General features: G+C 35.3%; 1 long non-coding RNA gene across 1 annotated transcript; it reads left to right on the top strand.

Annotated features, from left to right (window-relative positions):
• The first annotated feature begins 40,439 nt into the window (after positions 1-40,439).
• LOC309639253 lies at positions 40,440-198,773 on the top strand. Its single transcript, XR_014251558.1, has 2 exons — positions 40,440-40,801; positions 197,526-198,773. It is a non-coding gene; the product is annotated as an uncharacterized lncRNA (long non-coding RNA).
• The last annotated feature ends 89,585 nt before the right edge of the window (positions 198,774-288,358 follow it).

The following is a 288,358-nucleotide window of genomic DNA, read 5'->3' on the forward strand; positions in this document are numbered from 1 at the left end:
AAAATATAGGAAATATAGCAAAAGCAATTTCTACAAGGGAGAGGAGATAAATAACATAGTAAATAAAGGCTTGCCAATCTTCCAAACTAAATTGCATTGGTAGATGCAGATCTACCAGAGTACAGAATCTCTTTCTGCAGCTCTACTGGAGGAGATAACAGTTTTCTCAACCATAGTTTTTAAGTCAATAAATTCAGACCCACTATTTGTAAACTTCTAAGGGTAGGGTTTATATCACCTTTTTCTTCTGACATAGTTAGGAGTGCAATACAAAGGATAACAAACATAATATAAAAGGCTAGAAATACAAGATAAACAAGATTATTATTACATAATAACTTATTACACATGATTTTTAAAATGTATCTTCAACAGGCAAGTTAGGGGAGAAGGAAGATACTTTCAATGTAACTCCTATACACCCCTCCACCCTCAACAGCCTCCTTTTTATCTTTCTCTCCTTTTGTTCAGCTCATCAATGCTGGGTAAGTCAGTGGCTATGCTATTGATTCTATATTTGTTTGTCATAAACCACTGGTGCCACACTATAGCACTGTGATGGAAATGTATATAAACATATAGTAGGAAAAATAATCATCTCTAAAAACTAAAATGTATAAATAGTTATTTAACATATTCTGATATATTTAATGGCACTTTCTTTAGTTTTCTTCTTCCCCTTTTTGGATTAACAACAAATATTTTAGGAAACCGAAACACTCAAATGTCAAAATTTTCCAAATGGCTGTTCACTCATATCTGGGTACAGGAAGATACTATAGTGTAAAAAAATACAACTCCCTTGTACTTATTAGAAAATGAAAAAGGGAATTATGTGATATCCAGGATATGAGAGATTCCCAGAGAGATGTCCCTGCCCTTAATGAGAAATCACAGAGAAAGCTGCCATCGCTTGCCTGGGTGCCTGGGCTTATCAGCAGGTCTCAGAATTTAGTCCTCTGCGATATTGAGTGAAGATTATAAGCCAGATGGGCCACAAATTCTGTCAAGCCTTCTTGGCAGCTGCTCTCATTACAAAAGCCAGCCAGCCTTTTCCAAAAATAAGAATGTGAAGCAAATTGGGCTTATAGACCCTTATAATGCAATTGCACGCAGAGATAGGGGCCTGAGCAGGCAGGCAGAAATATTATTGATGGCTGGTGAAAACAGGGAATAAGATGTTATTAAGGCAACTCAGAGATAGATATCGATAGCTAATATAAAGCCTTTATTGGTTTACAGGCTCTAGGAAAAAGGTTCACAGCTTCGACCCTTTACTTTGCTTTTAATTTCACTGAAGGTACAAAGTTTATGAATAAAACATATCTTCACTCATGATTCTGATATTAGTCACTACTTTCTCTGTCCCTTGTCCACCAGAAGCAAGCAACAGACACCAACAACACGAACCTTAAAGGCTTTTACTGAGGAAGAGAATTTTGTGTGTGTGTTGGAATGAGAGAGGACCATTTTCTAGAAACACTAAAATTGAAGGAAAATAATAAATTGCATTTAAAATACAATTTCCAGAACAAAATACCAAGGTATAATATAACATTCAAAATAGCCCATGTGATAAAAGAGAAAGTAACTTGCATGACACAGTAAATCAAATTGGAAAGGACAGTTAGGATCACCAAAGGTCCCAATGAGTCAGACTTGTAATGCTTAAGGAAACATGGTTTTGAAATGATATTTACTTGAGAGTAAGGGATCAGATGGAAGAATTAATTATTACTTTATTCAGACTTTGCATATTACAACTGAGACTGATTCTCAGTTCCCATCTGCCAGGCATCACCACAAGGGTGACAGTTTTACTCAGTTTCTTCCATTCTAGTAGAAATAATAGCTAAACTGCATGTAAAACTGACTGAACTAATCAACCACTCATTTGATGGATTATTATGCAATCACTGCACTTTGTTCCAAAGTATTTATAAAATCAAGGGTGATGCAGCCCAGTTTGTATTACAATTAGTTTAGAAATAGAACTCAATTTGCACTACTCCTCTCTCCCCTTCCCTCTTCCACCCCTCAAAAAATGTAGAAAGCACAAGGAAGGCATGCATTGTTTACATCTCTAAACAACTCACTGGATGGGAATCTATGTAATCGGAAAGGGCATTTTTATCTGGTGTATGCATCTCATTCGGTCATGAATAGATTTTTAAATAAACAGACAATTGCTCCTTCCACAGACCACACAACAAATGATGGGGTACACTACAGTGGTGTCCCTGTGGACATTCTTTAAGTTTAAATCTTTACCTTGCTAATGAGCACACACATCACATATCAACTGTAGGAATATCTATACCGTGTTAAATTATCTGAAGAAAATACGAGAACTTTAAGAAATTAAGTAAAAATAGGCATTGGATTGACTGGACCAACAGAATTGAAATCTATTACTGTAACAGGTCATTTTTTTAACGTTTCATCTAAGTCATTAGACTGAACTAAGCAGAATTTGTGATATTGAATAACTTGTTGCATTTCAAAGAATATCCCTATAATCTTGGGTTATTGTGGTTATAGGGTCCACATTCCTGGACCATTTAGAAACCTTGGGTTTTCTGATTATATAACAATGGTCATTTAAAGCTGTCAGAAAATAGTCAAATGCAATATGTATGTTAATGTCAAGCTCACATCAATAGTAATTTCATTTATAACTGTGTAATTGAGAATCAAATAATTCTATTTAATTACCCAATATTGTCTGTGATTATTTTTGTGAATTTTAATTTCCAGTATTTTGATGGGTTGCAAGCACATTGAAGAGTTATGATGTTACATTTTTAAAATTAAAAAAAAATTAAATATCTGTCTTTTTATCATGAAACATTTGGTGCTATTCCATATACTTAACAAGTACAGTATACTTGTTAGAGGGTTTGCTCATTATCATATGCATTTCCTTAATGGAAACCCCTACTTGATTATTTTTGGATATAGGCCTTAAACCCATTTGGTGTCATCCAGCGTAAGAGGGGACTTGTATTTCTTCTTCTCCCACCTATCTACTGGTCCTGCTCACCCAGACTCAGCCTGGCTGAAACAAATCCATGACAATACTTGTAACTTAGAAAGTATCTTCTATAAGGGGGCAGGGTTGTAGTAGAAGGAAGGGAGAGTGTTAGATAAAAAAGTAGATCACGTATACTACAAGAACATAGTTAAACATTTTTTTCCTTTGCAATTTTGAAATAGCATACAATTATAATCAAAATTGTCATGCCATCATATGTAAGCTGAAAGAGAAGAAACTTTGGTTCTGACAGTTGCTTTATTTCAACTCCTACAGGCTCCAAAGACACTAAAATACTGTCTCGTTCTATGGCCTCATTTCTACATCTTATAGTGTCTATGTCCACAGGGCCACTCAGTGGCATAAGATTATTCTGGTGCCTTTCTGCTCTGTGCTGTCAGGTCTCCTTAGCATCAGCCTCACGGTGTCTCTGAATTGGCAATTGGCATACAGAAGTGGGAGCTCAGAGGTTTGTAGCAGACAGATTACTGAAGTACTAAGTATAAGAGAAGAAACAGGAAATGTACTTTTGTGCTCCCTATTCTTGCTGGTGTTGCAGAATTCTTTAATCACATTGAAGTCTAATCAGGTATCCTAGGACAGTATCACCTAATTTTCACATTTTTCATTTTTTCCCCCAAGGGCACAGTTGGGCCAAGCTTCACTGAATAGAGAAGGGGACTAACTTGTCTTGGTCAAATACTATAAATTAGACACTACTCTAAGTACTTTTAATATATAATAGCTTAATAAGTATAAACTGAATTTCTTAAACTACACGTCTAGTATAACCATTTATTTTCAAACTGAGTATCGGAGTTTTCTCACAAATACTTGAAGTCTCCATTTTTTCCGTTCAGAGGAGATCACTGAATTTGAATACAATATAACAGTTCTGAGGTTCTCTTAACTTACTACTAAAAATGGAAACTGAAAAAAAGAAGACTTTTTACATTCGACTAAAATGGAAATTACCTTTTCCAATGTACAAAGTCAAGTTGTTTTTTTTTTTGGTTTCTTTAAAAATATCTTAATGATGAAAATAAGAATCTGTAAAAAAAAAATGAAAGAATATGAGAGACATAGACATTCTAAGTAGTTTTAGATACACAATAATTTAAAAAGGCAAAAAAAAAAAACCTCTAAAATACTCAAATATTTTCTCATTAGCTATTGCAAAATGAATGGGAAGCTCAAATGAATGGCTTTATACTCTCAGATAAAAATGAATGAAGGAGAACATAGGTTTACTTATGAATGTTGATCCAGAGAAGAGTTTTCTGGCTGTTTCCAAAAATATTGTACTTAGAGTTCTGACTTGATCTGGGCAGAGTAAGAATGCATCTGCTCCCTCCCTTTCTGCCTCCCCAAACCAAATGAAAACCACAGAAAAAAACCAAACATTTTTGTAATGCGTCTAGGAGTGATTTGTAAATCCAAATCAGTGTAAGAAAATGACCATCATTAGCTTATTGATGGCTGGATTGGGGTGGGGAAAGATGCTATGAGAAGATATCTCTGACTGTATCACAGAGAGAGCTGAAGAGCCGGGCATTCAATGCAAAAACTGCACAATGCAGTGACTGGAACAAAAGTTCTACATTTGAAATAAGAGGTTTTGGAATACATAAGCTGACTGCTAAAGCTTCTTGGGGACTTGCTTGGCACTATGGAATATCTGAGGAAAAAAGACACAGTGCACCTGTGTGATATTGTTGAAAACTGTGGCTGTCCTTTCAGCAGGGTTTAAGAGAGGCTGGGTTTTCTGAGCGCCCTCCCAGCTGCCACACTTTGTTATTGAGGAAAAGTGGAAAACCAGCTCTCTCTTTCTGCCTCTCTCTGTCTCTATCAGTCTCCACAGGTTTCCATCTCATTCCAAGTTTCTCAAATATGCAGTCAGACATTGTGCATGGAGAGACCTGGGTCTGGGGCTCACTGTTCCCTCTGTGGACACCTGGCCCAGGAAGAATGACCTTCACACCAAGATTTGTAATATTCACATGATTTCTATGAATATAAAGAAGGACAGGAATTCCACCCATTGAAAGAAAATGAGAACAAGGATTAAAGACATTTTCCACAGGATAGATACATTTAAGAAATATTTTGGACAAATCAAAAGTTTTAATAAAACAAACGCCCTCTATGAAACAAGCTCGCAAAGGAGATTAAATATTTTAAGGACAAAATACAAAGATAACAGAAATAGACTTAATAACGTGGAAAAGATATGGAAAAAATAAATAAAATGAAGAACTTATGAGAAACTATTGAATACAAGAGAGGAGAATGAACACTATTGAAAGAACATAAGAATAAGCCTGAAAGGAGGATTAAAATTAAATATAAAAAAGTTGAAAAGGATTGATGATATAAAGCTAGATATGAAAATAGGCAAACTAAAGGGATATAAGCATAATCAGTATCCCGGTAGAAGGGCAACCAATAAATGAGAAAAAAAGATCTAATTCAAGAAAATTTCCAGAAGAGAAGTAAAGACTAAAATATACTAGTTGAATTCCCTGGTGGTCAGTGGTTAGGGCTCTGTGCTTCCACTACAGTGGGCACAGGTTCTATCCCTGGTCAGGGAACTAAGATCCCACAGGTGAAAAAAATAAATACACACACACACACACACACACACACACACACACACACTCACAAGTTGATAGGGAAAATTATATCCTAGAGAAAACTGATATACGTCACTCTGGAGATACATCCTGGTAATATTACTGGACTTCAGAAGTAAAGAAAGAATTTTAGGGACTTCCCTAGTAGTGCAGTGGTTAAGAATTCATCTGCCAATGCAGGGGACATGGGTTAGATCCCTGGTCTAGGAAGATCCCACATGCTGCGGAGCAACTAAGCCTGTGTGCTACGTCTACTGAGCCTGCACTCTAAAGCCCAAGAGCCACAACTACTGAGCTTGCACACCACGACTACTGAGCCCATGTGCTGCAACTACTGAAGCCCGTGGGGTCAAGTGTCTGTGTGCTGCAACCACTGACCCCACATGCTGCGACTACTGAAGCCCACATGCCTAGAGCCCACGCTCTGCAGCAAGAGAAGCCACCACAATGAGAAGCCCATGTACCAGAACGAAGAGTAGCCCCCACTCACCACAACTACAGAAAACCCATGTGCAGCAAAGAAGACCCAACACAGCCAAAAGATAAATAAATAAAAATTATGTAAATAAATAAATTAAAAAATACTGCTTCTTAAAACAAAAAAAAAAGAAAGAAAGAATTTTAAGGGTATATAAGCCAAATTCTTTTTTAAAAAAATCAAGTCACCTGTAAAGGCAGAAATAGTAGACTGACTTCAAACCTCTCCAAAGACACATTCAAAGTTAGAGACAGTGTTGTTTATAGCCTCTTCTCAGAAAATATATTGCTTATATTTTCTTTGCAGCCCGAACTGTCATATGGGTTCAAAGTCAGTTGATAGATATTTTCAAACTATAAAGAGTTTAGTCAGTGAACTCTTATTAAAGAACAGCTAAAAATATAATGTTTATCCAACCAAGAAGTAAATGGAGAAACATCTAAAAGGCTAGATGTTGAGCACAGAGTCCATTTAAAAGTAACAGGGACTTCTCTGGTGGTCCAGTGGTTAAGATTTCACACTTCCACTGCAGGGGGCGCGGGTTCGATTCCTGGTCGGGGAACTTCCGCATGCCGTGCAGTGCAGCAAAACATATATAATAATAATAATAAGAAGAAGAAGAATAATTAAACTGACTTTCTCATTTCAAAATAAAATGAAAGTAACAGGAACACTGAACCAACTCTCTGAAGCCTATGAGTCTCAGACTCAGGCTCCCTCACATAAACACGCACTTTCCAAGGCTGGAGGTGTGTATTTTGGGATCAGGGCTTCTCAGTATTATGTTCACTTGTGGTCATAGATCTTAAAATTTGCAAACAAAAGATACTTTAACACTATGGGTTAGGGCTTCCATCCCTAGTTTCCCTTTCTGTTATCTATCCCCTTCTGCTGGAAAATACACAGGCATTTTTGGGAATTAGCTAAGAGAAACTGTCTTAGGGATATTTTTAGATGGAGTTTAATGTGATAAATTCATGTGATTCACTGTCATTTCCTTGGACAATGGTAGGACTGTCTAATTCCCACCACCCAATGTAACCCCTGTCAAGTTACAATGTAAATGCAAAGGTTTTCTGTCATCCTAAGTGCATAAGCACCAGAAATGTGTGAGTAGCAAAAGAGAACAAGATTTGAAAAGGATGGAGCTACACTTGGTTCCTGGAAAATCTTTTTGATTATCAATATTTTGTCACCATCACCTACTCAAAAGTACATGTTTCCTCATATTAATATAGTGTATGAATTTATAAATTCACAGGTTTCCTTTTTAACATTTTTGTTGAGAATGATATGAAATAGAAATGCTGTGCTTGCAGAGCATTAATCTATATCAATGCTAGAATCAGTAAATCTATTTGTGTGGGATGTCATACCTTGAATTGTGCCTTAGTGTACACTGTGGCCTATCTTGCCCTGATTGTCTGAGGGGTGCAGATGAAACTGAATGAAAAATGGTCACTGGAACAGCAAGTAAAACACAGAAAACTAACAAATTAATAAGTGATTTTATTATTTAAAAGAGTGTTTAATCATGGTGCAAGAAAATTGAACTGTTCTGAAATCATATAGCTTGCTATGAAAAATATCGTGTTAAAGATTATCCTAAATTTGATAAGTAAGATATAAAGTTGTATACTATTACCAACAAAACATTATGGAACTGCAAGAAACTTTTCCAGCTATAAAAAGGTCAATTGACCATTCTAGAAAAGAGACTGAATTATATTTTTTATTCATATTATAGACATTTTGTAAAATCATTGATCATATGAGAGTGTATAGCCAAATAGAGAAACAAACATATTATATATAGGTGTCTGACTGCTAATAAAAATATGTAATTTCATGAGATTTGGGGAAACACATTTATTTACTTTTTGACATTTCAAATTTGTTGTGATTTCTCAGTCAAAAGAAATAATAGGCTTTTTAAACTTCTATTTCAATTATAGTTTTGTGTTATTTTAATTAAAGAGGGCCAAATCTTTCATGCTCTGGGACCTGTCAAACCCAGATCCACCCTTGAGTTAGAAAAAAAACAAAATCTTACATAATATAAATCATGACAAAGTAGAAATAAAAATATAATTAATGAAAAAGGAGAAAGATGCAAGAAGGTCAGACTGTGTGTACGTAGGTTGATTCCTTTGTTATTTTGGATGAGTTAGGGTAATATATATATTTTTAAACTAGAATAACACTAAAGTAACAGGGGTATATTATATAAATATAACAACTAAAGTATCTAAGAAAAATATATAAGCACAATATTAGATGAAAGATGAAAATAAAGAGCTCTAAAGGTTAAAAAGACAGTTCATTTTCTTCTCTTTCATGATATGAGGTTGCAATAGTTATTGATAAAGCTGAAAAAGCAAGACAGAGGCATAAGAATATTTTCTAAAGGTATATTTTTAAATTTTTAAAATTATTTTCATATAAATTCATTAAATTTCATGTAATTTATGACAATACTAATTTTGTAGGGTAAAAGGGAGAATGTGGTAATTCATTGTCATTCACATGGCAGTGCTAATAAATACTCCTTGGGGAAAAGAGATATTAAAATTATAAATGGAAAGGAATACAACTGATTGAAAATATACAAATATCAAAGAAATAAGAGAGAACATATATGCTATAGTGACATTTATGTATTAAGAAACACTGAATACTGAAACTATAATACAATTTTAAATTTTAAATAAAAATTCCATGGAATTTCTCTAGAAAGTAAGTTAAGAATCCAATTTATTGGCACCTTTCTTAATCTAATTGTAAAAATCTAAGTTTTCACAAGTAATAGATGAGCTCTTTCTAAATTTATATGATGGATCTGGCAAAATAATCCCTGAGAAGGGTCACATTTTACGAAGCCCTTTATAAATTTAAATTTTAGAAAATCCCCTAAAATGAGTACACTGTGTGCATATTTTGTGTATATCACAAAAATAAATCCTTTTCTGAAGAAAGATGCTTTTCTTTGCTAGCCTTCTAAGGGTAAAATAAATAGATAATTACAGCTATGTGGACATCTGTCTATTGAGTAAAGCAGAATAAGCCCTCACCATAGTTGGGGTTTCAGTTCTAGGCCTGATTGCATAGCCATTTTGGAACCTCTGCCAACAACTGGGCAGAAGTATGATTAGATTTGGGCATGGAGGGAAGTAGAAGGATGAATAGATGACCCCTCTCCCATCTGAGCCTCAAAAAACACTCATTTTTGCACCCATGATACCCACATGGTGACTGTCCTATCACACCTGCTTTGAACAATCCACATCAAAGTCAAAGCAAACAGACAGAAACATTCACCTTCAAAACTCTTGAACTAAATCACAATCTGCAGGGTGATGTGTGGGGGCAGTCATCTATTTATTTCCAATTACCTGAGAATAGCAAGAAAAATTTGCTTCCAATATTCTTGCACCCCAGTTGGTCATCAGCTTTCTGGGACATGACATCGAGGGTCATTAATGCCAAAGCACTTGTTTTCCAGGAGAACTGGCGAAATGTTTCACTGTGCTGGCTGTTGTTAGCTCAACTGCTACTTGCTCTGGTTGTACTTCAATTTCTCTTTTCATTTTGATTTTGGTCTCCCTTTTTTCTATTTTACTGAGTAATATATGACTCTGAATGATGTGTATTATGGGAAACTGATGTTAGGTGTGTACTTTATTGACACAGCTGCCAAGAAAACGGCTTAGCCTACATCTCTAAGTAGCACAATTTATTGTTCTCTATCCCCCACTCACCCATATATAATGGTAAAGGAGAGAAGAGATTGAAGAATTGTAATTTCAACTTTCTCTCCATATTATTAAAAGGAACCCAATTCCCAACCATTAAACTTGAAGCAGGCTGTTCCTTCTCATGGGACTTTGTGTCCTGAGATACATGTTCCATGGCAACACAACTGTCCACTGGCTTTAGGGGCCCCTACTCACCTAACAGGAGGATAACTGGAGGATCAGTTATCAACATTACATTACCCAAAGCTAAAGGCTCTGAGAACAGCTCCACCCCCTTTACTAAGCAAGTGGAGTGATCCATTGCTCCTTCTACTCAACACAGAAACTTCTACGCATTCCAAATTGGCCTATGGTGATGGTGAGACTCTGGCGGAAGAAATTCTTCAGTCTAATGTTATAGGAAATTGTAATTTTGTGCTTTCAGCTTGCCGTTATTTGATGGTTGATATATATTAACTGGCTAATACCCATCAGTATCCCTGTGGCACAGGGCATCTTAACTTCTATTTTCCAATTAATTCTATTTTATATAAATAATGCTTTGTTATGTGCTTAAATATTTGTGTAAGAATAGTCAATTAACTTATTTAATAAAAATAAGTATATTGCAACAATTAAAAATATTTGATAAACAAAAATGTAAGTACAGGCAATTTTTAAACATTTTGCCGGAGATCAAAAAAGTTGTATTTGTGTGTGTATCAGAGAAATGGAAGAAGAGGTCCTAAGAGTTTTAATGAGGGCAAGAACCATCAATAAGAGAAAACAATATTCATGCAGACTAAACTACCAACCTACCACTATTGTTGGCTACTGATAGATTATATATACTTTATCTAAGACTGTGTATGTGTTTATGAGTGTGCGTGTATGTACATGTGTATTGTTTTACATGCAAACATATCTATACAAGAATGTGTATTTTGAAGTGTTGGAATGAGAACACATTATTCTTTGCAAAAAGTTTAATCAGAAAATATTCTTCTTGGAAATGAGATAATAGGATTGAAAAAACTATGCAAACTGTAACACATTCCACATATGCTAATAATTGTTATTTGAATTGTATTTGTTATTTTAATTATTAATGCAAAGTAAAACGATCACTTTCTAGTGGAGCAGTGAGGCACTTTAAGAAGTTTGCTCAAGATATAAATTGTTCTACATTGGATTGTCACATTTTAGAATATGAGTAGATAGCTCCAATGCAGTACCTCAAATCTTTAACTACAGAAATTAAATTTTTCTGGTACAATGTGTTCTTCACCAAACTATATTGGCTATTTCCTAGTAGCTTTTGTTTTAGGTAAATATGGATAAATTTTTTTATCTGTATTTTTTTTTTTTTTGGCCTTCCCAGTTATACCACATACTTGGAGGCACCAATGCATAATCAATATAGAACTTGATCCCCTTGTATAAGTCACAATTATCTGAATGGAGAATCCATTTTTTCCAGTATATAACCAAACTGCCGATTCCTCTATGTTAATCCATTTATTCAATGAATATTTATCTTGTGTTAATACTCTGTGCCAGGCACTCTGTCTTCTAATATTGCTAACATAGCCATGAACAAATACCCATAGTCTGTCTGCCTGGTACATTGGGTCCAGTTGAACTTCCTTATGCATTGGGTCCAGGGGAGAAAATTAAGTAACCCCAAAATATTTAAACTCATCATTACAAGTTCTCCTAGGGAAGATTAAAAAGTTGGGTGAGACAAGACAACCTGGATGTCTGGTAAAATTAGAGCAAGAGAGAGAGACTTGGTCATAAAAGACTTATCTAAGAAAGAGAAATTTCAGAATCAAATTTTCAGTTTATAAAGGATGCTCTTTGGGTCACAGGGAGGGTTGGAGGTGGGGAGCCAGACTCAAAGTCAAGAGCAGTAGTCTAGGCAAGAGATGTGAATGCTTGGACTATACTGGTGGTGGTGATTGGCTCAGAACCAGGATTGAAACTCACCTCTGTCTGGCATCAAAGCCAAGGAGCTCACCCCACACTCCGATAGGCAGCAAGGTCAGAGTGTGTGCTCTCCTTGTAGCCTGGTATAGCAACTCAGAGCCTGCATTTCTGAGCTGGCCTGTCTGTGTTCAAGTCCAGCCTCCATGCTTTCCTCATTGTGTACACCCTAGAAACTATCTACCACTCATTGCCTCAGTTTCCTATGTTGTAAAATGAAGATGATAATAATAACACCTAACTCATGTGGATGATACAAAGATTGAATGAGTTAACATTTATAAATCTTTACCTCCAAGTAAACATAACACATAGGCAGAAAGATACAGATATCCATTAAATAAAATACAATTTTCAATGTGTACTGGGTATTGAAACCACCTGTGCAAATGTTATTTTGATGTACCTCAGTAATATATCCTATTTTCAAATGAACATGAGAAAATAATTGTTCATTTGACTGTGTGCTTTCATTGTTTTTTGGTGTAAACTTTAACTTCAGTTGCTTAATTACTTAATTGCCTCCCAATATGCAAAATACTCAGCACTAGTCTACAAAATAGCTATTATCTTGAAAGTTAGACAAACACATTTGTTTTTACTTTAACTGCATGCAGGTGAGGGGAAACAGTTTTTACATCCTGGATAATTCTGACATGTAACTAATATACATGTAACTAACATTTTATTTTATTCCCTCTGTTGGTAGATACTATGTCACTTTTCTCAAAAATGGTCTTGTATAAACAAGATCCAGAGAAAAAATAAGTGTAAGAGAAACAAACCTGCTTCATTGCTTGGTTTTACTTTTAACAAACAGCAAAAGAAGTCATCCCTTCTTTGGCTGAAGTAGTTTTAGTTGAGCCCTGAAAATTGCATTTTAACCCTGGCTATTGCCACTATTGAAAAGTTCATCTTAGTTTTTCTCATATTCCAGGAACAATGTATTTGCTAAACGAATCATGAATCCGATACAAGCAACTGGTAGAGGTACACAAGACTACCACAAGACTACCTGAGGCAGCCCACAAGCAGAGGTTGGATCAAAGCCAGGCAATGTGAACAGGACAGAATTTCAACGCACTCAGCTTCACTGTGATGACTCATGATCTTCTCAGTTACTTGGATCTGTTACTGGGTAGGATGTTGGACAGTTATCATCTCCAAAGCTACAAGTGCCCAATAAAATAGAAAGTTTCTCTAAAGACCCAGCAGGATTCTTACTCCCAATCAGGCTGCCTATTTGCAGAGCCATGCCTCCCTGTGGCTGGGGGATGGTGGGAGTTATGGCTGAGAATCCTTTTACAGATATCTTCATGCTGTCATGGTCTTGAATCATTCTCTATCCCTTGTCTGCCTCTATTGGTATCTTTTTTGTCTTGGATTATTGTTACCATGGTGACAGCCATGCAAATAAAAACACTGAAAAGAAATTTAAACTTTGCTAACTTCACAAGGAAAGAAGATGGAGAAATAAAACAGATGTGATAACTTGGACATTTCCTGGTGTTTTACCATTGAGAACTAGAGCTCAAAGCTCAGAAAAAAAGTATTTTCAAGCAGACCAGACAGGGGCATTCTAGCTTGAAAAGACTTTAGAGTGCAAGATGGAAACGTTTTAAACATGCTTACATAGCAAGATTTTGTTTTCCCCTGCATGCCATGACTAGATGAGATTGACATTGAAAGGAAAGGGGATATAGTAGAGAGAGGGCAGGTTGGAAGGTGAGAAAGTCATGAAGATATATGGTCTCAAGAAAAGTGGCATGTTCAAAATGGAAGATTTGCATGGTTTAGTTCTTTTCTCTGCCAGAATCCAAGGAGACTCCAAGGCACTCCTCCTACAAAACGGTGATCATGCTGTTTACTTTATGAAAGTATCCCTTGGTGACAGACTTGAGAGCTGCCTCTGTGCCTAACTGAACAGGGGGAAGAATTGGAAAGAAATGGTAGGACCAGGTGGGGAGCGGGCTTCAAGAATGAGAAATTTTCACCGAGGCAAGTGTATACTTAAAAAGGTATTCAGAATTCAACCATATCCTATATAAGGAGACTGCCCCCTTGTTGAAGGGACCTCAACAGCAGAATAGGCTGAGGACTGTCAGAGCTACACCATACATTTGTCTCCTCTATTCTTTGCAGTCACTTCCCCAACTCAAAATTGTACTAGAGAGAGGGAAGGAAATGGGATGTAAATTGAGTTTAAAGTTTTTAAATAGCTTTAGTTTTTATAGCTAGATCAACCGGAAAGTTATGGTTTCTGCCCATTATGTCATTAAAGTACAGGAAAGGGAGATTTAGCAGAGCAGCACTGAACCCAGTGGTTGGGGAAAAGATTCATATTTATACCCTACTGCATAATTTAGGATCATCAATAAAATGGTGATATATAACATGTATAATATATATGTAGCAAAAATGAATGATAAATCATCTTGTTTATTTGAGTGTTTACTTGTTTATTTTCTCTTTTCTTACACTAGATTATAAGCTCCATTAAAATCCCAACAAAAAATAAGTGTATTTTATAGTTATGCTGCATTAAATCAGCCTAAAAATTGTAAAATATAAAAAGCAAATTTTCTCAATCCATCAATGTTTATTATAAGACATTTAAATTTCCAAGGATCTCTGAGTCCTTTGCTGTCCTGAGACTCAATATTTCAATTGCTTATTTCCCCATTTATTCACTCAATAAATACATATTCAACTGCATGCATGTTGCAGTATGGTAGGGAGTGTAAGGACTGCAAACATACTTAAGAAACAGCTTTTTCCAAAGAACATAAAATCTGAGCTGGACAGACAGGGTGAAATTCAATTTATTTGTTGAGAAGCAGGTATAAATTAGAGAATGAAGATGTATTTACAGATGCCAGTAGCTTTTCAGAACACTGCCATGGGTTGGTGAGGTGTGTGATTCTCAGGGAAGGAGTCACAGAGGCATAGAATGTGTGGAGGCTATTGACAGTTGTTGAATGTATTGGTTGGAATAAGTGAGGATGTGGAAGAAGTAAATTGGGACCATTAATGAGATGTGGGGCCCTCTGCAAGGATATCATTAGGCATTTGTAGGGTCTAATGGGGGAGAACCTAGAATACAGTGCTGAAGACTTTGACTTAACCTGATAGGAAACCATATACCATACCACCTTTCTAAAGAAAGCCATAAAAGACAGGATTGGCATAGGGAGAATAGGCAGAAACAACCAGCAGCCAGACTAGGTATGTTTAAGATCAGGGTTGGGTCTAGAGATTGGGGTGAGTCTCAGGATTCCGGTGGGGTCAAACTGTAGAGAGTGGAAGTATATAGAGGCAGAGTAACAGGAATTGTGTTCTTCTTCCTACCAATCACTCTTATAAATCTAAATTTATAATCCTAGATGTAATATTTGCAATGTGGTTAACATGATTTTAGAAATGTCCTGGGACTAATAAATGGAGAACAGTGATTCTAACCCAAACTTCCTTAGCTAACTGGATTGAACTGAGAAATTTAGAGAACTATGGAGAGCAGTTTTTCTCCCTATGGTGTAATCCAGGAAATGTATTAATATAAGATTATTACATCTGATGCAAACAGTAGGGGCCGGTATTCCTGAAGCTAGATACTTGTATGGTCTTCTGACTCAGCCACTGGAACATCCACAATGTGAACAAACTGAATTTATGTTCTCTTCATGTTGCTTTCATCCTTAAGAAAAGCCCTATAACTGCTGATCAATATGCTGTGCAGAGCCTCTTCCTGAAACTGCTGGATAATTTTTACTGTAGTTATAATTATAACATTTACTCATTTTTTGGCATAATTACTGATACTCACAGTAGCTTCACTTGAATATTTCAAAATCATTTGAATATTAATTTAAAATATATTTCTTCTGTTTATTCTTCTTTTATTTTTAGCTGCTACAGTTGCTGACTTTCTAAGAGAAGCCAAAAGGGATGTCACTTCCCTGAAGCCTGCCCTGAACTTTGCCACCAAGTAATGAAGTCAGAGCACATGTATCCTGCACTGTTCATTTGTCATTAATTGTGACATGTGAAAATCATTTATATGTTTTAACTCTTTCATTAGTTTTAACTCTATATATGCTTGGAAATTAAGCTAACTTATAAGTTCTTTGAGAGAAAGTGTGGTAGATCGAAAGGTTGTTATTTCTTCTTAATAACTATTATATCTGAATGTAACAAAATACGATCACATTTGCTTGAAACATTTCCACTTGTCTTTTAGAGACAGAAATGGCTGAGTAATATTCCATTGTATTTATGTGCCACATCTTTCCATTCATCTGTCAATGGGCATTTAGGTTATTTCCATGACCTGGCTATTGTAAATAGCACTGCAATGAACATTCGTGTGCATGTGTCTTTCTGAATAATGGTTTTCTCTGGGTATATGACTAGTAGTGGGATTGCTGGGTCATATGGCAATTCTATTTTTAGTTTTTTAAGTAACCTCCATACTGTTCTTCATTGTGGCTCTATCAATTTACATTCCCACCAACAGTGCAAGAGCATTCCCTTTTCTCCACACCCTCTCCAGCATTTGTTGCTTGTAGATTTTCTGATGATGCCCATTCTAACCAGTGTGAGGTGATACCTCATTGTAGTTTTGATTTGCATTTCTCTAATAATTAGTGATGTTGAGCAGTTTTTTTATGTGTCTCTTGGCCATCTGTATATCTTCTTTGGAGAAATGTCTATTTAGGTCTTCTGCCCAATTTTTGATTAGGTTGTTCGTTTTTTTAATATTGAACTGCATGAGCTGTTTATATATTTTGGAGATTAATCCTTTGTCCGTTGATTCATTTGTAAATATTTTCTCCCATTCTGAGGGTTGTCTTTTTGTCTTGTTTATAGTTTCCTTTGCTGTACAAAAGCTTTTAAGTTTCATTAGGACCCATTTGTTTATTTTTATTTTTATTTCCATTACTCTAGGAGGTGGATCAAAAAAAATCTGGCTGTGATTTATGTCAAAGAGTGTTCTTCCTATGTTTTCCTCTAAGAGATTTATAGTATCTGGTCTTACATTTAGGTCTTTAATCCATTTTGAGTTTATTTTTGTGTATGGTGTTAGGGAGTGTTCTAATTTCATTCTTTTACATGTAGCTGTCCAGTTTTCCCAGCACCACTTATTGAAGTGACTGTCTTTTCTCCATTGTATATCTTTGCCTCCTTTGTCATAGATTAGTTGACCATAGGTGCATGGGTTTATCTCTGGGCTTTCTATCCTATTCCATTGATCTATATTTCTGTTTTTGTGTCAGTACCATACTGTGTTGATTACTGTAGCTTTGTAGTATAGTCTGAAGCCAGGGAGCTCGATTTCTCCAGCTCCATTTTTCTTTCAAACGTTACTTTGGCTAGTCAGATTCTTCTGTGTTTCCATACAACTTTAAGATTTTTTTTCTATATCTTTAAAAAATGCCATTGGTAATTTGATAGGGATTGCATTGTAGAGACGTGAATGGACCTAGAGACTGTCATGCAGAGTGAAGTGAGAAATAGAAAAACAAATATCATATATTAACGCATATATGTGGAATCTAGAAAAATGGTACAGATGAACCAGTTTGCAAGGCAGAGATAGAGACACAGATGTAAAGAACAAACATATGGACCCCACAGGGGAAAAGTGAGAGTTGGGGGGTGGTGATGGAATGAATTGGGAGGTTGGGATTGACATATATACACTAATATGTATAAATAGATAACTAAGAAAAAATAAGAAATGGGCTGGCAATTTTCTTTTTGTACCTCAAATGCCTCATACAATCTGAATTGTCGATTACCTTGATCTCTATTTCCCACAAAATTTCCGTCATCTATCAGTATCTTCGTGAATCCTTTCTCAGACCCTTTTATTCTCTTTCACCTTACACTCTGTCTGAAAACAGAGAAACTGGTTTGTGCAAATATATTAAGTAAGTGGTCATCTTTTCTAGGTAATATAGTGACTTAGCAACTCAAAGAAGTAATGGTAGGAATTTTTAAAAGCTGCTCTTTTATTGAGACACCTTTTGTTATGACAGAAATCCAGCTGGATAGAGAACTGTCTATCCTGCAAACTGGGCAGCTGAAACTTTCAGTGATCCTAGAAAACTTTTGTTTTTAGAGTGTTCATACAAAACTCTTTGGACTGATTTTTTACTTCTTTTTGAGATAATTGTACTTTCTTTGCACAGATTCTTCTTCTGATGAACAGAGAAGAATGTACCATTGCAAAGAGATGCCCCAAAAGGAATTGTTGAACTCCAAAAATTCATTATGGTAGTCACATTAAGAAGACTTCTAGAAAGTTCTTCAAACTTTTCTGTGACATCCAAGGGTCTTTCTCAACCATAGACTAAATCCAAGTATACCTCAAATAACTTGGTATTTTGATAGTCAATCAATATTTTGTGATGTAGCCAAACAGTTCTACGAATTTCTCCATGGTTTTAAGAGCTTCCAAATTTTGGCAATTATGAATAAAGCTGCTATAAACATCTGTGTGCAGGTATCTGTGTGTATATAAGTTTTTCCTCCTTTGGGAAAATACCAAGGATTGTGACTACTGGAGTGTGTGGTAAGAGTACATTTAGCTTTGTAAGAAACTGAAAAACTGTCTTCTAAAGTGACTGTACTACTTTACATTCCTACCAGTAATGAATGAGAGTAATGTTGCTTTACATCCTTGTTAGCATTGGTGTTGTCAGTGTTCCAGATTTTGGCCATTCTAATAGGTGTGCTGTGTTATCACATTGTTGTTTAAATTTGCATTTTCCTAATGACATATAATATGGAGAATCTTTTCATATGCTTAATTGCAAATACTAAATCTTTTTGATGAGGTGTCCATTTAAATATTAAGCCAATTTTTAACTGGATTGTTTGTTCTTGTTACATTTTAAGAGTTCTTTATATATTTTGGATAATAGTTCTTTATCAGATAAGTCTTTGTAAATATTTTCTCTCAGTCTTCTCACTCTTTTGACATTATCTTTATCAGAGCAGATGTTTTTAAATTTAACTGTCTAGACCCAAGTAGACATTTCTCCAAAGAAGATATACAGATTGCCAACAAACACATGAAAGGATGCTCAACATCATTAATCATTAGAGAAATGCAAATCAAAAGTATAATGAGATATTGTCTCACACCAGTCAGAATAGCCATCATACAAAAATCTACAAACAATAAATGCTGGAGAGGGTGTGGAGAAAAGGGAACTCTCTTGCCCTGTTGGTGGGAATGTAAATTGATACAGCCACTATGGAGAACAGTATGGAGGTTCCTCAAAAAACTAAAAATAGACCTACCATACGACCCAGCAATCCCACTTCTGGGCATATACCCAGAGAAAATCATAATTCTAAAAGAGTCATGTACCACAATGTTCATTGCAGCTCTATTTGCAATAGCCAGGACATGGAAGTAACCTAAGTGTCCATCAACAGATGAATGGATAAAGAAGACGTGGCACATGTATACAATGGAATATTACTCAGCCATAAAAGAAACGAAATTGAGTTATTTGTAGTGATGTGGATGGACCTAGAGTCCGTCATACAGAGTGAAGTAAGTCAGAAAGAGAAAAACAAATACCGTATGCTAATACATAGATATGGAATCTAAAAAAAAAAAAAAGGGGGGGGTCATGAAGAACCTATGGGCAGGACGGGAATAAAGACACAGACCTACTAGAAAATGGACTTGAGGACAAGGGGAGGGGGAAGGGTAAGCTGTGACAAAGTGAAAGAGTGGCATAGACATATATACACTACCAAATGTAAAACCAATAGCTAGTGGGAAGCAGCCGCATATTACAGGGAGATCAGCTTGGTGCTTTGTGACCACCTAGAGGGGTGGGAAGGAGGGAAGAGATATGGCGATATATGTATATGTATAGCTGATTCACTTTGTTATAAAGCAGAAACTAACCATTTTAAAGCAATTTAAAGTAATTATACTCCAATAAAGATGTTAAAATAAATAAATAAATAAATAAGCAAAATATATGAGGAAGAGCTGTGGACCATAAAAGAAAATAATTAACTGCCTAGATTATCAATTTTTTTCTTTCATGGATTGTGGCATCGGTGTTATCTTTAAAAAATCAGCACCATGGTCAAGGTCATCTGGATTTTATCCTAGGCTATCTCCTAGGAGTCTTATAGTATTTCATTTTAAATTTAGTTCTGTGATCATTTTTAGTTAATTTTGGGGGAAGCTGTTAAGTCTGTGTCTAGATCTATTTTGTTGTATATGCATATTCAGCTGTTTCAGGACCATTTGCTTCAGACTTTCTTTGCTTATTGCATTGCCTTTGTAGTTTGTTTGTTTATTTTATCAAAGATCAGTGGACTATATCTATGTTGGTCTATTTCTGGGATCTTTATTATTTCCATTGACTTATTTGCCTTTTCTTTCATCAATATCACATTGTTTTTATTACTGTAGCTTTTTAGTAAGTCTTAAAGTCAGGTAGTGTCTGTCTTCCAACTTTGTTCTCCTTCAATATCATCTTACCTATTCTGGATCTTTTGCCTTTTCTTATAAAATTTAGAAACAATTTGTTGATATTCACAAAAAAACAAAACTTGTTGGGATTTTGTTTGGGATTGCACTGAATGTATGGATCCACTTTAAAAGAACTGACATCTTGACAATATTTACTCTTCTTATACATGAACATGGGCTATCTCTAGATGGATCTGTCTAGTTTTTTTATATTTCATTAATCAGAGTTTTGTAGTTTTCCTCATATGGACCTTATTTGTATTTTTTGATTTATATCTAAATATTTTATTTCTTTGAATGCTAATGTAAATCGTATTTTGTTTTTAATTTCACATTCCACTTGTTCTGGTATATAGGAAACGAGTTGACTTTTGTATATTAACTTTGTATCTTGCAATTTTGCTCTAATCATATATTAGTTCTAAGAGACGTTTAGTCAATTCTTTTGTATTTTCTACATTGATGATTATGTCATATACAAACAAAGACATATTTGTATCTTCCTTCCAAATATGTATGTATGTGTGTGTATATAAATACATATATATATATATAGATATATAAATATATATAATTATTTCTTTTTTCTTATTGCATTAGCACTCCAAGCATGATATTCAAAAGGAGTGGTGAGAGGGAACATCCTTTCCTTGAACCTAATCTTAGCAGGAAAGCTTTGATTTGCTCACCATTAAGTAGAGTGTTCGCTGTAGGTTTTGTGTAGATATTCTTTATCAAGTTGAGGAAGTTCACCTCTATTCCTAGTTTACAGAGAGGTTTTATCACACATGGGTGTTATATTTTGTCAAATGCTCTTTCTATTGACATGATCATGTGATTTTTGTTCTCTTTTAGCTTATGGATGTGATGAATTACATTAATTGATTTTTGAATGTTGAACTTGCCTTACTTGAAATAAATCCCACTTGGTTGTGGTGTATAATTATTGTTATACATTGTTGAGTTCAATTGTATAATATTTGGGGGTCAGGGATTTTTTTATCTGTGTTCCTGAGAGCTACTGGTGTGTAGTTTTATTTTCTTATAACATTTTTTTCTGTTTTTGGCATTAGGGTGATGCTCGTCTCATAAAATGAGTTAAGAACTATTTCCTATGCTTCTATGCTCTGCAAGAGATTGAAGAAAATTGGAATAATTTATTCCTTAAATGTATAGTAGAATTCACCAGTGAACCCATTTGGGACTGATGCTTTCTCTTTCAAAAGTTATTTATTATTGATTCAATCTCTTTAGTAAGATAGGCCTATTCAGAATGTCTATTTCTCTTAGTGTAAATGTTGGCAAATGTTATCTTTCAAGGAATTGGTCCATTTCATTTAGGTTATCAAATTTGTGGGCATAGTTGTTCCTAGCACTCCATTATTATCCTTTAATGTCCATAGGATCTGTATGTTTTAGCTTTCATTTCTGATACTAGTAATTTGTATCCTTTTTTCTTTTTTCTTAGTTAGCCCAGCTTATCGATTTTACTGATCTTTTCAAAGAATCATATTTTAGTTTCATTGATTTTTCTCTACTGATTTCCTTTTTACATTTTCATTGATTTATGATTATTCATTTTATTCTGCTTGCTTTAGATTTAATTCACTCTTCTTTTTTTTTTTTTTCTAGTTTCCTGAGGAGGAAACTGAGATTATTAACTTTAGATCTTTCTTCTTTTATAACATATGCATTCAATGCTATAAACATATCTCTAAGCATTATTTTCACTGCATCCCATAAATTTTGATAAGTTATATTTCATTTCCATTTGGTTCAGTTATTAATTCTCTTGAACTTTTTTTCTTTTATTGATACATTATTTAGTAGTATTTTTTTTTATTTTGGGATTTTCCTTATCTTTCTGTTATTGATTTCTAATTTAATTCTATTGTGGTCTGAGAACAGACATTGTATGATTTCTATTCTTTAAAATTTGTTAAGGTGTGTTTTATTTTTTTGATCCATTCTTACAACCTCTTTCTTTTTCTTGGTATATTTAGACCACTGACACTCAAAGTGATTATTGACATATTTAGATTAATATGTGCCATATTTGTTACTGTTTTCTACTTGTTTCCCTGACTCTTTGTTTTTATTTTTTCTTCTACACTCTTTCTGCCTTTTATGGTTTTAATTATTTTATTTGAATGCATTTTCCCTCCTTCCTTAACATATAATTTATACATCTTTCTTAACTTTTATTTTTAGTGGTTGCCTTAGAGTTTGCAATCTACTTTTACAGTTAATCCAAGGCCACTTTCAAATAACATATTACTTCATGGGCAGTGTGGATACTTCATTAAGACAAAATTATCCAATACTACATATATATATATATATATATATATATATATATATATATATATATATATATATGAGGGAAGGCATTCTATAGCCTTACAATTAGGTCTCAGTCTTTTAGTGAGCCAATGCCTCTGGACTATAAGCTTCACAATTGTTTCTCAGCTTTTCTTCTTTCCATCTGAGATAGAACAGGATGGGTAGAGTGAGCTTAAGTTCGCTATTTCCCTTCTCCCATGTAGGAGGCTAGAGCTGACTGGAGTTGGGTATTTCACTTCCCTTATGTCAGTTAGGCTCTGATAATGTCCCATCATATTAGGCTCTGGATAACTAGTTTCCTCTGAGGGCAGGCTTTTTAAGAACAGTGCTCTAGAGTATTTCAAAATGGTTCCTTTTCCCCTGCCCCTGCCAGAAGCACTGGAGAGTTTTTCTCTGTTATTTACTATGGAAACCAGGTTGAGATCCTGGAGGTAAATCTCACAATACTGTAAGGATTCCCCTATGACTGAGTTCCTCTGGATTTGTTAACTCTTAACTGTGCCTGCAGGGAACCTCCAGCAGTTCATCAATTATAGCTCAGGTTTTCCTACTCTGGCACTGATTTCTATGGCAGTTTCCAGGGTGAATTTTCTGTTCTGGTAAGTCATGATGACCTGTATTTGCCTGTCTGTCTCATCAATCTTTGGGGTAGCAGGTTGCCCGTTTCCTATCCTCTCTTCTTATGTATCCTGGAAGAGTTGTTAATTGTCCATCTGTTTAGCTTTTTACTTGCTCTTAGGACAGAGTGGCAATTTTCAAACTCCTCACATGCAGAACTGGAAACTTGGAAACCTCTCAAAATGTTATTTTTATTTCTAGCAACCATAGAAATATAAAGGATGAAAAAAAATGTTAGGCAGGTATATCAGAGAGTTCAGTATACCTTATTATTATATAGAAGTTAATCACTAAAGACTGTATCAGCATTAAATGGTTCATGTAATTCACTTGTGTAAAATGGCCAAGTCGTATTATTTCAGACATTAAAATAAGCAAAGCAGATTGAGCATTTAAGCACTCAGTGACTAATTCAATCTGTAAATGTTCAATGTGTTGCAGTTGTCTTTAATGGTACAACTAGTGAAGAACGTGAGTGGGAAGAAAGGTGGAAATGAAAGTTATTGATGATCCTTGATGTGTATGCAATGATCTCGGCAACATATGAATTTGCTATTATTAGCCCGACGGTACATATGAGGAATCTGACACTTAGAGAATTTTGTAATTAGCTGAATATTACTCAAATAAGGATGGATTGTTAAATCTCCTATATGCTGATGAGTCTGATACTTGTTGACAAATCTTAAATGCCTCAAACTTTGCTGGCCATTTATACACACATTGCCTCATCTACTTCCCCAAGCAGATTTTAAGTTTGCTGTCATATTTCCATGTTATATCTGAGGTAACAGAGTCTTAGAAAAATTCTGAAAATTGATCAGAAATTTTATCAAAATAATAAGTGATGGGTTAGTTTTGAAACGAAATCTATCAGAATTCACTGTGACACTCTGTCATGCTATATGCCACCCACAATCCAACAAGAAGGAAATATTATTTCTTGAATTTTTTAGAGTTATGGTAGGACAGATGTTTTAGATTTATAATCATAAGTGCAACTTCCTTACCAAGTGAAGAAAAGACGTGATCTTTGGATTTCCAAAAGAGACTGTGTGTGAGCATAAAAATACTTGTAGTATTTTAGAGTTCACTAATCTTTTTCAGATGAGTTATCTTGTATTGTTGGTCCTATGTTATCATATATGATGAATAAATATTTACTAACTTTTATTTTATTCCTTATAGAATTTAAGTCCCCCGGGGAGCATTAAGAATATGTGATTAATTAGGAATGTGTTCTGATCAGCTTTATGGTTTTTCTGGTTCAGGGCATTTTCTACCAAGAAGGCACCAAAGCAATTAATGACTTGATAAGAAAAGTGACTCCGTTCCATTCATATTTGTGTCAAAGGGAGAAGCTTTTGTCACTAGCAACTCAAATATGTATACACACAAATTTGCATACACCCTATGCTTTAACCTTTCTTTATAATTTTTATTTTCTCTCTGCTGCCTCTTGAATGTGCTCCGTAAGCTGGAAACTAACTTGGTAAAATGGAACCCCATTTATTTATACCGAGAGTCCCTCAATCAAACTTCAAGTCCTCGTAGGATAGAAATAACCATTCTTTCTCTTCACTTATATGTACTTCCTGCAATTCTGTTACCTATTTTGAAATATAGTATTATTTTTGTGTACTAAGTTCTATTACCCTCTATTTTTCCCTGCCTCCTTCACAAATAGGGTGCCAGAGTGCTTTCTCTGAAACTTCCTCACATTTGTCATTCCATTGATGTAAACGTACTATTAGTCAATTCAACATTCAAGGTGAGTTCATAACACTGACTTAGAGAAGAGCATTACAGTATTTTCCATATCATTCTCAATCTAATTCTCATTTTTTTCCTCAACATTGTACACTGAAATACTCACAATGATACATAGAGCCTTTTCCTGTGAGGTTACAATGCAGAGTGAAATAAGAATACTTTCTGGTAATATATTACTTGTCACACAGTGATTTCAAAGCACTTTGTTAGCAAAGAAAGATTATTACCATCAATTTAATGGGAACTGAAACACATAAGTTAAATTACTTTTTCAAAGTTGAACAGAAAGTAAGTTACTACGTTATGAACATAATTCATGTTCCTGTCATTATAGTGTTTAATTCCATCTAGTGGAACACACTTCCTTTCAGGCTGTCTTCTACATAACAATTTGCTTCCCACTTGGCAGAACAGAGGCTCAAATTCATGGATATGAGTATCTGCTGTATCAAGGCAGAATCTGGGTTTACCGAATCACATGATGACATGACTTTGGCTGGATGGAGCCAAAGAGAACTGCTTCACTACATCTAAAACTGCTCACATCTTCAAATGTCCATAGACTTACGAAAGCAGATTGAACACAGAATCATTATAGAAATTTAGAGAAAAGAGAATAGTTAAAAAATAGAGAATTAAGAAAATAGTCAAGAAAAATAGAAAAAGCATCATTTGCAACTGAACTCTGAAGTAATTTAGGTATTGCTTTCTTCCATTATGGGTATAGACATATGTGTGTGTATTTTAAACATTGGGATTATAACCTAGATACCCTTTGTATCTTTCATTAGCTATTTTATTAATTTTCATTACCATTTGTTAAAAAAAATTAAATCCTTATATATTAGTCAAATGATCAATCTCTTCTTTTTGGATTGTTCTGTTTTTTACATTGTTTAAAATATACACTATCCTGAGATAACTGAGACATTTTCCTAAATCTTTTTTCTAAAAGAAATAAAAATTATATTTTTAAAACATAAGAATTTATTCTATCTGGAGTTTATTTTATTTTATGTTGATGTAGCATTACATCAATCAAAGCCTCTGTAACATTGGAAACCAGGCATTAATATTTTTTAAAACCCTCCCAGTTGATTCTAATATGCAGGCATCATTGAGTACAAGTACTTCATGTAAAACATAAAATAAAAAGTTCCTTATATACAAAAAGTAGTTGTTTAATTTATTTCTTTTTTAAAAATTTATTGATATTAGTATGTAAAATTTCCTGTTGTGTTTTTATCCTCTTTTCACACCTCCTACTCTCTCCTCCACTTAATTTATAGAATAAAATAATTTTTCTTACTCTTTACCTTTGCATTTTTAAAAATTCTTAAAAATCTACTACTTAATTTATCAACTTCAGATGGGATCTTTGACCCTCAACTATTATAAATAAGGCAACAGAAAGTTTATTCCACTTTTCATCTTTCCAAATCCTACCCATTTTTGTCAGCTGTGTCGTTTCTACACTTGTAGATCACTGACATTTATATTCTATTCTGTCACCACATTTCCTGTGTAAGTTTTTGTTTTGATCTGCTAGTTATTTTGCTTTCACCTTCCAGGAGTTTCCAAAATCTCATCTGAGCCATATTCCTTCAGATTTTTCATGTTCAAAACTATAGTAAGTCTTTATCCTTGAGAAAGACTTTATCGGGCTGCAAAATTTGGCCTTCACTTTGCCCCTCTAGAATAACTTATAGACACTGTTTACTGCTTTCTGCACTGACTGTCACTGGAGAGAAGTTAGGCACATTTCTGATTATTTTCCTGGGGAGGCTCTTTATCTTTTTTTTTTTTTTTTTTGTCTCTATGGCTGCCCAAAAAATGTGTTCTTTATCTTTAAAGTCCAGTAATTTCAAATATATATATATATATATATATATATATATATATATATATATATATATATATATATATATATACATATATATAGACATGTTGGTAAGGACCTTTCTGAGCCAACTTTCCCTGAAATATTATATAAACTTTCTATTTATAGATGTAAGGCTTCTTTCATTTCTGGAATGATTTCTTGAATAAAATATTTAAGTGTTGTATTATGTTTTATTGTTTTGGTTTCATTTAGTTTTTCCTCTGATGCACATATTGTTTTATGGGTGTATTATGGATACTGTTTACTGTCTTAAACATCTCTCATTTTTCCTTACTTTCTTTACTGTCTCTTTTTTTCTGTTTTAGTGTGTTTTTCTTTCTCACATCTATCCTTCGTAGTTTATAATATGATAGCAGACACATAATAGCTATATTTTCTACTAATTTTCCTCCATTTTTCTTGTCTTACTGTATATCTTCTCATTGCTGCTACATTTACTCATTTTTTGTAATACTTATATTTAAATGAGATGGAATTTTCCCCAGAAATAAATGTAGATGGTCCCTATGTAAAGAATGAGAGGTCAGAGAAGTAGTCAAGATTTGTCCATTCAAGGCTGTAGTCTCTGTAAATACAGAGATGGCTGGTTTCTTAGAAACATGGCCTCTATACCTAATATTGACTCCTTTGCCCCAGGATCTAATCTGACTGAGAATACATTCTGCCACCAACATTCAGGTCCTTCCTTTCTTTCACTGGCTACTTGTGCCAAAGTGTAAAGCCCTTTCTTCCTTCTCTTTGCTCCTGGACTTCCTGCACTTCTGTTAATTCCAATTACTCCCTGAATTCATGTTCTCTTCAATCCCTTCTCATAAAGTAGCCAGTCAAGGTAAGACCCTTACATTTTGGGAGTAGTTATTGCCTCTCAATTTCTGAGATCAACCACCCTAACCCACCACTTTTCTTTCCTTTCTTCCCTCCTTGTCCCCATATAGATGTAGACTTCTGCCTAGATTTGGCTGTCTTCAGTTTTTTTTTTTTTTCTTTTTTAACTCACAAACACAAAATTAGTAAAGCATGTTTGGGTTTTTTGCTTGTTTACTTTTGTTTTTTGTCATCTGTATTAATCTCTATGTTAAAAGGTGAAATTTTGTTGGCACGTTGTCTTGTATTAGCACAAATTATTTTTCAACTAGACTCAGACACACTGGCAGCACACAGAGTGAAATCAATATTCTGAAAATTCTCACATAAAGACACTTGAAGTATCTTTGTTGTTGTTTTCTTAAGTGGGATGACAAGTATTTGTCAAAGTCCCCAATATATGGAATGTTAGTGGAATTTTACACAATGCTCCTATATCTTGAAACAAAATAGATTCATAATTTAGCTTCTTTCAAAGCTTTTGGAGGACCTTAGATTTAGCATTAAAATTAAGCAAATAAAATTAAAATGACAATGATATGTACTTACAACATCTATACAACTCATCATTACATCAGACAGGAAAAGGAGACTCACACTATTGGAGGAACTTTATGCTATTAACATTTAAGTGTTTGCTACACAGGCAGGCTTCTTTGATAATATTATTGGTAGAATGTTCTCACAGTGTATTTCAGCACAGACTCAAGTGTGTAATTGCAACTTTATTAGTGAGCCAGTAGGAAGGCAGGGATTGTGGGAGATCTCTATATCCTTATTGGAGAGAGTAAAACTAATGTTTACATCTTTCTTTACTTTTGTTTGATAGGCACATGCTGGACAATCAAGGAAAACTCACAGTTGAGAAAAAAATCTGACAGAAATCAAGATGGCAGAATAAGAGGACACTGAGCTCCCCTCCCCTCAAAAACACATCAAAACTACAATGACATACAGAGCTACTCTTGCTGAAATGGGCCTGGAGACTAGCAAGATGGCTCTTCTTCAACAAAGGCTATTAAAGAAAGATCCAGTAGGAAGGAAGGAGAAAGGATATGGTCAGGACCTGTACCCTCATTAGGTACACAAAAGAGGAGGGGTATATCACAGGCTTGGGAAACCTCCTGGGAACCTAGGGATGTTTTTATTGTTATTGTTTATTTTTATTATTATTCTTTTTAAAGATGAGTACCCTTAATCCCCTTAAAAGCAACATTATCTGGTGTGTGTTAGAGATGGTGGCTGGAGAAGGTTGCTAAATACATAGCTGTGAGGTTTACTCCCTATAACTGAAGGGATATAGTTTCAGCCAATGTAGTTGATATTCTAAGGGAAAAAAAATATAAGGCATGTAAAAGGTGTAATTGTTAAATAACAAAAACAACAAACTGAGTATACTATGGTATATGAAAGATAATTAATGGGATGAATAAACAAAAGTTTGAATAGTCATTATCCATAGGAAGACAGAGAAGGATATTAGAAATATGAATTAAGCCAAGAAGCTAGGTGTAAAGAAGAATCAACTGGAGATACTGGGTACCTATAAAATAAAATTTTAAAAAAGAACTAAACTAAACTAATAGAAGCTTTGAATACTGAATAGATACTCTGAAGAAATGAATTTAATTTATTTAGTGGAATGAAGTTGAAGAGAGAAAGAAGTATAGTGACTATATATAATAAGATAAGAAGGCAGAAATAAGTACTAATATGAGAGTATTACTAATAAATAAAAATAGGTTCTATTCATCACACAAAAGCTAGAGATTTAAATTTGCCTAAAAAGGAAACATGTGAAAGATGGTGAATTAATGAGGAACACTTCAAGTAAAAACGATACAGAAATCCAGAAAATGATATATTATAAAACACATAAGAAAATAATGGAAAATGTAGGAATTTCATATTAAACAATATTAAATTTTGGATAAAAATTACTAACATGAAAGTATATTATGAACTAGTACAATTAAGAATATAATCAAGAATATATTATCATCATGAAAATGTAAATATCTGACAAAATAACTTAAAATCATAAACCAAAAAACTGACAGAATTATAGAGGAAATAGACAAATCAGCAATTCTAATTTGATATTTTGTCACATATCTTTCAGAACCTGATAGATTAAGTAGAAAAAAACTAGCACATATATTGATTGTTGGAATTACCTGATTAAGAAGCACAAACATTCTACATATATATTGGGCATAAAGTAATATAATTTTATCTACACTGTATTTATATAGATGTATATATGTATATAATTTTTACCCAATTAAAATATTGGTCAACATTTCCAATAATAATACATAGACCATTCACAAACTGATCATGTCCTCAATCCTAAATAACACATCAAAAATTGCAAAAGAAAAAAATCAAGGTATGTTCTTTGACTGGCATACAATGTCATTATAAATTAGTAAGAATAATCTAGAATTAAACTTGTATATTAATTTAAATTAAATCTTACTACTAAATAATCTTTGAGTTAGAGAATTTAATCTAAAAGGCGATTGTGGAGATCTTAGAGGTAAATGACATGAAATTACTAATAGTTAAAATCTATGAAGACACAGCTAAACCATTAGTATTTAGAGGGGAATTTAAATTTGGTTATAAATAAGCCAAAAGAATAAATGTTAAAACAACAAACAAACAAACAAAAAAAACCCAAACCCTTGTCAGAGAATAGAACGGTGGTTGCCAGGGCCTAGGAAGTGGGAAAATGAAGAGATGGTGGTCAGAAAGTATAAACTTCCAGTTATAAGATGAATAAGTTTTGGGAAATCTAATGTACATTATGGTGACTATATTTAACAAAACTATTATATTTTTAAAAGGTGCTAAGAATGTAGATCTCAAATGTTCTCATCACACAAAAAATAAATAGTTAAATAAAAAATAACAAACTCTTGAAACTAAAAACTAAACAAACAAACAAAAAATTCTAGAGAGGCATTAAAAAAAAAAATAAAAAGATAATAAAGGAAATCATAAAGATAAAGGAAGAAGTCAATAAAGAAGATAAAATATTAAAGATTTCAAAAGTCTAACTGGTTTTCAAAAACATTTAGAAAATATAGAGATACCTCTGCCAAGTATAATGAAGGGAAAAAGAGAGATGATGCAAATGAAAAAAAATTCAAAATAAAATTGTGGAAAAATTTCATCTGCCCATCATAGTAACAAATAATTTAAATAATACTATCAACAATCACACCTCAATATGTTTTTAGCCTGGAAAAAATAGATACATTTATAATGAGGTTATAAAATGTTAAGTATGAAGAAGAGGAACAAAAATCTTAGATATATCAAAAATTATAAAGAGATTGAAATTTTCAATCTACTTTTTTCTCCAGCAAAGGCCAGAGTTGTTCTCACTTGTAGAAGTTGTTCCAGAAGAGGCAGAAACCTATCCAGGTGTTTTTATGAGCCTAGTATAATTTTATTGATAAAATTAGATAAGGATAATTCAGAGACAGTGAATTATAGGCCTGTTTTATTCCTGATATAGATGCAAAATTCCTAAATAATATATACCCTAAAATAATCCAATTTTGTGCTAAAAGTAATATACCAAGATGAAATACATTATGTATATCCTAAACATATGTTACGAAATAAAACAATGAAAAGTCAATATATCTAATTCTATCTCTATCAATAGATGTATATAGATATGTATTTAATCTATCTATATGTATGTACATATATAAATATTTAAATCTATTTATCTTTCTATTTGTAAAAATACATATATATGTGTATCTCTCTCCACTCTCTTTAAAATAGATATAGACATATATAGTTATCTACCTATATCTTTATATGTAGGTATATATACATATATAATGGATAAATTTAAAATCCTTTTAAAATAGTGAATATATATGTGTGTATATATATATATATATATATATATATATACATATATGTTGCATATATTAAGAAACCTAGCAGAACTGAAAAATTGCATTAAGGTAGTTGGCTACAAGATCAATTTGCAAGTCTCTAGGACATTGAATAGCCAACTAGATAATATAATCGAAAATAAAGTTGCTGAAAGTACTTAACAAATAATGCATTGACTTTTATGGAGGACATATTAGAATACATTGAAGGATGTAAAAGCTATGAATAAATGCAGATATGTAAGATGTTCATAGAGAGGATGACTTAAGATCATAAAGATATTAATGCATAAATTTAATGCTTCTCAAAAGAAATTACAGTTGACTTTTTGAAGAATTTGAGAAACTTATTCTAAATTTTATGTGAAAGAATAAAGGCCCATGAATAGCTAGGGTCGATTTTGAAATAGAAGAGAAAAACTGTGGACCTCATTGTACCCTACAAATATTAAGATATTATACAAAGCCATAGTAAGAAACACAGTGCAGAAATAGTTCCTAGGCAATGGAATCGAAGGGCTAGTGTGATGTGTGTGGGGGGGGTGGGGGTGGGAGGACTGTTTAATTGATATTGTTGGAATTAGTTGTCTTAGTGTACATAGAAAGATAAATATGGATATCTCTTTTTCCACTTGTCAAGGCCAAATCCAGTTTAATTAAGTCCTAAAGGTAAAAGTTAAAATTCAAATTATAACAGAAAAAATGGCAGAGTGTCTTCATAATATGGGGGTAGATAAAAACATAAATCAAATTATGAACAATGAGGGAAGTATTCAATATATTTAACTAGATTATATATAATGGATTTAGTGGATAAGATACTGACTCAACAGAAAACTGATAGGCTGAAAGAAGATATTTCCAATGCCTAAAATCAGCAAAAAAAGTCATATATTTTTTTTAAAAATACAATGAATAGCTGCAAATGGAGCAGAAAAAGAGAGAAAAACAAGCAAAAGGTACAAACTATTTGAATAGGTAATTACCAGCAGGGAGGTCAAAAGTACTGAAGAATATAAGCAGTCCCACTACTAATCGGAGAAATAAAATTTAAAAGAGTAAGATCTAGTTTGACACCCTTCTGATTGTTCTAAATTGGGCTCCGAAATGATACTAATTTGGCTAACTTATGGAGAGAAAGGAAATCTCATGTGCTGCTGGTAGGAGGGTAACATGATGTTTTCCTTTAAGTGAGCAAGCCAGCGGTACTTAGTGAAATATAGATTGTGCATGCCCTATCATTCTGCTTTCTACTTCATGGAAATATGCACTAAAGAATCCCCTGCACAGGGGCTATATATAATTTGTTTGTTATAGCACTATTTGTAGTTTCTGAGAGTTGGTTACAATTGAAGTGACCATTATTAAAATAGGAGATATGAGTGACATTAGATATGTATATGTGTGCATGTGTGTGTAGAATCTATAATCTATCTATCTATCTATCTATCTATCTATCTATCTATCTATCTATCCATCTATCTATCTATCATCTATCTTCTATCTATCTATATAATGAACTACCATATGTATTACTTTTGGTAGGGCTGCCATAACAAAATGCCACAAACTGGATGGCTTAAACAATAGAAATTTATTTTCTCACAGTTCTAGAGGCTGGGGTCCAAGGTGCCAGCAGAATTGGTTTCTCCTAAGGCCCCTCTCCTTGGATTGCAGATGGCCACCCTCTTGCTGCTCTTTACATGACTTTTTCTCTATGTCTACGTACCCCTCGTATCTCTTCCTCTTCTTATAAGGTCACCAGTCATATTGTATTAGGACATTATCCTAAGGGCCTCATTTTAACATAATCATTACTTTAAAGACTTTCTTTCCAAATATGAGTTACCCATATCTCAGAATGAGAATTCAAAATTCCCATTGAGGGGTTAGGATTACAAAATGTGAATTTTGGGCTAACACAATTCAGCCCATATTGCCATAGATTAAAAACATTAAAAGTTAAAACCTCAGAAGTATATTTGGCAATCTAGACAGAATTTGAAAAGTGTTAAGTGAAAAAAGGTAAGAGGTATAATTCTACTTATATAGCTCAATAAAATATTTGTTAATTAAATGCACACTTACAGCTATTAATACATTTATTAAATTAATACCTACATAATTACTATATATTTTAGAAGAAGACATATATATAAAACATATTTGACATGAAAGTCAGAGTCAATGAAAGGGGACAGAATAGAAATTCAGACTGGGTAAAAAGAGAACAAAAGGTAAAACAAAAAAGTAGTTTTGTAAAGACTAATGATGAGTTTGATAAAATCAATTCTAAAATTGGAGATTAAAACTTAAAAAGCTGATGATCAAACATGTACAGATAGTTACGCTGTGAAGACATACATTAGATGTAAAGTTGCAGGCACTTTTTAATACTGAGTTGACATTGTCATAAATATTGTTAATTTTATTACTGCAGCATCATTAAACTGAACACTAACTTACTGGGATTAGGTGATGGAAATGAAAACAGAGGAAAGGATCGAAGTTTTTTAAAAAGAGTATAGGATAGAAGGAATGAATTATAGCCACAGTAGACATTAGAGCACTAGATTAAAACACAGCTACAGCAAAGCTAAATTGACATCAAATTCTATCAATTTGGGCATGAACACTCTTGCAAAAAGGGGCATGGGAATAAAACTTGGAACTGTACATGTGTTTATTTGTTAGGGCTGTGGACTGGAGAACAAGACAGGGCATTATTTACAGTAAATATTGAGGAGAACAATAATATTCTCACCTAAATTTTTCTACAGTATTCTGGCCAAACCAAATGGGCTAAATGGACCTAATGGTTGATCCTGAGAAATTTTAGAGAAGGTTTCATATGTGTCCTCTCCTGAAAAAAGAAAGAGTCTGGGGGCTTCCCTGGTGGCGCAGTGGTTGAGAGTCTGCCTGCCAATGCAGGGGACACGGGTTCGAGGCCTGGTCTGGGAGGATCCCACATGCCGCGGAGCGACTAAGCCCGTGAGCCACAATTGCTGAGCCGGCGCGTCTGGAGCCTGTGCTCCGCAACGGGAGAGGCCACGATAGTGAGAGGCCCGCGCACCGCGATGAAGAGTGGTCCCCACTTGCTGCAACTGGAGAAAGCCCTCACACAGAAACGAAGACCCAACACAGCCATAAATAAATAAATAAATAAATAAATAAATAAAAAAAATTAAAAAAAAAAAAAAAGAAAGAAAGAGTCTGGACAATCATAGGTTTCAAATATAAATAACTCCAAGGAGCTTCTACCTCAAAGTAACAATTTTCTAGCAAGGTTTCCCTTCTCTTCCTTTTCTTCCTACAAATTAGGAAGAATTTCTAATTATTTTTCTTTCTAATTCTTTCTAACTTTAATTCTTCTATTCGCTGAGATTCTCACCTGAATATTTGATTCTTTATAATCGTGCAGCATAGCAAAATTTATACATAATAATATTTATTATTTACTCATTTATGAAATAAACAGTTCTTGATTCCCTATTCTGACCAGGCAACGTCCTAAGAACAACGTATAAGACACATAAAATGAGAGCCCTGCCAATGGTTTAGCTCATATCCTTGTAAAAATCAAAACAAACATAATTATGCAAGAAAAGTGTGACAATTAAGCAAATAATAAGACATACAATGATTACCTTAATGCTATGGTATCATAAAAGAAGATAGCGTAACTCACCTTGCCCAGAAGAGGTGGTCAGGGAAGTCCAGATGACATGGCTGCAGGGTCATATCTTGAAAGTGAAGTAAACATTTGTCAGAAAAACAAAGAAAGAGAATGTTGTGCACTTGGAGAAGGGCAGAACATGGGGGTCACATTATTATTATTATTTTTTTGTTTGTTTGGTTGCGTTGGATCTTCATTACTACACGGGCTTTCTCTTGTTGTGGCGAGCAGGGGCTACTCTTCCTTGCCGTGCGTGGGCTTCTCATTGCGGTGGCTTCTCTTGTTGAGGAGCACGGGGTCCAGGCACGCAGGCTCAGTAGTTGTGGTTCACAGGCTTAGTTGCTCCATGGCATGTGGGATCTTCCCGGACCAGGGATCGAACCTGTGTCCCCTGCATTGGCAGGCGGATTCTTAACCACTGTGCCACAGGGAAGTCCCAGGAGTCACATTATAAGCATGCTTAACATATATGAATTAAAATAAATGTGCAGCACAAGCCAACAATATGAAAATTTGTTTCAATTATTGAGAAAAATTTGGCTGCATTGAATTTGTGGAGAAAGAATACAGTATACATAAAATATGAATATCATACTTTATGGCAGTTTTCAAAGGAGATTATGGCAATGCCTCAATTGTTGTTATATGCACTGAATTTTTAGTCTAATATTTGTGTAAGCATATTGGTAATGTACCAACATTGTATTTCAAAATGCCTACAGCATGATGGGAAAGTACATGATGGAGTTCAAGGGATGATGTTCAAGGGAGACATATTCAAAGGCTTCATGGGCCCTGCTGATGGCTTAGATTTCTTTCCTAATATTTAGTGACAATTTTAGTCAAGGTAGTGACAGAATCAAGTAGACGTTTAAGAGAAATAAACACGGTGATGTTATTGGACAATAGATTGAAAAGAGGCAAGCCTGGAGGCATGAGGAGCAGTTAGTAGATAATTTCAGTTATCTTGTAGGAGATTATGAGTTGAGTCAAGGAAAGAGCAATGGGGCTGGACAAAGAGGGCAGATTCAACTGGCTTGAAAGCAAGAGGAGCAACAAGACATAGTGACCAAGCGTAAGGAGAGGGAGAGGCAGGGAAAGGAAGGGTGATATTTTTTGGTATCTGGCTTGGGGAACTCTAAACATGGCATCATTATATAGCACTGAAGAGGATGCATTTTACTTGGGATACTATTGGAAATCCAACTGGAGAAGTACCAGTATCTTAAAGTCTAGACAAAAGATATAAAATTGTAAATAATTTGTTAAAATGACTCAGTGGTTAAAGCCACAAAAGTAGATGAAGTTGCCTAGAAAGAGTTTATGGAATACTAGATTTACATTTTTTATTTAATTTGATAATAACTTGGTTATTTAAAATCAATTTTGTGATAAAACTTACTCATGAGACAATCATCTGTTCATGACTTAACATCTATGAGGTGTATTTTTGTTTCTATGTTCTTATTATTCTAATAAAGGGCAGCATTGTGTCCTTGAAACAGCCCAGTCTATCTTTACATACAGACTAGGTTTGAAATCTAGTCTACACCTGATTTCTGAGTGGATAAAATGAGGTAAAAAATCTAATACACATGCACAAGTTCTGACTTAGAGTGAGCATTTTACTACAATTAGCAGACTTTGTTCTTGTATTTTTGCCAATTCTGTGAGCATAGGCCAATGATTGGCACAGAATCAATAGCTATGGATTATAGAAGGATGTTGAGTGCCTTAATAGGGTGTAAGGACTTTAATTGATTCCATTCAAAGACAAGATCAAGAGGCAGAGGAGGCAGATAGGGAAGAGAGTTTCATATTTTCAACTACATGAACCATTACTGTTTCTTCCTTTCTTCTGAACTTTCAGTTACAATTCTTTGAAAATCAGTAAAAAAAAAAAAAAAAAACTCCAATTTAGGCCTTTATAGTACCTCTACATTCCACTAGGAGAAAATTATGCCTGGTCTGGTAGAAAGAAAATAGATTTAGGAATCAAATCATCTTTCAGATTCTAAATCCATATTAAAACACTATGAACTGAGGGCCATAAATTAACTTGGGGGGGGGCTCAGTTTCACTCTCTGTGAAAAGGGGTACTACATACTTGCCCTGCATGTATAAAACGTTCCTGATGAGAAGAAAAAATAAAATAGAAATATATTAAAGTAATATAAAATGTTAAAACATGATATTAATAATCTAATTATATTTATATTTAAATAACCTATTACCATGTGATCCTTAATCTTTTAAAGTAAAATGAGAATGTCAATCTTTCCTTTTATTTTATGCAATGAAATACGCGGAATCATACATGCAAACCAATGAAAATGGCTACACTTGAACATATATGTGTGTGCTCATCTCAATATTTTTTTTTAGCTTCTTAACCTAGGGTTTCAAATTAGGAATACTTTTTATATACAGTTTTTATAAGGACTTCTTTTATGAGAAAATGTGCTCTGAAATAGTGAAATTTATAATAATTATATGATGCTGTGTCTTCATTTATTCCAAGATACTATCAATTATAAAATGTACTGTTATTTCATGTTGCACTAAGAAGGGAGGCGGTGAGAGCATAGCTACTTAAACTCCAACACATATCAATCTTGACTTCAGAGTTATTAAAATGTTAAGGAATATGTACATAGGCTCTCTGATAAATGAAAATGGTGTCTTGAACTTGTGCAATCATCACTTTTTTGCATATATTATCTTAATTCATCATCACAAGATATTAATATTTCTCTTAATACAGAGTAGTGGAACTATAATTCACAAAAATAAATTATTTGTGTAATATCACAGAATATAAGACATATGGGCAACAGCAACCCAAGTATTCTCCTAAGGAACTTTGTTTTCTTCTTGTACCATGCCTTATAAAATAAAAGAGAAAAAAAAAAAAAAGCAAAACCAATTTTGGGAGTCATAGAAACTTGAAGATAGCAGGAATAGAGGCTCTAATCCATGCTCTCCATTAATGCAGAGGTCAATTCCACTTAGTAGTTTATTTTCTGGTTTCAGCTGAACATTTCTTCTGAAGTTAATTTGACTTGAGCAATTGATATGACCCAGTGAAGAGAGAGATTTTGGATCCTAAATATGAAAAATAAGGAAACAAGAGGAACGAACTCACTATAGATTACAAAAATAACATCAAGTTGAGTCATGTTAAGTTTGAGGTTTTTATGGTACATCAAAATACTGTTCTATAAAATGTTGGTGGCAGATACTATACATAGAGAATCTTAAAGATGCTACCAGAAAACTACTAGAGTTAATCAATGAATTTGGTAAAGTAGCAGGATACAAAATTAATGCACAGAAACCTCTTGCATTCCAATACACTAATGATGAAAAATCTGAAAGTGAAATTAAGAAAACACTCCCATTTACCATTGCAACAAAAAGAATAAAATATTTAGGAATAAACCTACCTAAGGAGACAAAAGACCTGTATGCAGAAAATTATAAGCCACTGATGAAAGAAATTAAAGATGATACAAATAGATGGAGAGATATACCGTGTTCTTGGATTGAAAGAATCAATATTGTGAAAATGACTCTACTACCCAAAGAAATCTACAGATTCAGTGCAATCCCTATCAAACTACCACTGGCATTTTTCACAGAACTAGAACAAAAAATTTCACAACTTGTATGGAAACACAAAAAACCCCGAATAGCCAAAGCAATCTTGAGAACGAAAAATGGAGCTGGAGGAATCAGGCTCCCTGACTTCGGACTATACTACAAAGCTACAGTAATCAAGACAGTATGGTACTGGCACAAAAACAGACATATAGATCAATGGAACAGGATAGAAAGCCCAGAGATAAACCCACACACCTATGGTCAACTTATCTTTGATAAAGGAGGCAAGTATATACAGTGGAGAAAAGACAGCATCTTCAATAAGTGGTGCTGTGAAAACTGGACAGGTACATGTAAAAGTATGAAATTAGAACACTCCCTAACACCATACCCAAAAATAAACTCAAAATGGATTAAAGACCTAAATGTAAGGCCAGACACTATCAAACTCTTAGAGGAAAACATAGGCAGAACACTCTATGACATAAATCACAGCAAGATCCTTTTTGACCCACCTCCTAGAGAAATGGAAATAAAAACAAAAATAAACAAATGGGACCTAATGAAACTTAAAAGCTTTTGCACAGCAAAGGAAACCATAAACAAGACCAATAGACAACTCTCAGAATGGGAGAAAATATTTGGAAATGAAAGAACTGACAAACGATTAATCTCCAAAATTTACAAGCAGCTTATGCAGCTCAATAACAAAAAAAAAACAACCCAATCCAAAAATGGGCAGAAGATCTAAATAGACATTTCTCCAAAAAAGATATAAAGGTTGCCAACAAACACGTGAAAGAATGCTCAACATCATTAATCATTAGAGAAATGCAAATCAAAACTACAATGAGATATCATCTCACACCGGTCAGAATGCCCATTATCAAAAAATCTAGAAACAATAAATGCTGGAGATGGTGTGGAGAATAGGGAACACTCTTGCACTGTTGGTGGGAATGTAAATTTATACAGCCACTATGGAGAACAGTATGGAAGTTCCTTAAAAAACTAAAAATAGAATGACCATACGACCCAGCAATCCCACTACTGGGCATATACCCTGAGAAAACCATGATTCAAAAAGAGTCATGTACCAAAATGTTCATTGCAGCTCTATTTGCAATAGCCAGGACATGGAAACAACCTAAGTGTCCATCATCGGATCAATGGATAAAGAAGATGTGGCACATATATACAATGGAATATTACTCAGCCATAAAAAGAAACGAAATTGAGTTATTTGCAGTGAGGTGGATGAACCTAGAGACTGTCATACAGAGTGAAGTAAGTCAGAAAGAGAAAAATAAATACCGTATGCTAACACATGCATATGGAATCTAAGGAAAAAAAAAGGTCATGAAGAACCTAGTGGCAAGAAGAGAGTAAAGACACAGACCTACTAGAGAATGGACTTGAGGATATGGGGAGGTGGAAGGGTAAGCTGTGACAAAGTGAGAGAGTGGCATGGACATATATACACTACCAAATGTAAAATAGATAGCTAGTGGGAAGCAACCGCATAGCACAGGGTGATCAGCTCTGTGCTTTGTGACCACCTAGAGGGGTGGGATAGGGAGGGTGGGAGGGAGGGAGATGCAAGGGGGAAGAGATATGGGAACATATGTGTATGTATAACTGATTCACTTTGTTATAAAGCAGAAACTAACACACCATTGTAAAGCAATTATACTCCAATAAAGATGTTAAAGAAAAAAAATGTTCGTGACGTAGACTTTCAATTTTAGTTTAGAAATGCAGAGAACTGAAAAAAGCAGTACTCCTATGATTAAAAAAAGAAATTACTGCACCAATCTTCCCCAGAAAGAGAGAAACAGAAAAAATTTATTCCAAGGTATGATGACCAGAACTTCCCTAATTTGATGAAAAACATTAATTTACATATCAAAGAAGCTCTATGAATTTTGAGTAAACACAGTGATATTCATACCTAGACACATTGTAAAGAAACTGTTGATAGACAAAGATGAAGAGAAAATATTGCAACTAGCCATAGTAAAATGGCACATTATGTACAAGGAAAAACAATAATACACCTACTTCTCATCAAAATCAATGGTCAGTGCAAAGGCATAGAAAAAGTATTGAAAGAAAAGAAAAATAAAGTGTCAATCAATAATTCTATACCCATAAAAACTATACTTCAAGAATGAAGGCAAAATAATGACATTTCCAAAAAAAAAAAAAAAAAAAAGGACTTAGAGAATTTGTTATTAGAAGCCAAATACTAAACAAAATTCTGCAGGCTAAAAGGAAGTCATTCAGTAATACTAGATAATTTGAATCCGTGAAGAAATATAGAACACTAGTAATAGTAACTATTCAGGCAATTATAAAGGCAGCATAGACATGTTTTTTTTTTTAATTTTTTTCTCTTAAATGATTTAAAACATTTTCTATAAGACAATATTTTAAATATATTATTGTAGGATTTATTTAATGATTTAATAAACACACACACACTAACTTGTATTAATTTCAAAGCCAATATTATAAGGTGACAAACCCTATGACCCACTTATGTAATATTCTCCAAAAGACAAGCAATACTATTGGAGAAGAGATCAGACATTGCCAGAGGTTAGGGAAAGCGAGAGGGTGACTATAAAGTGATAATTTGAGGGAGAATTGTGATGGGATTGAACTGTTTAGCATCCTAATTATTATTACACGAATCTATACATGTATAAACATTGACAGAAATAAACATCCTGCAAAGTAAATTTTACATAATGATAATTTAGAATATAAAATTTAAATTGATAAAAATGCCATATGATGGAGGTTGGGTCAAGATGGCAGAGTAGAAGGACGTGTGCTCACTCCTTCTTGCAAGAGCACCAGAATCACAATTAACTGCTGAACAATCATCAAGAGGAAAACACTGGAACTCACCAGAAAAGGTACCCTACATCCAAAGACAAAGGAGAAGCCACAGTGAGACAGTAGGAGGTGCACAATCATGATAAAATTAAATGCCATCACCATTGGGTGGACAACTCACAAACTAGAGAACAATTATACCACAGAAGTCCATCCACTGGAGTGAAGGTTCTGAGCCCCATATCAGGCTTCCCAACCTGGGGGTCCAGCAATGGGAGGAGGAATGCCCGAGAATCGGACTTTGAAGACCAGGGGGATTTGATTGCAGGACTTCAACAGAACTGGGGAAAATAGAGACTCCACTCTTGGAGGGCATGCACAAAGTCTTATGTGCACCAGAACCCAAGGGACAGGAGCAGTGACCCCATAGGAGACTGAACCAGACTCACCTGCTAGTGCTGGAGGATCTCCTGTAGAGGCAGGGGGCAGCTGTGGCTCACTGCAGGGACAAAGACACTGGCAGCAGAAAGCAGAAGTTCTGAGAAGTACTCATTAGCCCTACCAAAGAGTCTGTAGGCTCCAGTGATGGGCCATTTCAGGCCAAACAACCAACAGGGAAGGAACACATCCCCACCAATCAGCAGACAAAAGGATTAAAGTTTTACTGAGCTCTGCCCACCAAGCAACACCCAGCTCTCCCCACCACCAATTCCTCTCATTAGGAAGCTTGCACAAGCCACTTACACCAGTAGGAAGACAGCAGCAGTAAGAAAACTACAATCCTGCAGCCTGTGGAATGAAAACCACAGTCACAGAAAGATAGACAAATGAAAAGGCAGAGGATTAGAGCCTAGATGAAGGAACAAGATAAAACCCCAGAAAAACAACTAAATGAAGTGGACATAGGTAAATATCCAGATAAAAAATTCAGAAAAATAATAGTGAAGATGATTCAGGACCTTGGAAGAAGAATGGAGGCAAGGATCAAGAAGATGCAAGAAATGTTTAACAAAAACCTAGAAGAATTAAAGAATAAACAAACAGAGATGAACAATACAATAACTGAAATGAAAAATACACCAGAAGGAATCAATAGCAGAATAACTGAGGCAGAAGAATGGATAAGTGACCTGGAAGACAGAATGGTGGAAATCACTGCTGCAGAAGAGAATAAAGAAAAAAGAATGTAAAGAAATGAAAACAGCCTACGAGACCTCTGTGACAACATTAAACACACCAACATTCACACTATAGGGGTCCTAGAAGGAAAAAAGAGAGAGAAAGGACCTGAGAAAATATTTGAAGAGATTACAGTCAAAAACCTCCCTAACATGAGAAAGGAAATATCTACCCACGTCCAGGAAGTGCAGAGAGTCCCAGGCAGGGACAAAGAAAAATTATTAAAAGAAACAAGGGAAAAAAGACAAATAACATACAAGGAATCTCCCATAAGTTTAACAGCTGATCTCTCAGCAGAAACTCTGCAAGCCAGAAGGGAGTGGCATGATATATTTAAAGTGATGAAAGGGAAGAACCTACAATCAAGAATACTCTACCCAGCAAGCTCTCATTCAGATTTGACAGAGAAATCAAAAGCTTTACAGACAAGCAAAACCTAAGAGAATTCAGCATCACCAGACCAGCTTTGCAACAAATGCTAAAGGAACTCCTCTATGTGGGAAAGAGGCTAGCAACTTAAAACAACCTTATACATATATTGCTGCTATATCAAAACCTCATGCGATCAGCAAACCCAAAACCTACAATAGATACAGACAAAAAAAGAAAAAGTAACCCAAACACAACACTAAAAATGGTCATCAAACCACAAGAGAAGAGAATAAAAGAGGAAGGAAAGAAAAAAACCCCTACAAAAACAAACCCAAAACAATTAAGAAAATGGCAATAGGGAACACGCATATCAATAATTACCTTAAATGTAAATGTATTAAATGTGTCAAGCAAAAGACATAGACTGGCTGAATGGATATGAAAACAAGATCTGTATATATGCTGTCTACAAGGGACCCACCTCAGACCTAGGGACACATACAGAATGAAAGTGAGGGGATGGAAGAAGGTATTCCATGCAAATGGAAATCAAAAGAAATCTGCAGTAGAGATACTCATATCATACAAAATATACTTAAAAATAAAGACTGTTATAAGAGACAAAGAAGGACACTACATAACAATCACGGTTTCAATCCAAGAGGAAGATATAACAATTTTAAACATATATGCACCCAACAAAGTAGCACCTCAGTATATAAGGCAAATACTAACAACCACAAAGGGAGTAATCAACAGTAACTCAATAAGAGTTGGGGGGCTTTAACACCTCACTTACACCAATGGACAGATCATCCAGACAGAAAATACATAAGAAACACAGAACTTAAATGACACATTAGACCAGCTGGACTTAATTTATATTTATTGAGCACCCTCTCCAAAAGCACAAGAATACACATTCTTCTCAAGTGCCCACAGAACCTTCTCCAAGATTGAGCACATCCTGGGTCACAACATGAGCCTCAGTCAATTTAAGAAAATTGAAATAAAATCGAGTAAGTTTGCCAACCACAAGACTATGAGATTAGAAATAAACTACAAGAAAAAAACTATAAAAAACACAAACACGTGGAGGCTAAACTATATACTACTAAAAACAAATGGATCACTGAAAAAATCAAAGAGGAAATCAAAAAATACCTAGAGACAAATGAAAATGAAAACACAACAATCCAAAACCTATAGGATACAGCAAAAGCAGTTCTAAGAGGGAACTTTATAGCAATACAATCCTACCTCAAGAAACAAGAAAAATCTCAAACATACAACCAAACCTTACACCTAAATCAACTAGAGAAAGAAAAACAAAACTGAAAGTTAGTAGAAGGAAAGAAATCAGAAAGATCAGAGCAGAAATAAATGAAATAGAGACAAAGAAGACATTAGCAAAGATCAATGAAACTAAAAGCTGGTTCTTTGAAAAGATAAACAAAATTGATAACCCTTTAGGCAGACTCATCAAGAAAAAAAGGGAGAGGACTCAAATCAATAAAATTAGAAATGAGAAAGGAGAAGTCACAACTGACACCACAGAAATACAAAGGATAAAAAGGGACAACTATATGCAATTGTATGCTAATAAAATGGACAACCTGGAAGAAATGGACAAATTCCTAGAAAGGTATAACCTTCCAAGACTGAACCAGGAAGAATTAGAAAATATGAACAGACCAATTACAAGCACTGAAATTGAAACTGTGATTAAAAACCTCCCAACAAACAGAAATCCAGGACTTGATGGCATCACAGGTGAATTCTATCAAACATTTAGAGAAGAATTAAGACCTATCCTTCTCAACCTCTTCCAAAAAATTGCAGAGGAAAGAAAACTCCCAAACTCATTCTATGAGGCCACAATCACCCTGATACCAAAACCAGACAAAGATACCGCTAAAAAAGAAAATTACAGGCCAAAATCACTGAGGAGCATAGACCCAAAAATCCTCAACAAAATACTAGCAATTTGAATCCAACAATACATTAAAGGATCATACGTCATGATCAAGTGGGATTTATCCCAGGGATGCAAGGATTTTTCAATATCTGCAAATCAATCAGCATGATACACCACACCAATAAATTGAAGTATAAAAACCATATGATCATCTCAATAGATGCACAAAAAGGTTTTGACAAAATGCAACACCCATTTATGATAAAAACTCTCCAGAAAGTGGACATAGAGGGAACCTACTTCAACATAATAAAGGCCATATGTGACAGACCTACAGCCTGCATCATACTCAATGATGAAAAGCTGAAATCACTTCCTCTTAGATCAGAAACAAGACAAGGATGTACACTCTCACCACTTTTATTCAACATAGTTTTGGAAGTCCAACTAGGTCAATCAGAGAAGAAAAAGAAATAAAAGTAATCCAAATTGGAAAATAAATTATACTGTCACTGTTTGCAGATGACATGATACTATACATAGAAGATCCTAAAGACACTACCAGAAAATTATTAGAGCTAATCAATGAATTTGGTATATTTGCAGGCTACAAAATTAATACACAGAAATCTGTTGCATTTCTATACATTAACAATGAAAGATCAGAAACAGAAATTCAAGAAATAATCCCACTTACCACTGCATCAAAAAGAATAAAACACTGAGGAATAAACCTACCTAAGGAGACAAAAGACCTGTACTCTAAAAACTCTAAGACAGTAATGAAAGAAATCGAAGAAGGCACAAACAGATGGAAAGATATGCCATGTTCTTGTATTGGAGGAATAAATATTGTCAAAATGACTATACTACCCAAGGCAATCTACAGATTCAATGCAATTCCTTTCAAATTACCAATGTCATTTTTCACAGAAATAGATAAAAAAAAAACCTTAAAATTTGTATGGAGACACAAAAGACCCCAAATAGCCAAAACAATGTTGAGAAAGAAAAATGGAGCTGGAGGAATCAGGCTCCCTGACTTCAGACTATAATACAAAGCTGTAGTCATCAAAACAGTATGGTACTTGCACAAAAATAGAACTATAGATCAATGCAACAGGATAGAAAGCCCAGAAGTACACCCACACACCTATGGTCAATTAATTTACAACAGAGGAGGCAAGATATACAATGGTGGAAAGACAGTCTCTTAACAAATGGTGCTGGGAAAACTGGACAACTACATGTAAAAAAGTGAAATTAGATCATTCTTTAACACCATACACAAAAGTAAGTTCAAAATGGATTAAAGACCTAAATTTGAGACTGGACACTATAAAACTCCTAGAGGAAAACATAGTCAGAACTTGCTGACATAAATTGCAACAATATCTTTTCTGATACATCTCCCATAATAATGGAAATAAAAACAAAAATAAGCAAATGGGACCTAATTAAACTTGAAAGCTTTTGCACAGCAAAGGAAACGATAAAGAAAATGAAAAGATAACCCACAGATTGGGAGAGAATATTTGCAAATGATGTGACCGACAAGGGATTAGTCTCCAAAATCTACAAACAGCTCATGCAGCTTAATATCACCAGAACAAATAACCTAATCAAAAAAATGGGCAGAAGACCTAAATAGACATTTTTCCAAGGAAGACATACGGATGACCAAGAGGCACATGAAAAGATGTTCAACATTGCTAATGATTAGAGAAATGCACATAAAAACTACAATGAGATATCACTTCACACCAGTCAAAATGGTTATCATTAAAAAGTCCACAAACAATAAATGCTGCAGAGGGTATGGAGAGAAGTGACCCTCCTACAGTGTTAGTGGGAATTTAAATTTGTACAGCCACTATGGAGGACAGTGTGAAGCTTCCTTAAAAAACTAAAAATAGAGCTACCATATGACCCTGCAATCCCACTCCAGGGCATATATCTGGAGAAGAACATGGTCTGAAAGGATCCATGCACCCCAATGTTCATTGCAGCACTGTTCGTAGCCAAGACATGGAAGCAACCTAAATGTCCATTGACAGAGGAATGGATAAAGAAGTTGTGGTACATATATACAGTGGAATATTACTCAGCCATAAAAAAAGAATAAATAGTGCCATTTGCAATAACATGGATGGACTGAGAGATGGACTCATATTGAGTGAAGTCAGAGAAGAGAAATATCGTATGATATCACTTATATGCGGAACCTGAAAGAAATGATACAAATGAACGTATTTACAAAACAGAAATGGACTCACAGACTTAGAGAATGAACGTATGGTTACCAGAGGGGAAGGGTGGAGGGAAGGGATAGTTAGGGAGTTTGGGCTGACAGGTACACACTGCTATATTTAAAAAAGATAACCAACAAGGTTCCTACTGTATAGCACAGGGAACTCTGCTCAATGTTATGTGGCAGCCTGGATAGGAGGGTAGTCTGGGGGAGAATGGATACATGTATATGTATGGCTGAGTCACTTTGTTGTGCACCTTAAACTATCACAACATTTTTAGTCAGCTATATTCCAATATAAAATAAAAAGTAAAAAATTAATTAATTAATTTAAAAATATCATGTGATAAGCATTATGACAGAGGTGAACATAAGGTGGATGGGTGCACATCTGAGGGCCATCATCTCACACAACTGGAGGAAAAGGTAGCAGAGTTTAGTTCTAAGGGGTAGACCAAAATTAGCCAATTGGCTGACCAGGGGTGTGAAGGGAAAGGAAGGTTGCTCTCAAAGAAATTCATACATGTATGAAGGCATAAAGGAAAAATCTTAGGACATTCATGAAATTGTAAGTAGTCCTATATAGAAAGACATTAGAATGAATAGGAGAGCAACAAGTGACAGTAAACAGAGGTCAGCTCATGGAGAACATAAAAAAGTCATTTTATCCTGAAAGCAATGGAGAAGGACTGATAGTTTTGAAAGCCAAGGAGGAACACAGAGAGATGAATATTTCAAAATGACCAAGTTGGTAAGAAATAAGATCAATGAGGCATGGAGTGGATGAGGAAGATGGTCTAGACTGTAACGTAGCATGAGAACGTCTTTGTGGTGTTGGGAGTGTTCTGTATCTTGAGTAGAGCATACATATATCAAAATGCAAACCATATGTTTAAAAATAGGTGCATTTTATTGTTTATAAATTGTCCTTCAATAAAGTTGATTACTATAGGACGATTCAAAAGAACAAACCACTCCTACACATCACAACATGAATAGGTCACATAAACATAATATTGAGTTAAAAAAATGAATCTATTTATAGTGTGTTCAAAAACAGATAAGCTAACCCATTGTTACAAACCTTAAAAAAAAAGATTACTTTTTGAGAAGTAATGCCTGGGAGGGTCCTAAGGGGATCTGTGTGTGTGTCAGTGATATTTTATACCTTGAACTGCATGGAAATAATGTCCATATGTACATTGTAAAAAGTCATTGGGATGTACTTATAATTTATACATTTTATATAAATCTGCTGAACATAAATTTAGAAAAATAAATGGAAAGGAAAAAACAACAAGGAGAGAAGGAGAATTCAAAATGAAACAATCAGACTGTGAAGAAGGAATCTAACCACATTACAGATATAGGATATATGCCCACTAAAGAGGATGGGGAAGGAAGGAACTAACCTAAATAACTTTGTAAAACAGTATTTTTACCAAACACTGTTAGCCTAAAAATAACAACAACAATATAACAATAACCAACAAAAACTGTACACAAACAATTTACAATGATTGGTAAATTTATTTTTTTCACAGGAGTCCAGGTAAGTGATTCTGACTACTTTACATGTATACAAGGTTTGGAAAAGCAAATTTATTGGAGATAATGAGATTCAGGCTTCTTTTTGTAAAAGAAAGAAGTTAAAAACAGGTAAAACAGGAAAAGATGGAATGAACCCTGAGGTGGTGTGTCAGCGTGAAAGATAACAGAATGAATGTATATTTACTTTGATTTATAGATTAGATAGATAGATAGATACAGGATAGAGAGATAAAATATATATAGATATAAATGTGTACATGGTTAGGAAAAACACACACATTTCCTAGCAAGTTTGCTTAGAGGGCTTAAAATCAGTGAAAATTCACTAGCAATGAGCATACCTCTTGGTCTTTAAATATTATTTTCCAAAAAGGATCTGATCTAGGGTTCCTTAAAGAAATATTTGAATCCTGAACTAGGGTATGGAAATACCAGAAGGCCCTGAAGAATCTTGTGGGACTAGAAATTAGAGAAGTGCTATAAAGAAAAACAAAAGAGAGGTGCATGTTAAAAGGACAAAGGAACCAACATGAAAGAGCACCTAATGGCCAAAGGTGAAACAATTTAAGCAACTATATAAAGATAGTATGAAATTTTGACTAAAAATATTTACCCATGAGTCCATCCCAATGTAAATAAGCAATTGAAGAAATAAACAAACAAACAAATAAATAATGAAGTAATGATAACTTTTCCTTACAGAAAAATTCCAGCTAATATATGAGAAATTGATGTGGGAAATGTGAAAAAATTAATGATTAGAACACCCAGTAATACTTGTTGCAGGTAAAGTCCACAATGAATGCTAAAATTAGTGGGTAAAACTTTAAAGAGAACAGATTATCCTTATATCTTCAAAATATCTCCCCCAAAATATTTTCAATTTTTGTGGTGATTTTAACATATATTGTTGGCCCTTGAACAATACAGTTTGAACTGCATGGGTCCACTTATACACAGAATTTTTTTTCAATAAATGTAGTAAATACCTATATTTTCTTACAGATCTTTAAATTAACTAAGTGTAGAGAAAAGTTTGTGTATGATTATGTGGAATCAAAAGAACTAGGGCTTGAGTCTTGATTCTATCCAGAATTTTTCAGCTTCCTGTCCTTGAGTAAGTCTGTTATCAATTATTTTGTTTTCAGGCGGAGTTAGCAGTACACAGATTTTCGACTATGCAGAGGGGATGGAACCCTTAACCCCCTATTGTTCAAGACTTGACTATGTTTAAAATTTCTTTCAGAGTTCTCCCTTCAGGAATTGAAGCTTAATTATCCTCCTCTTGAGTGTGAACTGGACTTAGGGACACCTAGAAACAAAGCATGGAAAGAGGAAAAATAATAACTTCACAGTGGAGAAACATGAAAAACACCCCCTTCAGCAAGTGACCAAGTTTAATCTCATAATTTATGACACAAAATAAGATGAGTTGAGAAAAGTACTTCATTTCTGTGCTATCCTTTCCAAATATCCTTAAACTCAGTCTAACCATGAGAAAACACCAGACAAAAAATGCTCTACCAGATAACTGATCAAAAGTGTGAAGGTCATGATAAACAGATAAAGATTGAGAAACCATCATCCATGAGAAGAGAATGAGACATGATGAGTAAAAGTAATGTCAGATCCTAGATTATATTCTTATAGAAAGAAAGGACATTAGGAGAAAACTGGTGAATAGTGTTGTATTAATGCTAATTTCTTGGTTGTGGTCATTGAACTGTTATTTTAGAAGTTGCCAACGTTAGAGGGAACTGAGTGAAGGATACGTGGTGTCTCTCTGTGCTATCTTTGAAACTCTTCTGTAAGTTTAAAATTATTTCAAAATTTTAAAAAAACAAAAAGAAAAACAAAACAAAAATATTAAGTTGGCAACATAATTCTGGAAGACAGAAATAAAATAGAGTTATAAATTTGGGAGTTGCATTTGAAGAGATAGAAGTTGAAGCTTGGAGAAGAAGAAAAATTAGATCACCTGGGGACAGTATGCATATTTTAGAGAACCATGAAACATTGGTCTTCTGGAACAATCAAGTCTGTTCCAGATTTTAGCAAATAGAAATTTCAAAAAACTCTACCTGTGTGTTTGAGAACATTAATGGTCATGGTGCAGCTTCAAATATTGCAGACACATTATCCAAACTTGATCTCAATTTCTGATCCAAAAAGTAACAGACTCTCATACTTCATTCAATTATATTTAATATAAAGTATTTATTTTTATATTTTAAGAGACTCTTGCCAAGGATGTGATGAATAAAGTACTTAACAGAGAGCCTAGTGCCAAATAGTCACTGAATAAAAAGGTGAAATAAGGTAAAATATTAAAAATGAATTTTAATACTCATTTTTAAAGACAGAAGTCGAGAAAAAGTGAAAGATGTTATAGTTTGATTCCCTTGAAAACTGCTCTTAATTAATTTTGATGATAAAAATTGGGGTGGGGGGAGGTTAATTTGAAGAATTCCAAGGGAACAAGGATCAGCAATCAAGGGTCCTCAAAATACTGGCCTATTGAAGTACCTCCTGTCTCTTAAACCATTTCTATTTGATTCTTGTAGCTTTTGTCCTTAGAGATAAAAATCTTACCAGTGTGGTTAGGTGGACAAAGGTATGAGGCCCTGAATATGAGACAATATCTCTTGGGGGATTTTGCTATTTTTTACCCATTGCCTCATCACCCCACTTATCTCATCTCTGAAATTATTACTTTGAGCAAGTTCAAGTTAAATGTTGGAGTGTCTCCAAATCACCAATGCTTCAAGCCTCAAATAACATATTTGCCCTTCTTTAATTATAGATTTTTAAATTAAAGGTTTATAATAGCAATAGGCCCTTTGTGAAGCTGTCTTAAAAGTGGCAGATACAGTATATGTAATGACAAGATTTACTGCCTAAGTAAACAGTCAAGAAAAACTATAATGAACTGCTGCAATCCAGCTAAGATGTAACAGGGACATGAATCAGTGCCTTGTTCTCCCTTGAAGGCAGCATTGGTTTTGTGCTCCAGGAAGGAAGGGGTTGAGAATTACCATTATCGTTTTAAATGGAATAACAATGGCAACTGGAATTAGAATTTGACATTGAAAATTATTCTGAATTTTTAATGAAAACTGCTGTTAAGTGTTTATTTCAAGTTTCTCTATTAGCTGGAAATACATTCATCTGTATACTAAAGTCACTCAGAAGATGGGTACAAGAAAAAAAAAAAAAAAACTTTCCTACTTTCAACGTCATTTTCTAATAATTCAACTGTGAGACATTCAGACACTCAAAACCGAGTGTCAATTGACTGGAAAGAGCTTCCTCTTGGTCAGGGAAAATAATTCATACATCAATGTTATCTTAAGTGATTCCTTTGAGTGATGATATGTAACCACCTGGGAACAAAGAAGTGAACCCTATCGGACTATGCTGCACATTTATAACTGTTGGGAGAGCTGAGCCATGATTGCATATTGTGTGCCCTGCATAAAATAAGTCCCCGAACTTTTCTGAAAGTGGCCTAATGCAGCAATGTAAAGTTCCAGGTATTTTTAAAATCCTAAGGAATCAGAACTATAGGAAATATTACCTCAATTATAACCCATTTTCTCTTAGATTTCTAATTTTCTACCAGATACAATTGTGAAAGCCAAGCAGCATACAACTCCCCTGTATTCCCTTTTCTGGGTTCTCTACCACAATATCTCCTGTGACAACAGGACTGAGCAGAGACTTACTGACACCCAGCGTGGTTGGGTTGAAGCTATGGCAGTAAACACTCTGATACTATTAAGTTCCAAACTTTCATATTCCATTCAGAGGCAAGTATGTTATAGTGGAGTTCCTTAGTGTAATCAGAAGAAAAATTCTCTCTCCTTTTGCCACCATGCAAATCGTCAACTTGACTTTAGCATCCACTAGCTTAATCACTGTTCTAAGGTCAACTTTGCACTCTTCATTGAACCTCTCTTCCTCTGGTTTCTACAGATTCCCATGAAGGAGGCACAATCAAGGGTGGAGCTGACCTAATGAAAATTAAAATTAAAAGAATTTCAATTACACATACAATATTTTTGCCCCTTGTTTATGTGTGGTGAAGAATTTTTCCATAAAATAAATGAACCCTTATTGCATGATAAAAAGTACAGTGTCTGTTGGCAGAATGGTAATTGAATGCTGGCTCCTCCCCTTACTAGTCGTGTAACCTTGAGCAATAGCCTCTCAACTCTCTCATCTTTAATCTGGGAATAAAGAAGATATCTATCTCAGAGAGCTGTGTGAGAGGATTAAGTGTATAAAGGTAGAAAGTTCTCATGGAATGCCTGAAAACACACAGAAGCATTCAAAAATTAGATTTTCAAAAATATAATTTAAAAAATATATTTACTTTATGTATTTGCATTATTTTGTTTGAAAATGACAGTAAGTGTAATCAAAACTGACTCAGGAAAAGGAAGGATATTTACTAGGTCATATAACTGAATAGCACAGGGCAAAAATGGATTGAGTCACAGCTTAACATAGGGTTTTAAACTATCTCATAAAAATCTGCTTTTGTCTTTCATGTCTTAGTTTTGAAACCTCTGTGAAGACTGTATTCTCAGATAAGTGTTTAATATAGACATAAGATGCTGCTAGTAGTTTTCAGGACTACACCCTTCCCAATTGCTATTCCAGCATTTCCAGTTAAAGTGTTATTATATGCCAATTCTTGAACAAATTTTTGAAGCCAAATAAATGCAACACTGATTGGTTTATACCTAATTTATATCATCTTCCTGATGTAGAGTCAAGATCTTTTTGGAGCCATATGAACTGATTTGGACACATGGGAAGAAACACATGATCCTAGACAGAAATTGCAGAACTATTATCCAGAAGATGATGAATGACTGCAAGCCTTCAGAAACAGTGTCCATTACAACCTAGAAATAAGATCATGATCTCATTATATGCATGGAATTCATTGGAACAAGACAATGGAAATTTAGAACACTACAGAAATGATGATGAAAACAATAGGATAATAGATGATGATGATTACTCTACTTTGCTTTTATATTCAAAAGTGTTTTTCAATTTTGAAAGAATTCCACATATGCATTCTCATTTTTTTTTTCTGTGTAGCATCCTGTGAGATACACGTGGCTTCCTCTTTACCTTTATACTCAGAAGGAAACTGAGGCTTAGTTTCATTAAGCAATTTTTCCCAAGGCTATAAAAATAGCTTGAAGCAGCATTAAGATTGGAACAAATACCTACTACTATCTTTTAATCTTGTATCACTTTCATTATATCACTTTATTGTATTAGAGAGATCTAACTGGTGGTTTATATCCTGGGAAATGTCAGAAGGAACGGGTATCCACGTTAGGTATTGAGACTTTTACAAGATATATGAAGTGGGTAGCAATTGGTAAACACTGCGTGTTTGATGCTTTAGAAGTCTACTATACAATACTGTTATAAAAATCATGCCACTCTCTCTAGAGTGGGCAAAAATCTTAGTTAATGGAAAAAATGATTAGCGGTAGAGGGCTGCTCAGCAGCTCTAATGTTCTCAATTTTGTTCACAAAATAACTTGTAAACCATTCATAATATTCTACCAGTACCTCCTTCTCTTGATTTATAATCTCTTTTTTATGGGTTCAGAATGGAATCAATGGTCTGGAAGAGCACAGGAGGTAATGTTTCCCAGAAGAGATGATATTAGAAAAAAATGTGCTGCCCTTGCAGCTTTTGATGCACTTTCTCATTGGTCTACAGGTTGTTTTTTTTCTCAACTGTGATCTGGAAATATACAACCAGAGGATCTCAATAAATGCTCCTGTGTGTGACTGGCTAATTTTACTAACATCAGTTCTCTCTGAAATGATGTTGCATTTACTTGGTAACAGAAAGGTGTGGCATGAATGAGGAAGTTGTGGGCACAACTCTGTGACTGAGAGAAAGGAGCTGCCACTCCTGAAGACAGGGAATCCAGGCTTCACATTTCTCTGTGAATAACAGTCTCAATAGGACTAAATGTTAATGCATCTATCTTTCCTTAAAGGTACTGCTTTCATGAAGAAAATAGCCTCAATGTTTGTGTTTTGTTTTGTTTTGTTTTTTGTCTGGGGCTGTTATTGTCACTGTTTTGCTAATGAAAAAATAATTTTCTCTGTCATTCATAGCTTCTTTTCCAGTCTTCCTTTGAACTAGTAAAATGCATTTTCAGAAAACTTTGTTGGAATTAAAAGTGCCCCTGTAACCCTTGACAAAGTAAAATTAACCTTAACCTCATGAACATTTAATAAACTATCATCCAGTTATCCCAAAAAGCCATACATTCATTTATTCAGCCACAATTATCAAGCTTTGAGAAATATAATTTCCTGGAATTTGAAAGATTACGTTCCTATTGCTCTTACCATAAACTAGAAGCTCAGATTTTACTTGGAATTACTGCTGCCCTTACTCGAGACAGTTATTTGTCATTAAAAAAAAAAAAAAAAAAAAAAAAAAAAAAGTAGTGCATCACCATTTTAATCAAGAGAATCTAATTGTTTGCCAAAATCCATCATATATTTGTCATTCCTGCTATGGTATCAAGTAATGTAAAATAGTCATAAATGTTGTTGTAAAGAAGTGATTTATATAAGCTTTTGCCTTAGGGTAATTTAAATAATTTATGGTAAAAGAGCTAATTTTCTCTTTCTTATGTCTGGTGATTATAAAAAAAGGCTAAAAAGATGAATTAGTTGTCAGGTCAGGGAGTAAGCTCCTATATTGTGCCATGATTGTGTTCTAAAGATTAAGAATTTTTATCATTTAGTGAATTCTAAATGCAAAGATAAAACTCAACGCTTATGATGAGATTTGAGATACTGATATATAAGATGATCAGCCTTTGGGTTGTGGTGTTGAAGCATGCTTAATTAAGCAAAGGTGAAAAAAGACTTCCTAAGAACTTGCCTTTAGATGACAATGCCCCAAATGTCACAGAAGCCTATGATGACCAAGAGAAGAGCTTACTCTATATTGATCGAAACTAATCCCTGCCATGCTCCAGGAATACAGTCAGAGACATATATTGTATTATTGCAGGGAGAAGAACAAATTCACACTTGACTAAGCAAAGGTGCAACAAGATCTATAAATAAATGTGAATTGGGTCTCTGTTCTTCCAGCATACAAGAATGGCTTTCTGGCAGCTCTTATTGTTTATGGAAGCCAGCTTTTTGTGCTACCTATTAGTATAGGAAAGCAGATTTTCATTAACTGCATGAAGATGCGAACAAATATCTCTTTCTGTGCCTGTGCACCTTTGCTCCTCTCTGTAGCATCTGAAGTTGTGGACATTAAATCTGGCTGCCTTCTGGTCCAGAAGTTCTAATATACCTGAGACCACATACAAAATAATTGTGAATGTGTGATGGTACATTTTTTTCTGTTCAAAGGATCCATAAATTTCACTCCATCCTTCCAAAAGTTTAAAAAAAGACTGATCTAATCCAGTGTTCTTGTATCACAAAGGAAGAGGGGAAACACAGGACTCAAGTGATACAGTAAGTATCTACTGTTGATAATAGGCAGAGGTGAAACTACAGCCCGTCTTCAGTCACTCATACAGCCACTACTTCTACAAGAGGACTGGCCTATTTTTTGGTACTGTGCCACAGGTAACCCAGAAAAACATTTAAAAGAAGGGAAGGAAGGGAAAGAGGAAGAAAGTGAAAGAAGGACAGAGAAAGAGCTAGAGAGAAATACTGGAAGCATGATTCTTCTGAATGTTCAAAAGCCTGTATCCTCTATTATTAGCAGAATTATATATCATTTGCAGATTCTGTTTAGGATTATTATTTAAAATAAAACTCTCCTCTTTTTTTTTCACAGAGGCAATTATTAAGATTTTTTTTTTTTCCTCCAAGGGAAGAACCATCTCTTTATTTTGAAATAATAGGTGGCCTCCTAGTGGCAGGAACCTGCTTACAGGTGCCGGCGGGAAGGGGGAGGGTATGGGGAAGGGACAGTGTCCAACCCCACTGTACCTGTAAAGCTCAGATGCTTAGGATGTGCAAGACTTGGCTTTTTTTAAGGTAGTTCTAGTCCATCTCCAAAATTAAATTATATACTACAATTCAAACTCTATTAAATATAAAAGCTATTGGTAAAATATATCAGTGAATACATACTGGTCAACTAGAGAGAAATATAAGATGATTTTTTTAATACATCAGTGGTTGATTGGACAAGGGATCCTACACATCCAAAACAAAAGGTCCTGGAGCAACACCACCCCGTGTACGGTAGACAGAAGGCAGAATATTGGAGCAATCTGCACTACTAGGGGGAGAGGGAGGGTACCATTTATAGGGGGAATTGATATCAGGTTGGCTCATCAATTATCAGGGAAACTAGCAGCTGAGGCAGTGGGTAGGCAGTTACTAATTAAGCTCTATAATTTAGAGAATTGGATAGTCATGTGAGTGAAGGAGGAACTGGTCAAGCAGGGGATATATAGAGTTATCTTGAATGGCCTGACCATACACTCCACCCTTATATAACCTGCATGACCCTTACAATAATACAATGATCTCTTTTAACTTCACTTTTTAATCTTATCCTATTAAATTTCAGAACCCATCAATGTAAATGCAAGATAATTTGCACAGAATTAATAGATATCACATTGAATAAGAACTTATGTACAAATACAAGTTCCTGAAATTTGGCCTGCCTTCTCATCTCTTTTATTACAAAGACATAAGGTTTTATACTATTTGGGGGAAAAGGCAATAATTGTTATTTTGTCTATTTTATTTAGCATTCATAAGTATAAGTTTCACTGTGTTTACTTCATAAATTAAAATATGGCTACTTGGGAAGGTTTATAAGATCATCTCATTGGGTCTAAACACATGAAACATAACTTATCATCTGTTATAAACAATGTTAAAGGGCGGACATTCTGCAAAAGTTGTAAAATTATAACCAGAGGCATGGATATAGCAGAAAGTGATATAAGTGAGGTGATTACATTTATCAGCCACATAAGGAACTAGCAGTTGACTACTTCACGAATAGAGGCATGCAGCAAGCCCTATAATTTAGAGTCATGAATCATTTTTGATTGTTTTGTGTGTGCATGCATGTGCATCTTGTAAAAGTAACTGCTGCTAAATCCCAAGGTCAGTTTTCAGTCTTCTTTTTATTTGACTTTTCAATGTCATTTTACATAATTAGCTACTCCTTTATGTCTGAAATATTTTTTTAAGTCTCTTTGAAACCACACTCTTCTGGTTCTCCTAATTCATTGGCCATTTTGGCTTAGTCAACTTTGTTTGCACTACTTCCTTATTCTGACCTCTACATGTCCTTTACCTCCATGCATTTCCTAGATGAACTTATCCAGTCCCCTCTCATTTAACTATCAAAACATGCTTCTGACACACAAAATTCTATCACTGACCGTTAGCTCTCCCCTGAAACTCAAACTTTTATATCCAATTGCCTACTTACCATTTCTACTTGCCTATCTATTCAAGCATCTCAAACTTCATTTGTAAGTAAATAATAAGCAAACTAATAAAATATCTTCTCTCGATACCTTATATTCTCCAGGTTTTTCCATTTAAAGTCATCACTCAGGTCAAAACCCAAGTGCTATCCTTGATTCTTCTCTTTCCTCACACCACTTCCTTCATTGTTTTATCCATTAGCTAATTTGGTTGATATCAGCTTCAGAATATTCATTATTTTCATAATTCCTTCCATTTTCACCACTGTTACCTCTGAATAAATCACTGCCTTTCCTCAGAGATTACCATAGTAGACTTCTCTTTTTTTATTGTGTTTCCTCTTACCTATGTGATCCATTCTCTGTGCAATGGCCAGATTGTTCTATTTTTTTTTAAGATTATACCATTTTCATGGGTAAAATTCTTCTATGACTTCCAATAATGCTTAGAATAAATCCAAACTTCTTGCCTTGGCTTTATTGGCTGTATCACTCATGCCTATTCCTCCAATGTAATTTCCTAAGATTTTATCTCTTATTGACAATGTTCTAGTTCAAAGACCTTCCTTCCTACCTTTATACATGTGAGTCTCATTACCATTTGCATTCCTTGGGGCCTCTATCTGTAATTACCCTCTCTGGATCTCACCCCCTCATTAGATATTAACACAAATGGCACTCTCACTGATTGTAGAGGCAAACAATCCACTACCATCACATACCACTTGCTATTATATTCCACATTATTATTTTCTGACTACATTGCTCTCTAAATCCATAGAATTTACTATTGGTCAACTCCACAAACCCCAACCATAATTGTGCTCACCACAGGAGTAGTGACTTTTATTTTATTCAACATTGAATCATCATCACCTAAGTTAGTGCCTGATATATGACAGGTACTCAAAGTGTTATTATATATACTCACCTGTCATTTTCATCATTCAGTCACTCACTACATAAAGAATTTTCTTAGTAAATCAAGTATAACAAAACTTGACTTAAACTCTGAATTCAGCAAAAATGTAGCTATAATAATATCCTGACTTAAACTAGGCATCTGAATTTTAGGGGAAAAAATGGAAAATATCACCATACACTTATATAGTAATTTAATAACATATTAAGAAAATAAACTAAATCCATGTGTTTGGTTCCGCTCAAATTGAGTCAATACATCTATGTTTTCTCCTTCTCTGTCTGCCTGTGAAAATCTAAAAATTTATGTTCACAATGAAAACTCTGAGTACTTGTGAAATTTGTAGTGGGGGAATATTTTGTTTTTCTCTTTTGACTGGTCTGTCTGAGGTAAACAATTGTATTTGGGAATTTAGAAATGGTTTTGGATGGTCAGAAGTAAAACAAATGCAACCTTACCAGTATTTTTGTTTCCGTTTTTGTTTTACATAGTAAGCTTCCAAATTATTCACTATTCTCTAAATTATCTTAACAGTTGTATAAAGACCTATAAATATCGTATGAGGTCATGTTTTTATCTTCTAAACTGAAAAATGTCCAGGGAACCCAAAAGCAATAAGTGTGGTCCTGAAGATGTCTCTGTGGCAAGTTGGCAGCTCACACTGATATGGCATCCATATCAGGTTTAGACCAAGTCATGCTGAGCATCCCCATCTGACAGGTGGGTGGTCAGAGACTTGGAGAAATCATGGTTCAGCTAGCTATAGGATGGCTATGATGGATTAGAACCAGTTCTAGATCCAACTCTTGCAGCTATTTAAAATACCTTTATATTATATTTATGGGGAGAGAAGTGATTCAAATAAATAAAAATGATTCATTCCACTTACTTTGCCTACCTTACTCAAACGTGATTTTCAAAATAGTGTAAGAAATGTGTTTTTGTCTTCTAAACAAACACTTCCCAAAAAATTGATGTAAGAAGTTAAATTTACAGGGTCACTCAAGGTCTCATTCTGAGAGGACAGAAAAAAAGGGGGAGGGGGACTTTGTAAATCATGTAGGTTACAGAACTGAAAAGGAAATCTTTTGAAGAACAGGTCATTGGTTTTGATATTAGGGGATAAGGTATGAGATGCACTTTGAGGAACTATAACCTAACCAAGCAGCTCACAAAAAGTGGTTTTCATTAAAAAGTTGCCATTTATCTTATCATGGTGAGTTTATCTTACCATGAGCTGTCATTGAAAGGATAGGGAAGTACTGTGACTTACTGCAGCACAGCAGATATCAAAAAAAGATGGATGGCAACTTTCTAATGACAGACAGTGTTCTCCAAGGCTTATTCCTCTCGCCAGATTCAGGAGCAGCCGCCATCAATACCAACCTCTGGGGCTGAGCAGAAAGGAGACATTAACAGAGTAAATTCTATATTAGTATTAAAATCTTGAAATCTTAGGGAAATTTTGATTTCTTTGGAATCTGTCCTGTTCACACTGGGAAAAAAATCTCATGATAAGAGACAAATTTGTATTTTACTATTTTATTTTTTTATTTTTAAAATATCTTTATTGGAGTATAATATCTTTACAACGTTGTGTTAATTTCTGCTGCACAACAAAGTGAATCAGCTATATGTATACATATATCCCCATATCTCCTCCCTCTTGAGCCTCCCTCCCACCCTCCCTATCCCACCTCTCTAGGTCATCACAAAGCATTGAGCTGATATCCCTGTGCTATGCAGCAGCTTCCCACTAGATATCCATTTTTATTTTAATATTTTAATCTTGGCTTTTTAAGCAATGTATATTTCTTATAATTTTAAAATTTTTCTAAATAAAATTTAACAGTAAAGAACCTATGGTTTTGAGCCACACACTCTTGAAATCAATCTGCTTTCTGTGTCTCAATTCTCTCATCTATAATGTAGGAAAAAGAAGTGTTCCTAATTCATGGGGTTGTGTTAAGGATCTAAGAAGATAAGAAATAGAATAACTGTTGCTATTGCTATTGCTATTGCTATCAGTATTAATTGATGATGTCCTCTGTGTTTGATGTTGGATTCAGTGAATCAAATCTCAACTCTCTAAATAAGAAAAGTAGCTCTACAAACTGTCCCCCAAACAAGTTGAGATAATGTTTCAATATCCTATATTTAAGTAAATCTAATACCACACATCCATATATCCCAATTCTGTAACCAATGGCCAGAGTCCTGTATGCTTTTGTACCATCAAGTGCCAATTGACCATTCAGAGACAACTTTCCCTGCTTCCTACTGAGTTTTCTCAGTTGGGCTGGCTTATGGTAACCTTGCCTTTCTGGACCCTGAGAACACGTATTACCCATGTCACACATATTGGTCCTTCTTTATATATTTGCATTCTATCATTTTGTACTTGAATCTTTCTCTCCCAACTAGATATACACTCCTTGAGAGAAAGTATATGCTATATTTTTTTCCCATAGGCTTCTGAAGCAATCTTGTCCAGTGTGAGGCAAGAAATTAGAACTCACTGATGATATTACCTTAAAATAATATAAATTAATTTACATAGACTAAAGTTAGAATACCATCATTCTATTTGTCTTCCCTAAATCCTTAAAGTGAACAGTGTGATAGAGAGACAAAATACTAATCTCAAAAATTTTTTCAAATCTGCATTTTAGAACTGACTTCTAGGAAAAAATAAAAATGCCTTTTGGAGCTCAGTTTCACCATCTGTTGAATAACAAATTTGAACAGGTAACCTTAAGATCCACTCCAGATAGAACATTATTGATTGTTATTTTATTAAATGTTTGGAATGCACTCACTAATTGTAATGCACATTTCCCAAAACTGGCCCAGCATATGTTCTAATCACATACAATGGAATTGGTTCACAATTTTAAACAAAGGGAAAAAATGGCATATAATCACTATGTGTTTTACTTTCAAGCACAGAATGATATTGAAAATGTATAAAACCTGAGAGTCATTTCCTTTTAGACTGCTCTAATTCCCTTCAGTGCTTCACTTGGAGCATTTTTCTTTATTTCTCCATTTATCAGATGTTTAAAAACTCTGAAGAATGAAGTTAACTAATTGTCCATTAGATGCCATGGATCGTTCATCTATTTAATAATTTCTCCTTGATACAGTTCTTCTCATTAGATAGAGCTGTGAGCTTTGCTGTGCACTCACAGGTGGTATCCTGGCTTCTGCAGCAATGGGCACTTAAGCTCCAGGAAGGTCTGTTTAGACAGGGATGTTTTAATAGAGCAGTCCACATCCAACTTCTCACTCTTTTCTAAGTACCTGCTGGTGATGATCACTTTGCTTCCTGCTGCTCTAAGTGGTGTCATTAAAAGAAATGCAACTTTTAGCACAATTGAGAAAGGGTGGAAACTTCCTTCTTCATCTGAAGGTCAGCTCCACCAAACATTTAACCTTTCTACTTCCATCAGTTTAATTAATCATTATGAATAAATCAGATAATCCTTATCTTTAACGAGTCCTAAGAAATAATTGCATCTCTCTTGTTTTTCCTCTCAGCAATTGGTAGGGGGAAGGAGGGAAGAATAAACTAAAATTTAGAACATTAATTGTTATTCCTATATATATATATATTTTTTAGATATAGGTTAGAAGACCCAGAACATATTTAGGCATTTGATATAGTTAAATATCAAGGATAAGTTTCTTCAGCACCCCCTCAACGTTCTGCTCTATTGACATAGAATGGATCAGGTGATAAATTGTTAGTTTAGAATTATCATTACTAGAACAAGAAGAAGTAACAATTTTGCAAAATGTGGCAAAGATGTTGAAGTGAGGATGGATGATTGCCCATTTTCTATGTTTATTGAACAGATTACTGAAGAATAAGGAAAATAAATTCAATGGTGAATGAGTAGTTTAAGCTTTCTAAAAAAAATAGGTTTATAGACTAGTTTCCAGTTAATCCCACAGGTACTTATCAAGAAGTTACAGGAGTATATCACTTCCTGGGGTATGTCTCAAAGAAGCATCTGATATGACATCTGTCCTCTAGATTCTGAAATCTATTTGGGTAAAAGGAGACAAGTATACATAAAAAATAAAAATGTAGAATTAGACATGAAACAAATAGAGAAAACTATAAGCCAGCATAAAGTTAAGCTCTACATTTAATATAGTCAAGTACAAAAATAAAGCATAAAGCTTATGTTAGCAATATAGAGTCAAGATACTTAAGAAATGACTATGATTCAGATTAATGTCCCATATGAAATTTGGACTTGAAATGATTTTTGAAGAAGCAGGAGAGAGAAATAAATTTTAAATAAGGAAACATAGTGCACAGAAGTTGAACCAACTTTAACTCAGGCAGTTTTGTGCAAACACTCAACAGGGAAGAACTCTACCTCTTCATCTAGCTCCTGAAGGACGTCATCGCTTTATTACCCACATGGTCTCCATGTCCACCTGTTTTATTTTTTCTTATTTCCATTGTGTATTTATAAAATTGCACCCTTCACTTTCAATAGCCTTAGGGCACAAGTACCAATAAAATTCCCATTGATTAAAGTATTAAAATACATGAAAGGAAACAATAGCCAGCAGCAATAATGATTAAACACATAAGTATCAAACAAAACAAAATCGTATTTAAAACAACAGCCTCCTCAAATCTACCCTTAAAATGTAGCAGGCCAGCTTAGAACGTAGAAAAAATTGGGTGAGTTGTAACTATACACAACAACGTGGGCTATAAAATATAACAAAACTTTCATATTACTGTTTGACTCTTACTTTCTGGGTAGTCTTAGTATAATTCTTTTTCCTCTCTGTGTGCCTCTGTTTCTTTAGCTGTCAAATGGGAAGGATACAATTCATCATAGAAGATTACTGTCTCCCAAGGACGTTGTGAGGAGGAGTGAAATAAAAATTTTCAAATAACTTAAAAAGTGGACCAGTACAAATATTAGCTGTTCCTAACATTACTTATCTTTCTAACGTTTTTAGAATATTTAATCCCTGACTGTGTCCTTACTCTACTAATAAAATCTGCATTTTTATTGATAAACTCTGGTTGTAGGTGTTATATACCATAAATATGGAAATACTATATAAATGCTTATAGTTTTATTATTTTGAATACTTATAATTGATGACACTGTCACAGAAATAAAATGACCCTACCTACTGTGATACATTCCAAACCTTACCAGGCACATTTCTAAAGTCCTTTATTGAAAAAACAAAGATTGAATCATACCAATTTTATGTTAAGACTTCAAAAGCCATGAGCACGGGTCTATACTGCCACTTTTCTGCCTAGACTAGTCAATACCACTCTACAAGATGATTTATCTCCCAAGGAGAACAACAGTCTCATTTCCTTTTAAGCATTAATTTCCAAGTGAAATTCTAGAGGACTATTTGTTATTGTAGTATTCACAAAGTCTGTTTCAAACACTTAGCAGACATACGCACATACACAGTCATAGCATCTGCCATTCTGACTGCTCTGTATGCCAAATTCTTATTCTTATTTCTTTGGAAAGAGGGGACACTGTTGGTCCTTATCCTCATTGCAAATAGATATTGGGGGAATAATTCCATAAAAATAAGACCAACTATGCACACTAACCAACAAGAACAAGAACAAGGCAAGGATAATTGATAGAGATGTGTTGTTCCCCAATTTTCACTTGTTTTTTGGCTATTATGTAACTATCTACTTTCAGATATAAACTACTTGAATACCTTGCTGTGCCATTCAACTCAGCCATAGAGATAGTAATCACAGTATTTCTTTCTTTTCTAAATTTGAACCAATAGTTGACTTTCCTATTTTTCCCCTATTGCAAATTATCAAAGAAGTAATAAAATTATTTAATTAACTAAATAATTAATAAGTATACAGTGGTGTTTTTACACAAAGGTTTCTAGTTCTACAGACATTATAATGCTAAATCAGACAAAGAAAGTGTAGTGATAGAGCATCAAGATTAATTAATTAATGGCATTTCATCCTAAGAGCAGTGGGCTGAATGTTCTTTCTTGTTGAGCACTGGTGAGAGGTTGTCATGCTACTGACGACAACAGAATACGAGAATTTGATGCCATAAGAATGGCTTACATGTTTAAATCATTAAAAACTCAGAAACATTTCTAGTGATGCTTATGCCATATCTTCTGGTTAAGATGAATAAATACATAATTCAAAGATCTGGACAGAAACTGTTAACAGCAAGACTATATATGGTAACCATTTCCTTAGACATTTGGCAGATCGTTTTCAAACTATGAGTTTTCACAGCAGGGACATAGGGATGCATCCCTGTTAAAGGAAAGAGGTAAAATATCTGTGAATCTAAGGCCAACCTTACATGTTGCTGGATCAAGCACTTTGAAGTAAAGAATGTTTGTATGCTCCACTGGGCATAAACCTAGATTTTCTCCGACAGTAATAAAGATTGAAATTTTATTTTTTTTTTTTATACTAGAGTTACCCTTTTGGATTATGATAATTTTGACAGGTATTTATTCATTAAATGCCTGTTAATGGAAGTCTTTATCATAGACTAGGCATTATAGCAGTAAACAAAAGGAGCTCAAGTTGGGAAGATAAAATAAATGTAGAAACACAAATATATACTACACCATGTGATTATAAGTGTTAAGAAGGAAAGTAAAGCATGGCAAGGAAATGGAGTGTAATGAAGATAAGAAAAATGAAGTAATTTTAGATAAGTTGATCAGGAACGACTTTCTATAGAAAGCTGGAAAAAGTAAGCATATATCTGTGAGAGGAGTGTTTGTAGGGGGAAAAAAAAAAAAAAACTCTTCAGGACACTAAAAGTGTTCTTGTGACTTTTGTGAAATAGAAAGATGGCCAATGAAGTGAGCTCTGTGAGAAAAATTAATTATTTCAATACAAATTCTTGTAGCCCATTATACATTATGAAGAATTTTTACCTCATCATCGATTTTGTTTATAATAATCCAGTGCAGTAGATAGCACAGATATTGTCTTCTATTTTCAGATTAAAACAAACAAACAAACAAACTGGATTCAAGTATTTAATTCTATTGTCTAAGCTGTTGGTGGGGAGATGGTAAACCTCAGAGCTAAGTTGATTGACTTGAGGTTTAGTACCTTTTCCAATACTCCACACATTCTCTGTTCAGAAAGTCATACTAATACTTGGGAGATTTCTTCCAACTCTATAAAGAAGTCAATATCTCTAAGAATTTTCTTCCAAACAGAGTACATAAAAATATATATATGTTCATATGAACGGTCATACATTAATACAGAGATATAGAAAAAATTCTGAGATATTTAATTCTCAAAATCAAGAGTCTTATAGAATCGAATGTGATGGATTTGCAAGAATTCAAAGAGAACATAGACCCTAATGGAAAAAACATAATACTCTGAAGAAAAAGTTGCCTTCAGATAATTTATTTCCCACTTCAAATGCTGTAAAACAAAATGAGGCAGTAGACAGCCGAGTACCACTGGACATCTTAGCGGGAGGGCACTGTAAAATGTCTCAGGCCCTCTAGTTTACCCCAGAAAGAACACTTGTAGTGCTATAACAACTCTTACACAATGAGAGGCCCTGCATCCAGAAGATGTCCTGAAGCAGATGAAAGTGCATTGAAATAAAATGTACAACTAGTTACTCCATTCTACTTGTGTTATTAGAGGATCCACCATTAGCAGCCCAATCAATTACTCTACAAGTCCATCCAGAGTGACAAAAATATCTGTACTTCCTCATGATGGTCTGTCTTGCCCATTCCTTGGCAAACTGAACTAACTCACAGTAAAATGTAAAGCTGACCATAGTTGTCTGCATCAACTTCACCTTTAGATAGGGATTTTCTGAACACACATGCATGTGCACATATACACACATGCACACACATTTATCTCTATTTGTCTGTATTGCACTTTAGATGTGAAATATTCTTTTCTCTGTTCACTTGTTTTATTCTCTCAATCTAATCTCAGAATACACATTACAATGGGTAATGGGTTTAAAACATATACTTATATATATATATATAAATGTACTGAAAACACTTCCACAAATGTGAAGCCACTGTGTCCCCAAGTAAATTAAATTGATGTGTATATATGTGTGTCTGAGTGTTTTTAAAAAACCCTTTAATAAATATATTTTTACAAAGCAGTGATTCGAGAAGATGTCGTTTTGTTCCTTTAGGCAATGCCTTAAAAGGAGGAGTGAGGGGGACTTTTCTTCTGGATGAAATATGCTTCACTGAACAAATCCAAGAAACGTTGGAGAAGATTATATACTCCTGACAGCCCATATGTGATAAGTATATCAAGATTTAGTGTCCCTTTATTAGTTTCTTTTACACGAGAACACCACAGCTGCCAAATCTGAATCATTGTCCTCATTTTTCCTGATATAATCAGTATGAAAATGGTGACTACCTGGATATTGCCTCTATGTGAGATTTTCCAACTAAATAAGGTGAGATCAACCTTATTGTATCACTCACTGATTAGAGTTCTGATTAATGCCTCTTCTTTTATTTCCACTCCCCAGGTTGAGATAATGCATATGCGCCTGAATTACTGGACCTGGCACCTATTTCTGAATCAGACTCTTTCTAATATGTTTGCTGAGAGTTTGGGGAACAAATAGGCTCTGGGGAAGTTTAATTATGGCCAGAATCTGCCCTTCCATCTCTCTTTTACTTTCCATAACTTCAGACTGAAAAGAAAAATGCCCCAAAGCCTGTAGTGTGTTTATTTCATTATATGGAACAATGTGCTGGTCAAAAACAGTATTGGGCCAGCAGCTCAAAATGCAGATACTTTACATTTTCTGCTGAAACACTTTCAAAGAAGGAAGACAGAAAAACATTGAAAACTCACCTCCCCCAAATTCAACTGACAGAAGATCTTTTGCTATTATCTGAAAAGATTTGGCATTAAGTACAAAGACAATTGAGCTGGGCTGAGAAAAGTGGTTCTCCTGTTGTTCACTTCCTTCAGTGGAACAGACTGGTCCCCTGGAAATAAAATGGGGAGAAAGCATCTCCCTTAGAGACCCAGGAAACATAGCAGAGAACAAAGCAGCTTTTTGTCCACTGCAAGGACAGTGATTTTTTAAACGGACAGATTACTGGTCCCCTCCCGGAGCCACAATTCCACTTTTATCTTACTCCCATTATAATACTGCATTTACTTGTAAAAGAGTAGGAAGTAGGGCAGGAAAGGCAGTGTGAGTGATTATAGGAGATATGCATGGAAGATACACTTTCCACAAATATGACACATAGTTTTTCTCTAAGTCAAGTATCTTATGATAGCAAATGACAGATATCTAACTCTAACATAAGAAAAAAAAAAAAAAAAAACAACCCAGAATTTATTCTGTTATATCAGGGGTCAGAAAACTATGGCCAGAAGCCACTCTTTTTATAAATAAAGTTTTATTGGAACAAAGGCACAATCATTCCTTTATGTATTGCCTATGACTGTTCTCACACTACTGCAGCTGAGTTGAATAATTGAGGCAGAGACCACCTGGTCCTCAAAACCTAAAATAGTTACTATTTGGCCTCTTATAGAAAAGTTTGGTCAATCCCCTCTCCCCATGTATATAATTAAATCTTCTAGAGATGGTTCTAGATTCAGGGATGTTTATCACGTAGGGACTCACTCTCTCTCTTTTCCACTCCATGTCTTAGCACTATCATCCAATATGTTAGGTTCATTCTCATGTAAGCTTGCCTTGAATGGTTACAAAGAATTTCACTGGTAGTTCAGATTTATGCTATCATATTAGCAACACTTTGAGAAAGCAAAACATTTTCCAAATAGGTGGAGCACAAGCCCATGGGGGCTTCTGGCCTGACATGGCTAGTATTCTCATCCTTGAAACTGTTCACTGGGGCCAATGAGATGCAGGCCTGTGTCACACGTTCTATAGTAGGGACATGGGGAGGATGAGGCCAACTCAAACACCATGTAATGAACATGAGTATTACTGATTTATGGAGAGTGGCAGATCAAGGAGAAGTGAGGCCCATTTAAAGAACCTCCATGTTAATGACAGTGGCTAGAAAAGGAAAAGTGCTGGTAGCCCAGCTTGCTTAGGTGTGTAGTTTTTACTTGCTATTCAAGGGCATAAAATACTAGACCATGTGTTTAAGTCCCTAAAACCATCAGATACTCTACTTGAGTGGACATTTGATACTAGTAATTGGACATGCTATTACTCTAAGAGCAAGTTTAAACCAGAATCAAAATGAACAATGTGAGATTTAAAAACAAACAAACAAACAAAAAGTTGGTTCACACATTCTATCTACTGACAGGCACAAAAAAACTGTATTTTTTTGCAGATTTCATAAATTCATGCAAAAATATTTATTGAATCTTATTCATTATTGTGGTATGCTCTACTTTTTAGGTGCTGGGTACAAGAATGTGAGGAGATACTAAGAAATAAGTTATTAGACTATAGATTAGAGAACTTAAATGACTTATATGTCTTTAAAGTACCCTGTCAACTCTCTGTTATGAAGAAAAAGATGCATTCTGAAGTCTCAAAGTAAGAGACTTCTATTTACTAAAATTGCCAAATAAAATTTTAGATATCCATATATCATCATAATAGTACACAATATGTTATGTGAATATATTAAAGAGAGAAAAAAACTCATGGACAGAATAAATTAAGGCACAATTACTGGATATGGAAAGAAAATGGGATGAATGCAAAGATATTATAATAAATAGAAATGAAAAAGGAGATCACTGACATAAGAAAGTTTGATATACTGTTTAAGAGGATGGGCTTTGTGTTTTAATAAACCTCACTTTAGTTGCAGGCTTTGTGTTATTTAGCTTCACAAAGCTTCAACAAATTAATATATAAATTGTATCTACTTTAACATTTTTAATGATAGATAAAATTAATTTATATCTATATATAGAGTGACCAAATACAACAAAAAGAATAATAAATTATAAATACACAGAATATTTAAAGTAGAGTAACATAAAATAAAATATATACTGATTAGCAAAATAAATGTAAATTAATTAAAATCCACTTATAAAAATACCAAATCCCAAAATCAGGGGGAAATTAAGGCTAAGAGAAAACATTCTCTAAGGTGACAGCATGGATAGTACCAAAAATATAAGAATACAGTGAGAATATTATTTTTTAGACAAAGTAAAGTCTAAAGCAGTTCTCATTAAATTGCAATGAAAAGAGTCTTTTCACAATATATATAGCTTTCATACATAATGGTCACACAATTTTTTGCACCAAGTCATTTATAAGCAATTTATATATGTTTTAAGATACTGAGAAACAGTTTTTATGAAGCCTCAAACATATATCTATCAACATTAGACACAGACAGCAAATGCAACAAATACTCAGTGTGGAAATAATTTAATATAGTAAGTATAAAAGAGTGAAACTATTTCTAGGTATGATGAAGTAAAAAGTACTGGACTTGACTGACTAACATAAACAACTGGAGAACTAAACAAAATTCATGGAAATATTTTTAGCTCTTGGACAACAGGCAACATAGCACTGAGATCATGGGAGAAGGAAAACAAATGAGGTGAGTTCTACAGTCACCCCAGCTTCCTCTGTGGGAAGTTTCTGTGGAAGCAACTTCAAAACCATGGGGGAACCCATAACACTTTCAAAAAGAAGAAGGACTCACCCTGAACCTAGTGATTTTGCTCAGTTGAGGGGATGGAAGTTGGAGTTCAGGAAGGCTGAGGCAGCTGGAAGCTGTAGAGTAGAGATACAGGATGGATAGACCACTCAGAGAAAGACCTCCAAAAATCACTATGAATTCCACTTGAGGCTTTGCTAAGTACGAGGACATGGAAAAATAAGAAAAACCCCATGAGGCTGGTCAAAGAATGTCCAGGGATAGTACACTTGGTGAAAGAATGTATACTTTCCGTTTAAGACTGAATGAGGCAATATTGTATGTCCCAGCTTTTATTCAACGTTGCATTGGACTACTATTCCAAGCAATAAGGCAAGGATAAAAATACAAAGAGTATTAATGGAAATAAAGGAGATTACTTTATAGCAGAGAAAATAGTTAGAGAACTAAAGGTATAAGGAGACATTCATATTATGATTTTGGTTTTTTATACCCCTCAGTAATTGTTAGAACCAATTTTCAATAAGGTTATAGAAGATTTGAACAGCCTTATGAAAAAAACAAAAATTACCAAACTGACATTTATACAACCTTAAATTCAACAATTCAAAATACACATTTTCTTTCAGTGCACAAGGAAGAATCATCAAGATAGACAATGTACTGTGTCAAAAAAAAAAACAAAAAAAAAAAAACTCAACAAATTTCAAAATAATGAAATTACATACTCTTTATAACAACAAATATTTGAAAATATAGCAACACTGTTTTAAATAACTAATGTGTCAGAAGATAAATTACAATGCAAATAAGAAAATAGTTCAATATGAATGATAATAAACCAGAGCATAATATAATTTGAGGGATGTAACTAAAACAGTTATTAGAAATACATATTTTAAAATGTTCATGTTAGAACAGAAGAAGGTTTTACAAATAATGATCTAAGTTTCCAACTTGAAAATCTAGAAAAATTTGCACAAATAAACCCAAAGTAAGTAGAAAATAAATAATAAAAATAAGAGAAAAAAATCAGTGTAATAGAAAATGGAAAAAAAATAGGGAAAATCAACAAATGCCAAAATGTTTCATAATATATATGTTAAGGAAATTGATAAAACCAGGAAGAATGATAAAGAAGAGGGAAAATTACAAGTTACAGTATTCGAAATGAGAGTGGGAATATTATTTACAAATTGACAAGGATACTATAAGAAAATTATATTTAAGACCACTAAACCTCATGAATATAATTAATCTCAACAAAATATTTGGAAACTATTCCACATCTTTATTTGGCCAAAATTTGTTAACTTTTAATAAAGGTATCAAGATACATGACTGGGAAAAACAAACAAAGAAACAAAAAGAAAAAAAAATTTTCAACACAGGATCTTGGAAAAACAGGTTTTCTGTATGAAAGAAAGAAAAAAAAAACGAACCTCAACCCTCTCTCTGACATCATACACAACCATTTATTTGAAACTTGTCATAGATAAACCTAAACATAAAAGCTAAGGTATAAAGCTTTCAAACAAAGCAGAGGAAAATATTATGTAACCTTTGGATAGAGTTTTTTAAATAAGAGCTAAGAACACACAAAAAAATAATAATAAACTGGACTATATTAAAATTAAATATATCTTCTTTTCCAAGTAAATAATTAAAAAATGAAATTATAAGCCACAGATTGAGAGAAAATATTGTCCATAAATATAGCTGATAGACTTGTATCAGAATATATTGGTAACTCCTACAGATCATTTTTTAAAAAGACAAAAATCCAAAAATGCAAAACACTTGTGAACTTCACAAAATAAGAAAAAAGAATAGGTAAGAAGCTCATTTAAAAGAGTTTGATGTCACAAATATAAGAAAATAGAAAATTCAGACTATGAGTTACCAATTCACACCCACTAGGACTGATAAATTCTGAAATTTCATTACCAAATATTCTTGAGGAAATAGAAAAACTGGAATCTCATAAATTTTGGGGGGAGTTACAAATGTAGCAATGACTTTGGAAGTCAGTTTTTTAAATAAAGTTAAAAATATACAATGGAATATTACTAGGCCATGAAAAATAATGAAATAATTCCATTTGCAACAACATGAATGGACTTAGAAATTGTCATACTGAGTGAGGTAAGTCAGACAGAGAAAGACAAATATTATATAACATCACTTATATGTGGAATCTAAAAAAATGGTTCAAAAGAACTTATTTACAAAACAGAAATAGAGTCACAGATGTAGAAAAAAATAACATGTTTACCGGGGGGAAAGGCAGGTATAAATTGGGAGATTAGGATTGACATATACACACTACTACATATAAAATAGATAACTAATAAAAATCTACTGTATAGCCCAGGGAAATCTACTCAATACTCTGTAATGATCTATATGGGAAAATAATCTTAAAAAGAGCAGATATATGTATATGTGTAACTGATTCACTTTGCTGTACAGGAGAAACTAACACAACATTGTAAATTAACTATACTCCAATAAAACTTTAAAAAAAATAAAATAAAAATAGATCTGCCTTGCAATGCAACAGTTCTCTTAGGGAGTTACCAAGAGAAATAAAGATGTCTTCTGAGACAGACTTTATTTCTAAGAGTTTTAAACTATAAGTAATTTAAATGCCCATCAACAAGAGAATGGAAAAAACAAAATTATGATATATCCAAAGATGAAATATTCCTCAGAAGTTAAAAAAAATGAATTTCAGATCAATAAAACCAAATGTAGGAATATCAACTTTTATGTTTATCTAAGAAAGCCAGACACAAAAATTACCCAGTTACTTAAAGTCTTAGGACAGATAAAATTCTATCCTGATGTGAATCAGAGCAGTGGTTGGGGAATGGAAGTAGACTGAAAAGTATTCAAGGGATCATCTGGGTTAGTGGAAATTTCCATATTTCCATCATGGTTGGTTGAGATGGTTGTATACTTGTTCAAGTATTTGTCAAAACTCATCAAACAGAATGCTTAAAATTCATTCATTTTAAATTCTGTATAATGTACAATAGATAAGCAAGCAAATAAACAAATGCATAAACAAATAAAATTTTTTAAAAAAACAGCAATTACTTCTGGATGACTGTCCCCTTCCAAAACAACATTCTAGGCAACTACATGTAAACTGCTTAGCTTAATATTCTGAGCACATAACATTGGTCATAGTACAATAGTGCCCCCTTATCCACAGTTTCTCTTTCTGTGCTTTCGTTTAGACCAACCTTGGTCTAAATATATTAAGTGGAAAATTCCAGAAATAAACGATTCATAAGTTTTTAATTACACACTGTTCTGAGCAGCATGATGAAATCTCATGGATCCCCACTCCATCCATCGGTATCATCTTGGCTCAGTGATCCAGGATCACCTGAAGTAAATGATCCTTCTTCTGACATATTGTCAGGAGATCAATAATGCCCTAATGCTGCTCACCTCACTTCATTTCAGCACGTAGGCATTATGTCATCTCACATCATCACAAGAATGGTGAATACAGTACAATAAGGTATTTTGAGAGAGAGACCACATTCACATAACTTTTATGATTAATGATTATGATTATGATTAATCATAGAATGTTTTTACGATTGTTGTATTTTATTATTATTGTTTTTAATCTCTTACTGCACATAATTTACAAATTAAACTTTATCATAGGTATGTATGCATAAGAAAAAACATATACATATGTTTTAGGGTTCAGTACTATTCAGTTTCAGGCATCTACTGGGAGTCTCCATATATAAAGGGGGATTATTGTACTCAACTGTTCTTCACCTACATTTTCTTATCATCTCTAAAATATGACGACTGACTGATTAAAATACATCAAGCACATACTACAAAATTTAGAACATAGTCTAAACAAAATGCATAATAACTATTATTGATTTTTTAAATTATTTTTTAAAGAAAACTGAAATAAACAGAGATCAAGATGCATACAGTTTTTCCAAAGTAAATTCATAGCTTCACATACTTTCATTATTAAAGAAACAGAAAAAGTACTGAAATATATCTTTTGTCAGACATTTTGGAAAAGAATAGCTAAATAAGAACAACCCAATACACAGGAAACATAAAATAAAATAATTAATGAATGTGTTAAGTTAAAACAGGGAGTATGTAAGTTAAATTAAAAAACCTCTTATTTAAAGCAAACTAAAAACACACAAAATTATGAAACTTTAAAGAGACACAAAAGAAAATAATCTAAGACATGGAGTTTAAAAAGGTTCTACAAAACTGTATATATATGCTTTATGATATATTTGCTAAAAATTTGATAAGCTTTTTGATATACATGAATTTCTGGGAAAGTATAAATATAATTACCATAGAAATATAGGTTAATAATGAAAAAATCATAAAAGATGTTGACAAGCTTGTGATAGATTTAACTTCCCACAAGGAAAGACAGTTTTACCATTGAGTTACTTCAAATTCTCAGATAAGAAATAGTTTCTACAAGCTATAATTTGTTTGAGAAAATGAAAAAATCTCAAAGCTCTCCAAATAATTTTTGAAACGTACATTACACTGCACAGATAATGATCATTTCTATCTTCAGGTTTTGTATATATGTGTGTGTTAAAAATCTTAAATAAAATATTTATTGAGTAATTTTAACCATGTATCAGATGAATAATTCTAAAGAAAGAACCCTTATCCCAGAATTGTGATTTAATATTAAAAAATGTATACTTTAAGCATTAAAAAATCTATAAACATAGTGCAAAAAAAAGGTAAATATGGAGATGTATATTACTTATATTAATTTCAAAAATATATTATTGTTTGAAATAGTATTAAAATACTTATAAATAACCAGAAATAGAAGTGTGCTTCATAATCCAATAAAATAAATATAAATTATTACAGATAAAAGCAACCCTGAAATATTAGAATTCTCAATAAACGTATAACCACTATTATTGCTAAAAAATTTTTCAAGAAGTTCTAGCCGAGTTAATAAGACATAAAATACTATTAAAGGCAGCAATTGATGGAAAGGAGGAGACAAATTATCATTGTAATTAATATTTCTAAATTATATATGTAGAAAATCAAATATAGTATACAGAAATAAACTTAGAATTAATAATTAATTTATTGTCTCAAACAGTGAGCATGTCTGTGTATCATAAATAGTTAAAACATTTAACAATGCCATGAAGCAAAATGTTTACAAAATGCTTAATGTAATTTATATTGTAAGTGTCAGCCTTCCCAATAAATAATAACAATAATTATAGGATTAACATGACTCTTTTAGTTATGTAGGAAATGGAGCAAGAATGGCCTGGTAATACAAGGTTGACCTTGATGGATTGATTTTAAAATTTTCTAAAAATAAATGTCAAAATAATTATTTTTTAAAGACAAATAATGTGAGTAAATCTTGCCTCTGAATATTTGAGATAGTAAATGGGTTATAATTGTTAAAATAAAAGAAAATGGAGATGAAGCTTGAAGATCCCTAGAGTATATAAAATCAGTTAAGCCATGTAAGAAAAACTTAAGTTATTTCTTGTAAATGTCTCTGATATTCATAAATTAAATGTAAGTCATCTTTCTGAAATGGTATATAAAAAATCACTTTTAATGTATCCCCTGCTGTCTGGACACCCCCGTTGAAATAAAAAAAATCATTGTAAAGGTTAAACAGCTTCCTCATTTTCACTTTATGAGCCATCTTGTGACATCATGCCTCCGAGCCTCTTACCAGTTTCAATAATTCAAGTTTGAAGTATTCCTGTTTGCAAACAGTTTCTCTCTCACTCAATAAAATATTCATATCAAGTAAACCCCTCTGAAATTTCTTTCAATGCAATAAGTGAAATGACAATAATTTTTAAAAATTAATGTACAATAAAATTTTTTTTTTCAAAACAGATATGAGTACATTTATGTGTGTAGCATAATATATAAAAAAGATAACCTTCCCTATCACTGAGAAATAGAATTTAAGATTTAAGAAATTGTTTGAATAAAAATGTCAAGTTAGAGTCTTAACTCATATTTAAAAAAAAATTTGTAGTAGATTACTTAAATACATCACAAAATTATATGAAAAATAAACATTTGAAGAATTTATAGGTAAAAACTGATCTTAAGATTGACAAATATTAAGAATAAAAATACACAGGAAAATATTAGTATGTTTTACCACCCCAAATTTTATTTCTCTGTACTATAAAATTTGACAAAGTAATATAAACGTAAATGAAAAATTTGGAAATATTTTAAAATGTTTCAGAAAAGTTTAATTAGCCTTCATAAATTAAGAGATTTTTAAAAATTAATTAATTAATCTATTTTTGGCTGTGTTGGGTCTTCATTGCTGCAGGCGGGCTTTCTCTAGTTGCGGCGAGTGAGGACTACTCTTCGTTTCAGTGAGTGGGCTTCTCATTGTGGTGGCTTCTTTTGTTGTGGAGCACGGGCTCTAGACGTGCGGGCTTCAGTAGTTGTGGCACATGGGCTTAGTAGCTGTGGCTCACAGGCTCTAGAGCGCAGGCTCAGTAGTTGTGTTGCACAGGCTCAGTTGCTCCGCGGCATGTAGGATCTTCCCGCACCACAGCTCGAACCCGTGTCCCCTGTATTGGCAGGCAGATTCTCAACCACTGCACCACCTGGGAAGCCCAAATTAAGAGATTTTTAATAGTTAGTGAGAAAATTCTAAGTTTACAAAAAAGAAAATAGTAAATGGTGTAGATATTTCAGAAAAAAATGAAAATGCCTAATAAAATATAAAAAATGTTTGCCATCATTAGTAATCAAAGATATGTGAATTATATAATTGGGTTTTTATTGCATTAGAAAAGGTACTCAGAATGTGCATTGAAACAACTTTTTCATCCTCTTCCAATGCAATGGTAAATTAATACACTATTTCAACATATCTATTTGCCAAGATGAATCAAGAAACTTATAAATGATATTATACTTTAAACTAGTGATTCTTGATCAGGATTATATAAAAATAGCAATAATCCATAGAGACTAGTATTAATGTACAAAATAGCAAATTTTATTTATTAACAATAGAAAAGGGAAACAAATGATGAACCATATGTAAGCAGCTGTGTAAATCAATATTTAAATCAGGAATTGCTGAACAGCTAATTAAAATCATATATTTGAGAACCATTTATAGCAGAAAACATGCTCATCATATATTATGAGAAATTAATATATACAAATTTAAATAGATTAGATTAAGCCATTTGAAATTGTCAGTGTCTGGCTGGTTTTGATCTAAAAAATGGTAATATAAGATTCAATTTCATAATAGTATGATTTATAGATCCATGCAGAAATTCCAAAATATTTAGAGCTATTTAAAATGTAATTCTTAGGATATTTATAGAATTTCAAATTGTTCAAAAATACATGTATTATTTCTATATTTGAAAAATAATTTAAAATATATACTTTGTTTCAAAATGGATTCATTAACATTTTGACACCTGCCCTCTCTCTCTTTTTTTCTTCCCCTCACACACACATACACAAAACACACACACACCTGCATATACAAACAACACATACAGAATACACAGAGTTTATTGAATACCTCTTATGTGCTCTAAGATAGACTAGGAAATTTGAAGATGAACCTATAATAGAAGTTACACATTCTAATAATTTACTAGAGAAGATGGAGTATATATATGTAAAACATCAGATTAATAATTTGAATTTTACATAATTTCACATCAAAATGAGACACATAGAGATCATCATAGAGAGGTTTTACTGAACTTCAGACTTGAGTTTGTCCCTGTTAAATAGGATTTGGGTATGTAGAGATTAGAAAGGCTTCCTATCTTACGCATTTGGTTATTTCCCTAAGAAACTAGGCAAGATAATGTGTACACTTAGATAAAACCCATTGTCTAGTTCACATGCTTTGTCAGTGGAGGGTCAACAGAATGATCTTTTGCTGTGAAAGATGGCATAGTAATTGTGGGCCCTTCAATAAGTTACATAAAATGTAATCATGAAGCAGCCTCCAGAACCACTCAGCCAGGAAATGTTGAGATGCATTTTGCACCAGAAAATAGCAGCTGTCTTAAAAAACAGTTTCTTATTGATTAGAGAGTAAGGCAGGCCATTTTTAAGACAAATTCCCTGGAAACCTTACCATGTTGTTTGTCACCATGAAGACGGGAGATCCGCTCGATGCTTTGTGACGACCTAGAAGCATGGGTTACGGAGGGTGGGAGGGAAGCTCAAGAGGGAGGGGATATGGGGATATATGTATACATATAGCTGATTCACTTTGTTGTTCAACAGAAACTAACACAACACTATAAAGCAATTATACTCCAATAAAGATATAAAAAAAAAGAAAATGTGTTCAGTTTGTTCCAGAAAAATGCATTTAACAATGAAAGAAATGTTAAGATTAAGAATCCAGACACTCTCTTTCTAGTCCCATATCAACAGTAAACTTATTGTATAACACCCTTCAGGTATCCCTAGGTAAATTCCTATCTATGGCGGAAAAATACCATCTATATGCTGAAGACTCCAAAATCTGTATATCCATCCTCAGTGACTTCCTTAATTACCAGTAATAGCATCTATTCAATTTATCGTTAATGATCTCTAATATACCTATCATATATATTCAAAAAACAGCTCTGGATTTATACTATAAAGATGTTCCCTATATGTCTTCCCCATCTCAGGTACCAATAGGCACCATGTCATTGCTCAAGACAAAAATCTAAACATTATCCTTCCCTCCACAACCAATCCATCAGGAGATCAATTTGAACTACAAAACATGTTATAAATGATTCCATATTTCTAAATCTTTACTGTTAATTTTCATATCGAACCAATTCCTATAAGATTTCAATGGCCTCCTACCAGTCCCCCTCTTTATTGTGCCCAATATCCATATTCCTTTTACCATCCAGACTGATCTTCTAAGGATGCGACTTAGATTATAAGACCATTTTAAAGCATACAGTATATTCCCATTGCACTTAAGAAATTCCAAATAACTAACTCTTGGCTTACAAAATCCTTAAAAGGTTCGGACTGCTATCTCTAACCTCACCTCATAGGACTTTCTCCTCATCTCTACATTTTAGCACTCTCCATTTTATTGTGTTCTGTACATTTTTTCAAGCTGTTTCTTATCTGGGAGAGATATTATAATGTTTCACAAATATCTAGTTCTTCTCTGACTAGGCAGATAAAGTTTCACTCCTAAGCTCCCTCGACAATTGAGTGGGATGTTTGGTAAGATCTGGCCAATGAAATGTAAGCAGGCGTGACACGTCACTTCTAAGCTAGGTCAGTAAAAAGCCTATATGTGATTCTGTAGAATCTTTTTCCTGACCTTACTATCCATAAAAGCCGTGTGTTGTACATGGTACAGCCAAAATATCATGGAATCTCAGTCAGGTGAAGCCTAAGCTTGAGATCATGACACGCTCAGTGAAACAGAAAACATGTCAACCCCAGTTAAATAAGCACCTAGAGAAGTATTTTTTTACATGTTAAATAATGGTAAAGTGATCATTTCTTGACTAATAGGTCATCTTAGAGTCTTTGAGTGAATTAATATATTTGTCTAGAGAATTATTCCCACTTATCATTTTATACTTCACTTCTGATCATCTAGATTTTAGTTTAAATAACACTCATCAGAAATGCCTACTGTGATAACACAATCAAAATTAGACCTGTCTATCTGGCATTCAATATAATTTCACCTTTTAAAAAATTCTCTGTGTATCACTGTCTCATATTTTTTGTGGTTCATTTATTTATTTATCTGCTTACTGCCTGTCTCCCATTACTGCCAATAAAATGACCTCAAGTTATGTTTGATGCTTTATCCCTAGGACTTTTATTATATTTTATTATAGCCTGAGACATAGAAAGTGATCAAAATTATTTCCTAGAATACTTGTCAAATTAGCAATTACTATTTTTCTTATTTTGTACTGAAGATTCTAACTTTAGGATTCTATTTCTATGGTACCAAAGCAAAAAATAGATTAAGTCAAAAGGTCAATAATTACCTACAGAATCAGTTCAACTAGCTTCTGAAAATTCTATAGAATTATATCAAGGTTTTTGAAAGAGTTACTACAGTATTTTTCATATGGATGACTTAAACTTTATTTTTCATAGAAGAAAAGTGTATTCTCCCAGAGGTGCTAACATAAGTAACACAGTATAATCATTTTGATATTTGAATAATGATATAAAAACAGCTTCTCACAAGCCCCAGCAAGTGTCCCCATAAATAAAGCCGTATTATGCATGTAGCGTATGCGCATGATGCCTGAAGGTACCTTAAAGGGGTACTACAAAAAGCATAAAATTGTTGAAAGCTTTCTATTCCTGCAAGCATCCAAGGCAAACATCAGAGATAAAGATCACTTGAGCTATGTTTGTCTGCCTTATGGTGTTAATTAAATGCCAATATATTTTTTTCTCTTGAGAAGCTCAGAATTAGATTCATATTCTCCTCTGAGAAAGACAAGATCATAAAGTATGCCTGTCATATGGTATAAGTCCTCCTTTCCTTATGTGAAATCCCCAGGAGGTATTTTTCATTTACATATTTCTCAACTATTATTTAAGGTTGTAATTTTTAAAGTACTTTATACATTTTATCAGCATGGTAAATCTTGTAATTTCACAGAATTTAAAATTGAAGCAAGGTCAGATATCATTTAATGTCATTTGGTCTATATTAAATCTCAGTCTATGTTTTTCATTGGTAATAAAACTATCTGTTTATTTACAGAGTATATACTATGTACTTATAAAATTAGCTCGGTGCTATAGATGGTAGAAAAGAAGTACAACACAATCACAAAATTAAAGAAACTTTAAGATCATGAAATTCAATTTAATTGTATAAAGTTATAGGATTCCAATACAAACCAGTATATACCCAAGGATCCAGGGACAGTTTCAGGTATGCCCTTAACAATTATAGGACTTAAAGGGATGAGAATGGAGATATATGTAAGAAACTCTAAGTGAAAAGACATGCATTCTAAGGATATGAAAACAAAAGCCAGTTTTGCAAAAGGTGACTTTAGAAGTGCCCTCAGATAAGTTAACTATTATTTTGATGTTCTAGCAGAGATAATGTCAGTTAGAAACTATTAAAATATTCCAGTTATCTGTACTTCTTCTTCTGGCCAAGATGGAGAAACAGCAAGTAGATTACTCTCCCACTTGAATCCCTCCTCACCCCTCCTAAGAAAAAAGAAAACAGACAAAATTTAGAAAAAATAAAGATAGTATTTAAGACACTAGATATCAAGAAATAGATAACAGTGATTCCAGAGAGAAGAAAAGAAAAACAAAGTGAGCCCTGTGATTATCCCAGATTACTGCCTTGAGAGAATTTCTAGGCTGCAGCACAAGGAGGTGGAGTCCAGGCAAACCTGGACAGACATTCTGAGTGAGAGTCCAGGAAGACCAAAACAGCTAGAGTTTGCAGGACAGAGTACCTTAGAGTTGAGACCGCATAGTGAGAGAATTTCAACATCTGCAGATGTGAGTATTCAGCATGACACAGATCAGTGTATGCATGTGAGGTAATTATCTGAGTCCAGGGAAAGAACTACCAAAGAGAACTAGGGGACCAGTAAGTGACACTAACAACAGAGCTGGATATAGTGCCTGTTTTTACCAGCCTGACTGAAAAACTTCATAATTCATGTGACACTGGAGTAATTCTTGTGATGCTGGGGTAATAAGAATGGTTTTGCCTCAGTAGTGGGAAGTAATTAGCCATGAATTAAACACAGCTCTGGTCCCACCTAACATTTTAAAAGTATGGCCTGAAATAACCGAACTATCTATAAGTAACTTAACTATGTGCTAAAAGAAAGTTCAAAAGTATAAGAATTCAAAAATATCCACCAATCAAAAATATAAAATTAACAGTAGCTGGCATCCAATCAAAGATTACCAAGCATACAAAGAAAGCAGAAAATTATGACCTGTGGTGAAAACAAAAATCAATCAATCAAAATTAACCAGAACTAAAATTAGCAAAAATATCAATAGCTAATATATTTGTATTACATAAGTTTAAAAGTTAAGTACAGATAGGTAAGATATTTTTAAAGATGCAAATCAAATGGCTAGAGATAAAAACTATGATGACTGAGATGAAAAATATATTAGAAGAGATTAATGGCAGATTAGATACTGTAGATAAAAGAATGAGTGAACTTGAAGACATTGCCATAGGCACTATCAAAAATAAAAGTAGAGAAAAAAAGAATAAACAAAATAAACAGTAAAAGTGAGCTATGAAAGAACTTCAGGTGTAATTGGAGTACACAGAGAAGAGGAAAGTGGGAGGGAAGAGAAACATACTTGAATAAATATGGCCAAAATTTATCCAGCTGTAATAAAAATTACAAACCTGCATTTTAAGAAACTTAATGGATCCAAGCACAAAATTACATTAAAAAAATACACCAAGGTAGGACTTGCCTCGTGGCACAGTGGTTAAGAATCTGCCTGCCAATGCAGGGGACACGGATTTAATCCCTCGTACAGGAAGATCCCACATGCCACAGAGCAACTAAGCCCGTGCACCACAACTACTGAGCCTTCATTCTAGAACCCGCAAGCTACAACTATTGAGCCCATGTGCCACAACTACTGAAGCCCGTGTGCCTAGAGACCATGCTCCACAACAAGAGAAGACACAGCAATGAGGAGCTTGTGCACTGCAACAGAGAGTAGCCCCCACTCCCCGCAACTAGAGAAAGCCCATGTGCATCAATGAAGACACAACATAGCCAAAAATAAATAAATAAATGTATAAAAAAAAATACACCAAGGTACATGATAATCACACTTCTCAAAATAAGTAACAAAAATAAAATTTTAAAAGAATCTAGAAGGAAAAATCTCCAATATATACAGAAAAACAAAGTATAGTATATTAGAGGATATCTCAAATACAATGAAAACCAAAAGACAATAGAACAACATATTTAAGGTGCTGAAAGGACTAAAACAAAATAACTACCATTCTACAATTTTGTATCTAGTAAATTTTTAAAATAAATGCAAATGAAGACTTTCAAATAAATGGAAACTGAAATAATTTATCAATAGCAGACACTCACTACCGTAAATGTTAAAGGAAGATGAACAACCATTAATTATAAAAACTCTCCATAAATTAGGAATATAGGGAATTTTCTCAACCTGATAAAGAACATCTACCAAAAATCTATAGGTAACATCATGCTTAATGGTGAGAAACACAAAGCATTCCCACTAAGATCAAGAACAAGGCAAGGGTGTCCACTCTTATCAGTCCTTTTCAACATTGTACTGGAAGTCCTAGTTAATGCAATAAGAAAAGGAAATAAAAGGTATACAGATTGGGAAGGAAGAAATAAAACTGTCTTGTTCACAGACACCTTGATCATCTATATATAACATCCAAAAGAATCAACAAAAAAAAGTCCTTGAACAATAAACAGTTACAACAAGGTACAAGATTAATGTACAAAAGTTAATTGCAGGGCTTCCTTGGTAGCACAGTGGTTAAGAATCTGCCTACCAATGCAGGTGACACAGGTTCTATCCCTGTTCCAGGAAGATCCCACATGCACATGACATGGAGCAACTAAGCCCGTGTGCCACAACTACTGAGCCCATGTGCCACAACTACTGAAGCCCATTGGCCTAGAGCCTGTGCTCTGCAACAAGAGAAGCCACTGCAATGAGAAGCCCACGCACCACAATGAAGAATAGCCCCCACTCACCGCAACTAGAGAAAGCCCACGTGCAACAACAAAGACCCAAAACACACAAAAATAAAATAAATAAATACATTTATTTTTTTAAAAAAGTTAATTTCAATGAACATGAAAGACATGGAGGAACCTTATACGTATATTACTAAGGAAAAGAAGCTAATCTGCAAAGGCCCTATACTATAAGATTCCAACAATAAGACATTCTGTAAAAGCCCAAACCATGGACACAATAAAAAAGATAAATGGTTGCCAGGGGTTAGGAGGTAGATAGGAATGAATAGTCAGAGCACAGAGATTTTTAGAGTGGTGAAAATACTGTGTATGGTACTATAATGATGGATATGTGTCATTACACATTTGTCAAATTCCATAGAGTGTACATCAAGAGTGAACCCTTGGCTTATATGGGAAAAGAATCTGAAAAAGAGTGGGTATATGTATTTGTATAACAGATTAATTTTGCTGTACACCTGAAACTAATACAACATTGTAAATCAATTATACCCCAATAAAATTTTTAAAAAACAGAATGAACCCTAAGGTACAGTATGAACTTTGGGTGATAATGATGCATTAAAGTAGATTCATCAATTGTAACAAATGTACCATTCTGTTGCAGGATGTTGATAGCAGGGGAGGCTGTTTATGTGTGCATGGGAGTAGGACATAAGTAAGAACTCTCTGTACTATTTGCCCAATTTCTCTATGAACCTAAAACTGCTCTAAAAAATAAAGTCAATTTTTAATGTCAAAAAAAAAAAAGAAAAGTTAAAGGAAACCCTTCAAGAAGAAGGAAATTCTACCAGATGGAGAAATTAGTCTATATGAAGGAATGTGAGACACCAAAAACAGGTAACTGTATGGATTATCATACAGCAATTATTTCTTATCATTTAATCTCTTGAAAAGATAATACAATGCTAAAAATTAGTAATGTATCATAGGTTTTATAGGTATGTAAAATAAAATGTATAACAACATAAAAATTGGAGTGTAAGAAGTGAAAGTATATATTGTGAGGTCCTTATACTTTATAAGTGGTGTAAGATCACTACAAGGTAGACTGTGATAAGTTAAAAATGTCCACTATAAATCTTAAAGGAACAGTCAAATAAAAATGATATATGTAATAAGCTGACAAATATAATATAATGGAAAACTAAAAAAAAATCTAATTCACAAAAGGAAGGAAAATAAGAAAAAGGGAGCAAATTGTTTTGGGGGTAAATAACCAATAACAAAATTAAAAATTAAAAACTGATATTAATAATCATATTAATTATAAATAATTTAAAGGCATTACCAAGTGAAAATCCAACTATATGTTGCCTACTAGAATGTACTTTTTAAATATGACATTGTCACATTAAAATAAAATAAAAGTAAAGGGTGAGGAAAACATGACAAGCTAACATTATTCAAAATAAAACCAGAGTGCTGCTTTATATATATCAGACATAAAATATTACGAGGGATAAAGCAGGTCATTTTGTAATAGCAGAGAGGTCTTAACTCAGGAGGACACAACAATCATAAAGGCTTATGCATCTAATAAGAGCATTTCAAAATTTAAACAAAATTAAAGACAAAGTTAAAAGAAAATAGATACAATTACACTTATATACTTTCATATCCCTCTCTCAATAATTGATAGAACAAATAGAAAAATCTGTAAAGATATAGAAATAAGAACAATATTAACCAAGTAGTCTTAATTGACATTTAATATGCCAAACAACAACATCAGAATACACATATCCTTTTTAACTACATGCAGACCATTTTCCAAGATAGGCCATATACTGAGCCAATAAAAATAAATATATTTTTAAAATATTTCTAGAAAGTTTATAAATATTTGGAAAGTAAATAATATACTTCTAGATAACTCATGGGTAAAAGGAAAAAAAAATAAAGAAGAAAAATTGGGAGTATTTAGATCTGATTTAAAATGAAAACACAAGATAAAATATTTGTGACATGCCATCAAAGCACTGTTTAGAAGACAATTCATAATGGTTAAAGAGTTGGTCGATTAGGAATATATCACAGTCTTAAATCTCCATGTCCTCAAAAACAAGAGTATATAAAACAAAAGTAAATTAAAATGTACAAAACAGAAATTAAACAAAAAATTCATTGTTATAATGGGCTTTTTAAAGATATTTCTTTCAATAGCCATTAGAAAAGAGAAACAAAATCAGTAAAGTTATATAGAAAATTTGAACAATACAAATAACAAGCTTGACCTAAATGATATACATAGACATTGTACCAAACAATCACAGAATGTGTCTTTACTTCAAGAGAACACGGAGTATTCAGAGAAATGTAACGTATATTGCTTTGTAAAGCAAAACAATATATTTTCAGAAAATTGAGCATATTCATTATTTTATATCTTAACACAATTCTAGAAATCCACAACAAAAAGATAACTAGGCATTGATTTACTGCTTAGAAAGTAAGCAACACACTTCTAAAATACCTATGACTCAAAACAAGAAAACATATTATTTATATATAAATGTATAGTAAAATATGTATGTATATATATATATATATATATACACTTTGTATCTTTATAAATTATAAATAGTGCAAGAACATATTTTCATTTTTTTACTTTTTATTTTGGTTTAATTTTTGAAAAGATTTTGAAAAAACCTTTCCCAAAGTTTATTAAATCAGCTCCATTCTTGAATACTTCTTTCAGTACAGTTATGTTACTAATTTGTAATATTATTAGAGTTATTTGTCACAATCTGCATTTCATCTTGTGTTCTTCCCACATCTTTGTTGAACATCTTTTTTCTTTTGATTTTCATACTATAAAATTTATCATTTGTGGAGTACAGTTCTATGGGTTTGGACAAATGCACATGCTCATGTATACATCATCACAGTGCTATAGAGATCAACTCCTTTACCCACAAAATATACTCTGCTGTCCTTTGTAAACAATCAATTCTCCTACTCTAAATGCTGGCAACTACTGATACACTTCTTATAGTTTAATTTTTTACAAATTTCAACATAATTTTTAAAATAAAAGCATATAATATGTGGCTTTTTCCATCCAACTTCTTTCTATTAGCAAAATGCACTTAAGATTCATGCATCTTGTCTGACTCACCAGTACGTTTTCTTTTTTATAACTGAGTAGTATTCCGTTGCATGAATGTATAGAAAACATTTATGCATTTACCTGTTGAAGGTCATTTGAGTTGTTTTCAGTTTTGGGTGATTATAAATAAAGTTTCTGAAAACTTAAAAGTACCTAATTTTTCAATTAACTTGGATGAATACCTAAGAGTGGGATTTCTGAGTTGCATAATAAATGCATGTTTAACTTTATAAGAAGCTGATAAACTGATTTCTAATGTGGCTACAAAATGTATTCCAGTCAGTAGGATGTGAGAGTTAGACTTGCTCTACAACCTCACCACAGCTTGATATTGACAATCATTTTTTAAGAATTTTTTTTTAAACATCATTATTGGAGTATAATTGCTTTACAATGGTGTGTTAGTTTCTGCTTTTTAACAAAGTGAATCAGTTATACATATACATATATCCCCATATCTCTTCCCTCTTGCATCTCCCTCCCTCCCACCCTCCCTATCCCACCTTGGGCAAATGTATAATGACATGTATCCATGATAATATTATCACACAGAGCAATTTCACTGCTCTAAAAATCCTGTGAACTCCACCAATTTATCCCTCCCTCACACCCCAACCCCTGGCAACCACTGATCTTTTTGCTGTCTCCATAGCTTTGCATATTCCAGAATGTCATATAATTGGTACAGTATAGTATGCAAACTTTTAACTTTGGTTTCTTTCACTTAGTAATACTAAGTGGTTTCTTACTCAGTAAGAAACTTACTTACTAAGTGGTTTCTTTCACTTAGTAATATTAATGTAGGGTTCCTCCTCTTTCCTCCAAAAGAGCTTGAGAGCTCTTTTCTTTTTAGCACTGAATAATATTCTATTGTCTGCATGCACCAGAATATTTATTCATTCACTTACTGAAGGACATCTTAGATGCTTCCAGTTTTTGACAATTATGAATAAAGCTGCTATAATTATCCAGGTGCAGATTTTTGTGTGGACATGTCTTCAACTACTTTAAGTAAATACCAAGCAGCACAGTTGTTGGATTGTATGGTAAGAATATATTTTGTTCTCTAAGAAACTGTCAACTGTCTTCTGAAGTGGCTATATCATTTTGCATTCCCACTAGCAATGTATGAGAGTCCCTATTGCTCCACATCTTCCTCAGCGTCTGTGATGTCAGTGTTCTGGATTTTGGCCATTGTAATAGGTGTATAGTGGAATCTCATTGGTGTTTTAATTTGCATGTCCCTGAAGATATATGATGAGGAGCATCTTTTCATATACTTTATAGACATTTGTATATATTCTTTGGTGATGTGTCTGTTAAGATCTTTGGCCTGTTTCTAAAATCTTGACAATAATTTTTAATTTGCTTTATGTTTTAATTTGCTTTCTCAAATAATAAATGATGTCAAATATTTTTTAACATGCAAAAGTATTCTTAGTTGCCTTATATATATATATTTTTTCTGTTCAGATATTTCACCCATTTTTAATTGAGTTGTTTGTTTAGCTATTATTGAGTTTTAATAGTCATTTTAAATATTCTACATACAAGTTTTGTACCAGATGTGTGGTTTGCAAATATTTTCTCCCAGCCTGGGATTTTAAAAAATTATCTTAATAGTATTAATAGATTAATAGATTAAGCATTTGGTTCTATAAAGGAGAGAAGAATAAAGGTCCAGGAGTAACTAACCTCTTGTTCTTCCTGCCCTGCTATCGTTCTCCTCCACTTGGTCTGCATCACAATGGACACTTTCATTTTTTTTTCCTTTTAACATCTTTATTGGAGTATGATTGCTTTACAATGGTGTGTTAGTTTCTGCTTTATAACAAACTGAATCAGCTATACATATACATCTCCCCAATTCTCCTCCCTCCTGTGTCTCCCACGTACACTCCTTATCCCACCTCTCTAGGTGGACACAAAGCACAGAGCTGATCTCCCTGTGCCATGTGTCTGTGTCCCACTAGCTATCTATTTTGCATTTGGTAGTATATATATGTCCATGCCACTCTCTCACTTCGTCCCAGCTAATACTTCCCACTCCCTGTGTCCTCAAGTCCATTCTCTACGTCTGCATCTTTATTCCTGTCCTGTCCCTTGGTTCTTCAGAACTTTTTTTTTTTTTTTTTTTTTTTTTAGATTCCATATCTATGTGTTAGCACACGGTATATGTTTTTTCTCTTTCTGACTTACTTCACTTTGTATGACTATTTCTAGGTCCATCCACCTCACTACAAATAACTCAATTTCATTTCTTTTAATGGCTGAGTAATATTCCATTGTATATATGTGCCATAATTTCTTTATCAATTCATCTGCTGATGGACATTTAGATTGATTCCAGGTCCTGGTTATTGTAAATAGAGCTGCAATGAACATTTTGGTACATGACTCTTTTTGAATTATGGTTTCCTCAGGGTATATGCCCAGTAGTGGGATTGCTGGGTCGTATGGTAGTTCTATTTTTAAATTTTGAGGACGCTCCATACTGTTCACCATAGTGGCTGTATCAATTTACATTCCCACCAACAGTGCAAGAGGGTTCCCTTTTCTCCACACCTTCTCCAGCATTTATTGTTTGTAGATTTTTTGACGATGGCCATCCTGACTTGTGTGAGGTGATACCTCACTGTAGTTTTGATTTGCATTTCTCTGATGATTAATGATGTTGAGCATCCTTTCATGTGTTTGTTGGCAATCTGTATATCTTCTTTGGAGAAATGTCTATTTAGGCCTTCTGCCCATTTGTGGATGGGGTTGTTTATTTTTTGTTGATTCTTCCAATCTAAGAACATGGTTTATCTCTCCATCTGTTTGTATCATCTTTAATTTCTTTCATCAGTGTCTTATAGTTTTCTGCATACAGGTCTTTTGTCTCCTTAGGTAGGTTTATTCCTAGGTATTTTATTCTTTTTGTTGCAATGGTAAATGGGAGTGTTTCCTTAATTTCTCATTCAGATTTTTCATCATTAGTGTATAGGAATGCAAGAGATTTCTGTGCATTAATTTTGTATCCTGCTACTTTACCAAATTCATTGATTAGCTCTAGCAGTTTTCTGGTGGTATCTTTAGGATTCTCTGTGTTTAGTATCATGTCATCTGAAAACAGTGACAGCTTTATTTCTTCTTTTCTGATTTGGATTCCTTTTATTTCTTTTTCTTCTTTGATTGCTATGGCTAAGCTTCCAAAACTCTGTTGAATAATAGTGGTGAGAGTGGGCAACCTTGTCTTGTTCCTGATCTTAGTGGAAATGGTTTCAGGTTTTCACCATTGAGAACAATGTTGGCTGTGGGTTTCTCATATATGGCCTTTATTATGTTGAGGTAAGTTCACTCCATGCCTACTTTCTGGAGAGTTTTTATCATAAATGGGTGTTGAATTTTGTCGAAAGCTTTTTCTGCATCTATTGAGATGATCATATGTTTTTTCTCCATCAATTTGTTAATATGGTTTATAACATTGATTGATTTGTGTATATGAAAGAATCCTTGCATTCCAGGGATAAACCCCACTTGAAAATGGTGTATGATCCTTTTAATGTGCTGTTGGATTCTGTTTGCTAGTATTTTGTTGAGAATTTTTGCATTTTTGTTCATCAGTGATATTGACCTGTAGTTTTCTTTCCTGGTGACATCTTTGTCTGGTTTTGGTATCAGGGTGATGGTGGCCTTATAGAATGAGTTTGGGACTGTTTCTCCTTCTGCTGTATTTTTGAAGAGTTTGAGAAGGTTAGGTTTTAGCCCTTCTCTAAATGTTTGAGAGAATTCACCTATGAAGCCATCTGGTCCTGGGCTTTTGTTTGTTGGAATATTTTTCATCACAGTCTCAATTTCAGTGCTTGTGTTTGGTCTGTTTATATTTTCTATATCTTCCTGATTCAGTCTTGGAAAGTTGCGCTTTCCTAAGAATTTTTCCATTTCTTCCAGGTTTTCCATTTTATTGTCATATAGTTCCTTGTAGTAATCTCTCATGATCCTTTCTATTTCTGCAGTGTCAGTTGTTACTTCTTTTTCATATCTAATTCTGTTGGTTTGAGTCTTCTGCCTTTTTTCCTTGATGAGTCTGGCTAATGGTTTATCAATTTTGTTTATCTTCTCAAATAACCAGCTTTTGGTTTTATTGATCTTTGCTATTGTTTCCTTCATTTCTTTTTAATTTATTACTGATCTGGTCTTTATGATTTGTTTCCTTCTGCTAACTTTGTGGTTTTTCTGTTATTCTTTCTCTAATTGCTTTAGGTGTAAGGTTAGATTTTTTATTTGAGACGTTTCTTGTTTCTTGAGGTAGGATTGTATTGCTATAAACTTCCCTCTTAGAACTGCTTTTGCAGCATCACATAGGTATTGGGTCGTCGTATTTCCATTGTCATATTTTTCTAGGTATTTTTTTGATTTCCTCTTTGACTTCTTTAGTGATCTCTTGGTTATTAAGCAGTGTGTTGGTTAGCCTCCATGTGTTTGTATTTCTTACAGATCATTTCCTGTAATGGATATCTAGTCTCATAGTGTTGTGGTCAGAAGAGATACTTGACATGATTTCAATTTTCTTAAATTTGCCAAGGCTTGATTTGTGATACAAGATATGATCTATCCTGGGGAATGTTCCATGAGCACTTGAAAAGAATGTGTATTCTCTTGTTTTTTGATGGATTGTCCTATAAATATCAATTAAGTCCATCTTGTTTAACGTATCATTTAAAGCTTGTGTTACTTATTTATTTTCATTTTGGATGATCTGTCCATTGGTGAAAGTGGTGTGTTAAAATCCCCTATTATAATCATGTTACTGTTGATTTCCCCTTTTTTGGCTGTTAGCATTTGCCTTATGTATTGAGGTGCTCCTATGTTAGATGCATAAATATTTACAATTTTTATATATTCTTCTTGGATTGATGTGTTGATCGTTACATAGTGTCCTTCATTGTCTCTTGTAATAGTCTTTATTTTAAAGTCTATTTTGTCTGATATGAGAATTGCTACAACAGCTTTCTTTTGATTTCCATTTGCATGGAATACCTTTTTCCAACCCCTCACTTTCAGTCTGTATGTTGGGTCTCTTGTAGACCGCATATGTATGGGTCTTGTTTTTGTATCCATTCAGCCAGTCTATGTCTTTTGGTGGGAGCATTCAATCCATTTACATTTAAGGTAGTTATCCATATGTATGTTCCTATTACCATTTTCTTAATTGTTTTGGATTTGTTATTGTAGGTCTTTTCCTTCTCTTGTGTTTCCTGCCTAGAGAAGTTCCTTTAGCATTTGCTGTAAAGTTGGTTTTGTGGTGCTGAATTCTCTTAGCTTTTGCTTGTCGTTAAAGGTTTTAAAGGTTTTAATTTCTCCATTGAATCTGAATGAGATCCTTGCTGGCTATAATCTCTTCAAATATTTTCTCAGTCTCTTTCTTTTTCTCTTCTTCTTCTGGGACACCCTATAATTCAAAACTTGGTTGGTTTAATGTTGTCCCAGAGGTCTCTGAGACTGTCCTCAATTCTTTTCATTCTTTTTTCTTTATTCTGCTCTGCAGTAGTTATTTCCACTATTTTATCTTTCAGGTCAGTTATTCATTCTTCTGCCTCAGTTATTCTGGTATTGATTCCTTCTAGATAATTTTTAATTTCATTTATTGTGTTGTTCATCATTGTTTGTTTGTTCTTTAGTTCTCCTAGGTCCTTGTTAAACGTTTCTTGTATTTTCTGCATTCTATTTCCAGTATTTTGGATTATCTTTACTTTCATTATTCTGAATTCTTTTTCAGGTAGACTGCCTATTTCCTATACTTTTATTTGGTCTGGTGGGTTTTTGCCTTGCTCCTTCATCTGCTGTGTGTTTCTCTGTCTTCTCATTTTGATTAACTTACTGTGTTTGGGGTCTCCTTTTTGCAGACTGCAGGTTCATAGTTCCCATTGTTTTTGGTGTCTGCCCCCAGTGGCTAAGGTTGGTTCAGTGGGTTGTGTAGGCTTCCTGGTGGAGGGGACTCGTGCCTGTGTTCTGGTGGATGAGGCTGGATCTTGTCTTTCTGGTGGGCAGGACAGTATCCAGTGGTGTGTTTTTGGGTGTCTGTGACTTATTATGATTTTATGCAGGCTGTCTGCTAATGGGTGGGGCTGTGTTCTTGTCTTGCTAGTTGTTTGGCATAGGATGCCCAGCACTGTAACTTGCTGGTCATTGAGTGGAGCTGGGTCTTAGCATTGAGATGGAGATCTCTGGCAGAGCTTTCTCCATTTTATATTACATGGAGCCAGGAGTTCTATGGTAGACCAATGTCCTGAACTTGGCTCTCCCAACTCAGAGGCACAGGCCTGACACCCGGCCAGAGCAACAAGACCCTGTCAGCCACACAGCTTGTCCTCTTAATCCCTACAGTGATCAGAAGAAAGGCCAGAGATTCCACAAGTTAAGCTGCTTCTTGCTAGTCAATGTTTACGGCAATTCCACTTGGCAATCTCATCATCGTCTCCAGACTGATTCTAGGATCCGCAGACTACCCATCTCAAATCCTGAGTCAGCTCAAGGAATGAATGAGTGAAAGGATGAAAGAATGACCCGGAGCCTGGTCTAAGCCCCTCAGCTCTCCTCATCCTCAGTGACCCTCAGAATATACATATTTAAACTAAATAATTTTATGCTGTTTTGTACTGCTCAGCAACTTGCTTTTTTTCCAACTCAATTGCTTGATATCCTTTTATGTCACTATGCATACGTCTTCCTTGTTCTTTTAGCTGCTGCAAGCATTCTTTTAATCTAGCAATCTCACTTGTAGAAATCTTTCCCTTAAGGTACACAACCACAGATACTGAGAGTGGTGAGGATTCGAGGCTAGAGGAAGGATCAGAGAGTAAGAAGAAGGTCAAACAACCAAAAACACCGTGCACACACAATGAACACAGCGCCCGGCTGTCCCCCTCACACCTGGGGCCCACTGGACACTTTCTTAAGGCTCTTATTTAACTGTTCTGTGAGCATCTTTGTGGTGTGTGATTTTTTTAATAACTATGCAAGTATATTGTATCTGACTTTTACATTTTTAAAGCAATTCCATTATATTATTTCATTTGATCTTCACAAATTGGCTGTTCATGAAGTACTATTTTTCCAATCTGCAGATATATAAACTAAGGCTTAGGAAATTTTTGCTTCGTAGTAAGTTCAAGTTCATGTGAATAGTGACAAACAGATGCATAATCAAGTTACAAGATGCCTGATCCTTTTATTGAGTCATTCGGTCATCCATTCTTTAGATTATTTTAAGAACATAATATGTGTCAGGTGCTTAGAATTTAAAGAATAGAATAAGTTTTCTCTTTCAAAAGCTTATTTCTCACTCAATTTTGGTCCTTCTGTTGTCAAGTCATTCTATGAATTTTAAAAACAGAGCCTTAATTCAGGTCAAAAGTAGTTGAATATGCATTATGTTTGGCCTTTCTCCATTTTGAGATCTCACTAAAATGATACATTCTTTTAAGAGGCAGAAACTAAAAACAGTAATTTCCTTAATGATGGTAAGCCTGTGAAATAAAGTTTACTAATAGAAGAAAGTACGATGAAGTTGGTGATATAACGGGGTCAGAAGTAAGAGCTAATCTGATAAGAAGTTTCTTTAAAGTCTCCATATTCAGATTCTGAAATTGGGCCAAAGTAAGATTTGTGGATCAAAAATACAGAAATTAATTAGAAAATATATAAACTAGAATGATGATCTTTTTTTTTTAAATTCATTTATTTTTGACTGCATTGGGTCTTTGTTGTTGCTCGCAGGCTTTCTCTAGTTTTGGCAAGCTGGGGTTACTCTTCGTTGTGGTGCACGGGCTTCTCATTTTGGTAGCTTCTCTTGTTGCGGAGCACTGGCTCTAGGTGCATGGGCTGCAGTAGTTGTGGCTTGTGGGCTCTAGAGCACAGGCTTAGTAGTTGTGGTGCATGGGCTTTGTTGCTCCGCAGCATGTGGGATCTTCCCAGACCAGGGCTCAAACCTGTGTTCCCTGCATTGGCAGGCAGATTCTTAACCACTTCATCCCCAGGGAAGTCCCAGAATGATGATCTTTGTGCCCTGCTGCCACATGATGCTGACTGGCTCTAAGATTGGATTGCGATTTAATTCAACAATCTTGCCAATCTCTTCTTTGGCAGAGAGGAAAGATGTATGAAACATACCTCAGAGACAGAAGATCCTGGCTCAATTTGCAAAATAACCTGCGTTGGGGGAGTGACTAGAACATGGGCTAAAAATATTCTTCTGTGCGTAGTGTGATTTTAACACAGTAACTCCCTCATCAGAAACCACAGCCAATGAACATCCTAGAATCATGAAGATGTGAATAAATGACCTGAAAGAAAGAATGTGAAGCTTAGTATGAGCAATATGTTTTTTTTAGCTGAAGGGTCTTCTGATTATGTTGATCATACACCTATCTATTCTTTCAACATTTATGGTCATTTTGCAGTTTTATAGAGATATAAAAATCATGCAGGCTTTAAGTGACATGAAGATGGCTAACAATAAAGCATCTGTTTTATTGTCAAATAACTAAAGTTCTATTTTTTAACATGTAAGAAAACTGGGTGATGACAAAGATGATGTTGGTATTAACCAAATCTAGACTACTTTCTATGTGACAGAAACTGTGCTAAGAGTTTTACATAAAGTATATCTTTTAAAAAATACTGGAATCCTAAGAGATATATTTGTATTCAAATTTTACAGCTGGGTAAACTGAAAATAGCTTATGTTGTTGTGACTTATATGTAAAAAATCCAATATTAAAAACCAAATAAATCCCTATCTATTAATAGTACTTACTATTAATAGACAGCCATCTTATACATTCACAGTATAATAAGTCCTCAATTAGATCTTACTCCACCTAATCAACATTTTGCCACTTAAGATATACCCAATGACATATATATATATATACTATACACACACATATATATACATAGCAAACTTAGAAAGCTTTTTAAAATTCACATGTTGCTATTACTATCCTTACAGTCTTACAATAGTATGATTAGTTGCAAAAAAAGAACACTGTGGGACAAACACAACAAGCATATGAAAATTTTAACAAGTTCATCTTGATGGGGAAAAGCATACCAGAAATTGTGGGAAGAGATAAAGGAAGATACACACATTTTTATTAAAGTTGTGTGTGCAGATCATGTCATTAATTATTTATGCAATATCATGTTAAAGATAGCACTGAAGACTTCTAGACTTGTAAATGTCTTTCACTCCAGTGTAATACCTGAAATTTCACTTTCAGAGTGCCATATATTTCCACTTAAAACCTGATCATTAGGAACAATACAACTTTCCTGAAAGAAGTGATGTTTCAACTCTTCAAGTGAATAAACTTAAGATACTCTCTATATGACAATTTTTGAAAATGAAGTAACACAGTCATTCAAGAAAACCGAGTTAGATGTGCAGGGGTGGAGTAATGAACACAGCAAACTTCTAGAATTCATTTTTGCCTGTGGCCAAAAATAATTGTAGTGTTCTTCTGAATTTTTCTGTATGCAAAAAATAAATCTATCTCATCCCTGAAGTGTGGGATTTGAATTAAATGTTGATGTAGTTTATATATTACTGAGAAAATATGAAAATATATAGAAAGTGTGGGCCCGTTCTGTATAAGTACGAGATACAGGGAGAGAACATGTTCAATGTCCTCCCGCAGACTTTTAATTATCCATCATATTCATTAAAAACAGGAGGAACCTTATCAAATAGCTTGGGAAACAAGTTTTAATTATACCCAAAATATGATAGAATGTAAACTCCATGAGGGAAGGGATTTTGATCAACTTGCTCGCCTCTGTTTATTCCAGTCCTTCCTGTGCTTAGAACAGTGTCAAGTACATATACGCATGGGATGAACTACGTACCAACATGGCTCTAGATACTGTGATTATGCTCCAACTTGCTGCCATGTGCTAGCTATGTGGTCTTTGTTGAGTATAATGACAGCACCAATCTCACCGGAATGTGAAAAAGATTGAGAGATGTATATTAAAGATTTAGTACAGGATCTGACACATAATAAACATATTTTTTTAATTTAAGATTTTTTTAAAAACAAAATTTCTATTATTGGTTGCATGTATTTTAATCCCAGTTACTCTGATTATTTTTTGCATTATTCCTTTAGTTTGTTGAGAAGCTTTCTCAATACTCTTGGTCTGCTTTTTCACAGAAGACTAGATAAATATTTATGAAATCTCTATGTGCAAGGATAGATCTTTAGCCAATAAGTTCTTGGTAAACTCTTTCTCAGTCAAAGTCAAGTATACAAATTCTAAATCAAACTAGGTTAAACATTTTTAATACGGGGGAATTGAGGACCATTCCCAGCCCATGAGAATTTTGTCACTGTTATTTTAATTCAGTAAAATCACATGTACAGAAGAGCTTGTGAAAATATGCTATGATATACAATGGCTATTAAGAACTATTAATATTGATATTAATTGGAGTCACACAGTCACAAGAAGTCAGAGAAAATGAAATAATTCAGTCCAAATTTCAGTGGTTATAGATCTCAAAATGTGTGATGCAGTGCTGTGAGTTAGAAAATTTTCATATTCCTTGCTGCATTTGACATCATGTAGCCCCAGCCTTTCAGTCTTCTCCTTATAGTCCTATAAGAAAATAAGGCTTTATACTATGCCCTGGTGAAGTTCCATTTCAAATCTAGGCAGCAGACAGGATGGAGTTGCTACACAACTCTCTTCTCCTTAAAAACATATTATCCCCTAATGGGTATATTCTCACCTTCCCACCCTTTCCTGGGAGAGAACACTCCATGACATTTTAAAAATATGTGCTGAAAATTGGCAAGCACAAGCACCCTAAAAGACTATAAAATAAACATGAATCCCTTTTGAAAAAAACTTTATATTTTCATCACATCCTCTGTAAGCTAACACACTGCACTGTTTACAGTCTTCCACTACAATATATTTTGAAACGATTACCTTCTTCTGAGTCATTTGTGTGATAATGCTCTCCATAGGTACCCATAAAATGAAAATGTAAGCTGTTTTTATTGGCCACACTACATCTTAATTGAAAATATTAAAGGGGATTGCTCTCCTACTGATTTTTTTCCTCCATTTAATTGGATAATCATACGATATTTTTAATGGAATAATTTTGAAAGAAAATATGAATCTAATTTAAATTCAAACTGGATTTAGGATATTTAAGAGATTATCCCAGAGTAGCAGAGGGTGCATGAGGCAATAAACATCTGTTCATTCCTGACCACTAGCCTTGGTGTTTATGAGCTTAGAGGATATTTATTTTCAGGAGACATGATTCTCTAGATTTGAGCTTCAGCTGTTTTACTGCTGTGTTTTTAGTGAAAATTTTTAAATTTATCAGCAGATTTTTGTCCATTTTTTCACCTCTCTCTTCGTACTTTTATCAAAACACAATTCTGACTAATAAATAATTTTCCCAAGGAAATTTCCCAAGGAAAATTACACCTTACTGAGAAGAATTCAGCCATTTATTCATTATTGGTTACAATATGGTATAAATAGATGAACCAAACCATGTAACAGCAACTGGGCATGTCCTTCGGTAAGATCATCATAGCCTCAGTGGTAGAAAATTAAATATTTCATTCATTTGAGAGCTTTTGAGTGTCTATCATTGCCATAACACAGTGGAAACTACTCTAAGCTAAATAAAGATAAGTCCCAACAATCTCAGCATTTGCAGTCTAGTGAGGAAGATCACCCTACCCTTGTGAAACCTGAAAGAATATCTCTGCACTTTTAGGTATTCAGGATAATATAAGTAATGACAGAAATGGGTTTGTAATGATGCTCACTAAATGAATGGTACAGGTGATAATTGAGATGCAAATTCAGAGAAGAGTCAGATCATAGTGGGCTCAGGTAGACAAATAAGAGTTCACTTTAGAATATTGGCTTTGACTTTCAGGGATATAAAATATGGGATTTTGATAAAAAGAACTCAAACAGATGCTACAGGGTGTATTAATACTCATGGCTGGCTAGGAGACAAAGCTTGTAAGTATGTCAACTGAAGTTTCTCTGTTCCTACAAACCTGTGAGTACAAAAGAGCTCCTATTAATAGCAGTAATGCCTATATAATGGGTTTCTGTCCTCTGCCTAATTCAAGTTGAAGTCCTCTGCAGATTTTCCTAGAGAACATCTAAGAACCAATAGGTAGCATCACACCTATGTCTGTAATCACCTCTCTGTCAGGCATTACAGAGCTTCTCTAAAACAGAGTTGTTGCTTCTCTAAGTCTTGCTGCTCTCTCTCCAGTTTGCATAATCCCATTTTTAGCACTCCCCCTGCAACACTGAGCAATGTAGTTTTAGGCACACCTCTCCTAGAAACCACCATCTCCTGGACTCTTTCAATGTACACTGCTGGTGAGAATCCAAATTCAAAGAAGCCTAAGGTGTCCAAACTTCACCTGTTTGCAAGGTAAAGTGTAGCCCAACTCTCACCATTTTGCATACACTCACTTAGAGGAATCTCAAGAATGTAATATTTATATTCCAAGGCCCCCAAAAGCTTTCAGTGAAACTACTCTTCTGTATTACTTATGGTTCTTGACTCCTCCTGAGGCCTCAGACTTTAAGCCTTTGGTTTCTGGGTCATCAGTTTTTTGAAGTCAGAGCTTTGTTTTTGGGTCAGCTAATCAGGGTGGACTTCTTCACTTCAGATGAGTTCCAACTAAGGTGGATTTTTCCCATTTCTTTATAGAAATAATGTTGCTGTGGAATCTTCCAACAGGTCATCAACCCTATGTAATCAAGCCTTAGGCCTTGCAGCAGTGATTAACACCTGGGCTTGAGATAATATGCAGAAGTTTGTATCTCACAGGAAACACAAGACATTAACACATGTCAGCCGTTATCATTCTTCTGGATTTATATTTTGCTAACTGAAATGTTCTCACATTGTGTATTTAATATATGAATTCACTTACAGCATAAGGAATCCACATGGGACCCTTTGGGCACTTCCAAGTGACTTATGAGATTACAAAACAGCTTTAGATCCTGGCCTACAGATTAGTGTTTGGTTTGAGAATAGTTACAAAGAAATGCATGAGATTTTAAATGGATTTAGAGAGCTGCAAGGAATAATAGGAATGAATTTTTGAAATTGTACATTACTCTATTAAATAACATATACTCCATCTTTGAGTTAGCTCTTTTACTGCAGAAAAGAAATACATTGGTCAGGGATTTAAGCAACTAGTTATTGATTGTCATTGGTATAAGTGGTGATCTTAATTCACTGTAGTCCAGAGCAAAATTTCTTCAAGGTGAATGCCTCATCAAATGACCATTTGCTTTCATTTGGGGACAAGATTTCAGTGGTATCTTTGCTCAGAAAACAGAAAGAATCTTTAGAAAAATATAATATATTCGGTGAGGAATGAAAGTTAAGTGAATCATGAGGCAGAAATAAGTATGCAAATGTGGTCTATGACCTGATAATATTGTTCCTGTTCTTGTATATCTAAGATCTTTAATTTAATGTCTTCTGTACAACCAAGGCCTTGAAAAGGGTAAATAGTATAAATCTCCTTTTATACATATATGCACATTTAATATTAGCTCTTTGGATTTTATCGTTGCTAGTTTCAGGTGTGACTTTAATATTTTATGTTTTTCAACGTATGTGTTTTCATTGTCTGGCCCATGTGTTCTTCATGTATCAAATGAAGATTATTGAACCTGGCAATCTCAGAGGTCTTCTATTCTAGCATTCCACGGTGCTCTGATTCTCTTTCTCTAGTCCAATCTATTGTCTAAGAATCAGTTCTCTCTTTTAGGGCTGATTTCTGCCCCATGAGGAATATATAAAAGTTTAAGGAAGGAACTTTCCAGAACAATAAAATATCCTTGATGCTATTTTCCTTTATGTTGTATATTTATATTCTACTTGGCTTGCTATTGTTTATGTAAGTGACTTTGTAATTGAACCACCTTTTATAAGTGTCATTCTGATTTATTTTAGTTTTGTTTTTTATTTTCTGAAGCTGCCACAAGACCCAGGCCTTTCTTCACTACCTGATATACATATTGGTCTTTTAGATTTTTATGCACTCCATTCTTAATATTTGATACATATTGGAGATAACAATATTTGGTACCCAAGTCTCAAGGATGATGAATATTTTTATGCTTTGTATCTGGCTTGTTGAAAGATTGTTTTGAATCCATGTTTTCAAAAACTGATGGTATCAAAACATAACCACAGGGGAATAGAAATATTTGTTTCTTCTTGTGTATTTTAAGATTTTATTTTCCAAATATTAGGAAGATAATATGAAATGTTATTTATAAAGCTCCTGGTCACTCTTTTCTTGTTTTTTTTAATTGAAGTATAGTTAATTTATAATATTGTATTAGTTTCAGGTATACAACATAGTGATTCATTATTTTTATAGATTATACTTCATTTAAAGTTATTGTAAAATAATGGCTATATTTTCCTGTGCTGTACAATATATCCTTGTAGCTTATTTATTTTGTACATAGTAGTTTGTACCACTTAAACTTCTACCCCCATTTTGCCCCTCCCCCTTTTTCTTTCCCCACTGGCAGCCACTAGTTTGTTCTCTATGCCTGGGAATCTGTTTCTGTTTTGTTATATTCATTTATTTGTTTTATTTATTTATTTTTAGGTTCTACATATAGTGATAACAAACAATATTTGTCTTTGTCTGACATTTCACTAAGCATTATACCCTCTAGGTCTATGTATGTTGTTGCAAATGCAGAATTTTATTATTTTTTATGGCTGAGTAATATTCCAAATCACATCTTCTTTACCCATTCATATATTGATGGACACTTAGGTTGCTTACATATCTTGGATGTTTTAAACAATGCTGCTATGAACATTGGGATGCATGTACTTTTTTGAATTAATGTTTTCATTTTCTTCATATGTTTTCCTAGGAGTGGAATTGCTAGATCATATGATAGCTCTGTTTTAAGTTTTTTGAAGAACTTTCATACTGTTTTCCAAAGAGGCTGCACCAGTTTACATTTGCAAGCTCCTGGTGACTCTTAAACCTATTAAACCTCAAAAACTTGAGATGCTGTGACTGTCATCTCTTGATAGCCCACTGCTGTCCACTGCTTTCACTATGATATAAATTTATGTACTGGGGGAAAGAGTATCATTCCTTCTTTGAAACACATTAAATTTGGAAACAGAGGATGTACACAGCCTTTTAGATCCCAGAGTGTACAAGAAGTCAGACAAATATCTTCATGTTCCTCTAACTCATAAATGTAATGTGACTGAGCATGCAACAGGGTAGCATGAAAGGAAGGGATTATTTTAGTTTATTTGTAATAGTTTTATTTTGAAAAATCTGGGTTATTACCTTGATAAACACTAGTGCCGAGGTCATTTTTCTCAATATAGCATGGGGCTTGAATGAAATATTGCATGTCCTGTCTGTTTTAGCTACACATTTTACTTTATGATTCTCTGATATATTTTTGGGGTCTTGCTTTCTTGTAGGTAATAGTTCAAGTTGTATAAATACATGAGATAACCAAAGAAACATTAAAGAAGGGGCAGAGAAGAAGGTCAAGATCATAACCCAGGAGGCTTCTTGTATTGAATGGTTATATCAATGATGGATAGTCAAAGGATAAGAGTAGTGTTAGGGTTATATATGAAGGAGAAGAAGACTTTGACATTATAGACCAGGGAGAGGAAAAATTTAAGAAGGAGAAGAGACAGTCAACAGTGTCAAACCTTATAGATGATACATAAGACAAAGACAGGAATATGACAGTAAATCTAAGAACTTGGAGGAAAATATTTCTGTGCAAAATTGTGGGAAGTTATGGCATATTTATTTAACTTACTCCACCCCCACCCCGACTCCACCACACACAGAATGTTGTAGGGCAATATCTTTTTTATAGGGAGAGTTTATAACCACCTGTTGAAAGAAAAAAATGATAGTCATTGGTATATTAACACATTGTTTCTTTCTTTGGGGTACTATGGAAACATGGTACAAATGAATGATAAATTAATTCTCAGAATTTAGCTCCAAGATGCTTATCCATAAATATTAGAACATCATATGCCTTTCTCAGCCAATATCTTTGCATAACTTCTTTTTGATGGTGGACAATGCCTCTAAGCCTGTCACTTAAACTCTCACATGCAAATGACTCATCTTCTTATGAAACTCATTACTCTAATGAAACTTTTTAGGACATGAAGTGACATAGAAAATGTAAAGTCCCCCACTGTCATTTTGATCACATTAATTAAGTAATAAGACCCAGCAGTACAGGAACGACATTGTATTAATTCATGTCTTGGGATGAGTGTTCAAAATGGTGCTTGGGAATGAAGCCACAGGACTCCCATTAATGTCATGAGTCTATGTGGATTCATGCTGGACACCTGCTTTTCAATTCTGACATTGATGGTAACTATGGGTCCTGAACTTATCTTAATCCTTGTGGAAATGTGATTGTGCTTCACTTCCTTTCTGAATACTTCTGTTCAGGACCATTTTATTTGCCAATAATTTTCCTCATATTAAAGATACAATTTTAAAAATTTAGGTAAATTCAGATGCATAATTAGAAAATCAGAGATATTTGAGAGGACACCTAATTTCATGGAAAGGCAATTTAATAATGTCATGTTAATGTGTGGACAGAAACAAAATTGTGCTGGAGTAGAAGCCCATCTAAGGATATATTTGTAAGATACTATATTTTCAAACAAGAATACAGACCACTAAGACTGAGAGCTGTAGCTGGTGCCCTAGTTATGGACAGGCAAGATTCAGAATCCAGGAATTCATGAATACAGTAGCATTTCAAACATCTCAAATTCCATGAAAAAAAATCATCTTTGGACAAGGGCTTTTGCTTGTTTGTTTGTTTGTTTACTGTCAGTGTTTTCTATTCCATGTTTAGTGTTGATGACACTTTGGATCAATTTTCATTAGTAATACTTAGGAACTTAGAAGTTTTTCCTGAATTCAGGGGTTCTTTAATTGTGATCCCTGTCTAAGATCAACAGTATCACCTAGAAATTTGTTAGAAATGCAAATTATCAGACCTCGCCACAAACATACTGAGTCAGAAACCCTGAAGTTGGCGTCCAGAAACAGTGTTTTAACCAAGCTCTCTGGGTAATTTTGAGAATGATAAAATTTGAAAGACAAAGTTATAATTGAAGCAGAAATACTGTCATTATTTCTTCACATTCTCTGTCTTTTGCTATCAGTGAGAGCATCTTGGTTACAGGTCTGCTAGAAAACTATTTTAGGTGTTTACATTAACAATTAATGTTGCTTTAGTTTCATTAGTAAGTCAGTTTGGCTCTCCCTATAAAATGTGCCTATCAGGATCTGCCTAGTACTTTTCCCTCAAAAGTCTATAGATAGATAGATCTACAGGTATTTATCTATCTATAATGAACATAATGAACATACAATGAACATACAATGAACATACAAATAAAATTATATATTAAAGAGTTGGAAGCAATACTTTTGATTAGGGGAATCAGGAAAAAGATCTTGGAGGTGTTAGCATTTAACTATTTTTGCATTTGGGAGAGATTATTTTTTAGCAAAGCTAATGACAAGGGGTGACATAGGTGTGGGGATTACAATGGTTTCCAGATTCTGCATTAAACTGGAAGAGTTAAGATACTATGTAATTTAATCCTCATAGGAAACAAAATGTGATAACTTTTATTATCTTCATCTTAAAGATGAGGAAACAAAGTTTGAAAGTCAATGGGAATGGTTAGAAGCTGGAGCAGAATAGCTAAAAAACAGGAGTCTTGGAGTCCAAACCCTGGTCTAAATCACAATTTCCCTTCCAGCAGCCTGGAAAGAACAAGCAGGTCACCCCATTTCTCTTTGAATGTCTTCACTAATAGGGCACTTATGAGGTGATTTATTCTATTACTGGCGAGTTCTGGGTTTTTTTGAATATTATTTTTAGAAATAATATTTCTCCAATTACTTTAGTTTTTTCTCTGATCTTTTCAATATTATGTTTAGGAAAAATTCCTGACAGTTCATAGGTGAATCATTGTGACAGGGTTAGTAGAGCCTATCACATGACTCATACAGAGCAGGGTAACTTGACTATATTTTAAGTGAGATATATTGATTTGGATAATGTAAATAAATAGCTTTTATTTTTGAGTCAACATAGATATTGGGGGGTGTGGTTTTACAAGATAGAATGAATGTAGCTCAGTACATTTATTTTCAAAGACAATAATCATAGCCTAGAAAAGCAAGTGAGAGAAAAGCAGAATGGTAGCTTTTGAATTTACATGAAGAAATTCGCTGAGATGCTTCATATATTAGACTATCAGATGGATTGTATGTGTTAAGAAAGGTATACAGACCAAGAGGATAAAAGAGCTAGAATGTGGTTAGACTGTGTTTTAATTCAAGACATCAGTCATTTCAAACTGAATTTTAAAATAGCGTTAATATACACTATGCCCACTCTCAATATCCAGTTTAAATGCTTGTTTTATCTATGCCAAACGATATCTTTTTTGCCTCTTCAAGGTATCTCTCAAGGTTCATTTCATGTCCCAATCTTTCCTTTGTTAAATATTCTAGGCTCTATCTGACTCTGCTCTTTGTGATACTCATTGGCTCTCCCACAAAATCTAGCAATTGATTAAATAAGTTTACTTTTTCTCCAATATTTGTATGTGTTTGATATTCTTCCCTAGATGACTGTAAAATAATCTCAAGCAAAAACTATGTCTTATGCTTTTTCACTGTTTCAGTAAATATTTAATTCAATAATGAAATTGATGGAATAAGTTTGTGTGTGTTTGTGGTGTGTGTGTGTGTGTGTGTGTGTGTGTAACTTCTCAGTATGTAAAGTAAAATATACAGGGCAAAGTAGAAATCCACTAGAACCTATTACTATAGAAGGATAGTGTAGAATTAGTACACACCATATAAAAATGCTAGGTTTCTTTTTAAAAATAATTTTATTTTGAGATAATTAAAAAATCCCTCTATAGTGTCATTATTAACATTTCTTTGCTTTTTAGACTTCTTTCTCATAGGAATGACATTCGTATAGGTATAAATATATAGTTCTGCATATCAATATAGACCTAGACCTACATATAGACTAGATATAGTTATAGATATCTCTATTGATTCTATTTCTTGGAGAAGCCAGACTAATATCTAGTACATACTGATTCCTACTAAATCTGAATAACTCCAACCTCTCACTTCACTGCCCTTGGAGCCTGTACTTACCAGCAGATGTATCTGTGGATCAAGAGATGGTGCCTCAATGAGCTCTTCTGTCTCCTTAGTAAAACTTCTGTCAGAAGAAGTTATTTCCTAACCCAAAATCCTGAATGTTTTTTTTAAATTTTCTTCTTTGTACCTTACCTCTTCACTGGTTTTTAAGTTCCATTGTTTCCTTAGCTGATAATATGATATTTTTCTCAATAAAATTTATTATATTACATTTTAAAATTAAGATAGACTACTGTCATGGTATATTGCTTCAAGTAGTTTAAAATCTAGAATGTTGGAGAACCCTAAAGACTCCACATGAAAACTATTGGAACTAATAAATGAATTTAGCAAGGTAGCTGGATACAAGATTAATAAACAGAATCTGCTGCATTTCTTTACACTAATAATGAAATATCAGGAAGAGAAAGTAAAAAGGCAATCCTGTTTAAAATTGCATTAAAAAATACCTAGGAATAAACTTAACCAAGGAGATATAAGACCTATATGCTGAAAACTATAAAACATTGATAAAGGAAATTGACAATGATTCAAAGAAGTGAAAAGCTATCCAATATTCTTGAATCAGAAAAAAATAATATCATTAAAAATGTCCATAATATCCAAAGCAATCTACAGATTTAATGTCACCCTTAACAAAATACTTATGACATTTTTCACAGAACTAGGACAAAAAATCCAAAATTTTTTATGAAACCACAAAAGACCCAGAATTGCCAAAGCAATCTGAGGAAAATGAACAAAGCTGGAAGAATAACCCTTCAAGATGTTCGACAATACTACAAAGCTACAGTAATCAAAACTATAGTATATAGTATTGGCATAAAATGACATATGGATCAGTGAAGCAGAATAGAGAGCCCAGAAATAAACCCACATACCTACTGTCAATTAATCTATGACAAAATAGGTAAAAATATACAACAGAGAAAAAACAGTGTCTTCAGCAAGTGGCACTGGGAAAGCTGAACAGCTACATGAAAATCAATGAAATTAGAACACTCTCTTACACCATATATATAAATAAACTCAACATGATTTAAAGACCTAAATATAAGACACAACACCATAAAACTCCTAGAAGAGAAGATAGGCAACACATTCTCAGACATAAATTGTATCAATATTTTCTTAGATCAGTCTCCCAAGGCAAAAGAAATAAAAGCAAAAATAAGCAAATGGGACCTAATCAAACTTAAAAATTTTTGCACAGCAAAAGGAACAATCAACAAAATAAAAAGACAACCTACAGAATGGGAGAAAATATTTGCAAACAATGTGACCTACAAGGGGTTAGTATTCAAAATATACAAACAGCTAATACAACTCAATACTAAAAAAAAAACAATTAGAAGTATACAAAGTTTGCGTGTGGATGTGTGTGTGTTTGTTAAACATCATACATGGAATCTGGTCCAATTGTTAACAAGTATCCACAAACATAATATACATACATGTATTAATATATAAATGCCTACACACACATTTATATTTAAAATATTGTCAAATTTCATATTATATTTCAAAAAATAAAATTTTGTATCATAGAATGCAGTTCTAAAGGAAATCTTATAAATGCTTTCAAATGCACCTCTTCATTTATGTGTGAAATCATAGACCCAGAAAAACAAATATCTTTTTCAAGACTGTATTGTAAGATCTGGGATTGAACTAAGAGTTTTTGAACTCTAATCCATTTTCTTTCTAAGATATCATGTTGTCTCAAGCAAGAAATAGCTGAACACCCAATATACATTAAAAGTTATTGTATGCAAAGAGAAAAGCTTGACAATTGCTTTAAAGAGTCTTACAATCTAGTTGAGTGGGTAATAATAACTGACATTTTCTCATTCTTATTACATGCCCACTGACACACATGCGTTTTGCAATTTAATCCTTCAATTAACCTACACAATATATCCCATACACAAGTGAAGACAGTGAAATTCAGCCACGTAAACCATAGATTCAAGGCAAAGGATTGAAAATTGAACCCAGATCCTTTTCCTCTCACTACCTCAAGTCCTCTCAACTCTAAGAAAAACTGTCATCAATTTTTTGTACTTGAGCTGGGCTTTTTGAAATCAGTGAACAAAGAAAAAAATGCTAAACTTTCTGAATACAAAGGGAGATAGCCCTGTTGTCTGGTTCTCCAACTCAAAGCCACACTAATTCTCAAAGCTAGAATGTGTCCCAAGCACCTTGTAAGAAGTACGTTTTTGTTTAGCATCTTCTATCTCCCAAAGGCCAGCCCGTGCTTATGTAACTCATAGACACTTGATGGAGAATGTTCCCTTTGCTACTGATCTATTAGTGTAAACCATACTGTCTCAGCATTGTGCAATGACAATTGACCTATTACAAAGTAGAACACTTGATTGCAAACATGCAGCTCCTCATATACAAATGCATACAACACTTTTCATTTAGGTAAATGCAATGAAACCAAACCTGCTACAAATTTTCTCAAGCCAAACCCACTGTCTTGAGGTTGGAGAGAATCAATTTATAATTTGAATAGCAATTATTTAGGCCTCTAGACTTCCAAAAGAATGAAGCAGAACAAACATCAGGGCAATAAAAATCAAACATTTCACCTCTCCTCACATCTAAGCTTGAACCTTAGCTCTGGGGCATAACTTAAGATTTATATTAAAGTGTTTCATTTGCAGCCAGTTAGGCCTAGGATTAGATTCTGCAGCCTCCTTGCATATGAGGACAAGAGTGTGATTTCCAGCAACCTTATTTCCACTCCCTTACCCCTTCACACATCCCTTCAGAACCATCACTGCCTTCACTGAAACAATTTCATTTGTACTTAGGAACGCATTACAGCCAGTAAGTGGAAGGTACAGAACAAGCTTAACAACTGCAGCTTTTTTTACCATCCGATATCACGAATCTTGTATTTCACTGTGGTGTAAGGTCTCTGATTACATCAACCTCTCCAAATTATGTTGAAATGAAGGCCATTCAATTTGTTACAATCAGTAACTTTCGAAAGAGCCCACATAATTGATTTCACAGTAATATAGGCATAGGTGACTGAGAGCCTCAGCTTCATTTAGACAATGTTTTCTTTCATTCCAAAGTGCAGTATTCAATAGAAATCAAATTTTTTCCCAACAGTTGTCAGCTAAGCTTTGGCACATATGAAGTTGTTGGGTTTTTTTTTTTTCCTTTTTTTTTATGGTGCAGAAACACAAAAATTGAAATTAATGCCCAGGGTGATCTAATGGACATTGACAGGCTTTAGGTGAAATAACTTCTTTTTGGAACTCACCCTGATGAGGATTTCAGCCAGCAGGCAAGGAGCCATTCTGAATGCCATGCATACCTCCAATGACATTTGTTTGGGAGGTAGTTTCTCAGCACCCAGTGTACTGAGAGCTAGGTTGTGAATGTGGATATTGTTTCAAACGTTGCTCTTCATTCTTTACCTATTTATAGTGTGATCTGATTTTAACCCCATTTTGAGTAACAACTGCTGATGATCTTCACTATTTCCAGATGACTTTGACCTTCAGAAGGATAACAATGTACACTGAGCATGTACTTCTACTGACCAGACTGGGAACCCTCTCAAAGTTATGGAGGAGACAGGTTCTGACTCAAAGGAGTGTATAGTCAAATACTCCCTAGGTTTTCATTTAGGAGTTAGTCAAATAATAATTGTTAAATTCATGACTTTATTTGTTAAATTCATGACTTTATTAGGGAGATATTTGGTTCGGGTGGGGATAAAGCATACCTTAACTCAAGAACCTAGTGGACGTGGATTCAATTCTCAGCTGTAAGTTTGGCACCTATATGGCCTGGGAAATTCATTTATCTTCTATGAATCCAGTTCACTGATTAATATGATATTTATTTTATACAATTATTATGAAAATTATGTCCTCAAAAATGGGTATTTATCATGACCATAGAGTTCATACTGGGTACTAGCTGGGTGTTCTTGGGTAACTTACATAATCCTCTGAACCTCAGTTTCCTCAGCTGTAAAGTTGGAATAATAATGTCTCTTACAGTTTTTAAAAGGATGAAATTAAGTGTCTGTTCAGTGTTTACCACAGTATCTGGCATTAATCATGAAAGATTCCATAGTTGTTATTATTATTATAAAACTGTATTTTATTGCTCTAAATTCCCTTGCTTAATGCCTCTCAGTGAATATGAGTAGCACTGAGTGAAATTACATGCTTAAGTTCTACTGTTGCAAATCATATGCATGCACTACATTTTCAATGTAAACGTAATGGAAAAGAAAGCATGTTCATTTAACTTATTACAGAGAATTAATGTATAAATTTTAAAGGTTATTTTCATTGGAAAATGAAATATTGAATGAACAGTTCTGATATTTTGTGCATTTGCAGAAGTCATGGTTGGCTCTGATCCATCATGGCTGATGGCACCAGAATAAGCAAGATGGTAAAACTGTATCAAGATCTCGAGGACAAGCAGTACTGTGATCTATCTGTGGTGTCTTCCATGGGAAAGTGACATATGTGACAGTATAGATGCCATACCATTTCCATTACTGGTTTGAGCTTGTTTTGTCTCTGTATTATCAGACTTTACCACACACACTATGTAAAAATAAATCGTGGTTTCTTACTTTATTTGTTCTTTCTTTAAGTCTAGTTTCTCTTCTCTAGTGGCTTTTAATATCTACAACATTGAGAACATTAATCTGTCTAAGTGACAAAGACAGTTTTCATTATAAAAAACCTTTATGTGGTTATGTGGTATTAATAAAATCAGAGCCATATGCTAAAAGAGAGAGATTTATAGAATATATTAGATAAATAGTCTGGGAAACAAATGCAGAGAGAGTCATTTTTAAAAGGACAAAATTTAATATGACCTATTACACAAAAAAACATTTTTTCTATTATACATTTAATACCAGTTTGTTAGAGTGAAAAGAAAAGAGTATCAATTTTCCTTGCAGTAAATAACATTAGCACATATATTTACAAGTGATAACATAGTAATTCTAAATAAAAATCAACCTTGCCACATCATTAGAAAATATTTTTTTTTCTTTTTTTACCCAATATTCTTACTGTAAAACTTAGCATGAGCCTCAAGGCACATTATTTTGGGGAAAACAAGACTGATCTCCTTGGATAATGAAAGTGGAGACTACTGTGGTTAAGAAAGCAAGCTCATGAACAAAAGGCCAGAAAAATCCAATTAAGGATGTCACCAATGAAAGGGAGAATTTTCCTAGGGAGTTCCACTGTTCATTCTCTCATTCATATATTCATATAACAAAATTGTTGTTAAAAATGTCTCATTGGTGAGGCAACTCAGGTCTCAAAAATTAATCCAAATATATTTTACTAAGCTGAATGATTCATAGTGTTTAAAAATGCATTTAACTTCAAAGTAAAATGAAAGAGATAGTCCATAGTAGATATTTAGGCCAGATTTTCCACATTATAATTTTTTTAATTTAGTGATGAAATTTTTCATTTGGAAATATACAATTTTCTAGAATGAAAAATTTGTTAATCTTTCAGAAAGTTGTCTCCTTGTCTCTGTTATTCACTCATTTGTGTTAGCTATTTCTTATTGATCTCTCCAGATCTACTCTTCACCCTTTTCCATCATGCTTGTGCCCAAAGAGAATAATCTTTATAAACTAAAGTAAAAATGCCTGGCCTCTGGCTTCACATTGAGCTTGGCCAATGGAAGGTAGCTGCAGAAGACTAAAGGGCAGGAATGTCAATTTGGGATATTCATTCTTCCTGCTCCCATCTGGCCAAGTTGCCACAGGTTTGGTGTCCCTTTACCAAAAAGACCACAACTCCTGTTTGGTATTCCTACCCTCTCCAAATTCTGGTAACCACATTCTCCTCTTGTCCCTTCAAATGTGGTGATGACTTTTTACTGTCATTAGTCCTGGAATACTGCATCATCCCTTATTGGTTTCTTTAAACCTGCCTTCGTTTTTCTGCATTAGCTCCTTTATTAATATCTCCTCAATTAATCCATTTGAGTACACCATCTGTTTCCTGATATGACCCTCAGTGGTACCTTGAAATGGGAGATCCTGGTTCTTCCCTGAGATGTAGCCTCCTATCCACTCCCCACCATACTGGTTGTCCTACTAAGTGGCCTAAATTAACATTCTCAGATGCAAAGTGAGGGACAGACTCGAAGATACTTCTAAATAGCAAAGTGAACCAATCTAGACTCCAGAAGTCCTGGAGTAGGAAGGATGGTCGGGAGGAAAAGCAGTGGCAGATTGTCATCCCATATGCACACACCAGGCATCATTAGAATAACAATTTTATAACTTGCTTTATCACTTAACATATGATTTAATCACTTTGTCATATTCTTAAATCTTCATTTTGGCTGCATATTATTCTCAATGAAATGTTGCATTTCTAGGATTTATAAATTCTGGAAGTATAGAAAACATCTTTCAATTTTATTTTCTGTTCTCTTTCTCCCATTCCTAGCACACAGTGCACAGGTGTACAGTTATGGATCTCCCAGATGAACTCCATGGCTGGATTAATGCATAAGCTAAGGTTTTCTCCAAAGACACCTGCATTCATCCCAGGGTCCTCTACCTAGGATACAAGTAAGTATTCTCTTTGTTTGGTTTCATACAGTTCATGCCGTTGAAATGTTGGTAATCATTGGTCTTTGGGTGCCTAAATCAAAAATGTGGAGAATTCACATTGCCATTCTGACCCATTACCATTTTTCCTATGGGAAATCTTTCTGGGTGTGCAAAGCTAGTTAGACAAATCAACCTTTTCTCACATCAGCCCCACTTTTAGAGACATTTGAGGGTTGTTTAAATTAACAGGTCATCCTCTCTTCTGGAAGCTTTGATTTTAGAACAGTCAATACTATATATATATATATATATATATATATATATATATATATATATATATATATATTCTCAGTGGAAATTACTTCCGCATCCCACTTGGGTACCAAAAATCTGGACTTTTCTGTGCATAAGTCTAAGGGCTTGTTGTTTTTGCTGCTGCTGTTGTGTTTATATGTGTGTGTTCTGAACATGGAGTGCAATTATAAACTAGCCAGGAGACATATTTCTACATAGCACATTTGAGCTACATTAAAGTTTATGCTGCTTAAATCACTTCAGTTTGTGGGATATTCATATTTCTGAATTTTATGATAATGTCAAGAGAGCTGCTGGTGAGTCCCATTAATTTTTTTGGTATTGTTTAATTTACATCAGTAAATATAATTACTCTTTTTGTCATGAAGAGCAAGTTCTAATACCAATTTATAATTCATGGAGCTAATTATGTTAACGAGGAGGCAATCTTTCCTCAGCCTTCTCCCCTGTAATTTTAAAGGATTTTGATTTTTTCCCCTTTCCTCTACAATTTCTCTTCCAGCTATGAAAAGGAAGTGTACACAATTCATCTGTGATATAATTATTTACCATGGCAACAATTTGTGAATGGACTTGGGAAGTTGCACATAAGGAGAAAGCAGCTTAAGGGAAAGAGCCAAAAAAAATCCTTTCAATACAAGAGGGCTTTCAGGTGGGGATGGTTTTTGTTTTCCTGACATTTTAAGGAGGGCCCAGGTTTGCCTAACATTGTAAAAATTGCTGCTGATCCTAAAATAAAAGAGTCTATCCTCTACAGTTGCATCTCAGAAAATCACTCTGATTAAGAGAGTGGCACAAAAGGCAAACCCATGTTTTCCCTCTGCATTTGAATTAACAGCCCCCAGGAAGGCAGAGGGAAAGTGTTGGCTGCTAAATGATCAGATGGCATAGCCAGGGGATGTGTGGGAAAGAGAAGATTCCATTTCCTTGTATTCCCAAGATGAGTACTAAACTCTAACCCCACTCAGCAACAAAAATCTTCCTTCTTGGGTGACATACAAGTGAAGGAAAGTAAAGAAAATCTATTCAGATCCAATGCTGTAATCTTTGGGCTTCATATGAGGCTGCCACAAATTCTCCCCCCATCTCCCCTGTTCAATGGGATACTGACGATTTTATCCCCAATTGTGCGACGCCAATGAATGTAATCAATATTCTTCAAAAGAACACTAGCATGCATGTTAAAATAATCATACTATGGAAAGACAAGCCACACTCTCCTAGGTGTTGGAAGGCTTATGTTATTTTCACCTGTGAGCAATGCTACCTCTCATAGGCTTCCTTTCCTTCTGTGTGCAGCAATAACACATCTAACCTTAGCTAAGCTATTCTTGATTGCATGATAAAATTAATTCTGTTCAATATTCCAGGATGCTAATTGCATCAAGAGTTGTGGGAAAAGCTCACAACTGGGAGCTGTATGAGTAGAAGGCTCCAGACAGCTTGATCTCCTCAGAAATATATATAAACAAGATGGGGCTAGAAAGAGTCTGGCAACAGAATATTCTAAAATGAAATGTTAAACACACACACATACTTTGATTCTACAAAGCACAGAGTTCCTATGTTCTAATTGCAGAACCAGCAGAGTCACTTCAGAGACGATTTTGCTGCTTTGAGCTCTGGCTGGTGTTGCTGCATTTGGAGGGCTGTCATTTGGATACACCTGTGGTATCTCTGGAGTCTAATACCAAGCATTGCTCTTACAGTGTTCTGGATTGAACGAACACAGAGTTGCCCAAATTAAACAAAGAAAAATACATTTCCCTTCCAGGAGAAGGTCAAGGGAAGCACAACACAGTTTCATTGAATATTAGAACTGGAAGTGAACTTTGAGGACCATATTCTCATTTCCTTATCTTAATAGTTAAGAACATTGAGTTTCCAGAAGGTCAAAAGACTAACATTAGTTCTCAGAAACTTCTTCCTTCAAGCTATAGTTGCTCATTCAAGCAAGATGTATAAATAGGAAATACAGAAAGAACTTTACAATCAAACACACTTGATACATTTATATAAGAAGTTTAAATTCTATAGAAATTTAGAGAAGGAAAGATCAACTGTGAGTGTTAGGCAGGAGAGACTTTATGGAAGAGGGGGCCTTGAAATGAACCATACATGATATGTGAGATTCCTTCTGGGGGAAAAGAGGAGGAGGTCCTTTTCCAACCCTGGGAACATGTGGACTGCTCTTCGGTTTGCCATAAGCAATACTGTTGATGAAATCCCTTATTAGTTGCAGCTTTGTTTTTTTGCTTTGTGGCTTAGACAATGAATAATTGAGGTTATTCTTCCTAAGCAAAGGTAATTGAGGCCCATAGAAAAGAGAAACTGCCCTTAATACACTCTCTACATTTAGGAGCAGTTGAAATATGATATGAATGAAAAGTTGGTTTATTCCTTTAACCACACCCCACTAACCAAGCCAGGTACCTCAGTTTCACTACTGATGGGGATCATCATTTCAGCAACCATGGTGTCTAAGTCATTCCTTACTCTATTTCCATTAGGAGACTGTAGGCATAATTTCAGCCTTCTTTATATATCTGTGTTTTTGTTTCATTTTTTTTTTCTTTTTTTCTTTTTCCTTTTTTTTGTCTCTCTTCTTTGTTCTATATTATCCTCCTTAAGTTGTTCATGTCCTTTCACCAGGTAGTCTTATCACTCTACTGCCAAGTTTTGCAAGACTCAGTTGCTTCCCTAGATTTTTCCCTGTTCAGAAATTCCTGCTTTGGACAAGGAACCCTCTCCTTAAGGTGCTCCCTTCTATTGGTGTATTTTCTAGTGGAATGAAAATAAGTAATGAATTTATTCACTCTAAGTTGTTTATGTCTGCCAGTGACTAGAAAAGCAGAAAAATATGACTAAATTCTGAAAGTGAGCTCTGATATCAACATACTCTCTCTGGTATGAAGCGGAGGGTGAGCAGAGGGGGTGGTGTTTACTATTGAAGACTGAGCAAAGGAGAAGAGAGAAAGCAATGATTGGCAGAGCCCATCTCAACACTTTTCAGAAGAAAGGGAGCTTTTCACTAAGTATGCTGACTATCTCAGCTCCTTAATGTGGTCCTGGATTCGGTGAAGACAGCCTTGGCTACATCTACTCTCTCAGTAAGACAGTGACGAGTCGGATTCATTTTTACTTCCCTGGTGATTCATTGATCACCTGGAGACCTTCTGTTTAGGATTTGGACGGTTTATCTGCAATGTCTGCACTAGTCATGTGACCTTCGCATGTTGTAAATCCTGTTGCGTTGTTATTTCTCACCGTGAGTTAGATTAATCAGCATTCTAGTCCCATATATCAATCCTAAAACTTAGTGGATGAGCAAGTGATCAGTCTTCTCTGTAAGTGATGAGATCACAATCAACTGTCAGAAATTAGGTTGCAGCTGGAGCAAGGCTGAGAGTCAGCCCTGGGTTCAGAGTGAATCCCCCAGAACAATGAATGGCAATTCTTGAGTCCTCTTGGACCAGAGCCTATCGGCCTTTCCCAGCAAAATGTCCACCACATTTTATCTATCTTTGCCAGTGTTTGAGAATATATATATATATATTTTTTTTTTCCTCCAAGAAGTAGTGACTTACTTTGCAACCTTTGGAAACACAATGCTTTAATTTAAATTGATGCTTTTCTAATAATGGACTTTTAGACACTGGCAAAGATATCTTAGATCAGGCCAGTCTGCTTACTTCCCAAAGCACAGCTGAACCCTAGTTCACAGGAAATATATATTCTGTCTGTACATAAAGTTACCTCTGGCGATCACTTTACCCTTCTATGAACATGTGGCTTGTGACTCCTCAAAAATGTTAGACTGAGCCTGTCAAGCTGACACCTGGGAACCCCCCGGGCATAATGGGGTGAATATACAGTCCATGCTCCTGCAAAGAATGGAAGCTTTCATGCCTCAGAATAGGAATGAGAGGAGAGAATATTCTTGTTGGAATCACAGCATGCCTGTATGCAAATCAACAGTTCAAGGCCACTCTGTAATTATACTAAAATGACCTGCTGTAAAACATTTCTCTTGTCCTTTTCCTGACCCCCAGGTAAAGAAGAAGTGGTTGTTAAGTGGCATTGACCATCTATGTCCTCACCCATGTGGCCACTCAGGTTATAGCTATTGCAAAATGGTGTTTCCCAGCCCCATCCGTGTCCAGATGGCTGGATTAAAGTATCATGAACTGAAAGGAAAAAAGAGAAAAACATTAGCACAGACAGAATTGTAACTTGTTCATGGAAAATTAGAAGACGCAACCTCTGATTCTTTTGTGGCTCCCCACCCCCATCCCCAAGTGGTTTAGAATTAAAATGGGGACAAAAAACACCTCTAGATTTATTTGGCTCTGCCATATTAACCATAAAAAAGGTCTAGCCTGTTCCAATCTTAACCCAGCAGTAAACTATAAATCCAACTTCCGTCTCTGCTGGGGAAATAAAATCCAAATACAGTAGCATCCAAATAATTATCAAGAGTTGAGCTGTGCTGGCAAGGTGCAATGTACAAGATTCAATTTTAACTAGTGATTACAGACCAGCAACCTTCTAGCCCTGAATGTCAAATGGCCATGTCACTTTCTCCTGTCACAGAGTATGTCAAGACTCACCGCAGCCTGGTGACTTTTCATCAGAGGTAATGAATCTTGTACTCTTGAGATGGGAAATGTCACTGTGCCTCCCTGTCCCTCCCTCTCCCCCCACCTCACCCCTCATTCCCTTCCTGCCACCTGTCTGAGTCCCAATAATTAGGAAAAGGATGTTGTGTGTGACATTGCTTCTCACATCCCCACCAGAGCCCTGCTGCTGTCAATTTAAATTGTGTGGTCAGTACTCAACTAGCAACCATACGTGATGAAATGGCCACCTCAGTAGACGGTTTATGGGGCTGGAGTCTCATGCATCAAGCTCTCTTGTCCTTGAGTAATAAAATGGAAAAACAGTTAAGCTCTGACCTTATAGCCTGTATGGTTTGGGGCTCTAGTCCAACTCCTGATAACTTGCCATTAAATCTCCCAAACTTGGAGCTTTTTGTTTCTGACCTTTCTGCTGCTGAGATGCCATTTGGGACATCAGTGAGGGTGGAGCCTAGTAGGTCTGCATGGGTGGTGACAAAGAAGGAGAGTTAATGCTTTGCAGTGACACCTTTTAACTCCTTACTTTAGTGTCTGATGTAAAGCAAACAAACAAACAAACAAAAAACAAGCAAGACTTAACAAGCACTTTATTTTTTTTTCCTGGACCCAATGAAAACACAAATGATACACATACAAATATAGCCACTGATTTTTTAAAACATTTCTTGAATATCTTAAATTCTTAATATAAATCCCAGAGTTTTGGCGGTTTGGAAGGAGTACATATGAATTGAATGAGAAAGAAATATTCTATGTGTGATAAGAAAATTCCTTTTACTTTTTATACATTTCATCATTTTTTTAAATATCAAGGACCTATTGTGTTCAACATAATAAGTTAACCCACTAAAAGAAATGATAAAGCTATAATATAGGTCATTGTCCCTGCCTTCAATTAATTTGAGCAATAATACACACACGTGCCAGGTATAAAATTAAAATATATATATATTAAGCGGAAAGAGACAGACTGTCCTGTATGAATAACAAAGCCAACAGGGTACAAGTGAGTTAAACTCATCTCAGATGATAGAAAAGACAAAAATCAAATATAGTCCAAAGGCAACAAAGGGAATGGCAAACAAGGTAACACAATACACACAACACAGGACCACATCATTGTTAGTGATGGGAACATCTCCATATCTGGCTGTAGTGATTAACTATGCCATGGAGCACAGCAGTAAAGTATAGATGAGGTCAGTTAATCCACTGTCATCTAATATAAGTCAGACAGATGGGAAAACAAAATCAAGGCTAATCATAGTGTCAAGGATGGTTCCAAAGGAGGTATGCACCAGCTAGTTTCCCTTGCTAAGTAGGTGTTTTGTTTTTCCTGAAAAGCTCAGGGATCTCTGAGTCAAGATTCTAGGAGAAACAGTTAAACCTTAATGTTCCATGGTTTACTAGAGAAAGTTTATTTTTTCTAGATGTGAGACTTGCCTTCCTTCATTCTTTTTTTTTTTGCTTGCCTGCTTGCCTTGCTTCTTTCCCACCCCCACCCTCCCCCATTACATCCCAGACACTGAGCTAGGCATAAGCAATGAAACAGTAAGCAAAGCAAACATGCTTCTTGTCTTAATGTAGCCTAAAGACTGGTGGAGAAAATGAGCAAGTATCCAGGCAATTACAATCCAGAGTGAAAGGAAAATGAGAGAGGTTGCAACATGTTATTAGCGCCCTAATAGGGGTGCCTGGTCCAGACATAAGAGGGTAACAGGGAGGTTTCCAGAGGATGCCCAAAGGTAAACATGAAGTTTTTACCATTAATCCTCTAGGAAGCCATGAATCTCTGCATAGATCTGAGGTTCTTTGAGGGGTGCCTGAAATTTCCTCCACTGGTGAATAGAATGGCTCTCCTAACTGGGGGAACGGAAAATTACCGTTGCTGTCATCAGTGTTTTTATCCTCAGTGATTGAATGTGGCATTTAGAGGTGATCTTCAAGGACAAAAGGGGGCTGAATTTGAGGTACATATAATATTCTGATCAAGGAATTTTGTCATGATATCACAAGCCATGAGCACACTCTCTTGTTCCTTTCATCTTCTATGTGCTATTACACATTCATTAGGGATAAGGACTGGGTGGTAAAGATAGACATTTCCTTTAAGCATTACAGAAAGTTTATTTTCTAGTTTATTATTCTCCCCATATCTACTTTTTTAAATGTGTTTTTATTTTTGTGTTTTAAATCCATTCAGAAATTGAGGCTCTATCATGTAGCAGATGAAGTTTAAATTCTTGAGGGATTCAAGAGTAAATAAAAACAATAGTTTCTTTCTATTATGTAACTTGCACTCTAGAAGGGGAGACAGACATAGATAAATAATCACAAAGCAATTAGATGCCTATATTGAGATGGGAAGATTGCTCCTGTATACTAAGTGGTGGGTTGTGGTTCAGCAAAGGTTTGTGAATCTCAGAAAAATGCACATAAGCCAGTATATCTGTTTTGGTTAAATAAGCTACAAGCTGCTTTTCCAAAATATAGAGGTGAATTTCCACTCATGATTAGTAGAATCATTTGTAGCTTCACAGACAGAGTAGATGCTACAGTGGACCCTGTGATGTCCCTGGACATTGCAGAAGTGAGGGAGGTGACAGGTGTGGCAAACAAAAGAAGGTGCCAGAATGCTCTCTAATTGGACAAGATACATGACAGGTACACATATTTGGGAAGGCCTTTTATAAGTCAAATGGAATTAACTTGCAAATATCTCCCTTTCACTACCAACCCTTAGACCCTGGTCTTATCTTGAAGTCAGGCTGGATGAAATGCATTTCTCCAGGGACAGAGAGACTCCCTGCTCAGTGGAGCTGAGAAGACTGATGTTGCAGTGTTTGTCAAGCAGTCACCAAAGGGACACAACCTCCTTGAAGTGCAGGTATGTCTGGAACAAAGATGAGTGGTCACAAAGAAGTCAAACTCTTATTAACTGACAAGCAAAGACATACAACAAGAGAAACTATTCTGTGTGATACTGTAATGGTGGATACATGTCATTATACATTTGTCAAAACATATAGAATGTACAGTATAAAGAGTGAACCTTAATGGAGACTATGGACTTTAGTTAGTAATAATGTATCACTATTGACTCATCAATTCTAACAATTGTACCACACGGATATTCATTATAGGGGAAACTGGGAGAGGGGGAGGTGTTGAGGGAGTATATGGGAACCCTCCGTACTTTTCCCTCAATTTTTGTAAAACAAGTACTACTCAGAAAAGAGAGTATTTTTTTTAATAGCACTTATTCTGTATGGTGGTTATTCATATAATCTTGGACCTCTTGTTAGTCTATGAGCTGTCAGATAAGCATCGATAATTTTATTTTTATTTTTATTTGATAACTTCATAAACATTAGTTGGATGATAAAAGGAAACCTAGAATTTAGGAAATGCTTCTCTGCTCCTTTTTTAAAATATATAAAACTGAGATGCCTAGGAATCATCAGGCAAAAGGAGAATAAAAGGCTGCTAGCAGTTTGAATAGCAGTTCCAAGCAGAGATGACATCTGTACAAAGGTTTGGGTGGAAAATTGAGTTGATGTGATGACCTAAAAGTACCTCTCCCTGGTCAAAAGTCTTTAGGGAAACGGAACCATGACCTTGGTCCATTACTGCGGGAATATGCAAATGCAACTCCTCCTGACTCCAAGCTCACTGTTCTGAGATAACCTTTCTTGGAATGTCTATTTAGCTACAGTCATCCTACTGTCTTTAATTCCAGGAAAAAAAAAAAAGAATCTGAGAATTGAAAAAAAAAGAAGCTGTTGTACTTGAAGCCAAAAAACACCATCATGAATATCCTATTTAAATGCAAACTTCAGAAATTAAATTTCAAATAGTCCTAAGAGGACTAATTAATAATTGTAAAGTGCTTTGAAGATGGAAAGTACTAAATTAACATCAATATTTATTTATTAATAATTAGATGAGGTGATGCTGCCATCTTGAAGTTGCCTCTTTTACGATTAAGTGCCGACTACTACCATGATTTCACCCTCTTAATTGCCTTCTGCAGCCACCACTGCCATGTGGGAATTACAGACTTCATGCTTATGTTTAGTATTTTATTATTTAAAACTATTGCCAGTTGTACATACATTACTGGAAAGAATTTCTGCACTTTGTGTGCAGCAAAGCTGTGCATTACAATGAAAATTCAGACCTCATATATAAACAAACTACTTTTAATAGTTACCACTAAGCAAAGTACCCATCACAGAGTTAAGTAACAAGGTTTGGAATGAATAAATAAATTAAATACAAATTAACCCAGCTTGTTTATTACAAAGTGTAAATGTTGCCTTTAGCTTCATATCATACCTATCTGTATCATTTGGAAACCTAGTTCATATATTAAATTCTTATTTTGGAACTCAAAAAAATGCTATTCTTTTTTCATATCTTGAATGGTAGGTTACAATCTTCACTGCCATCTATATTTTTTAGCAATCCATATGTAGGTTGTGTCACTTCCAATTACATTTGAAAGTATGCCAGTGAAAGAAGTTTAAAAAAGAAACCAAAAAACTCAGCAAATAATTAAAATATTAAAAATGCCCAAATAACAGGCACTACTGAGATCAAAGCTCAAGGGGGCTTCTTGGGTTTTTGTTGTTGTTGTTTTTTGTTTGTTTATTTGTTTTGTTTTGTTTTTACTTTAGAGTTAGCTATTTTGCATTGTCCACAGTGGACACTTTGCAAGAACGGCTGGTCCAGCCTGGATTCACGGCTCAATTTAAATCTTATAGTCTCTTACTAGCTACAAACCACAGGGAGTCAGGACTCTGGTGTGAGGGATACCCATCTGGACCAGAGTTTGTTATCAGTCAGAAATCTCAACACCTTCTTAGGAACAAAATATATCTTTAGTCAACTAGACATAGGAAAAAGGAGAAGGGAGCTGGTAAAAGAAGAGTGGACAGTCGGTAACTATTCACTTACAATTTCAAGTTTTGGTCTTTAAAATCACGTTTCATATGAATAAAAAGTTGGAAGAGTGGGAAGGGGACCACAGTGGACCAGCAGATAAATACCAGTTTAAATACAGTGTATCAGGTCCTCTCTCACATGGAAAGCTGAGTACTCTGGCCCCTTTATTGACTAAATACATATATATTTAAATACCAGACACTCAAAACCCTAAATTAAACTTTGTGGCACATACACTTATGTAGCACTTAGATTTGAAATACTGATTGTTCTTAAGGAAACTCCACAAATAGTATTTGGGCGGAAACACTCAGCAAATGAATGACAACTCCACCATTTGCTGAGTCTTGCTGCCTCCATGGGGCTTTTCTCAGCTCTTCACCACATGCTCAATTACTTCTAGGAAAAACAAACAAACAAACAACAAAATGTATATATATATATATATATATATATATATATATATATATATATATATTCCTTTATATATATAAAACTTTCACAGGTAAGAGAAAAAAATGTAGTGAAAATGTTAAAGATAGTTGTGTATACATAGACGCATGCCTCTCGATAGAGAACTGAATCTGGAAGAAGCAGGAAACTTGTACAGTCACATCCACATAAGCAAATTAGAGAATTTTCCAAGAGCTAAGCACACCCGCTTTGTGACAAGCCATATTTTGTGCTCTAAGACACCATTCATGTGTTACCATGTGACACACAAATGCAAATTCTACATGTTGAGAATACAACTGTGATGAGATAATCATTTTATTTTTTCATATTTGTAAGTTTTACCTTATTTACCAGACAACTAGTTCCTTAAAGACAAGGTCCAATTCTTGCTTACTACTTGCACACATTGGCAGATACATACTCAGAATGAACTAAGGTTGACTGATCAATATAAAGCAGACAGAAAACAATACGAGCCAGTCTACAGCTAAATCCTAACATCAGTGTTACAGATTCATGGGAAGCCAGAGCTAGAATTTCCAATTTTACTCTTTTGAAGGGTCCTAATGCCCCAATATTTAGTATGGAATTATGGAATAAAGTTAATCTATATCAACCAACCAATCTATATCAGTCCTAAAGCCAATTCAAATTGTGCATGATAAAGACAATACTATTGAACTTATTTTCTTGTCTTTACCTATTCTGTTGTAAAGTGCAGCTTCCTCATACCAACTGGGTAGTTTTGATGGTTACCTTCCCACTCACAGCAGAGGCATCCTCAAATTATTCATCGCAAATATCCTTTAGGAAACGCTTGGCATTTCTTCACTGCCTACCACTTCTACTTCGAATCTCCTTGCTTTTCTCTGGTTTCCCACATATTCAACCTGTTGATTAAAAAGTGAATTGCTCACAACAGACACTTAGCTATTCATTTCTTTTTGGTTTGGTGTCTCCCTATGATATAACTTTTCAGAAGCCTTCTCCCTCCACAGATTCACATGCTATTTGCAGTGGTCCCCTATATACTCAACAGGTCCTAACACCATATTCCAGGCACCTCCAGTACCCCTCTGTGGGGTAAGGTGGGGTAGGTGAAGAAGAAGATGGGTGAAGCTGCCCCAAAATATTATCAAAGAAATTACCTGTGAAAAATAAAATTTTGTCTCAACTGCTGCCAATAAATTATCTTGAAATAAACTTGTTAGGGATTTTCCGGAGTTTTAGTTTTGAGGAAAACATTATTCAAGTTTCAGGTAAAGTTTTTTACTACATTAATATCCACCACATTTTGCTCTATATTTTCTCTCCCCTTCCTCAGCTCTTTATCACCACACTTGCATTTGCTACTAAATAAGATCTCTTGCCCATTGTCTGCCATCCATTTTGCAGTTTTGTGGTGAGGACACATCCTTCCAGAGGGAACTCAACTATATTAAAATTCTGGATATTTCATTTCTTACACCTTTTATGTAGTCTCCTCAGTCCTCTTTTTTAAAAAATTCCTAAAGCATTCTTAGTCATTCGCACATTGTCATTTTAAAGGCCACTCTTGGAATTTTTATTTGAGGACAAGAAGTATGTCCTATGCTTTCATATTTTCTGCCACATCTGGCACAAAACTGGGTCGATTAGAGATCATCAGACTTGATTTGACATCTGATTGACAGATTTGTTGATCGGTTATATCTCTATGGTAGAGAGTACACTAGAGACAAGTATTCTTTCAATTTGCTGTAGTTCTGTTCTTGGTAGATAGATGGTCTGACCATGATTACAGTAGAATTCTGAATAGAGGGAAACAATTCTAAGAAACAGTATTGGAAGTTAGGTAATGCGATTTATAATGAAGATAGTACCTATCATATTTTACAACTTCATATAGGTTAATATAAATTTGTTTTTGTTGTTGTTTTTATAAAACAACAAGCATAGCTTTCATTGAAAAGGCATAAGAAAATTGTAGTCTTTCTCTCTCTTATACACATACGCACACACACACACACACATACACACCCACCTCTATATATCAAAGAGATACCACATGATACACTAAGCATCTTTATTGGGGTTTGACAAGAAAATTAACTTAATTTAATTTAAGTTAAATCAAATACCTTGCATTGTATATTTAAGTTGCCATTCAAATAGTACAGATTTTTTTGCCTGTCATTTAGAATGAACTCAGTATCACAAGTTTTCCACTGAATGAACAGAGCTAACTGAGGGCATCCAAGAAGAAACCTTCATAGATAATTGGCTAGCTCAGGAAGCTAGTGTAGTGGAACATGATTCCAGATTGAATCAAATTATCTAGCTCTCCTGAAGAGAGGACTAAAGAATGGGGGGAAAACAAGGTTATATGACAATTAAAGAATGATTTGTACTTTTATTTTATCAATGTTTATTTTTGCCCAATATACAAATGTCTTTATTAACATATTGAAGAAAACTTGGTCTATATTTTTTACATATGATGAAGTAGAACAAGGGCAGATTTCTTTAACTCGAAGAACAATAAGCACATAAATTAATCAGGACTCTATTTTCTCATTTTTTTTAATTTTGAAAAAAAGATAGCTTAATGAAGACTTTGATAAAATCGTCACCATGACATTCATCAGGCATAAAGAAGTTCTACACTGAAATTTACCTCTTGTGAAATTTAAACACATCATTGGCAACATCAAAGATTAAAATGAGCTTTTGGTCCAAACAAACATCATTGTATTTAATGTTCAAAGTTGAAAAAAAAATACATTTAGTCAATCAATCAATTCTGTTTCATAGTTGTAGATATAACTCTAAGATTAAAATGGATCCTTTATTAATCTTCCCCGTGTATCTTTTTGTCTGTCTGTCTGTCTGTCTGTCTATCTATCTATCTATCTATCTATCTATCTATCTATCTATCTATCTATCTATCTATCTATCTATTTATCTATCCAGCTATCATTTTTTTATTTTTCATTATAAGCTGTCCACATTTCTAACCATGCACTGTGCTCACTGTTCACATTTATATATATTTAAAATGTATTCTGGTGTCTATTATCTATCTAAAGCCACACAATATCATATCTAAAGACATAAAGACTTCTCTATCCAAAGACATCTGAATGCTCTGTGAATACAAGGATATTTATCATCAGTTGTGCTTCTGGTCTATATCATAAAACCTGTGTTTCTGTTTTGTAATCCGAAGGTTAGATACCTTTTTGATGAACTCATACCACCCCTCTTCTCTTTTATTACTCCATCAAACGTGTACCTATCTCATTCTTCTGCCAGATCCTTGGTTCCTTTGAGGTTACTGTCTTACTCATTATTAAATTTTCCATAACATTAACAAAATGAATTGTACATAATATGTGCTTATTGTATCTTCGATAATTTAATGAATCATTTATGTTTTATTTCCATGGATGAAGCAGACTGAAATTTCAATTTTAAACATTATTTTCTTTTTTTCTTATAGACATGTTTATGTTAATAATATGGTATAGCCTGAATATTTGATGCAACTTCCTGTTCTAGGTAGCGATGGTATGCTAATTTTCCCTAAGCAAACTCAGTGTTTTGTTGTATTTGACTAAAGAATAGAGATAGTGTAAGGCTTCTACAGGATTGCAGAGTCCCATTCCCTGTAGTGTGCAGTATGAATGCCACCCCTAAAAGTTGTGCAGTGTTCAGGCTGACAACGCTGGCTATAGTGCCTTCCCCTTCTTCACATTTCATTCAGTCTCACAATTCAAAAACCAAGCAGGTCACAATTGACCTAATTTGCATTATGAGCACTGCAACCTATGTTGCATGCTTTTGTTAGAAGACTTTCTCTCTCTTACCCTGTGCACCCAGAATCTAGAAATGCAGAAATTCACTGAAGGAAATGACAATGGAAAAAGAAACAGCTCTGTTGAGCAGAATAACTAAACCATATATAAGGATGGTTTGGGGTATTCTCTCTAATAAAATGAGTGACGTTAACCACAGATTGACCTTTCCTTTGGCAAATGGCTAAATGGAAGATTTTACTGTAAAAGAAATATACTGCAGGTGTATAAATAAACACATTAGTGAACAGAATGCTTCAAAATGTATAGTTGTTTAAAGAAGTATCCAGAGCTGGCCCGAAAGATCAGTGGCAATTCAGGTTTCATGTTAGTTTTCAGAGAAGGTTAGAGGAGTACAAAAGTAACTTCAAATCCTCCCATAAGAAAAACCAATGAAAAGATTTGGACACGTTTTTAGGCAAGATGACTTGTCAGCTGGCCTAATTTGAAATACTCTTATTAAGGAAGTATTCTCTTTTTACAGGCATACAGAATGATTAGCAGGAACTTCTTTTCTGGCCACCCTAAGTACACTTCAATAAATGGAAACTCTACATTATTCCATGCCATGAGACATGATAGAGCTGGCTGGCAAGCTGCCCATGTAATTTCTCATCTCCCCTGTGCTATCCAGGGAGGGTAAGGTTTGACTTGATTTTGTGGGTCCAAGGTTAGGGTGGAGAATTCTTTTTTTAAAAAAACTACAGTCATAAATATATTATTTACTTTCAGTTCTTAAAAAATCCTACTGCCACTTAGAAAATGTAGTCATCCCTTTCTTTTCCTTTATCACTCCATGACGTTTGTACTTCTCTCTCTGTTCTACCAGATACCGGGTTTCTTTGAGGGTAGTTCCTTAGTCATTATTAAATTTTACATAATTTGTACTAAAATGCATTGCATAGTATATGTGTATTGCCTCTTTGATAAACATGTGAATCATTCATGTTTTCTTTCAATGGATAATAAGTAGTATGAGACTCATATTAGAATTTCAAAATTTCTCTCTGTTTTGTAAAGTATCATCATGCTCAATAGCACAACTGAGAACTCTAGCCCTTGTCTGTGATAATGACCCAGGCCACTTTCAATTAACTTTTTCCAGCCGATTTCTCCCTGCTCCAGGACACTCTAGCACTTCACACATCTTCATCACACCTACTTTAGCTGTGGTACACGGGTTTTCTCCTTGAGTGCAATCTAGTATTTGACTCTGGCTTGATGCATAGAGTCTGTATTGGAGAAACCTCTTTTGCTCCTTCTCCCCTTCCACATGGAACTGTACCCATCAGTCTAATCTTAAAAAATAAAAATAAGAAGGAAAAAAACAAGAAAATTAACACAAAGAAATGTGTCAAAAGAGGCTTGGACATATAATTGTGAATAAGACAGACAAGGCTGTTATAAAGAGAAGATAAAAATGAAATATCAGAGGGAGAGGCCTGCTGAGGTATATCAGGAGGCAGACTGCATCATGAAGAGCCTAGAAGTTTAGGGAGGGCAAAACCAGTGTGAGTTAATAAAAGCAGAGGGACAGAAGGGAGGTCTGGACGGATTATGAAAACCACCCTGCTATTGACTCTGGACATTTGGAGTAGTCACGATTTTATACACCCAAAATAGGATGGCTGTAAGCACCAATAAATCACCCACAAGCACTTGTGAGAATATTTTTCAGAAGCACAGATGTATTCTTATAAGAGCTGAGGAAAACGACTCGGGAAATAATTATAGATGCAGGAAACTACAAGAATAAAACCTGAATTCAAGATTCTTTGAGATATAACATATTCTAAAATGCAAACAGAAAACCTAATAAAATGTTTCAGTTTTTCTCATACTTATAGTTTTATTATTTTTTAGTTTCTTTTCAATCAAATCATTGCAATTGGAAACATTCAAAAACAGAACTGCTAGTTTGTTTAATAATGGAATTTTGTATTGGTCATATCCAACTTTTTCCAAGGCCCAGTTTTAAAAAAAAGATATGGCAAGAAAAAGGGCTATTGATTCACATTGTGATTTTCATCTGCCTTCCATTTTCCTACATGTTCATTTCAAACAGCTTAAAAGCCATGAAAAGGTGTTGATGTTCTCTGTGTCCAGAAAACATTAAAAATATCCACCTGTGTTCTAGCAATCTAAATTCACTATGTATGACCCTGAATGAGAACATAGTTGATCCACTGCAGATACACAAAATTCAATGCAGTCCTCTGTTTTCATCAAGTGCACAGGATGATCTCTGGTTTAATATGGTGATCAATATTATGGTACCATATTGATCTCTGGTTCAATATGGTATGCCTCCATTTGCCTCCATTTCTCATTCAAATAAAAGAGAATAAAAACAGAATTAAGCCCATAAATGGAAAGGAAAGAGAATGGGAGAAGGGCCATCATTCAACATTAGATTTCAAAACATTTCTGGGAGATGGAAATGGATGAGAACCATGTAATTGAACAAAGAAGACTGAGGAATCTATAGCTCAAAATTAACATAAGAAGGGATGACAGGAAAAGCTAATCTTTCAGGCAGAACCTCAAAGGCTTTTGGAATAAAATTCATAAGTATGGAGGATGAGATCATGAAAGTGAGCCAAAATTGGGGAGTGGGGTGGAATAGAGAGTCCCACTGAAATTCTGTCTCTAGAATAAGTAGCCAATCATGTCCCTACTCCTCTCCTCTCTTTCCCACATTCCTGCATGTAACAAGAGAAGAAGAAACTTCACACTGACACAAGGCAAAAGAAAACAGAGCAAAACAATAATCACCATTACAAAAACAATGACGTCTACATTAAAGAAATATAATGTATTGCTTGGGGAGAATTAGGACCACTAGCTGGGTGTTGGCACCACAGAATAAATTTTTTCCCATTTTGGTAATCCCTTATCAAAAGCCTGGATCCTCTGTGATTAAAGTGCCTACCTGGCCAGATCAGCCCCCATTATTGAAGGAAAAAATCTTACAGAGAAAACAAGCCTACATAATACAGCAGCAGAGAAAATCCAATCCACTACCTGGAAAGTCAGTTCAATACCTCCTGTTTTAAATATGCACAAATAACTTATAATCACTCAGGCATATAAAGAAAATTAGCAGCATTAAACTGGCAAAATAAAGCAATCCTAGTGGAAACTGAAATAACTCACTGAAAAGAAGAAACTTGAAAAAAATCTAATTAGTATTCTCAGAGAGACTTGAAGGATGATACTTAAAAAAAGAAAAAAAAATGAGATTAAAGTCAGGAAATTCTACATTAAAAATAGAACAAAAAGGACAAAGAGCAGAAAATATGTGATAAAATGTAGAAGATATAGGAGAACAATCAAGGAGATAAAAAATCTGACAAATATGAACTCTGGAAGGAGAAAACAGAATATAAAAGGGAAGAAATAAACAAAATAAAACACAGGAAAATTGTGCATATCTGAAAAAAGATATTAATATTTCTATTTAATGGGTACTCTGATTACACAAAATGATGGATGAAAAAATACCTACTCCTAAACATAATCTCAGGAAACATAAAAACATAAAAAGAAAAATACAGCCATCTCAAATTTTACCAGTTGTGATGGCAAAGAAACAAGGTTTCTGTGGCTAAATGCCCAGGTCTGAGAATGGCTCACTTCCTTGCTGCTCAGTTCATTGGTAAATGAAGCTGGTCACTTGGCTTATTAGCCACAAGGGGTCTGAATCTAATAATCCCAGGTGCATAGAAGGCAAAAAGAGGAAAATAAATTTGTAAACACCACCAATATCTGTAATAATTGCGCCTACATATCTTTATGAGAAAGTTTGTACATGGAGTTACTCTTGTATAATGAGGATAAAAACTGAGAAGATGTGCAGAAACGTTAGTTTTATGTGGAAGACGTCAAACGATAAGAAAAGTTAAATAATGAAGATATATATTTCTATTTTAGTATAATATATACTTAACAAAATTCACCAATTTAATACTTTTAAGTGTACAGTTCAGTCGCATTGCTGTGTAACCATCACCACCATTCATCTCCAGAACTTTTTCATTTTCCCAAACTAAAACTCTATATCCATTAAACAACAACTCCTTACTGCCCCCTCTCCCCAGCCCCTGGTAACCACCATTCTAGGTGGTTGACTGCTCTAGGTAGCTCATATAAGGAGAATCATACAATATTTTTCCTTGTGTTTGGCTTATTTCACTCAGCACTAGGTTTTCAAAGATATTTCATGTTGTAGCATGTGTTAGAATTTCATTATTTTTTAAGGCTGAATAATATTCCATAAAAATATGAATGTTTCACAAATTCACATCATCCTTGCCCCATGCCAATCTCTGTAACACCAATTTTAGTGTATGTGCTGCTGAAACAATATTAAAGATTTAGTCAATTGAAAAACTGAAATATTAGCTACAAGTTAAGTGGAGGAGAAGGAGTTGGGGTCATATAAATGAGCTAAATCTTCATCTTCAATAGATAAGAACAATAATGCCTAAATTTCCTAAGTCAAAAAAGAAAAAAACAAAGTCATTTCAACACCTCACTTAGAGCTATAGATGTCACCTGTACAAGATGCAAAATTTTGGAAAGTAACAAGAACAGGGACTAGGTAATTGGAGAGGGGAAAGGAGGAGCAAGGGAGAGCTGTTAGTTTAATACATTCTGCACTATTGTTTTTTTTTAAATTTACATACACATATTAATCTAATCATAAAAAAGTGCCTCCAACCACAGTGCTACTTAATAACCAAAATCATAGCCCAGAACCTCCAACATTAGTGTCTACTTTTCATTGCAATAGGTGCCTCACCCCAGACACCTTCTTGAAAACCCTTAGTGCCATGGACATGATTATGTCACATGGAAAAGGATGTGGAAAATCATAGTAATACCCTAACTCCAAAGGCCCCCTTTCTCCTTATCTCCATGTTTAACTGATATTATTCCAGTATACATTAAATCATTTCATTGCTGTAACTACCATGTTTACTGCTATTTTCCTCTTTTAAAGAGGTCTATCTGCTTCCTTTGGCACTGGTCTTACTACTTTCTTGGAATATGTATGAGTTCCTTGAAAGCATACTAGCATAGTTCCCCTACCTACTCCTGGAGCTTTCTCAAAGACCTTGTTCAGTCTTTGAAGAATTTCCACATCAACATCAGAGTTTTCTTGAGAGTTCCAGGCAGAGGCTTCAGCAGCCAGTGACTTCTGTGGTGGTCCAGAACCCCGCTATGGCTGTAGGAATAATGCTTCTGCATCTCATGCTTTTTGACTTTTCTTGGTCACCCAAAGAAAGTCACACCTAGTTTTTATTTCTCTTTCTGACTAATCTGAAAGGCTGAGTTATTCTTAGCACATCACCTCTGCCAGAAGTTTACAATGGGGCTCTTGAATCCATAAGAATGGAGCCCCTGCTGTGTGGTTGAACCTGAAGCAGCTGAGTTGAGTACACATTCACCCCAAATTTCAGTAGATGGAGGGAGCTGTAGCTCCATGTCCTCAAACAGAATAGGAAATCATATAAAGTAAGTGTAGGCTCAGTTTTACAGAGAAAATGGTGATGCTTCAAGTAAATAAAAAGAATTTCTGATCTGCAAATAAAATCTTCTCAATTGTATTTTTTTCATCTCCTACAGCTTTGTACTTTGATGTTTTTTTAATTCAATTATCATCTTTGCTATTAATAACTTTTGCAGATGCAGAAACTTGATTTGGAAAAATGATGAAGGGTGGCGATGGAATTTCTAAGTGCTGCACTTAAACCACACTTTCAATATTATTTCCAATTCAAGGTTCCATACATTAGGAAAGAAAGCTGGAAACTTCTAAAATAAAATAAACTATGATCATGTGGTGACTGAAAGTCATATCAATTAAGGAATGTTTAGAGAAGCTGTGATATGCAACCCAGAAAAAAAAAAAAAAAAGAATTGAACAGACAGTGTATTTTGAATGTGTAAAATGAGGAGCTAGAAGATTTTTGTGTGTGTGTCCAGAGCACAAAAGAACTTGAGTTCTGCAATCAAACAGAATCGGGCACAAATTCTAATCTCCATTTATTAGTTATGTGACCCTCAACAAGGTCAGTCTAGCATTATAAGTCTCAATTCACCCTTGTGTAGAATAGGGGCAAATAATAATGCCTATAACATAAGATTTTGTCTGATTATAAATAAAAACATAAACACATACAAAATTGTATTACATGCCTAATACATAGAAAACAATTCTGCTACTGATCATCATTATTACTGTTTCATCATACATTATTATTATTATTATTATTATTCCAAAGGAGAAAGCAAATACTAATGAATGAATGTCTTAGATCAATAAAAGGGTGACTTTCTTAACAAATGAAACAACTAACCACGGATGGAAAATTCAATGAAATAATGAGCTTCCAATGGCCATCTCACAGGAATTCTGTAATTAAAAGGAGTTCTTGAATTAAGAAGCAGATTATACCTGATGATCATTAAAGTTCCTCTTACTCTTCAGATATAATGCAATGATTAAGTTCATGCAGCTCATTAGTGCTAGTAAGTTTGGGGGTGTTGATATGGTCCCAAATTGTCCTTCCTTCTAGTTAATAAGGAGAGAGGCTGGCTGAGGAGTTTCCAGTTACTATTTCTGCATAGCACTGCCAAGGGAAGTTGTTTCTCGTACACCATGAGCTGGCAGGCCTCACTCTTCTCTTCTTTTTTCATCATGAAAGCCTCAGGAAGCAGAGACCGCCTGCTTTTCCCTTCTACTCCCCCAAGTAAATGACAAAATGACATTCTTTCCCAGTCTCTGAGAAATGATTTCTGTTAACAGCTCTGGAAAAATGCTGCAAAGATGTGAGCGAAATGATGGCAGGATTTGTTGACAAGAAGGCAAAATGAGGGAATTCAGAAAAAATCACCCACATTAGAGACTGGAGGGCCTTTGGGCTCCATCTGCTCCTCTCCCTTGGCCTGGGGTCTTCTCAGAATCATCCTGGGGGATCTCAGTCTTCTTTTAAATGACTCAATCAATGGGGCTGCTAATAGTGTTTAATGGATCTCACTATTAGCAGGTTTTTGTTTTTTGTTTTTTTTTGATGCTCAGTCTAAAAGTTTCCTTTGATTAATTTAACCTATTTCTCTTCATTAGATAATGGCAGTAATTTTGAAACAAAGGAAAGCATGCAAATTTGAAAAAAGTCATTGTGGAAAATTCTGCTTAAAAATATCTTATTCTTGCAGCAGCACAGGGCAAAATTAATGCTCAAAATCCTTTGGAGGAGTAAGGTTTCCCAAACAACAAGGAGTACCTGGGAGCCCACTTTGCCCTGATGTGCTTATTTCTACCCTTGAAGCTATGATTAGAGAGATCTAAAGAAAGGTTACATGCCCACCTGAATCAGGCCAGTGTGCTTGATAGCTTGATATCTCTGGAGACTCTGGAGACCTTTCTAGACACTTTTTTTTTTTTTTTTTTTTTACTAGAATATCTTTAAAAGCTGTTACGTGAACTAGTGAGGGGATGAATTAAAAAAAAAAAGTCTGAGGAAACACAGTCAGTGTAATGTGAGATAAATACATTACACTGTGTTTGTGTTTGGGGACAATGACTTATGAGTCCTGGTTGTGCCACAAACATTGTCTTAGACAATTTGCTCATCTCTCAAAGCCTCCATTTTTTGTCCTGTAAAATGGTCGCAATAATTCATACTTTACAGATTAGTTCCACGGCAATTTTTGAGAAGTCTCTAACATGGTGTAAGGCAGAAGTCTAGCACTCAATAAAGATTATAAATAATCATTCCCTCCTTGGTGTGAATAAGGTTGTTACACATACAGGTTTGAGATTTGGAAAAGATTTATTGAAAATGTTTCAAGATGACTAAAAGTAGGCAATAACACAGAGAATGGAATTAACTGTGAATTTGCATGAAACTGAGAAAAGGAAGCTTATTTAGGAGCAAAGTGATGCGGGGGAGGGGGGATGGGTCACCAGAAAGTCTCAGTCTTGGTATTCAGTGATGAGAAGGTAAAGGGAATGGAATTCTGGGAAAAGAAACACATGGAGCTTTAGCTGAGCGTGGAGTATTCAAGGAGACATTAGCAAATGATTTGATTTAAGCAGAGATGGGTATTGGAGAATGAGTAGACAGAAAGATGGGCTAAATGGAGGAAGGCCAAGATAGGAAGAATGTGAGAAGCCAGGAAGGTATCATCACAAGTTGAGTTATCCCTTTTGAAAATGCTCATAGTCTCTGCAAAGAAGGCATTGGTATATATCCCAAATATTACAATTGTATTGGCCTGTGTCACTGGCATGAAAGGCAGTATGCATAATATAAAAGGTCCATAATTGGAACCAGGAAATCTGAGTTAAGATCTTTTCACAGCCAGGAAAACCTGACAAATGACTTAACTTTGGGCAAATCACCTAATCTCTCTCTCGTTAACTTTTCATCTATAAAATGTGCTCAGTGTTAGTGCACACTCCACAGGATATTGTGATGATTAAATGAGGTCATATCATGCATGCAAAGTGTTTTGTACAGTTCTGGGCACAAAGAAAGCACTCAGCAAGTGTTGGTTTAAAAATAATTCAAACAAACAAAAAACCTTAACTCAGGGGATTGGCCAGTTGCTTTAAATGTGATCCTCTCTCACAGAGCTTCATAAGTGGCTCAGAAAAATAAGGCTTGTGAAATCATCTAACACAGTGAATAGTAATTGACTTTGTTGATTATAGCAGCTGTGTGGAGACAGAGTGCAATGGTGGGACCAACTTTGCAGGACTGCCCTGCAAAATGTGGGATATGAGATCTCATACACAAAGCAGGTGCTTAGCATATTTTATTAGAATCTGGAATTGAATAAAGTAACAGAGAACAAAGTAATACCAGAAACACAACATTCCTTAGGTGTTACACAGTACTACAATGGTCACTGAGAGTTTTCATTAAATTCTATTTGAACAAAGAGGGTTGTAATTGCCTTTCCCTGCCACTTTGCTGCTGCTTTTACTTCCTGATAATAATCTAGCCACTTTGTCTCCGACCTACACAGAGCTCACCTTTCCCATTGTGTTTTCCTTCCTCCTATTCAGTAAACATTTCTTAATCCATGAAGATGATGGGCCGGGCTTGTTAATTCAACCCACAAGTGTTTTGCTGAAGATAGGATTCTAAGACCTGTTGTAAAACAAAGAGTATCCTTATGTTTTATGTAATAAAATCAGTGATCACCAATAGAGAGCAAACCATGTTTATTTGGGGCCCCAAGCTTGCAAAGGATTTATTCATAGCAATAATACTCACCTATAGGAAACGAGCAGCTTCTCTGCTTTGCCAACTCTGGCCAGTAATGCCCTGTGCAAATGAATTTAGAGATTTTCTCAGCTTGTCTTCATGTGCTACAAAAGGGAAATAGCCCAAATTGCACCTACTTGGACCTGAATTATCGACTTCAGCTTTGAAGTGCAAATGAGATGAATGAAAACATACTTAGACTGCAACACAGAAACTACTCCTACTAGTTGATTGATGGTGCATTAACTGTCTTGTAAGGAAAGCCTCCTATTGCTATGGATTTGTCATCCCCTGGTCCAATTATCACACAGATGAAGGTAAACACCACACACCATATGAACTAGTCAGTAGTGGTCATTTCTTACAATTCTTTACTTTTTCTTTTTTCTAACAATTCGAGTTACTGGGTCGCCCATAAAATAGTTCTTTTGTGGTTTATCAGCCCTGTTGCTTCTAAAGCTAGACTTATGGACTCGAGCTAGGAAAACAAACTGCTATAAACAACTTCTCAGTAGGCTAAAATCATCAGTATTGATTGTGAATGCAAACTCCTTTGGAAACTTCTAATTACCATAATCCATCTATATAAAAATAATCCCTGACTAAATGAATATGCCTGGAAGGAAAAATGAACAGAGCATTTATACAACCACACAAAATGCCATGTGCAAATTATTAAAGGGTCTTCTATATTTTGCAGCTTCAAAAAAATGAAGCTTTAAGATCCTGACCATATATGATTGACTTTGGAAAATAACGTTAGGAATTTAGTAATTTCTTCCTGAAATCATAGATATTTAAATGAATAAATGTATTCTTTTTCTTCATTTCCCATCTGTGACATTTTAAATCATGTATCAGGCATAATTGGGAGGCCTTGTATCAAAATCTCTCGAGGGAATCTCTCAGTGATGTTAGCATAGTAAGATTTGCTTCAGAGGAGGGTCTCCTTCCTTGTTGAAAAGAGTAACAGATAGGTAATGTTTGAAATCTGGTTACGTTAAGCATCTCTTCTGTAAGATTATGATTTTTAACAACTCATTCATTCACCTTTACTCTTCTATCCAAGAGGACTTTCTTTTTACATCCTAGAAATAATGCTTAGAGCTCTTAAGAAGGAAAGGAATCAGAATGAACGGGGGACAAATAAGGTTATATTAGTTTTCCCTTTTGCAGGCCCCTGTGTTGGGGACAGAATTTTAAGATTCACCAGAAAATTTTACTACTAATGTATCCACCCTTTTTATGTAGAGATTTTCTCTAGAAAACACAATAGCCCCAGGGAGTGCTTGGATATAGATTCTAACATTGTGTTCCCCATTACTAAGACAAAGGAGAAGGTCTAGAAGTAATGACATGTAGAGATAATCTTCCAAATTCATTGTCCTTCCAATAACTTACTGCTTCCCTCACAGAATATTCAAGCACACATGTGAGCAAAGAGCAAGATTTATTGAGTTGAAATTCCTTTTGCTCACAAAAAAAGGACAGAACAAAGGGGTCTTACTAGCCAACAAATGAACTAATCAGACTCCAAATAATTAGCAGGTATCAGTTCAGCAATGCTGAAGTTTGAATCCTTAATACAGGGGTAAAATTATCATGTGATGGGAACCAAATGAGAAAGAAGAAAAGAAGATGAGCCCATTTGACTATAAAATTGTACCTGAGCCATTTCCCCAGGTTAGATAGACCTAAAATCCCACTTTTTGCAGCTTCAAAATGGTTTCAGAAAAGTTTTTATTATTATCATTGTTCAATTTCATGCATCTCTGCACTTGAACTTCCAGCCAGGAGCAGGAGTCGAACTGCCAGAAACACTGTGAACAAACAGTATTTTTCCTGGCATTTCCAGCCAATATTTTCAGGCCCAGGAGATTTGAAGACACATCCAAACTTTTGAGTGCTAATAAAATTTGAACATCTGAATCTTCTGAGATTTTTTTTCTCTGTAAATCAGAACCAAATTATGAGCTAAGGAAGCAGAAGGATGGAATACAACATCAGAAGTTATTTTCTGTACTGGATACAATATCTGCTGGCCTCCAGATTTCTGGTATGTCCTGTCTCTACCCTGAACATTAAATGTAATAGCTATAAAACTAATTATGATGCATATTATCAAGAATGCCCAATGTTTCTTGTGAATAACCTCTCTGTGAAATTTCAATCTCTATTTGAATGAGTACTCAGTTTAACAAGAAAATGTATATACTTCATGATCAACATAGAACAGCTGTGCACTACACAGAACATATTAAATTATCATTTAATTTATCCGGAATTTTAAGGAGACAGGTATTTTCCAGATAACCAGAATCTAGTTTCACAAGTCAAAAACAAACATTTCAATAGAGTATGATGGAGATATTCCTAACCTGTCTGATCCCAGAGAATGCTAAATATCACTTAACCACTGCTTGATAAATCCATTGCAGTTACCACTATGATTTTTTTCCTGCTAACTGTAAATATACACTTTATCTTTGGTCTGATTTTTTGTGTAACTTTGTTGTTACTAACTATAATTTCTTGCAAATGTCAGTCTGCTGATTCAAACAAAACCTCTCTTTTCTCTGATTTGAAACTTAAAATATGCTCTGTTATGAATAAGCAGATAATCAAGTGTGGTATGTTAAATCAAAGTTTCTAGGTGTTGAAAGGAGAGCCCAAGTACCTGAATTTTACAGTGGTTTTTTTTTTTTTTTTTTTTTACCAACTTTATGGGCGTATAATTGCTTTACAATGGTGTGTTAGTTTCTGCTTTATAAAAAAGTGAATCAGCTATACATATACATGTATCCCCATATCTCATCCCTCTTGCACTTCCCTCCCACCCTCCCTATCCAACCCCTCTAGGTGGTCACAAAGCACCAAGCTGATATACCTGTACTATGTGGCTGCTTCAGACTAGCTATTTTACATTTGGTATTATATATAAGGCCATGCCACTCTCTCACTTCATCCCAGCTTACCCTTCACCCTCCCAGTGTGCTCAAGTCCATTCTCTACATCTGTGTATTTTTTTTTTCTGTCTAATATGATTTTTTAAAATTTTTAAATTTAATTTAATTTATTTATTTATATGGCAGGTTCTTATTAGTCATCAATTTTATACACATCAGTGTATACATGTCGATCCCAATCACCCAATTCATCACACCACCACCCCCACTCCCCCACGGCTTTCCCCCCTTGGTGTCCATACGTTTGTTCTCTACATCTGTGTGTCAATTTCTGCCTGCAAACCAGTTCATCTTTACCATTTTTCTAGGTTCCACATATATGCATTAATATACGATATTTGTGTTTCTCTTCCCGACTTACTTCACTCTGAATGACAGTCTCTAGATCCATCCACGTCTCAACAAATGACCCAGTTTTGTTCCTTTCTATGGCTGAGTAATATTCCATTGTATATAAGTACCACAACTTCTTTATCCATTCGTCTGTCAATGGGCAGTTAGGTTGCTTCCATGACCTGGCTATTGAAAATAGTGCTGCAATAAACATTGGGGTGCATGTGTCTTTTTGAATTATGATTTTCTCGGGGTATATGCCCATTAGTGAGATTGCTGGATCATACGGTAATTCTATTTTTAGTTTTTTAAGGCACCTCCATACTGTTCTCCATAGTGACTGTATCAATTTACTTTCCCACCAACAGTGCAAGAGGGTTCCCTTTTCTCCACACCCTCTCCAGCATTTGTGGTTGTAGATTTTCTGATGATGCCCATTCTAACTGGTGTGAGGTGATACCTCATTGTAGTTTTGATTTGCAATTCCCTAATAATTAGTGATATTGAGCAGCTTTTCATGTGCTTCTTGGCCATCTGTATGTCTTCTTTGGAGAAATGTCTATTTAGGTCTTCTGCCCATTTTTGGACTGGGTTGTTGTTTTTTTAGTATTGAGCTGCACGAGCTGTTTATATATTTTGGAGATTAATCCTTTGTCCATTGATTTGTTTGCAAATATTTTCTCCCATTCTGAGGGTTGTCTTTTCATCTTGTTTATGCTTTCCTTTGCTGTGCAAAAGCTTTGAAGTTTCATTAGGTTCCATTTGTTTATTTTTGTTTTTATTTCCATTACTCTGGGAGGTTGATCAAAAAAGATCTTGCTGTGATTTATGTCAAAGTGTTTCCTATGTTTTCCTCTAAGAATTTTATAGTGTCCGATCTTACATTTAGGTCTCTAATCCATTTTGAGTTTAATTTTGTCTATGGTGTTAGGGAGTGTTCTAATTTCATTCTTTTGCATGTAGCTATCCAGTTTTCCCAGCACCACTTACTGAAGAGACTGTCTTTTCTCCAATGTATATCCTTGCCTCCTTTGTCATAGATTAGTTGATGATAGGTGCATGGGTTTATCGCTGGGCTTTCTATCTTGTTCCATTGATCGATGTTTCTGTTTTTGTGCCAGTACCATATTGTCTTACACTTTTTTTGAAATTTTATTTATTTATTTTATTTATTCCTTTTGGCTGTGTTGGATCTTCATTGCTGTGTGAGGGCTTTCTCTAGTTGTGGCGAGCATGTTGTCTTGATTACTGTAGCTTTGTAGTATAGTCTGAAATCAGGGAGGCTGATTCCTCCAGCTCTGTTTTTTCCCCTCAAAACTGCTTTGGCTATTTGGGGTCTTTTGTGTCTCCATACAAATTTTAAGATTTTTTGTACTAGTTCTGTAAAAAAATGCCATTGGTAGTTTGATAGGGATTACATTGAATCTGTAGATTGCTTTGGGCAGTATAGTCACTTTCACAATATTGATTCTTCTAATCCAAGAACATGGCATGTCTCTCCACCTGTTGGTATCATCTTTAATTTCTTTCATCAGTGTCTTATAGTTTTCTGCCTACAGATCTTTTGTCTCCCTAGGTAGGTTTATTCCTAGGTATTTTACTCTTTTTGTTGCCATGGTAAATGGGAGTGTTTCCTTAATTTCTCTTTCAGATTTTTCATCATTAGTGTAGAGGAATGCAAGAGATTTCTGTGCATTAATTTTGTATCCTGCAACTTTACCAAATTCATTGATTAGCTCTAGTAGTTTTCTGGTGGCATCTTTAGGATTCTCTAGGTATCGTATCATGTCATCTGCAAACAGTGACAGCCTTACTTCTTCTTTTCCAATTTGCATTCCTTTTATTTCTTTCCCTTCTCTGATTGCCGTAGCTAGGACTTCCAAAATTATGTTGAATAATACTGGTGAGAGTGGACATCCTTGTCTTGTTCCTGTTCTTAGAGGAAATGCTTTCAGTTTTTCACCATTGGGAATGAAGTTTGATGAGTGTTTGTCATATATGGCCTTAATTATGTTGAGGTAGGTTCCCTCTATGCCCACTTTCTGGAGAGTATTTATTATAGATGGGTGTTGAATTATGTCAAAAGCTTTTTCTGCCTCTATTGAGATGATCATATGGTTTTTAATCTTCAATTTGTTAATATGGTGTATCACATTGATTGATTTGCATATATTGAAGAATCCTTGCATCCCTGGGATAAATCCCACTCGATCATGGTGTATGATCTTTTTACTTTGTTGTTGGACTCTGTTTTCTAGTATTTTGTTGAGGATTTTTGCATCTATATTCATCAGTGATATTGGTCTGTAATTTTCCCTTTTTGTAGTATCTTCTTCTGGTTTTGGTATCAGGGTGATGGTGGCCTCATAGAATGAGTTTGGAAGTGTTCCTTCCACCACAATTTTTTGGAAGAGTTTGAGAAGGATGGGTGTTAGCTCTTCTCTAAATGTTTGATAGAATTCACCTGTGAAGTCATCTGCTCCTGGACTTCTTTTGTTTGTTGGAAGATTTTTAATCACAGTTTCAATTTCATTATTTGTGATTAGTCTGTTCATATTTTCTATTTCTTCCTGGTTCAGTCTTGGAAGGTTATAACTTTCTAAGAATTTGTCCATTTCTTCCAGGTTGTCCATTTTATTGGCATAAAGTTGCTTGTAGTAGTCTTTTAGGATGCTTTGTATTTCTGCGATGTCTGCTGTAACTTCTCCTTTTTCATTTCTAATTTTATTGATTTGAGTACTCTCCCTCTTTTTCTTGATGAGTCTGGCTAATGGTTTATCACTTTTGTTTATCTTCTCAAAGAACCAGCTTTTAGTTATATTGATCTTTGCTATTTTTTTCTTTGTTTCTATTTCATTTATTTCTGCTCTGATCTTTATGATTTCTTTCCTTCTGCTAACTTTGGGCTTAGTTTGTTCTTCTTTCTCTAGTTCCTTTAGTTGTAAGGTTAGATTGTTTATTTGAAATTTTTCTTGTTGCTTGAAGTAGGCATGTATAGCTATAAATTTCCCTCTTAGAACTGCTTTTGCTTCATCCCTTAGGTTTTGGATCATCATGTTTTCATTGTCATTTCTCTCTAGGTATTTTTTGATTTCCTCTTTGATTTCTTAAGTGATCTCTTGATTATTTAGTAATGTATTGTTAAGCTTCCATGTGTTTGTGCTCTTCAAGTTTCCCTATGATTGATTTCTAATCTCAGAGTGTTGTGGTCAGAAAAGATGCTGGATATGATTTCAAATTTCTTAAATTTACTGACGCTTGATTTGTGATCCAAGATGTGATCTAACCTGGAGAATGTTCCGTGCACACTTGAGAAGAAAGTATAATCTGCTGTTTTTGGATGGAATGTCCTTTAAATATCAATTAAATCTATCTGGTCTATTGTGTCATTTAAAGCTCGTGTTTCCTTATTAATTTTCTGTTTGGATGATATGTCCATTATTGTATGTGAGGTGTTAAAATCCCACACTATTTTTGTGTTACTGTTGATTTCCTCTTTTATAGCTGTTCGCAGTTGCCTTATGTATTGAGGTACTCCTTGTTGGGTGCATATATATTTATAATTGTTATATCTTCTTCTTGGATTGATCCCTTGATCATTATGTAGTGCCCTTCCTTATTTTTGTAACATTCCTTATTTTAAGGTCTATTCTATGTGATATGAGAATTGCTACTCCAGCTTTCTTTTGATTTCCATTTGCATGGAATATCTTTATCCATCCCCTCACTTTCAGTCTCTATGTGTCCCTAGGTCTGAAGTGGGTCTCTTGTGGACAGCATATATATGGGTCTTGTTTTTGTATCCATTCAGCAAGCCTGTGTCTCTTGGTTGGAGCATTTAATCCATTCACGTTTAAGGTAATTATTGATATGTATGTTCCTATGACCATTTCCTTAATTGCTTTGGGTTTGTTTTTGTAGGTCTTTTTCTTCTCTTGTGTTCCCCACTTAGAGAAGTTTCTTTAGCATTTGTTGTAGATCTGGTTTGGTGGCGCTGAATTCTCTTAGTTTTTTTCTTGTCTGTAAAGCTTTTGATTTCTCCATTGAATCTGAATGAGATCCTTGCCGGGTAGGGTAAACTTGGTTGTAGTTTCTTCCCTTTCATCACTTTAATTATGTCATGCCACTCCCTTCTGGCTTGTAGATTTTCTTCTGAGAAATCATCTGTTAACCATATGGGAGTTCTCTTGTACTTTATTTGTCATTTTTCCCTTGCTGCTTTCAATAATTTTTCTTTCTCTTTAATCTTTGCCTATTTGATTACTATGTGTCTTGGTGTGTTTCTCCTTGGATTTATCCTGTATGGGACTCTCTGTGCTTCCTGGATTTGGGTGGGTATTTCCTTTCCCATATTAGGGAAGTTTTTGACTATAATCTCTTCAGATATTTTCTCGGGTTCTTTCTCTCTCTCTTCTCCTTCTGGGACCCCTATAATGCAAATGTTGTTGTGTTTTTGTTGTCCCAGAGGCCTCTTAGGCTGTCTTCATTGCTTTTCATTATTTTTTCTTTATTCTGTTCCACAGCAGTGAATTCCACCATTCTGTCTTCCAGGTCACTTCTCCGTTCTTCTGACTCATTTAATCTGCTATTGATTCCTTCTAGTGTAGTTTTCATTTCAGTTATTGTGTTGTTCATCTCTGTTTGTTTGTTCTTTAATTCCTCTAGGTCTTTGTTAAACATTTCTTGCATCTTCTCGATCTTTGCCTCCATTATTTTTCTGAGGTCCTGGATCATCCTCACTATCATTATGCTGAATTATTTTTCTGGAAGTTTGCCTATCTCCACTTCTTTTAGTTGTTTTCCTTGGGTTTTATCTTGTTCCTTCATCTGGTACATAGCCCTCTGCCTTTCCATCTTGTCTATTGTTCTGTGAATGTGGTTTTTGTTCCACAGGCTGAGGGATTGTAGTTCTTCTTGCTTCTTCTGTCTACCCTCTGGTGGATGAGGCTATCTAAGTGGCTTGTGCAAGTTTCCTCCATCCGTGTCTTTATTCCAGTCCTGCCCCTAGGTTTTTCATGACCTTTTTTTTGTTTGTTTTTGGATTCCATATATATATGTGTTAGCATATGGTATTTGTTTTTCTCTTTCTGACTTAACTTCACTCCTTATGACAGAATCTAGGTCCATTCACCTCATGAAAAATAACTCAATTTCATTTCCTTTTATAGCTGAGTAATATTCCATTGTATATATGTGCCACATTTTCTTTATCCATTCATCTGTCGATGGACACTTAGGTTGCTTCCATGTCCTGGCTATTGTAAATAAAGCTGCAAAGAACATTGTGGTGAATGGCTCTTTTTGAATTATGGTTTTCTCAGGGTATATGCCCAGGGGCGGGATTGCTGGGTTATAAGGTAGTTCTATTTTTAGTTTTTAAGGAACCTCCATACTGTTTTCCATAGTGGCTGTATCAATTTACATTCCCACCAAAAGTGTAAGAGGGTTCCCTTTTCCCCACACCCTCCCCAGCATTTATTGTTTGTAGATTTTTTTGATGATGGTCATTCTGACCTGTGTGAGGTGATATCTCATTGTAGTTTGATTTGCACTTCTCTATTGATTAATGATGTTGAGAATTCTTTCATGTGGTTGTTGGCAAACTGTATATCTTCTTTAGAGAAATGTTTATTTATGTCTTCTGCCCATTTTTGTATTGGGTTGTTTGTTTTCTGAATATTGAGATGCACGAGCTGCTTGTAAATCTTGGAAGTTAATTTTTTTTCAGTTGCTTCATTTGCAAATATTTCCTCCTATTCTGAGGGTTGTCTTTTCATCTTGTTTATGGTATCCTTTGCTGTACAAAAACTTTTAAGTTTCATTAAGTCCCATTTGTTTATTTTTGTTTTTATTTCCATTTCTCTATGAGGTGGGTAAGAAGGATCTTGCTTTGATTTATGCCATAGAGTGTTCTGCCTATGTTTTCCTATAAGACTTTTTAGTGTGTAGCCTTATATTTAGGTATTTAATCCATTTTGAGTTTATTTTTTTGTATGGGAGTGTTCTAATTTCATTCTTCTGCATGTAGCTGTCCAATTTTCCCAGCACCAATTATTTAAGTAGGTGTCTTTTCTCAATTGTATATTCTTGTGACCTTTAGCAAAGATAAGGTGACCATATGTGCATGAGTTTATCTCTGGACTTTCTATTCTCTTCCATTAATCTATATTTCTGTTTTTGTACCAGTACCACACTGTCTTGATTTCTGTAGCTATGCAGTATATTCTGAAATCCAGGAGCTTGATTCCTCCAGCTCCATTTTTCTTTCCCAAGATTGCTTTCACTATTTAGTGTCTTTTGTGTTTCCATACAAATTGTGAAATGCTTTGTTCTAATTTTGTGAAAAATACCATTGGTAGTTTGATGGGGATTGCATTAAATCAGTAGATTGCTCTGTGTAGTGTAGTCTTTTTCACAATGTTGATTCTTCCAGTCCAAAACATGCTAATATCTCTCCATCTGTTTGTATTATCTTTAATTTCTTTCATCAGTGTCTTATAGTTTTCTGCATACAGGTCTTTTGTTTCCTTAGAGAGACGTATTCCTAGGTATTTTTTCTTTTTGTTGCAATGGTAAATGGAAGTGTTTCCTTAAATTCTCTTTCAGATTTTTCATCATTAGTGTATAGGAATGTAAGAGATTTCTGTGCATTAATATTTTATCCTGCTACTTTATCAAATGAATTGATTAGCTCTAGTAATTTTCTGCTTGCATCTTTAGGATTCTCTATGTATAGCATCATGGCATATGCAAACAGTGACAGCTTTACGTCTTCTTTTCTGATTTGGATTCCTTTTATTTCTTTTTCTTCTCTGATTGTTGTGGCTAAAACTTCAAAATCTATGTTGAATAATAGTGGAAAGAGTGGACCACCTTGTCTTCTTCTTTATCTTAGTGGAAATAGTTTCAGTTTTTAACCATTGAAAACGATGTTGGCTGTGGTTTTTCATATATGGCCTTTATTATGTTGAGGTAAGTTCCCTCTATGCCTACTTTCTGGAGGGTTTTTATCATAAATGGTTGTTGAATGTTGTCAAAAGCTGTTTCTGCATCTGTTGAGATGATCATATGTTTTTTCTCCTACATTTTGTTAATATGGTTTAGCACATTGATTGATTTGTGTATATTGAAGAATCCTTGCATTCTTGGGATAAAACCCTACTTGATCATGGTGTATGATCCTTTTTATGTGCTGTTGGATTCTGCTTGCTAGTATTTTGTTGTGGATTTTTGCATTTATGTTCATCAGTGATATTGGCCTGTAATTTTCTTTCTTTGTGACATCTTTGTCTGGTTTTAGTATCAGGGTGATGGTGGCCTCCTAGAATGTGTTTGGGAGTGTTCCTCCCTCTGCTATATTTTGGAAGAGTTTGCAAAGGATAGGTGCTATCTCTTCTCTAAATGTTTGATAGAATTCACCTGTGAAGCTATCTGGATCCTGGGTTTTTGTTTGTTGGTGGATTTTTAATCACAGTCTCAATTTCAGTGCTTGTGATTCGTCTGTTTTTATTTTCTATTTCTTCCTGGTTGAGTCTTGGAAGGTTGTGCTTTTCTAAGAATTTATCCATTTCTTCCAGGTTGTCCATTTTATTGGCATATCGTTGTTTATAGTAATCTCTCATGATCCTTTGTATTTCTGCAGTTCCAGTTGTTACTTCTCCTTTTTCATTTCTAATTCTGTTGATTTGAGTCTCCTCACTTTTTTCTTGATGACTCTGGCTAATGGTTTATCAATTTTGTTTATCTTCTCAAACAACCAGGTTTTAGTTTTATTGATCTTTGCTATTGCTTCCCTCATTTCTTTTTCATTTATTACTGATCTGGTCTTCATGATGTCTTTCCTTCTCTAACTTGGCAGTTTTTTGTTCTTCTTTCTTTAATTGCTTTAGTTGTAAGTTTAGTTTGTTTATTTGAGATGTTTCTTGTTTCTTGAAGTAGGATTGTATTGCCTTAAACTTTCCTCTCAAAACTGCTTTTTCAGCATCTCATAGGTTTTGGGTCTTCATGTTTTCATTGTCATTTGTTTCTATGTATTTTTTGATTTCCTCTTTGATTTCTTCAGTGATCTCTTTGTTATTAAGTAGTGTATTGTTTAGCTCCATGTGTTTGTATTTTTTACAGATTTTTTCCTGTAATTGATATCTAGTCTCAGAGCCTTGTGGTTAGAAAAGATACTTGATACAATTTCAATTTTCTTAAATTTACCAAGTCCTGATTTGTGACCCAAGATATGATCTATCCTGGAGAATGTTCCATGAGCACTTGAGAGAAATTGTATTCTGTTGGTTTTGGATGGAATGTCCTATAAATATCTGTTAAGTCCATCTTGTTTAATGTATCATTTAAACTTGTGCTTCCTTATTTATTTTCATTTTGGATGATCCGTCCATTGGTGAAAGTGGGGTGTTAAAGTCCCCTAGTATGATTTTTGTACTATTTCCCCTTTTATGGCTGTTAATATTTGCCTTATGTATTAAGGTGCTCCTATGTTGGGTGCATAAATATTTACAATTGTTATATCTTCTTCTTGGATTGATCCCTTGATCATTATGTAGCATCTTCCTTTGTCTCTTGTACTAGTCTTTATTTTAAAGTCTATTTTGTCTGATATGAGAATTGCTACTCCAGCTTTCTTTTGATTTCCATTTGCATGGAATACCTTTTTCCATGCTGTATGTGTCCATAGGTCTGAACAGGGTCTCTTCTGGACAGCATATGCACGGGTCTTGTTTTTGTATCTATTCAGCCAGTCTATGTCTTTTTGTTGGAGCATTTAATCCATTTACCTTTAAGGTAATAATCAATATGTATGCTCCTATAACCATTTTCTTAATTGTTTTTGGGTTTGTTATTGTAGGTCTTTTCCTTCTCTTGTGTTTCCTGCCTAGAGAAGTTCCTTTAGCATTTGTTGTAAAGCTGGTTTGGTGATGCTGAATTCTCTTAGTTTTTCCTTGTCTGTAAACTTTTAATTTCTCCACCAAATTTGAATGTTATCCTGCTGGTTAGAGTAAGCTTTGTTGCAGGTTTTTCCCTTCATCACTTTAAATATGTCCTGACACTCCCTTCTGGCCTGCAGAGTTTCTACTGAAAGATCAGCTGTTAACCTTATGGGAATTTCCTTGTATGTTATTTGTTGTTTCTCCCTTACTGCTTTTGATATATTTTCTCTGTGTTTAATTTTTGATAATTTGATTAATATGTGTCTTGGCATATTTCTCCTTGGATTTATGCTGTATAGGACTTTCTGTTCTTCCTGGACTTGATTGACTATTTCCTTTCCCATATTAGGTAAGTTTTCAACTATAATCTCTTCAAATATTTTCTCAGTCCCTTTCTTTTTCTCTTCTTCTTCTGGGACTCCTATAATTCGAATGTTGTTGCATTTAATATTGTCCCAGAGGTCTCTGAGATTGTCCTCAATTCTTTTCATTCTTTTTTCTTTTTTCTGCTCTGCAGTAGTTATTTCCACTATTTTATCTTCCAGGTCACTTATCTCTTCTTCTGTCTCAGTTATTCTGCCATTGATTCCTTCTAGATAATTTTAATTCCATTTATTGTGTTGCTCATCATTTTTTGTTTGTACTTTAGTTCTTCTAAGTCTTTGTTAAACGTTTCTTGCATTGTCTCCATTCTATTTCCAAGATTTTGTATGATCTTTACTATCATTACTCTGCATTCTTTTTCAGGTTGACTGCCTATTTCCTTTCATTTTTTTAGTCTGGTCAGTTTTTACCTTGCTCCTTTATCTGCTGTGCATTTCTCTGTCTTCTTATTTTGCTTAACTTACTGTGTTTGTGGTCTCCTTTTCACAGGCTGCAGGTTTGTTGTTCCCTTGTTTTTGTTGTCTGCCCCCAGTGACTAAGGTTGGTTCAGTGGGTTGTGTAGCCTTCCTCGTGGAGGGTACTCTTTCCTGTGTTCTGGTGGATGAGGCTGGATCTTTTCCTTCTGGTAGGCCAGACTGTGTCTGGTGGTGTTGTTTTTGGTGTCTGTGACCTTATTATGATTTTAGGCAGCCTTCTAATGGGTTGGTTTTTGTTCCTGTCTTGCTAGTTGTTTGGCATAGGATGTCCAGCATTGTAGCTTTCTGGTCGTTGAGTGGAGCTGGGTCTTAGCATTGAGATAGAGATCTCTGGGAGATCTTTCACTGTTTGATATTACACGAGGAGGTCTCTGGTTGACCAATGTCCTGAACTCGGCTCTCTCACCTCAGAGGCACAGGCCTGACACCTGGCTGGACCACTGAAACCCTGTCAGTCACATGGCTTTTGGGAAGTCGGAGTTTCTGCCAGCATTCAGTAGGTGTTCTGTATGAGTTGTTCAACATCTAGTTGTATTTCTGATGTATTTGTTGGGAGGAAGGTGATCTCCACGTTTTACTTCTCTGACATCTTGAAGGTCTCTATAGTGGAGATTTTAAGATGATTAATTTGTGTTGTCAGAGGATTTTTTCTTCTTTATTTCCAGAAATGGTTTTATATTCTCATGAGATAGGATTATTGCAACAGTAATCTCTGCACATCTGTATTTAAAATTCATCATTTATGGGTATCACAGTTAGGAAGCTGGTGGTACAAATGTCATATAGCTACACTTTAGAAAAAACATAGGGTACACGTTAACAAAGATGGTTCTCTGCAGAATGTGACTGGAGGGACACTGGAATGATTGTACCTGCCCCTGAATACCTTGTATATCTTTTGGTCATGAGACTAGTTTCAAAATAACCTCACTTTATTAGGTATAACTTTAGGCCATCTCCTCATAGAGTGAAGCATTGCCTTTAAATGGTTAAAATCATCATGAAAAAATGGCAGTTTCTGGAATCAGTCTGAGTCCAAATGCTGTCTCAAACACTTCCTAGCTTTTGATCACATGCAAGAAATTTAATACCCATTATTAGTACGGTTTGAGGATACAAAATCTTATTTTGTACATTAATATCAGTACACTTTATCCTCTATGTCAGGCATTGTTCTAAGTACTTTTTTTAAATATTGAGAAATTGAATTCTATAATGACTCTATATAGTTGGTACTACTGGCACCTGCATTTCACATCTAGAAGAATCAAGACACAGAAGTTAAATAACTTGTTTGCTGCCATGTGCTTACTAACTGGAGAAGTCAAGATATGAACACAAGGAGTCTGATTCTGGAACTTATACTCTTAACCACCCAACAATAATATAATTAGGAGTAGGGTGAGTAAATTATTTTTAATGTTTAATGTTATGTTACCTGGTGAGGAAAGGAAGTTCTGCTCTATCATATGACTTTCACCATCTCTTGTGACCTGCTGAATGTTTTTTTCATGCTGGTCAACCATCTCTTTGAAGATCTAAGACTCTAGTCAAAGGGGATTGAACACCAACCATCTAAAACGATTCCAGGGCTGCTATTGGATAACTTGTTTTGAGGAGCAGAAGAAAGACAAGTTGAAAGAAGAAGGCATGAAGAAAGAAAGAAAAATAAATAGCAGGTTTACAGTCTGAAGACAGTTTATGAAGGGGAGACAGGGACACTATGGAGCATCCCTTGGACAGGGAGGTGAATTGAGCAGATTGTCTGTGCACAGGGAGAGGGAGAGATTTGCAGGGAATTAAAAGTTCCCCATTAGTCATTTTTGTCTTATTATGATCTTGATTCATCCTAAGGTGACTTTTTTTTTTAATTTATTTATTTTTATGGCTGTGTTGGGTCTTCATTTCTGTGTGAGGGCTTTCTCTAGTTGTGGCAAGCGGGGGCCACTCTTCATTGCAGTGAGTGGGCCTCTCACTATTGCGGCCTCTCTTGTTGCGGAGTACAGGCTCCAGACGCACAGGCTCAGTAATTGTGGCTCACGGGCCCAGTTGCTCCGCGGCATGTGGGATCTTCCCAGACCCGGGTTCGAACCCGTGTCCCCTGCAATGGCAGGCAGATTCTCAACCACTGCACCACCAGGGAAGCCCCTAAGTTGACTTTTTAAATTTTTTCTCTTCCCCACCTGTCACGGCACAATGAATAATCAACAAACTTGCTGCTTCACGGACATCTAATTCTACCTGCCAGTAATAACTCTTAATATAAACAATGTTTTTTTTTGTGTTTTTTAAAAATTTAACTATATATTTACATTAAACTTAAATTTGGTTTTTGAGGAACGAGGCTAGGTATAATGAAGAATTTAAACATCTTCTCTTATGTGTATGTATAAAATATATACACACATATACACACTAACCCTACTTATATTTATTATAACTCAGAATAAAATAATTTATAAGAATATGTTTTTAGAAATATAAATAATGTGGCAATGTTGGTAATAGCATACTGAGATTATTTTCTTATATGGTCTGGACAATACACTTCTTTAGTGTAGAGGGATTCCACGTGTACTTTTAAGAAAGTATATCACTATGTGAAACTAACTTCTAGAAGTTCACCTGACTCCCTGGACATAAAGCATGCTGTCATCACTCTGGGGAATAAAAATTGCATTTTGTAAATGCAGTGAAACTGCTCCTTCCCTTTTCATCCCCATCTTGATCAAATAACTGTGAAGAACATGACAGTATAATCATTGTCACATGACTGAGCGAACAGGAAACAAGACTTACTTACATGTATTTTTCAATTCTTTACCTTACTTTTGTCTTCAAATCTTATTTATTTCACGATAGGCTTTCCATTTACAGTGGGACTTCAAGTAGTCAAGAATGAGTGAACACAAAAATAAGGCACCCACCTTAGTACAATGTGTATGTCTAATTTCTGGGATAGCTGTATCTTAAAGAAATGGAACACTTGGTTACTTTCATTTGAAACATAATTTTAAGTATTTTTTAAAATATCAAGCTCACAGGAAAAGGGTCAGGGGAACAGTTGTTAAAAAGATCCTATTGAGGGCTTCCCTGGTGGCGCAGTGGTTGAGAGTCTGCCTGCCAATGCAGGGGACACGGGTTCGAGTCCTGGTCTGGGAAGATCCCACGTGCCGCAGAGCAGCTGGGCCCGTGAACCACAATTACTGAGCCTGCGCGTCTGTAGCCTGTGCTCCGCAACAAGAGGGGCCGTGATAGTGAGAGGCCCGCGCACTGCGATGAAGAGTGGCCCCCACTTGCCGCAACTAGAGAAAGCCCTCGCACAGAAACGAAGACCCAACACAGCCATAAATAAATAAATAAACAAATACTTAAAAAAAAAAAAAAGTAAAAGTCTATAAAAAAAAAATTAAAAAAAAAAAAGATCCTATTGAGGCTTACATTTTGTTTATGGAAAATTTCTCTTCAATTTTTGACATATGCTATAGGTCTTCCTTTGTCATTGATATAGATATATAGATATAGATATAGATATAGATATAGATATAGATATAGATATAGATATGTTTATTTGCTGCACCACACAGCTTGCAGGATCTTAGTTCCCTGACCAGGGATTGAACCTGGGCCCTTGACAGTGAAAGCACCAAGTCCTAACCACTGGACAGCCAGGGAATTCCCTATTGCTGATATATTTTAAATGGCTCATGTATGTAGGGCATCCATTCAATTTGAGGTTCTTAAAACAAATGTCAAATGTGGAAATATGGCAGCTTAATTGGAAAGTACACTGGGCAGAATGTAGAGGATCCTGGGTTCTACACTGGGCAGAATGTAGAGGATCCTGGGTTCTAGGCTTGGATTTGCTACAAACGTACTTGGCACCTGACTACAGTTGACTTCTTATGTATCAAATGTTGATGATAAGCATAATCTCTGATGATGATAGCCATTGTGAACATGACAATGACATCCATGGATTCATTTTGTGATACATGAGCCATGATAAAAATAACAATTTCTAATTGTTATTGTCCTTAGTTCCTAGAAACCAGCAGAGCTACTGGCATATAGAAATTGTCAATAAATATGTATTTAACTGAGTGGAATGAAACTGTGTAAAGAACAAAAATGTAAACAAGATGGCAACTCATTTACTTAAACTACTTGGGTAAAATGACAGTTTAAATTGTTAAGTATGATTATCAGAATGCTTTTAAAGAAATGCAGTATTTCTGACACATTTAGTAATGGATTTAACATTTATCACCATGTATAGATTTCAAGGAAACCATCTTAAGAATAAATAATATCTCACAATTAATAAATCAAACCAACATGATGAAATGAAATCATTGGTGTGTCTCAAACATTTGGAAATGATTCTCTGAAATTTTTCAGACATTATTCTGAGAAATTAGATACTGAATATACTGATCAAGTACATTTTTAATGATGTGGTTTAGCTTTCCCACCCTTCGTTCAGAATATTACTACATTAATTCCAAAATACGGGAGGAATTGGTGAGGGAGATATTTATCAGATTTCATAGAATTCTGCTCATTTGGTATTTTCATTAGAATTGTTGTGCCTTATAGTAATGAGAAAATGCTAAAGAAAATCAGTGGATCAAGTCCCTTTTGTGGATAATGTGGGAGAGAGTAAAAGTCAACACTCTCTCTGATCTCTTCTTCTTTTCCTATGCTCTCTGGAGACTCACATCTATAAACCAGATCAGTTGACAGCTGTAAAATGGCTGTTTACCTCATTGGCCCCATGAAGAATGGCTTTAGCTGAGATAAACAGTGAGGCTGATAGATTCTTCCCTGTTGGTTGAGTCCATGCCCACAATGGCTATAGAAGCATAATTTTGTCAGTGTAAACTGAGGTTTAACATAAATTTAGCTCCTTATGAAATGCATTATTGCACTTACTAGAAGACTTTTATGTCTTGATTCTTTACCATATTTTACAGTATTTAAGCATTGTTTGTTTTTTACTTGGTGTGACCTGGCAGCCCAGCAACCTCGCAGCTGGTGTAGATTGGTTCCAAATGAACATGAGCGCTAGACTAGACATGAGAACCCAGTCTGTGAGGCAAGTGGAAGTGAGCTCCAAAGCTGCCTTTTTGGAGTCAAAGTGTATAAAACAGCCTCAAGGGTGAAATACTGGGGGGAATATAGGTAACAAGGTTGCCTTTTCTTATTCCAGGGCTTCTCAAGCCAAGAGAAGTATGTTATAATAAGCCTGATGTCTTCTGTCAAAACGAAATTACTCATTCCAGAAAGGACTGGTTTTTGAAGAATGTGTGACCATGAACAGCCTACTAGGAATACTATTTACTCAGTCAAAAATACACAAAATAATTGAATGTCTTTTGACCTTGAAATTTGATAACCCTTATATCTCTCAGAAATTAAGAAGCTTGGTGGAAAATAATTGTAAACCAGTGCTTGGGAAACAGAAAGGCTAACAATATTGAAACTATTCTCTTCCTAAATAAGCTTGCCTAATGTTATATTTATGGCTGAATTCATAACTGAACCTTATACAATGCAATTGCCTAACTTCAAAGTTCAGACGTTACTTTGTAATGGCAGAATTAATTTCCTTGATTGCTAATCCATCACGCCTAAGTGTGATGCATGCAGTATCAAACATGGGTATTTCTGCTATCATTAATTGTGGCATATTGTCACAACCGATAAGGAAATGCAGTAAGAGAAAAATAAGAGAGGCCCTGATATTGGCAGTTTAGCCTTGTTTTCCCATAAGCCATGGCAGGTACAGCCAGAGACCTCAAAATAAAGGGAGGGGGCCCTTGTGAGTCTCACAAAGAGAAAAGACAGGCATACAGAAGCATCAATCACTGCGCGAAGCCTGCTCACCATTTGCCAAGCTGTTGTTCATTGTGAGATAATGATTGATAGGGTCTAAACAAATGCTGGGAGAAATCACCAAAGATGCAGGCACTTAGGTGTGACATTTGGCCACAGGAAATCTTCAGGGAAGAGGCCAGCTGGCAGTGAGGACATTCTGAGGGAATTAACATGGATGCATTTAAAAGAGCAAATAATGAACTGTGGGTTAAATGACAGCAAGGGAAAATGGCCGTTATGGACACCAAGTAGAATATGTGCCAGAGAGGAAAGTAAATGGGAAGAAGTAGGGCAATAAAGATTATTTGGGTGGGTTTCGTTAAGAAAAAGACATCTTTTAAAGGAGGCACTCAATAAAAATAGAACTTTCAGTTTGGAGGAGGGAAGATTTGAGTGAGAAAGTTCAGATAAAAGGAGTAGTTTTGGAAAATTTTGTTATGAATATAGGCACAATTGGAAACAGAAAAAAATGTGAATTATTGATATACATATTTTTTTCCATTAAAATTCAATGAGAGGAGGATGAAGAAATGCAGAAAGTCTTGTTCGTCAGCATCAGAACCATGGTCTCTTCTTAATGCAACCCCAGCATCCAGGTACTGAGAAATGTCTGTGTGCTGAAGCTTAGACAAGCATCCATACAACTGACTTTATTCCTTCTTTACCAGGAGATATGAGCACTGTGAAGACCAAGCCTCAGGTCAAGACTTTAACAGAAGGTCTTACCTGAACGCTGATTAAAGAAGATCTTTCTCCATTGCAAACTCTGTTTGTTTCAGACACCTCTTCAGTTTAGTCAGCCATGGTTTTTACCAAGAGCTACAATTAGCTCAGCTCTTCCTCACTAATCACATTTCATTTATCCCTTAAACACATAAGTCTCTTAAGGATCTATTCCCCTTGCTGTCTTTTGCACAGGGCTTTTCTTTTCTCTGTCACTTATTCCTGATCTCCCTCTTCACTGGGCCTTGTTCCATGCCTCTCTCAGAAAGGTGATGCCAGGTTTCTTTAACTTTTTCCATCCTTGTTTTTAAATTTCTTAAATAAGAATATATAAAACCCACACAGAGAGTTATGAATGTTGAATGAGTTAAGCTCAGTGCATAGTTCCTGGCTCAACAAATGTACTTTTCTTCTGTTATCTTATATACTTCTTTAAATGCTGTAGTTAATGGTGTGATGAGATTATTAGACAGTCTATTATGCAGACATACAATTAATGTGTTTATATAAGAGAGATAGAAGTAGATTATATTTTCAAATCATTTTTCTAGCATATTTGTTACCAGGCTTTATTAGTTGTTGGCTCTGATTTATTTACAATAACACATGGGACTTCTATCTGTACTTGCTTATATGTTCCCTTAGCAGAGAAGGTCTCAGTTTCTGCTGTGTTGATGGGTGTTTGATGGGCCATCTTGAGAGCTTTCTTTTTTTTTTTTAATTTTACTTTTTCCAACTTTATTGAGGATGAGAGCTTTCTTAAGCAAGAGTTGTAAGAGAGAAGCCAGTTTTTCCTCTGAATCTGACATGGAAACTCACCTACCAGGTGGTGGTGAGAGCAATCGAATAGGATTTAGGAGGTATGGTGCCTAGTCAAAATATTTCCTGAAAATAAAAGGGGCATTTATGCTCAAAAAATTGCATTTTTGACATCAGTCTCTCTTGATTTTTCTCTGGCTTTCATTTAGAAAAAAAAAAAAATGTGTAGTGAGCCATGCTCTGTTGGAAAAGAGCAGGACAGAGGTGAAAATCAGGTAGGCAAGCATCAAAGTTTTTTTTGCATGAACTTCAACTTCCTTTCTGTGTGAAATGGGGAAAAATTACTCAACCTTTTTGAATCACAGTACAGTACATGGTTAATAAGCACAATAATGTAATCAACATCTTCCTACTAACAGAACATGTTATTGAGAGGATAAAATAAAACCTTTTCCTGGAAGTTATTTGAAAGTTAAAAGGAAAAGAAGAAATGAAGGATAGGAGGAAGGAAGGAAGGAAAGAGGGTGGGAGGAAGGAAGGAAGGATGGAAGGAAGGAAGGAAATACAATATGAAACTTCCAGTTGAACATAGTTAATTAAGCATCTCAGTGTATCTCTTCTCTCTTCCAAACCCAGCTAAGCAACTAAAACAAGGAACAAAGAGAAATGGAAAAAGGATATGACAAAATTTTCATCAAATCCTTTTTACTCTATTTCCTATAGACCTCTCTTAGCTTCTACTTTCCAGCCTTTCAGTTAGATATGTCTGTGTTCTTGAATTCTGGCTTATGGAATAAGGGCGAAAGAGATGTGCATCAATTCCAGGCTAAATGCTGATATATCTTTCCTATTATGGATAAAGTTACCAGTGAACTGATAACTACCTCTAGAAATTACAAAATATCAAAAAGAAAGAAAATGTGCTCACAACGTATTCATGGCTCAGTCATGATCAATCCTTATAGAATAATGTAAATAGTGAGGATACATTTGATCTTTGATTGTGTCATGATCATATTGGTAGGTAGAGGAAAGGGTGAGTACAAACAGGAGGCATGTAAGAGTGCTCAATCCCCACCTCCTCCAGCCATAGAGAACCAGTCATCACAGCAAAAATTGCCATCAAAATATAGCAATAAGAGCAGATTATTTGAAAGTATGTAAGTTAAGAAAAATGAGACTAAAAGGGTAGGAATCTGTTGACCAGGGAGTAGAAATTAGAAACAAAATCATCTTACCATTTCTCACTATGAATACTATAAATACTATGATACTATGATTTGACATTTAAAAATTATATAAATGCATTAAATGTTGAAAAATATTATTGTAAAAAAGGCAACGTAAGATGCAGAAAAATATTACAGCATAAAAAAACTAAATGAATGAAGTTACCAGTGAACTCAGGGTAGGTGCACCAAACATTACTTATGGGATGTAAGACACATTCCAGCCTTGCCAAAAGTAGGAAGCTAGAGCATTTAAATATTCATACAATGGTCTTAATGCCAAATCACATCTCCATATCCTGAGTTTTATTACCCCTGGCTCTGCCATAGACTTAAATCTGACCCAAGTCTCATTTCTTTCTTGGCTCCTCATAAAAAATAAAAATAATAACATTTGAGGGAGTGATACTGCACTATGAATTTTGAAAACTAAAAATGGCTTTGCCCATCCAAACTCAATAAAAATTGTTCTGTTGATTGTCCATATCCAATGTCAAAATACTCCCAGGATTTACTCTCAATAAGGTTTGTTAGGGAGCTTTATTTTACAGTGACTAAGGAGCCTCATGAATTCTGTAAAACTCTTAACCACATCCAATCTTCTCAAGCCCCCTTTCATTTAGTTCATGGATGTTGGCATCAATTGAACAATATTCTGACCTTTTTTAAAGGGCAAATATAATACTACATCAGCTTGGTTTGCTGAACTTTAGACTCCTCTGAATTGGAGAGCATTTGGGAGCTCCTGGGTAGATTTTACACATAATGTCATCGCAGAATTAATGATTCATTTCTTATAGGAATTACAAAGCTTTCCTTTAAAACAAGTTAAAATATATACCATTTAAACTTGAGTATTCAGACCTATTGTTGAATCAGCAGCCCTCAGGCTAAGTGGAACTAGATTGAAAAGAAAACAATGATTGGATCAAGAAAAATATGCAAGATAAAAGGCATATTGTTCACAATTTTAGAGAAAGAACAGGAGTGGCTCTAGGCAGAAATAGAAAGTGTTTAACACTTACCAGCAATTTCAAATATATTTTTGGGACCCTTCACTTGTCCTATTCTTCCCTGTCTGGCCAAAATCTGTGCCTTATTCCCGGCACCCCAGATTTTTTCCTATGGTAGATTTTCCCTCATTGAAACTTACTCTTTAAGTATTTTATCCCATAGGTCTTTCAACATTCCAAAGTGAAGTCCAACCATTATGATAAATTGCCTCATCGTCATCACAGTCCATATCTCAAGTTTTATTGTTCACAGGATATTCTCTCATTCAACCCTCACAATCAACATGTGAAGGCTGGTGCTAATAATCTGTTCATTTTGAAGTTGATGTTAGTAATGCATATACAATTCTAATTATAGTATCTGACATATTATAAGTGCTTAATAAGTACTAGATATTAATTTAATTTAATTTATTTGTTTCATCTTTCATGACACAGTAGGCAGAAATGAAAAGTGTATTTAGGAGAGAAACAATTCTTCCCTCTTTTTGTACAAAGAAAATATCATGTAGCCCAAGATATATTAAAGGAGGCACCACCTGTTCCAATTAGATGCAAAACAGTTTCACTGATTGTTAGCTAATGGGTGTGTATTGACACTATTGTACAAGATACCATATGAGGTAAGATGAAGAAAACAAAAATAAATAACATCTTTTCTATCACCAGTAAGCTCTTAGTCTAGGCAGGGAGTCAGGGCATATTATGGATTACATAAAAAAGTAAAAGCAGAAGATAAATGAACAACATCTTTTTGATTGATAGGTGAGTTGAATATAAAATAATGGTGAGTTCAGGTGGAGAACTACTGCAGTCTTACGTGACATGGGAGGCATGCATGAAGACAAGGGAAACTTAGTAGGGACCTGAAGCAGCTCTATGTGCTGGTGGTTCACAAGGCTGTGTGAACTGGAATGGGGCTTATCTATGTGGTTTGAGCTATTCTGCTGGAGAGGCCCTTCTTTGCATTGTGGCAGCAAAGCCTACTTTCTTTAGATTGGATTTCCAGCGTTTGAACGACACAGCCAGCAGCAGGGTTCTTCCCAAAGCTGGGACATCCCGAGCCATGTTTATAACCTCAGAAGGTCGAGTCAAAACAGTTGTGGAGGCCTCTCTAGCCAATATATGGCAACTGCTGACTTGTATTTGTGAAAATACAAGCTTGTCCTGGTCTGATAGTGGTGGAGAGAAAGGAATCCTTGAATGATCTTACGTAACACCACGGAGCCAGTTTCATACTAAGGTTCTTCTCCAAAAGAAGAAGATATGGCCACTGATCACAGGAAGTTTCCATGTTAGGCTAATAAGACTAAGACCCAAGGAAAAATAAAAATATTGCTACAAAGTAAAATCAGATCTTGCTTTGTCAAACTTGTGTTTGATGTTCAATAAGTTCCTCCTGGTCTGTATACTCATTTATAAAGTGAAGGGTTGAATGAGGGATTCCTTGGCATCCTTGATTACCTTACAGTCTCCTAATAAAGAAAAGTGTGAAGTAGAGCAGTACTAGGAGTATTTGGCTACAAGAGGTAAGGAAGACAGAAATGGCAGAATGACTAAAAATATTTAGATTCTTGGGGCTTTCTGTCATAAAACGTGTTCAGTCCCATTTCCCATGAAGGTAGCTAGGGGATGGATGTACAGGGAGCTGGAAAAACACCATTATTATAACTACCTGTGGAGAGCTTAAAGATAGTGGAAGAGTAAGACACGGAGATCACATTCCTCCCCACAAATACATCAGAAATACATCTACATGTGGAACCGCTCCTATAGAACACCTACTGAATGCTGACAGAAGACCTCAGACCTCCCAAAAGGCAAGAAACTCCCCATGTACCTGGGTAGGGCAAAAGAAAAAAGAAAAAACAGAGACAAAAGAATAGGGACGGGACCTGCACCAGTGGGAAGGAGCTGTGAGGCAGGAAAGGTTTCCACACACTAGGAAGCCCCTTCGCAGGTGGAGACTGTGGATGGCGGAGGAAGGGAGCTTCGGAGCCACGGAGGAGAGTGCAGCCACAGTGGTGCGGAGGGCAAAGTGGAGAGATTCCCGCACAGAGGAACGGTGCCGACGAGCACTCACCAGCCGGAGAGGCTTGTCTGCTCACCCGCCGGGATGGGCGGGGACTGGAAGCTGAGGCTCCGGCTTCGGAGGTCTGATCCCAGGGAGAGGACTGGGGTAGGCTGCGTGATCACAGCCTGAAGGGGGCTAGTGCAACACGGCTAGCCTGGATGGAGTCCAGGAAAAGGTCTGGAGCTTCTGAAGAGGCAAGAGACTTTTTCTTCCCTCTTTGTTTCCTGGTGTGCAAGGAGAGGGGATTAAGAGCACCGCTTAAAGGAGCTCCAGAGATGGGCACAAGCCACGGCTATCAGCGTGGACCCCAGAGATGGGCATGAGACGCTAAGGCTGCTGCTGCCTCCACCAAGAACCCTGTGAGCAAGCACAGGTCAGTGTCCACACTGCCCCTCCCAGGAGCCTGTGCAGCCCACCACTGGCAGGGTCCCGAGATCCAGGGACAACTTCCCTGGGAGAACACACGGCGCCCCTCAGGCTGTTGCAACATCATGCCGGCCTTTGCCACCGCAGGCTCACCCCACATCCGTACCCCTCCCTCCCCCCAACCTGAGTGAGCCAGAGCCCACAAATCAGCTGCTCCTTTAACCCTGTCCTGTCTGAGTGAAGAACAGACCCCCTCAGGAGACCTACACGCAGAAGCGGGTCCAAATCCAAAGCTGAACCCAGGGAGCTGTGAGAACAAAGAAGAGAAAGGGAAATTTCTCCCAGCAGCCTCAGGAGCAGCAGATTAAAGCTCTACAATCAACTTGATGTACCCTGCATCTGTGGAATACCTGAATAGACAATGAATCATCCCATATTAAGGAGGTGGACTTTGAGAGCAAAGATATATATATATATATATTTCCCCTTTTTCTCTTTTTATTAAGTGTGTATGTGTATGCACCTGTGTGTGATTTTGCCTGTATAGCTCTGCTTTTGCCATTTGTCCTAGGGTTCTGTCTGTCCGTTTTTTGTTGTTGTTGGTTTCCTTTTTACTTAAAAAAATTTTTTTCTTAATAATTATTTTTTTTTAATAATTTTATCTTATTATATTTTACTTTATTTTATTTTATCCACTTTCTTTCTTTCTTTCTGTTGTTTCTCCCTTTTATTCTGAGCGGTGTGGATGAAAGGCTCTTGGTGATCCAACCAGGAGTCAGCGTTTTTCCTCTAAGGTGGGAGAGCCAACTTTAGGACACTGGTCAAAAAGAGACCTCCCAGCTCCACGTAATATCAAATGGCAAAAATTTCCCAGAGATCTCCATCTCAACGCCAAGACTCAGTTTCACTCAACAACCAGCAAGCTACAGTGCGAGACACCCCATGACAAACAACTAGCAAGACAGGAACACAACACCACCCATTAGCAGAGAGGCTGCCTAAAATCATAATAAAGCCACAGACACCCCAAAACACACCACCAGACGTGGACCTGCCCACCAGAAAGACAAGATCCAGCCTCATCCACCAGAACACAGGCACTAGTCCCCTACACCAGGAAGCCTACACAACCCACTGAACGAACCTTAGCCACTGGGGAAAGACAACAAAAACAATGGGAAGTACGAAACTGCAGCCTGTGAAAAGGAGAAGACAAACACAGAAAGTTAAGCAAGATGAGAAGACAGAAAAACACACACCAGATGAAGGAGCAAGGTAAAAACCCACCAGACCTAAGAAACGAAGAGGAAATAAGCAGTCTACCTGAAAAAGAATTCAGAATAATGATAGTAAAGAAGATCCAAAATCTTGGAAATAGAATAGAGAAAATAGAAGAAACGTTTAACAAGAACCTAGAAAAACTAAAGATCAAACAAACAATGATGCACAACACAATAAATGAAATTAAAAATTCTCTAGAAGGGATCAATAGGAGAATAACTGAGGCAGAAGAATGGATAAGTGACCTGGAAGATAAAATAGTGGAAATAACTACTGCAGAGCAGAATAAAGAAAAAAGAATGAAAAGAACTGAAGACAGTCTCAGAGACCTCTGGGACAACATTAAACACACCAGCTTTCGAATTATAGGGGTCCCAGAAGAAGAAGAGAAAAAGAAAGGGACTGAGAAAATATTTGAAGAGATTATAGTTGAAAACTTCCTTAATATGGGAAAGGAAATAGTCAGGTCCAGGAAGAACAGAGAGTCCCATACAGGATAAATGCAAGAAGAAACAGGCCAAGACACATATTACTCAAACTATCAAAAATTAAATACAAAGGAAACATATTAAAAGCAACAAGGGAAAAACAACAAATAACACACAAGGGAATCCCCATAAGGTTAACAGCTGATGTTTCAGCAGAAACTCTGCAAGCCAGAACGGAGTGGCAGGACACATTTAAAGTGATGAAGGAGAAAAACCTACAACCAAGATTACTCTACCCAGCAAGGATCTCATTCAGACTTGATGGAGAAATTAAAAGCTTTAGAGACAAGCAAAAGCTAAGAGAATTCAGCAACACAAAACCAGCTTTAAAACAAATGTTACAGGAACTTCTCTAGGCAGGAAACACAAGAGAAGGAAAACACCTATAATAACAAACCCAAAACAATTATGAAAATGGGAATAGGAACATACATATTGATAATTACCTTAAATGTAAATGGATTAAATGCTCCCACCAAAAAACATAGACTGGCTGAATGGATACAAAAACAAGACCCATATATATGCTGTCTACAAGAGACCCACTTCAGACCTAGGGACACATACAGACTGAAAGTGAGGGGATGGAAAAAGATATTCCATGCAAATGGAAATCAAAAGAAAGCTGGAGTAGCAATTCTCATATCAGACAAAATAGACTTTAAAATAAAGACTATTACAAGAGACAGAGAAGGACACTACATAATGATCAACGGATCGATCCAAGAAGAAGATAAAACAATTTTCAATATTTATCCACACAACATAGGAGCACCTCAATACATAAGGCAAATACTAACAGCCATAAAAGGGGAAATCGAGAGTAACACAATCATAGTAAAGGACTTTATCACCCCACTTTCACCAATGGACAGATTATCCAAAATGAAAATAAATAAGGAAACACAAGTTTTAAATGATACATTAAACAAGATGGACTTAATTGATATTTATAGGACATTCCATCCAAAAACAACAGAATACACATTCTTCTCAAGTGCTTATGGAACATTCTCCAGGATAGATCATACCTTGGGTCACAAACCAAGCCTTGGTAAATTTAAAAAAATTGAAATTGTATCAAGTATCTTTTCCGACCACAATGCTATGAGGTTAGATATCAATTAGAGGTAAAAATCTGGAAAAAATACAAACACATGGAGGCTAAACAACACACTGCTTAATAACAGAGAGATCACTGAAGAAATCAAGGAGGAAATCAAAAAATACCTAGAAACAAATGACAATGAAAACACGATGATCCAAAACCTACGGGATGCAGTAAAAACTGTTCTAAGAGGGAAGTTTATAGCAATACATTCCTACCTTAAGAAATAAGAAACATCTCAAATGAACAATCTAATCTTATACCTAAAACAATTAGAGAAAGAAGAGCAAAAAAACCCCAAAGCTAGCAGAAGGAAAGAAATCATAAAGATCAGATCAGAAATAAATGAAAACGAAATGAAGAAAATGATAGCAAAGATCAATAAAACTAAAAGCTGGTTCTTTGAGAAGATAAACAAAATTGATAAACCATTAGCCAGACTCCTCAAGAAAAAAAGGGAGAAGACTCAAATCAATAAAATCAGAAATGAAAAAGGAGAAGTAACAACTGGCATTGCAGAAATACAAAGGATCATGAGAGATTACTACAAGCAACTCTATGCCAATAAAATGGACAACCTGGAAGAAATGGACAAATTCTTAGAAATGCACAACCTGCCAAGACTGAACCAGGAAGAAATAGAAAATATGAACAGACCAATCACAATTACTGAAATTGAAACTGTGATTAAAATCTTCCAACAAACAAAAGCCCAGGACAAGATGGCTTCACAGGTGAATTCTATGAAACTATAGAGACATGATAACACCCATCCTTCTCAAACTCTTCCAAAATATAGCAGAGGGAGGAACACTCCCAAACTCATTCTATGAGGCCACCATCACCCTGATACCAAAACCAGACAAAGATGTCACAAAGAAAGAAAACTACAGATCAATATCACTGATGAACATAGATGCAAAAATCCTCAACAAAATACTAGCAAACAGAATCCAACAGCGCATAAAAAGGGTCATACACCATGATCAAGTGGGGTTTATCCCAGGAATGCAAGGATTCTTCAATATATGCAAATCAATCAATGTGATACACCATATTAACAAATTGAAGGAGAAAAACCATATGATCATCTCAATCGATGCAGAGAAAGCTTTTGACAAAATTCAACACCCATTTATGATAAAAACCCTGCAGAAAGTAGGCATAGAGGGAACTTTCCTCAACATAATAAAGGCCATATATGACAAACCCACAGCCAACGTCATCCTCAATGGGGAAAAACTGAAACCATTTCCACTAAGATCAGGAACAAGAAAAGGTTGCCACTCTCACCACTATTTTTCATCATATATTATATATTATATATATATTATACATATTATATATATATATATATTATTCATCATCATATATACTAAGTTTTAGCCACAGCAATCAGAGAAGGAAAAGAAATAAAAGGAATCCCAATCGGAAAAGAAGAAGTAAAGCTGTCAATATTTGCAGATGACATGAATTTATACATAGAGAATCCTAAGAATGCTACCAGAAAACTATTAGAGCTAATCAATGAATTTGGTAAAGGAGCAGGTTACAAAATTAATGTTCAGAAAGCTCTGGCATTCCTATATACTAATGATGAAAAATCTGAAAGTGAAATTAAGAAAACACTCCTATTTACCATTGTAACAAAAAGAATAAAACATCTAGGAATAAACCTACCTAAGGAGACAAAAGATCTGTATGCAGAAAATTATGACACTGACGAAATAAATTAAAGATGATACAAATAGATGGAGAGATATACCGTGTTCTTGGATTGGAAGAATCAACATTGTAAAAATGACTCTACTACCCAAAAGCAAGCTACAGATTCAATGCAATCCCTATCAAACTACCGCTGGCATTTTTCACAGAAGTAGAACAAAAAATTTCACAATTTGTATGGAAACAAAAAAGACCCTGAAGAACCAAAGCAATCTTGAAAATGAAAAACGGAGCTGGAGGAATCAAGCTCCCTGACTTCAGACTATACCACAAAGCTACAGTAGTCAAGACAGTATGGTACTGGCACAAAAACAGAAATATATGGAACACGATAGAAAGCCCAGAGATAAACCCAGGCACATATGGTCACCTTGTTTTTGATAAAGGAGGCAAGAATATACAGTGGAGAAAAGACAGGCTCTTCAATAAGTGGTGCTGGGAAAACTGGACAGGTACATGCAAAAGTATGAAATTAGAACACTCACTAACACCATACACAAAAATAAACTCAAAATGGATTAAATACCTAAACATTAGGCCAGACACTATCAAACTCTTAGAGGAAAACATAGGCAGAACACTCTATGACATAAATCACAGCAAGATCCTTTTTGACCCACCTCCTAGAGAAATGGAAATAAAACCAAAAATGTACAAATGAGACCTAATGAAACTTAAAAACTTTTGCACAGCAAAGGAAACCATAAACAAGACCAATAGACAACCCTCAGAATGGGAGAAAATATTTGCAAATGAAGCAACTGACAAAGGATTAATCTCCAAAATTTACAAGCAGCTCATGGAGCTCAATATCAAAAAAACAAAGGACCCAATCCAAAAATGGGCAGAAGACCTAAAAAGACATTTCTCCAAAGAAGATATACAGATTGCCAACAAACACATGAAAGAATGCTCAACATCATTAATCATTAGAGAAATGTAAATCAAAACTACAATGAGATACCGTATCACACTTGTCAGAATGGCCATCATCAAAAAATCTAGAAACAATAAATGCTGGAGAGGATGTGGAGAAAAGGGAAACCTCTTGCACTGTTGGTGGGAATATAAATTGATACAGCCACTATGGAGAACAGTATGGAGGTTCCTTAAAAAACTAAAAATAGAGCTACCATATAACCCAGCAATCCCACTACTGGGCATATACACTGAGAAAATCATAATTCAAAAAGAGTCATGTACCAAAATGTTCACTGCAGCTCTATTTACAATAGCTAGGACATGGAAGCAACCTAAGTGTCGATCGACAGATGAATGGATAAAGAAGATGTGGCACATATATACGATGGAATAGTACTCAGCCATAAAAGGAAACGAAATTGAGTTCTTTGTAGTGAGGTGGATGGACCTAGAGTCTGTCATACAGAGTGAAATAAATCAGAAAGAGAAAAACAAATGCTGTATGCTAACACATATATATGAAATCTAAGAAAAAAAAATGTCATGAATAACCTAGGGGCAAGACGGGAATAAAGGCACAGACCTACTAGAGAATGGACTTGAGGATATTATGGAGGGAGAAGGGTAAGCTGTGACAAAGTGAGAGAGTTGCATGGACATATATACACTACTCAACTTAAAATAGATAGCTAGTGGGAAGCAGCCGCATAGCACAGGGAGATCAGCTCAGTGTTTTGTGTCCACCTAGAGGGGTGGGATAGGGAGGGTGGGAAGGAGGGAGACGCAAGAGGGAAGAGATATGGGAACATATGTATATGTATAACTGATTCACTTTGTTATAAAGCAGAAACTAACACACCATTGTAAAGCAATTATACTCCAATAAAGATGTTAAAAAAAAAAAACCCAAAAAACAAAAAAACTACCTGCCTCAGGAATTAATTTCTGTAATTCCGGCCATTGTCTAAATTGCTCCTAATTGCGTAGTATATGTTGCAACCACAGCAGTACTGCAGGAGACCTTTTCATCTTTCACTATGGTCACATGTGTGTGCAAGGAAATAGGAGCGCTGTCTTAGAGGGACACACAAGGGAGCCTGTGTCCTTGGGACTCAGGGAGCAGTGACACGTTGGAAGACACTGAGACACATTTCCTAGTCTTTCCTGTTGGTCCAGGGTTTACTCAGCTTGCCAGACTCAAACCTTAAACTACATTAATGTCTAATATTCCTGACTGAGGAAGAAATTAAATGACAACCCAGGGAAGTTATATAAAAAGGAGGGGCCGGGGAGCTGTCATTTGCAGGACATAGCAATCAACCACCACTTTCTCCTAGTTATAAAGATGAGAGAAAGACAAAGTGATGAGAGAAAGACAAAATAATGAGATTTTAACCTATAGGTTACAATTAAAACAAGAATGAAGCTACATTTTATAGATTGATTATGACTTACACTAATCCACTGGCTACCCCAGGATTTCATTTTGCCCCTCCATCTCTGATGCCTCTGAAGTACATAGTCGTTGTTCCTTGAATGCTTCTCATTCTCATTCTCATTCTCATCCCAGACTCTGCTTGAAGCCCCCAGCTGTCTTGGTGGCTGGCTCAAATATTACATAAGGTAGTAGGATCAAGCCAGCATGCCAGGTAGTACTGAGTTATTTATCTTGACATACTCCTTCCTGATGATGATTGTGCTTTAAGACTGATGGTATGGGGAATGCAGGAGAGAAAGGACTAAGTACTTCAGAGCATCTACTGAGTGTCAAGTACTATACAGGCTCTTTAGAAATTTTATTTGATTGTATTTTCAAAATCATCCTAATTTTAAAAAATTACTGTTGCAGTTTCCTCCTCCTGAAAGAGAAGCCCAGAAAAGTTCAATAATAGTGATAGAGCTCAAATATTTCCATCTAGTTATATTATGTTATTTCCATGTTATCACTTTATGCCTTTATGGTCACCAGATGCTTGTGCAAAGGAGATATATTGAACTGCTACCCCAGCTTATTCAAACCCAGGCATTATTTTAGGGATTTCCCTTTCTTCTTCTACCCAGCTTTCTGCAGGTGTTCGGGGTTATGTTTCCTTTGTCCTGTGCTAATAGGAGTCTGCCAGAAAATTTGCAAGTCTGGACTTGTCCTTATGGAAAAAGAAAATGGATTGGCACCAACTAGGGTCTTGGGGCACAGACGGCACTTTCAAAGAGAGACCAAAGAACACAGTCCTGGATGCCCTTGAAGAGGATGCCATAACAAACCATGAGAATGTGATCCCTGGTAATCACTGAAGTAAAGCAGATGATCTGTAGATAAAGTTACACGCACCCCCCCCCCACCTCCCTTAGCCCCAGAGCACTTGAGTAATGTTCCTCATCCATATGGCTTGGTGCTTAGTCCTGTCTCTCTGGATTTTACAAACTTTCCCTCCATCTCTCTACATTTCTTACCACAGAAGAAGTTTTAATGGCTATTCAACCCATAAAAAATATATGTACTCTATGCCAAAACCTATTCTAGGTCAACCAAGAAAAGCCAAAGAAATAATTTCATTTTCAAGATATTACAGAGTCATTGGATTAATAAAGGCATAAACCCATGAAGTAAGAAGAGTCTAAAAAAGATAATGTGGACTCAAGGGCAGGTCATGAATGATAGATAGGCTCAAGATTCTAAGTAACCTAACTCATCGATTCTACCACTGCTGTACTAATTCATGCCTTGTGGAAAGCAGGAACCCTGAATTCAAGGTGCATTAGTTATATTTGTATATATACTTGCGTATTTTTCTGAAAGCTGACCAACATCTAGTGGATATAAACTTCTACCTATAGCATTTCTGGCTATTAGCAGAGCTGTGATAGAAATCTGAATTATTAATGCTTTTATTTTCCCATGGAATTGCACAAACAGATGTTCGTTTATGCATTTATAAAAAGAATATCTAAAACAGACAGCCAGGAAGATCAGAGAAAGAAAAGGCTTGGGATCAGGCTATCCTGCCAAGTTATAAAAGATTCTTTCCCATGTGTTTCTGGCCTTGATTTGCTTGACAGTAGTTTTCAACAAAGACCTTTTTCAAATGTTGATATGAGTATATGTAGTACAGAGTACAGCAATTGGCATCTAGTGCACAACAAATAAAAGTTTATGGAGTGGATGAATAACGATCATGAAACCTGAAGAAATTATATTTTTTTATAATCCATTACATCAATGGTTAAGTATATTATCTTTTGTTTTTATTATTATTATTTTTTATTGAAGCATAGTTCATTTACAGTATATCATGTTAGTTTTAGGTGTACAGCACAGTGATTCAGTTATACACATATATATGTTCTTTTTCAGATTATTATCCTTTATAAGGTACTACAAAATATTGAGTGTAGTTCCCTGTGCTGTGCAGTAAGTCCTTGTTGGTTATCTATTTTATACACAGTAGTGTGTATATGTTAATACCAGCCTCTTAATTTACCCCTGCCCCCACTTTCCCCTTTGGTAATTATAAGTTACCAAACATCAAATTATTCCATTACATCAACCATAAATATATTCTTAAATCTTTTTACATCAAGTGCCACCAGATACTTCTGGATATTGATTCGGTCCCCTTCACCTCTCTCAAATGGGCACATCCTTGGTGACATTTTGTTTATATGTTCATGTATTGATTGTTTGATTCCTTTAGCTTTTTTTTTCTTTTTTTTTTTTTTGGAGCAGAGTTGATTAACAATGTTGCATTAGTTTAAGGTGTACAGCAAAGTGATTCAGTTACATATATACATGTATCTATTCTTTTTCAAATTCTTTTCCCACTTAGGTTATTACGGAATATTAAGCAGAGTTTCCTGTGTTATACAGTACATCCTTATTGGTTATCTATTTTAAATATAGCAGTGTGTACATGTCAATCCTAAACTCACAGTCTATCCCTCCCCCCAACTCTTCTCACCCTGATAATCATATCTTTGTTCTCTAAGTCTGTGAGTCTGTTCTGTTTTGTAAATAAGTTTATTTGTATTTTTTTCTTAGATTCCGCATATGAGCAATATAATACATTTGTCTTTCTCTGTCTGACTTCATTTAGTATGATAATCTCCAGGTCCATCCATGTTGCTGCAAATGGCATTATTTCATCCTTTTTTAATGGCTGAGTAATATTCCATTGTATATATGTACCACATCTTCTTTATTCATTCCTCTGATGATAGACATTTAGGTTATTTCCATGTCTTGGCTACTGTAAACAGTGCTGCAATGAACACTGGGGTGCATGAATCCCTTTGAATCATGTTTTTCTCTGGATACATGCCCAGGAGTGGGATTGCTGGTAGCTCTATTTTTAATTTTTTTAAGAAACCTCCATACTCTTCTCCATAGTGGCTGTATGCATTTACATTCCCACCAACACTGCAGAAGGGTTCCCTTTCCTCCACACCCTCTCCAGCATTTATTGTTTGTAGATTTTTGATGGTGGCCATTCTGACAGGTGTGAGGTGATATCTCATTGTAGTTTTGATTTGCATTTCTCTAATAATTAGCAAAGTTGAGCATCTTTTCATGTACCTCCTGGCTATCTGTATGTCTTCTTTGGAGAAATGTCTATTTAGGTCTTCTGCCCATTTCTTGATTGAGTTGTTTATTTTTATGATATTGAGCCACATGAACTGTTTATAAATTTTGGAGACTAATCTTTTGTCAGTCACACAGTTTGCAAATGTTTTCTCCCATTTTGTGGCTTGTCTTTTCATTTTGTTTATGGTTTTCTTTGTTGTGCAAAGGCTTTTGAGTTGATTAGGTTTCATTTGTTTATTTTTGTTTTTATTTCTTGTACTCTAGGAGATGGATTGAAAAATATATTGTTGCAATTTATGCCAGAGATTGTTCTGCCTATGTTTTCCTCTAAGAGTTTTATAGTACCTAGTCTCACATTTAGGTCTTGGAGACACAAAAGACCCTGACTAGCCAAAGCAATCTTGAGAAAGAAAACAGAACTGGATAAATTAGGCTCCCAGACTTCAGACTATACTACAAAGCTACAGTCATCAAAACAGTATGATACTGGCACAAAAACAGAAATATAGATCAATGAAATAGGATAGAAAGCCCAGAAATAAACCCACACCTATGGTCAATTAATCTGCAACAAAGGAGGCAAGAGTATACAATGGAGGAAAGACAGTCTCTTCAATAAATGGTGATGGAAAACTGGATAACTACATGTAAAAAAAAATAAAATTAGAATACACTTTAACATCATACACAAAAATAAACTCAAACTGGATTAAAAACCTAAATGCAAGATCCCTTTAGTGTTATATTTCTATTTTGCATATATTAACCTGTGATGTGCAAGGTCTGTATTTCCAATACATATTTAAGCTGAGAGTTGGGTCAGACCTTCTGGATCAAAGTCAATCACACACTTATTCTCTTGGTTCTTCAGTTTAATTCCTCCTCAGATGTCATTCCTTCTGTATTTCAACATATTCCTTTCCTTCATTAACCTCCATCATGCTAAGATAAATAGAAGTGTGCTTCATGCTTGTTCAGCTCGGTTTAAAAGATATTTTTGAGCATCTAATATGTGCTGAGCACTGTGGTAGATGGGGATATAAAAATAATTATAACACTGAACATAGGAACTTGCAGGTTGTTAGAGGAAGGTAGACAAGTAAACAGCTTATTTTGATATAGTTTGGTACATGAAATTATCCAGAAATATGATTAAGATGAGCATAAGAGTTTAAGAGAGCTGTACAAATTAGGTAGAGGCTCCTAGGGGAAGTGCACTCAAACTGTGTCATGAAGAAGGAGGAAGAGTTAATGAGGTAAAGAGGCAAAAAGAGAAGAAACAGCTGTTCTAGGAAAAAAGAACAATAAAGAAAAGAACATGCCACATGTGGAGAGAAAATCATGTCGGGAGAGAAGTCAAAAGAAATTTGGTTCTATCTAGTCACCTACATGACAAAAGGCTTCACTGTGTTTTCTCCTACAGCTCCAAGCAACTGGATAGTAATAATGACAGCTAACACTTTATAGCACTAATTATAGACCAGGTACTGTTTTACATGCTTTATATAGATGTTCATGTCTACATTAATTCAATTACACTTCACAATAACCCTACTAAATTAGGTGCTATTATAACTTCAGTTTTACAGATGAGAAAACTCAGGAAGAGCACGTTATACAACTTGCTGAAACTGTGATTTGAACCAGGCAATCTAGTCTGGAATCCAGGCTTTAAAATTCTACACTGTCTACATGCATAAACTGATCAACTAAGATGACTAATTTTACCTCTTCCCTTTTCTAGTGAATAATATAGACATCCTCCTAGGGGTTCCAAAAGAGCTTAGAGTTTCCTGAATATCCAGGTTTGAGAGTTGGAGAGAGACAAGGTGTATGGGTTGGAAGAGTGTAATTCTACATTCATGGTGATATACCTATAAAATTCTCCCTCAAAACAATCATGTGCTATGTGAATTCAGCAGAAGTATGTGGAAACTTGTCTACTCAATTCCTTCAATAACTTTGTGACTGAGGTAGAAATCACTCTTGTATCAGTTTCCTCACTTGTAAAATAAAGGATTTCACATAGGGGTTGCCGAAGTCCTTCCAAACAGTCCATTCCAAATTGTAATACTACAATGCACCTTTCATACTCAGGTTTCTAGATACAATTTCCATACTTTGATAGTTGACGATATCCTCAGTTAAGAAAGCTAATAGGGCTTCCCTGGTGGCACAGTGGTTGAGAATCTGCCTGCCAATGCAGGGGACACGGGTTCGAGCCCTGGTCTGGGAAGATCCCACATGCCGTGGAGCAACTAGGCCCGTGAGCCACAACTACTGAGCCTGCTCGTCTGGAGCTTGTGCTCCGCAACAAGAGAGGCTGGGACAGTGAGAGGCCTGAGCACCACGATGAAGAGTGACTCCCGCTCGCCACAACTAGAGAAAGCCCTCGCACAGAGACGAAGACTCAACACAGCCAAAAATAAATAATAAATAAATAAATAAATAAATAAATAAAAATTTTAAAAAAGAAAGAAAGCTAATAAAAAAAAAGAAAGTAGAATTGGTAAAGAAGAGTGATGAGGTTAGATCATAAAGTTAAACATATTTCATTCTTTGGATAAAATTCAGTTGAGGTATATCAAAAACACTTATTCAAAGAGGTATATGTAAATTATTTTATGTAAAAATATTTCTTTTTTCAAAACTTAGGCATCATACATAAAAGGTAATTGGTAGCAATAAATAATCTTAAGTTGAGGACTCTTTAAGCTCTCTCAGTATCTTAGTGACCCTGCCTCATCTGCCCACAGCTGTTCCAGAAGAATAACCGCAATATTGGAGATGGGACACCTTGCATCCAAAGAGGTATAAACTAAAGATTGAGACCTAGACCAATAACTCAGCCAACCCAAAGAGTCCAAGAGTGTCATGCTACTTACAAGTCCTTTTCTCCTTTGCATGCAAAGCAGGCTACACAGGCACAAAGTATATACTTGAAGAGCCCTTTCCCACATGGCACAGCTAAAGGTGAGCTCTCCTATGGTTGCTCCCCAAACCAGTCCCAAATAAATACTCTCATGAAGCAGAAACCTTCTCTCTATGAACTTACCTAAAATCTATCCTAGAAATATGAAAAGATGTATCATGAAGGATGGCTCCTGTCCACAAAGACAGCAATGTTTTCGTGGAGACACTAGATACAATGCAATTTTCATTTAAATATTTTGAGTAAAATATACTGCAGAAATAATACAGTATGGTACTCACTGTTTTTTTTTTTTTTTTTTTTTTCCCAAAACATGCCCTTCAAGGGGCCATGTTTGAAATACCCCAAATCTATCTTCCTAACCATGTCCAGAATATGTCTTGTCTGCCAGCCTGGCATCTAATGGTGATTCATTGAAATGTGTTGGAAATATGATTTGTGTGGGGGTCAAATAGAAATCAGATTGGCCCCATCCCTTATATCTATATCTCTCTATATACATTTGGCTTTGACATTCATCAAGTTACTCTGTCCTAACAAAGCTTTCTTGCACAAAGTAATCTCAAGCGACAGTGCGTAGCGATATGTATAATATGAAAGGAGTTGAATGGCTAAGTATCAGCTTGACAGTATCGCTGAAATCTTTTATTGCCTATATTATAGAGTTAAACATTGCAATCTGCTTTTCCTATGAGACCCAATAAGTAAGAAAAAGGCAGGTTTACTCAGGATTAGGCTGGTTTTCCTTTGTTTTCTTGCCAAAAAAGAAGTCTTGATTAGCTTACAGAAGGCAAAATTTGCATCTCTATGCTTAGAAGGGTGAAAATTGTCTGCTAGAAATCCATTTTCAGAAGGATCCTCTTGAGCTCGATATTTCATCCCGTTATTCTGTCTGCTAAATTATAAACAACTTTATTTTCATTTCTGACTTTGTAAATGGGAATTATATCCACTTCATGAGAATGACTCATATATGAATCATACACTTTGGGGAACTGCTGAATCAAAAAGTCTTTTTGTTTGCTGTTTGTTTATCTCACTTCAGAAGCAGCTCTTGTGCTCAACCCCGTTCTGCTGGACATGCCAGTCTCCACACTCTGATAATCAGATGAATATAAATTATAACAATGTCAATAACAATGACAATGGAGAATGAAGAGGAGGAAAGAGCTGCCAGTTCTCAAATGACCACTGACAGTCTGTGACCGATCATCAGTGCATCAAAAAAAAAAAAAAAAAAAAGGATATATACACATATGCATACACACAGACAAACACACATACAAACATAATCTTCCCTGAAGTATGCCACTTCTTCATCTTGGGATGGAATTTGTTCTTTGGGGAATCCATGACAAATTTTATACCTTTACTATAATTTTCTAGAAACACGACTACTTTCCTAAAAGTATCATAACTTACTCTTTTTTTGTTTTATTTGGGGTATAGTTGCTTTACAATGTTGTGTTAGTTTCTGCTGTATAGTGAAGTGAATCAGCTATACATATATCCCCGCTTTTTTGGATTTCCTTCCCACGTAGGTCACTACAGAGCATTGAGTAGAGTTCCCTGTGTTATAGATCACGTTCTCATTAGTTATCTATTTTATACATAAATGCAAATAAAAACTACAATGAGGTATCACCTCACAGCAGTCAGAATGTCCATCATCAAAAAATCTACAAACAATAAATGATGGAGAGGGTGTGGAGAAACGGGAATCCTCTTGCACAATTGGTGAGAATGTAAATTGATAGCGCCACTATGAAGAACAGTATGGAGATTCCTTAAAAAACTAAAAATAGAACTACCATATGACCCAGCAATACCACTACTGGGCATGTACCCTGAGAAAACCATAATTCAAAAAGACACACACACCCCAATGTTCATTGTAACACTATTTACAATAGCCAGGACATGGAAACAACCTAAATGTCTACTGACAGATGAATGGATAAAAAATATGTAGTACATATATACAATGGAATATTACTCAGCCATAAAAAGGAAAATGAAATTGGGTCATTTGTAGAGATGTGGGTGGACCTAGAGACTGTCATACAGAGTGAAGTAAGTCCGAAAGAAAAAAACAAATATTGTACATTAAGACATATATGTGTAATCTAGAAAAAAGGTACAGATGAACCCATTTGCAAAGCAGAAATAGAGACAAAGACATAGATAACAAACAAAACTTACTCTTAATAAAATCCTTATTCAAGACACTCTGGTTTCTCTGGTTTTTTCTTTTCTGAGAGTAAAAATAACATGACATCCTTACATTAGTATATGAACCGCTGTAACTACACCAAATCCAGAATGAATTAATGCATTTTAGTTAAGAAGCCCTGTATAATACTTATGAGATACCAGGCACTCTGTGTTCTAAGTCTTTACCTACTATGACTCATTTGATCCTTATAAAGCCACTATGGGGAAAGTATAATTTTTATCCTCATGTGAGGAAACTGAGGTACAGAGGGCTTAGGTAACTTGCTCAAGTTCACGAAGGTAGGAAATCTCAGAGTCTCACTTGAAAACAGACATTCTGGCTCTGGAGTCCATTACCTTAACAAGTCTGCTATGCTTGGAAACTAGGAAAACATACTGAGAAATTTAAATGTAAAAAGTAAGCATAGGATTAACCAGAAACATGATCTCAGAGACTGGCAAATGATCCTCCAGAAGAGTATGTCCTCCACCATCTTTCCCATTATTTGAAATTATATTTTTAAGCATTCATGGTGGAATTATAACATTTTAGAGGTAAAAGGTGAGAATTTACCTACTCTCTTGGCAGGTAAATTGAGAAATACAGCACTTGAACAACTTATTCAAGATAAAACAGCAAATACATTGCAAAACTAGAACCTATTCTTGTGCTTTCTACTTTAGGATAAATGTCCAAAAGGAATCAGGTGGGACTAAATTAAATCTTAATAATTATATATTTTAGTGGAACAGTTCTAGGTATTTTAAACATGTCAAGGTTGTCTTTCTACCTTAACCATTCATCAACAGTTCGTACTAGCAAAGCAAGCTAATCATAGGTTTTTAGTTAATAATAAAACACCATGGAGACATATTTTATATGTTCTAGAATGAATGGTTCATAAGCAGAATAAAGAAATACTTCAAAGACAATTTTCCTTCTAGATAGAAGCTCTGAGAAGTTGTAGAAGACTTTCTCATTTTAATTCATGTATTTTGTGTTTCAGATTTTTATAGACATTTAACTTTTGTAATTAAATCAAAGCACTATAAATGACAAGGTAGAGGGAAAATGTTCTGAGTGAGGAGGTAAAACAAAAACTGGCAAGTTGATAAATCAAAAAATGTGACCCATATATGAAAATAATAGGTTTTTTTCACTTTTCATTTTAAACTAATTTTAGACTTACAGAAAAGTTGTAAAAATACTTAAAACAGTGCTTATTATGCCTCACACAGCTACTTCTTATATTAACACCCTACATAAATATGAAAGTATCCAAGCCAGGAAATAATATTGGTACAACACTATTAACATACTATTATCTCCTGTTCAAATTTCACCATTTTTTCACTAATGTTCTTTTTCTGTTTGAGGATATCACATCACATTTAGAAGTTATTTCTTATTTGTCACGTCTAACATATAACATTCCCTCAGTAATTCCTTTTCTTTCATGTTGCTGACACTTGAAGAATATTGGTCATTTATTGTTGTAGAATGTCCCTCAATTAGTGTTTGTGTGACATATTCTTAAAATTAGATTGAAGTTATGCATATTTGGCAAAATTACCACAGAAATGATATTGTGGTCTCAGTGCATCTACCAAGGGATTCATGAAATCATTGTCTTACTTTCGGTGATATTAACTTTTATCATTTGATTTCTTCTGCCTGTCTGAGTTTCTGCACTATAAAATATACATTTTCCCTTTCTAGTTAAAAATGCTGGGGAGCAGATAACTTGAGAATATATAAGACTTGTTTCTCCTCAAACTTTTACCCACTAATTTTAGCATCCATTAAGGGACCTTATCTATAACTATAACTCTGCTATTTACTTAATGTTTTCTTTTTTTTTTTTCTGAATTTTTGAATTTTATTTTATTTATTTTTTTATACAGCAGGTTCTTATTAGTTATACATTTTATACATACTAGTGTATATATGTCAATCCCAATCTCCCAATTCATCAAACCACCACCACCACCCCCCACCACTTTCCCCCCTTGGTGTCCATACGTTTGTGCTCTACATCTGTGACTCAAATTCTGCCCTGCAAATCAGTTCATCTGTACATTTTTCTACGTTACACATATATGCGTTAATATATGATGTTTGTTTTTCTCTCTCTGAGTTACTTCACTCTGAATGACAGTCTCTAGATCCATCCATGTCTCTACCAATGACCCAATTTTTTTCCTTTTTATGGCTGAGTAATATTCCATTGTATATATGTGCCACATCTTCTTTACACATTCATCTGTTGATGGGCATTTAGGTTGCTTCCATGACGTGGCTATTGTAAATAGTGCTGCAACGAACATTGGGGTGCATGTGTATTTTTGCATTATGGCTTTCTCTGGGTATATGCCCAGTAGTGGGATTGCTGGTTCACATGGTAATTCTATTTTTAGTTTTTTAAGAAACCTCTATACTGTTCTCCATAGTAGATGGATCAATTTACATTCCCACCAACAGTGCAGGAGGGTTCCCTTTTCTCCACACCCACTCCAGCATTTATTGTTTGTAGATTTTCTGACGATGCCCATTCTAACTGGTGTGAGGTGATACCTCATTGTAGTTTTTATTTGCATTTCTCTAATGAGTTGTGATGTTGAGCAGCTTTCCATGTATTTCTTGGCCATCTATATGTCTTCTTTGGATAAATGTCTATTTAGGTCTTCTGCCCATTTTTGGATTGGTTTGTTTGTTTTTTTAATATTGAGCTGCATGAGCTGTTTATATATTCTAGAGATTAATCCTTTGTCCATTGACTCATTTGCAAATATTTTCTCCCATTCTGAGGGTTGTCTTTTTGTCTTGTTTGTAGTTTCCTTTGCTTTGCAAAAGCTTTTAAGTTTCATTAGGTCCCATTTGTTTATTTTTGTTTTTATTTCCATTACTTTAGGAGGTGGATCAAAGAAGATCTTGCTGTGACTTATGTCAAAGAGTGTTCTTCCTATGTTTTCCTCTAAGAGTTTTAGAGTGTCCGGTCTTACATTAAGGTCTTTAATCCATTTTGAGTTTATTTTTGTGTATGGTGTTAGGGAATGTTCTAATTTCATTCTTTTACATGTAGCTGTCCAGTTTTCCCAGCACCACTTGTTGAAGAGACTGTCTTTACTCAATTGTATATCCTTGCCTCCTTTGTCAGAGATTAGTTGACCATAGGTGGGTGGGTTTATCTCTGGGCTTTCTATCCTGTTCCATTGATCTGTATTCCTGTTTCTGTGCCAGCACCATACTGTCTTGATTACTGTAGCTTTGTAGTATAGTCTGAAGTCAGGGAGTCTGATTCCTCCAGCTCTGTTTTTTCCCTCAAGACTGCTTTGGCTATTCGGGGGCTTTTGTGTCTCCATACAAATTTTAAGATTTTTTTTCTAGTTCTGTAAAAAATGCCATTGGTAATTTGACAGGGATTGCATTCAATCTGTAGACTGCTTTGGGCAGTATAGTCATTTACACAGTATTGTTTCTTCCAATCCAAGAACATGGTATACCACTCCATCCGATTGTATTGTCTTTAATTTCTTTCATCAGTGTCTTATAGTTTTCTGCATACAGGCCTTTGTCTCCCTAAGTAGGTTTATTCCTAGGTATTTTATTATTTTTGTTGCAATGGTAAATGGGAGTGTTGCCTTAATTTCTCCTTCAGATTTTTCATCATTTGTGTATAGAGATGCAATAAATTTCTGTGCATTAATTTTGTGTCCTGCAACTTTACCAGATTCATTGATTAGCTTTAGTAGTTTTCCGGTGGCATCTTTAAGATTCTCTATGTATAGTATCATGTCATCTGAAAACAGTGACAGTTTTACTTCTTCTTTCCAATTTGTATTTCTTTCATTTATTTTTCTTCTCTGATTGCCATGGATAGGACTTCCAGAACTCCGTTGAATAATAGTGGTGAGAGTGGACATCCTTGTCTTGTTCCTGATTTTAGAGGAAATGCTTTCAGTTTTTCACCATTGAGAATGATGTTTGCTGTGTGTTTGTCATATATGGCCTTTATTATGTTGATGTAGGTTCCCTCTATACCCATTTTCTGGAGAGTTTTTATCATAAATCGGTGTTGAATTTTGTCAAAAGCTTTTTCTAAATATATTGAGATGATCATATGGTTTTTATTCTTCAGTTTGTTAATATGGTGTATCACATTGCTTGATTTACGTATATTGAAGAATCCTTGCATCCCTGGGATAAATCCCAATTGATCATGAAATCCCACTTTATTGTGGTGTATGAGTCCTTTAATGTGTTGTTGGACTCTGTTTGCTAGTATTTTGTTGAGGATTTTTGCATCTATATTGATCAATAATATTGAGCTGTAATTTTCTTTTTTTTTTTAGTATCTTTGTCTGGTTTTGCTGTCAGGGTGATGGTGGCTTCAAAGAATGTGTTTGGGAGTGTTCCTTCCTCTGCAATTTTTTGGAAGAGTTTGAGAAGGATAGGTGTTAGCTCTTCTCTAAATGTTTGATAGAATTCACCTGTGTAGCCATCTGGTCCTGTACTTTTATTTGTTGTAAGATTTTTAATCACAGTTTCAATTTCATTACTTGTGATTGGTGTGTTCATATTTTCTATTTCTTCCTGGTTCAGTGTTGGATGGTTATACCTTTGTAAGAATTTGTCCATTTCTTCCAGGTTGTCCATTTTATTGGCATAGAGTTGCTTGTAGTAGTCTCTTAGGATCCTTTGTATTTCTTTGGTGTCTGTTGTAACTTCTACTTTTTCATTTCTAATTTTATTGATTTGAGTCCTCTCCCTCTTTTTCTTGATGAGTCTGGTTAATGGTTTATCAATTTTGTTTATCTTCTCAAAGAAACAGCTTTTAGATTTTTTGATCTTTGCTATTGTTTCCTTCATTTATTTTTCATTTATTTCTGATCTGATCTTTATGATTTCTTTCCTCTGCTAACTTTGGGTTTTGTTTGTTCTTCTTTCTCAAGTTCCTTTAGGTTTAAGGTTAGATTGCTTATTTGAGATATTTTTTTTTTTCTCGAGGTAGGATTGTATTGCTTGTATCAATTTCCCTCTTAGAACTGCTTTTGCTGCATCCCATAGGTTTTGGATCATCGTTTTTTCATCGTCATTTGTCTCTAGGTATTTTTTGATTTCCTCTTTGATTTCTTCAGTGATCTCTTGGTTATTTAGTAACATACTGTTCAGCTTTCATGTGTGTGTGCTTTTTACTTTTTTCCCGTGTAATTGATTTCTAATCTTATAGCACTGTGGTCGCAAAAGATGCTTGATATTATTTCAATTTTCTTAAATATACTGATGCTTGATTTTTGACCCAAGATATAATCTATCATTGAGAATATTCCATGTGAACTTAAGAGGAAAGTGTAATCTGTTGGTTTTGGATGGAATATCCTATAAATAGCAATTAAATCTATCTGGTCTATTGTGTCATTTAAAACTTCTCTTTCCTTATTTATTTTCATTTTTGATGATCTGTCCATTGGTGTAAGTGAGGTGTTAAAGTCCCCCACTATTATTGTGTTACTGTTGGTTTCCTCTTTTATAGCTGTTAGCAGTTGCCTTATGTATTGAGGTGCTCCTATGTTGGGTGCATATATATTTATAATTGTTATATCTTCTTCTTAGATTGATCCCTTGATCATTAGGTAGTGCCCTTCTTTGTCTCTTGTAACATTCTTTATTTTAAAGTATATTTTATCTGATATGAGTATTGCTACTCTAGCTTTCTTTTGATTTCAATTTGCATAGAATACCTTTTTCCACCCCCTCACTTTCAGTCTGTATGTGTCCCTAGGTCTGAAGTGGGTCTCTTGTAGACAGTATATATATGTGTCTTGTTTTTGTTTCCATTTTGTAAGCCTGTGTCTTTTGGTTGGAGCATTTAATCCATTCACCTTTAAGGTAATTATTGATATGCATGTTCCTATCACCATTTTCTTATTTGTAATGGGTTCGTTTTTGTAGGTCCTTTTCTTCTCTGTGTTTCCCACTTAGAGAAGTTCCTTTAGCATTTGTTGTAGAGCTGGTTTGGTGGTGATGAATTCTCTTAGCTTTTGCTTGTCCATAAAGCTTTTGATTTCTCCATTGAATCTGAATGAGATCCTTGCCAGGTTGAGTAATCTTGGTTTTAGGTTCTTCCCTTTCATCAATTTAAATATGTCATGTTACTTCCTTCTGGCTTGTATTGTTTCTGCTGAGAAATCAGCTGTTTACCTTACGGGAGTTCCCTTGTATGTTATTTGTCATTTATCCCTTGCTGCTTTCAATAATTTTTCTTTGTCTTTAATTTTTGCCTATTTGGTTACTTACTATGTGTCTCGGCATGTTTCTCCTTGGGTTTATCCTGTATGGGACTTGCTGCACTTCCTGGACTTGGGTGGATATTTCCTTTCTCATGTTAGGTAAATTTTCAACTATAATCTCTTCAAATATTTTCTTGGGACGTTTCTCTCTCTCTTCTCCTTCTGGGACCCCTATAATGCGAATGTTGTTGTGTTTAATGTTGTCCCAGAGATCTCTTAGTCTGTCTTCATTTCTTTCCATTGTTTTTTCTCTATTCTCTTCTGCAGTAGTGAATTACACCATTCTGTCTTCCAGGTCACTTATCCATTCATCTGCCTCAGTTATTCTGCTATTGATTCCTTCTAGTGTATTTTTCATTTCAGTTATTGTATTGTTCAACTCTGTTTGTTTTTTCTTTAATTCTTCTAGGTCTTTGTTAAACATTTCTTGCATTTTCTCAATCTTTCCCTCCATTCTTATTCCAAGGTCCTGGATCATCTTCACTATCATTATTCTGAATTCTTTTTCTTGAAGGTTGCCTATCTCTGCTTCATTTAGTTGTTTTTCTTGGGTTTTATCTTGTTCCTTCATCTGGTACATAGCCCTCTGCCTTTTCATCTTGTCTATCTTTCTTTTAATATGATTTTTGTTCCACAGTCTGCAGGATTGTAGTTCTTCTTACTTCTGCTGTCTGCCCTCTCTCTGTAATGTTTTCTTTCTACATAAGTTGATAAGAAATCTGCTGTAAGAAGGAATTACATTTTCTGTCCTATTTACTTATTCATTTAGTTATTTTTTTTATATTAGAATGGACTCATAATATTTATTTTTTTCTATGGATTAAAATTCTGTTCTTACTTTTCAATTTCATTGCTCAAAATGTTCCAGCTTTGGCCATTAGCAGCTTCTTCAGGGTGGCTTCTATATTGTTTAAACAAGTGGCTCTTCTTTTTCAGACCTTTCATACTTTCTGGTACTGCAGGATGCTCCAGGGTCATCTTGTAATTTTCCCTGCCCAAGAACTGTAATCAAGCACTTCTCCAAAGAGACCTTGTTCCTTTTTATTAAAGATTGGTATTTAGCAAGCAAGATCTCTATGCTAGATATATGCTTATTGCTACTATGGTGTCATTGCCTCTAAGTCTCGTCAGAAGACAAATGAAAAAATATATTCTTATATACTAAACCTATGCATATGCACACATTTCTTTCTTTCTCTCTATACACACACACATACACATACACACATGTACAAAAACACATAAATATATCTATCTGTTTAGCTGTACATATATAGATATATCTATATCTATATGTGTATTTATCTCCATAAACATACATATGTTGATAGAAATGCATACATATTCATCTATGTATGTGTCTATATTTATATCTGTATCTGTTATTATGTGTTCATACTGATACCTTGGATTCTAATCTCATATCACTGGGTTATTATTAGCCCCTTCTTTCCTTCTTTGTAACTTCTTTCTCCAACAGAGAGAAACCTGACTTTCTTATGGTGGATATACTTACTTTTTGAATTTTAATCTACAAATTAATTAGTTTCATGATTGCTAACCTATATTTCCATGAGAAATACATGACTACATACCTGCATTTATGTACTGTCCAATTCAATTTGTCTTTATCCTCACTGTAACCAGTCTGGAGTTTATATTGCCTTTTGCCTTCTCCTTTCCTCCCCACCCTACTACTACTACTACCTTCTGGTTAGATTTCATTGTTTATTTGGAGACATATGAAATAGGTATGAAACATTAATTTTCCTTCTAGGAATAACAGCTATACAAAAAGATGTAATCAGATAAGTCTCAAGTGCTCTTCATCTGCTGTGCTAATCCCTCACCCTTTCTTCCACCTCTTTTGCTCCCATCCCCCTGAAGGAAACAAGTCTCTTTAGTTTTTGGAATATCCTTCCTGTATTGCTGTTTTATGAATAATCGGATTCCTGTGTATTTTTTATATATTTTGCAAATGAAGAATGCTATTTTATTTTATTTTATTTCCCCCCACTTACACAAATGCTTGGAATGCAATTAATATCTGGTTCATGGAGATATTCTTTATGCTTTTTATACAGCATCATTGTACTCCAGTGTGTGACTATATTATATTCAACCACTCTTTAATGATGGACATTTAAGGTTTGTTACAATACTGTAATTGCAAATAATGCTGTAAGAAATAACATATATATATATATATTCATATTTGTAGAGTTATATATTCAAAGGAGATACCTAGAAGTAGGATTTCTTTGACAAAAGGTAAATAGAGTAAGTTGTTAGGTATTGCCAATTTGCCTACCAAAAGGTTGTATCAATTTGTCTACCAAACAGCCATATATTAAGCATGACTGTTTCTTTCCCATCTTTGACAATAGAATGTGTTCTCTTCCTTTTAATTTTTTTAGACTAAAATGTAATAACTCATATCACAGTGTTATTTTAAATGTGTTTCTCTAACTATAAATAAGAGTGAACATTTATTTCATAAATCCAAGGGTCAATTTCATCTTTATTTTTATACTTATTTTGGTCATTTTTTTTCTTGATGAGTCTGGCTAAAAGTTTATCAATTTTATATTTCTTGTCAAAGAACCAGCTCTTAGTTTCATTGATATTTTCTATTTATGTTTAAGTCTCTATTTCATTTATCTGTGCTCTGATCTTTATTATTTTTCGCTGTTACTAACTTTGAGATTTGCTTTTTCTTGTTTTCATAGTTCCTTTAGTTGTAAATTTAGGTTGATTAAGATTTTTCTATTTTCCTTAGGTAGGGTTATATTGCTATAAACTTCCTTCTGAGAACTGCTTTTGCTGCATCCTACAGATTTTGGATTGCAGTATTTCCATTTTCATGTGTTTCTGGGTATTTTTGATTTTCTCTTTGGTTTATTCAGTGACCTATTATTTTCTTAGTAGCATAGTGTTTGGTCTCCATGTGTTTGTGGGTTTTTTTTAAATAGTTTATTTCCAATCTCACAGTGTTATGGTTGGAAAAGATCCTTGATATTATTCAATGTTCTTAAATTCATCGAGACTTGTTTTGTGTCCTAGCATGTGATATGGCTTGAAGTATGTTCCATGTGCACCTGAATGTATATGCTGTTGCGTTGAATGGAATGTTCTACATATATTTACTAAGTTCATTTGTTCAAATGTGTCATTTGAAGCTAGTGTTTTCTTACTGATTTTCTCTCTGGATGACATGTCCATTGATGTAAGAAGATGTTAAAGTTCCCTACTATTATTGTGTTACTATTAGTTTTCCCCTTTACATTTGTTAGTATTTGCGTTATGTATTTAGGTACACCTATGTTAGGTGCATATATATTTACAATTGTTACACTTTCCTGTTGGATCAATCCCTTTATCACTTGTAATATGTAATGTTCATCACTTCTTTGTCTCTTGTTACAGTCTGTTTTAAAGTCTATTTTATCTGATATAAGTATTGCTACACCAGCTTTCATTTTGCTTCCATATGCATGGAATATTGCCCCCCCCCAACCCCAGTCTGTGTGTCTTTAGATGTGAAGTGAGTCTCTTTTAGGCAACATATACATGGGTCTTGTTTTTGTATCCATTCAGTTGTTCTATGTCTTTTGATTGGAGCGTTTAGTCATCTTACATTTAAAATAATTACTGATAGATATGTACCTGTTGCTATTTTGTTAATTGTTTTCTGATTATTTCTGTAGTCCTTTTTGGTCTTTTCTTTCTCTTTTCCTCTCTTCCCTTGTGATTTGATGACTATCTTTACTGTTCTGTTGGTTTTCCTATCTCTTTTGTGTGTGTGTGTGTGTCTGTGTGTGTACGTGTGTGTGTGTCTATTATAGATTGTTGGTTTCTGGTACCTTGAGGTTTACATTTCTTAATATATAAAACTTTAAATTGATTATTTTATTTTTGAATTTTAAACTGATGGTCTCAAGTTTGAACACACTCTAACAACCTTGCATTTTTAGAAACACCCACACATGTGTATTGGTTTTGGCATCACTTTTTTTTTAAAGATAGATTTTATTTATTTATTTATTTATTTATGCCTGTGTTGGGTCTTGAGTGTGGGCTTTCTCTAGTTGCAGTGAGGGGCGGGGGAGCCATTGCAGTGGCTTCTCTTGTTGCAGAGCATGGGCTCTAGGCATGTGGGCTTCAGTGGTTGTGCCACGTGGGCTCAGTAATTGTGGCTCATGGGCTTAGTTGCTCCACAGCATGTGGGATCTTCCCAGACCAGGGCTTGAACCCGTGTCCCCTGCATTGGCAGCTGGATTCTTAGCCACTGCGTCACCAGGGAAGCCCTGGCATCATATTTTATATCTTTTGTTTTGTGTAACTCTTAACTACTTAGTTTGAATATAGGTGATTTTACTCTTTTTGCATTTTTAACCTTCCTATTAGCTTTATAAGTGATTGATCTACTACCTTTACTATAAATTTTGCTTTGTCAATGAGATTTTCCTTTTGTAGCTTTCATATTTTTATTTGTGGTCTTTTTTTTTTTTATTTTCTACTTAGAGAATTCCTTTAACATTTCTGGTAAAGCTAGTTTAGTGGTGCTGAATGAACACTTAGCTTTTGCTTGTCTGTAAAATTCTTTATCTTGCCTTCAAATCTGAATGTTATTGTTGCTGGGTACAGTATTCTTGGTTGTAGACTTTCTCCTTTCATCACTTTAAATTTATCATGTCACTTCCTTCTGGGCTGCAATGCTTTACTAGTTGTTTTTCCCTTGTTGATTTTAAATACTCTCTTTATCTTTAATTTTTGCCATTTTAAATAAAATATGTTTTGATGTGACCCTCTTTAGATTGATATTCTATGGGACTCACTGTGCTTCCTAGACCTCAATATCTGTTTATTTTCCCAGGTTAGGGAAATTTTCACCTATTATGTTTTCAAATATATCTTCTGTCCCTTTCTCTATCTCTTCTCCCTTTCAGACTCCTATAATCCAAATATTAGTGTGCTTGATGTTGTCCCCAAAATTTCTTAATCTGTCCTCATTTGTTTTTTAATTTTTTCCCCTTCAATTTCAGTGATTTCCGCTACTCTGTCTTTCACTTCACTGATCTGTTGTTCTTCCACATCATTTAGTCTACTGTTGTTTACTTCTAGTGTATTTTTTCTTTATATTTTCTAACTCTTTGTTAAGTTTTTCACTGTGTTCTTCCATTCTTCTCCTGAGTTCATTAAGCATCTTCATAATCACTACATTGAACTCTTTATCAGGTAGATTGCTTATCTCCATTTCACTTATTTCTTCTTCTAGATTTTTATCTTTTTATTTGGAACATATTCTGTTGTTGCCTCAATTTACCAATTTTTTTGGTTTATCTGTATGTATTAGCTAGGTTGGTTGTATATCTCAATATTAGCCGTATGTGGGATATGTCCTATGGGGCCCAGAAGTACACTCTCCTTTGGTTATCAAAGCCATATGATCTAGAGTTGTCTCTTATGTGAGATGTGTGGTCCTTTCTCTTGTGGTGGTTCTGACACAATGGGTGTGCCAGTAGGTGGGGCTAGTACCCTGACCAGTTGGCTGCCAGTCTCTGCTTTGTGTGGAGGCTGCTGGCTGCTGTTGGGTGAGTCTGGATCCTGGTGCAGCTGGCTGGGTGACCCAAGTAGTCTCAGGGATGGTAGCCCAGTGATGAGCAGGGCCAGTTTCTTGCACTTCTGATTTTGAGGCCCTGGGATCCCATGGATAGTGCCAGACTACTGGCACACAGTGCCAGACTACTGGCAGACTGTGCCAGATCCCAGCTCAGTTGTCTGTCAAGCTCATGGTGCCTGGGGCATTTCATGACATAATGCCTTTGAATATTAATATTTCCTCATTCCTTTTTCTGTAACCAGTATAACGTTTTACACATTTATCCACCATATCATTCAGGTTTTCTTTCATATTCCACTTTCTTGTCTCTGCTATATTCTGAAAACTTTTTACAGACCTCTACTGCTTTTCATAATTTTACACTAATTCTCTCTTCAGCTGTGTTTAATATACTGTTAAATTGGTCCATTAGATATATAACTTTAGTTATTATATCTAATATCTTTAGAAATTATATATATATTTTTTAAGTTTGCTTTGTCATTCCTTAAAGTTTTTTTTTCTCTTTGATGCAAACATTTTCAAGCTTATCTTTTAAGAAAGATAATCTTAAAAACAGCAAACAATAAACACAACTACCTATGAGACATGCTGATTTCGCAAAGGTAATCATGAAAAACATAAGAAGGAGGAATGAGTATTCCAAAGTACTTAGAGGAAACAAACTAAACCTAGAATGCTATGCCCAGGGGAAAACATGGGTAAAGAAAGTTAATAGTTGTTTTTTTGTTTTGTTTTGTTTTTTGTCAATTGCACAATGTAGACAGAGTTTCCCAATTATGTATCCTCAATGAAATACATAAGGAAATTGATTTTAAATGTAAATTATGTAAAACTAGAAAGAATGAAGAACAAAGGAAATGGTGAATATTCTGTTAAAACTAAACATCATTGACTATGTAAAAAAAACAATAATAATAATGTTGTGTGATTAAAAATGACAGAATGTAATTGCACAAAACCAAAGTATTTAAATATGAATGCAATGAAGAAAGTGTAATAAAATCTCGTATTACTTGAAAAAGTTGATTGTTTCGGCTTTAATAAATTAAATGTTCTAAAACAAACTCTAAAAAAATAGAGACAGAATTTATAATATCCAGTTAGGAAAGGTAAAATAAAATAATACAAACATAATTAATCTAAAAGAAAAAATATGATAAGAATAATGGAAAAGACAAAATGGTAACAGAATGGGGTGATTAAGTGGTAGACAAAAATCCAAGGTTCATTAACAGCCATAGATTATTAAAGAGACATAAGATCCAAGTAAAAATATCAAATTACATTTTTAAAATCCAAAGAGTATATGTTATTTACATATACTCTTTTTTTTTTTTAATTAATTAATTAATTTATTTATTTTTGGCTGTGTTGGGTCTTCGTTTCTGTGTGAGGGCTTTCTGTAGTTGTGGCAAGTGGGGGCCACTCTTCATCGCGGTGCATGGGCCTCTCACTGTCGCGGTCTCTCTTGTTGCGGAGCACAGGCTCCAGACGCGCAGGCTCCAGACACGCAGGCTCAGTAGTTGTGGCTCACGGGCCCAGTTGCTCCGTGGCATGTGGGATCCTCCCCAACCAGGGCCCGAACCCGTGTACCCTGCATCGGCAGGCAGATTCTCAACCACTGTGCCACCAAGGAAGCCCCATATACTCTTTCAAATCATATATATATATATGTATAAAGCTGGAAAATAAAGAATGAAAAATAACCAAAACCAGACAAAGATACTAAAAAAAAAAGAATATTACAGACCAATATCACTGAAGAATATAGATGCAAAAATCCTCAACAAAATACTACCAAACAGAATCCAACAACACATTAAAAGAATCATACACCAGGGGCCTCCCTGGTGGTGCAGTGGTTGAGGGTCTGCCTGCCAATGTGGGGGACATGGGTTTGAGCCCTGGTCAAACTTGCTTGCTTGCTCGCTTATGGGTACAGTATATGTACAGCCAGGGTAAGAAGACACTGGGGCTGCCAGGAGGCTGAACCTGACTTTTCCTTCACTGTGGCCTCCTATTGCAATGAAAAACAATGAAGTTTTTCCTTGATGACACTAGGGGAAAACAACAAGGTTTGACCACTTCCTCAAAGGAAGAAAACGTCCTTTTTTGACACAGTGCCTACTGCTAAATTTGCAGATCTTAACTATGCATTTCAAGATTTTACAACTCTGGCTTAACACTTTATCATCTACGAGATGCAACAGATTTGACTTTGATGTGGAGATGAGAGCTTTTGGGATCTTGGTTCCAGGCTGGAGGTTGGGGCCGAGCTCCTGTGGTGGGAGTTCTGAGTCCAAACAGCTGGACTAACAGAGAACCTCAGACCACAGGAAATATTAATCAGAGTGAGGCCTCCCAGAGGTCTTCATCTAAGCACAAAGACCTGGCTCTATCAAACTGCCAGCAAATTCCAGTGCTGGATATCTTGGGCCAAACAACCAGTAAGACAGGAATACAGCACTACATATCAAAAATGAGAAAAAAAGAAAAAACGACAAAAAAATATGTTACAGATGAAGGAGCAAGGTAAAAACCTACAGCACCAAATAAATGAGGATGAAATTGGCAACCTACCTGAAAAATAATTCAGAGTAATGATAGGAAAGATGATCCAAAATCTCAGAAACAGAATGGAAAAAATACAAGAAACATTTAACAAGTATCTAGAAGAACAAAAGAACAAACAAACAGTGATTAACAACACAATTACTGAAAGTAAAAATTCTCCAGAAGGAAACAATAGCAGAAAAACTGAAGCAGAAGAATAGATAAGTGAGCTGGAAGATAAAAACGTGGAAATAACTGCCAGTGCCAGAATGAAAAGAATTGAGGACAGTCTCAGAGACTTCTTAGACAACATTAAATGCACCAACATTCAAATTATAGAGGGTCCCAGAATAAAAAGAGAAAAAGAAAGGGGCTGAGAAAATATTTGAAGAAATTATACTTGAACACTTCCATAATATGGGAGAGGAAATACTCCATCAAGTCCAGGAAGCACAGAGAGTACCATACAGGACAAACCTAAAGAGAAACACACAAAGACATAAATTAATGAAACTATCAATAATTAAATACAAAGAAAAAATATTAAAAGCAGCAAGGGCAAAACAACAAATAACATACAAGGGAATCCCCATAAGGCTAAGAGCTGATTTTTCATCAGAAACTCTGCAAGCCAGAAGGGAGTGTCAGTACACAGTTAAAGTGATGAAAGGGGAAAAAAACTACAATCAACATTACTGTACCCAGCAAAGATCTCATTCAGATTCGATGGAGAAATTAAAAACCTTTACAGACAAGCAAAAGCAAAGAGAATTAAGCACCAACAAACCAGCTTTACAACAAATGTTAAAGGAACTTCTCTAGGCAGGAAACACAAGAAAGGAAAAGACCTACAATTACAAACCCAAAACAATTAAGGAAATGGTAATAGGAACATATATATTGATAATTTCCTTAAATGTAAATGGATTAAAAGCTCACACCAAAAGACATAGACTAGCTGAATGGATACAAAAACGAGACCCATATATATGCTGACTAAAAGAGACCCAGTTTAGACCTAGTGACACATACAGACTGAAAGTGAGAGGATGGAAAAAGATATTCCATGCAAATGGAAATCAAAAGAAAGCTGGAGTAGCAATTCTCATATCAGACAAAACAGACTTTAAAACAAAGGATGTTACAAGAGACAAAGAAGGACAATACATAATGATCAAGGGATCAATCCAAGAAGAAGATATAACAATTGTAAATATTTATGCACCCAACATAGGAGCACCTCAATACATAAGGCAAATGTTAACAGCCATAAAAGGGAAAATCAACAGTAACACAATCATAGTAGGTGACGTTAACACACCACTTTCACCAACAGACAGATCATCCAAAATGAAAATAAATAAGGAAACACAAACTTTAATTGACACATTAAACAAGATGGACTTAATTGATATTTATACGACATTCCATCCAAAAACAACAGAATACACTTTCTTCTCAAGTGCTCATGGAACATTCTCCAGGATAGATCATATCTTGGGTAACAAATCAAGCCTTGGTAAATTTAAGAAAATTGAAATCATATCAAGTATCTTATCTGACCACAATGTTATGAGAATAGATATCAGTTACAGGAAAAAAAAATCTGTAAAAAATACAAACACATGGACACTAAACAATACACTACTTAATAACACAGAGATCACTGAAGAAATCAAAGAAGAAAGCAAAACATACCTAGAAACAAATGACGATAAAAACACGATGAGCCAAAATTTATGGGATGCAGCAAAGCAGTTCTAAGAGGGAAGTTTATATCAATACAATCTTATCTCAAGAAACATAAAAAAATCTCAAATACACAACGCAACTTACACCTAAAGCAATTAGAGAAAGAAGAACAAAGAAAGAAAACCCAAAGTTAGCAGAAGGAAGGAAATCATAAAGATCAGATAAAAATAAAATGAACAACAAATGAAGAAAACAATAGCAAAGAACAATAAAACTAAAAGCTGGTTCATTGAGAAGATAAACAAAATTGATAAACCATTAGCCAGACTCATCAAGAAAAGAAGGGAGAAGACTCAAATCAACAGAATTAGAAAATGAAAAAGAAGTAACAGCTGACACTGCTGAAATACAAAAGAACATTACTACAAGCAACTATATCCCAATAAAATGGACAACCTGGAAGAAATGGACAAATTCTTAGAGAAGCACAACCTTCTGATACTGAACCAGGAAGAAATAGAAAATATAAACAGACCAATCACAAGCACTAAAGTTGAAACTGTGATTGAAAATCTTCCAATAAACAAAAGTCCAGGACCAAATGGCTTGACAGGCGAATTCTATCAAACAATTAGAGAAGAAATAACTCCTATCCTTCTCAAACACTTCCAAAATATAGCAGAGGGAGGAACACTCCCAAATTCATTCTACGAGGCCACCATCACCCTGATACCAAAACCAGACAAAGATGTCACAAAAAAAGAAAACTACAGGCCAATATCTCTGAGGAACATAAATGTAAAAATCCTCAAAAAAAATACTACCAAAGAGAATCCAACAGCACAATAAAAGGATCATACACCATAATCAAGTGGGGTTTAGGCCAGGAATGCAAGGATTCTTCAACATATGCAAATCAATGTGATACATCATGTTAACAGTTTGAAGGATAAAAACAGTAAAATAATCTCAACAGATGCAGAAAAAGCTTTTGACAATATTCAACACCGATTTATGACAAGAACCCTCCAGAAAGTAGGCATAGAGGGAACTTACCTCAACGTAATAAAGGCCATATATGACAAACCCACAGCCAATATCATCTTCAATGGTGAAAAATTAAAACCATTTCCTGTAAGATTAAAAAAGACAAGATGGCTCACTCTAACCACTATTTTTCAACATAGTTTTAGAAGTTTTAGTCACAGCAATCAGAGAAGAAAAAGAAATAAAAGGAATCCAAATTGGAAAAGAAGAAGTAAAGCTGTCACTGTTTGCAGGTGACATGATACTAAACATAGAGAATCCTAAACATGCTACCAGAACACTACTATAGCAAATCAATGAATTTGGTAAAGTAGCAGGACACAAAATTAGTGCACAGAAATATCATGTATTCCTATACACTAATGATGAACATTCTGAAAGAGAAATTAAGGAAACCCTCCAATTTACCATTGTAACAAAAGGAATAAAAAATACCTAGGAATAAACCTACCTAAGAAAATAGAACACCTGTATGCAGAAAACTATGACACTGATGAAAGAAATTAAAGATGATACCAACAGATGGAGAGATATACCATATTCTTGGATTGGAAAAATCAATATTGTGAAAATGACTATACTACCCAAAGCAATCTACAGATTCAATGCAATCCCTATCAAATTACCAATGGCATTTGTATGGAACTAGAACAAAACAATCTTAAAATTTGTATGGAGACACAAAAGACCCCAAATAGCAAAAGCAGTCCTGAGAGAAAAAAACAGAGCTGGAGGAATCAGACACCCTGACTTCAGACTATACTACAAAGCTACAGTAATCAAGACAATATGGTACTGGCACAAAAACAGAAACATAGATCAATGGAACAAGATAGAAATCCCAGAGATAAACCCACGTACCTATGGTCAACTAATCTCTGACAAAGGAGGCAAGGATATACAATGGAGAAAAGACAGTCTCTTCAATAAGTGGTGCTGGGAAACCTGGACAGCTACACGTAAAAGAATGAAATTAGAACACTCCCTAACAAACACCATACACAAAACTAAGCTCAAAATGGATTAGAGACCTAAATGTAACACCGGACACTCTAAAACTCTTAGAGGAAAACATAGGAAGAACACTCTTTGACATAAGTCACAGCAAGATCTTCTTTGATCCACCGCCTAGAGTAATGGAAATAAAAACAAAAATAAACAAATGTGACCTAATGAAACTTCAAAGCTTTTGCATAGAAAAGGAAACCATAAACCAGAGGAAAAGACAATCCTCAGAATGGGAGAAATTATTTGCAAATGAATCAATGAACAAAGGATTAATCTCCAAAATATATAAACAGCTCATGCAGCTCAATATTAAAAAAAACCCAAACAATCCAATCCAAAAATGGGCAGAAGACCTAAATAGACATTTCTCCAAAGAAGACATACAAATGGCCAAGAAGCACATGAAAAGCTGCTCAACATCACTAATTATTACAGTAATGCAAATCAAAACTGCAATGAGGTATCACCTCACACCAGTCAGAATGGCCATCATCAAAATGTCTACAAAAAGAAATGCTGGAGAGGGTGTGGAAAAAAGGGAACAGTCTTTCACTGTTGGTGGGAATGTAAATTGATACAGCCACTATGGAGAATAGTATGGATGTTTCTTAAAAATCTAAAAATAGAACTACCATATGACCCAGCAATCCCAGTACTGCACATATACCCTGAGAAAACCATAATTCAAAAAGAGTCATGTACCACAATATTCATTGCAGCAGTGTTTACAATAGCCAGGACATGGAAACAACCTATGTGTCCATTGACAGATGTATGGTTAAAGATGTGACACACATATACAATGGGATATTACTCAGCCATAAAAATAAATGAAATTGAGTTATTTGTAGTGAGGTGGATGGACCTAGAGTCGGCTATACAGAGTGAAGTAAGTCAGAAAGATAAAAACGAATATGGTATGCTAACACATATATGTGGAATCTAACAACAACAAAAAAAAGATAATGGTTTTGATGAACCTAGGGGTGGGACAGGAATCAAGATGTAGACGTAGATAATGGACCTGAGGACACAGGGAGGGGAAAGTGTAAGCTAGGACAAAGTGAGAGAGTAACATTAACATATATACACTACCAAATGTAAAATAGATAGCTAGTGGGAAACAGCTGCATAGCACAGGGAGATCAGCTGTGTGCTTTGCGACCACCTAGAGGGGTGGGATAAGGAGGCTGGGAGGGAGACGCAAGAGGGAGGGTATATGGGGATATACAAATGCATATAGCTGCCTCACTTTGTTATACAGCAGAAACTAACACAACATTGTAAAGCAATTATACTCCAATAAAGATGTTAAAAGAAAAAAGGAAAAAAAATACAATGAAGCCAGTATAGATATATTACTATCAGACAAAATATGTTATACTGGAAAGCATTACAAAATTTAGAGGGTTTATGCCTAATAACATAATATCAAAATATAAAAGGAAATATTGACATATTTTCAGGAAGAACAAATATAATATTACAGTGAGAAATTTGAGCATATGATTTTCAATAATTGATTGATTAATAAATAAAATCTTTAAGTATACAGAAGATTTTAACAGGCTTGGCCTAAAGGAGATTTTATATATGTATATGTACACACATACACACACACACACACATATACGTGTATGTATAAATATATATATATGTGGATGTACAGTTTTCCAGTTTTTAGTTGAAATGTCATATATGTAACATTTATGTACACACACCACACATATCGGTGTGTTTTGTGTGTATAATTGCATCTAATGACTGGGAAGTAAACAATATTACCTGCATATATGGAAATTTTACAGTAAATCATCATATACTCTAACAATGGCAAATCCTAAAATGCTGTAAGCACAATGAAGCTAAGTTAAAACTGCATACTATAAAAAGAAAAATTGTGTGTGTTTTAATATTGAGAAATACACACATACTTTCAGTTTCTGATTCAACATTTAAATTTGAATCAGAAACTGAAATTATGTACTTGTCTTCTTGGGATTCATCATTCCCATACTTATGACAAGAAAAAGCTGGGCAACTCAATACGAACAACTCTTCTAGGTCCCCTTAGAAAACTGAGGACACAGGGCAAGGTGCCTTCAGAGAAACGCAGGACGTGAGGTTTGCTTACCTAAAGGAAATGTGACTAAGATGCCATAAACTGGGCAAACAGTTAACTAGCAACTTTGATGAATTGTTGGAGAATGAGTGTGAACTTTCATGAGAGAAACTTCTGGGGGCTGCAGTATTACTGGAACCCACACTTTTACAAGTTTTTCTCCTGGCAACCCACCAAGTTTTCATAGGGAGGATCCAAGAAAGTGTGATCCTGGCAGGGGAAGAGGAAGAGAAAATATTGTGAAACAATCTCCATGACAGACTCTTCTCCCTAACAAAGACTCCACTTCCAGGATGAAGGACTTTGCCAGAGGGCAACACTAAAATCTCCTCAAGGGAATGTACCTCCACTGCAGTTCTGCTTTAGCCTTTGTAATCTCACCTAAGAAGTGAACAAGTAAATTCATATCTTACAAAAACTGTAGAGAATAAAAAAAGAATAAAAAAGAAAATGGAATAAAAAACATATAGAATAAAAAGAATACCCTCAACTCATTTTATAATGCTAATAAAACCTTGAAATGAAAAGTTGATAAAGACAAAATGAGGAAAGGTAATATAGGACAATTTTAATCTTTAATCTTGGTGCAAAATTATTAATAAAATATTAACATCTACAATCCACAACATATGAAAGGAAAACTTCCTGATATCCAAGTTGGATGTTCTCTAGAAATGTCATAGAAGTTTATCTTTAGGAAGTAAGTTTAGATTGTGTCTGCAAACAAAGAAATAAACCCCCCTGAAATATAGAGCCCTGTAGAGTCTGACAGTCACTTCCTTTAAGATGGTAACTTAAAAACACTAGTGGGTTAAAAAGATAATTACCTATAAAACTAATTAAAATGCAGATTCCAGGGCTCCACTCAAAGAAATTCTGCTTTAGTGAATCTGGCTAGAGAAGAGAAAGCTAAAATTTTAACTAGTACTTTAAGTAACATTTACATTATAAATGTTTTAGGCTGCTCTGTAGAAATGTAGTCGACTCTTGTGTATTGCGCTCACAATCTGCCACCTTATCAAACTCCAAGTTTTTAATTTTGCTATAGAAACTTTTGTACTTTTTGTTTAGACAGTTGTATGATATAAAATAATAGGGTAATATTTCCATCTTTCCAATGTCTATTTGGTTGTTTCTTGTCTTATGTGCTGGCTAGTGTCCCCAGTATAATGTTGAATTAAAGTAGTGACAGATGGTATGTTTACTTTGTTCCTTATTTTGAAGTAAATGCTTATAAGTTTCTCCCATTTATGATAATGTTTGATTTGGATCATAGATACCCTTTAAAAAACTTAAGAAAATTTCTATTAATCATACTCTTCTAAAGGTTTTAATCATAAATATATGCTGAATTTACTAAATGATTTTTTTCAGTACCTATTTTGACAATTTTATAGTTTCATACTAGTAGTCTTTTAAAAAAGGTGTTTTTAGACTTCATTTAAAAAAAAAAACTTCCCTAAGAAGAAATATTTCCTAGGAGACTCCTTAGGCTTTAGGAAGCCCCCAAAATGTTTTCTTGAATCTATTATGTCAGTTTACCAGACATGCCTAGAAAAGTCTAATCCCTGCAAAGGACAAATATAACTTAACTCAAATTGAGACTGAGGTGGCATTTAATGCATTTTTTTTTAGGAGGGGGCATACAAATTTCAAATGCTAACTATATTAGGTGCCTTTGACTTCATGTGAATTTTATGTATATAAAATATTTTGTGTATATAAAAGAAAAAAAAAACATTGCTTATGACTGAGAAAACCTGAGTCTTAGTTTTGGTACCACTGTTGGTTTGATCCCACTTAACATCATAGTATCTTAGTTTACTCTAACTCCATAAAAGAGAAGTAATCATATTCATCCTATTCATAGTATCACCCAACTGATTAACCTCAATAATGATTATGACAGCTCTAAATGTATAACATGCAACACTAATTTAAATAATTTGTTTGGACAGTGGGGAGGAAAAATACTGGTGAACCTGAGAAAATAGGTGGAGTGATGTGGGTGATAACGAGATTAGAGAAAGTGCAAGTTAAAGGACAGAAAATAACTACAAATCCAGAGACAGAGGTAAATTAATGCATCTATTTTTTTTTTCAACTGTTGGTGGTGGAATTACTGTTTCTGGAGAATTTTAGTCATGCTCCTTATTTTATTCACACCCAATATCTTTCCCTGTCATTCCACAGATGTTCAGTTAAGAAATAGGTATAAGGAACACCAATCAGATCACTTCCTAGACATAAAGTACATAAGGCAACCTCAGTACTCAGCTTTTCAAAAATCAAATCACTGAAAACTCCTGAAATTCAGGAGTTTCAATAAACTCACAGACGGCTCAGGCAATTTCAGTGATGGAGGTATTGTTTTGGAGATTGGCATGTAGTTTATAAGTATTAGGTTAAAGGAACAAAAAAATCTTTATTAAAAAAAAAGAAATTAATGAAAAACTAATTAAAGTTTTATAGAAAACTTTCCCCTCAGCTGGAACTGCCAGTAATCAGACCTGGAGACAAACAGTATGAAGGGACTAGACTGTCAAAAAGAAATTGCAGGTGTGACCAGGGGAAAGATCAGTAGGGGAAAGGATTTGGCCCCTAGGACCAGTTCCAAGACATAGTAATTGTGAGAAGCAACCCAGTCTCTGGATTGTGGGAGCAGAGGGAGGATCTGGGCTGGGCGAGTTTACATGGTTTGTTCAGTCTGTCTCTGTTCCTCCTTCCACAATAGTTTGTACCACCTCATCCACTAGAAAGGAAAAAAAATGTTCCCTCTGCTTCACATTTTTAGCTGCCAGTTTTTCATTTGCCCACCATATACTCCCCTTTGTCTGAGAGTCACACCTATAGGTACTGAGTGGAAAAATTGTGTTTGTTCATTTTTTTCATTCATGAATTCATTTATTCAATATATTTATGGAGAGGCATTATGCTATTGCTAAATGATGCTAAATGAAGGCAGACCTGATCTCTGCACCAAGGAAATTTTGTTTAAAAATGCAATCAGTAAGCAATGAAGAATTTTAAATAATGAAACATTGTTGGAATAACTCCATGCTCATGACCATTTTCTTTGGTCAGCTGTTATTGAACAGCTGTTCAACCGTTATTGAACCAAACTTGGGTCTGCTCATCTGCATACAGTATTGCTAATTTACGGACACCATGTTGTGGTGATGGAAAGTGAGGCATTTATTGCAGGTGCCAAACAAGGAGTGTTGGTAGCTAGTGCTCAAAAGTCTTGAATGCCCCCAGCGGCTTTCAGGGAAAGGGTTTTAAAGACAGGGTGAGGGAGAACATTGCAGGGTGCATGCTCAGTGGTCAGTTAGTAGATGTTCTTCTGATTTGTTGGTGGTAAAGTAATTGGGAATCAATATCATCAATCTTCTGGTTTAAACAGGTCTGGGGTCTATGTGCTTGTGGTAAGCATACAGTTAACTTCTTCCCTTGGTGGGGGTTTCAGTATCTGCAAAACAGCTCAAGGGATAGATATGGCTCAGAATATTATCTATAGTCCTTGAGGAAAAACTAAAGACCCTTGACTTTAATTACTAAACTATTATTATTTTGTCCCTCTTGACTGTTTTCCTTTCTTTCTGCATTTCCATATTTCTCTTATTAAATGTGTTCTTTGAAACTTGGGGAAGGCTTAGGAGGCTAAATTTTTCTACAAACAAGAGGCAGATGGAGGACATGGTGGGTGAGATCTGTCCTGGGAAGCCACCATAGGGTCCCGCTTAGTTATAGCACCACTTCCAATCTCAGTTCCTTCTCCCTTGCTCAGCTCCCACAGTAGGGAATATAAAGTCATATGTCTGGTCTTCTAACCACAGTTGAGAGAGGCATGAAACCCAGTTCCTGATAAGAAGATAAAAGGATAAATATCTTAGGGTCTTTTAAATTTCCAGTAAGAAGAAGAGAAGCAAAGGAAGCATGCTGGCCCCACCTCTTTTCCCCTTTCTCTGCCTTGAGCATAAAGTTATACCTTCAGGTGAGTCAGCTATCATGTGACCATGGGACAACAAACAGTAGTCAAAAGCCAATGTGATCTGGATAGTGAAGCAAAACAATAGCACATAACTTTGTTTTTATTACCACAGAACGGGTGAACCAATGCCAGCAGATTTTCTGTTGCAAAGGAAAAATAAACCTATTTATTGATAATATTGGTAGTTGGGTTCTCTTTGGTTATTAAAAGCTGATAATTAGGAATATACTCCTAATGATACAATAGCTTTTCATGTTGGCTGCTTTAAAGAACACTTGTCTTCTTTGAATGGATATAGTCTACTATGTTTGCTTAAAAAATCAATCTCATTACATTATAATCTTACCTCAAGTACCAATAGTCCTTTCACCAATACAGCACCATATTTGAAATCACCAACTCCGTACCAGTGAATGAAGACTGCCCCCAAAATACATATTATTGAAAGTTATATTAAAATCATAACAAATTAAACAAGTCTTTATTTTTATATCTCCTTTTTGGATGGTCTGTAGAAATTTGGAATTGGGTTTTTCCATTTCTTATGAATGTCCTGGAGGTGCATTTTTCTATGACACGGTCTCTAATGACTCAACAGGCTAAATTCTGAATTCATAATTCAGCACAGCAGCTGAATTATGAATACAAATACCCCCTTTCTTTGTGTGTATAAGAGAGAGAGAAAAAAATAAATAAAACTTCACACACTACTCATCTTTGTACTTATTAGTATTAGTTCCAGACCCAGCGCTAAGTCAAGTATTTTGAGATGCTAGTCCATGAATAATAATGTCATCCAAGCACAATAATTAATAGAACAGGAGAATGCTCCCTGAAGAGGAGACACAGTACTGCAAGGAGAGAGAAAACCTCGCCTTTCAAATGTGTCTGATACAGATGCTTGAACTTTGATTTCTAAAGGTGGGGGTGAGGTAAAATGAATTATACTTCATTAGCAATGTGAAAGGAGACACAGACTCCAGTCTCTAGAGAAACAGCTTTTAATTGTTAAATTCCCAGCATTCTCTGGTGGATGGCAAGCCAGATTCTCTGCCTTGATTTTGCAGAATACAGGTGTCATTTTTTTCTTTCCGTGATTGGTTATAATTTTCTTCTCCTGTCTGTCATGATTATTGCTGTTATTTATTAAATTATGCAACACTGTTCATACATAGAACACAAGGCTTTGTGGCCAAATTAGCAGCCAATATGCACATGCCCATCTATTACCCTTTAGCATTCAACTTCCAGTCTGGTTAGGCTGCATTCCCAGTCATGTTTTCTCACTCAACCTCAATGTCTCATCTATAAAATGGAAAGGCACAGTGCCATATTTTCTTATGCCTAGTGTTATGTGAAGAATAGCATTCTTTGTGTTTGTTTGTTTTTATCCCATTTAATTATAAGATATATTTTAAGCTGCCTATAGAATATATGATGAAATAAGTATTAGGTTGAGAGACAATAAAGCAAAAATAAACATTGAAATAAATCGAGGTGAAAAATAACAAATGGAAAAGAATAAAAAAAAAACACAATGTGGGGAGAGCTTCAAGATGGCAGAAGAGTAAGACGTGGACATAACCTTCCTCCCACAAATACATCAGAAATACATCTACATGTGAAACAACTCCTACAGAACATCTACTGCATGCTGGCAGAAGACCTCAGACCTCCCAAAAGGCAAGAAACTCCCCACGTACCTAGGTAGGGCAAAAGGAAAAAGAAAAAACAGAGACAAAAGAAGAGGGACAGGACCTGCACCAGTGGGAGGGAGCTGTGAAGGACAAAAGGTTTCCACACACTAGGAAGCCCCTTCATGGGTGGAGACTGCAGGTGACAGAGGGGGAAGATTCGGAGCCACAGAGGAGAGCACAGCAACAGGGGTGCAGCGGGGAAAGCAGAGAGATTCCCGCATAGAAGATCAGTGCCAACCAGAAATCACCAGCCCGAGAGGCTTGTCTGCTCACCCGCCAGGGCGGATGGGTGCTGGGACCTGAGGCTCTGGCTTCGGTTGGATTCCAGGGAATGGACTGGGGTTGGCTGTGTGAATACAGCCTGAAGGGGGGTAGTGAGCCATGGCTAGCCAGGAGGGACTCCAGGAAAAGGTCTGGAACTGCAGAAGAGGCAAGAGACTTTTTCTTGCCTCTTTGTTTCCTGGTGCATGAGGAGAGGGGATTAAGAGTGCCGCTTAAAAGAGCTCCAGAGATGGGTGTGAGCCATGGCTAACAGAGCAGAACCCAGAGACAAGCATGAGACATTAAGGCTGAAACTGCAGCCACCAAGAAGCCTGTGTGCAAGCACAGGTCACTATCCACACCTCCCCTCCCGGGAGCCTGTGCAGCCTACCACTGCCAACATCCTGTGATCCAGGGACAACTTCCCCAGGAGAACACACGGCATGCCTCAGGCTGGTGCAACGTCATACTGGCCTCTGCCACCGCAGGCTCACCCCACATTCCCTACCACTCCCTCCCCCCAGCCTGAGTGAGCCAGAGCCCCCGAATCAGCTGCTCCTTTAACACCGTCCTGTATAAGTGAAGAAAAGATACCCTCAGGTGACCAACACGCAGAGGTAGGGCCAAATCCAAAGCTGAATCTCAGGAGCCGTACAAACGAAAAGGAAAAAGGGAAAACTCTCCCAGCAGCCAAAGGAGCAGTGGATTAAATCTCCACAGTCAACTTGATGTACCCTGCAACTGTGGAATACCTGAATAGACAACAAATTATCCCAAATTGAGGAGGTGGACTTTGGGAGCAATGATATATATAATTTTTTTCCCTTTTTCTCATTTTGTGAGTGTGTATGCATATGCTTCTGTGTGTGATTTTGTCTGTATAGCTTTGTTTTACCATTTGTACTAAGTACTGTCTGTCTGGTTATTTTTTTGTTTTTTGTTTTTGTTTTTGTTTTGTTTTTAGGTTAGTTTTCAGTGCATGTTATAATTGGTGGATTTGTTTTTTGGTTTGGTTGTTCCCTTCTTTCTTTCTTTCTTTCTTTTTAATTACTTTTAAAAACTTTTTTTAATAATTACTTTTTGTTTTTTATTTTAATAACTTTTTAATATAATTTAATTTAATTTTATTTTATCTTTTTCTATCTTTCTTTCTTTTTTTCTCCCTTTCATTCTGAGCCATGTGGATGACAAGCTGTTTGTGCTCCAGCCAGGCGTCAGGGCTGTGCCTCTAAGGTGGGAGAGCCAAGTTCAGGACATTGGTCCACCAGAGACCTCTTAGCTCCATGTAATATCAAACAGCAAAAAACTCCCAGAGATCTCCATCTCAACTCCAAGACCCAGCTCCACTCAAGGACCGAAAGCTACAGTGCTGGACACCCTATGCCAAACAACTAGCAAGACAGGAACACAAAACCACCCATTAGCAGAGAGGCTGCCTAAAATCATATTAAGGTCACAGACAGTCCAAAACACACTACCAGACGTGGACCTGTTCACTAGAAAGACAAGATCCAACCTCATCCACCAGAACACAGGCACTAGTCCCCTCCACCAGGAAGCCTACACAACCCACAGAAACAATCTTAGTCACTGGGGAGAGACATCAAAAACTACAGGAACTACGAACCTGAAGCCTGTAGAAAGGAGACCCCCAAAGCAGTAAGTTAAGCAAAATGAGAGGAAAAAGAAACACACAGCAGAAAACGAGCAAGGTAAAGACCCACCAGACCTAAAAAATGAAGAGGAAATAGGCAGTCTACTGAAAAAGAATTCAGAATAATGATAGTAAAGATGATACAAAATCTTGGAATTAGAAAGTAGAAAATAAAAGAAACGTTTAACAAGGACCTAGAAGAACTAAAGAGCAAACAAGCAGTCATGAACAACACAATAAATGAAATTAAAATTTCTCTAGAAGGGATCAATAGCAGAATAACTGAGGCAGAAGAACGGATAAGTGACCTGGAAGATAAAATAGTGGAAATAACTACTGCAGAGCAGAATAAAGAAAAAAGAATGAAAAGAACTGAGGACAGTCTCAGAGACCTCTGGGACAATATTAAACACACCAACATTCGAATTATAGGGGTCCCAGAAGAAGAAGAGAAAAAGAAAGGGACAGAGAAAATATTTGAAGAGGTTATAATTGAAAACTTCCCTAATATGGGAAAGGAAATAGTTACTCAAGTCCAGGAAGCACAGAGAGTTCCATACAGGATAAATCCAAGGAGAAACACGGCTGGACGCATATTAATCAAACTATCAAAAGTTAAATATAAAAAAAAAAAAATTAAAAGCAGCAAAGAAGGGAAAAGCAACAAATAACATAAAAGGGAATCCCCATAAGGTTAACAGCTGATTTTTCAGCAGACATTCTGCAAGCCAGAAGGGAGTGGCAGGATATATTAAAAGTGATGAAAGGCAAAAACCTACAACAAAGATTACACTACCCAGCAAGGATCTCATTCAGATTTGATGGAGAAATTTAAAGCTTTACAGACAAGAAAAAGCTAAGAGAATTCAGCACCACCAAACCAGCTTTACCACAAATGCTAAAGGAACTTCTCTAGGCAGGAAACACAAGAGAAGGAAAAGACCTACAAAAACAAACCCAGAACAATTAAGAAAATGGTAATAGGAACATGCATATCGATAATTACCTTAAATGTAAATGGATTAAATGCTCCAACCAAAAGACATAGACTGGCTGAATGGACACAAAAACAAGACCCATATATATGCTGTCTACAACAGACCCATTTCAGAACTATGGACACATAGAAAGTGAGAGGATGGAAAAGATATTCCAAGCAAATGGAAAATAAAAGGAAGCTGGAATAGCAGTTCTCATATCAGACAAAATAGACTTTAAAACAAAAACTATTACAGGAGACAAAGAAGGACACTACATAATGATCAAGGGATCAATCCAAGAGGAACATATAACAATTGTCAATATTTATGCACCCAACATAGGGGCACCCCAATACATAAGGCAAATACTAACAGCCATAAAATGGGAACTCGGCAGTAACACAATCATAGTAGGGGATTTTAACACCCTAATTTCACCACTGGACAGATCATCCAAAATGAAAATAAATAAGGAGAAACAAGCTTTAAATGATACATTTAAAAAGACGGACATAACTGATGTTTATAGGATATTCCATCCAAAAACAACAGAATACACTTTCTTCTCAAGTGCTCTTGGAACATTGTCCAGGGTAGATCATATCTTGGGTCACAAACCGAGCCTTGGTAAATTTAAAATAATTGAAATAATATCAAGTATCTTTTCTGACCACAATGCTATGAGACTAGATATCAATTACAAGAAAAAATCTGTAAAAAATACAAACACATGGAGGCTAAACAATATACTACTTAATAACTAAGATTATCAGTGAAGAAATCAAAGAGAAAATCAAAAAAGACCTAGAAGCAAAGGACTATGAAAACACGAAAATGCAAAACATATGGCATTCAGAAAAAGCAGTTTTAAGAGGGAAGTTTATAACAATACAATCCTACCCTAAGAAACAAGAAACATCTCAAATAAACAACCTAACTTTACACCTAAAGAATTAGAGAAAGAAGAACCAAGAAACCCCAAAGTTAGCAGAAGGAGAGAAATCATAAAGATCATATCAGAAATAAACGAAAAAGAAATGAAAGAAAAGATAGCAAAGGTAAATAAAACTAAAAGCTGGTTCTCTGAGAAGATAAACAAAATTGATGAACCATTATCCAGACTCATCAAGAAAAAAAGGGAGAAGACTCAAATCAATACAATTAGAAATGAAAAAGGAGAAGTAACAACTGACACTGCACAAATACAAAGGATCATGAGAGATTACTACAAGCATCTATATGCCAATAAAATGGACAACCTGTAAGAAATAGACAAATTCTTAGAAATGCACAACGTGCCGAGACTGAACCAGGAAGAAATAGAAAATATAAACAGACCAATCACAAGCACTGAAATTGAAACTGTGATAAAAATCTTCCAACAAACAAAAGCCCAGGACCAGATGGCTTCACAGGCGAATTCTATCAAACATTTAGAGAAGAGCTAACACCCATCCTTCTCAAACTCTTCCAAAATATAGCAGAGGGAGGAACACTCTCAAATGTGTTCTACAAGGCCACCATCACCCTGATACCAAAAGCAGACAAAGATGTCACAAAAAAAGAAAACTACAGACCAATATCACTGATGAACACAGATGCAAAAATCCTCAACAAAATACTAGCAAACAGACTCCAACAGCACACTAAAAGGATCATGCAACATGATCAAGTGGGGCTTATCTCAGGAATGCAAGGATTCTTCAATATATGCAAATCAATCCATGTGATACACCATATTAACAAATTGAAGTAGAAAAACCATATGATCATCTTAATAGATGCAGAGAAACCTTTCGACAAAATTCAACACCCATTTATGATAAAAACCCTCCAGAAAGTAGACATGGAGGGAACTTACCTCAACATAATAAAGGCCATATATGACAAACCCACAGCCAACATCATCCTCAATGGTGAAAAACTGAAAACATCTCCACAAGATCAGGAACAAGACAAGGTTGCCCACTCTCACCACTATTATTCAACATAGTTTTGGAAGTGTTAGCCACAGCAATCAAAGAAGAAAAAGAAATAAATGGAATCCAAATTGGAAAAGAAGAAGTAAAGCTGTCAGTGTTTACAGATGACATGATAGTATACATAGAGAATCCTAAAGATGCTACCAGGAAACTACTAGAGGTAATCAATGAATTTGGTAAAGTAGCAGGATACAAAATTAATGCACAGAAACCTCTTGCATTCCTATACACTAATGAAGGAAAATCTGAAAGTGAAATTAAGAAAACAATAGCATTTACCATTGTAACATAAAGAATAAAATACTTAGGAATAAACCTACCTAAGGAGGCAAAAGACCTGTGTGCAGAAAATTATAAGACACTGATGAAAGTAATTAAAGATAATACAAATAGATGGAGAGATATACCAGGTTCTTGAATTGGAAGGATCAACATTGTGAAAACGACTATACTACCCAAAGCAATTTACAGATTCAGTGCAATCCCTATCAAACTGCTACTGGCATTTTTCACAGAACTAGAACAAAAATTTCACAATTTTTATGGAAACACAAAGACCCTGATTAGCCAAAGCAATCTTGAGAAAGAAAAACGGAGCTGGAGGAATCAGGCTCCCGTAGTTCAGACTATACTACAAAGCTACAGTAATCAAGGCAGTATGGTACTGGCACAGAAACAGAAATAAAGATCAATGAAACAGGATAGAAAGCCCAGAGATAAACCCACTCACAGTTGGTCATACTATCTTTGATAAAGGAGGTAAGAATATACAATGGAGAAAAGACAGCCTCTTCAATAAGTGGTGCTGGGAAAACTGGACACCTACATTGTAAAAGAATGAAATTAGAACATTCTCTAACACCATACACAAAAATAAACTCAAAATGGATTAAACACCTAAATGTAAAGCCAGGCACTATCAAACTCTTAGAGGAAAACATAGGCAGAACACTGTATGACAGAAATCACAGCATGATACTTTTTGACCCACCTCCTAGAGAAATGGAAATAAAAACAAAAATAAACAAATTGGACCTAATGAACCTTGAAAGCTTTTGCACAGCATAGGAAACCATAAACAAGACAAAAAGACAAACTTCAGAATGGGAGAAAATATTTGCAAATGAAGCAACTGACAAAGGATTAATCTCCAAAATTTACAAGCTGCTCCAAAGAAGATATACAGATTGCCAACAAACAAATGAAAGTATTCTCAGGATCATTAATCATTAGACAGATGCAAATCAAAACCACAATGCGATATCATCTCACACCGGTCAGAATGGCCATCATCAAAAAATCTAGAAACAATAAATGCTGTAGAGGGTGTGGAGAAAAGGGGACCCTCATACACTCTTGGTGGGAATGTAAATTGATACAGCCACTATGGAGAACAGTATGGAGGATCCTTAAAAAACTAAGTATAGAACTACAATATGACCCAGAAATCCCACTACTGGGCATATACCCTGAGAAAACCATAATTCATAGAGAGTCATGTACCAAAATGTTCATTGCAGCTCTATTACAATAGTCAGCACATGGAAGCAACCTTAGTGTCCATCATCAGATGAATGGATAAAGAAGAGGTGGGACATATATACAATGGAATATTACTCAGCCATAAAAAGAAACAAAATTGAGTTATTTGCAGTGAGGTGGATGGACCTAGAGTCTGTCATACAGAGTGAAGTAAAGTAGAAAGAGAAAAAGAAATACCGTATGCTAACACATAGATATGGAATCGAAAAAAAAAAAAAAAAAAGATCATGGAGAACCTAGGGGCAAGACAGGAATAAAGATGCAGACCTACTAGAGAATGTATTTGAGAACACAGGGAGGGGGAGGCATAAGCTGGGACAAAGTGAGAGAGTGGTAGTTTATATATGGACATATATACACTACCAAATATAAAATAAATAGCTAATGGGGAGCAGTCACATAGCACAGGGAGATCAGCTGGGTGCTTTGTGATCAGCTAGAAGGGTGGGATAGGGAGGGTGGGAGGAAGGCAGACGCAAGAGAGAAGAGATATGGGGATATATAGATATACATATGTATGACTGATTCACTTTGTTGTAAAGCAGAAACTAACATACCATTGTAAAGCAATTATACTCCAATAAAAATGTTAAAAAAAACACAATGTGTAAAATTGGTTTTCTGAGCTATGTGTACAATGAGAATTTGCAAAACTTCTGAGAATGAGTGATAAATGTATCTCTGAGCTAGTAGTAGAAAAGCAGAGAAGGCAAAGAGGAATGAATATTCCACTGGAGATACAATTGACAAATGAAATAAGATGGTTAGTACACCTCTTGAGAACTTAGTAATAACCTAGTGGAAAGACTGTAATTTTCTCACATGATATTACTGTGCTGGCTCCAAAACATTTTTTTAAGTGTGATATAGACCTTAAAATTGAAAGCAATAGTAAGTGATCAGAATTACAGAATGGAAATTTTTCAAAGTAAAATTGACCTTAGAAAAATCTCAAACCCATAAAATCTGTATTTTTTAATAAATAACTTCTTGATGAATCCTTGGTAGTAAATTTCATACAAACTTTACCCTTCAGTAATTAAATCAATAAATTATTCTATGCTATGTGGCTTTTAGATACAAAATAAATTTTGGAGGGGATTTGACAGAAAAGTTGATTTTCTTTTCTTTCAGTTTTTAGTCTCAGCTGTTCTTTCAGGATAGGAATTCAATAGTATAAGTATTCATTCTTCCAGCTGATTCTGAATTGATGACAGTAACACCATATTACCAGTTTTGATGGGAATGATTAACTCAATGCTTTTTATAGCTTGACAAAGATGTGGGGGATAGATGCTAGGATGCATGCAGTAGTTACTACATTACACATCAAGATAGTCCATTTAATAATACTATTTTGGTGCAAAGAACTTTGATATTTATAACAATACCATTGCTCCAAAATACTTCAAGCATTATTCCTATCGTTTCCTAACAGTAGTCGCAATATAAACCTGTACCTGACTCTGACTCACTCTCCATCCGTAAGTCTCAACTCATCTTTGATCCCACCCAGCACTGACCCACCATATAGCCTTTAATTTTTTATTTCACAAAGCTGCTAAATCTACCTAAACCTATTCACTCTTATTTGAACATGACAGGATCTCTCACACATCCTTTCCACATGCTATTCTGATGACTCTCTTCAGTCAAGTCGGCCACCTTTGTTAACCTATGTGCCTGTGACTTCCTCAGTGAAACCTCTGAAATTTCCTTGTACTCCAGAAACATTTTGTTCATATAGCTATTAGAGCTCCTAAAAATCATGTTTTGTAATTGTTTGTATATTGTGTCTCCACTATACATCATTATCTTTAGTGTTAATAACAGTGAATAATTCATCTTTGAATTTGGAGAACCAAGTAGAAACCAAAAGATATGATTGCTGTCCCAAGGCTTTTTATAAAAATAATAGAATGAATGAATAAATGAGTGAACAAATGAAATGAAAGTCAGTGAGGTCTTTCGAAGGAATGCCAGGAATCAACTTTCATGCAGGAAGAAGTTGCAGTTGGAATTGGAGAGACTGGTGTGGGAGGAACACAGCAGAGGCTGTTGGAGCTCCTAAAATCCTATAGCTTCCTCCTCTCTGCTTCCACATGTGTTAGGCCCTGACCAGGGGCTCTGTCTCCTTCAATGAAGGATGGCACATTTCATCTATTTAAATCACTGGACACCTAATGAGTAATAAGGGTTTGCATCTTAAAACCAATATTTCTCTTAGTGCAGTGTTAAGAAACCCAAAGCATTGCTGGTGCTGGGCAGGTAGAACTACAAGGGAAATGATAAAGTTCTAATGAGAATGAGTGTATATGATTAAACATAATAAAATGTTTTTAGGCACAGTCAGTAAAAAAACATTGTAGAAAATACAGTTCAATGATATGGTACAATAAAACACCCTTGTTCCAACCATTAACCAACTTCCCTTGAAGTGAAGACATCTCCACTGGATGACTGGCCTTGAATTAGGCCATCCGTATAATGCACAGTGACATAAGTTGTCATTACAAGCAAATGGACATTTACAAAGTGGTACATGGGGGAATAGTAACAAAGCTGGAAGGCTAGGCCTGGGAACTTTGTATCTTATGGAGATGCTTTTCATAAAATGGCAGTGGGACTATAAGGGATCATTGACACTTCTAAAGATGGATATTAATAGCAACATTTCATTTATGTGTGATACTGTTGATTTTAACACATTCATATTCTCAGAAGAAACCATGTTGTTAAAAATAATTAGATCATGATACTTGACTTTTTTGGGGAATTTATATTTATCAAAATAATACATACATATTATACTTTTCATTATTAGTAATTTATATTTTAATTTTAATGCCTGAAAATCATTTCATGTTTATAACAAAGTATACTTAACCATTTGGGGGGATGCTGTGGATGAGTTATATTTTTGTTGGAAATATACTCTAAAATACATCCCGCTTACTCCATAAAATGGGGGTCCATCACCACCACATAAATCAAAGTGAAGGTGAAAGGGAGAGGAATTTTTAAAAATCGTCAAATTTATGAAGTATCTATCATGTGATTATTATTACATTTTGTCAATTTATATCTAAGCTTATGTAATTATCAAGATAACCTGACAATATATCTTTTCAGATGAGGATACCTGAGCTCAGAGGTTAAAAAACTAACTCAAGAACTGAGAGTTGCTATATAGCTTATCCAGCACTTGCACATTGGTTTTTCTGGCTTCAAACCCAATGTTCTTCCCATCACTACACTTTTCACCTACATCTTCTAGTGAGATCAAAACAGTTTTCCTGTGTGAGAACAAAGGAACATGCCATTCTTCATATCTATTCTTCTCTCCACTCCAAGACAAGTCTCAGGACAAAAAACACAGGGCAAAAGAAGAGAACAAATATCAAGTCAGATGTCTCTAATTCCTATTACAATGTCTGGAAACAACACAGATTTATTCCCACATTGACATCTGTGCTAATCCTCTCTCTAGCACCTCTGTAGGAAGTTTTGCTTGGAAGTTTTCCTGCAAATCTCAGGTGCAATCTTTACTTGGGTGCAATCTCACAGTCCTTTACTACCATGACTTCAGGGAGGTAATAACAGTTAATGTAGTTGACTAGGTATAACCTGCCTACCTCAGGGTGTAGCCCAAGCATTCACTGTTTACTTTTTATTCTCCACTGTTTCTTTTCTGTCATCAGATGTCAAATGGGGAGACTTGGCCTCTGGTCATACACTCAATGTCTTTTATTACTATTTATATGCTTGTGACAAATAAATATTTTTATCTGAATGAATCAGTTTCACAATTGTTATCAAATAAATTTTATACTTTTCCATCATCTTATCTTTTGGTAAGGATTTTGTGTCCACCTATCCAAATTCTATCTGTTTTTAACTCCAAGATAACATTCCAATTATCTTTGAGACTCCAGCTACTCAAGCCATATTCAGTTCTACTTTGTTGATTATGTCTTCTTGGTATTTGGAAAGTATTACAACTTTTTTCTATATGTTGAGAATATATTAGTTATCTCATATTGTCAAAACTAAATATCATAGGCTGGGTGGATTAAACAACAGAAATTAATTTTCTCATAGTTCTGGAAACTGGAAGTCTGAGATCAGAGTACCAGCATGGTCAAGTTCTGGTGAGAGCTCTATTCTTTGTTTGCAGATGGCTGCCTAATTGCTGTATACTAATGTCTCTTACTTTTCTTATAAGGGCACCAGGTCTATCAGATAAAGGCTCTACTTTTATGACTTCATCCAACTTTAATCACCTCTTTAAAGACCTTCAATAGTCACAGGGCGGGGGTTAAGGCTTTAACATATGAATTTGGAAGGGGAATGCAATTCAGTCCAAGTGGATGGTTATTGTTTCATGACTGCTTGCCTGGCAAATTTTGTGGGCAAGACTTCTTTGAACTCTCCTAAACAGTAAGCTCAACCAATCAACACTGCTGAACTGGTTGTATAGCTATAAAATTCAGGATAAAAAGTAGCTTCAAAATATCACAATGTCCAACCAAAATGTTCATAATGGATGTCATTGTTGCTAATGCTATCTAACATGCAATAAAATTCTTTCATTGTTTGATATTTTCAATTTTAAAAGTTAGGCACATAGCTGTTTGTTCATTTCCAGCTCTGCTCTGGCACTTTTACCATTTTACGCCCTTTGATAGGATAGGGAGTGACAGGAGGGGAGAATGTGTGTGTGTGTGTGTGTGTGTGTATGTTACACAATCACACACCCCTTCCTGAACAATGTAATATAAATGCAAATAAACTGATTGATTGACAAGAGAAGTCCTTGATTAAATACTACAGGGGAATGAAACTATAATGTAAAGTCCTATTTTTTGAAACAACAGTTGATAATTCAAATAATACTATTCTAACCAAAAGACATGAAATGAATTCAAATTGTAATTATGATAACCTTTATAACTTCAACCTGACCAGGAAGATGAAAATTAAATGGAAAATATGTCTCTAAACCCCCGTAGGCTACAAAGAAAATTATTCACTGAGGATAAGAGAAGAAAGCTGTCTTTTAAGAACAGCACCACAAAATACTATGCAGTCAAGTAGACCAGGCAAATATAAGGAAGGTAGCATCCGACACCAGCTTTTATTCATATTTAAAGGGCAACTGGGTGAAAGCTAAGATCTCTGGCTCTAAGATAAAGGATTTCAATTTTCAGAAATATTCTGCAAAGAAATTAAAAAGGAAGATAATATTATCAAACAAGATTCCAGTGTCTTTGTTGGGCCCTAAAGACAAAGTCTCTAAATTTTCACTGTGTTCTGCACTAGAGGGGATTTTGATTCCATATAACCAGATCACCAGATCTACTGCCTCACAGAAAGCAACAGGTCCATGTCTGTGTGAGGAGAGAGAGACAACTTATTAAGGTAGGGCGTAACGCAAATCTTTAAGAGATTTCTGCTGCCATATAGGTGAAACAATTAACCCTTCATCCCAGACTCAATTTTTTTTTTTGCTTTTTCTACCAAAGAAAAGTACCCAGGAGGTGGGAAGCAGACTCCAGAATTCCTCACAATACCAGCTAGGAAGAAGAGATGCATGAGTTGTAAGGAAGCTGCTCAATAAAATGGATTCAAGAATTTCACAGAAGAACAGGCAAATAAATTTACTTATTTTTTAAACATTAAAATAAACCACTGCTCTGGGTTCTTTAGTGACTTGGAGGCTTTGGCTATGCTATTTAATTGACAATCTTATAAGGAAAATGCAAGTGTATAATGATTCTTACACCAAGAGGCAAACCTATCTAACCAGCATGGCCTTTCTGAGCACCTAGTTGTGATTCCTCCTGACCCAGGCACTGCATGACAACACCAAGAACAGAAAGAAGAAGCAGCTATTACCCTCACATTGTTTATCATACAGCTATAGGTGAAGCTACCAAATGGTAAAAGTGTAGCTACTAACACCTTACAAAACAAATGAGTGACCAGAACAACATGCCTTCGGGGAGAATGAGAAGGAAATCATTATGAGCCAAGAAAGTGTGAAGGAGGGTTTAATAAAGGACATTGGAGAGTGGCTTGATCCTGCATAAAAGAGCAGAGGAATAACCCCATGGATGATGGAGCCCAAGTGTAGGATAACTTTGTTCTGAGAAAAGGATTGGCCCAGCCAGAGAGAGGTTTATAGTATGTCAGTTAGGAGCAAGAGCTAGAATTGACACCTATTGCTAGTGTGAAGAATATTTTAAGGCTCTAAGTGAGAATTCAGAATTCAATGCTATATCTGAGAACTGCCAGCTTTTAAGAAGGGGAATGTCATTATCAAGGAGTATTCAGAAGGAGAACTAGATGGCTCTGTCTTACAGTGTATGTATAAGGAAGTAAAGGGATTAAGAACACAGATTCTGGAGTTAGACATACCTTCATTTTAATCTCAATCTTACCTATTCTTGTGAAATCCTTGAAGTTATTGAATTTTCTAAATCTCAGTTCCTAATATGTAATATGGGACTAGTTGTAGTTGCAGTGCATTTTTAATAATAATAATCACTTTATTATTTCTATTATCTCCCTATGAAATCCAGGATAATTCATAGAAACAGATAATCGAGCTAAATTCTTCTGTGGTCCTGGAAAATCATGTACCCTCTTCTTTGTGAGATATTGATTTGCCTATTCACTATCATTTCCTTTTAAAAAGATTGAGATAAATTTTTAAAAATGATTGTCAAAATATTTATAAATTAAAAACAAATACTAGAATGTTAATCACTATTTTCCTAGACGTAAAAGAAAAATTATAGGAGTCATTGCTTAATCCAGCTAAATACTGGTCCAAGCAACTAGAAGAGAGGAGATCTCCTCAGTCATAAGTTAAAAGCATTAGGACTTCTTGAGGGATTGAATTTAGTGGAGAGAAAGGAAGGTACACTGTTAGAGAGGGTGGTCAACAAAAATTCCCCCTGAATTTCCAGTTCAAATTGCTAAGGTGGGGTCCAGTGTTCTAGGATTTATCAAGCTCTCCAGGTGATTTTCATGCACATTAATGTTTGAAACCATCAAACTAAAGGAATGGGACCCAATCAATTAAGTTGTCTGTTAAGTGAAGAGAACTTGAAGATGTGGCCCCAGAGCAGAATGAGAAAAAAAAAAAAGAAAAGAAAAGTAAAGAGGCAGGAAGTGAGAGTAAAGTGATGCCGTAAGACCTCAAAGACCAAAAATCAAACAAGGAGGCTGAATCTGAAAAGTGTCAAATGGATTGAGAGGTCAGAATTTATAGACGGAAAAGATGTCCCTTTGCTTTAGAACACTGGGAGCTGCTGTTGATCACAAGAGGAAATACTCAGTGGAGTGTGAATATAAGCCGGACTATGGTAGACTGATGAGCAATGACATTGAGACCATAAATGTCTAGCTATTTAAAAATACATGGCTGCACAAAAAGTAGGAGGATGATAATGTGAGGGAAGCACTGAGTCAAGGGAGAAGAGGGTTTTTTCCCCCTTAAACCAGAAAGAATTTGAATATGGTAATATAATAAGAAAAGAAACTGAGAAAAGAAGGGATTAAGACTCGAGAAAAGAAGATTACTGTGATTTAAAATGAGAAGTAATGCAGAAGAAATTTTATCTAATACATTGGATTCAAAGTACTGCAGGAAGCGACACAAAACAATTGATACACACACATACACACACATGTAAATTATGTATGAAAAATTTCCTAGCTGATGGAGAAATTCTGGCCTTTCCCACCAAATGACACTTATGACTGATTTGTGCTCTGGTCCTAGCTCTCAGCACCCAAATAAACCCTACTAATTTACCTGTTTCTACACACACCCAAATAGTGTGTGTGGAATGCATGTCATGTAGCAGATGCTGAGAAGAGGTGTTAGAATTAAAAGGTGAGAAAAGTATAGTTCATGCCAACAGCAAAATCAAATCAATATATGGATGTATTCACAGTTTCTATTTCTTGCATATCCTGCAATAGGTGTTAAGATTAAGTTTAATCTAATAATTTGAATAATTACATAGCATTATTTGAGGAGTCCCTGCAATCATTTATATGTCCCTAAATATCTCACCTACCCATCCAAATGTTAGGTAAAAGTCCTGTAAATTTGAATAATTTATGGGGCAACATACTAAGGAATAGAAGCCACTTACCACTTCCATAAGCAGTTTTTATTTATGCTCCTGTTTTTGTGGCTCAAATTATTGGACTGGAAGCAAGATAGCAGGGGTGGAAAGTAAATTACCGAGGAAAAGGGTTGTATTTCTAGCTTCTTATGCTCATACAGTTTTTGGTTCAGAAGTGCTGCCATGTAGGGAAAGGGTTGAACTTTTCTCCTATCAGAATTGTGGCCCCTTGATTCGAGTCCTTATTTTCATAGCTCCACTGGTCCCAGGGACCATCCATCTTTAGCCAGAAAGATTGCTTTATTACCACATTCATCAATTTGTACTCTGGGCTTGAGTTAGAAGTGACATGGAAAGACAAAACTGTTACCTTAGTAATTGAATATGAAAGTCTATTAGGATCCACTTTCACTAATCTGATATGAAACTCACTAATGTGATATGATTTTAACACTGTATAAGCAACAGTAAATTCTGATATGATATGAATATTAATACAATGCAATGGGATACTGCTAATATGTTAATGTGGTGAGATACTACTAACACGAGATGAGGATCTTGATTGAAAAAATTAATATTACCTTGCCATAATTCTCTGGAACTGCAGTCACCATGTTCCAAGACAGCCCTTGTCTAGATTTTAGGAATTAATCATTTGCTTTTTGAGTCACAGACGAAATAAAAGTTCAGATTATTTTGATGTTCCAAGTTAAGACATGTTGGTGAATATGGTGAACAATTGCTGTTTGCATTATTCTTATCCCCATTGTGTGCATCTATTGACTGAATTTCATAAATTACATAAAATGAAAGCTAGACAACAGGTCAGTTATCAATATACACTTACCTGAACTCTGGGAGGAAAAGATAAAGAAAAGTGGGAAGATATGGGCTCTGATTATCTCTATACGACACCAAACAGTCTGCTATCTGTTATTTATTCAAATATTTCCACTGTGTTATCCTTCCATTTTAAGTTGTTTTGTATTCCCTCCTAAAAATGTGCAATTCTAGGCTTATACCTGTTCCACAATACCCGTTCCAAAAAAGATTCAGGGGTAATTTAGTGACCATGTCATCATAAATCAGAATATATGAATGTTTTATTTTGCTCTAAATTTTGACAAGTTTTACTGTTTTAATTCTGTTACTAACAATATGTTTCAGAGATTATAATGGAAAATGTCAAGATATCAAGGCTGAAAACAGATATCCGGACTGTGGCCAAAATTCCACTATTTGCCTCAGTCTTCTGGAATTATGCAAACTTGACCATAGATCTTTACCTTTAAAGATCTAGTAAATTAAAATACACATTAGCATTACCAACTATAAATATATAGTGAGTTAAGAGCTCTCTTTATATAATGTCTAACAGCCAATAAATTCTGTAAAATCTTGCCAATCCAGGTCTATACAAAATTTCACAGCTTAGGGTAGCTGGTAACAATCATCTCCATGTCTAAATTAGTTCATTTTACTTAAACACTTGTAATTAAAAAAATAGATTCATAGAAATGTACTCTATGGAGGGCTGGGAGTGAGATGATTGGTACATAAGAGGTATATTTGGATGTTACAGATATGCCTTAATGAGCGATGCATAATAGGGAAAGAAAGTGAGGTCTAAGCCCAAAGACGTGAGTGGTCTGATAACAAATTAAGCCTCCTGGTTGATAGTGATATTTATTGTCGATACAAGGTAGCAGTCTTCTCTAACTCCATATCAAAGAATTTTAGACCTCCCGAGTTAGGCTACAGTAACAAATGCTTCCCTCTCATTCCTACATCATCTGCATAGATATAAGTAATATGATGGCAACAGATCTTCACATTTCGTTAGAAATAGAAAAAAGACAAAGTTAGTGATAGGGAAAAAAAAAATCATTGTTAATTGGAAAAAAAAGGGATTAAGTGGTTAATTGGACTGAATGGATTGATTATTGTATCCATTATTGCCTTGGTTTATCAATTCAGACAACCTAGAACTGATTAGAGGTCATGGCAAATTCTACCATATCAACTCTTAACATATTATTTTACTAAGACAATTATCAATAGTAATATGTTAATGTCAAGTTGAATCTGGACTATAGACTCTCTCTTCTTTAAAATCTAACCATTTTTTAAAGTGAAAATGAATTTTAAAAGCATAGAACATTTTTCAGTCCTAGCAGAAAATGGGACAAATATTTTGCTATTACCCTTAAAATCGTGGCTAAACAGAACAAAAGATTCTGATGTGGGTTAGATCTCCAAAAATTGTCCCCATGTCTAGGGAAATATCAATAAATCAAAATCAAAACCAAACAAATCCCTTGAAAATTTTTATGTTTATACATAAATTTGAACAGAATAAAAATGAAAAAGCACCATTATATTTTCTATTTTTAGTTTTAGACGTTGTAGTGGGTGTTTAATCATATCATATTATGGTTTTCATTGCATTTCCCTTATTACTAATGAATTGAGCATAAGTTCATGTGTTTGCTTACTATTTTGACATTTTTTGAAAAGTAGCTATTCAAGTATGTTGCCATTTTTCTTTTATCTCTCCATCATTTTCTTAATAGTTTTTGAAGATATATATATGTATACAGACACACTTTGGCTATATAATTTTTGTCAGTTTTATGTTCATCCAATATCTTTTCCCACAGTATAACTTGAATCCCACCCATTTAATGATGTCTTTCATTTATAGACATTCTTAAAGTTACTGTAATAAAAAAGTGAATCTTTCCTTTTATATTTGTACTCTTTAAATCATTTTACTTTCTTTTGTTATCCTAAGGTTGCAAAGGTATTCTTTACCATCTCCTAAAAATTTGATGTCTTCCTTCAACATTTTGATATCTTACCAACCTGTACTTTATTGTGTATGGGATGAGGTTGTAGTCATGTTTACATTTTGTTTCTATATAAATATTCAACTGACTCTATGTTTTATTTATTGAAATGGCTTTTCATTTTGCACTGCTCTGTACTGCCACCTTTGTCACTAAATGGATGTTCAGAAATGCATGGTACACTTTCTAAGCTCTCTATTTTTTTCCATTAGACTATTTGTGTATTCTTGCACCAAATCATGCTGTCTTAATTACTTTAGATTTATAGTTAGCTAAATTTAAGCCTTCCCAAGTTGTCCTTTATTTTCATGACTATCCTGAAACTTCTTGGTCTTTTGAATTTCCATATATATTTTAAAAAAATATTCTCAAGTTCTTTTCAAAATCTAAGAAATTTTCATTGAGATTACCTTGAGTGTTAAGACTAATTGGGGAAAAATTTAACATTTCTACAATACTTAGAATTTATAGTCCATGAAGAAGGTTGATTACTGCATTTAGTTAAGGTCTCTAATTTTTCTCAGTAATGTTTTACTTCCTGGGTAGAAACCTTGCATATATTTTGTTAGATTTATTTCCAGCATTTACTATTTCTTAATACTATTAAAACTTGTATGCTTATTGTTGATTTGATTATATATCTGTGTTACAACTATAGAAATACAATTATGTTTTGTATATTATCCTTGTATCCAGCAACCTTTCTAAACTCATGTCTTAATTCTAATAGATGAACTATAGCTTTCTCTGATTTTTTAAAAACTTATACAATTATGTTGCTCAACATCAATAATCATCAGAGAAATGCAAATCAAAACCACAATGAAATATCACCTCCAGTATGGAGGCTCCTCAAAAAGTTGAAAATAGAACTACTTTGTAACCCAACAGTCCTACTTGTGAGTATACATCCAAATGAAATGAAATCAGGATGTGAAAGAGATATCTGCATCCCTATGTTCATTGCAGCATTATTCACAATAACCATAGCCAGGATGTGGAAACAACCTAAGTGTCCATAAACAGATGAATGGATAAGGAAGATGTAAAATATACACACACACACACATTGCCATTTTTGACTATATGGATGGACCTTAATAAGTCAGGCAGAGAAAGACAAATACTGTATGATATCACTTATACATAGAGTCTGAAAAAGCCAAACTCATACAAACAGACAGTAGAATGGTGATTATCAGAGACTGAGAGATGGGGGAAATGGGATATGTTGGTTAAAGTGTACAAACTTTCAGTTATAAGATGAATACACTTTGAGGATCTAATATACAGCATGGTGGTTATAGTTAACAATACTGTATTATATACTTGAAATTTGCTAAGAGAGCAAATCTTAAATATTCTCACCACAAAAAAAATGGTAATAATATGATATGATGGAGGTGATAGCTAACATTATGGTGGCAATCATTTCACAATATATAAGTATATCAAATAAACACATTGTATAACCTTAAACTTAACAATATTATATGTCAATTATATCTCAATAAAGCTGGGGGAAAATGAAAATATTAAAAAATGCATGCAATTGACTCTATAAAATTTCCCTTAATCACTGATTGAGCTGCATCCTGTATGTTATGACATGTAATATTTTTTATTATCATTCAGTTCAAAGTGTTTTCTGGCAGTCATTTTGAGTTATTCATTGTTTTTCTGGTTACTTCAATGAATAGGTCTTAATTTTTAAACACATCTAATTATCTCTTTGATGTTGGTTCCTAGCTTAATTTTATTATGACAGAGAACATATTGTGTATGATTTCAGCCCTTTAGATTTTCTTGAGATTTGTTTTATGGATAATTTAATGTATTGGGGTTTTACCAGGAATTCTACCTGTGATGAGCTTTGCATGCCAAAGTAAAGTACAAGGAAAGCACTGGCCATCTTTGGGGCATAAAATTTCATTTACTCAACACACGAAACAGTGTGCTAGATTTTAATGTAGTTCAGGATCATTTCATGGAGATTCTGAAATGTCAGACCAAGTACTCCTAGCCCAGTCCCTGCTCAGTTTCCAGTCTTGATTCTGGAATCCATTTAGTGAGGACAGTTAATCTGTGGATCAAATATTGACCCTACCCCCACACTTCTACTCTACTCCTGCCCATCCAAGGTGAAGGACTAAGGTGAGCATCAATCAATTAATAAATGAATTCCACCCAATAGATATATGGGGTTCTAACTTTTACTCTGTTAAGGAAAAATGAGTGAAAGGATTGAAGCAGAAGTTGTCTTCTCAATACTTATAATGGGAAGAAAGTTCCTAGTGTGTGAGTTGTTGTAACAATGAAAGATAGGGAGAATATGTTGCCTCTTCAACAGTGAATTCCAGTGCTACAGGGATGCAAGAGATTTGATAGTGAGAGTAGAAAGAGAGAGTACAGTAGCTTGTAAAGGTAGCACAGTAGGATAAATTATTTTTAATTTTTTTATCATGGGTTAGAATTAGGCAGGTGCATAAATTAAGAAAAGTGGCAAAATTGAAGAGCCAAGCATATAGATTCAAAAGAGAGAATTTAATGAGATAAGACCCCATGTCTGCAGTAGTGCATAAACCCTCATGGTCCCATGAATGGTAGGAACTCTTGTACTCTTCCCCAGCAAGTCCCACTAGCCCTGGCACAATAGTCACATTGTAAAATCTCCAAGCACACCCAGGAATCAGTTTCTTCCATGGGCAAAAGTTTTCTTCACTCCCATACATCGGCCTTCTTACATGCTCCTATGAAACTTATCCAAGGTCTTGGTACCAAAATTAAATTCGCCAGAGACCATGATTTATAATGTAAAATGACTCAAGTCTAAAGTGATACATTTCTCAACTTTTGTCTTTGAAAGCACTTTTTAAAATCAAGCCCAACTAATTATATATACATTTTAGAATTTCTTTTTTAAAAAATGATAACATCAAAATAAAGATGTATTTTTTAAAATATGAACAAAATGGGGAACATAATCATCATCATAGATACATAAGTATCTAAAGCAGGAGGAAACTTAGTTATCTTCTACTAAGGTTCTAGTTCAACTCCCTCAAAAACAAATGAGAAGATTGGGGTCTAGAAAGTATCAGAATATTTGTCAGTTTGTTTATTTACCCACTCCCAAGTTTTATAGACTAAAGTTTTGCACACTGGAGGAGGTAACAAGGCAAAACAATTCCAGGCCAGATGAGTATTTCAGTATTTCTATTATTTCCATGTAGTCTATAAATTTATCATAATTAGCATCACCTTCTGGAGATGAAAGAAACATTTCAATAGCACACAAGTGTATGTCTATTTCTTAATATTCAAATAAAATGAGATTTATCAAATGCCAAAAATGTATGGTCTTGTGAGAACCATGAGAAACTATGCTAGTTAACAGGCAAGCTTAAACTGTAGCCTCTATTCAGAGTAAATTATTATTTCAAACTAAATTATGAGTTTTTTTTTTTACATTTTATCCTTCCCACAACTGTGTGAAGTAAATGCTATTAGTATCCTCAGTTAACAGATGAGGAAACAATGGCCTGAGATGAGGTAATATGTAAAATCATGGATCTAATATGTGGTAGAAATGGAATTTGAAGCCAGACTCTTAGATGCCAGAGGTCTTATTTTACACCCAAGTACCACACAGCCTCCAAAATTGGTTAAACACTTGAAGAAAAATTGATGACCAATGGCCATCTGATGCTGAGAACATAAGTGTTCTGAGGCTGGATAATAAGATAGAGGATAGAGGACTGGAGTCTGAAATAAAAGTCTCCTTAATAAAATTCCCGACATATCTCTCTCACTCACCAACCACAGTCATGGAAAAGCTTATCTGTAGAGCAGGATGCCATCAATTCAATTAGTCCAGTGCTTATTTTTTTGTATTTTCAGTCTGATAGGTGATTCATGCAAACTAGGACAGCTCCTGTTAAAAGTAGGCTGCACCAGAACAGGGCTAGTCAGAGAAGCACAGCCATTATTGGACTTAAAGTAAGCAGGGTATGGTTGTTATGAAATAAATGTTTGTGTCCCCTTCAAATTCCTATGTTGAAGCCCTAACTCCCAGTGTGACGGTATTAGGATGTGGGTCCTTTGGGCTGTAATTAGGTTTAGATGAGGCTCTGAGGTTGGAGACCCCATGGTGAGGGTAACAGTCATAAGAAAAGGAAGAGATACCAGAGCTTCCTCTCTCCACTATGTGAGGATACAGCAAGATGTTGACCATCAAGAGAGGAAGAAGGTCCTCATCAAAAGCCAAATCTGCTGTCACCTTGATCTATGACTTCTCAGCCTCCAGAATTATGAAAATTAAATGTATGTTGGTTAAGCCATCCAGTGTATGGTATTTTTTAATAGCAGCCAAGCTGACTAAGAGAGTGGCCTAATTTCCAAGGAGTCAAACAAGATCATCGTAGTTGAGGGTTTATTGATGTCATGAGAAAGCCATGTTTAAGTTCCTCATCTGTAATATATGAATAATTATAGCTACCACAGAATATTTTATAAAGATTAAATGAGATGAAATTCTTAAAAAACACCCAATTCATTGTTTGCCTGAAGCTGAGTCCAGAGATCTTGTTTAAATTCCTGCTCTCAAAGTGTTTTTATTTGTTTGTTTGTTTTTATGTGAGGCTCACATCACACTTTCTTGGATACATGTAAAGGGCAAAGGGACTTAACGGCCAGAAATTTGAAGATAATATGGGAAAGAGTTTGAGCATGAGCTGGGTTGGCATCTTCTAGGCACAGCCTTGGAAAGTCATTTGGCAGAAGGAACTGCAAGTTTTACACTTAGAGAAGCCAAGAAGAAAATAGACACGGAAGTGAAGGAGTCAATGTTACATGTGACCGTATGAGAGGAAGAGGAAAGCCGAGATCACAGGAAATGCAGTAGGCAATAGTTTGTTAAATATGAAAAGTGACTAATTTTAGTTAGAAACTTTCTTTGGCTGCAATTGCGTTCATCTGAAACTGGTTGTTGATTCAAAGTCAAACGTCTGTACTGTTAAAATTATTCATGATATGAAAAAATTTACCCAAGTCTCCTGCCTATATAAATATGTATGGAGGGATGTAGGCTGTTTGTATGCACAATAGGACAGCAATGGCTAGAACTTTTCTCCTAGAGATCTGCCATAAACACCTACTGCTGAGTCATTTTGTAATAACACGATGGGTGAAAAAGTAACAGTCAAAATACCGACTTGCTCTCCCAGTACATTGCTTTAGATAGCAAAGTATAGGAAGGGACTGACAAAGTCTAACTCCATACACCCCTCTGCACAGGACTTACTCCTTCTTCTAGAAAGTGCTCATAACAAGTAGAATCAGTAGAGAGCAGAAGGTAATGAGAGATCTGCAAGTTGAGGTATGAGTCTGCTGAAAATCAGGTAGGAGGAAACACTAAGGGGCAGAGCTTCAAATATCAGAAGAGCTGCCACATATAATATTTAACCTTGTTTCTCCAGAAAGTATATTGAGAATCTCAAAACAGAGAATACAAGTAAGATATTCTGTCAGCAGAATATATTTTTACCAGACTATTCAAGACTGAGTGGGTGTTATGTGAATGGTGAGTCCCCTGTTACTTGAGGTATTCAGATGTTTCCTGGATATGATCTCTTTACAAAGAAGCTATAGAATGATCCTTACTTCTGGTAAGGAAGCCCACAGTTCAGCACTTTGGAATGTAAGTCTCTGAAGGACACCAGTGGTGTCCATGCTCACTGGTCATTCTGAAGGCCATTCTTCATGACAGGGAAAACAAAAGCAAACTTAGTCATTGCTGAACTCTTCATTGCAGTACATGTAAAAGAATATAAATTTTAAGGTCCAAAATAAAATTTCCCATTTCAGTTTTAATGAAAAAAATACAAGCCCAGCTACCCACCCCATCAATTTCTGCTTCTTCATTCTCTGAAAGTAATCACTAGTTTGAAGTTAATCTCTCTAACTCTATCGTTACCTATATATCATCATGCATGCTTTAATATTTTCCCTTCACATGTGTATTTCCATAAACAATATAGAGTTGTTTCATTTGGTTTAAAAATGGATGTAAACTTTCAACTGATTTTACTCAATGTTATGTTTTTCATGTTTATTCATATTGATACAAGTTGATCTAGATTATTCATATACTACAGCATTATAAGAATAATGTTTGATATTTTTCTCTTATCAGATTGGTAAGCAAAGCAACTCCCTTTTTCTTTTCAGTCTTGCATAGTGTTGCAGTAAACATATTTCCATAAATCTCCTTGAGCACAAGCTCAGACAAATTTTTTCTAAGGTAAGGCACTAGGAAGTGGAATGTATATATCATAAAATATAGGCAGTTTTGACTTTTTTTGCATTTTATCCAAAAAATCCTCAAAATGGTGATATCAAATTACACTGCACAACCATGACTGGATGTAAAATTTACATGACTGGAGTTGCAATTTGTAGTAATTTATATTCCTAATATTTCCACCAACACATATGTAGCATATTTATCTAATTTTGCTCATTCGGTAGGTCAGAAAGTTTAATTTCGTTTTTGATTTGAATACCCCTTATAAGTAGTGAAGTTGATTATTTTTTTTTTTTCTGTTGTTTGCAGATATATTTTTTTAATTGTCTGTTTGAATCTTTTACTCATTTATAGATCACTTTTATTAAGAGTTTTTGAATATTTTTATGTGTCCTGGGTATAGAATCACATCACATCAATTCATTGGATAGTCATGTGGGGATATTTGTTATTATTTTAACATGGACAAAATATCAGTCTGTTCCTTTGCAATGTACAATTTTTTAATTTTTATTTTAAATATTATCACACATTGATATCATAAAGAAGATGTTCTCCTAGGTTTTCTCTTAATTTGTTTTAATTTTATTTTTAAAATTTTGTGTTTTAACCCAAGTAGTTATTATCTGTTCAATTTAATCAGAGAATGGGATTAAAGTTATCAATTAGGAAAGTCAGTTTTTACAACCCAATTGTTAAATTATCCATTATTTCCCTACTGATTGACATTCCCCCACTGACTCTTAATGCTTCCTTTGTGGCATAACAAGTTTCCAACCTATATGTGATTATGCTTTGGCACTCTCTATTCTTTTCTACTAATTGTCTACCAAACTCTTTCAATAACTATTGCTTCAGAATAAGTCTTAGTGGGTTAAGCCCCCATTATTATTTTTAACTTTTTCAATTGTTGTTTGTCCTTTCCCTTTACAAATACATTCTATGATCAGCTTGTCTGATTTCACTGAGAGAATATTCAGAGTTTTGATGGAAATTTGTGTGCTACTTATGCATTAATTTATGGGAGAATCTCCATCTTTGTCATATTAAATTTTTCCATTAATGAACCTGGTATATCTCTCTGGTGATTTCATAGTATTTTATTTTCTTTATCAACTTTTCAAAAAATTGTTTTTGTAAATTTCTTATACATATCTTATTCAATTTTCTTCTAGGTACTTTATAGAATCAATTACAGATTATTATCTTTTTTAGAAAATAAAGTATCTAATCACTGGTATATGGAAACACCACCAGTTTTTTGTATATTAGTGTCATTTGGTTTCCATAATTATGCTGAAATCTCCTATTAGTTATAGCAAATTACTTGTATATTCTCATTCCTTGAATATTTTATGCCTACAATGGTAACATCTATAAATAACAAATACGTTGTTTTGTCCTTGAATTACTTATAACTTTTATTTTGCTTATAACTCTCTTGTTGTACTGGCCAAGTCTTCCATTCAAATGAATAGAAATATTGCATACTTCAGTTATTTCCATTAACTCAAAAACTTACTGATAAATATCATCTTTACTTGTTTTCAGTCTGATGACTTACAAATTCCTCAGAGAATTATGTTTAAAATCTCCAACTTTAATTTTAGATTTGTCCATTTTTCCTTGTATTTCTGTCAGTTTTTGATCAATGTATTTTGAAGCTGTGTGGTTCAGGATTGCAATATATTTCTTATGACTTAAATGTCTTAGAATTAGTTAATGACCTTCTTTAAGCTAACAACGATTTTGTTTGTTTGTTTTTTCTTTTACTACAAAGTGTTTTGGTTGATATTAAGAAAGTTACACTAGATTTATTTTGGCTAGTATTTACCAATTTATATCTTTTGGATTATTTTAATTTAAAACTTTTTCTTGATTACTTAGGTTTTACATTTCACTTATATAAATAGCACAAAGAATATTCTTCCTTGGGTTGTGGCAGACAGGCTCTAGTTTCACTTTAAAAAAATCACAGTTTTTATTCCTCATTTATCTTAGGCCCATGACATTGTCTCATCTTTCTGTACGTAGATTAAAATCCAGGACCTGAGCTGTTACTGGCCCTCTTATTTTGACTCTTTTTGCTTTGGGGAAGTGATTATTTCTCTTTCTTACAAACTCAGCCATGTGTTAAGTATCTTTTGGTCATATTTTATTTCATTTCATCTGACATGCATGTAGTGGGAGGATGTCAGCGCTATTTTAGTCCACCATTTGCTAGAAACCGACAACTCCAGACCCAGTTCCATTTTGAAATCATCCACAGTCTTTTAAATTATACTGACCAGCTATAGTTAGACTTATTGCCTGAAGATTAGTCATTGGGTTAACAATGAGCAATTAAAAGGCTGAGGCTATTTTTTCTTATAGCACTTTTATATTTTAAGGCTCTTTTTCTTATGCATACTCTACTTATACTTGTGAAGTAGTTATTATCTGTTCAATTTAAGAAAGAAAGTAAGGAAACAAAGAGGTGTAGTGACAAGATTCATAAGAAAAGACCCAGTTTCCAGTTTCTTAGCCACAGACATCATCACTAGAGAGCATAGCTAGCATACTATACTCCATTGCATTTAAGATTGAACCACAAGTCTGTCTGCCCCACAAAGCCTGGAGTCCATGATGCAATGGGAGGCTGGCCTGGAAGCAGAAAACAGCATTTCAGTCCAGTGGGATACCCCTCCCACTTAGAAGAAGTGTCTTTTTGCATTTACAATGTACTTAGTTAAAGATTAATATTTATTGAACTTAATTGAAGTGACTATTTTATCTTCAGTTATTTGGGAGGTTGTCAAAGCAAATGTATTTGTAGGGAATAAAGAAATAACATAAAGTTTAATTTTTTTAAACCTATTAAAACCTAATAGTGTTTCCATTCTAGTCATAAACTCGTATTAGAAAATATGTACTATAAGAATCAAATAAATGTTTACCATTGGTAAAATGCTTTTAATTTTTTAAGATTTAGTTTGAATTATTTCACGTTACCATACCAATCTTTGTCTAACTGGAAGGCAATCATTCACTAAGTCATTCCACTCATGTTAATTGAGTACTCATTCTGTTCAGTTTCCTGGACTAAATTTTGAGGGATATATAAAGATGAACAAAGCATGATTTCTGCCTTCCAGTAAAATCTATCAATCAAAGTTATATTATAGATATAATACATGTAAACATATTATCACTTAGGTTTCTAGTTAAAAATTTGCTTTAGGACAGATAAAGATAAAATATCATGAGTCGATTGAAAAGAATCTGTAATACTATCCAGGTGAAAATGAGCAGGTTTCTATGAGAGGTTATATTTAAACTATTACTCTCTTTCCTTTAGTGATGAGTAAATTAGTGATGCCCTGATATTAAATGAGTTACCCAAGAATACAGAGGATGTTAATAATGGCTTGGACAAAACTTAAGCTCTTCTGACTCCTGGTACAGTACATCTACTAAGATTCTTGTTAATATATTAGAAAAAAATGAAATATATAAAAATTTCTCAGGAAACATATATATTTAATTTAAGATGATACGGTTTAGCCATTATATTTCTGACTTTTCAACACAGGCAGAAGAATCACCTTAAAATGCCTTTAGCGACAAAACATATAAATCATTGAAATCACACTCTAATTAAATCAGTTTAACAACCAGTATCCGTCTTAATTGTAATGTGAAGATGATGAGGTGCATGGCCTCAATGGCAGGTGTGTAACTGAGACTTTTCATCATGTGCTGAAGCTGCACACACCAGCCTTGGATATCAGATTGTGTGCTTCTCTTCCCAACTCCATATTCAATTATGTCATATTGAAATCAGTCATGGTGGGAGTATTTACACCATGGAAATCAGTGAAAGCTACAAGTTAGAGATTTGTTTATTTGTTTGTTTTTTAAGAACTACTTGTTAAGCATTTATCAGCACATGACTTGGCTTTCTATCCCTTCAATAAAAGAAAAGATTAAATCAAGTCACCTTTCAAGACCAGTAGGATTATAGTCTGAAGATCTATTTTCTCAGCCCTTTGGTACTGTGGATAGACCAAATCACTGGCATAATCAAAAGCAGCAAACGAACACCATCAGAGGTTTTCCCATATCCAGCTAGGGCGAAAATGTAATTAGTAAAAAATGCTAGGTGAGAGCATTTTGTGACCAGAACTATTCAATAAGAAAGTGCTGATTGAACATATATAAGCACAATCAAAGCCTTTATTTAAATAGGGGTTGCAGTCCAAATAAAACACAAAGGGAAGTAGGGGCATAGGCCTCCTCCACAGGTAATGAAAGAAAAAATTAAACTCATCCAATTACATCTGGGGAAAAATCCATTACCTGTAACAGAGAGAGGACTGCCCCAGGAAAATTCAGATGCAAAACTAATAATGAAGGCACACTGTCCTTTCAACAGATTCTAAATGAGCTCTAATTTTCTCATATCCACCATTCCTAAACTATATAAATTTCAACTAAGCAGAAGAAAGTGACATGCTAGCACAACTGTTATTCCAAACAGACCCAGCTGCTTTCTCACCTTAATTAGACCTAATCCCAAAAGGGACCCAATCTTTCCTTATTTTCTTCTATAAGCTCACCTGATTTCCCTCAACTTTTCTTTTCTTATAGATTTTGCTGTAACCTTTCAGCAACTGTCGTTTTAGATATTCTCCCAGGAATCACAACTGCTCTGGTTTCTTTGCCAAACAGAACTTGAGCCTATGAGGCACAGAGAAAGATAAAATTGGGGTGCTGATTTAAAAGATAGGGTGCTGTAAGGAAATGTTGAACTTAGCCTCCTTCCAGTGAATCTAATGTGTTTGTGTATATGTGTGTAATATGTGATGTACATATATATGCGTGTGTTGATATTTGGAATTTTAGAATGCCAGAGCCTGGTGGAACATTAAGATCATTTTGTCGTGCCCTCTGTTGAATGGCTTTTGAAGTGGCTTTAAATAAAATGATGAAAAATAAATATTAAAGGCTCCATCTGACTCAGAGAGCTGAGGTGGTCCTACAAGTTGTAAAAGTAGTTAACCCTCCTGAAAATGTATCCTGTGTGGCAATCCTGTGGCTGTCTGTGGTGGCCACTTTTGTTGGGCATTAAACTCCATGAGAACTTAATTTGTCTCCCCAAACTGCTTTTATGCCTCATGTGATCATTACAAATAGGAAATGTTCCTTAAATATTTGTAATAATGATTTGGCTTCAAGGAATAGGAATAAAACCACATTGGATATTAGATCTGGAAGAGATACAGGATACCCTCAAAGAGGGGAGTTTGTTCAACTTTTCTAGGCTACAAATCAACCCAGCAAATATATGTTGGAAAAAAGGATAGACCAGATGATATGTTTTGTGCTATGAGCCATATAGGAAGTACAAAATGGAGCCCTACTCTCAAAACAATAGAGATTTTGAGGGAAAAGTTGGGACTAAATATATAGTATGAAACAAAGTACATAGTAGATAATGTTCTGTCCATTGTTTAGTATGTGGTAGATAAGTTCTGATGTAGAGGAATTCAGGGAAGGAAGATATGCCTGGGAGCTGCAAAGACTACAGGATTCTTCACAGAGAAGATAAAGTTTAATCAAACTTTGAAGGCTGAGTAATATTTGGGAAACATTTGGGAAGATAAACAGGCAAAGCATTATAAGTTAACCTAATAAAACCTCAAAGTGCATATGCTAGCAGTGAGTGTTCCAGAAAAGTGAAAGAACTTAACAAAGCTTATTCTGACCATCCAGTCTGCACTGATCTCTCAACTAAAAGCTGATAGTACTTACTTCTCATCTGATTTGTATTCCTATATTGCCATTCAAATCTTGAATCTTTATTCAACACTTCATGCATATATATCATGTCTTCCCAAACAGCAGCAAACTCCTGAGGGCAAGAGCAGCATATAATATTCTTTATGTTCCCTGCAAATGCATTATGCATTCCCCATATCCCCCAATGCATTAAGTAAGTAGAAATATAAATATAAGCTGCATTGATTAAAGAATGAGCACAAGGAGATAAAGGAAAGAAAGGAAGGGAAAATGCAGAGAAGGGATGGAAAGGAAGAAGGGAGTACAGTTGTCCAGTGAATGACATCAAATTAAAATGTACACTCCAGACAGAGGAAATGTTCTTTCTTCTCCTTCCACAAATGCCTTCACCTGTCTTCATCAAATAGTTTGGCAATAGCCTTATCTATCACCCAATATACTATGAGTTTGGTCACACAACCTCTATTTTGAAAGAACAGTGAGACAAATTAGATATAAATAATTATACACGAAATGGAAAAGAAAAAACATTACAAATGAATCTGGTAATGGGAAGCACCTCCATTCTTTCCCTCAACACTCATGTCTTTAGTGGAGACCCCTATATCTGTTTCTTTTTTGCTATATTTGTGGAAGATCTTTATTAAGGAAAACAAAAAATTTCAAAGATTAATCCAGTCAATGCCAGATGCCTTCTAGATAGCTATTTTTACAAAAGCAGAGTCACATTTGGGCAAACACCTCTATTCTAGTCCCATTAACAAAGATCCTCAAAAACCAGACCACTTGTACTTCATTTTCATGTCTTTTATTTTTATTTTTCCTTCTTCTAGTGTCTCTTTTCTATGACATGCAGTAATAACAGGCTGTCAGTGTCACCTTTACAAAGGCAGAACTTCAGTTTGGACAAGTGTAACTATTCCCAGAGTAAGTTGCCAGACAGGCATTCGCTCAAATTAGCTTTACAAAAAAGTTGTCACATCTGTGTATGTGGGCTGTCTTTGGAGTGTAGAAAGAAAGAAAGCAGGGAAACGTATTCTTCCAAAAATCTGCCACTGCAAATTCCTGCCTCCCATTCTCATATTTTTGCTGTTTAAAAAAGAGAAGAGAGGCAGTATGTACTTATATGGTGGTGGGGAAAAGAGGTGAAGGAACTGAGAGAGAGAGGCAGACAGATAGACAGACAGAAAGAGAGAGAGACTGGTATTTTCCTAAGATTCACTGGAAAAAATATCCTGCTATCTGACAATGCAAAATAACAGCACACATCTTTCCTCTCCCCCCATCTACTCCACAGAAGGCTTTGGAAGGCAGATGTAGCATTTTCAGAAGGAGTCACCCACCAGGAAGGAAAGGAGGCAGGAGGTAGGAGCAACAGTTGGGCCACTTATACATATTCATGACATTTGCAACTGAGAGCTTCATGATTTTAAACTAGCAAGTGAACATCTAAGACACACACAGTTCCATCATTTTCAGGATTGTTACAAAGGCATAGCAACCTACTGATAATTAATTTCTGATCTCATGTGATCAAGAAAAATAAAATACAAAAACTAAGGAACAAGAAGACTCAATTGTCAAGGACCATTCAAGTCACCTTCCCAGGCTTCCATGCCTACACCTCACAAGATAGTTGGTCCTGCATTAAATGCAATAACGGTAGGCATGATCCCCGAATTTACATTTAGTTAGTCTAGTTGGAGAGACCAAATGCACATGAACCAATAGGTGTACATACCAAACAATTTATAGATAGAATATATAAATTAGCAACCTAGATGGATGAGATCATAATCATCCTCCAAAGAGGATTTATCACATTCCCCATTCTTCAATACCAATGTTTAAACAACAACAACAACAACAAAATCTCCTAACTTGTATTTCTTTGGAGTCTGATAGCCCTGTCTTATATGATTTAGTAGACAGGCTTATTCAAAATTTGATATCACACATTCTAAAAAAGGGGTTCCCGGTTTCTAGAATACAGATTTCTCCAAACAGGCTGTGATCACATGCATTGGTGATTCCACCTCTACAGCTGCATTTCTTCTTTCGAATGACTTGGATATTATACTTGGAAGTAAATTTAACTTCTTCTCTAAATCCCACATTTACAAATATGGAAATAAAAATTCTGAGATTGTGAGAGTATTTCTCAAAGAGAAAGACTGATAATCAGTGATTATCTACATGTGTCAGGCTGGTTAATGAACAGGTTGAAACCAAAACATAAGTTTATGAGAGCTAATCAGTCTCTGAGTTCCCAGGCACATCGTGTTGCTCCAGTCACTTATTTTTAAGGGCAAATGAGATCAGAAGATGGAGAATACCTTTGAGATGTCTTCCCTGACAGCTAACATTTTTCTTCCTCATGTTCTCTTGTGTCCTTCTCTTCCAACTTTATCTGATAATTTATAGGTCACCCCCGCAAAAAAAAATAAAAAAAATTACAGTATTTCAGGAAAGGAAGACTGTATGTCAATATATCAAAAAAATTAGGTGATCACATTCAAGTAAGGTTTGCTTAACCACAGAGTAATATCAGGTCTTTAGAATATCCTGATAGGTCATTCAATCAAAATAGTTAATCCATTTGATAATGAGGAGACAATCAGCAAAATAAAATATATTTGCAAATTATAGTTGCCTTATATTTTAAGTTTAGTTTTATATATTTTATTTTTACTTTAAAATTATCATATTTATTTTAATAAGATGGATTTTTAGGAACTTAGATAAGTCCTTGGTTTCTGAGAAGCCTTTAATTTTAAGCTACAGGTCTCATATTTTAATGCAAAAAAATGACTTTTGTAAAGGAAGTACTGGTGTCTTACATTCAATATTGTATTCAGCACTTAATGAGGACAGATCATGGAATGCACCATATTTGAAATGCTCAAACACCATACAAAAATATTTGATCTATTAACTTCTGTTACAATGTTGCTAATAACTCATGAACCAGCCATCCCATCAAGTCAACAAACACTTGAGTGTGCATCATATACACTGTGCCTATCGTCTCTCCACTTGAACTGCAGGGAGGCTTACAAGCAGATCTGACAATCTTCTCCACAAATATTAGAAAGTCATGTGCATATGTATTTCCCCTTCATTCCAACTGTCTTATTTATTTTTATTTATTTATACCTCTTAATTTTCATTAGCTGCCTCAGATACTTGGTGTAACCAGGTGAATATCCTTTTTGGGATATATAAAATTAATGACTCAGATTTTCCTGAGCCAATCTCAGTTTAAAATACTCTGCCCCACTTTTCCTTACAAGGTATCAAAATATTTATGGCAGGCCACTATTTTATAAATAATTAAATGAATCATGACAGTAAGTATTAAAATTTACATTAGTTTCTATATATCAAAAGTCAAAAAACGATATAGAATTATAGGCCAAAACCAAGGTCTGACTTTTTCATAAAAATGAGACTTGCTAGAATGTACTGTGTACATTCATTGCAAGCAGAAGCCTTTCTACCTGATGCTGGATCTGAAGTCCCTTTATGTGCATTTTGGGATTCTCCTGCCATGAGAGAGGCAGAGCCTAAACATGGCTGCTGCTCCATCCAGAGAACAACTGCTGAAATACTTACCTACACAGGAGTGTAGTTTTAATTTCTTCCAATATATGAGAGTCACTACAAGTCTAAGTCTCAATGTTTATATGTTTGGGGGAATTTAAAGGTAAATATATTCACAAATTATGAAAAAAAATTCCATAACCAGATCACACATTCTGTTTTGAGATCTTAAAAACATTGTCATTTTCTTTGTTCATAAAATCCCAAAGCTAGACACATTTTTACACTGCGTATTCTGGAGAAAATATAAAGTTTTCTAGAAGACAAAAACTATAACAGCAAGAGAGATAAAACAGAGATGGGGACAGAAATGGAGAGATACACATACACTTACCTTCTTCTCTACACCAACCTGCCAAGGGAAAAATAGGGTCATTTTCTTGTTTTCTACTTAAAAGAAAATATGAGGGCAATATCCAGTGGGCAAGATATTCAAGTGATCCAAGAAATCTTGAATAAATCCCTATATTACCCTTCAATTTTATTTATATTGTGCTTGTGGAGTTTTTATTCTTTTTGTTTTGTTTTAGCGATTACAGCTTTTGTTTTGTTGTTCTTTGATTTTGTGTGTGTGTGTGTTTTCCAGATGTGATTTTCCATAGAACTTGGTCTTATGTTACACTAGAAGACAGGCCTATTTCATAAGGTTTACAAACATAGAGATAACAATTTAATCAAAACGTCAAAAAATTAAGAAAAGAAATCACCCAATAAACGATCTATAATATAAAGACTAAACAGTTATTAAATCAATTTTAATCAAACATTGCTCTTTGTTTCCTTAAATATGTAGTTTTTAGTAAACAAGGAAACTGAATATGGGAGGAAAAAAACTGTATTTGTGCTGCCTGCCTTTTGAAGAAGGAAGGCTGCAGTTTTGATTTGTATAAATTTCCATACCTCAGTATTAGATGCAGCAGAAGCCAAGGTAGCAATATGTCCAATGTACCCAAGATGAAATGCATTAGAAATCCATAAAACCAGCACAGTGTCAATTTTATTTAAATTATCACCCTTCAGCATCCAAAGTATCAGCTGTACTTAGTCGCAGAAAATAGGGTAAGATTTTTATTTCCCTGTGACTCAATGCAACTTTTATTTTGTGCTATGTTCTCACATTTCAAGTAAATTGTGTTAGCCATAGGGGGAAATTTCTGAGAATCAAAGAGAAGTGTATGTTTCATAATCATTACTGGAGAATGAAAGAAAGCATTATGACGTTGAAGAGCCCTGCCTTGTCTGAGAGTTCATAAAATCAGGGTTCTAATTCTAGTTCTCTAATAGACTAGGTACTAGGTTGTCCTTGAACAAACCTCTTCACTCCTTGAAGGTATCAGAATCCTTATTTTCTTATTGAAAATAATGGAAGAGAGGTAAATTAGTTATTGCATGGGAACGTTCAGTTCTAATCATCTATGATATAAATGTCTGTTAACTGGGAGGAAGGGGAGAAACTCTTTCTGGAAATTATTTTTTTTTTTTCACTCTCCTCATCTAACAAACCTAACATTTTAGATTATCTTTTTCATTATTCATGATATTTTGCTGTGATTTTTTCCCCACATTGTAAAATATGCATGCTTTGAGAACTGCCGTTTAACATTATTTCATCATTTATAATTTGATGCATTAACAATTACAGCACATATTGATGCAACTAATTAAATAAAAGTAAACATGTATAAAGTTTCATTATTATTATAATTGATTTTTAACACACTAATACAGCCATATCTTTTATTTTGTTCACAAATTAAGTTAAAATATTTCTTATTTTTATTGCATTCTTTACAGATAATTTTTCACCTCTAGGAAAAATAATATTGCATTTCTTAGTGAAAGATTTTAAATTAATGCACTTAGGATATTCATTGTTTCTGTTGTGGTTAAATATTTAATTGAAAAAGAATAATTTATAGTGCCTAATTACATTTTCTAAGATCAACTATATTAAATTAATACTGGAAACAGACTGGAAACAAACTACAGAGCCCTCCCAGACTGTGTCACTGGATTCAAACAGCACCTAGAAGAAATTTTGGATGGGGGAAGGTTATACTAACAGGCAGGTCAGGGAAGTTATATCAGTCATTGGGATGAGCTTTGACTGGGGCACCTCAGTTAATGAAGTCAGGTAAGCATTTCCATCCATGAATGTATACAGTAGGTAGAAAAGGCAGGTGGAGCAGCTACCCTTGCTGAAGTTCATGAGCACAGACAAATTTCCCCACCAGCCATCAAGAACATTCAAATCCAGGTCATCAGGAAATATGGGAAAACGTGTGAGGGACAAAAGGTGCTCCATGGAGGCAGTGTGCATAAAGACATTGACTATAAAACGTAAAATTCAGGCTTTGTTCTTGATATTGTTTCTTTGTATAATCTTGGGAAATAAGTTAATTTAGTGATAATTATAAACTTAGATTTAGAATATTGCTTACCTAATTTTCAAATCAGAAAATGGTAGGTGCTCAATAAATATTTGATGAATGAATTAATGAAGTTCAAGTTGTTTATTTCTGCTTCATGTATGGAAAACAAATGCAATCTCTTTCTTTGTTTTAGTCACTCTACTATAGTAAGCATTTCTAGGACTCAGTTGTGATCCAAGGGAACAGGCCCAGAGGAAAAATCTCAATAAAGGGACCCCTAATGTTCTTTAAAAGTCCCCAAAACCTAGTCTATTATGCTTGATTCAAATGAACTTGTGTTGTAGAAATAAACAGACCTAAGTAAGTCTTAAAATGAACCCTTTGGTACAAGGATAGAGCCTTTCTATAAATGGGCATTGCTGGTTCAAATCATCTTAGAGGATGAAGGATAATCATTTCATTTTCAAATTTTATTTGTCGAGGCTGGCATATAAAAGGTTTGCATATATATATAATTTGCACTTGTATAAGATATAGTATTAATAGAATTTTGAATATTTGTTACCTCTTAAAAAAGTTAATAATTCTATAACTCAATATTTACTGAAAAAACAAATTATATATATTCCTACCATAGTAATATTCAGCCTGTGTTTAGTGAAGTATCACAAAATGATCTTAAATCAAAAGATATAGTCTCTTCCCTTGGAAGTCAAATTTTGTAATGAAATATAGAATGCAAGGCTACAACACACACAAAGGTTAATGAAATGGTAAGCCATAACAATGTCAGGTACTGATTATGTCATAAGACAGTATATAATTAATTAATAAATTAGTAGCTCTGACAACAAATACTGTATGATCATAGGAAGATGAGATCACTGTGGGCTGAAATGATCAGGACAGATTCCAAGGAGGAGATAATTTAACCAGGTCTTGAAGGATATGTAGAACCTTAATAAGCAGATCTGTTATAGAAAATCATCTCTGGCAGAGGGAAAAGCATGTAGGTATGAAGAAGTAGACATACTCAAGAGACAGTAAAGAGATGAGTTGAGTGTTTAGTGAATGTGTAATTTATTCTGAAAACAAGTAGAAGAACTTCGGAAGAAGATAGTAAACGTTATTACCATACCCATTTGATTTTCTATTCCTCAGCATTTAAGCTCCATTCCAGTAAAATGGACCTTATTGGTTACCTACTCAGCATACATGGTCCCTTCTCCTAGACCAATAAACTCCCAGTAAAACTTGATCGCCCACACAGTTCAGCAGTTCAGAGAAAGCTGACCACAGTCCTCTCCCTCTTGTCAGCAATAGACTTAGGCATCCAGGATTGAGCCAATTAGTGCATGGTGTTTCCATGCATGGTGACCCTAAGAGAAGATAGTTGACCAAAGTTATACCAATCAGACTAAGGGAGAGATTCTATTCCAAAATTTAAGGGTAGAATTTTTTTTTTCTTTTCAATTTAATACAAAGGATATTGTTCTAGTCCTTGGTTTGTGCCACTATTTTTTAAAATAAATATGATGAAAGAAAGTTTCAGCCCAAAAATACACATAAAATGTAGCAGAACTGAAGGCATCAAAGAAAAAAGGAATATGGACCCTAGTTGATCTTTAGTTTTTCAGTCACATAAGCTTATATACCACATTATGCTGTATTGAGTTGAGCTTTTTGTTACTTGCAGACTAAACCATGACATCTACAAAGCCCCAAATTTCTTCAGCAATTTTATTGGAACTACCACTGTCAGCAGCAAATTAGGTCAAAATGAAAAGTTTCTAGTTTAATCAAAATTACAGAAGAGTGGGCAATGTTTTCCTAGAGCAACTTTGTTAAGAAGCTATGAAAAACCACAAATTAAGTCCAAAGGAAATCAACTAGGAAATAAGAAGTACAAACTGACAAATTTTCATAGCATATTACATAGTCTCCTTACCCTATAATAACTAAACCCTAACCAGACTTCCTGGTTGGCACAATTGAGTTAGGTCTGATGCTTTTGCTTACCTTCTGTGTGAGAATCTATTCTACTGATATTTTAAGCCTTGGCAATTGATCTGAGTCTTGATGTTGGGTTATATTTTTTGGCTCACTGTCCTGAATTTGTTATAAGTGGGAGAAGGCTACTGAACAGCTTAGAGAGTTTCATAAAATCTACCACAGATAAACACAGCTTTGGGTTAAGCTAGGCATTCTATGGGTGGCACACTTTCCCTGCCTATTCAGTTGATGATTGGAGTACATACATAAGCTCTATAGAATCCTAGTGGCTTTAAAAGTGAAGGTCTAGTTGCTGCTCAAGTTACATACCAGCAGCAGATATCTTGCTGCAGGTTGCTTGGGATCATGTTGAGCTTTGAGTGCTTCCTTTCCAGGATCAAGAGAGTTGGTGAACCCCACAGTGTCTTGCAGAGATCTGCTTGGTAGAAATATACATAATGTCTGTCTACATTTTGTGGGTCAAATCTAGATTTATGTCCAATACCAGCATTACAAGTTCAGTCAAAGTACTGAAAGCAGGAATGCATAATCTTCTTGCTTTAAGGAAACAGGAAGAGTCAGAAACAATAACACAGTCAGCTTTAAGTAGTCATTTATTGTTTTCACTATCATTGAGAGCCTATGATGTTGGAGTTGGGAATAAATCTCTGTGAAAGACTTGCCTCCCAGGGACCTTCAAGATGGCAGAGGAGTAAGACGTGGAAATCACCTTCCTCCCCACAAATACAGCAAAAATTACATCTACATGTTGAATAACTCCTACAGAACACCTACTGAATGCTGGCAGAAGATCTCAGACTTCCCAAAAGGTAAGAAAATCCCCACGTACCTGGGTAGGGAAAAAGAAAAAAGAAAAAAACAGAGACAAAAGAATAGAAATGGGTCCTGCACCTCTGGGAAGGAGCTGTGAAGGAGGAAAAGTTTCCACACACTAGGAAGCCCCTTCACTGATGGAGACTGGGGCGGGGGGGAAGCTTCAAAGCCATGGAGGAGAGTGCAGCAACAGGGGTGCAGGGGGCAAAACAGAGAGATTCCTGCACAGAGGATTGGTGCCAAACAGCACTCACCAGCCTGAGGGGCTTGTCTGCTCACCTGCCAGGGCGGATGGGGGCTGGGAGCTGAGGCTTGGCCTTCGGAGGTCAGACCCCAGGGAGAGGACTGGGATTGGCTGCATGAACACAGCCTGAAGGGGGCTAGTGCACCATAGCTAGCTGGGAGGGAATCTGGGAAAAGTCCGTACCTGCCTAAGAGGTAAGAGACCATTGTTTTAGGGTGTGTGAGGAGAGGGGATTCTTTCCCATTCTGCTCACAGAAGACAGAGCACCACCTAAATGAGCTCCATAAATGGACGTGAGCAACGGCTACCAGCTCGGACCTCAGAGACGGGAATGAAACACTAACACTGCTGCTGCAGCCACCAAGATTCCTGTGTGCAAACACAGGTCGCTATCCACACCCCCCACCCCAGGAGGCTGTGCAGCCCACCACTGCCAGGATCCCGTGATCTAGGGACAACTTCCCAGGAGAACACTTCAGCACACCTCAAGCTGTTGTAAAGTCATGCCAGGCTCTGCCGTTGCAGGCTTGCCCCGCATTCAAGTTATAACAATGGTATCCCTCCCTCTCCCTGGCCTGAAGGAGCAAGAGCCCACTAATCAGCCACGGCTTTAACCCCCTCCAGTCTGAGCAGGAAACAGATGCCTCAGGGTGACCTACATGCAGACGTGGGGCCAAAATCAAAGCTGAAACCCAGGAGCTGTGTGAAAAGAGAAGAGAAAGGGAAATTTCTCTGTGCAGCCTCAGAAGCGGCAGATTAAATCCCTACAATCAACTTGATGTACCCTGCATCTGTGGAACACCTGAATATACAATGAATTGTCACAAAATCGAGGCGGTAGACTTTGGGAACAACTGTAGACTTGCAGTTTGCTCTCTGTGACTGACTTCTTTCTGATTTTTATGTTTATCTTAGTTTAGTTTATAGTGCTTGTTATCAATGGTGGATTTGTTTATTGGATTGGCAGCTCTCTTCTTTATTATTATTATTATTATTAATATTTATTTATTTATTTATTTATTTTCTTTCTTTTTTTTCTCCATTTTCTTCTGAGCTGTGTGGCTGACTGGGTCTTCTTGTTCTGCCCTGGTGTCAGGCCTGAGACTCAGAGGAGGGAGATCTGAGTTCAGGACATTGGACCAGCAGAGACTTCCCAGCCCCATGTAATATCAATCAGCGAGAACTCTCCCAGAGATCTCCATCTGAATGCTAAGACCCAGTTCCACCTAACGGCCAGCAAACTCCAGTGCTGGATGCTGGATGCCAAACAACTAGCAAGACAGAAACACAACCTCACCCATTAGCAGAGAGGCTACCTAAAATCATAATAAGGTCACAGACACCCTAAAACACAACACCAGACGTGTCTCTGCCGACCAGAATGACAAGATCCAGCCCCACCCACCAGAACACAAGTACCAGTCCCCTCCACCAGGAAGCCTACACAACCCATGGAACCAACCTCACCTACTGGGGCCAGACACCAAAAACAATGGGAACTATGAACCTGCAGCCTGCAAAAAGGAGATCCTAAACACAGTAAGTTAAACAAAATGAGAAGACAGATACATATGCAGCAGATGAAGGAGTAAGGTAAAAGCCCACCAGACCAAACAAATGAAGAGGAAATAAGCAGTCTACCTGAAAAAGAATTCAGAGTAATGATAGTAAAGATTATCCAAAATCTTGGAAATAGAATGGAGACAATACAAGAAAACTTTAAAGAGGACCTAGAAGAACTAAAGAGCAAACAAATGATTGTGAAAAACACAATAAATGAAATTAAAATTTGTCCATAAGGAATCAATAGCAGAATAATGGATAAGTGACCTGGAGGATAAAATAGTGGAAATAGCTGTCACAGAGCAGAATAAAGAAAAAAGAATAAAAATAATTGAGGACAGTCTCAGAGACGTCTGGGACAACATTAAATGCAGGATACAAAATTAGTGCACAAAAATCTTTTGCATTCCTATACACTAATGATGAAAAATCTGAAAGAGAAATTAAGGAAACACTCCCATTTACCACTGCAACAAAAAGAATAAAATACCTAGGAATAGATCTATCTAAGGAGACAAAAGACCTGTATGTAGAAAACTATAAGACACTGATGAAAGAAATTAAAGATGATACAATCAAATGAAGAAATATACCATGTTCTTGGATTGGAAGAATCAATATTGTGAAAATGACTATACTACCCAAAGCAATCTACAGATTCAATGCAATCCCTATCAAATTACCAAAGGCATTTTTCACAGAACTAGAACAAAAAATTGCACAATTTGTATGGAAACACAGAAGACCCCGAATAGCCAAAGTAATCTTGAAAAAGAAAAATGGAGCCAGAGGAATCAGGCTCCCTGACTTCAGACTATACTACAAAGCTGCAGTAATCAAGACAATATTGTACTGGCACAAAAACAGAAACAAAGATCAGTGGTTCAGGATGGAAAACCCAGAGATAAACCCATGCACATATGGTCACCTTATCTTTGATGAAGGAGGCAAGAATATACAATGGAGAAAAGGCAACCTCTTCAATAAATGGTGCTGGGAAAACTGGACAGCTACATGTAGAAGAATGAAATTAGAACACTTCCTAACACCATACACAAAAAATAAACTCAGAATGGATTAAAGACCTAAATGTAAGGCCAGACACTATATAACTCTTAGAGGAAAACATAGGCAGAAAACTCCATTACATAAATCACAGCAAGATCCTTTTTGACCCACCTCCTAGAGAAATGGAAATTAAAACAAAAGTAAACAAATGGAACCTAATGAAACTTAAAAGCTTTTGCACAGCAAAGGAAACCATAAACAAGATGAAAAGACAACCCGCAGAATGGGAGAAAATATTTGCATATGAGGGAAACTGACAAAGGATTAATCTCCAAAATATACAAACTGCTCATGTAGCTCAATATCAAAAAAACAAGCAACCCAATCCAAAAATGGGCCAAAAATATAGGCTGAGAAATCCATAATTCAAGAAGAGTCATGTACCACCATGTTCATTGCAGCACTATTTACAATAGCCAGGACATGGAAGCAACCTAGGTGTCCATTGACAGATGAATGGATAAAGAAGATGTGGCACATATATACAATGGAATACTACTCGGCCATTAAAAGAAATGAAACTGAGTTATTTGTAGTGAGGTGGATGGACCTAGAGTCTGTCATACAGGATGATGTAAGTCAGAAAGTGAAAAACAAATCAAATACCATATGCTAACACATATATATGGAATATAAAAAAAAAAAAAAAAGTTCTGAAGAACCTCTGGGCAGGACAAGAATAAAGACGCAGACATAGAGAATGGACTTGAGGACACGTGGAGAGGTAAGGGTAAGCTTGGAGGGAGTGAGAGCGTAGCATTGACATATATACACTACCAAATGTAAAATAGGTAGGTAGTGGGAAACAGCTGCATAGCCCAGGGAGATCAGCTCAGCTCGGTGTTTTGTGACCACTTAGAGGGGTGGGATAGGGAGGGTGAGAGGGAGACACAGCACAGAGGAGATATGGGGATATATGTATACATATAGCTGATTCACTATATTATACAGCAGAAGCTAGCACAACGTTGTAAAGCAACTATACTCCAATAAAGATGTTAAAATAAAGTCGATCAACCAAAAAATTAAAAAATAAAAAACACTTGCCTCCTTTCCTCAAGGGGCTCAACATTAGCATTATGATTATCCAAGCATCTACAGGAAAAAAATATATTGATTTTAATGAGCCATTGGACATTAGCCAGCAATATGGTAGACCTGCAATTGTTGATTATTGCTCAAAAGTGTATCATTATTGAAAATTGAAGTTTGAGACTTTGATTGCTATTATGTAGAAATAAAGTGGAAAACAACAACAACAACAACAACAAAAAAACCTTCTGGGCTCTCTCCCAGTCAAGTACCCCTCTTTTTTAATCATTGATGCCTAGTAGCTCAACAAGTGATTGACAAGTATCTAAACCTCAGCAAGGTAGAGCTTTTTCAAAAATATATGTTTTTTAAAATATGGTAGTTAACCTTAGGTATCCTTAGGAACGAAGTTTACCCCGAGCTTAATAATCAACAGAAATATATATAGAATGTAAACAATTCCATTCATTGAGTTCGTCTGCCACAGAAGGTATTCTAATTTGTCTTCTGAAATTGAGTTAAATTTAATCAGTGGTATCGGTGACATACATAGACATCATCTGAGACTTATGAGATGGTTCAGCCCTACTGGTTGATAACTTAATCCTACAAGGCTCAGTGCATTCAGATCAATCAACTGGAGTTGCATGCACCCAGTAAACAAAAAAAGCAGACTAGCTCTTGGGCTATACTTTTAATCTATTGTATTAACTCTCTTCATGTAGATAGAGAAAATACTTTTCTCTATCAGGACAGCACCTGACTGTCCCTGCTTTCCCTGCCAAGTCTGCCTACTGAAAACCTATCATTTGCTGCCCCAGCTTTAACCAATCTCAAACCTAATTAGAAGAACTCGGCCTAACTATATGTCATAAACTCTTACCCATTAGTGACAAGAAATGATAGTCTGGTATTTCCATTCCTAGGTTCTGGAGAGTCTGGGGTAAACTCCAATGGATGCCCAAGTTTTCATTTGACTGTACATTCTGCCTTCTCAGGATCTTCTACATGTGACTCTCGTACACATATTAGCTAGCAATCCACTAAAGTCAGAGCCTGACCATGACGCCAAGATAGCATGTCCTGGATCTTGAAATAACCAGTGTTATTTCTTTTACTTTCTTCTCTTTGGGGCTGGATGTTGACTTTAGTATACTTCCCTGAAACAGGACTAAGAAGTTATTTTTGATACTGATAACTGCCCAGAAATTCTAGGGCCATGCTTCCCACTTTCTCCAAGCACTGGTGCCCTTGACTTTTGACACAAGACCAGAATGACTCCTATTTTCTACCTCCCCCAATCAAACCCTAAGCCCTAATTAATTATTTGGGTTGGAAGGGACCTCTGTCCAAATCAATTATCTTCTTCCTTTTCCCCTTTTACCTCAATGACCATACATTACTCCTTCTTTACAACCAGAGCTCCAAGAATATCTCAATCCAGGACTGTGAAGTCACTGAAACTCAACTTTCATGAAAACAGTTCAATAAGTGAGAGGACTGGAAGGAAGGTATCATAAATTATAATTTCTCAAAATACACCTAGAAGTGGAATTGCTCAGTGATAAAGGAGGCATGCATTTAACTTTGGTAGATAATCACCAGTCTTTTGACGTGTTTGACACTCATAATAGCAATGTGAATGATTTCCACTGGCTTCACATTCTTGCCGATCCTTGGTGTTGTCAGTCTTTTCATTTTAACCTTTGATGAATTTGAAATTTAAAATGGATTTCCCTGATGACCTTTGTCACATACTTGTTGGATTATGTATGTATGTATGCATTTACTTTTATTTATTTATTTTTTTGTTTATTTATTTATTTATTTTGGTCAAATGATTGTTCATGTCTTTTGTCTTCTTTATTTTCTTTTTCACTTTTTAAAAACATCTTTACTGGAGTATAAGTGCTTTACAATGTTGTGTTAGCTTCTGTCTTATAACAAAGTAAATCAGCGGTATATATACATATATCCCCATATCCCCTTCCTCTTGCGCCTTTTTAAAACTGGGTTTACTTTTTCTTACTAATTTGAAGATTTCTACATATATTATGAATATAGGTCTTTTATTGGGTGTATGTATTGTGAGGATTTCCTACTAGTCTGTGGCTTGCAGAATTTAACTTTTACAATATGACTTAAGCTAAATAAAATGAGACAATACATCTTTCTGAATAATACAGCATAAACATTTAAAAAAGATTAACTAAATCTGACAATGAAAAATATTTATTATTTCATACTTGTTATGATATGAGTCTAGACAGAGCAAGCTTCAGTTCTCATCTTTCTTTGGACTCACGCACCTTCATGGTTTATAAGGAGAAAATCCTTTTGTGAATAAATGCCTGACAGTCAGGGCTGAAATCCATGGAAGCAATTCTATATCACAAAACACCATAGGCATAATAGACAGGTACATGTGGTCCCCAAAGTGTAGCTCCTGGGAAGCAGATAATTTACACCTCTGTGTCAGGGATATCTGTGAAGTTTGCAATGATAGAAGTATTATAGTAAAATACTGAGACTTCGACTTTTACCTATTTGCTAACTTATTGAGCAGACAAAAACAAGAGAATCTAAAACAAAACACAAAATGCCAGCAGACAACAATGGTGGAAATGTTATGAGATGCCTAGAACTCCCAGCATAACGGTAATTATGTGCAATAACTACTGTGGATATCTGGGATAGTAATCAGACTGAACTGGGGAAATGAGGGAATACTTCTCAGAGGATGTGAGATGGGAGCTTGGTCTTGGAGATCAAATGGAATGAATGGGCCTGGGCAGAAGACAGGCCTACAGTGTCTCTTAGTTATGAAATCCATTCCAGTGCAATTTTGAGAGATGGACTATATCACCTACTCATCATTGAGCTGCTGACTCAGGTTGGTATCCACACACTTCTCCAGTAAGCCTATGCTCCCACTTTCCTCAAATGCCATCGGATAACTTCTTCAGTCTCCTCAACCTTTTATGCTCTTTCTCCTTCTTACTCTAAATGAATTACATTGTGTGTGATCCATTCATGTTTTTTTGTTCCTGTAGTTAGATCTAGACTTTATGTCAAAATACTTCTTAGAGTAAAATGTAAAGAATAAGACATTATTTGTTTAGTTGGACATATCCATGTCATCTATTGTTATGCAGTAACATTTCTAACAGAATAGAATCATGAGAATGACTTAAGGAATTCTGAAGAAAGTTCACAAATATCACAGAGCTCTCCTGTCACAAAATAACCGAATATAAAAAAATAAAATCAATGGGTACTTTGTCCATATCTTACTAAATATGAAAATTAACAAAAGCTTTTCTTGTATATTCTGGTTTATGTGTTAAGGACATCCTGGGATGGTATATTATTTAGTTTGTTCATTGAAAACTAAATTAAGGTCGATTAAGCAAAAAGCAGAGTTCATCATAATTGAACAGAATGTGCCACGGCGCACAAGAGCAGGCATAGATTTGGTTCTGAGATTTCATCGTGACCCTCTGGCTCCCTCTCATATCCACTCTGCTCTAATTAGCCTTTCTCACCTTTCTCCCTCTAGTAGGTCTGGATTGTATCTCAGTTCACCAAATAGAAAAAGGCTGGTAAAAGCTCTACAGTTTTATCTTCTCTGTTCAAAATAGAGTCACATGAAGATGAGTCTCACAGGCCAATTTCAAATTCTCTTAGAAGAGAGTGATTACATTAGGTGTAGCCAGATGTTTATTCCTGAACCAATCAATCATATCCATGGGAATCATGTCATATGTTATAAAAAGAGCAACAAAGAGTCCTTCTGCTGTAACTATGTGGATTGGGGTTGATAAATGAAGTCCCAAGAAAAGAAAGCCTGTGAAAACAAATATTCTCTTGTGAACTTAACTTACACAAGGTTAACAAAATACAGACCCTTCCCTACTGTACTAGCTGTTTACCTACTTCATCCCTTCTGTGTTCTAGCAAAATAAGACAATAATTAGGAACGTCATGAAGCCAGAGTGTGAGGAGTGAATTGGAACCTCCAGACTCTGCCTAGGAATGAGGTTAACTCTTACACCTACCTATAACTAGAAGCTGCAGCTAACTGCAGTCTAGAACAGTGATTCTGAACTTGAGTTCCAGGACAGGCAGCAGCATCTTGCATCATCTACAATGTAAATTCTCAGACCCTAACCTCAAGTTACTGAATGAGAACTTCTGGGTCTTGGCCCAGCAACCTGTACTTTAACAAGACCTCAGGAGATTCTAATGTATGCCAAACTTTGTTCACCCCTCTCCTAGACTCTAGAATCTAGAATGCTGTTTGGTCCTGAAATGCAAGTCAACTAAAGAAATTTTAATATTATCAAGAAAATAACAGGATTAAGTGGACGTCCTGAAATTGTTGAAAGAGGGTAACTTTCATCACAGTACATTTGCAAATGTATAACTCTTTACTGATGTAAGAAAATTTTTCAAATAATACTGAACTTCATCATTTCTTTCTGAAAATTTTGGCTCTACTGCACACCAGGAGCTCAGAGTGGCTGAAGCTACAGAGATGAAATGTTGAGCCCTAGCCTCAAATAGCTCTTAGCTTGGTGTTGTGAGACAAAGTACTGAAGAAAGGAGGTAACAAACATATAGAATAATTATTAAATTACAGCATAATGCCATCAATAATAGAAATGTGTATACAGGACTGTGTGGAACAGTTCAAAGAGGCTTCCCAGACATGTTGGCATCTGTGCAGCAGAGAACAGTGAGTAGAGGTCAAACTGATTCAGGGGGAGGGCTTCATTTCAGGAAGCAGGAACAGGGTGAGTAGAGGAATACAATTTTTAAATGGCATTTGAGAGCTAGGGTAATGTTTCTAGAGAGGAAGTTGCTAACATTCATGGGCTCAAATGACAAAGGCCTTGCCCATCTTTCTTAGAATATTCTGCTAAACACACTTTTTACTTTTCAACAGGATGCCCTGCTGTCCACACTCTTATCCTGGTTATACTTCCTAACACTCAAAACTACCCTTATCAGAGATTAGTTGTATAGCTGTAGGTGTAGGGGCTGTTCTTGGCCCTGAGGGTCTTTAGGGTCTTTAGAACTCAATGAAGCTGCAGAGTGAATGAGTGCTTCTACTTAGCATCAGCTCAGTAACTTCTGTTCCTCTGGATTAATCTTGATTTAAGAGACACTAAGCAATGGCTTAACTCTATTTTCCATATTTTTGGAAACACTTTCTATAGGGATCCCCTAAAGGCAGTATTGTGGATGGAGTCTGAAGGTGGAGGTGAACTCAAGGCAACCTTAACCTTGTCTTTACAGAGAGAGATGAGTGAAGAACAGATAGACATAGGGTTAAAAACCTGAACTGTCACCATGGGCTAATAGAATGTGTGTGTGTGTGTGTGTGTGTGTGTGTGTGTGTTTTCCTTCAGGTAGCTAGCTTTCCAATTTTACCTTTGGCATAATAACAAATCACAACCTTGAGGAAAGGTAACAGAATATTTCACAAATTAGATTCCCTCAAACTACCAAAGCAGACAAAGAAGAAATGACATGAAAATGATACATAGTATCAAAAAGAATTGATGGGGAAAAAATGAATGGAGAAAAGAGAGAACATTGCTCTCTTTTTCTCTCTCTCTCACACACACACACCTTATACATACTTGAAAGTATATAGTTAAAAATAAATGCAGGACTTCCCTGGTGACACAGTGGTTAAGAATCCGCCTGCCAGTGCAGGGGATACTAGTTCGAGCCCTGGTCCAGGAAGATCCCACATGCCATGGAGCAACTAAGTCCGTGCACCACAACTACCGAGTCTGCGCTCTAGAGCCCACGTGCCACAACTACTGAAGTCCCTGCACCTAGAGCCCGTGCTCTTTAACAAGAGAAGCCCCCACTCCCTGCAACTAGAGAAAGCCCACACATAGCAATGAAGGCCCAATGTAGCCAAAAATAAATAAATAAAATAAATAAATTTTAAAAATAAATAAATAAATACATGCAAGTTAACCTAGAGAGAAAAATGAACTTCCTACATAAAAGTAATTGACTCAACTTGTATTTCTCTATTAAAATATTCATTAATAGCAATTGCAATCGATTTATTGCTTTGCATACACAATCACCTGACCACTCATATAAATTAATTTTAATTGTGAATTTCACAATCCTCCCCTTTTTAAGATACTGTGGGCACCCATGGTATCAGCGTGTATGTACTCACAGTGCATTTCTCCACTCTTATCCACTTCCACCTAAAGATTGAAAGAAAGAAGGGGAAAGTGGGATCTGTAAGAGGTCCTGGAAGAATAGAAACTATCCTGCTCTTTCCCTGAACTTGGAGAGAAAATCTGGATTTATAGCAAATTTAGGGTTACTCCCTCCTCCCTCCTTGTTACCCCGCATCCACCCCAGAAGGGCAATTCAGTTTACTTACTTTCTGAGATTTAACAACGTCTGGTGAGGTTCAAAATGTTTATGCTCCAAGCGAGATAAACTTTTTCATTGTTTGCCAATCTATGTCAGATTTAATCTAGGTCTGTAAACACCAGTACATTTTCGATTCTGATGCAATTTCCTTAAATTTACCCTACAGAGGAGGTATTTTTTTATTTTTTATTTTTTTGATGTCATTGTTTTCTCTCTTTCCTTTTTTTTCTTTTTGGTAATCTAAGAGTAAAAAAAAAATCCCTGAACCAATTGGTCAATTGATTAACAAATTAACTGCTAAATAATGGATTGGGCCCTGTTGACACGGTGATAGGGTGCCCAGAATAAAATGTGCCTCTACAATTCTTCTTTGAACACATGCCTAACAAAGCGACACTTGCTTTTCCTAACTAGTTTACACAAATGCTTAGAAACCAAATGGAAAAAACATGGGCTGATAATATTTTATCATTCATACAAGCTGAACAGAAATGGGCATTACACTGAGAACTGAACAAAACTCATTTTCTTTCGAATTAAATTTTAATGTAGCAGAACTTTACATGATCCTTTGAACATAAATAAATACAGGAAGACAACAAAATATTTTCCACTGCTAATTATACCATTTTTACTGAACATGGTGTAAAAGTACACAAGAAATAATGTTACTAAGTAGACAAAAAAATTAGAGTGAAAGGGATTGGAGAAGGGAGGGGAGGATGACAGATCCATATAATGAAGTTTGTGTTATGTAAGAATTATCCTCCACAATGTTTCAAGTCTTGGTTATTTACTTAAAGGCTTTTAGTCTGGAATAATGATGATATGAATAATCATCAGAATCCAAGGCTGTAGCTTAGAAACCCAGTCAGAAAGGATGTAATACTGAAAAAAGAAGGAGCTGGTTATTAAAAGGAGGACATTTAGGACTGCTCTTTACTGATAATATTCACACAAGTTCTGCAAAGAACATCACAGAGAAGTATAGCACTCTCTGGCTCAACCCACATTCTCCATTCATTTGGGGTTGTTCAGACTGATAGTTTTTTTTTTTTTTTTTTTAATTAATTACTTTATTTATGGTTGTGTTGTGTCTTCGTTTCTGTGCGAGGGCTTTCTGTAGTTGTGGCAAGCGGGGGCCACTCTTCATCGCGATACGCGGGCCTCTCACTATCGCGGCCTCTCTTGTTGCGGAGCACAGGCTCCAGACGCGCAGGCTCAGTAATTGTGGCTCACGGGCCCAGTTGCTCCGCGGCATGTGGGATCTTCCCAGACCAGGGCTCGAACCCGTGTCCCCTGCATTGGCAGGCGGATTCTTAACCACTGCGCCACCAGGGAAGCCCCCAGACTGATAGTTTTGAGGGATGCCTATGGATTTAGGTTGGAAGAAATTTTCAAATCACCAGTTGGACGGTTTCCTCAGACTCTGGATTTTCAAGCAGTGTTCACACAATACAAAAATCAGTTGACTATTGGAGAATTAAGTTGTGAAGCAGTTGATTGGCTTGAATAACCAGAAATAACCTTAAAAAATATTCCCCTCTTTATTAAGTTTGACCCATTTTTATTCAATGAGGATTATTGATCGTCCATGCATAGCTTGGTGCTCTGTTTGTGTCTTTGGGACTGTGGGGAGGAGTTTGGGTGTGGTCCAAGAGAATAAGGCTTACATCACCCATAGAAGCACAAGGAATATATTGGAAGATAAGATAAATAGATATAAAATAATGAGAAAAAATACCAACCAGAATATGATAGACATTTGATTTTAGTATTGATTTTATCTTGGTGTTGTTATAGGGTAGAAAGTGAACAAGTTTTGGAATGAACTGACTTAGAATTAAATATTAGTTCTTAAAAACTATTCTTCCATTGAGAACACTAGATTGCCTTAACAACATTTTTTTAGTGCACTCAAAAGTACAGGGGTGCTAATAAGAAATTGCAGAATTACCAGTCAGAATCTAGGGGAGGCCTGAATCTGGCATTTAGAGTCCCTCTTCCATTAAAGGCATTTACCAGAGGTCCCGACAGAATAACTAAAATGTTTGGAGGTGGAGCTAAACTTTTGACAGCCCCTCAGGACAGCAAAAAGCAGTGTGTGTGTGTGTGTGTGTGTGTGTTAGAGACAAAACTAACAGAGCAATCAATAAATACCTTGAGAATCTGATCAAAACAAAAAGAGAGAAGACACCAATAATCAATATCAGGGATAAGAGAACATCAATACAAATTCCAGAAACATTAAAATAATCATATGAAAATATTCCAAGTACATTTACGCCAATACATTTTAAAATTTAGATAAAATGGAAAAAATCATTGAAAAACACAACTCATCCAAATGGACACAAGAAGTATTTTAAGAAACCTCAAAACCCAGATGGTTTCATGACTTAATTCTACCAAACACTTAACGAAGAAATAATGTCTGAATTCTTAATGGGAGTCAAAAAACACTACCCTAGAGGAAAAAATTGATAAATTTGATCAAATAACATTATTAGAAGATTTAAAAAAGCAAGTCACTGCACGGAAGATGACAGTTGAAGAAGATCTTGATTTTAGAATATATTTAAAAATCCAGAGTATATTCTACAAATCAATAAGAACAATACTAACCATCAAAAAGAAAGGTTAGCTAAGGATTTAAATTGGTATTTCAGAAAAGATAACGTAGGAAAAAAAAGTGTTCAACCTCACTACTGTCAGGGAAGGTTGAGAGTTAAAATCAAAATAAGGTATTGCTATGCTCTTATGTAATACCTAAAATTGAAAATAATAACAATAAAAATATTAACAAGGATCTCTTGCATTAGGAACTCTCCTACAGTGCTAGCGGGAGTGTAAATTAGTGCAAATCTTTTGTCAAACTGTTTGGCATCATCTAGTAAAATTGGAAATACATATTCCCTTTATCTTGCCAACTCCACTGCTAAGCATACATCCAGCAGAAATCACTGCATATTTGCATCAAAACACATGTACCGAAAATGTTTGGAGCAGCATTTTCACCATAGTTGAAAACAGAAAAAAATCCAAACATCCTTTAATTGTAGAATGGAATAATACCTTGTGATAAAGTCACACAATGGAGTAACAGGAAGCACAGAAAATAAATGAACTACAATTATGTCTAAGAACATGGATGAACCTCACAAACATAATGTTAAGGCAAAGATGCCAGACACAAAATAGTTCATGTTGCAAGATATGATCCATGTAAATGTCAAAGCATATAGCTCTTAACTGTAGTGTTTACTGATCTCTGCTTACATGATAAAATGATAAAGAAAAATAAAGTAACTTTGTAACATTTGGCTAATGACAACCTTGGAAGAGGAAAAGTGCAGTAACTGAAAGGGATATGAGGGCTTTTAGGGTATGAGTACTGTTCTATTTCTTGACTTGATCTTTGTAGTGGTTACATAGGTGTTTACACTGTGATACATCTATCAAGTTGTGATAAAATTATCCACGTTTTGTAATGACTTTCTGCATGCATTATAATTCACACATACACACACAACGTTTAAAGCAAATATTTTTTAAAAAGCTCTATAAGCCTTGAATTCTTTCTATATAATAGGGTGATAATAAGGTCTACCACTAAAGGCTTCTAGGACATGTACATGAGATAACTACCTGACACAGACCAAACACTCAAATGATTATAAAAGTAGGTCTTCATAAAAGTGAAGAATTCTTCATATTTGTGAAAATCAAAGGGGAGAAGAAGTGAGTTAGGTTACATGATAAAAAATAGATAAGACCTAGGTTTTTTCTGTTCAGTTTTAAAATCTGGTTAATTCAGTCAAGCATATGCTTGGATGAACATCTCTCAAGAGTTTGTGAGTGAGAATTCTGGTGTTGGGTAGAAATATATCCAAAAGATTATCAAAATATTTCACAAGGAAACTAATGCTCGCATGGAACATGAACAGTTATCTGCATGTCCGTTCTAATACAACTGCCTAAAAGGACAAAGCTTTGGTGCAAATTCTTTATTATTTAGCAATTGGGTCATCAAAAAAAAAAAAAAAAAGGCAAAAATTTGGATTTATCCAATTACCCTTGTCTTCATTCTTTATCTCACATCCCACATCCAATCTATCAGAAAATCCTTTGGCATTACCTTTAAAATATATCGAGGATTCAACCATTCTCCCTACCTCCACCCTCCCCCAATACCAATATTTTATTTTAATCCTTTCTGTAATTGCTCTCTGTATGGTTTTCCTTTTGCTCCTACAGTCCAATCTTTACACAATAGGCAAAGTGACCCTTCAAAAATAAAACTCAGAACAGTGTCCATTCTCCTCTTAAAACTGTCTATAGGGACAATGCCAAGGTCCTTCCAGAGGCCTACAAGGACCTGGGTGATCCCTCCCACAGCCTTTCAGCCCCCCGTCTTTCTTTACCACAGGCTGGGCCTTTTTGCTCTTCCTTGAAGAGCCTAACCCGCTCTTCCCTTAGGTCCTTCTCATTTACTGCTTTCCCTCCTGGATTTTGTTCCCCCAATATCTGTATCACATGTTCCCTCACTTTCTTAGGTCTCTGGTCAAATTTTCCCCTATCTGAGATGATTATCCTGACAACCCTGTCTAAAGTACCTGAGTCACCTTTGTCTCACCCTCTCTCCCTTGTCCCAACACGTTCTAACCACCAAGCACTTTCTGCATTTATTTGCTCAACTGTTTATTTTCTGCCTCTAAGACATCGGGGATTTTTTTTTTTCTCTTTTGTCCTATGCATGATTGTGCCGATGCCTAAAATAATAACCAGAATGTGCTGAATGTCCCCCAAAATGTGTTGAATGGATGAATACGGAGTGGACTTCAAGCTCTGCACAAGAGCCCTATTAACGATTCATTTGAAAACCCATCTTACTCTCAATTCAAACTCTCCTACATTATTATATCAGATGGATTATTCCAGATTTATTTAATTTAGCTCAAGTCACCCCATGTCTACTTTACACTCAGACAAAGACACAGACACAGACAGACACACAGGAACAACCTGTCTTTACCTAACCATGATGCAGATTTCTACTCAAAAGCAATAAACATCTAGGCAAGGTCTCAAAATATTAATAGCTGTTCAAGCAGATATTGCTATATTAAGGAGTGACCACTTAATGAATCACCACAACCAAAGAGGTCATGAGGCCAGTCCCAGATGTGCCATGTAATTTCAAACTCATCCGCAAAGGAGCACATTAATATTAACTGGCAGATTGCACACTTTTATATTTATGTAAAACTAATTTGGGGAAACTACATGACCAGGAGGTGTTATGAAAGTTTCTACAGTCTGGTCTCCTTTAAATCAAGCCATTTTGGGGTCATTACTTACATGATATTAGAGAATCTGATTTTCAACTTTTCTCTCTCCAATATTTCTTTTTATAATAAAACTATATTGCTGTTAAGCTTCAGGAAATTTAGTTGATAAGCAGCTACCAGGCCTAATTCAAAATCATTTCAGTAAATGGAAGGTATGTTTCTAGGAAACAATCGTTCCAGTCACAAAATCTTTGGTGTTTCTTAAACTTTACCTTGTCTAGAATTAGAAGATATTGTATTTCTTGATTGGAGTAGTTCTTATGGAGACATCTTAGCATGCTTATTCAATAAAAATTATGAAAAACTGTGTTGACAACTTCACAACTTAGAACATGAAGAGTCCTCTGACTCCATATTCTGATTCTCATCCATGAACCTCCCCTCACTTTTGCCAAAAATGACTTGTTCCTTTCCTTTCCCAAACAGATGTGTTTCCAAATGCATTGTAGCACCAGGATCAGAAGAGTTCCTCTTCGAATGAGTCTGCCTATCTATTTCTTCTTGACTTCTTGCCTTCTAGATTTCCTATCTTCCTTTTCTCTCTCCTCCTTTCTCCCCATTTTAATACACCTTTTCTCCCCTTCATTCATTACCCTTACACCTTTCTCTTTTTCCTTTTCTCTCCTATGTTTTCCACTAAGACAATAAAGAAATATATAGTAAAATGTACACTTGAAATAATAATACACTATATTACTAATAAAAAAAAAAAAAATCAGCCTCCGGGAAAGAGAAAAGACAAGATATGAAACGAAACTTATCTATATAATGGACATCACCAAGGTCAAATTCGACTTTGAGATATCTTAGAACTAAGGTAAATATAATTTTTTTTTTAATTGCTCATCATCTTAACCCAATGAAACACATTTAAATATATCAGTATATGTTTTTCAAGTATATATTACTTAACTATGTATAGTAGACAGTATAATAGCTAAAGCTATACATAATGTTTTGTAACCTAGACTTGAATTTTAAAGAATTTTCACTGTGGCTTTATGGAGTGAAGTGACAGATAATGTCAATGGCAGCAAATTTTTGAAGAATTGAGTCATGTTAATCATCTTTTCTTTATGGAACAATAAAAGACCCAGAATTGCTAGAGAAATTCTGAGGGGGAAAAAAAAAAAAAACAGGAGGCTTAACTCCCCCAGACTTCAGATAATATTACAAAGCTACAGTAATCAAACAGTGTGGTATTGGTACAAAAACAGGTATACAGATCAATGGAACAGAATAGAGAGCCCAGAAAGAAACCCACACACCTATAGTCAATTAATCTTTGACAAAGGAGGCAAGAATATAAAATGGGAAAAAGACAGTCTCTTCAGCAAGTGATGCTGGGAAAGTTAGACAGCTGTATGTAAATCAATGAAGTTAGAACACACCCTCACATCATGCACAAAAGTAAATTCAAAATAGCTTAAAGACTTGAACATAAGACATGACACCATAAAACTCCTAGAAGAGATCATAGGCAAAACATTCTCTGACAAAAATTGTACCAATGTTTTCTTAGGTCAGTCTCCCAAGGCAATAGAAATAAAAATAAAAATAAACAAATGGGACCTAATCAAACTTACAAGCTTTTGCACAACAAAGGAAACCAAAAGCAAAAATAAAAACAAAAAAGACAGCCTATGCAATGGGAGAAAATATTTGCAAATGATGCAACAGACAAGGGCTTAATCTCCAAAATATACAAACAGCTCATACAACTCAACAACAAAAAAACAAACAACCCAATTGAAAAATGGGTAGAAGACCTTAATAGACATTTCACCAAAGAAGACATATGAATGGCCAGTAGACACATGAAAAGATGCTCAACGTCACTAATTATTAGAGAAATGTAAATCTTAACTACATTGAGGTAACACCTCACACTGGTCAGAATGGCCATCATTAAAAAGTCTACAAATAACAAATGCTGGAGAGGGTGTGTAGTAAAGGGAATACTCCTACACTGTTGGTGGGAAGGTAAGTTGGTACATCCACTATTGAAAATAGTATGGAGGTTCCTCAGAAAACTAAAAATAGAATTACCATATTATCCAGCAATCCAACTCCTGGGCATATATCCAGACAAAACTGTAATTCAAAAAGATACATGCACCCCTATGTTCAAAGCAGCACGGTTCACAATAGCCAAAACATGGAAACAACCTAAATGTCCATTGACAGATGAATGGATAAAGAAGATGTGGTACATATATACAATGGAATACTACTCAGCCATAAAAAAGAATGAAATAATGTCATTTACAGCAACATGGGTGCAACTAGAAATTATCATACTAAGTGAAGTAAGTCAGAAAGAGAAGACAAATACCATATAAAATCATTTATATGTGGAATCTAAAATATGACCCAAATGAACCTATCTACAAAACAGAAACAGACTCCTAGACATAGAGAACAGACTTGTGGTTGCCAAGGGGGAGGAGCAGAAGGAAAGGGATGAACTGGGAGTTTGGGGTTTGTAGATGCAAACTACTACTTTTAGAATGGATAAACAACAAGGTCCTAATGTATAACACAGGGAACTATATTTAATATCTTGTGATAAACCATAATGGAAAAGAATATAAAAAAATAGTGTATATATGTGTTAAAAAAAAAAGAAATACAACAGATTTTTTTCATTAAAAAATCATCTTTTCTTTAGGGTTTGGATTCTCATCTGGGGAGCTCAAAAGAATTGCATAGGGAGATCTTTATAAACAGATTTCAGGCTCTAATTTAGACCTTACTGAATCACAACCTTCAGGAAGGTCATGTGTAAGCAATTTCAAATATCTTTCTGGAGGCTTTTGAAGATCCCCTCTCCAATAGGGTAGTTATAAAAGGACATATTTCTCTCCAGCTGCCTTAGAGTTTGAACATATAAAAGACCCATCACATTTATGTTAAGTTATATGATATTCTATTTATTTATCAAAGGCCTTGGTCTCCAACAATATTGTGGGCACCCGTTTCAAAACAACAACTTGGCGTGCATGACCCCATTATATGTATACCACAGCCTCAGTGGCCCTCTCTTAATGTGGCAATGATGGTATGTGTGGAGAGGGAGGCATACATGATCCCTCACCCAATCTCTGTCATGAAGTGTGTTTGCTCTGAGAAGCATCCTAACCTCACACTCAACCCTCATTTCACAATTGAGAAAACTTGGCTCCTAGATAGGCCATGACATAGCCAAAGGCAAAAGATTCAATAGTAGCAAAGACAGGATGAAACCCCAGAAAATCAAATTCTCAGCACAGCATCCTTGTCACTGCTCCACACTGTGCCTATGAGCACCAGAGCACCGTTCCTATACCCAGGGCCTTTCTCTCAGGTTTCACCAGGAGTTCCGCTGGCTCTGGAGGTGCAGTGTTAGCTGCCTTCTATGACCATCTCCCTGTGTTTCTTTTATTCTCTTGCTCTCTGAACACCCTGAAAGAAAATATGTATTTGTTCTCCTCATTTTGCATTTGTTTCTTGACTTCCTTCAACTCTGCCAATGTGATTCCTGCTGCCATCTGTGAGGGGCCTTCTTCTTCCCAACATTTACAATATCTTTGTGAAACTCAGAGATCCATGCAAAATATCTCTATTGAAATGCAAAACCCAACCAGGCTGACCTCATTTCAAAATAAGACCAAATCTCAAGCCATGGAGGAGATTTTATTCAAACCATCATTTTACATATTTTTATTTATTTATATGAAAATAGTTTTTCCTGTGGACATTTTGTAGCTGCATGAGGGATTTTAGAGTGTTCATGAGAAAGGGGCTTGGAAATGCCCTATATTTGCACATACATTTATGCGTATGCAAATTCACACACACTCACAGTAAGTATTTACAATGAAACCCAGACACCTAGTATAACATTATGAATATTGGGCTGATCACATACCTGGCTAGCTTTCCATGACTCTCAGTCCACCTAAGGAATTCACCAAGTATTACTTTGGTGTTAAGTCCAAGCAAGAGAAAAGTTAATGGCAGAATAACATGGTAAGGAGTATTAGATTTTAAGCTGCCTGTTCTAAAAGAATTCTAATGCTATTTTTACCCACCATTTCCTCAAATGATGAAGGGGAATGAAACCTCATTCTCCTTCCAGGAACATATTCTGACTTGTCCCCCAATCATGGTATATGGCATAGTAACTGGTATTTTCATATCCATAGTTGTGTTAAAAACGTGCTTCGGACCCACCTCTGGTCAATGAGACATGAGAAGAAATCTGGTGGGCTGTTTTTGGCAAAGCTGTCCTTGTCCCTAAAAATGTTACACAAATGAGATGATCTCTCACTTTCTGGTTGTTGGTTTTAGATGTAAAGCTTGGAATAGATTAAGTCATTTTGCTACTTGCCTGAAGGCACAGGTAATCTGCCACTAGTCTTTCTGTAACTTTCAGTCCAAGCACCTTAATTTATTGGTGTTAATTCTTCCACTCTTTTCAGGGAGAATTCCTGTCCAGAGTTCTCCTGCCATCATGATCTGTGGTCTATATATATGTTCATATATATATATATATATATATATATATATATATATATATATATATATCAGTGCCAATATCTATATTTATATATGTATATCACCATACTTGGGGCCCATGAACAGAATAAAAAAAAGAAAAAATGCACTTTTCCAATCAAATGCCCTGCAGGAATTTAGAATTGGGAAAATCAGCATGCTTATTTCTGAGATGCAGCTGAAATGTTATGTAAATCTGGGACTAGGAGATCCAAGATAGACTGTCCCTGTTCATACTAGAGCTATGTGAAATTGCAGGCTTCAAAAAATTAATGATGACAGGTCAGAAGATAAAGAAAGAGAAATGGCAGAGCTAGTGCACAGGGAAAGAAACATAAGAGATAGAGAAATTGCCTGGCACATAGTAGGTACTCAATAAATATTTTGATTTTTAAGAGTAAATGACAGTTGTTTATTCCTTTTTCACAGTGCATTTTATTTATACTGGATCCTAAGACAGCTCTTTCAAAACTGTGATTCCTACTTTGCTTTACTAAATATTTCTAAATATTTTAAGTTATATATTGAGGTTTTAATTTTTAATCACATGAGTATGGTATCCATCTTTTATTTGATATTTTATCTGCAGGAGTGAATATGATTTGAACCTAATACATTTTTAGAGGATGTCAAATTCAGAACCAGGCAGATCCAACTCCTGACCCTAAACATGGTCCTAAAGTAAATCACTTGAGGAAATTGGATCTCAAAGATTACAGGTGGGGAACTTTGAAGTGCGTCCATATTTCATTGGAGATCAAAGAAGCCTAACTAAAAGAATTGTGGGCTGACTCACATGATAACTTCTTTTTGAAAGGGCTATTTTATCTTGGAGATTATGAGTGTGGAGGAACTAAGGTGATTGGCAGTGGAAAGAATCAGAACATGTGAAATTCCTTAAAAATATATTGACTTAAATAATTTTGTCTGTGTTACACATAATTTAAAAAAAAAAACCCTTTAAAAACATAGGAAATGCCAGTTTATTCCTTTTTCTCAGTGTATTTTATGTATACTGGATCCTAAGACAGCTCTTTCAAAACTGTGATTACTATTTTGCTTTACTAAGTATTTCTAAAGGTGTTCTCTGGATTAACAAGATTTCTTCCTGATCCTGATGGCCAGGATCAAGCTGAGTGTGGGAGCTGAAGGGCTGTGTTTCTGTCCACCCAGGCCCTACTTCAGGGAACACACAAACAATTCTTGAATGCCAGTCATTAGAAATTATTTTTTAAAGTATACTGCAAGAACATAATAAAAAATGTATTCTCACAATACAAAAAAATAGACTAAAAATGAATTGTATATATAGGCAATGACTATCAAAAATATTCATATGGTGACTAAAGATAGATTATAAAATAGCATCAAATGAAGACATAAATGGTGTATTTTGTGATAAGATCAGACTTGTTAAGGAGGAAATATCACACTCATTATAAAATAGATTAAAACATTGGAATGTAAAGTAAAAATTGTATCTGAAATTCCAAGTTGATGTGTATTTTGGGTTTAAATTACTCCTCTATCTGTATAAAAGCATTGCCTCTGTCCCTACATATGCAGCAATAATTGTATCTTTATATTGCTCTTAAAGGGTATCAGAAGCAAGGACAAATAGAAAAAGAGCAATAAAAATGGCATGACAATGTCCTTTTAAATTATGTAAACCTCGTTTGTGTAATAGTGTCACTGAACAAATAATCAGTTGGTTGAGGAAGATTATTCGCTGTAATTATTTATTCATTTTAATATTTGTTATTAAGCCTTCCTTTTGCTATTTGTGGTCATTATACGATGAAAGATCAATACAAAGAAGATGAGAAAGTACGGAGATGATGGTTAATTATCAGAAAAGAGAAAGGTAGGCAGATGCCTGGCTTCCTGACGATAATCCTGCTCTTCATCTCACAAATGTTTCTCTAGTTAACATTTTCCTTGGCTTGAAACAATACAGAAAGATAAGCAGCTGTCCCGTTCCCTTCCCTGTTGGCCGAGCATCTTTCTTACCACTAGAGTGGGGTTTGTGAGGCCGTCTGTCTGTCCTGTTTCCTGCTGTACTCCAAAGCATGGAGTGGCACCTAACATGTAATAGGCACACAACAATATTTGCTGAATGAATAATAAATGAACAAGAAGCACATTGGGAAGAGTTGTATCCCATCTAACAAACATGAAATCACATTAGCCTTTTAAATGCCCTGAGAAGGGCTGCAGTAAGAAGCCTGTTTAGTTTGTCTAAACTTGGTATCACCAAGTGATTTTTTTCCTGCTGTTTATTGGTTGCACTTCAGGGAAGCATGCTGGTAAATACCCTTGAGACTATTTTTCCAATTGTGATATATTATTATTTTAAAGAAATGTGTTATAATCAGTTGGAAATATATACATATATATATATATATATATATATATATATATATATTTTTTTTTTTCTCCAATGAGAGAAATTACAGTCAAAACTGGTATGTTTAGGATATCACCAGTCATCTTGTTGCTGGTGCTACAAAATTAGGCCTTTTCCAAGTGCTTTAGATATTGCCTTCACTACTCATATGACTTCTTCCTTCTATTGACACTAGAACAGTGCTTGGTACAGCCTTGTTCCTAGAAAAGGGTATACTTGGGGGACAGGTTTTCAAAGTTTGAAATTGTCTTTGCGTGCACGTGCACACACGCACGCGTGCATGGACGCACACACAAAGACAAAAAAGAAACTCACTTATCTTTCTTTACAATCACTTGAAACACAATGTTTGTATCAATCATAAAGTCAAAGTGTCTATTCTACTCATAGGTGTTTATTCATGTAGCTCTTGTATCAGACCCAGGTGTCTCTTTTTGAAAGCAGTCACCTTATCCATCCTTGCTGCCTATAACTCCTAATACGGATTATCTCCGCACATCTGGTTTATGGAGGAAGTTTATTTTCTTTTACATGTTTTTGCTCTGTGCTCCACAGTTAGCATTCACTGCTTTAAATCATTAAAAAAGAAATGAATATTTTATATCTTTATCTATATAACAAATTAAAGCTGTAGATTTAGGGTTGTCCACACCCACACACATTATACAGGAACAAAGAGGGCAGAATGACCTCATCCTAGAAGGAGGGTGCTTCATATTTTTTTCCTGCTCTTTCCATTTATCCTCCTGAATAACCCTGCTCAAAAACCCTAACACTAATAGAAAGAGAAACCAGCATATTTTCAAACTGATTGCTCCTTCAGGAAAAAACTGGTTGGAGCTTCTCAAGTTCTGGGGGAAAACGTTTTGAAGAACTTTAAAAATCATGTGTCTATTTTAAAAAGTGTTACCTTTAAAAAGGATTTAAATAATTTTAAAATGTCTTAATAGGTCTTTTGGCAGCCTTGATGGCCTAGATGAAGTTCTGTAACCACACATTTGTAGTGTTCTCAAACTGCTTTGATGTGTGATGATTTTACTCAACAGCATCAGCTGCCTCAGGATTAAGGAAGAGAAACGAGGCATCCATCGTGAGCAAGGTCCAAAGACATAACCTTAGGAAAAAGCAAAATAACATTTCCATCTAATGATCTGCTCTTAAACAATGGAATTCAAAAAGGTCTATTCAATTAGACAACAAAATGAGTAAACCTATTATACATACTATGGCTGTGATCTTGATGAGTCACTAAAAGTTTCAGGACCTCAGTTTCCTCGTCTATGATATGGGAATAATAATGCCCATCCCATATAATTTTTGTGAGTATTAGATAATATAATCTATGACAAGGACTTAATGCAGTATCTGTCACATTAAAATATTTATATACAGATCACTGGTCATTTTATATATCAGTGATAGGATGAAGATTATAAAACTAGTTACATACTAAGAGATGAGAGTGTCAGTCTAAATAATTGGTCAGAACCATGTTCAAAATACTCATTTCATTGTAGTAGGAATAAAAAGATTAAATATCTGATGTACTGATTTGTAGCATTTGTTTTCTTGCTGGACTCAGTTCAGTCAGTCTTTTAAGTTTCCATTTCATATTTCACTCTAACTGTATAGTGACATCACTTTGACCATCTCTTACTTTAACTAATAAGCCCAGCTGCCTAATATACCCCAGTTAGTTTTTAGAGTACATACGCATTTTGTTTCTTGTGTTTTGTAATGTGTGTTTTGATTTGAAAAATGGGACTAAACTTTTATTTGGAGTTTTCTCCTTATACTTTTGGGGTATCCTACTGGAACTCCTCACTGTGTAGATCCCTGATACAGATGAACCAGTGTGATGTAACCCCACAAGACTTCCTTTTCCCCAGGCCCTGTGGGTCTGCTGACAGCATTTTGCTGTTGGAATCCCCTTGGCCAATGGTCTGCTGTTTTGGGTCATGTACTGGCAAGATGGCTTAAAAATGATTACCTTCTATACATCCACTTTAGCCAAGGGAGACTCATACATTTTTGCCAAGCCAAACAGTAAGACTAGCAGCTGTTCACTGAGGCCCATTCTCTCCATTCTGTCCTCTCCAATTTTATTTTTCCCTGTATAAATAGTGAAAGAAGACGCAGCTCACACTTATGTCTAACAATGTAAAAAGAAAAAAAAAAGTATCCTCATCTTGTTTATGTGCTGTTGTAAGCAATTTCCTTTGAGCACCATATTAGTTTCAGTGGAGTAGATGCATGCCGTCCCCTTTCTCTTGACCTAAGATAGAGACAGAAAGGTCACTGTACTCTCTTCCTTACTCACATGGTAGACAATCCACATGTCTTCCCTTGCTCATAGGCTGGAGGAAGTGTGATGGGGTTAGTTGACCTGGTTTCATATCTAAATAAGACCTAGGGTAGTTTCCAATTTCCTAATTGTTACATGATAATTCTGTCAGTCCTTTTAAAGCCACTAGGACAATGAAAGAAAGTCCCACTCAACATGCTGATGATAACTAACTAAATAAACAAGCAGACATAACATTCTATATAGCAATAGACATATATAAGTACGCTTATACCTATGTGTATATATATACATTTATTTTTTACAGAGGAGAGTTCTCTTTTGAACCCTTATAACTGTTGAACTCTCCTTATACTTTTCAAATGTGAAGAGTGAAGAAAATCAAAAGCATAGGTTAGTATTTAACATTTATATAACACTTGTATTTGCAAAGAACTTTAGAATAATTCAATCCTTAATTCCCATAACAGCCCTGGGAGGAAGGCCCAGTTATCATCCCCTTCATAAATGAGGAAACAGAGACCTGGAAAGGTTGCATGACACATTATGCAGCTGATTAGTGGCTGCCACCAATTAAAGCACAAGGGTCTTGACTTGAAGGGATGTTGTTCATCCTTTGGGCCCTAAAGAATAAGATTTCTTAATAAACCTGTGAGAGAAGGCTCAGACTGACTATGATTTTACTAGGCTGTTTTCACTGCATCTCATTGATGGCGTAAATCATCTTAGTGCCACTGAACCCTTTTCAGCAATAAAATAAAAAGTGTATTAAGTGCTAAATTCTGCCCAGAACTGGTATTTCTCATTGACTGCAAGTTTATGGAAGTTGTCAACTTCAGAGACCAACTCATATGAAGGCAATCCAGCCTGTGTAGGTAGATGAATTGATGTAGTCAGAAAGGATGAGGGTAAAATTAACAAATTTACCAATCTTTTGGAGCGGAGGCTACATTTGCCAGTTTTTATACGTCAGCACCATCTCCCTACAAAACTCCAGAGTTGAAGCATTTATTATTCTCACCTTCAGACACTGTTACCTAGAAACCTCAGTTTTAGTTACAAGCTTGAGATCACCATAGCAACCAATTGGTATATATGTTGCTAAGACAGGATGCAGAGAAAGGGGAAAGCAGGATGTGCTTACTCATTTTTATGTGACTGCAGTGGAGAAAGGTTAAAATGCTGAGTCCAGTGTCCAAATTCCCATCAACTTCTCTCATTCTAATTTATACTCACATTCATCTTTCCCATGAGTAAACCACTTGATGGCAAATCACTTGTAGTGATTTGCTAATAGTGCCCCCAAAAAAGTGAGAAAAAGGAGTGAAATAATTATATTTTCTGGCATTCTGATCTGTTATAAGATCTGGGTTTCAAAATCTAAGCCTTCAACTCACACTTTCTCAAGCTCTTCAGCATCAAATCACATACCTTCCTCTTGCTCTTTAAAAGACTATAAGCAGTTCCATGAGCTAGTGTTATTTGTATTTTGGTTGCTTTTTAACCTCCTTACATTAATTGTAAGGAAGCTGAGAAACATAGGTAGGGTATGGGTCAGGTGGGTCCAAACTTCAGCTCCAATACTAACTAGGAAAGGAGCCTCATGCAATTTGCTACCTTCCCTGACTCAGTCTCTAAAACAAGTTAGTATTTTGGGATCAAGACAGGGTAAGTGCTCATTAAAACTTAGATCTCTTTTGCCAACTCCTTTAAAAGCACGTAGAGTCATTTCAAATAAAGTATCTTTTTTTTATATGTGTGTGTGTGTGTGTGTGTGTCCTACACTGATTACTTTGTTTTATTTCAAAACTCTAATTCTTGGAAAACTTTCCATACTAAAGGAATATCTAAAACCTTCTTAGTATGACTACATGTAACAAAGACACTAGAGCCCTTGCCACTAAGCACCTTGGATTGCATGGACGTGTGGATATCTGTAATATCACCTATCACCAGTGCGGTTTGGCCCTTCTTGTGCACCTTGTTTACAAGAACAACAGAAAATCCCCATAAGCAGCACAACTTCTCTCCAGGTTCATCCTGAAAAAGTTCAGTAACCTTTGGAATTGATGAAATAGACTAAGAAACTATTACTCTGAAAAGCTTAGTGTCTATGTAGCTTAGATAAATTGGGTAAAGAGTTAAAATTCCCCTTCTAACCAATTTGTTGTAGATGGTTTTAATGACAAAGAAATGGTAAAAGCTGTGTTCATAGACCATATAGGAGATGTAGCAAACTTTTTGGTCTGGTATGTTTGATTTTAGTGTCTTTTGACAAATCAATAAGATAATTAGTCAAACAAATTGATGAATTATTTAAATGAAACTCAGTTCATGCCCTAGCTGTTTCAAGTAGATATTCCCAACAAATCACCTCCCGCACAATCCTCACCAGCACTGTCTCCTCGTCAATCAAAAGCATACGTGGCTCTGTCTCCAAAGTCCCATCCTCAGTTTGTCTGTAAACTCGGAGGTCAGCTCCAGGTTCCATGCCTCTTACATCCACTCTCTGCCCTGCTTCACCTCACTGTCTATAATAGGATTATTATAGATATCGACAAAGGGAAATATTTGTTAAATGATTGCTAATGCCAAACAATACCAGTAATAAAAATAATGAAATAAAAGTAAGCTCATTTGAGCTTAACTGATAGAAATAAGCAGTCTACCCTGTTATTTTGCTGGATAATTTCTTTCTCTGTTTTTCTTCTTTATATAGACAAAGCCTCAAGACTTAACCATTCAATACATGAACACAGCGATGTGCTTCTTTCTACCAACAACTTTTTATAAGTTTCTAAAAGGTTTCAAAATTACTGTTCTTAACATTATCTTAGACTATTTTAGATTAAAAAAAATTAAAGATACTTAAACGTTAGATTTTTCTGAGGGTATTTTTTTTCTTTTAGTAATAAGTTATCTATATTAAATAATGCATTCCTCTTCTAAAGGTCAACTAGTTTGATTCTACAACAATTCTCTCCCTATAAATCTCCAGTGGGAAAAATATGATGGAATTGTGTAATTTTACTCACAGAAGAATGGAAGGCATTACCTGCCGATGAAAATCCTCCAAGACCTATTATAAAATCAAGTCTAGGTAAATTAATTAAATAGAATCAAAAGTAACAAATACATATTTTAGTGCCTACAATGTGCAGCATTATGCACTGTAAAATATGAATATAGCACAGTCCCTTCCCTTGGGAAAGAATAAATCATTTAGGAGACAAGACCTAAATAGGTGAACAGTTAAGAGTACTAAGAGATTAAAATACTTATAAAAGAAATGTTATAAAGCACCATTTGACTCTAAGGCTTAAAGAGCAAGACACTATGGGCATTAAATTCATACAAGTTCAGAAGTGGGAAAAATCATTTCCGATGGAGAGTGTTCAATTCATCCGCCCTTTACAAGTGTCTCTTAAAATTGTACCACATACTCCCTCGAGGAGAACTTTGTGGAAGAGAGAGGATTAGTGCCCAGCTTACTGGAACAAGTACTGTACATACCACTAGCTTGAAATTTATCATAGAATGTCTTGTATTACTGCTTATATTTTTAGAAGTATAGATAATACAGCAATGTCAATAATAATAGCTACAGTTTTCAAAAGCCAAATGTTATGCAAAAAGGGTTCTATATGTATCATCTCATTTAATTTTTGTGTCAACAATTTGGGGTTAGTATTGCTAAATCCTGTTTAAGTAAGAGGAATTTTGACTTAATATGAAAAGAAATGGTGTCAACATAGCTTGCTGGTAATAGATCCATGAGCTCAAAACATGTATGTGTTATGTCAAAGTCCGTGCTCTTAACTACCGAGCTCTGGAGTTCCAGAGCTAGATATGAATTCTGTGATGGCAGAGGCAATACCTCTTGTGTCCTGGTAAGCATCAGAGTGACTGAGTTTGAATCTGACAGTTGAGTCTTATACTGAGTAACTCTATCATTAGTCCACCCAGAAATAATTGGGACTTTAAGAAACCACACTTCAAACATATCTGAGTTTGGTTAGTGGCTTCTCAAATTAAAGATGTTCTTTTAGAAGAATGAATTAGAATTTTCTGGCTCTAGAAACTGACAACCTGAGTCCTGAACCGGGTTCTAACCTATCTTTGTTATGAGACTTTGGGAAAGGGATTTACATGCTCCATGTCTTAGGTTTTCATCTGTATAATGAAGGCGATGATAATACCTACCAGTTGTTTATATCGTTGTGAGGATTAAATGAGAAAATCTATGTCAGGCAGCTAGAACTGTGCCTGACAAGTAAGTGATCAAAATATTAACCATCATCATTATTCCCTGGACTTTGGAGACATTCACGTAATTTCTGCAATGGATGAATTTAATAGTCAGTCATCATCTATTCCTCACTTAGTGTTTTATATAAAAGAAATGTCCTGAAGTGGCAAGGCAGCATTTGATGAAGAACCCAGGAGTGAAACTGCCAGACAGAAAACAAAACAGCATTTACAAAACAGTGCTGAACTACACCTCAGAACGTATGCCTGGGGTCAGTTCCCACTCTTAGTGAATCTGACATAAAGACTGGAGATGAAAATGGATCTTCCCTTTTGTTGAACTTCCCCAAAGCATTTGAGATTGGAGTGCATTTTAAAGTTTTTTGTATGAGTTTTAGAAAGGATATGTATGTGTATATACGTGTGTATGTATTTGTGTGTATTTAACATTCCTTTTCCTTCCTAAAATCTTAAAAAAAATGTTTAGAGTGTTTTCTCCCTTTTTGTTTTATTTGTTTTGAATTGTTTTTGAATAATTCTGTGCTACTCAATATGCAATGGGAGGAAGTCTGAGTTGGCTTCTGTTTCAGTGGCCTTGTCATTCAATCTGCAGACAGAGACATGTTTGATGTGGAAATCTCCAAATGAAAATCAAGATCTATTCAGCCTTCCTTATTTACCAAGACTATAATTTTTTTACCCATCCTAAAAGTGCAGTTTACTAAAAGTTCTAAAAGAAATCATCAAACTGCTTTGATACTAAATAACCAATGAAAATAGCAGGTTGAGAAAAATTATCATTTTTTCAGTCCATAGAAATACAGATTCATTTCTGTCTCTAAATCAACCAATCAGTCATATGTCAAAATGTTCTATTGACTGAGTATTAGATTCTTAAGCTGGAACTTTGCTTTGTGAGGTGAAGAGTGGGAGGAAAGAAGCTAACCATTATTGATTATCTGTGCCAGAAAAGTGACTTATGGATCACTGTGCTCCATGGGTCATTCTAGAAGAGGGTTAAGATAAGGCCATGACAGCAAGAATCAATTTTCTATGGCTCTGCCTCAATTCACAATTAGAAGAACTTCAAATCTCCTCCCTTAAATCCACACCAGTTGTTTTTGTGAATTCCTGATGAGTGACCAACATGTGCTGGCCTGCCCTGTCTTCTGGGCGAGAATTTTGACCTTCGCCCATCATCCCACTTTGCATCCTCAGGCTCTGCTGGAGAAGGTCACAGCTTCTGTCTTCTCAATTTCCTCCTCTTCTTCTGACAACCTCTTCACAACAAGACTTCTGATTATTTTAAATCCTTTATCTCCACCAGGCCTACAATCTCCCTTTTATCATTACTTTCCCTCCTGATCTGGTTATTCCATCATCCCACCTCTTATTTTCTCAATATCCTTATCTAAGAGGATGATTCCAATTTTCAGCCTCTTCTTTGACTCCTAGCTTTCCCTCATACCCTACATCCAACTAATCAGCCAATCTTACCAACGGTGACTTTAAATACATCCACATTACAGTTATTCCCCCAAAGCATCTTCACCACGATTCTAACCTAAGTTACCATTTTCTGTTTCCAACCACTACAATAGCCTCCTAAATGGACATCTCTCAATTTGATGACTGAAACAGTCCCCAATGGATAGTTTTGCAATCTATTTTACCTACATAGCATTGATGCTATTTTTTTAAATGCAAATATGATTATGCCATGCTTTCTCTTCAAACCTTTTGGTGATGCCTTGTTTTACTGAGGACAGAGTTCAAATGTTTTGCCCCTTTCTTTCCTTCCAGCCTTATCTCTCATCACGCCCTCATCACACAGATCACTCATTAACCATACTAAACTTTCTTATGTTGCCTACAGATACTATGTTCTCTCTTCATTTTGTACCAGTGTACATTTTCTTTCTCCTTCTAGAATACCCTTCCCTGTAGATAGTCTCCTACCATCCTTAGGTTTCAGCTTAAACTAAGTTACTCAGGAAAGTGTCCCACCCTCACTGCTCACCCCCAAACCTGCTTTAGATGTGCTTCCTATATATTCCTGTACATCCATTACTATTATCTACATGGCACTATTCTCAACTGTTTATTTGGCTCTTGCCTCCACTACCCCAATACCATAAAATAATGAGGCAGGGGTTATCAACAATATCTTTCAAATACCTGGACTAGGAAGGATGCTTAGTTGATATCAGAAGAATAAGTGAGCAATGGAAAGTGATGGCATCTGCTGCTCAGGCTGCCAATACCTCTACCAATGTCAGTGATGCTCCCTGGAGGATGATGATGTCACCGATGTCAGCACTGGGGTCACAGATGCCCAGGGCTGAATGTGAAACACATGCAGCGCAGCTGGTGCCCCTAACAATTGCAGTGGACGCTGAGCTGGGAATCTGCTCATGTTGTCTGGTACACACAAGACCCTCTTCCGAAGACTTTAGTTAAACAGAACTTTTAAGTTTTATCCCCCAGTTTGCCTAACTCTGTATAACTCAGACATAAGCCAATGGGACCTGGAATAGAGAACATCAGAGTGGCAGATGTAAAATAATTAATTTACATATCGTTTCTCCTCTTGGTGATCCTTGTACCTCTCTTGAAGTCCCCATGTTTGTTTTCTTAAAGTGAGTCTTTACTAGGATGATATCAGGTCTCAAATGGAAATAAATTCTGACTCCTTTTTAAGCAGCTATGTCCCTCTCTAATCCTCTACAAAAATCTAAGGATGAACATAGATTATCTCAAACTAAGCTTGTGGTATATACATTACAAATCTTATGAACCATGTACTATAGTCTGCTTCTCACAGACAGGGATAATGAAGGCTCTGAACATAGCTCCATACCTTAAGATCATTCCTATACTTCATACTGCCTTCCTTCTAAAGTTAAACAGAAAAGGTTCAGGATATGAGTGAATATTTTGCAGTAGAAAGTACCCACTAGGGAAGGTTTTGGGGTACCTGTGTATTAGTTTTCTATCTGCCCCTAACTAGCTCTGTGGCATTCAGCAAAGAAAACACTTCAGTGATCCTGTGTTCCTCATTTGTAAAACACTCTGTTTCTATTATATGATTGCTGAATTCCCTTTATTATTTTGTAAAATCCCATGAATTAATGATCTCTGTCCTCAAAGATGTAATGATGTACTGAGAGAGGTAAGGCTTAGCAAAAAAACAATAACAGTATATCATATAATTAAGGGCTGATAACAGCTCATAAATTAACCTACAAAGAAATCTAAGATAAGTGGAGTTATTAGAAAAATAAAAATTAGGACAGATGAGTCTTGAGTCAGCCTTGAATGAAAGCTAAAATAGAAAGGGACAAAACCTGCAGTGATTTAGTAAATGCCTAAAACAAAGCTACATATCAGCCATTGGGGTCTAATTTGTCCAGGGCCCAAAGAAAAGTGATTAACATAAATACCAATGAAGTAGTCTTACAGTCTATTAAAAGATTAGTTTAAAGATCTAATATAAAGTCTCAGTCCTTAGATTGGCAAACCTTCATTAATCGGGGAACTCAGCTATACAGAATGACTTACATCTTTGGGCTTTGAATAGTGACAACTTTACTGTAATAATAATAACCACAGCACAGGCAAAGGAAAAGACAGATGGACCCAACTCCTAGGCCTTACCATCACTTCTGATTACTCGTGCTTATTTTGAGCATCGACAAAACGGTGTGGCTGCTATCATAGATCTTTGCATAGCATTGATTCAAGCGTGTGTTGAAACAAGACCGCTCCTGTGTAATTCATTTATATCACTGGCTCATACCTGCCTTTTTTTCCCTTCCTTCGATCTTGCATATCTCCAAGATGAGCATTTATCTTACTTTGCTCTCCTGTCCTTCTTCTGTTGTCAGTCTAGCAGGTGTTCTTTTCAGATTGCTTTCATTCTTCATTATTCATTTTGGGTCCTTTCTACTTTTCTGTCCATTTTTATTCTCCCCTTCCTTTTTTATACACCTCAGGTGCTGGAGCCATCCATTTGTCAGAAATGTTTGGTGTTATTTGTTTTTGGTTACTTCCCTCTTAAACTAGGGCTTAGCAAATCCACCTGGTGAGCTGTTTCTTCTTTCAAAGGGAAGAAAGGCTCTCTAAGCTTAAGAGAAGTTAGAAATCAGGCCTGTCATTTTTCTTCACACCTGCTCCAGGCCTGATCCAACCATTCTTCTTCAGGGGTTCTGTTTGGTTCTGAATAACATCATCACTTATTTTTTCCAGCAATAAATTTACTTGACTCCAATTTACCTGTTCCCAAAGTTCAGAGGTTTAGATCACTGCAGTTTTATTGAGCATCTGGCAACTTGTTAGTGTTAAGAATTGCAGAAAAATATTTAAATATGTGTTCAAATACATTTCTTTATGCATTTTCCAAGGCTACTCATGGAGAGACTGTCCCAGAGAATCACCCTTAACCCTTCCCCTTTCAAAGTGATTCAGAGCCCACAGATGACTCTGGGTCATTAGATGATCTCACAAAACATGCTGTTTCAACGTCTTCGGCAGGAAGACATGACCCGTCAGCATCAGAGAGTGGTCAGTGAGAGCATCCAGGCATGGTGGGATGACAAAATCCTCAGAATCAGGAAAGGGCTTCTGATTCAACTCTCATCAATATAATAAAAAACATATCATCCACATTTTAAGGACTTCTGATATATCATACTGCCAAGGAGATGTAGAAAGTCCTATTTAAGAAAAATAAAAAGGGTATATATAGGCATATATATATATACATATATATATATATATTCCTATTTATAAGGATGTGTGTGTGTGTATGTGTGTATGTGTGTGTGTGTGTGTGTGTGTGTATGATTTGTATATATTTCAAAATAGCCCAAAATTTATTTTACAGGCCACAGAATTTAGAAGAACCAAAACTCTGTAATAAGAAACAGAAAGTGTGTCAGTAAATATTCATTCTTATTGGAGCTGCACAGGGAGCCTTAAAATAGTGACAGCCTGGACCAAGTACTAATAACGGTCTGTATGCTGTAGCATTTCTGAAATCTGTCCTTACATCAAATTCTAATTGAGCACTTTATTTTTCAGTTTAGTCAAATACTGTAATAGTGTTCCCAGCTCGTAGACATTTTTTGCCTCCTGATCTGGATATGTGCAGCAGCATGAACTGACTGACAACAAAATTCTTTCCATTTGAAAGTAAAGATTTCCAATTTATTTTCTTCTGTAGTTATAAGTAAACATTCTGAGTGGTAAAAAGATTTTATACGTTGTCTGATTCAGAACTTGGCTTTTTATTATTCAGGGATTTCTGGAGGGTACGTATAATGTTATCTACCACTCTGGACACTTTTCATTTCTTCATACTTCTGTTAACAATCAATTCTTTATATTAAAAAAAAAATAAATGTTCAAAAGACATCACTCCATCTTATACAATATTTCTGTAGTTTCAACTTCACTATCCTGTACTATGTTTTTATCTTCTGTCTTCTTCTTTAAAGCAGCAGCTTCAGTCTGGGTACTTTGCTTTTTAACTTTTCTGCAGTTCTTTGAAAAGGCATCTAATGATATCATGAGGAAGTATATGTAAACATTTTTTTTGGAATAACACAAAGAGATTTATCTAATACTGTCTAGAAGATTTCTCTCATGCTTCTTTCACTGAGTTAGTCAAAAAAACAAATGCTTTATCACCATCACTAGTCAATAAAACACCTGATATTTTTGCAAAAATACATCAGATATTTGAATAAAATTTTATTAAAACATTATGTATAAATGATTCATTTTGCTGTACAGCAGAAACTAACACATGGTAAAACAAGTATACACAAATAAAAATTAATTTTAAAAAATATGGAATGTTCATCCTCTCCTGAGCCAATTTTTCTGTTACAATTTTGTGGGGTGTTTATCCCAGTTTTTATTTATTTTTTCTGCACATTTGTCCATCCATCTTTAAAGACTGTAGGACATAGCACTTCCCTGAGTTTCTTTCCCAAGATTCCTTTATTGATTCATATTTTGTATCTAAAAGAGCATGACCTACAGAATGCCTGCTGGAAAATGATAAGAAAGTTTGTAGAGTTGTAGAAACATCTGTTTAGTTTATATTTCAGTTATTGATAATGGCGTTCCCAAACCTATAATGCTGCAAGAGCTAGATGAGTTTTTTTTCCTTTTCATCTTCAGGTGTCATATTTTCCACATGCAAAAATAATGAGCGATCCTCCAACAGCAGACTGGATAATATGTGAGAAATGAAGAGTTTAATGAGATGGATATTTGGACTGCTACACTTACAAAAGCAGGTCTAGGAGGAGGCATTTGGATCTAAGAACAGTAGAGTTAGTTACTTGGATGTTTTTCACAGTAGTTTGTGCATCCCTGAAAAAAGAAAACTTTAATGTACATGTAATTTTTTTTAAATTATAAATACAAGATGGGCTCAATAAAGCAGTCAAAGAATAGAGAAACATAGAAATCTCCATTGACACTTTATTTGAAGGGACAGGTACTAGGAGTACCTTCTATGGTTTTTCAGGTATGTTTATTCACTCATGTTTTTCTAAAATGAATAGTTCATATTATTCATACTGTTGAGAAAATTGTCTTTTCAATTTTCAGAATTGTCAGAATGTAATGAAAATCTTTCACTACCACACACAGAACTCTCCTTTTGGTAAATGGCTCCAGACCATCCCCAGTGGTGATGTGCTATAATGCAGCTTTCCTTTCCAATATCCATGGCCACATAGGTTGTCTCCAATTGTGCTTTTTCAAAGAGTGCAGAATCGAACACTCCTGCCCATTTGTGTAGAAATTTATATAAGGTAGATATCTAAAAGTAGCATTATATGACCAATTTTCACCTATAAATTTAAGATTTCTATAGACACTACCAATCATTTTCAAAAAAAGACTTGCTAATTTACTGTCCTGCCAATAATGTAGAAGATGTGTATTTGATAAAGTTCAATATTGTTGTTCTTTTAATTTTTGGCAGCCTATAGATTTAAAGTGTTATAATGTTTGTTTTGTATCTTAGACATATATTTAATGCACATTTGTATTTATTTTTTCTTTGAAATACCTGCTTTATATTATTTGTTGTTATTCCTTGAGCTTTTCTCTCTGTAAGTTATTTGTGTAAGCTCTTTGCTTATTATGGATAATTATTGTTTGCCTATTAAAACTATTGTTTGCATTTCCTCGAAATTTGTCCTTGAACTTTGAAGTAATCTTAGTAATAGATTAAAATATATATTTTAACATACAGAATTATGAAAACTGCTTTTTTTTTCTTTCACAATAACTTGAAGTCTATAAGAACGTATTTTTATTCACTAAAAATTGAAAAAAGTTTGTAACTGAAATCTTGCTTGACCCAGCAACAAGTTCTCTATTTTGCTGACAGGAGGTGGGGCAGGGGGAGAGAAATATCATTTAGTGACTGACTTGAATATAAATATTAGGCAACAGGATAAAGGCGTATAGTGATGTCCTCCCCTCAGGGTTAACTGTGCGCAACACTGCATCCAGGCAGGCAACTGATTTTGTCACAAAATCTTACATGAGTAAGAATTCAATTATAGTTCACAAAGTTTATATGAAAAAAATGTCAATGCAGCTAAATTGTTTTATATCCTCAATTCAGATAAATGTAAATGTAGCAAGGGGCCCAATGACCTTACAACCAAGAAGTGTGCATTTTGACATTTATTTGTGAATCTCAAAGTCACAGGGCCATGAGGAGGTGGGACCCAATTGCTCTTCAAATTCTGAATTGTAGCGACTTCTGCTTATTCATTTTTAGGCCTCAATTATTAGGTAAGTAAGTCAATACTCCTTCTTGTTTTATTTCTTTTTTGTTCTTTCCCGGTTCTATGGGTGGTATTTTTTTTTTTTTTTTCTTAACATCTTTACTGGAGTATAATTGCTTTACAATGTTGTGATAGTTTCTGCTGTATAACAAAGTAACTCAGCTATACATATACATGTATCCCCATATATCCTTCGCTCTTGCGTCTCCCTCCCACTCTCCATATCCCACACCTCTAGGTGGTCAGAAAGCACATACATGATCTCCCTGTGCTATGCGGCTTATTCCCAATAGCTATCTATTTTACATTTGGTAGTGTATATATGTCAATGTAACTCTCTCACTTCGTCCAATCTTGCACTTACCCCTCTCAGTGTCCTCAAGTCCATTCTCTATGTCTGTGTCTTTATTCCTGTCCTGCCCTATGTTCATCAGAACCATTTCTTTTTTTTTTAGATTCCATATATATGTGTTAGCATATGATATTTGTTTTTCTTTTTCTAACTTACTTCACTCTGTATGACAGACTCTAAATCCATCCACCTCACTACAAAAAACTTAATTTTGTTTCTTTTTATGGCTGAGTAATATTCCGTTGTATATATATGACACATCTTCTTTATCCATTCATCTGTCGACGTAGACTTAGGTTGCTTCCATGTCCTGGCTACTGTAAAGAGTGCTGAAATAAACATTGTGGTACAGTTCTCTTTTTGAGTTATGGTTTTCTCAGGGAATATGCCCAGTAGTGGGATTGCTGGATCATATGGTAGTTATATTTTTAGTTTTATAAGGAACCTCCATACTGTCCTCCATGGTGGCTGTATCAAATTATGTTCCCACCAACAGTGCAAGAGGGTTCCATTTTCTCCACACCCTCTCCAGCACTTATTGTCTGTAGATTTTTGATGATGGCCATTCTGACTGGCGTGAGGTGATACCTCATGGTAGTTTTGATTTGCATTATCTAATGTTTAGTGTTGTTGAGCATTCTTTCATGTGTTTGATGGCAATCTGTATATCTTCTTGGGAAAAATGTCTTTTTAGGTCTTCTGCCCATTTTTGGATTGGGTTGTTTGTTTTTTTGTTATTGACCTGCATGAGCTGCTTGTATATTTTGGAGATTAATCCTTTGTCAGTTGCTTCGTTTGCAAATATTTTCTCCCATTCTGAGGGGCGTCTTTTTGTGTTGTTTATGGTTTCCTTTGCTGTGCAAAAGCTTTTAAGTTTCATTAGGTCCCATTAGTTTATTTTATTTATTTATTTATTTTAATTTAATTAATTTATTTATTTATGGCTGTGTTGGGTCTTCATTTCTCTGCGAGGGCTTTCTCTAGTTGTGGCAAGCGGGGACCCCTTTCATCGCAGTGCACGGGCCTCTCACTATCACAGCCTCTCTTGTTGCGGAGCACAGGCTCCAGATGCGCAGGTTCAATAATTGTGGCTCACGGGCCAAGCTGCTCTGCGGCATGTGGGATCTTCCCGGACCAGGGCTCGAACCCGTGTCCCCTGCCTTGGCAGACAGATTCTCAACCCCTGCACCACCAGGGAAGCCCAGGTCCCATTAGTTTATTTTTGCTTTCATTTCCATTTCTCAAGGAGGTGGGTCAAAAAGGATCTTGCTGTGATTTATGTCATAGAGTGTTCTCCCTATGTTTTCCTCCAAGAATTTTATAGTGTCCGGTCTTATATTTAGGTCGTTAATCCATTTTGAGTTTATTTTTGTGTATGGTGTTAGGAGGTGTTCTAATTTCATTCTTTTACAGGTAGCTGTGCAATTTTCCCAGCAGCACTTATTGAAAAGGCTGTCTTTTCTCCATTGTATATTCTTGCCTCCTTTAGCAAAGAAAAGGTGACCATATGTGCATGGGTTTATCTCTGGGCTTTCTATCCTGTTCCATTGATCTATATTTCTGTTTTTGTGCCAGTACCATACTGTCTTGATTACTGTAGCTATGCAGTAGAGTCTGAAGTCTGGGAGCCTGATTCCTCCAGCTCCGTTTTTCTTTCTCAAGATTGCTTGGGCTATTCGGGGTCTTTTGTGTTTCCATACAAATTGTGAAATTGTTTGTTCTAATTCTGAGAAAAATGTCCTTGGTAGTTTGATGGGGATTGCATTGAATCTGTAGATTGTTTTGGATAGTATAGTCGTTTTCACAATGTTGATTCTTCCAATCCAATAACATGGTATATCTCTCCAAATGTTTGTATGATCTTTAGTTTCTTTCATCAGTGTCTTATAGTTTTCTGCATAAGGTCTTTTGTCTCCTTAGGTAGGTTTATTCTTAGGTATTTTATTCTTTTTGTTGCAATGGTAATGGGAGGGTTTCCTTAATATCACTTTCAATTTTTCATCATTAGTGTATAGGAATGCAATAGATTTCTGTGCATTAATTTTATATACTGCTACTTTACCAAATTCATTGATTAGATCTAGTAGTTTTCTGGTATCATCTTTAGGATTCTCTATGTATAGTATCATGTCACCTGCAAACCATGACAGTTTTACTTCTTCTTTTCCGATTTGGATTCCTTTTATTTATTTTTCTTCTCTGATGGCTGTGGCTAAAACTTCCAAAACTATGTTGAATTATAGTGGTGAGAGTGGATAACCTTGTCTTGCTTCTGATTGTAAAGGAAACGGTTTCAGTTTTTCCCCATTGAGAATGATGTTTGCTGTTGGTTTGTCATATATTGCCTTTATTATGTTGAGTTAACTTCCCTCTATGCTTAGTTTCTGGAGAGTTATTATCATAAATGGGTGTTGAAATTTGTCGAAAGATTTTTCTGCATCTATTGACATGATCATATGGTTTTTCTCCTTCAATTTGTTAATATGGTGTATCACATTGATTGATTTGCATATATCAAGAATCCTTGCATTCGTGGGTTAAACCCCACTTGATCATGGTGTATAATCCCTTTAATGTGCTGTTGGATTCTGCTTGCTAGTATTTTGTTGAGGATATTTGCATCTATATTCCTCAGAGATATTGGCCTGTAGTTTTCTTTTTTTGTGACATCTTTGTCTCGATTTGGTATCAGGGTGATGGTGGACTCGTAGAATGAGTTTGGAAATGTTTCTCCCTTTGCTATATTTTGCAAAATTTTGAGAAGGATAGGTGTTTTCTCTTTCTAAATGTTTGATAGAATTCGCCTGTGAAGCCATCTGGTCCTGAGGTTTTGTTTATTGGAAGTTTTTAAATCACAGTTTCAATTTCAATGCTTGTGATTCGTCTGTTTATTTTTTCTATTTCTTCCTGGTTCAGTCTCAGAAGGTTGTGCTTTTCTAAGAATTTGTCCATTTCTTCCAGGTTGTCCATGTTATTGGCATATAGTTGCTTGTAGTAATCTCTCCTGATTCTTTGTAATTCTGCAGTGTCAGTAGTTACTTCTTTTTTATTTCTAATCCTGTTGATTTGCGTCTTCTCCCTTTCTTTTTGATGAGTCTGGCTAATGGTTTATCAATTTATTTTATCTTCTTAAAGAAACAGTTTTTAATGTTTTTGATCTTTGCTATTGTTTCCTTCATTTCTTTTTCATTTATTTCTGATCTGATTTTTATGATTTCTTTCCTTCCACTAACTTTGGGGTTATTTCGTTCTTTTTCTAATTGCTTTAGGTGTAAGCTTAGCTTGTGTATTTGAGATTTTTTTTTGTTCCTTGAGGTGAGATTGAATTGCTATAAACTTCCCTCTTAGAACTGCTTTTGCTGTATCCCATAGGTATTGAGTCATCGTGTTTTCATTGTCATTTGTTTCTATTTTTTGATTTCCTCTTTGATTTCTTCAGTGATCTCTTGGTTATTCAGTAGCATATAGTTTAGGCTTCATGTGTTTGTATTTTTTACAGTTTTTTTCCTGTAATTGATATCTAGTCTCATAGCATTGTGGTCGGAACAGATACTTGATATGATTTCAATTTTCTTAAGTTTACCAAGGCTTGATTTGTGACCCAACAAATGATTTTTCCTGGAGAATGTTCCATGAGCACTTGAGAAGAAAGTGTATTCTGTTGTTTTTGGATGGAATGTCATATAAATGTCAATTAAGTCCATCATGTTCAATGTGTCATTTAAGGCTTGTTTTACCTTATTTATTTTCATTTTGGATGATCTGTCCATTGGTGAAAGTGGGGTGTTAAGGTCCCCTACTATTACTATGTTACTGTCTATTTCCGTTTTGTGGCTGTTAGCATTTGCCTTATGTATTGAGGTACTCCTATGTTGGGTGCATAAATATTTATAATTGTTGTGTCTTCTTCTTGGATTGATCCCTTGATCAGTTTGTAGTGTCCTTCTTTGTCTCTTATAATAATCTTTATTTTAAAGTCTATTTTATCTCATATGAGTATTGTTACTCCAGCTTTCTTTTGAGTTCCATTTGCATGGAATATCTTTTTCCATCCCCTCACTTTCAGTCTGTATGTGTCTCTAGGTCTGAAGTGGGTCTCTTGTAGACAGCATATATATGGGTCTTGTTTTTGTATCCATTCAGCTAGTCTATGTCTTTTGCCTGGAGCATTTAATCCATTTACATTTAAGGTAAATATCGATATGTATGTTCCTATTAACATTTTCTTAATTGTTTTGTGTTTGTTTTTGTAGGTCTTTTCCTTCCCTCATGTTTCTTGCCTAGAGAAGTTCCTTTAGTATTTGTTGTAAAGCTGGTTAGGTGGTGCTGATTTCTCTTAGCTTTCACTGGTCTGTAAAATTTTTAATTTCTCTGTCGAATCTGAATGAGATCCTTGCTGAAGAGAGTAATCTCCTTTGTAGATTTTTCCCTTTCATCACTTTAAATATGTCTTGCCACTCCCTTCTGGCTTGTATAGTGTCTGCTGAGAGATTGGCTGTTAACTTTATGTGGATTCCCTTGTATATTTTTTGTTGCTTTTCCCTTGATGCTTTTAATTTTTTTAAATTTAATTTTTGGTATTTTGATATGTGTCTTGGCATGTTTCTCCTTGGATTTATGCTGTATGGGACTCTCTGCACTTCCTCGACCTTTTTGACTATTTCCTTCCCCATGTTAGGGAAGTTTTCAACTATAGCCTCTTCAAGTATTTTCTCAGTCCCTTTCTTTTTTTCTTCTTCTGGGACCCCTGTAATTCAAATGTTGGTACATTTAATGTTGTCCCAGAATTCTCTGAGACTGTCCTCAGTTCTTTTCATTCTTTTTCCTTTATTCTGCTCTGTGGTAGTTATTTCCACTATTTTATCTTCCATGTCAATTATCCATTCTTCTGCTTCTGTTATTCTGCTATTGATTCCTTCTAGAGAATTTTTAATTTCATTTATTGTTTTGTTCATCATTTTTTGTTTGCTCTTCAGTTCTTCTAGGTCCTTGTTAAACTTTTCTTTTATTTTCTCCATTCTGTTTCCAAGATTGGATCATCTTTACTATCATTACTCTGAATTATTTTTCAAGTGGACTGCTTATTTCCTCTTCATTTCTTTGGTCTAGTGGGTTTTTATCTTGGTCCTTTATCTGCTCTATATATCTCTGTCTTCTAATTTTGTTTAACTTACTGTGTTTGTGGTCTCCTTTTCACAGCCTACAAGATCGTAGTTCCCATTGTTTTTGATGTCTCCCCCAGTGGGGACGGTTGGTCCAGGGCCTTGTGTACGTTTCCTGGTAGAGGGTACTGGTGCCTGTGTTCTGGTGTGTTGGGCTATATCTTGTCTTTCTGATGGGCAGGGCTGCATCTCGTGGTGTGTTTTGAGGTGTTTGTGAACTTCGTATGATTTTAGCAGTTTCTCTGCTGATGGGTGGGGTTTTGTCCCTGTCTTGCTAGTTGTTTGGCATGGGGTATCCAGCACTGGAGCTTGCTGGCCGTTTAGTGGAGCTGGGTCTTAGCATTGAGACGGAGATCTCAGGGAGAGTTCTCACCAGTTGACATCATGTGTGGCTGGGAGATCTCTGGTGGTCCAGTGTCCTGAACTTGACTCTCCCATCTCAGAGGCTCAGGCCTGACACCAGGCTGGAGCACCAAGACCCTGTCAGCCACACAGCTCAAAAGAAGAAGGAGCAAAAAATAAAGAAATCTAAATGAATCAATAAATAAAAATATAAAATAAAATGAAATAATTAAAACAAAAATAATTATTAAAATAAAAAATTTTTTAAAGGTGTTATAAAAAATAAGAGTGCCACCAAACCAATAAACAAATCCACCAATGATATCAAATGCTAAAACTATACTAATATAAACATAAAAATCAGAAATAAGGCAGTTGCATACAGCAAACCCCAAGTCTACACTTGGTCCCAAAGTCCACTGCCCCAATTTTGGGATGATTTGTTGTCTATTCAGGTATTCCACAGCTGCAGGGTGCATCAAGCTGACTGTGGGGATTTAGTACACTGCTTCTGGGGCTACAAAGAGAATTTTCCCTTTCTCTTCTTTGTGACCCCAGCTCCTGTGGTTCAGCTTTGGTTTTGGCCTTGCCTCTGCATGTAGGTCACCTGAGGGTGTCTATTACCCACCCAGACATGAGGGGGTTAAAGTCGTGGCCTATTAGTGGGCTGGGAGGGAGGGGTATGGAATGCAGGGTGAGCCTGCAGCGGCAGAGTCCAGCATGATGTTGCAACAGCCTGAGGTGTGCCATGTGTTCTCCCTGGGAAGTTGTCCCTGGATCACAGGACCCTGTCAGTGGCAGGCTGCACAGGCTCCCGGTGTGGAAGAGCTGTGGATAGTGACCTGTGCTTGCACACAGGATTCTTGGTGGCTGCAGCAGCAGAGTGAGCATTTCATGCCAGTCTCTGGTGTCTGCACTGATATCTGTGGCTTGTGCCCGTCTCTGAAGCTCGTTTAGGCAGTGCTCTGAATCCTCTCTCCTCACGCACCCTGAAACAATGGTCTCTTGCCTCTTAGGCAGGTCCAGACATTTTCCCAGACTCCCTCCTGGCTAGCTGTGGTGCGCTAACCCCCTTCAGGCTGTGTTCACACAGCCAACCCCAGTCCTCTTCCTGGGATCTGTCTTCTGAAGCCTGAGCCTCAGCTCCCAGCCCCCACCTGTCCCGGTGTGTGAGAAGACAAGCCTCTCAGACTGGTGAGTGCTGTTCAGCACTGATCCTCTGTGCAGGAATCTCTCTGCTTTGCCCTCTGCACCCCTGTTTCTGAGCTCTCCTCCATGGCTCCAAGGTTTCCCCCCACCCATACCGCGTATCCACCAGTTAAGAGGTTTCCTAGTATGTGGAAAGTTTTCCTCCTTCACAGCTCTCTCCCAAAGGTGCAGGTCCCATCCCTATTCTTTTGTCTCTGTTTTTCCTTTTTTCTTTTCCCTCCCAGGTATTTGGGGAGTTTCTTGCCTTTTGGGAAGTCTGCGGTCTTCGGCCTGTGTTCAGTAGGTGTTCTGTAGGAGTTGTTCCACATGTAGATGTATTTTTAATGTACTTGTGGGGAGGAAGGTGAGCTCCATGTCTTACTCCTCCACTATCTTGAAGCACCTTCCCTCCAACTTGTTTTTAATCTCTCTTGGAATAAGCTGTTTTCCTTGCCAGAGCCTTTCCAATCCCAAGTCCTTAAAGCTCAGTTAGAAGGAGAAGAGTATATCAAAAGTCAAGAACAGGAAGCTCACTAGCAAGGAAAGTACTGAAACACTTGTTCTCATTTTTGTACAAAAAAAAGAAAAAAATTATAGTTCTCCCTGAAGGCCAAAATATACCTGATTTTGTGTTAAAGAATTGTATGTGACTAAAATACTCTTAGCAAGCCTTTTTGGGCAACTACTATTTTTGTTGTGCTATATCTATGGAATTTAAATAATTATAATGAATTGATCTCCAAGATAGTTACACTTATAATCCAATTTTCAGAAGGTAAAACTAGGTAGTAAATTTGTAATATTTTATGCATTACAAAATTTTAGGAAATGAAAAGCAAAACAAAAAATACAAGAAATCAAAAACTATCTTATTTATTGAATTACTAGTGTACTTATTTATTGGTGTTTTGGAGTTCTCTGCTGGAATTGGGGTATCATGTCCTTAGAAACAATTCTTTTTTTAAGTACATAGATTTTTTTCCCTCAATACAAACATTTCTAGGATAAACTCACAAAATGTTTGCTAACTAAATATTGTGCATTGTGCTTCTGTTTTAACTCCCATATTGTACCAATTTTGCTGTACATTGATTTCTTTATAGGCATGGCCTCAATTCTTCTTTGAATAAAATGTGAAAACCAAGAAAGGACACCCACAAGCTCTTTTTTTGAACTTTTCAGGTGTTGGAAGCAGGTGAACTGCAGGCTTATATATATTAGTTGGAACTCAGGTCAGCGGCCTTTATTCTAGGGTAAAAGAAATCAACTTAGAACATTCTAGATGGAAACTTTGCCCCTTCACTGCTGCCTTTCCTCTTAGAAAACAAGTTAAAAGGTACCAATGGCCAGGTTAATTGACTTACAAGTGTGTCTTTTTAATAAGTGTCATAAAGTGTGTCAGGCTGCTGAAACTTGCTTTCAGTGCATTTTTAAAAAAACTGTTGTCAACCAGATTAAAGTTTATTGTTCACACGTGCATTCAGTTTTCAGGTGGTAATGAAAGACACTGAATTGATTTGCCATGCGTAAAGAGGAAGGCATTGTGTCCTTGCCTTTTCTCAATGTGCCTTTTCTTACGGTGTCTCCTCTGAACTGTGTTACCAACAGACCTTGTCTGTCTCTGGACTCTTCCTTCACAGACTAGCTCTCATGGGCTTTTTTGTGTTTATAGGGAGACTTTCTGGAGGACAGAGAGAGTAACTATCTGAGGAGTCTTATCTTATAGTGTCTATTAATTTTAAAATTGAGTTTTTGAATGAAATGACTCCTAAATGAATCCCATTTTCCCCAAGGACTAAAATCATTTTAGAAAGAATTTTTTTTTTCTTTCAGTTAATAGCTGTTTGGTGTTCATGTAAAGCCAGTCCAGACCCCTTGTCCCTCAGGTCCTAACCTGACCTTTATAGCTACACGTTGCCCTGCATGACTGCTTCACAAAAGGACCTAGAACAAGATTTTGGTAAACAGACTCAAAATGTTTGATTTGCCAAGCATCCTGTTATCCTCCA

Source organism: Balaenoptera physalus (genome assembly GCF_965194825.1).
Source record: "Balaenoptera physalus genome assembly, chromosome: 12".
Lineage (NCBI taxonomy): Eukaryota > Metazoa > Chordata > Mammalia > Artiodactyla > Balaenopteridae > Balaenoptera > Balaenoptera physalus.